At 31.7% G+C, this 288,358-nt stretch overlaps 4 protein-coding genes across 13 annotated transcripts; 2 read left to right on the top strand and 2 right to left on the bottom strand.

Annotated features, from left to right (window-relative positions):
* The first annotated feature begins 59,048 nt into the window (after positions 1-59,048).
* LOC148280816 (protein DPCD) lies at positions 59,049-63,109 on the top strand. Of its 2 annotated transcripts, none has more exons than XM_088227752.1 (3): positions 59,049-59,512; positions 60,104-60,340; positions 62,481-63,109. In XM_088227752.1, exons 1-3 carry the CDS (start codon positions 59,150-59,152, stop codon positions 62,580-62,582), a joined length of 702 nt encoding a protein of 233 aa, XP_088083878.1. In that variant the 5' UTR covers positions 59,049-59,149; the 3' UTR covers positions 62,583-63,109. The 2 variants fall into 2 exon arrangements, with proteins under 2 accessions (XP_088083878.1, XP_088083879.1); XM_088227753.1 differs by lacking the exon at positions 62,481-63,109 and adding an exon at positions 61,277-61,416 and having other exon boundaries at positions 59,056-59,512.
* A 134-nt stretch (positions 63,110-63,243) lies between these two features.
* On the bottom strand, positions 63,244-67,067 carry LOC148280815 (testis-expressed protein 10). The gene is made up of 2 exons (XM_088227751.1): positions 66,574-67,067; positions 63,244-64,873 (listed from the first exon to the last, which is right to left on the bottom strand). Exons 1-2 carry the CDS (start codon positions 66,934-66,936, stop codon positions 63,278-63,280), a joined length of 1,959 nt encoding a protein of 652 aa, XP_088083877.1. The 5' UTR covers positions 66,937-67,067; the 3' UTR covers positions 63,244-63,277.
* Positions 67,068-72,792: 5,725 nt separating this feature from the next.
* LOC148280814 (uncharacterized) lies at positions 72,793-108,043 on the bottom strand. Of its 8 annotated transcripts, none has more exons than XM_088227745.1 (7): positions 107,938-108,043; positions 90,406-90,478; positions 87,263-87,460; positions 86,318-86,431; positions 78,866-79,131; positions 76,007-76,160; positions 72,793-74,241 (listed from the first exon to the last, which is right to left on the bottom strand). In XM_088227745.1, exons 1-7 carry the CDS (start codon positions 107,967-107,969, stop codon positions 72,841-72,843), a joined length of 2,238 nt encoding a protein of 745 aa, XP_088083871.1. In that variant the 5' UTR covers positions 107,970-108,043; the 3' UTR covers positions 72,793-72,840. The 8 variants fall into 8 exon arrangements, with proteins under 8 accessions (XP_088083871.1, XP_088083875.1, XP_088083868.1 ...); XM_088227749.1 differs by lacking the exon at positions 107,938-108,043 and adding an exon at positions 98,322-98,774 and having other exon boundaries at positions 75,996-76,160; positions 90,406-91,180; XM_088227742.1 differs by lacking the exon at positions 107,938-108,043 and adding an exon at positions 98,216-98,610 and having other exon boundaries at positions 90,406-91,239.
* Positions 108,044-108,223: 180 nt separating this feature from the next.
* On the top strand, positions 108,224-276,342 carry LOC148280813 (jumonji domain-containing protein 1C-like). 2 transcript variants are annotated; one of them, XM_088227741.1, is made up of 6 exons: positions 108,224-108,517; positions 198,149-198,292; positions 210,874-210,981; positions 259,674-259,856; positions 274,880-274,964; positions 276,140-276,342. In XM_088227741.1, exons 1-6 carry the CDS (start codon positions 108,356-108,358, stop codon positions 276,238-276,240), a joined length of 783 nt encoding a protein of 260 aa, XP_088083867.1. In that variant the 5' UTR covers positions 108,224-108,355; the 3' UTR covers positions 276,241-276,342. The 2 variants fall into 2 exon arrangements, with proteins under 2 accessions (XP_088083867.1, XP_088083866.1); XM_088227740.1 differs by having other exon boundaries at positions 276,137-276,341.
* The last annotated feature ends 12,016 nt before the right edge of the window (positions 276,343-288,358 follow it).

Below are 288,358 nucleotides of genomic sequence, written 5' to 3'. Positions count from 1 at the left end.
ATTCATCATACATACAACTAACGTTTACTAACCAGAACCGATTCTGTCATTAGGTTTTTTTCTCAAGAAACTAGCCTATTTTACAAGATATCAAATTATCTAGACCTCATTGACCCTCAATCATTTCTGCAGGGGATGCTTTTTTACTTTAGTCGTTTTTTTTCCCTTGTGTATCTTTTTCTGATTTTCGAAATGTTTATTTCGCTTAGCTAGTTAATACCTACGCTTTTACTTTAAGTAGACAGATTTTTTGTATTTTTCCCCACTATTATCGTTTATAATCCCCACTGTTTATTTGTTTTTATGATACGTTGCTATTTATGAAGTTCCATCTTCGAGCCGTAATGTTAAATAAAAATATAACGTGGGACAAAATAATAGATAAATCACAAAACAAAGATTTTGTTTAAATTTTAATAACGTTCCTACCTCGCTAAACATAATAAATACTTGTGTTTAGAGGAGTTAAAATAAATCATTTTATATTGTATTGTATTGTATTGTATAAATTTAAATGTTTTAATGCATGATATTGATTTTCACAGAATACAAAGTATTTATTTGATATTGATTTTTACCATACAAAAAATATTTATTTTCAAATGCGTTTGAGAGTTAAAAAAAAAACGTTTTTTCAACATTCTAGTCATAATGCTGTCTTTTTTAGTAAATTTCAATCAGATAACGATTTAAATTTTAAATTGATGGGATAGTCTGGCGGTCTTGAAATTCTCCTTGGAATTTAATCCGTATAATACTTATTTAATATAAATAAATATTGACATTATTGTAAAATAAGCACTTCGTGTTTCCTATTATCCCACATATTATGAGTGAAGAAAATTTTATCAACCATAATGAAGTTCTCATAAATACATGAATAAGGCATCCATTAAAAGGACACGTTCTTAAAATGTAGGACGCAAGTCTTAACAATCTCATGTTTCGAAGAAAAAGCTGTTCAGATTGTCCACTATCAATACCTTTCAACCTCCATTGCTTTATTTGTTTATCATTTCTTTTGTGATCTAAGTGGATCAAAAAATTGTTTTCCTGAACAAATAATGCCTTATATTATTCTGCTTGACATGCGAGTATACCACGAATCGTATTGTTCGTACACTAACCTGAAGGACACTATAGTATGTAAATTTGTATACAATTACTTGTATTAACCCTTTCGTTAACAAGTTATAAACTATAATTAAGCCAAATGTTTCTGAAGTTAGTTTTTTGACGGGATATTGGTACACAAATAGGTGATAGTATGGTGTTTGCCAGAACTTGAAAGAATTAACTAAGAAAAACTGACGTTACATTTTTTTTAATCAATGTGGAATATCCACACAAGATATTCGCATTTAAAAATTTATTGGATGTAATTATATATGAATTTCTAGTAAAATCACGATAATAAAATGTTGTTGACCATAATCACGATAACAATCGGGTTGTGGTCCTGTGGCTAGTGTCTCGGACTCACGGACCAAAGTTCCGTGATTCGAATCACACTTTACCCCAACATAATTCCATTTTATAATAGTGAGTTATTTACAACTCGTTGAAAATGGCCCTCAAAATCGAATATTTGGGTAAATCGTAAGAACGAAAATATATCTTTTAAAAAAAAGTTTTTTTTTAATGTGATTTATATTACTCGTATAATCCTCTATTACGAAAATAAAGAAAAAAAATACTGATTACTTTCAGTACTGCAGAACAGCATTTATTTTATTTTTCGAAAATAAAGAAAAAAGAATACTGATTACTTTCAGCATTTATTTTATTTTTCCGTTTGAAGTTACTTTTACTATCTAACACAAGATTAGGTTCTGTCGAAAAATTGTCTCCTATGGTGCCAAAAAAGATTAGTCTAATTAATTAATTAAGAACGACACCGATTACTTATTTGCACCATTAATTTGGTAAGTTCCTAAGAATTTTTGTTTAAATTATACAAAACATTCAAGTTTGTTGGTAAAAATTATTGGTGGAAGTTCATTGTAATTTATTACTGAAATAAAAGACGATATTGATAAACCAAATGCTTCGCAATCGAAAAATCTGTTATCTGAAGGTGAGACGATCAGTCCTACGCTTAAGTTTCCAGTTCAGGAACAATGAAATATTGCAATTTAAACAACCTTTAAAATCAATATCTCATGCCTATCCTGCCAGATATCTAATCCAGGATGGTATGCAAAAATGCCAACCACTACGTCCTAACCCAAATCGCCTCTTTTTCACACCTGTGGGTTCTTTCTTTCTGCGGGGCTTTCATCCAGCCGCCCCGGAAGGCTGTGGATGACGATATTCCAATTTTATTCTGCGGAACAAAGGGTCGCGGGATTGAAATGCGAAGAGACGAGAGTGCTAGCTTTCGATTAGGTCTCCTTGAGGCGTCCAGTGGTGTCCACACACTTAAAAGCATATGTGAAAAAGAAACATTAATAAATATGACTCAGATGCGCTGCAATTAGCAAACTAATGCAGTCTCCTATTCACCACAGGGAGCGGATAGAAAAATGATAACTATACTTTTGATGAATTTTGAAATTTTATTAATGAACTGTGTGAATGAAAGGGTTAATAAAAAAGCTTTGATTTTAGTACCGTCATGTTCTAGGAAACTCCTTTCATCTCGTTTGCTGGGAATCCTTTCAAGTAAAACAAACATCAACACTTAAATAACAAGACATTTAGAGACAATTCGTCCCGCTGATAAAGACCATTTTGCATTAAAAGATCTTACTTCTTCCTATAATGTTGTTTCTTGTTTTAAGTTCTTGCTTACCTTGACCAATTTGTGTAAAAATGACAAAAGGGTCATTTCATTTTGCGTGTAGATGTAGAACCTACGCCTACGTTAATAAAATATGCTAGTAAAGCCGTCTATATTAGAAAATATTCAGCTCTTCAACTTCACTAAAATCAACAGATGGAAGAATCGAAAAAATATGGATGTTCAAACATAGGCAAAATGGTGAATTTTACACAGTGCGTAAAGTGGCCACATAAACCAGCCAATGACAGGTCGTAAGCCCCGTAAATGCCTAGACTTCCATATCCCTTCTCTAAAATGTTCTCCATCCCAATTGAAATTTCTAAGTATTAGAAGAAACAAAAAAATATTTTGATGACATGGAAATAAACTAAAAAAACTTTTGAACACTGTACGGTCCCTCCTTCGAACTGGTTTTTATAGTGAGCAGGACTCAACTAATTTTGTATTTCAAAAATATTTCATATGGCATTAATAATTTATTTTTTTAATGTATGTATGTATGGAGTCTAAACTTGTATTCTTAACTATTATACTATGTGAACCTTTTTTGTAAAAGAAAAAAAAATTGTATCCACGCATGAGTTGCATGTCAACAATATTTTAAATTTGTAATTTTTTTTGTAGACAAGGGCTGGATTTAATACCTAGGGATTTATTAAAATGGTGCATAGGGTACTGAATTGATAAATTAAATGCAGATTAGTCTAGTTATATGTTATATGAAGGTAGGTTGATCAATCTTACGCATCAGGTGCCAGTGGAGAAACAATAAAATATTGCAGATAAAAAAAACTTGAAAATCAATATTTCACGTCTACACTGTCAGAAATCGAATCCGAGACCTCAACAATTTTTAGGAAACCGCGACAAATGCCATTGTGGTGTAGCAGCCGTCGAGTAGGAAACCCTCGTCCAGGGTTCTGGTCCTGTTTCACAAACATAACTGTATTCTTCATCCACATTGACTCAGAGATTGATATTTTATAACTACACAAAAATTGACAGTTCGATAAATTGAAGAAATATGGATGTTTAAACACTCTTTTTTCCTTTTTCCCATTAAGTAATAGTTTTGATTTAAGGTTATTTATAAACAAATACGTTTATTTCTATTTTTATATATCTTTAGATTTTTAATCTTTTTTTCTTTGGAATATGTTCTGTAACTTGAATTATAAAAACAAAATTTTTATTTTATTGGTTGGTTGGAAGGAATTGCCATTTGGCAATAAGCCCGCCAATGTACAAATAACATTTTGTACAAAAAGTTAAATAAATAAATGGATTCACGGATCAAAGGTCCGAGATTCGCACCCCGCTCTACCACAACTTGGTTCTCGTTTTCTAATATTGAATTATGTACAACTCGTTGAAAATGGACGACAAAAACGGAAATGTTTGGGTAAATCATAAGAATGCAAATATTTCTTTAAAAAAATAAACATCAGTTTCACAAAAATTTACTGTTGGAAGAATTGAGATATTGTTGCGCTGGCAATATCTGTTAAGTGACATTTATTTTATTTTATTTATTTTATTTTATTTTATTAACATAAACGGCAAATCTGCTATTTACAAACATTTATAATATTAACACATTTGGCTTAATATATTTTTTTTTTTTTTAAAACATGAATTTCCTTATACCCAAAATTTATTTAAAAAAAAAATAAAACCAAAAATTATACAAGATTTACATTAAAAAAATTAACCAAAAAAATATATAGCATATTCAGTAGAGAGTTTAAATAATAAAACATTCTACAGTAAAACAACAAGAAAATCATAAGTACTGTTTCACACAGCTAGGCAAAGTGAACAAAAAACTGTATGTATATATATATATATATATATATTATGAAATGCATGAATAAATTAATATAATTACCATTCACCATCTTTGAAAAAGTTCAAAAGGTTTGTTCTATAGGAACAATACTCTACACTAAATATATCAGATACGTGGGAATAACTATTGCCGAGTTCATGAAGTCTATTTAATACGGCATTACGAGTATACACTGTCCGTGAATTGTTGCTAAAAAACGGTGGCACCTGTCTAGTCATTTTTCCAGGCACCCTGAAGTTGATGAGAGACAATAGTTCAGGGCAATCCCATATTTAGATTATTTTTAAGGAGATAATTTAAACAATGTATCTTTTAGTGATGCATTTTATTTTTAAATTTATTTTTATTGATGACAAAAAGGAACATACATAATTTTATTTTGACAAAATATTAAAGTATATTTTGTCAAAACAAAATAGTGTAATCTTCAAAAACACTTTTTTTTAAACCACTTAACAGATATTGCCGGTGCAATGACAATATACTATTTTTAAACGAGCAGAACGGTTAATGTTACACAGTGTGTAAAGTGACCACTTAAACCAGCGAATGACTGGTCATGTTACGTTAATTAATCCTTAACTAAACAGGCGTCACTGAACGTGTCTGGGACTGAGGTTTTCGATTCCGGGTGCCCCTGTCAGTGGATATCTTTTGCTGAGGATTTCCTTAAGCACGCAATATACGTCTCCTTTATTGCTTTCGTTTGATTAGGTAAAATTCTTTAAGAATTACAGTTTGATAGGTATTAGTGATGGCAAAAATTGGTTTGCAACCAGTCTTTGGGTAAGTCTGCTGATTTTGGGTGCGCTGCCGGTGACTGGCCTTGACTGTCCCCTGGGAGCGTTCTGGTGCTCCAGAGAGTAGTAACTAACATTTCCTATCACTGTCGACATAAAGGGGTTTGAAATGTGTGAAGGATTTATTTATTTACCTTGTAGACGATGAGAGGTCGTTATAAAGCGACAGTGAAAGGGACATTGAAAGTTGTAAATGTAAATATTTGTTCGCGCTTTTTCTTACTGAATTTGATTAGTAAAGGATAAAATATGATCAATTCGTAATGAAAAAAAATAATTGCTTGCTTGTATGAGTGAAAGACATTTAGTCTTCAAAACGGATTCGGGTATGTGGTGGATGCTTTCAATGGTCATGTTACGATAACAAGTTGTAAACAGGCATGCTGGTGGCCACAGCGAAGCGCGAGTGACGTTTTAGGCGCCTTTATATAATAATTTAATTTGGTATTGCGCAAATAGACAATAATTTACGGTCCTTTTTCTACTCTTTGGTCACCTTAAGTATCTTCCTATCAAGCGCCTTAAATCAGATCTCCCTTGATCTATATATCCGCCGACTTTTAGCCTACTAGCAGCAATAATAGAAATCGAGGAGTACAATAGCCTTTATCTAAGAGTATCAGCATTAGACTATCCTAACCGCCAATCAAAACATCCCTCCCACAGGGGTAGAAGAGGGAGTAAGACCCCCCGGGTTCGCGGCCCCTTTGCCTCTAATATAGCTTTTAATAGAGTTAGGCAGTAAAATAGATAGCAACCTGTTATTTTCTCCCACCAATGAGCCAATTATTGAACAGGTAGCTGTGCTATCGATCAGGAATCTAAAAGCTTTTGAATTGTTTTAGATTCGAAATTAAGACTTGATTCTGGAGCTTTAACTTTATTGTGGAGATAAAAGCGGATACTTAATATCTGTACATTAGAGAATAAAACACGGAAGTCTATTTTTTGTTGTTTTGAAGCTTAAAATGAAGAAATTATCGCAATAAGCTCTTTTGTACGTGATTAAAACACCGAAGTAGACTTTCTTTGTAAAAATGTTTTTTTAAATTGATATAAAAATCTGAAACCCACTTTGTTTCGATGAAAAAAAATGTCAGTAGTCCCCCAGATATATATTATATATACAGAAAGCAGCCAGTCCACAATTAAAAAAAAAATATTGGTGTTACCGGCTGCAGTAAGGTCAATTCTATGTTTTGCTAAAAGCAACCAGGCCGCTTTGATACAAAAAACCGTAATAATCACCTTCTGAAAATAGCGTCGAACCCAAAAACGGCATTTCTCAATTTGCAGAAAACACCCACAGCACTAGAAAAATCTTACGATACATTAAAAATTATGAAAACTGGTCTAATACATAATTAGATGTTTGTTTGTAATATATAAAAAAATTAATCTATGTATTTATTGTTCATCATGTCAAAGTCAAAAACATTCCAACTGTTGTGTAGATTTCATTATTTACTCTTTTCACAAAAGAGCTATTATCTCAGTTTTACTTTTCTGTTGCTGGATGCTTTCTGCATATCCACGTTCAATTAATATACCGTTTTGTTATCAACAAAAGTTAGCGCATAATACACAGACTTAAAAAAAAATACCAGAGTTACAATATTTTTTTAATAAATATCTTACCAGACATTGAACTCGATACCCCCGTTTGTAAGACAAGTGTCTAAGGAGGATATGCGGAGAAGAGCAGTTTAATGAACACGGTTTGTTCGTCACTCTCTCGCAAATGCCTCCCCAAGTACTGATCAAAAGAGACAACTACACGTCACACTGTTTATGCCTAGCTAAAATTGATAAAATTGAGATCTCGTATTCCCGTTTTCCGCACCCTGAAACTGAACCGATTTTTTAAAGAAAGAATAGCTGTTTCTGTTTCGATATGTTTTGCTTTTTTAAAAAATGGTATGGTATGGTATGGTAATGGAAATCATATTTGGTATACCGTACGTCTGAAGATAGCAGATAAAACTGGGCGCTTTTAAGAGTTTTTAAATGGGTTTAGCTACTATGAAATACAATTAATTAACAATTAAACACTTTCGTACATACGAGTATGTACGTAACGTTAGATTAAAATTATAGATAAAATTACTTTTATATTTACATTTTACTAAAATAACATTTTAAAAAGGAAATAAGTATAAGATCCTATAACTATAACAATATATTTTTTTATATTTTAAAGAGTCAATAATGTTTATTCTTTCTAAGTTAGTAAAATACGTAATCAGTTAAAAAAGTTTGTGATTTTTGTTTTGCAATTTTATTTTTATATTTACAACTAATAAAGATGTTTACATGTAAATATCAAATGTAAGAAATAACTTATCTAAGTGTATTTCATTTTTGAAAATATGTACAGTAAAACACCACACAAAGATGCCGAAATAATTCATCAAACTGTCGTAATGCTTAATTAACCAGTTTTATAAGATCTTCGTTAGAGTAATTTATGTAACTCATTAAATCCACGTCTTAAGATTGCAATATATTCTATATTTTATTCCAGGTATATGTAATAATACTATTGTTCTGAGTTCTCCGTACATTCTGATAAATTTAAAGACAAGATTAGATAAATTACATTTTATCTTCAGTTTTATAGTAAGATAAAAAAAGAGTTTTTCTAAGACGGTATATAAGAAGTAAGTTTTTAAATAATAAAAAAAACCTAAATTTGTTGCAGAGAGGAAAAACATTTTTGAGAAGGGAATATGGAAGTCTAGGCATTTACAGGGCTTATGACCTGTAATTGGCTGGTTTCAGTGGCCACCTTATACACGGTGTAAACTTCACCATTCAACCTTAAATCGCATGGTAGGCAAATGCGCTAACCACAAGACCACAAGAATCGCAATATATGCAACCAGCGTGAGCGTGGGTGCGGATGTTTGTATGGGTTTGTACATATATATGCGTATATGCATGTGTGTAATTGTATGTATGAACGCGCTTGTTTATACTAATTCCATGAATCCTGCACAAAAACTTCTAGGAGTAGGTACCGCCGCGCCGCGGGGCAAGCAGCCAACCCTCTAAGTGGCGATTAATAGAATCATTAGAGACGCTTGTCTCTATTTAACCCGTCACGCGTACAAGGGCGCACTCTATTGTGTTATTGAGAAGATGAGACCCCCAACCGAAACCAATTAGTTCTTAAAATTTGACGTAAACACTACATCGCTTTCTTCGTTATCCGTTTGCTTCTATATAGGAACCGATTGATCCGTATAAATATTCTGCTATTCACTGCGCTTCGCTTGTTTGACTTATCATTGGTGTATAAGTATGTATAATATTGGTTAATTAATAGCTTTTGCATTTGTGATTTTTTCGATACATGAATAAATAAAATATCCTACGATTTAAACTAAAATTAATATAATTACTTCTCGACAGGCAGATTACGCCTCTTGAAATTATTGACTAAACCTGGGTACAGATACAAAAACATATTTTCTAGGCATTTAAAAAACAATGATTTAACCATAATAAATAAAAAGAAAGGTTACAAAAAAATAAAATATTTCTTTTAAAAATAAATGCAAATATTTTAAGCCAGTCAATGTTGAGTTTCCTTAAATTGTGCATTCAAATAATCGTATTAAAAAACATTTAAAAAGTTTGGTTCAAACCTTTGGTTTAAACGTAATGGGAAACGTTAATGTTTATATTTGTATTTGAATATTGTAAAAAAATGTATTTAGTTGTTATATTGTATTTTAGTTTGTTATTAATAAATAATAAAAAAAACCCTTTTTTAGGGAAATTGTTTTTTTTTTATTTTGTTTTTATTTCAAATATTCGATGTGTACAGTTCATTTTTAGCAAATTTTCAATGCCCATATCAGACGTCAAACAGTATTTAACCAGACACGTTTAAAAATAAATATTTATTTAAAAATTAATATTTTTAGGTGACTGGCACCTCAAACGTGATGCTTCATCTTACCTTTATATAACAAAGGGGGAAAAAACTATCAAGATGCGCTGCGATTGGTGTACCAATACAGTGCCTTATGCACCATTAGGTATATAAAGAGAATGATGATATGAGTACCAATATACCTACCAAAGTTTAGTCTTAATTTCAAACGTAAACTGCCAGTCAAAAAAATAGTATATTAATTTTAGTTATGTAACATTAATGTTTATTTTTTTATCAGAAACACCATATTAAATTAAACATATACAACTGGGTTGTGGTCTCGTGGCTAGTATCTCGGACTCACGATTCAAAAGTCCGTGGTTCGAATCCCACTCTACCCCAACTTGATTCCCATTTTCTAATACTAAGTTATTTCCAACTCGTTGAAAATGGCCCTCAAAATGAAATATTTGGGTAAATCATAAGAAAGCAAATATTTCATTTTAATAAAAAAAAATATTTTTTATTTAATCCAATATAAAATACAAATACATAGTTTACAAATGAAAATGTTTATACAATAGGTACATTCAATATAAATTTATTTTTATTTATGGATGTAGCCTCCACTGGCTCACAGGCACGTTCCGGAGTGTCAGTGTATTTTTTATTTTATACATAATTGGACATACTTTCACGTCAATTGTTGTGTAAAAAATCAAAAGAAATCAAAAAAATTCAAACAAACCTACATCAATAAAACGAGAAAGGGTTTTCAAGAAACTAAAATGATATTCTTATATATGAAACATATTCCTCAGCTTCCTGTCTAGTCTTTTTAGCAATCCATTTATGGACTCGAGCATTGAAAATATTGTTTTTCATTTTGTTCACCAATATTTTTTTTTATTTTCTTTTATTCAGGAAACATACAGTACAGTTACAAAGTTTAATATTTTACACAATTGGACTTAATTCTAATGGACCAGTGAAGTTTCCATATTAAAAAGCAATTAAATGTAAGGTTAATTGTAAAAGTATAAAAAAGAGAAGGAAAAAGAAAACATAAATGAAAGTTGTTTAAAAATTAAAATTTAAGTGAAAAAAATTTATTTTAAGGTTTGTAGTTTGTAGTGAGTATTTACAAATGGAAATAATATTAAAAATGAAGAAAATTTGTAAGAGTAATTAAGAATTAAGAATGGAAATAAAGAATGAAAAATATGCTCAGATGTAAAAATAAAATAAAATAGTAATAACATTTTTTTTAAAAAAGGAAAAACAAAAACACATATTTATTTTAAGGGATTCAAAGAAACGATGAGAAGAATCTTTAAGTGAAATATAAGACAGTAAATTTAAATTTAGGTCAATTTAAAAAACATCTTCAAAATTAATGACACATTATAGTAAGAGCTATATCCTTTCTTAAAAAGTTGTATAGCTTAGGGGCCAGAAAAGTATAATGCCTTTTACCGAAATTTAACGGCGCAATTTTTTAAAAACGGCACGGCGATTTAAAACGGCAAAATTTTACGATTTCTTTCGTTTTCATCAGATTACAGCCTCAATATTAACCGTTGTAACAGGCAAAACAATAAACAAAAAAAAATTGTCCTGATAAAAAACATATTGTTGGCAAAATTTTCACAATTTACTTCTAAATTCCATATAAGGATCAATTCCATTCCTTGTTTCGACAAAACTTTGCATTCAGAAACATTGAATAAACATTGACACAACAGGGCCCCGGTTACAACAAAAAGTTAACAGAAGTTTCTAAACTACTAGGTGAATTTTTCTCCCCGGTTTCCTCTTTCAGTTTTTTTCTCCTGAGAGTAGCCACCGAGTCAAAAACACCCGTCCAGGATTCTGGTTCTTTTTCACACACAGCATTGTATTTTTTATCCGCCCGGAAACAGAACCAATTTTTGGCAACTCCTTAAAAATACTCGTTGCAAAAGGAGAAAGTACAAAGGTAATTAAGATACTGAAAGGGCATTTAGGATCAATTATAGCTAGAAAACGGATTGATACATCTTTTGATTTATTTCATAACTAGTGACCAGACAGTATCCTTAATAGGGCCCATAGATCCCAAGGAATATTTTAACCATTTAATCTATTTCTTTCAAACTTTATGGTTATTTTATCGCTGAAGTCAGCCGCAGGCATTTCATTTCAATGGTATTAAAACACAGTACCTACCTGAGGTTTTGTAATAAAATTGCACGGTAGAAAATATTTTATACATAGTCTATTTTTCTTACAGCGTTTAGTAGGCTAAAGCTGGCGAGTTTATTGCTTATAAAAAAATTACAATACATACATACATACTCGTACATTCCAATGAAATAAAAAAACTAATTAAATTATTCGTTTACGGATATTACAACCTATTCGATAAAGTTCTAAAATAAGTTCTTCTACTCCTTAGAAATCTGTCAGTATTATTTGTTGACAAATGTTTTTTAGAAAATAAATATTTCCGTTCCTATAATTTACCCAGAGATTTCAATTTTGAGGTCCATTTCCAACGAGTTGTAAATAACTCACTATTAGAAAATGGGAATCAAGTTGCGGTTAAGTGAAGTTCAAGCCGTGGACCTCTGATCCACAAATTCATGGCACCTGCCACAAAACCATAACCTCCTAAACACATTTTAAAAAAGGGAATACGGAAGTCTAGGCATTTATCGCTTCCCGAGTAGAGCCATTTATCATTGACGAACAACATGGGTTCAGGAAAGGCCGCTCGGTTGTGACAAACCTAATGGTTTTCATGAACTACGTCACGGAAGTTTTGGGTGCAGGACATCAGGTAGACTGTTCATATAACGACTTCGCCAAGGTCTTTGACACTGTCGACCATGATGTCTTATTAAATAAGCTGTATGAGATTGGTTTCTCACATGGTATGTTAAAATTAATGGCAAGCTACCTCCAAAATAGGAGGTCACGGTCTATTCGCGTCAGAGTGTTTCTATACTTTCTCGGGTGTCCCGCAAGGCTTTAACCTGGATCCATTGTTGTTCTCAATTTCCATTAATAATATTGAAAATGTAATTTTGAATTCGCGTTTTCTGTTGTAATATATCTAAATGGGGAAGGCAAAACAAACTTAGGTTTAATGTTTCCAAGTGTTTGGTCACGTCTTTAACTGGAGCCCAAAAAACTCTATTTTTTCGCAACAAAATGAATGACCAGAATCTGATGCGAAAATCGAATGTAAAGGATCTGGGCGTTAGATTTGTGAGCACCCTGACATTTCATGAACACATAGAGACAATCAGTGGTAATGCATTGAAGATGTTAGGATTTGTTCTGCGTACTACCAGGGTTTTCGAAAATACCCGCGTACTGAGAACTCTTTACAACTCTTTGGTAGACTCGAGAGCGGCTCGATGATTTGGGAGTTACATAAACTGAAGAACTCTCTTATTTTAGAGAAAATCCATAAGAAGTTTCTAAGATATCTCTACATGAGAGAGCGCGGGTATTATCCTTGGCTCTACCCGACCGAGTTTCTGCCAAATATGCTTGGCTAGAACAGTTTAGAGACTAGAAGGAATGTGTATTTGACTACACATTTTTATCGATTGTTGCGCGGTATGACAATAATTCTGAAATTATGATGAGCATTGGTTTATATGTTCCTGATAATTACTTAAGGCAGCGTCAGCATAGATTGTTTCATATTCCGATATACAGGACCAGCCTGCCGATGGTTATGCCTGTTAAAAGGATTACCGCTATGCTGAACAACATCGCTCTGGATGTTGATTTTTTCCATGTAACTGAAGGGGTTTTCCGGAGCAGGATTCTTCTACTATTTTGACAAGAGTCTTTTTATGTACTTTTTTTTATCTTTTATAATATGTACGTCCTAATTTTTTAGTTTGTAATGTAATTATAATTTTTAATTAATTAATTGAATTGAATAGAGCTAATTAAAAACCTTAGGGTAGTATAACAGATAGTCAACAATTGTGTGATTTTTTAAACAGACTTAAGTCAAAATATATGAAAAGTAAAAATGCCATTATAGTCACAATTAAAAGCACCACCATTACCATTAAGAATATATGTTCACTAACTGTCACTATATCCGATATTGTAAAGCTTTGAAATTTCAAATTTTTCTAAAAACACCCTCAAAAATCTTTATTTTCATAAACGTTTTGATGGCAAATCACGAAAGTGAATTTAATTGATCTGATTGCATAACTCGAGTGTAAAATCACGTTGAATTTTCATATAAAAAAATCACTTGATCTGATAAAAACGGACAAAACACAAATAACTGTTTTTCTCTAAGCGATCTTTTTTACTTAGCCCACCTTTAAAATCACTCTTCAATAAGAATAGTTAAAAAAAAAAGATTAAACAGTTTTATTTTATTTGTAAGTATGAGAATAAAAGAAATATGTTTAATGTTTGAAGTACTAATTTTAAGGAACATTATAAATCAATAAATAAAAATAAAATAAAAAATCAAGTCGTGCATAAAAGACAGAATTATTTTATTTTAATATATTGATAAATTAAATAAATCCATATTTTTATGTATGCTTGCTAACATGTGGAGTTGTGGTGCGTAGTTTAACCCTTTGATCCCTGAACATAGATTTCGTAGCGTTATTGAATTATGTTATTTATAGCCTGAAAACGATTTAGTATTTTTCTTGTTTTTTTTTTTAAACTCCATTATAAATTCTAATACAATAAAGCTGTTAATATTTTAATAGTATAATTTATGATATTGAGGTTTGTAAAGAAGTGGTTATTTTACACAACAAAACGGGTGACAGCTCTACGTAAAACTAATCCCCAAGAGTCATTTTTGGAGCTGATTATTTCTAAATTGGTGTAACTACTCCAAAATTTTCAAATGTGTACTGGCAGTAATTAGTCGAAGTATTTTGATATAAGAATTATTTTACACCAGGGTCGCAATAACAAACGCTATCTTCATCAGTACATATCGAGACGGCATAAAGTAAAATCAAAATTTATGTACGAAAATGTGTATATTTGTATGAAAATTTTAAGTGTTTTCGTCGGTAATCTGGAATCGAACATGTTTAAAAAAGTTGTATGCATGCAAAAAAAAATCATTTTAATTTGTAGATACAATTGAACGTAATTATGCAGAAAACAGCCAGGCATAGAAAAGTGAAACCGAAATAATAGCACTTTTGTGAAAAGTGTAAATAATAAAATTTACACAACAGTTGGAATGTTTTTTGCTTTGACAGATGATACATAACATAAGCATACCTTAAACAGCCAGCCCTAGTAAAACTCTGATGTATATTGTGTTATTATGTATTGAACATATTACTTTATATTTATATTAGAGTACCTTATTGTAAAGAAACACTTAATTCATTTATTAAAATAATTTTTCAAATAATTTTAACTATATTTTAAAGGAATTTTGGTTACTTTTTTTAAGTCTGTCACAACCTAAAATATGGATTTGCAAAAAATGACCAGATCTAATATTTAATGTATGTATTTTACATTAAAACATGTTTTTTTTATTACAGGTATTTTAAAATTAATGAGTATGGACTCATTAATTTAAAAATACAAAATTATAATCAAAGAACTTAATTGTTTATCAACTTAATTTATTTAAAGGAACTAGATTTTTGGAGACTTTCATTTTCCTATCAGCATATATACCGTAGGATTGTTTTAGTGCTGTGGGTGTTTTCTGCATATTGAGAAATGCCGTTTTTGTTATCAACACTATTTTCATTGGCTGATTATTGCAGTTTTTTATATGAAAGCGGTCTAGCTGTTTTTGGGAGAAGATAGAATTGACCTTACTGCATCCGATAACACAAATATTTATTAAATGTTATTAAATATTCATGTATAATCACTAACCGACTTTTCTATGTCTACAGGTTTCGAGACGTACAAATGTCACCTTATACATTAAATATTAGATATGGCTGTTTTTTGTTTACATTTTCATACATTTATTTTTACATTTAAATCATTGTATTTATTAAAGCAAAAAATTCCACATAGACATAGCTCGTGCGTGGGTATACTAAATCAAGAATATAGGTATTATAAAATATATCATTAATATTTTTTGCACTAGGACATATTTTTAAAATATACCAATGTTTCACAATTTTTAATTAGATTTAACAATAAATATAAAAGCATAATAAATAGTGGGTAGCAAAAGATTGTTCATAGTTTATACCAATAATAAATTACTCCACCTCCTATGCCTTTATTTAATACTTGACCTGTACTTGGGTTACTATCGAATCTTAACATTGAAAATATAGATAATCCAAGTTCAGTGTTTTTTATCGTTTTCTGGCACTATACAATACTTAATACATACCTTTACTCTTATTGTTTGTGTTTTTTAAGGTTCCTACGAAAAATTGTTTATAAAATCTTAATTGAATTTGAATTAATCCCTTGGAATCCTAACAGCGCAGCGTGGTACAAAAAATGTAAAACCGTAATTTGTCTTCAAGAATTTCCTCATTTTAAAATTAATAATTGCTTCCTAAATATGATTCCCAGCCCCTCAGAAGTAAGCCATCTCACTGTATTAATGGCTGCTCTCCTAAACGGCAATAATAGTTTGACGAGTAACCTGATGACGTAATAAATCTATCCGATCTGACAGCTCCCGCGATGCAGGAGGTGCGTTCAGAAAATACGCGTGATCGTATGCGGAGCGACGTCATTGCATTTTAAGCGCGAAAGAAAGGTGTTTAAAAAAAAGTATTAGGGAAGTATGTCATTTGCATAAATAATGCGATCTTAATAAATCTGACCCTGCTCTGTCACTTAACATAAAAAAGATTAAAAAAACAAAGAAATTCGTAATCGTCGTCTATAAATCAATGTGTTTAAAAAATATATAGTATAATTACGAATATAAACTTAATATACATTTACTTGTTAGTAAAATAATACTTTTTTACGGAAAATGGGACCCAGAATATCAAATTCATATTTATACAATAAAAATATGTGACCTAAAATTGATAATCGAATTTATTAAAAAAATAAAATGGTATTGAAATCATTTAGATAACGAAGCTTTTTTTTCATGATTTTAGCTATGAATTCCATTTAATAATTTATTTTTTTTCACATTTAAAACCAAGGTAAATTCCGGTATCAATAGATAGAAAATTTAAAGGTTATTACTATGGTAAAATTAAATTACCTGTTTAGCCTATCAAATCAATTCGTTAAAGATATATGAATATATTTTTTTCTAATAGAGATTCATCATACCACAATACATTTTTAAATATAACAAAAACTCCAAAAATAAGGAGCATGACTCCGTGTACAATAAGGTAATATAATATTATGATACCTACTAAATAAAGTAACTTTTTGACCTTTCCACTTACCAAAAACCAAATCGATTCGGTTTATTTTTTTTGCTCTTCATATTTTTACGATCCTTTTAGTATAAGTTGAAAAAACGTTTTTTATCGTTTTTGACTTTTTGAACGCACCCCAGAGAAAACGGCGGGAAACGGAACTGCACGTTTTGTTTTAAAATTTAAAGGGCGGTTTTTAATTGGACATCGCGGCCCCCGGGCGCGGGAGTGCTGTTGGCCAGAGGAACAAAAGACCACAAAGAGAGAGATAAAAAAAAGAAACGCGGTCCTCTTGAAATCTTTTAAAAAAGGAACAGAATAGATAAGGGGCGATTTAAATCATCGTCTCATCTCGGTAATTATAATTGAAAGCATTTAAAAAAGGAATCCCTTCCCAAGTTAGTAAATTTGAATCTTATCTGACTAAACTTCTAATCTATTATTTACAGCGGTCAACAACCTTGTAAAGGAAAGGACAAGATCATTTTAAACTTAACTTTATTGGGAAGTCTTTGTTGGTTTTTTTATTTAAATTCTCAACATTTTGTTACCTGCTGTTTACTTTGTTTAAAAAAAATTAGTCAACCCGAGCTTTATATAATTTCTAAAACTTTATTCTTTATAAAGTAAAAATAAGAAACCTGCTGACAAGCCGGTTTCGCGGTTTAGTGAGTTTCATTATTTTACCTTTTATTTTATCTGTTCATGTTTACCTTCTTAAATAAAAATAAATAAACATCTGAAACAATCACAAGTAATATAATTCAAATTTCACCTGTCTTTTTAAAAAATATTTTACAGTTCTTTATTTAAATTAACATACTGTAAAACTTCAACTGTCCGGATTATTGAGTGCCAGACGTTATCAGGATATGTAGAAATCCGGATAATTGGATTAACCATTAAATTAAGTAAAAATATTACTTTTTTCTTCGTATTCTTCTTCTTCTTCTAGTGCCTTGCCGGGTCCCCCCGACGTTGGCGATCAATACAGCGAAAGCATATGTATCTGTCCTGCGCTACTTTTATATTTCGCAGCCAGGACGACTGCTTATTGATGTACTCGCGGTAGTGATTCCTGGGAAAAGATGACCAGAGTGGTTTCCCATTGCCTTCTCTGGTGGATTTTTCTGTCGGGGTTACCTTCCCTTAGCTGGTTGGTTTTGGTTTTAAGGCGCCAAAAACTCGCCTTTCATCCTTTCGTTATCTGCTGTGATTACACCGCTATGAGTGTGATTCCATTACTCAGGGTTCGTGTCGTAGACGCTAACGAGTTGGACAAGTCAGTTGTGCTGCCGATGGAATCCAACTGGGCGTTTGCAGCATTTTATAATATCGTATCCTCCAGCAAGATGTGACTCACTGCGACCCTACTGACAGTTCGAACCTTTTACATTTATTATTTATTATATTTTTATAGCTTTTAAAATAATACAGTGAATTGGAGTCATCAAACATGTCCAGGAAGAGCCGGCTGACGTATAAACGGAGTTCTACTGTGCTTCCGAACACAAATTTTGTTCGCAAAACTTAACGTTTGATATCAGTCATAAATAACAACCTACGTCAGTAACTTTATTTTTTACAATATTTTGAGTATATCCATATATTTGTAGACAAGTCTGGGCTTCACTTCCTGGGGAGTAATTAGGAATTAAATTTACTGAAACAGTGAGGGTAATCATTTTTGAGAAAGGCACATGTAAGACTAGGCATTTACGGGGCTTATGACCTGTCATTGACAGGTTTAAGGTGGCCACTTAACACAAATTGTAACATCAACCATTTGCCTACGTTTGAACATCAACATTTCCTCTAATGCAAACTCCGTTGTAAACTCTTGTAAACCCGTTATATTTTAAGTATTCTTCTATAACAACGCACTTCGAATGCTTCAATTCTCTTTTTCATCGCTTCGGAAAGTCCAACATTCGACCGATTCCTAGGCGAATTTCTTGATTAATTATTATGAAAATAAAACTTTGTTATTAGTGTTACCCAATTTTTATTATTTGACAAAAACACTACTACAGTTTCGGGAGAGAACTCCTCCCATCGACGGGTGATATAAAAATAAAAAACGGTGTGCTCTCCCGAAACTATAGTAGTGTTCTTAAAAAAGAATAAAAATTAACACTAATAACAAAGTTTTATTTCCATAATAATGTATAATGAAGTGTTTCGAATTGTGAAAAATACGAGCATTAAATTTCTTGAAAATGCACGAAAAAATATTTTACTGAAAATGAGCTGCTTTGAACTACGTCACTAGTTCATATGAATCAACCAATGATAAGAGTGTTAAGCTTCAAAAAAGAAAAATAACCCCAACTATTAAAAAAGGTTATGAACTGTACGTCAGGTGTAAATTTGGAGATCAGGATAAGGTTTGGGCCTCGTATCTACTGTTTACTATGCGTTCAGAGATTTGTCGGCCTCGTGGTGTAATTTTTTGTTTACCTACCATACAAGAGGTCTCGTGCTTGATTCCCGACATGGTTGATAATAATAATAAATATTTATTTAAGAAAGGATATTTTTCACTGGAATATTTCGTAGTCCCAGGACTGTAACTGCAATCATCATACTTTCGTGTAACAAAAATGATCAAGATACGCTGTGATTGGTATACCAATGCATTGTCCTATGCACCATTAGGTGCGGAAACGGAATGATGATGATGATGAGAGATTTCAGCAAGATAGCATTAAGTATAATAATAATATAATAATTAGCACTAAGTGCAAGTCTTTAAATTTTTGTTGGTGTTTCACATTGTTTATGTTTGATTTTGAACTCGATTACACTTAATACTAACACTAACTTGCGCACTCTAATTTTTCAATACAAAATTCATACTTATTCACATATACTCACACCCTCATTTTCATACCCTAATGCATACCCGCATACATACACACAGACTCTCACCTACCCACCTTTTCTTTTTCACACACAAAGTCTTATTCTTTACCTACTTCTTTATGTATAATGTATTTTTGTGGATGTCTGTTATCGGTTTCAATTGTATTTTTTTCGTTTGTACATGTACCACTGTTGATGTCCCGAATAAATCAAACAAAATAAAATGTCAACCATACAGAATCCCCTTACAGGCTTACAAACTACTACTGGGACCTATAAAATGGCAAGCTAACAATGAAATTTGCTGATGACACCGTTCTATTATTCAAAGATAAGACATGGAAGAGAACATATGAAAAATCTGAAAAATATCTGAATGTAGTAAAGACTTGGCTAGATACTAATTACTTAACTCTTAATAAATCTAAAACTAACTTCATTCCATTTCAAATCAGTTCTAGAAACTATTCACAAAATGCTTATCTTAACATCAAACTACAAAATTATAATTGTCTTCAAAGTGCTCATTGTAATTGCCCAATATTGGATAGGACAGACAATGTCAAATACTTGGGAGTTATTATTGATATGAATTTAAAGTGAAAACGCCACATTGAAAATATTACTAATAAACTTAAAAGACTAACGTATATATTCAAAACAATTCGAAATATAATTAATGTACAGGAACTTTTAAAAATTTATTTTGCATTGTGACAATCAATTTTGGAGTACGGTATAATCAGTTGGGGTAGTGCGAGTGACACAGTTTTAAATAGTGTATTTGTTGCACAAAAATCCATAATTAAAATAATACTCAGGAGTCCCGATACAGACATCTACAGAAGAAATATTCCACAAATCACAACTTATGACACTAAAACAATTATACGCTAAAACAATACTCACTTACAGATTCAAAAACTACTCTTATTCAAATGAAAGACATAACCCTTACAATACATCACATACAAATAATATAATCACTAGATCCTCAACACAAAGACAATTTAAACAAATACCAACTAATACCACTTTCGGACAAAGGGATTTTGAGTATTATTCAATCAAAATTCATAACCTAATTCCACTATCTATTAAAACAATAAGTAACGAGAAAATGTTTAAAAAGGCTATAAAAAATGGAAAGTGGGACGAGGTAGAAGTAAAATGGATTATCTCATTCGCCTAAACCAAAATTAAATCAACTGCTTCACATGTGTATAGCTTATGTTTTTTTTTTTTATAAAAAAGAAATATTTGTGTTCTTATGATTTACCCAAATATTTAATTTTGAGGGCCATTTTCAACGAGTTGTAAATAACTCACTATTAGGAAATGGAATCGAGTTGGGGTAGAGTGGGATTCGAACCGCGGACCTTCGGTCCGTGAGTCCGAGACACTAGCCACAGGATCACAACCCGATTAAATGTTAGGTTTTTGTTATTTCATTCTCTGTGCGTTTTGTGATATAAATAATATAGATGTACATATATACCTAGTTTTTAAAACAGTCAGAATATTTTGTTAAATCTCTGTTTATTGAGTTAGTCTTCTTTGTTTTTTCTCAAATGTAAATACATTTCAAAAAAGTATATTGTTAAGTGTCTTCGGCACAGGTAACCCCAGTGAGGTCACATTATTTTTATTAGTGTTTATAGTTTGTAAGAGTAAAATATAAATAAATAAATAAATATAATAAAATTCCTAATTCTATGCTTCAAAGTAAAAAAAAATACAGGCAAAATCGAATAAAATTATGTTTCGTAAATAAGTTTCAGTAACATTAAAAAAGTTTCATTTTGTCAATCAGTATAATTGTAGAAATTTGGAAACGTAAAATTCTGATTGTTTTTCAAAAGCCACGAGCGTTAAATCATATTCGTTATTTTTCCCTTCTGTTTGTTTGTGGATAAAGATAGCCTGAGAGGAAATACAGGTACGTGATGGAATTTTATGACAAAAGTCATCACTGTGACATTTGCACGCATTAAGGAGAAGGCTGAATAAATAAGGTGAGTTAGTGGCTTCATGGAACTCGAACTGTTCTATTCTGCCAAGATGTGGAAAAGAGATACTCTGGTCAGGGTAACTAATCATATTACCGTCGTTTTTTCGATAGTACGCCACAGATCTCCTTTTTGTTCTGCAAGTTCTAAGACCAACAATCACATGCACTCGCCTATCCCTAAGCTCCACAGATATGGCGATCAGTATGAGGACAAGGCTGATATATTTGGTTCTGGACTTGATAGTTATAAAACGAGTCTGATTTCTTTTTTTCTCTCGCATTATTATTCTTATACTTTTCTTTATATTTGAAAATGTTTTTCTTTTTTCATATTTATGTATTTATTTCGTTAATATTTTTGGTTACTTATGTGTATTTACCTACTTGTTACTATTGTTAAAGTTATGCAATTTTATTTTTTAATTTGTATTTTTTTTTTCATATTTATGTTCAATATATTTTGAAGGCAATTCATGCCGTTTATATATAAATAAACATACAAAATTTGTAGCAATTGAGGGCATTGGAAGCAAAGACAGCCACCTCCAAAAAAATTTTTTTTTGGTTATGATGTCATTCTGTAGTTTATCAACTTTATTTTTATAAAAATCATGAGTCGAGTTGCAAATGTAGTTTAAAATCATACTTCTGATGGTTCGAAAATAGTGTTAAGCAAACATAGCAATATCCATCAGCCATTTTGTTCGACCAATAACAGGCTTGAGATTTTAATTTTCAAAATGGCCGTGACATAGAAATATTAAGAAAGTTTTTTTATTACAGCTAATTTATTAGTATCTTAAAGTAAAAGTTCAGTGAAAATAACATTTCTAACATAAAGACTCTTCAGCATTGGTGAAGCAGTTTTTGTTATTTTTCTCGAAAACACTAAAACGGGAGTTTGCTATCTTTGCTTCCAATGCGCTCAATTATTACTTTTCTCATATTTAAAAAAAAACATTTACTTTCTCTTACCATCGACTTTTTCCATTCTCTTTTTCTTCCCTATATTCTCATCCTATTTTCTCATACTCCTGGGCCCCGATTACAATGTGAAGTTAACATTTATCTTAAATTTTATCTACAAAGTAAAATTAAGTTTTCTATATAAAAAGCAGAATTTTATTTAAACATGTTCAATTATAGGTTATGAACGAAGAAAAATTAAATGTTTATACAAATATACTCATTTTTGTACCCAAATATCGGTTTTTCTTATAAGACAGTCGAAAATAACTCTTGTCCAAATGTTTGCAGCTGATTTGTGGGGCGAATAAATAATCCTATTTGGAGTGTGAAATAGAACCAGAACTCTAGATAAGTATTTTTGACTTGATTACTACTCTCCATGCAGTATAGAAGTTGGTGCGATTTCTGGTAGAGCGAGCGTAAAATACTGTTTTAAAAGGTGCTTCTAGTAGTATTTCATTGTTCCTGGACTGGCACCCGGGCTGCGATTACTAACACTATCTATATCGGTACATATCAAGATGGTATAAAGTAAAATCAATAATAATAAAATCAAAATGTGCATATTTTTTTTTTTTAAATTTGATCATTTATTTATTACATTCATTTTACAAAAAATAATTTAAACATTTTTCATTCATACTCTGTTCAAAATAATATTTTTTACATCTTTTGAAAAGTTCTTTTGAAGAGTCTTTTGTTTAGTTTTGTCTGGTAGTTTATTGTATAATTTCAGTCCCTGGTTCATTTGTCTTGAATTGAACCCTGGGGTTCCGTGAAAGAGTCAGAGGTTCCGAGAGTTAAGGTGTATTGTCGAAGAAAACAGGCAGTGGACGCCGCGACGCCGGCGCTTTTATCGGTAAATAGCTTCACCTTCGAAAAATGCTGCCCGTACGTACAGAATCCGTTCGTAAATCAGACCTAGCCTTCAATATTAACTACTCATATATGTCGGAGTATGAGAAAAGAATTTGATCGATATTAAGAATTAACCTAAAGATTTTAAATTCAAAATAAAATAATCTTTCTGTTCAAGTCGAACATCACAACATGCAAACAATAAGGTGTCGTGGGTCTTTAAAATAATATTTATGTTAATTTCCTTTTTTATAGTCGAAATGGGGTTCTGACAGTTCAATTCAATCAACTAGGGTTCCATAGTAAAAAAAATGGAAACCGCCACGCTAGACTAATGACTCGGTAATAGGAATACGTACGAAAAATGTACTCGTATGTTAAGTATACCATCAAATTACTTTTAAAGTTTTGTGAGAACTGCACTTTAATTTAAGCGATTCACACGATTAGAAAGTATGCATTATATTAAAATGTTGACTGTATATCAAATCCATGGCCTCAGAATTACCAAGGATGGAAGATTTGCATTATCTTAAGGAGATCATCACTAGCTTAACTAAAAGTTATTTTAGTATTCAGTGCCTAGGTACTTAGTTTTTAGAGACTTTTGATTAATTAGAGGTGTGAGCAATGATTACGTCAGCCGTGTTGATTATTTACGTTGTTAAATTTCTAAAGATTTCTATCAAGGAATATTTCTCATATAATCGTAATTGTTATACACAAAAAAATGATTTTGGATGTTTGATTTAGTTTTTATGTTATTTTTATACTCATGATATAGCGTCTTCGAAATGTGTTAATTTAGCTATTATTTAAGAATTTTTTTGAAAACGATATGCGCTATGTAGCGCACGATGATTTGTGATACTACTTATAGTAAAGCGTTTTTTCGGAGATTTTCACAATATGCGCTTTATAAATTATCCATAATAATAATAACACTTCCCATAATTATTTACAATGTAATATTATTTACCTTCAATATTGAAATTAAACAAAAATAAATCAATACGAAGTCAAAAAAAGTCATGATAGTTCTGTTTTTTGAAAACTTGCAATGAAAGTTGTGGTTAATTCTAAATTAAATCTTTCGAAACAGTACTGAAGTTCAGATTTGTGGTAAAAAAATCCAACTTCCTAAATAATTTCATTTTTTGTTGATTTTCTTTGTCAAAAAGGAGATAAGATTTGCAATCTGGACGACAGACAAGAATGTTCATAATAAAATAATTTATAATAAAAACATAATATTTTTATAAATTATTCGATCCATGTTAAATGGGCACAAGTCACATTTTTGGTGATTTCAACATTTTTATGTAAGATATTTAAATAATACATCTCTTTTAGTCCTCATTCAATATCCAACAAAAAGGCTCTAATCAGTCTAATCTGACAAACAACTTGAAGAAAATTTTGACAGCAATTTTAGTTTCATGTCAAAAGAAGACTAGTCCATTGACAAGTTCCGTTTTAACATGGAATTAGAAAAAAAAAATATTTAGTGGCAATACTTTATGAGTGTCCTAGCAATACGACAGCCGTCAGTTTAGTAGTTTTACCTTGAAAATTCAACGTGACATGCTGCAGGATATTTAAGTCATTTCAACATGGATAAAAAGGAGAATCCGACGAGAAAACGGAAACGAAATTCTGCTAACCTAGACCATCACATGTGATCGCGATGTTGACGAGATGGTAGAAAATAAATGAGAACTATAAATCATTCCAGAATATTTGTTTTTATTCTAACATTAAATTCCTTTCAATTTATTGATTTTTAATTTAGATATTTTTTTTACTAAATATTTAACTGTAGGAAGTAGATTATTATAACCACCAAATTAAAATACTTTTTTTACTGAAAAAATAAAAAAAACATGATTCTAATTTTTTTTTTTAGAAAATATTTTGACGCTAAAAGGGATCAAGTTCATAGATTTAAAAAAACTGTAATATGAACACTTATTAACAAAATAATATTTTTGTTATATTAGTATTACTTATTTATACCAAATTATTAATTAAAGATATGACAAGTTTGTCAAAAAAAAATAAGAGAGAGTTTTTATCGATTTTCTCAAACTTTAAGTCTATGGACTTGTGCCCCTTTAACTTGGATCGATTCAAATATGGTCTGTGTCTAAGCGGATAAATAATACTTGCCATTCTTCTTGTGAAAAAGAACCAGAATTTTCGACGGGTGCTTTTTAATCGTTAGCTACCATGTTTTTTTTTTCAAACATGTTTTTTTACTACGTATACATATAAATTTTTGTTTCATCTTTTACTATGTTTTTCTTTTTAAAACTTTTTTACTTTTTTTATCTGTTTTTTTCTATGCATATAAAAAAATTGTCTTTTACTATGTTTCTTACTATGTATTTTGTTTTTACTACTTATTTTACTGGGTTTTTGACTATGTATTTTACTACATGTTTTACTGTTTTACTTATTTATTGTTGTACTTTTTATTTAGTTTTGATTAAACTCTATGAAATCGCTAGTGGCAATATTTTCACCATTTAACTATGTATACCGTTTGTTATTATTTTTGATGGATGACATTGTTATGGTTACATAATAAAAATATATTAATGTATTTTATTTACTATGTTTTTCACTACATTTTCACTATGTCTACTAACTTTATTTTTTTTTTCTATGCATTGATCACTGTTTTTCATACATTTTTTGACTGGCTTAGAATGTGGTTAATAACCCTAGATAAATCGTCAAAGCAACTTTGTATTAATTAATTATGTAAAGTTTTGTGTATATAATTATAAAATAAATAAATAAATATGAAATTACAAAACGCAGCTCAATAGTCATAAACAGTGTTCCTAGTAGCCACAGTAAAACAATCGTTATACTTTATTTAAAATAAGCTTGTGCTTAGGTATGGTAAAGTGAATTAACAACAATTAATAACACTTACAAACGGGGGCATTGATGTGCACCAAATTTGTATTTTCAAGAAAAGCTTCGCAATATATTTTTATCTGAATATTAATTAAATATCCCTGTTAAAGACGGCATTCCGTGAAGCGATGACAAAGACATAAAAAATAATTCATTGTGAAAATCTGAAAACAAAATGACAACGACTTAAAACATTCGTGTTGGCGCCCGCCTCGCCGTCCGTACATAAAGTCTCGCTTTAATGTTCCCGAGAAACAACACAAATGGCTTTATAAATTAATTAAAAGTATGGAAACGTTCAGAGGGTATTAACGCAAAAATGCTATTCGATTGAAGGTGTGCTAAGAGATGTGTAAACAAGACATGACACAGTGCCGCGAAACGAACGCAAAATGGTTGGCAGGCTGCAAATAATTGAATGCACTCCCGTCAAGCGACTCGCGAAATATTTTCAAAGGTTTAATTTAAAATTAAATTAATAATTTAAAACAAACAAGTAAATTTTTATTTAAATCGAGCGAATTGCCTATTGCAAGTTTAAATGCAATGTCTACAACCTTACTATGGCAGCTACGGTCTTGAGTTTACATAAGAAGTCAACCCACTTATTATTTTCCGTGAGTTTTCAATTCATGATTTTATGCTAGCCTAATACTGCAACACAAGACTAACAAAGTGATTAATAAAAAAAAACTTTTAACATTATCATTAATTTATTGGGTAGAGTATTATTTTATCATGCTTTCCGTAAAGACATAAGGTAAATTAAAAATACCATTTAACCTATTTTTTCAATTTATTATACATATAAAAGACGAGTGATACTTTAATCCACAAATTTGAAATATCCAGTGATCGGTTTCATCGCTTTCGCGACATCTTCGAGGCTGGTATCTTTATTAAAGAGTTCAATGTATTTATACAAAACAGAGGTAAGGATAGATAATTCAAAATTATTTGAAAGTATTATATAAAGTTAATTTTATCTTTAGGATCCTTAAGATAAAAACAACTTTATTTAATTTACTTCCAAATAATTTTGAATTATCTATCCTTACCTCTGTTTTGTATAATAACATTGAACGCAAAGAAACTTCAAATGATTATGTTCAATTTATAATAAGCTTTTTGATTTTTTCTAGCGGTATAGTTTTATTTTTAACGCTCTCAGTTAGCTTTTACAATTTTTTTAATCAATTTACAAGTAGGTTTATATATTTGTAAACTACTTTGTAAAATAAACAAATGGAAACAATAATATAAAACCAAAAAAACATGGGACTCAAACACAAAATGGCTAAATGACCCTATAATTTATTTTTCCGTTAAGAAAGGCAGTTTTTTCAATTTTGATATTAAACAGCAAAATATATCAATAGAGATAAATTCATTGTAAAATGTATTAAATCTCTGACTAGGTTAATACTAAACTTGATTTGTTAATAAAAAACAGCGCTGCTTATGTTCGTCGCATACGGGTTTCAGGAATATTGAAAGTTATGAAAACTCATTAAAAATTGTATATAATATTGTCAAATCACTGATTGTCCTAGATATTGTGTTGAAGTAAAGTATGCATATTAATGAATTATAATTATTTTTTACAAGGGAAATCGATAGCTTAAAGATAACAAATTTCAAGAATTTACTTGCGTTGAACTTTTTTACTTTGTACTGGTGAGACTTCTAAATTTGAAAATGGCTCTGAAATTAACGTTTTATTTGGGTTAATTGTTAAAATTCAGAATTCATTAAAAAGCGTCAGATAATTTGGTTAAATACAGTGTGCATATTTATAAACTACTAGCGGACCCGACAGACGTTGTCCTGCCCGAACGTTAGCAAAATACTTTTCATTGAAAGTACCTCGATACTTGCTTGTGATTAAATTTCAAAACTAAAAATTGTCAATGTAAAAAAAAATATTCAACTTAAGTAGGTACTTGTTCATGGTTGAATTCCAAAATATAAATACGGCATTCTTTTTGCAAACTTAAACTCCGGTCGTCTCACCAACAAAGGGGTGTAGTTATGTAGAAATACGATTTTTAAAAATACATTAAATTTAATATTTTTTTAGTGTTACCGAAAATCCAATAAAAAGAAATAATGGGTAGAAATTATAAGGAATTTAAGGAAAGAATCTGATTGAGATCCACAAAAAACAAATGCTGTTTGTAAACATTTAAAAACAAACTTTTTTTACACACAAAAAAACAACATCTTTCCATTTTTTGCAAATGCATTCTCCTCGAATGCAACCCTGGTAGATCGATGAATAAAACATTTACGCTCCTAACTTCTTTTTTTACATATTCGATTGCAGATTTTTATATCTACGAACACGAACACCGCAAAGATCTTTATTTCTCTGAAAACCGCACGTAAATCGGTTAAGCCGTTTAGGAGGAGTACGGTGACATCACACGTACAGAGGAATTATATATATAAAGATAAATTATTCGTGCGAGGAAAATCGATAGCTTAAAGTTAACAAACCTCAAGAATTTACTTGATTCGAAATTTTTCTATTTTGTACTGGTGAGACTTATAAATTTGCTTATTTACACCTAGTTGATAGCGGCTCTGAAATTAATGTTTTATTTGGGTTAGTCGTTCAAATGCAGAATTTATAAAAAGGCGTCTATCCACAGTTAAAAAATATATTATTCAATTCACAAAATATTAAATCCGATTTGGCCCTGCGTAGTGCAGAGAATATTGGAGTAAAGGTATCGAATTTCATAAAAGTTGTCGTGTATTGTACAAAGGTGATAAGCTCTCGCTTTGAACAACACTATGGGAAATATTCGCACTAACTACATAAAGGGTTAAAGTTCAATAGATGGATTATCACCACCCAAGTCGCTGCAGAGTGGTATATGATTCAATGACAGTTATGCGACCGACGTCGAATGAATATAACGGGGACTTGTATTTTCTCTTTTCCTTCTAAACCTTGCTCCCAGATTACTGTACGAATTTCGTAATAATTTCGAATTAATTAATTAACACCTCATGTTGAGGGGTATCCGAATTACCTCCATTAATGTTCCGCGATTTTGCGTAGATTTCTAGTTGTAATTTTTTTAATGGGTTTTTAAAAAATTTTGACCGGATCGATTTTTTTTTTTGATTCCCGGAAGGTTTTTACAAGTTTTTTTTTTGTAACTCATTTTCTTTAAATTTTTTTTTCACGCATAAAATAATCCGCTTCGTAACATTCATGAACGCTACAAAAGTTTTGACCTAAAATGCACAATTTAAGTTTGAGAGAGTCAGTCTTCAACTTTCAGATCAAAATTAAAAATCTAGAAGGGCAATCCCTTAGTTTTTTAATAACTTTTAAAACTGCGCTTGACTCAATGCTTTTGTAATAATACAAAAAAGTCATACTTAAGAAGCTATTATTTGCTAAAATCAGCCTTTGAAGATACTGAGGTGGAAAATTCCCAAGGATGATTATGATAGAATGTGTGTAAACTAACAAAAAATAACTGTTAGAGATAAAATGGCGACACGAGTAGCAGTAAAAACACAGGGTGGAAATGACTGAGTGAATTAACACAATCGCGGAACATACATGGGGAGGATTCGGATACCCCTCAATATGAGACACCTATATTTTACCTTTGCCACCCAGTGCAGCGAGAGATATTTTTGTAAAAATATACAGACTAATTAACTTATTAATTTTTATAATTGGTACTCATATTATTTATATTCATATGTATAACATTACATTATATTTGTTTTTATTATATGTTTTACTATATTACTTATGTATAAGTTATGTATTCTTAATACTCTTAATACCAGTATATATATTTTGTATTTACATAATAATTATTATTAAATTCTTATATTTAGTTAGCATTGTATTTATAATAATTTGTAATATATTTTTTATAATAATATAATTTAGAATTTATTAATAATAATTAAATTTTACATTTTTTTTTGTTATTGTTATATTAGTATAGAACTACTTAAAAAAAAACATCTTAGAACAGGTTGAGCCATGTTAGATGGAGACTATGCTCTTCCGTATTCATTTTCTAATTCACTCGCTTTATATAGATTCTCTGGTATTTAAAAAAAAATTGTTGATTGCTGTGGTGTTAATCCGTATTGTGTGTGACTCAACTTACCTTTGCGACGAAAATGCCAGTTGATCCGATTGATCATCAACTTTTCGAGTACTTTACCAAATACCGAGATGAGTCCGATCAGTCTATAGGACTTGATGTTTTAAAGGCCATCATTTCCCGGTTTGGGTTTGAAAATGACCCTTCCTATTTTTCATTGAGCTGGAAAGTGGCTCACTCTGAGACATGCATTGTACATACCCAGTACAAGTGACCTGTCCTTTGATATTCTCTGAGATTCTCTTATATTAAATATGTACACGTATTTATGCAATAAATTTATGCTCTTTAAATGTGGTGCTGGAGGTGGATGCTAAGCATTCCGTGAACGCCCAAATGACTTTATTTTTGCGGAACTACCAATATGCGAAGAACTCTCCACTACGTGCAGATAAAGGATTGTATCATTTTCCGGACATATTGCAAAAAAACTAGGTAAGTCTGGAGAATCTACCAAAAAGACTGTGGAGGGTAAGTGAGCATGAGGACGGTGTCCTACAAGATAGAGCTTTCAAACAAAGGGATCAACAGGGTCCTCATTAAAAGCCGCCATCAACTTGTTGAGAGACTGGTAGGAATGGGGGCTTTGGTTGAGTTGTTCAGATGCTATTTCAGCGAGGAAACCGTATGCAGATAGATGCTCGCTAATTTTGACGTTATGGAATTGCCAGGCCTGGCAACAATGTTCGATCGGAAACACTGCTTCGTGAGTTTCCGATTCGATTCGATGACTTGCAAATGACTTAAAGTTTTCGCTTAACACCGCGAATATCGCCTCTTCATTGTATACGGATTACTTGTTAATGTATTTATTTTTAAAATGTCTATTATACATTTTTTTAAAATTGAAATACTCGTTTATACATTGTAATTGGCAGGTGTGCTATAATTTACATATAAATTTTACTACTACAACTACTACCATCACGCTATTTCCCCGTAGGGGTAGGCAGAGAGGATAGACAGCCAGACACGTCTATCCTGACACACATTTCTACCTTTGTCTACATTCATACATTTTGTCATACATGTCTTTCGGTTTTGTCTGCTTTTGACATGACCAGATTTTGATTTACAGGATCGTGTCTTTCTCGGTCGTCCTCGTCATACGTTACCTACCGTTCAATCTCGGCATATATATGTTTTACCATTTTTTCGTCATCCATTCGTTCTACATGACCAAACCATCTATGCGATACTTTCTTAATCTTATTAATTATATCCGTCTTAGATTTGCACTCACGCCTGACTTCATACATTTGTCTAAGATATCGCATTTCGACCTCGTTTACTCTGCTTTAATCCTTTATTTAGCCAGTTACATGTCCATCCATAAGTGTTGGGACCAAAACTCCGTTGTGCACTGCCAGTCTAGCTTGAATTGATATATTTTATAATGAATTGCTGTGCTTAGTGCGCCGTTCATTTTGTTGCCCGCTCTCACTCTCTTTTCAAAATTTTAAATTAATAAAAATCTGCAACTCACGATTGATTATCTAAATCCAAGTCAATGATAAGACTCTCTAGTTAAATCCAGTAGTTGTTTGCAAAATGTTGATGCATTAAAAAAAGTGTTGTTTTAAACATACATTAATGAAATTCAAAAGGTAAATAAATTGTCGTTATCACTAATTGACATCATTTTGTAATCTTTTGATTTGACTTGGATGTTCTGTTCGAAGAAACAGTCACATAAGACGAAAGCCGAATGATATCCGCCATTTTATGAATCCTTTACTTTTATGGCGGGAAAAGAGAAAGATTAAATAAACAGTGAGCGTCTGAAGGAACATGAGATCTTATCTCCAACAGATAATTAAAATTGTTCGTTTTGGATGTAACAAATTTCTCAACATGATAACAGAGATATCGGCATAATATTCGGAATCTTGAAAAGAAGAAGTTTCAGGTAACTTGTTACTATATTAGCACACCGCTAAAATGATTATACCTAATAAAGAATGGATTGTGTATTGGGTACATAGTATATGTTAATACATTGTTGATTTAAAAAACATTTTCATTATTTTTTAGCTGTATTATATAAAATGTTCATATATTTTTTAAATTTTATATCATACTCTTTAAGTTTCTATTATGTACATACATGTCATTTTTAAACGTTGTTTTATTCTCGTATGGATTGTATTATGAAAAGATAATTTTGAATTCATTTTCTTGCCTTTTTAGCTTGTATTATGTATATTTTATAATGTTTTCAAACTTTTTCATACTATTTTAATTTATATTTGAAGTCATTAGTAATTTTAAATACTTAATCGCTTTCTTTTAAGCTGTATTACGTATAGGTATGTCATTTTTAATAACTTAAGTCTTTTTCTTTGTATTAAATATCATAGGTAGGTACTTTTTCATACTCGATTAGAATATAAAAGATAAGTTAGAAATAACATATTTTTTTGCGGTAGGTTGTTGATTTATTATGTTTCAATTTTTTTACTCTGCGTTTGTAAATAATATTATATTTTAATATATAAATACGTCTGTAAATAAATTTTGTTATCTGCATGTCCCTTAATGAGTTTTTTTTTCCGAAAACTTATAAGGGACATACAATATTATATTAAATTTTGTATAGTATGTTTTCCATTTTTATTTTTAAAATATTTAAAACAGTTTTGACTCTGTGAATATTTTGTCCATTTTTTTTACTGTTTAGTAATCCGTTTGGATTTGACAATTTCATTGACATGGATATTTCATATATAATATAAAAAAACAGATTAAAAAGTTTTTGGATTATACTGATTAGAGAAATTAAATATGTTATAAACAATGAATTTACTATAATCTTTCATAAACCACGGTTTTATCTAAATAAAAACTAATTTCACAACCATTTAAATGTAAACATAACGTTTTTGCACAAATATGCCTCAACAACAGAGTTATATAGCAGAAATCAATTAATTATTTAAGTTATTTAAAAAAAACCGTCTACATTTCCCACTGTTCAATTATTTAAAAAAATTGAGATTTTAGATTCAAAATTGTTATATACAAATAATTGTTTGCTTTAAATACATAAAGATAAAATAAATAGTTGTATTCCTAGGTCACTAAACGTAAGTACGCGACCTAGAACAGGTGGAAATATTTTAATTCCCAAATTAAAAACAACTACAGCACATCATTATACTTACAGAGGAATATTTTTCTTTGACGAAATGAACAAAGAAAATAAAAAGTACAGTCAGAAATACAATATATTTACGAAAGAAGTGAAAAGTTACATTTATAAGTCTTTTTTGTGTAACACTTTGTTTTTTTGTAACTTGTATGTTATTCCAAAAATATTAAATATAAAAATAAAATAAACAATCTATTGTAAGACGTCACTCCCCATTATGTACACAAGAACTGTTTTTTTTCTTTTACGTAATAGGAAACGTTAATGTAAATGTATGTATTTAATTAATATTATCATTGTTGTATTTAGTAGTAATATGGTATTTAAATTTGCTATCCGAATTATCTGAACGAAGAAAGAAGTATGAAAGGCGGAGAACGAAATGTCATTTGTTATTTTAAATCATATTAATCTCGTTGATTTCGGAGAACTAGCAACGTCGTTCAAAGTAGTTCGTTTTCATCAAAATCATTTAAATTTATTTTTGTCATACATGTTAAAGATACATCGCCGTACAATTGAATGCCCTTATTTTTACCGCGCGTAAGAAAACATTTTTTCTATTCAATTTCCCGATTTTATTGGTAATCCTATGTATTTCGGGAATAAATAAAAGCGAGGTTGGAAAAAATATTTCAAGAAGTAATAAAAAGACTTAAATTTTTGTAAACAAACTACGACGCCTTATTAATCAAAGGGTATGCTTTATTAACATAAATGTCCCTAATTAGGTGTTAAAAATTATATTTATTAACAATTTATAAACATCAGTGACCCTAGTTGGTGTTAAGAATATGTATTATTATGTTAATACTCGAGAACGATACGCGATAGTATCGTCTGGAATATGAGAGATAAACGGACTAGGGGAATTTCCTTAAAACATCTAACTTTTGCTATTCAATCTTATCGCTTATTACAGTACCTATGTACGAGTATAATAAAACATGTAATTTATTGTCTTTACGTGTTTTCCCTCTATCGTCATTCTATCAATTATTTTGTTTTTCTGACAAAAGTGCGTTTACATACTTACATAGTTACAAATTGATGGAATTATGTAGGAATCTGGAAACTTGAATATTTTATTTAGTGCATTTTTCTTGGATTCTTTCTTGGAACAAGTTCACGATTATATTTTTAAAAATATACATATTTTTTTTATAACATCTTAAGATGGATATGACTGTTTAATTGAATTACGCACATAATCATAAAAGTGAAAAATAAACCAATTTTTTTAAAAAAGATCATTTACTTGTGTATTTACAGCAACATTTTTAAAAAACGGTTTTCTTATCAAATATTTTAATGATATTTAGTACGTTTTCTTTTGTAAAATGCGATTTTTTTACAAAATTGGGACCTAATGGGATATATAATATAAATGTATAGTTATTTTCTAGCTGAGTAATATATTTATGTTCTATATTTTAAATGCCTCTCAAAAATAATAATTTAAATATACAATTTTTATTTTTATTGTTTTTACTTAATTAATTGTATTAATTTATAAGTAAATCAAATTTAATAGGTGAATAAAATATAATAAAACGTATCATAATATTTATTCTGCTTTAGTAAATAATATTATAGTTTAAAATATATAAATGTCTGTAACGTTCGCGTATTGTCAAACCTTATTTTATTGTTGACATTATATCGTATTTACTGCATTTTGTGGTTACCTACCGTACTCGTATTGTATGGGACTCATCGCACATTATTCATTCAGTGTGTATCAGTCACATTTTTAAAATAAAATGCTTTTTTTCAGAATATGGTTTTGAAATTTAACATACTTTTAAAAAATACAATTTATAACATTTCTTGATTTGAATTTTAACAAAAAGGTTTCAAACTTTTTACCAAGCTCTTTCTTGTACCATTTTAATATAATTACAATGTTTAAACAATTATTTTTTATACTTACGCACCCACACACACGCACCCTCTCCCTCATTCATTCCCACACGCACATGTACCCTCTCCCTCATTCATTCACTCATACACACATTCACCTACACATGAATACAAACGTCACACACATATAGAATTACGTAAACTCTTTTCTTATATATGTGTCATTAGATTTACAGTGGATTTTTTAAATTGGCTCTAGTATTGTATTTTTCTACTTATTTTGTTTATGTTATAGCAGTAAAAATCCCAAATAAAATAAAATAAAATAAAATCTAATAAATAAAATAAAATAAAATAAAATAAAATAAAATAAAATAAAATAAAATAAAATAAAATAAAATAAAATAAAATAAATAAAATAAAATAAAATAAAATAAAATAAAATAAAATAAAATAAAATAAAATAAAATAAAATAAAATAAAATAAAATAAAATAAAATAAAATAAAATAAAATAAAATAAAATAAAATAAAATAAAATAAAATAAAATAAAATAAAATAAAATAAAATAAAATAAAATAAAATAAAATAAAATAAAATAAAATAAAATAAAATAAAATAAAATAAAATAAAATAAAATAAAATAAAATAAAATAAAATAAAATAAATTTAATCAAATTAAATTAAATGAAACCTAATTAAATAAAAACAATTAAATAATATAATAAATAAAATAAAAAATAAAACAAAGAAATAAAATAAAAAAATATTTAAAAAAAACAAAACACAATAAAATTAAATTAAATAATATACAGTAAAATAAAATAAAAAGAAGTAATGTAATATAAAATTAAATGATATTAAATTCTATTAAATGAAACGAAATGAAACTAAATTAAATATATGTGATAAACAATTTTTTTAAGCAAAAAATTTAAGAACCCAATTTTACGAAAAGTATGATAAAATAAAAGAATAAGAAAATAAAATACACATGAAGCCTGTAGACTGTACTAAGCAGATGTAAGCACATAAAGGCAAGCTGTGACACAAAATTTCGAGCAAATTGTTGAAACGTTCTGTGTGGGCCTATCTAAGCCATTGTATTCTTAATTATTCTTGCAATATACAAGTCTGCTAAAATATGCAAAGTCTTTGTGCTGGGTAACTGCTAACTGGTAGTCATTGTATTTAAATAATGATAAAAAATATTTCATCTCCACCTACTCCGCTTTTCTTCCTTACATCGACACCCATTGTGATCGTAATTAGTCATGCATATATTTTGGGTTCTGTGTCTCAATTTTTTTTAACATTGAGTAATTAGAGTACAGAAACGCATTGAGTTTTCATTTTGATTTTTCATATTTTAAATTTATTTTATGCTGACGATTCGTAAGTTCGTTCGTACACCTAATACTGTATCTATTTCACTTTAATGCCATCAAAATCGAATTTCGGTCTCGTTTCAGCTATATACGAACGAACACAGTGTGATACTTATGCTAACTACTCTAATTCTGGCCCTTCTCAGTATTTTCATCCCAGGTAAACATACTTGCCAGATACACAAATTTATCTACCTGTTTTATCTTACATTTAGTTTGACAACTTTCACCCCTTTCAAAAACCATTACATTCAATTTATCAACATTATTTATCATCAAATCGCTCTGCTTGGATACAGTATAGTAATTACAGCAATCTATCATTGGAACCAATAATTAATTAAAAATAATACAATATTATATCAATTATTCAGCAATATTTATTTTACCCCCTTCAAAGTGATCACCATTAAAGATAATACACATATGCCAACGTTTTTTTCAATCTTCGTAGCACTTCTCGTAGGCCGATTTCGGAATGGCTTTCAGCTCCCACTGCAAATATTATTTTACCACCTCAATTTAGCCAAAATGCTTTCTGCAAAGTGGTAATTTATGTTAACGAAACAGAGAAAAGCCACACGGAACCAAATCAGGTGAATACGGTTCATAGGGAACGGATTCTACGTTGTTTTTGGCCAAATAATCGCGTATAAGGAGAAATGTGTGAAATGGAACGAAATCGTGATGCAAAAACTAAGAGGTATCTTTCCTTTTTCTTTTTTGACGTACACTATCCCTCGAACGCTTCAACACTTCAAATAGTTTTTCTCAAAAGACCCGTCAAACGGAACTCCGAGTGCACAACACCATGATAATGGAAGAAAACAGTTAACATCCTTGATTTTTTAGAGTCTTTTGCGTGGTTTCTTGGGTTTTGGCTTAGTTGGTAAGCGTCACCCAAAAGATTGACGACTTTTTTCCACGTCATATTCATACACCTACATCTCATCACCCGTAATGATGCGCTGAATGGTTCATAAAAAGCATCCTTTACCGACAGATTTAAGGTTTTTTTTATTTTTTAATTTAGCGAATTTAAGCAAAATTCGCAGAACACACCAAAGATTGACTTGTTTACACTGCTGCCATAAACAAACTGCATGACAGATCGCGCTAGAAATTAACACGTATGTGTATGATAGTCCTACCAACCTTTTTTGGAAGAGGAGCTTGCTATTTTTTAAATATATTTATATTTCGAAAACTGTTATTGGGTTGAACTACTTTATATTGGGTCACGGCGGATCGCTTATTTTTTTCACACAAATAAAAGGTGGTAGGTCATTTTAAGTTGCGTGGATTACCAAAATCGGGTCTAAGAAATGAGGGAGGAGCATCAAGACTGAAAAAAAAGTTTACTATTGCAACCGATACCCCAAATAAACACGAAATAGAAAATGTGTTTTATTATATTCAAAGCCTGGTAGAATTGATAATTTATATTAAGGACAAAAACAAACCATTTATTATTTAAATTAACGCCTTTTCTTTTAAAAAATGGAATAATTCAATGTGTTCCAACAGGAATCGCTAAAACTTCAAGTTTGATCGATTACCTCAAACCGATAAAAAAAAAGTTTAAATAAGTTATAAATGTCAAACCGAAACCATTTCTTTGAAGACTGTAAATGCTTCTTTCGGTTTTATTAAAGATCCCATAATTACACGTTAAGCTTCACAGAGGTACGGAGGTTTAAAAAAAAGTGATCCACTGTACCCCGTACTTCCCTAAGGTTTAAAGATGATGCATATTAAAATCATTTGTCACTTGCCATGAAACAAGAACAAATTTATCAGCGCAGAGCTTTGTAACTAAGAGCTTTAAATCCATTTTTTTTTTTCTATTTTTATTTATTTTCTCGAATTCGCCTCTGGTTCGTTTATATCTCGTATATAAAAATATACAATAGTAATGCAAGTCTTATACATTAAATATTTCAATGTATGTTTATGAGGATGGAGTCCTTCGATTATTATTTCTGTAGTTTCAGAAATGTGATCCACCTTTTCGATCTTTTGGTAATTGCAGCAATGTAAGATTGACTGAAAACAAATACATACCATAAAGAATATGTTTTTATAGACTTTTGTCAACCTTTGTGTGGTCCTACAGTGTTAACCTCAACAATTTTAAATAATTTACGGGTCTTAAAATTAAGACCACATTTATTTTTTTATGGAAATCTATTTAAATCGAACTATTTTGTAATATAATACAGGTGAAGCAACATTTTTAATGAAGTTTGTTTTTATTTTGGTATTATGTCTGTTTATACAAATATGTGAACAATAGAGATATCAAATGTCTTACTGCTTTAGTACTTGTGGTTTAGTCTGTGTCGATAGGGATTTTAATTTTAATTTATTAGCTTAAAATTATTCAATAATGCATTGGGTTTGTCCAAATGTTTGTAGTCAAAGATTTGATTTCACCCCCTAACGAATTATTAAGATAAAAATAAAACAACAGACATGGATACAATTTCATGTCAGGAAATAGTCTAGTCATTTACAAGTCTTACGATCTGTCATTGGCTGGTTTAAGTGGCGTTGTCTACAAACACAATATCATTTTTACTGAACCAACAGATTCAAGAAAATGTATAAAAAAAATAAAATGGCAAAGAAAATTTCAGGCATCACCTCGTAGGTGAAACAATTCAGTCAGATGAATCTTACCCACATCAATAAAGGTTCCAGCTCTTCGAGTTTACAAAAATCAACAGATGGAAGAATTGAAGAAATACTAATGTGAAAACATATGCGAAATGGTGAATGTTACACACTGTGCGAAGTGATCACATAATGCCTAGACTTCCATATTTTCATTGATGATGCCTGTGGAGAGGATGATTGGTCTGTTGTACAGCCTACCGAGAGGGGTGGATCTTTTCCATTCAGGGATTACCAGCTTTTGGCTCATCCTCTCTAACTATGTATCATAATGCGTATTAGTGCCATTCCTCTTTGTTTACTATTGTTTTTATGAACTATATGTTGTACCTCAATGATCCATTGGGCACTTTTTCAAAAACTTGTTTTAATAAATACCTAATCATATATCGTCGTCCATCAGATAGTCCAATAGTCCAAAATTTCAATAAGGCGTATTTCGTTTTTTTAGAAATTAAGTAATTAATATTATAATAAAAAAATCACTTATATTTATGGAATAAATGGGCATCATACTGTCTTCAAATAATTAAAATAAAAACGCACAAAATACAGAAAGAAAATTTAACTTTTTTTTTAAAGGCGAAAATTTTCAAAACAAATTCTTAAGAAGTCGTCACAAAAATTAACAAATTCGAGATACGCCTTTTTGAAAAATGGACGACAATATGTACCTTGTAATTGGCAGTTACGCTGTTTTTTTACATTTAAATAAAATAAATAAACAAAAATAAAATTAATTTCCCTTTCTTAAATGATTTCCATCTCTGTTGTAATATGTTTTGATTATTCACATTCAAAGATATCCACATTTTTTATCTACGTAAGCTGAAATAATAATAGTAGCATTGAATATGTAACGTTTTTAATTTTCACGATCGTTCCTACACTAAATTTATTTGGGTCACTGTTCCGTGTGTCGATTGCGCTCTTTGCAAAAGTTTTGTCAATCATCAGAGTTAAGCAGGTTACTTATCTGTGTTCTGGTGGATGCAGAATAGTTCTGTGAGTGAAATAACCAGAATTCTGGACGAGTGTTTACGACTCGGTGACTACTTTCGGGTAAAAATCCTCAAAAAGGAAAAGTGAAAAAAAGTCCGCCTCGCGTTTGCCTACCATGGATCAGTTCCTGAGGGATTCGTCATAATCGATTCGACAGGCGCCATGGCGCAGTTGGTTAGACGGCTATCTGTGAAACTGGCGTCGCGGGTTCGATTCCCGCCAGTTGCAAGAAAAAAATCCAAGAAAGATTTTTTTCTCAATTGATCTGGGTGTTGTGGTGTATTTTTCATTACCTTCTTCCATATCCCCTCTATCCCACCTGCTGACAAGCCTCAAAATAGAGGCTTAGCGGGTTATTCCTTTTAAAAAAAAAAAAATATTAATAATAATAATAATAATTATGGATAACTTATATAGCGCCATTTTCGTAATATAATACCTCAAGGGCGCTTCACAAAGTATATATAAAGACATAAATTTAATTTTAACTTTTTAATTTAAGAAAAATAATGTACTTTGTCACCACATGCTAAGAATTTAATCAAAAGATTTAGAGAACAGGTGAGTTTTAAGTTTCTTCCGAAACATCACTTCACTCTCACAGTTTCGGATTTCTGCTGGGAGAGCATTCCCTGCCGTAGGGCCTGAGACCGCAAATGCACGTTCGCCGAATTTAGTGTGCTGTTTCATGAAATATTTTTCTACACGATGGTTATACACTGCGATGTTTCACTGTCCCTATACTAGCACCTGAAGCGTAAGACTAATCACCTTGCCTTCCTGTAACAGATGGTGCGCAATCAGGTGCAGACAAGGGTTTGATGATGATGATTACGAGCAATCGGGAGGATCCAGGTTAAGCCTAAGTTATTCAGGGGTTGATGAAATTCAAACCATGTTTATTTATTAAACACAATATTTTATATTTTACACACAATTCTAAGGTCAAACGTAGCGGGTGGTGTGCATTAAGAAATAAGTTTATCGAGGCCAAAATATAACATTTATAATTTAAACTGACAACAAACCTATATAATATATTTAATGAATTCAGTTATATACGATTTAATTTGTAAATCGGGTTTTGGTCTCGTGGCTAGTATTGTGGACTCGCGGATCAGAGATCTGAGGTTCGAACCCCACTCTACCCTAACTTGTTTTCCATTTTCGAGTAGTAAGTTATTTACAACTCGTTGAAAATGGCCACCAAAATTGAAATAATTGGCTAAATTATAAGAACGCTAATATTTCTTTAAAAAAAAACATAAGTCAAATGATTTAAAAATGGGTAGTACGGATAAACAATATTTATACTCAATAATATTTTGAGTCAATCCAAATTATTGGAGACAAGAACTGGATTCAACCTCCTTAGGAGTTATAGATAAAAAAATCCCATTGCCACAACTTACAGATGTTCAAGTGGATTTTCAACAATGGTGACAATAAAAAAAACGCAAGGAACCGATTAAACTAAAAGTATGACCTGCGATGTGCATTGGCCGAAACTGCACAAAATATTAAATAATGTATTAGAACTAAGCAATATAAACAGTCCTTTTTTCTCAGTCTCGCATTTTCCTACATTATTTCTTAATTTAATTTTATAAAATGCTAAAAAAAGGGGTTTTCTAAAAAAAACTATTGTCAATTTATTTTTGGAACTAAATTTATTTGGGATATTTAATAACATCTAACCCGCTCAAAAAGCTTAGGAACCGCTGATTTCCATAACACATTATATACGCCAGGGATTTCCAACCGGTCGATCGCGACTATTAGGCCTGTCGATGGCGTCAAGACTAAGAAATTTATCAGTTAGATATCCGTTCAATAATGATAGTAAGGAAGCTTACGAAAGTTCCACAAAGTTGCAGAGATGTTTAAAACGGACCAAATTATTTCACTGGAAAATAAAAATCTTACTCTGCACTGCAATATACTTCTGAAAGCAAGGTCAGGCTCTGGTCTAGATTTCTGGACATTGGTTTCCAACGAAGAATATCCTTATTTTAAATAATGTGCTGAATAATTGAATGGGTGGATTGGTTCAGCGCATTTATGTGAATCGGTATTTTCACGCTTAAAACAAATCAAAAGTAAGCACCGTTCACGCATGATCGACGCTCGTACGTTGGATTCTTATAGTTGACAATATCCAACTAAAAACCTGACTTTGCTACCCTAGCGAATAATGCTCACACTATTTGTGAGCACTCTTGACATTTCATGAACACATAAGAGACAATCAGTGTTAATGCATTGAAGATGTTAGGATTTGTTCTGCGTACTGCCAGGGTTTTCGAAAATACCCCTATATTGAGAACTCTTTACAACTCCTTGGTGCGAAGTAGACTCGAGAGTGGCTCGATGATTTGGGGGCCACATGAACTAAAGTACTCTCTTATGATAGAGAAAATCCAAAAGAAGTTTCTGAGATATCTCTACATGAGAGAGTGTGGGTATTATCCTTGGCTCTACCCGACCGAGTTTTTCCAGGGTATTCTTGGCTACAACAGTTTAGAGAATAGAAGGAATGTGTATTTGACTACACATTTTTATCGATTGTTGCGCGGTATGATCGATAATTCAGAGATTATGATGAGCATTGGTTTGTATGTTCCTGATACCTAAGACAGCGTCAGCAGAGATTGTTTCATATTCCGATATACAGGACCAACCTGCCTATGGCTATGCCTGTTGGAAGGGCTACCGCTATGCTGAACAACATCGCTTTGGATATTGATCTGTTCCGTGTATCCGAAGGGGTTTTCCAGAGCAGGATTCTCCTACTACTTTGACATGAGTCTCTTTCATGTATTTTTTTCTTTTTTATAATATGTACGTATTGAATATATGTTTGTAATGTATATGTTATATTTAAATTAATGAATTGATTTAAAATGAATGACCGTATTTTTCCATACAGTAAACGAGTTTTAAAAATATTTTTCTATTAAATATATGGTACAATTTATTATAAAACTCGATTTAAATGATTGGTAGATTGCACTGACTCTGGACAATGAAAAGTAGATTTTGGGTCTGTTGTTGGCCATCTCTGATGTACGCTTACGGGCTAGTTGCAATAAAAAAAACGAATTTAAATACTGAATGCATTAAACAAGTAAGATAAAAACACTCGTTTTGCCCGTTTTGACGAAAACGCAACACTCATTTAATTTTGAAAATAATTAACTTTTTTTTTGTGACGCTACTGGCCCTTGGTATAACATTAAAAATGGCTGTTATTTTGTCAGTCTACAACAGCTTTGTTATTTCTCGTGTTTCATTGTAACGATGCGTTTGTAGAGCACCCACTGCTCTGGTGGTGACAGGATCAGTAAATGATGGACGATGGCTAATTGCAAGAAGATTGATGGCTACAGCACCCTCCCAGAATTCTCAAGCCTCCCTTGTTGTTAAAAGTACGTCACTTTAAACTTATTCCACGATTAATTAATCCTAACGAGCTAAGAGCATCTTCTCTTAAAATAAACATTGTTTTAAACCAGTCCACTAAAAAATGTGTAAAACTGTTGAGTTCAACACGCATTTTTCACGGTTTACAATGCATGCATGTGTCCAGGCGGTTGAAGAATACACTTCGAACCAGAATCTAAAATAATAAAACCTATGGTAATGTATTTGTTTTTTTTTCAAAAAGTCTTTTGTTTTATACAGCTGATAAAATTTACATAACGGAGTCCTGATACCTGGTATCAACCCTTATGTATGGGAGTGAGGTATGGAAATAGAACAAGGATGAAAGTATGCTGAATGATTTCGAAATGCGATCTCTCAAGCGAATGCGTGGTAAAACCATATATGTCAGGCGTACAAATGTCGAAATTTTTGCGTTATGTGAGGCTGAGACGAGCATTATCGACAAAATCAAGAAAGGAGAACAGCGATGGTTTGGACATGTAGAGCGAATGGACGGTGAAAGAACGGCTAAAAGGATTTACGATGATAATGTTGATGGATAGGCACGGAAAACGAGGAAGACCGAGAAAGCCATGCCATGACCAAATTTATTTATCAATATACACAGCACGTTGTGCCTTTTACTTTACAAAAATACATATTGTGTAGAAATAAGCACTTCAATACAGTAGATAAAAGAGGAAACAAAAAAAGCATAAAAAGTTTATATGTACATATTAAATCACAATGATTTCATTCAATGAACACGCTAACATATTGTGTAAAAAAAAAGTCAATACAAGGAATAAAAATCAAAATCATAAAAGAAATATAAAAATTAAAAAATGGGAAAAAAAAATTTTTTTTGGAAAGTTATTTTTAAAGAAAAAGGACAGGTAGGTATATCTTTAATCATAATTACATTGAACAAAAAAATACAAAATTACAAAATCTAAGTTTTAGAGAAAAATGTTTTTTTTTAAAGTTAAAAATAAGAATCCAAAAAACATATCATATATGTTCATTAAAATATACAAAAACTAGAAAAAAAGTAAAGAGAAAACAAATACTTGATGGCAAATGAATCATAAGTCAGAATAATCGATGTACGTGCATGAGAAGTTGTATGAATATAGAGAAAGTGAGGTCTGTATACAAAGACAGAGTTATATGGCGTTATATTGTCTCTGTCTACCCCTGCGGGGCGACGGTCTGATGGTTTGTTTGTTGTTATTTTGTTTATTTGTTTATAATCTTTTACATTTTTTAAAATTATTTTAGTTTTTAAAAAAGCATTCTATAAAAGTCGATCCATCACGCTGCAGCTCTGCCTCTGTTTCTTCGTCCTGGCACACTGCCCGTGATTATTATTTTCTCCAGATTTTCTGGGTCACTTCTAGCTATGTGTCCGAAGAACTGCAGCATACGTTGGCAGCATATGGCCGACAGGCGAACTTTTATGTTGAGTTCCTCCAGTAAGAGACATTTGTTCTTCTGGCTGTCCTTGGTATTCTCAGCATTCGACGCCAACACCACATCTCGAAGGCATCTATTTTCTCTTGCTCACGTGTTTTAATTGTCCACGTTTCTGCGCAATATAAGAATATTGGGAACACAAGCGTACGCACTATGAACATTTTAGTTTTTTTCGAGATGCCCCAATCTTGATAAATGTTGGTCAGTCAACTCATGGCATTTTTTGCGATGAGGATGCGTTTTTTAATTTCTGAAGTGCATGCACCGCCTGCAGAGATGGATGAGCCTTAATAAACACAATCTTGCACTTTTTCAAGGTCTTGGAGTCTAGTTGATGGATCATGAGTTTCGTTTTAGTTCTGTTTATTTCCAACCCAAATTTGCGACTTTCTGCTTCTAACAGAGCCTATATAGCTGCCATTTCTAGCTCGTATTTAGCAAGTAATGTGATATCATCTGCAAATCTGAGGTTGTTGACTTGGCAACCACCAATTTTGAAACCTTCCTTCCAGCCTGCCAGTGCTCTTTTCATTATGTGTTCCCCGTACAAGTTGAATAATATATATATATGTATAGAATATATACATTATGACACTATGAATTCAACTTAAATAATATTGTTTATTCAAATTACTTTTAAAAACAAATTAAAAAACAATTCTCCCTCCTAATTTGACAGCAAAATTGACACGGTTAAAAAAATACTGTCGATAAAATAAAAAATATAAGGACCTAAATAATAATTGTGTTGTATATTTATCTACGCCAGCGATTCAAACGTAGCATTACAACAATTATTGAATTAAATTGCTTGAAAATTACCCCCTTCTAAGGAGCAAAATGAATATAAAACGTATTTTTTATTCTGACCACCCAATATAGCTCTAAATTACCGAAATCATTTCTATCACTCGAGTGAACCCGTACTTATTTGAGGTGATATGATAGAGATCTGTAAAACAGGTGGAATTAATGATCTGATAATCACTAGTTTGAGATACGAGCCTTTAAAAAATATGTTATTTAATCTTATTACATAGTGTGATATTTCCTGTCGATAATCTGCCTTAGTTTACACTTTTTTATATAATTTGTCTAATATAAATGAGCATATGTACATGGTATTGTTAAAAATTTATTCTAAAATCCTTACTCAAAACTCAGGGTAACCTATTTTTTTAATAAAAACTAACAAGATAAACTTATTTTTAATTCAATTCGTTTATTGGTTCATTTTTATGAGCAAAAGAGTTAAAACCATTAGTATTAAAATTGATTTGCCAACTACAAAGGCCTGGAAATTCTTTTAAAAACAGTCTGCTTTTTATCGACAATACTGAAGTCCAAATTTTTATTTTCAGGTTAGTTCATAACATCTAAATAATTCATGTATTAAGTAAATATTTTATTTGGTATCTATATAATATGTTCACAGTAGAAGCTGCTCGATTGTGGAATAATCTACCCACTAATATCAGAGGCCTCTTCTTTTACAATGATTTGAGTAAGTCCAACTTTTTGTAGACAGGCTGGATTTCCTCCCTAGGGAGTTATTTTGATCTAAATTTGTTGAAACAGAGAGCGAAAACATTTTTGAAAGGGTAATATGGAAATCTAGGCATTAACAGGGCTTATGGTCATTGGTTGGTTTAAGTGGCACTTTATACACCGTGTAACATTCACTATTTTGCCTATGATTACACATATCACCTATAAAGTAAAGATTTCAACTCTTTTACTTCACAAAAGTCAATAGATGGAAGAGCTGAGAATATGTGGATGTTTAAACATGGGCAGAATGGTGAATCTTAAACACCTAAAGTAGCTTATGACAGGTCATAAGCCCTATAAATGCCTAGACTTCCATATTCGGCTTTACACACTGTGTAACATTCACTATTCTGCCTATGTTTAAACATCTCACCCGCGTAATAAAGGTTTTAGCTCTTTTACTTCACAGTCAATAGATGGAAGAGTTGAGAAAATGAGGATGTTTAAAAACAGGCAGTTACACACTCAAACCAGCCAATGCCAGATCATAAGCCCTATAAATGCCTAGACTTCTATATTCTCTTCTCAACAATGTATTCCCACTCTGTTGCAACAAATTTGGGCATCTTCTTTATTCACATTTCAATTACGGTTAAAATGTTTATAGATTAATATTTAATTCGTTCTTTTCATATCCTTCTTTCCTTCCCGCTTTTATCTCTTCCTTTATTCCTAGTATAATGTAGTTTTAAACTTAAACAAATTTGAAAATCAAATTTACTTTAAAAAACGTATAATATTTAATTTTTTATTCAAGTTAAAATTAAAACTATTGTAATATACCTCCAATATGTTCAAATTTACCATTTATTTTCTTAAATTTAACTGTTTTGATATGTTTTGGCCTTACACATTGTTTATAAACATATAAACCTTTGAGTAATAATGCGATTCAGCTGTAGAGACGCCATTTCGTTCTGTTGTATTGAACAAAAGCTTTGAAATTTTTTGGTTTAACAACAGACATGTAACGGAAGGTTTCGTCGAAAAATACGAAACAATCGACGACAGAATACGAAGGTGTCACAATTTAAATTCTTCTTTTGCAATTCCCCGAAAAGTTTATTTTTTTAATTGAGTTGTTTTCCTCCTAAGGGTGCGATATGTTAATAAAATAAAATTACTCTGAGATATGAACTCATAGAATTAAGAATAGTTCAGAAGGAGCGTAGAATCATATTTGAATACATCAACTGTTTCAAAAAACCCCCACTTTCACCGCGCGCATACGTGACGTCACCGCGTAATGATGCCAGATCGGGAAAAATATAATCATAACACAAATGTAAGATAAATATATTTTTTTAAAAGGAATTTATTTATTTCTCTAAATTTTTATTGCACACGCGGAAATATTGATTGATACAACAGAGTAGATAAGAAAAGGGTTATTTAGTAAGAATAATATAATTTATGAACTTTGAACCTAAAAAATAAAACAAATTTTATTTACACAAAATGGATAATTTGATGTCATGTTAAATAATATTTGGTGTTTTAAAGATAATATCAGTCAAATGTCCACCACGGCGTTGTTTAATTCGAGAGGTCTAATATTCAATATTTCTCTCATTAGATGAGCAAAGAAGGGTAAAAAATTTGACTAACACTATTTTGCAATACTAATTTGGCAACACTAATTTGGCAACACTAATTTGGCAACACTAATTTGACAACACTAACAGAATGTCCATTTTGTTTTCTTTGACAATCTGACAGATAGAAAAATAATTTAATTTTTAAGTAATGCATTTGCGTTAGTGCTACATACACATGAAAAGTGATCCCATCCTGTTTCGTTACGATCACACAACACGGCATAATTAAATTCAAACCTTCTTGATTTGACTTTCTTCGAAAGTCTTGGCCATAGACACAGAGTAGAGTGGCAAGTCACCACATGTCATTATGTTTTATGGAATTCTTGTGCAATATTATGATTTCCATCCATTGACAGATAGATCACTCAGAAACCGCAAAGTTTACCTTGATTAGATTTGCTTTGTCAGTAGACAGTATGCGTATGCAACTGCGCCTCCATTAATATTGACCTGCGGTGGCATTCCAGCCACCTATATTCATGAATTAATATAATTTGTAAACCTAAGCTGTTCAACACTAAACATGGACGTATCAATACATAAACATGCCCCATAGAGTAAAATATTTTTTAAAGTAGTGACACGAAAACGAAAACTAAGTTTGTTTATTTACACCAAGGCTGCATTCTATGATCATGCGTATTCTACCAAAAATTGGAGGATACTCATTTTTGGTACATAAAAACGTTTGTATTTTAACGTTAACAATCAACATTCGTTTTTGTTGGATCCCAACCAGATTCTTCCCGTAAGTTCCTTATAATTTCGACCCATTTATTTATTTTCACTGGATTTTGAGGAATGCAAAAACAATTAACTCAGCAACAACAAACCTTCACGCCGTTTCCCAGTAAGGGTTGGCAGAGAGGATTTAATTTAGGACCTCGTGTGCAAAAACTATAAAGATTACAAAATATCAAAATGCGACCGGATAGCCTGTTTTGTTGGCTACCAGAAATAGTTTGTCGCAAGCAGAGGGAGGGTTGCGAGATGACGTCACAACGCTGCATATTGGGGCCTAAATTTGGGCTTGGTTAGTCATCTGTACTGATTTAAATGGATAATTGTTATATACATGTGTGGCAAATTTTTTATCTTTCATTTCAACTTCCTTTTTGACAAACATAATAAAAGAATCTCCAGAGTAACTTATGTAAAGATCCGACGCCGACGGGAGTTTCAAGACTACTTATTTTATTTATTTTTTTAATTGGCTTTAATATTGTTAACATATCTGCTTATGGTTGTGTTAATAGCTGTAAAAATGCCTAATAAAATAAAATAAATATTGTTTGAAAAATTACTCGTAGAAATATCAAATCCTTATATTATCGAATATATTATTGACGCCATTGTTAAAATTTTCATCGACACTTGCGCAGCATCCAGTCATAGTGTCAGTATATCCCATATCATTTTTAATTTATTACATCATCGTTTCTCAAACCACGGATCGCCGTTTTTAGTCTCGCAAAAACTCGAAAATGGCTAGACGGATTTACGTGCGGTTTTTCGAAAAATTTTCTTTCGAATTAATTTACGTCCTCAAAGTTTTTAAATAAAAAAATCTTCAATATGTTTGATTTTCCAGGGTTGCATTCAACTAAAATACCTTTTAATTTAAAAATTCGGAGGATGTTGTTTTTTTGTATGTTAAAAAAGTTTGTATTTTAACGTTTACAATCAATTATTTTTAATGGATAGGTACTGAATAAATTTATTTTCATACAATTTCTTAATTTCTACATATTAACTTATTTTTAATGGATTTTTAGTCAAGCTAAAATAATTGTTACTGACAATTTATACATTTTGAAAAAACGGATTTTTAAACAAAATGAACCACTGTTGGTAAATAGAGCAGAGTTTGGCATTTGCAAAAAAAAAACTATATTTGACAATTAATCATTTACAGTTTTGGGATTCAACCATAAACGAGTACCTACTTAAATAAAATATTTGAAAATGAATTATTTAAACTTTTGGAATTCCTACTTACCAATAAAATGTTACACCATCTTTTTTACGTGTGTTCAATCAGTTTTTACACGCTTTCGCGACACAACCAAGCATTCCGGTTACAAATTAAATGTCAAGTTCACGTCGAAACCCGGTCTCGGGGTTAAGAACAACTAAATACACGTAGGGCAGGACTGAGCGTGTGGGCATGAGTAAAGTTTCATAATTTTAGAGGGTTCCGGGTGCGTCTTTGTGTAATAATAGGTAGATGGTTTTAATTAAGAACACCGAACCTGTGTCTATGGTTACATAAAAGCATTATTAGGTCAAGTTTAAGTGTAAGTATACTTAATAATATTTCATCTTAAGAGGAAACGCGGTCCGACTTTCTTCATACGAATGTGTTCCCGTATTTTTTATCTGGATTATGACGCTAGAGCAGTGATTTTTTACGCACTATAAATATTAACTATTGGCGTGTCCCCATTATTTCGTTTTTACAAAAAATGTTTATAATGGGAACCACCGTTTTATCTGCAGTCTTCGGGCGCACGGTATACAAACTATTTTTGAATAACGCAAAACGTACCGATACAGATAATTTTATTTTGCTACTCTTTCTAAAAAAAGGAACAAAATCGGTTTTTTTTGGGGTGCGGAGGAAAACGGGACAGCGAAACGTCGATTTTGTCTATTCTAACAAAAGGTCTGATATGCCGTTGCTTTTTCGCACAGTATTGGGGAGGCATCGCAAGAGAGTGAGAGGAAAACAATGCTCCGATACTTATTTATCAATATTCTCCGTTCTCACAATTCATGTAAACCAAAACACACAAATAATAAAGTATACGGACATATTTCATTTAGACTAAAAATATTAATCGATATCAAACTTTCGATTGTGTTAATTTAATATATAATATATACGGGTATGTACTTAAATCTAGCAATAGCACAGCATTGCCGGGTTCAGCTCGTCTGTCATAAAAAAAAAACAACACGAAAAAATATAATTTCTATAAATGCAAACAAGAGTCTCTTGAAGGATGGAACGAGCAAATAAAAAAAATAACAGAGTCAGGACGTGCAGGGATATTTATTGTACAGCATCCTTGAGGTGATTTTCACAAAAATGGCGCTGTATAAATTATCATATAATAATTACTATTGAACGGTTCCCTCAACTTGGCCCAGAACTGGGAGAAATGGAGGCGCATCGCATGTATTTTTTTATTTTTAATTTTTATTTAATTTTATTTGGGATTTTTACAGCTATAACATAAACAAAATAAGTAGAAAAATATTAACAATACTTAAGCCAATAAAAAAATCCACTCTAAATCTAATGACACATAATATATTAGAAAAGAGTTTACGTAATTGTATGTGTGTGACGTTTGTATTCATGTGTATGTTAATGTGTGTATGCATAAATGAATGAGGGAGAGGGTGCGTGTGTGTGGGTGCGTAAGTATAAAAAAATAATTGTTTAAAACTTGTAAATATATTAAAAATGGTACAAGAAAGAGCTTGGTAAAAAGTTTGAAACCTTTTTGTTGAAATTTAAATCAAGAAAGGTTATAAATTGTATTTTTCAAAAGTATGTTAAATTTCAAAACCGTATTCTGAAAAATTAGCATTTTATTTTAAAATTTAACTGATACACACTGAATGAATAATGTGCGACGAGTCCCATACAATACGGTGGGTAAATATGTACTCTTGGTGCTGGACATCCTTGGAGACCACGACCCTTAGCGTTGCGCAATACGATGAAGAAGAAATAATGAACCCATATGTTGCGGACTGAACTCATCGTCTCTTAGTATTTTCTGCACACATTTTCTGTTTTCAACGCGTTCGCACCGATGCAATGTTTTTTTATGAAATATTTTTCTACGGTGACATCCTCAGTTTGTGACCGTTTTAGATTTTTTTTAAATCAAGTGTTTGGCTGTGTCAGTTGTTATTTGACACGCAAATTTGTTCCATTTAACTCAGATGGATACATTTTTTACTTTTTATTTATTCATTCAAATATATATATATGTATTACAAAAAAAGTCATAACGTTTCCCAAACTCTATGAAGGCAAGAGCCCTGTGTTAATATTATACAATATTTTCTCTGGAAACCGTGAGTATTACTATGTTCTCATAAATTCTCATTATAACATGACTATTTGATTGAATCACAGTAAAAAAACATGCAAATTTAGTGAAAAATATGGATTATTTACATCTGTTCTGAAATGAGAACACGGGATCATTGAAACAATATATATTTACACTTATTTGTTTATAAATTTGTATAAACCACTTAATTTTTTTAATTACACTTCGACCGGTTTCGAGGTTACTACCTCATCCTCAGGAATTTAACTAACTTATAATTACACGCACAATTAAAAAAAAAAGTGGTTTATACAAATTTATTAACAAATAAGTGTAAAATGTCATACCACAAAGTGAAAAATGTTTTGATAACAATAAATATATATTTAATTTATTTTTTGAAAACTATTAATATTATGTGCTGGAACCGTGTTCTGAGGTAAGGATAATATGTAGAAAGGTCATTGTAGTGAGACCGTTGCCTCATGTAAAATCCGAAAAAAAATTAGTTGGGACTTAAATAATTATATATTGTTCCAGTAAAAAGGGTGAATAGTGCATAGCCAACTTCACCATGAATAAAAAAATAATCAACAAAAGAAAAATTACATAAAAAGCGGAATAAAAAAAATCCTTAAAAATTTCAAATTAAATTAGTACAACATAAACAATGTACCTGCCTACCTTGCAAAAAAACAAATAATAAGATTTTTGGAACTATGAATCTTGACAGAAAAAATATAGTAAATAAAATAGTGGTAATAAGAAACTACGAATACGGAATAATGTCCTTGGCATGGCAGTCTTAACCTTTATAGGGGTGAACAGAGGAGAATGGATCCACCTTGCAGTGACTTGAAGAAGCGTATTATTGGAACCTCTTAGGCGTTTCCCATGCTTAAGGCTCTTTGGCGGAGTAGGGCAGTAAAGGAGTTCACCCGTCCTGGGGTGATATTCCAAACGCTCTCACGCCCGTAGAAAAACTTTTATCTCGCGTATTTACATACAAAATAAAAGTGTTAGCACCGCAGGCATGTACAACTTTAATGAACAATAAAATATTAATTGAAGGGGTCGTAAGGCCTTCAACTTATTTGTTTTTATTTTTGGGGATCTTTATACTAAAAAGATTGAGAAACTGTGTAGGTATTACATGTTCTTACGGACATTACGTATTCTAACGAAGGTCACAACGTTACACAATAAATGCGGGCAGAATAAAAACCACAACTTGAAGCGAACTGTCAAAGGTGACAGAACCGATATTGCGATAATCGTCACAAATCATTGTACGGTGACAATATATCTACTCGTAATGTATACTAGTCTATAGTCCTTCAAATATAGCGTGATCACTGATCATGTACCGATCAAATCTATTTTATCAGTTTTTTCATGCAAAAAAGAAACTCTGTTTCCGAAAATTAATATAAAAATGCAAAAACTAGTCTATTATAGTGTGTTTAAGACAATTGTTCACTAAAAATAAGACTTTTATTTCAATTAAACTCAACATGGTTCCCAGCGCTACATACTACAAAAATGAATAGAAATGTGCCTACTGCCGACTGCGACACGGTACAAATTACTAGTACTTGAACACACACTTTTTTTACAAAATACTCAGTTTACCCTGAAGATGGCTCCTGCAATTGTACCCGAAACGTCGGAACAAATCCAACACACACGGTATCACCCAAAAAAGAAACATTTAAAAAATAAGACGTCTATACTTTTTTATTTTAATTAATTTAATTTTATTTATTCAGAACACCAATACAAAAAAATATACACAACATTATAAAAAAAACATAAAATAAAGCCAAATCAGTTTTCCGCATAAATTCAATTATAAAAATCCAGTTCAGTTAGATATAATTCATAGAAGTGCATGTGTGCGAGTTTTTTTTTGTGTGAGGATGCTTGTGTAAAAAAGTGGAGTGTGGTTTTGGTAGGTATGTGAATATGTGTGTGATTGTATATGGGTGTGAGGGAAGGTTTAGAGACAGAGTAAGTGTGTGTTTGATATGAGTGAATAGAAAAAACTCAAATTTATAATGTAAAAATATTTTTTTTTTATAAAGAAACATAATTTTTTTCATATAATAGTTTTTTAATTTTGGTTTTAAAAGTGAGTTTACTGCAGTTAAATATGTCTATGTTTTTGAAAAATAAATTAAAGTTACTCGTCAACGGTAACAACATCAAATAAATTATATTATACTCGATCAATTTGTCCCATCTCTAACGTTTTTGCAAAATGATGTAACCTTGTAAAAACGTCGTTAATAATTAGGTTTATTTTAGTTTCTTTTTAGTTTTAAAGCTAATTTGATATATTTATGTTGATTTATATGTCAAGCATTGTATAAAAAAAATAATTAACATGCCAGATACGAATGATTTTTCGTGGGTCAATATAAATCACTCCTTAGAGGTTACTACAAAGTTATGTCGTCAGTTTTGCTGACAACTGTCATTCTAATCAAGCTATATTTTAAGGACTATAGTCTAGGTACAGCACATCTCAAGCTGTATAGCAATATAGTGAGTATATAATAAAAATTTAAAGATTAACATAACATTTTTTTTTAGAATCGGGTTGTGGTCCTGTGGCTAGGGTCTAAAACTCATGGATCAACGGTCCCAGGTTCGAATCCTATTCTACCCCAACTTGATTTCCATTTTCTAATAGTGAGTTATTTACAACTCGTTAAAAATGGCCCTGAAAATTAAATATTTGGGTAAATCGTAAGAACGCAAATATTTTTTTTTGATAATTAAAAAAATTAACACACATCAACAAACATTAACTTAAAATACCTACTGTAAACTAATATTTTAAACATTTTTTTTTTATTCTAGGTTCTTTTTTCAATAATAGCAGGATGAAAGACTATTTATTACCAAAATGGCCAATATTAGGGAAATTTGGTAAGGTATCCAAAATAAAATATTATTATGGGATTCAATTCGACTTTTTGATTCATATATATAAATATGTAAATACAAGATTATATGTGACGCGTTTCGCCTTGTTAGGACATTATCAAATCATTTTGATAATTCAATATTTCACGTCCACCTTTCTAGGACCTCAAGAGTGGCAGGCGAACGCGCCAACCACTACACTACGACGACGAAGCGAACTTATTTCACCTCGGAGTAGCCACTGAGTCAAATCGTTCAGGGTTCTGGTTCTATTTCACACGCAGAATTGTAGTCTTTAACCGCCCTGACACGGACAAAACCATGATAAGATTTTTTACCAGCTTAATTATTTATTTATTAGCACTTAAAGTAATATTTAATTTTAATAAATATACTAGAACCACAGAATTATATAGAATAACAAAAATGCTCAATCTAAAGGAATTGATCTACACAGAAAAAATAAAAGTGATATTTAAGATAAAAAGAATAAAATAAAGACAAATATTAAATTTAATTTTAACTACAACATACATAAAATAAATACAAGAGCATCAAATAATTTAACTTGCGAACAACCTAGGACCAACAAACATTAAACGAAACAGTTTTTTGCATACAGCAATAATTTTTTACAACTCACTTTCTAATGATCTAAAAAATATACAAAACATGTACGTACTTAAAAAACACCTAAATTAAACAGTTCTTTCAGCCCCTGTGACGAGTGATATGTGATGTTATTTTATTGAATTTTTATTTAAACTATTGTGTTATTATATATAATATCCCCTCATACCAGCACTCTTGCTTATTGGGAATATTTCGTACTAATAAAATATGTAATAAAATGTAATATGTAAAGTTTAAAAACCTTGTATTTTGTCATAAATAAATAATCATTATATTATTTAACTGAGAGACATCTGTTGATCTTCAAGACAAACTTTTTCTATCATTGTACTATATAAAATATATTCGATATGCAAATGTGTTGTTTCTTACCTTTCCAGAAAGGGGTTGAGATGAATCCTAGAGTTTTGTATGGTATCGTACAATCACAAAAAAAACAAACCATTACAAATTAAAAATCACTTGCGATTTGCAACGAAAAAAATCACTATCAAAAGCACGACACATAAAAAATGCGTCATGGTCAAAATTAAAACTTAGGGACTTGCAAACGACAAAAAAAGAACACTGTAATCTAACTCTTATCATATGTTTTGATCAAATTAAGTATTAAACGTTTGCAATAACTAGATCATAATAATCTTAACATCTTCAAATTTTAATAAATACACACGTTTTGAAAAAAAAAATTAACTCTAAATTCGCACAGTTACTTTCACTAATTCAAATGTATTTTTCAACGTCATTTCACAATCGTTGTGCAATACTTCAAAAAGTTACAAGAATACATAAAATAAATAATAATATGGGTACCTACGTCCCACGAACTAAAATTCCATTCTTTTTTAAAATTATTATTTTTCACTCTTATATTATATTATCTCCACTAAAGGATGGCTTCCTTTCTGATTGTCTTGTAACTCCGCTTCTTACTACGAAAGCAATCGTTTTGACCAATTTTTCAATTAATACTAACAAATCGTTAAATGCAAAGTTAAAAAATGTTTCTTATTTAACTCTTATCGAACGAATAACTGATTAAATAAATTGACGCATATTTTGATTTCTTAAATACCTACTAAGGTACTCATTATAATTACTAAATATAGAAATGATGTAATGATCGAATAATATAGCCATATAGGTAATAAAATGCATCTAGGTACTTTAAATCGTATTGTGTATGCAAAAATACATTTAGAACTATATCTTTCTGAGATTATCATTTTAAAAAAACAACAGTTGTTATTGCAGGTATTTAATTTAACTTACCTAAATAAGGAGTTGAACTTTTTCAAATCTGCATCTCGTTAAAAACATGTTGATTTTGTGTTTGGTGAAACAAAACTCAGTCGGAAAATAAAGTATGTTTACATACCTCATTCTAATTTCTATTATTTTTTGCGATCATTTAAGATGTAGGTATTACAAGTTTTTTGTATTACACGGGGGTAGGCGCTCTAAATGTTACCAACTTCACGCTGCTGTAGCAACCAATCGGCTAATGATAATGCGCTCATGTTTTGATACCTGCTAGTCTGTTATATTGTTAATAATTCTACCAAACCACATTGTTTTACGTCTCAATTTAAAAAAGTTATTGAATGGAATCCAAACTCAACCGTGTTATTGCTTTTTATTTTGCTGGAAAATCGCAACCTGCCATTATTAATGAACTACGACATTTACATGTGAACAAAATGTTTGTGTATCTGACCATTTCATATTACAATGATGCTGGTAGCATAAAAAAACGCCACGGAGGTGGACATTCAAAAACAGCAACATCGACAGAAATGGTTCGAAAGGTGAAGGCCAGAATTCAACGTAATTCACGACAAAGCTCAGTTCAATTGGCGATATTTTCCAAATAAATCAGCAAATCTACCGTGAAAAGATTTTAAATGATGCGTTCTTACATTAAGCACGTAAACAGTTTGGTAGAAACCATTGGACGTTTCAACAAGACTCGGCACCATTTCATAAAACCCGTGAAACCCAACGTTTTTTACAAGAAAAAGTTCCTAGCTTCATTTCATCACAACAGTGGCCTAATATCCGTTTTTCTCGGACTTAAATCCAATGGACTTTTCCATATGGTGCATTCTAGAGGCCAAAGTATCAGTTAAAAAATATGAGACGGTCGATGGCTTAAAGATTGCTCTTCGCCGAGAGTGGGACAAAATACCATCAGCTCACATCGTGCAGCGTGTGAAGTCTTCTTGGACAGACTCGATGCTTTTATCCACGCTAAAGGTGGCTACATCGAACAATAACATTTATTTTTTTAATTGAAATGTTTTTAATATATTGTGAGGTTTTTAAATTTAAAAAATCAAAATTGACAAAATTACAGAATTTTTAATTGGTAACAACACTTCGAATTCCGACCCTTGTACACTAAAAGGTCCGTATCATAATTAGCTGTCTATATAGCCAACACATATGCCTAGGTATATAGTAAATAACGGTTTTTTTTATTAATATTTAATAAAGTTATGTATTCATTTCCGTACACGAAGTAACTAATTATTTCGTTTTGCTGGGACCCAAGTTCAAACTTTCTGGGTTAAAATCGACAACAATCAAGCGTTCGTTTTACAAATAAAAACTTACTATGGTTATTATGAAGAGGGTATTCCAGTCGATATAAATCAATTCTCTAGAAGGGAAACAGAAAAATAATTGTTTTCGGCTTTAAATATACTATTCACCCCGTTTTTAGAAAGAATGTCTGAGTTTTATATTATTGTCTTCCGTCACATCGAAATAATGTCTTTGGTTCTAAAAAGAGAAATGTCAGAAAAAAATAAGAATCTGACATTTCCTGTGGAGTTTGTTTTGTTACTTGTTACTATGTTTTAATTATTTTAGGTTACCTAGGTGAACTAAAAACAATGAAAAGGAAAATCAATTGTTTAATCGAAGAAATCGGCACTGCAGATGATATATTAAAATTACGAAACTCCCTACCGAAAAAGACTAAAATGCCGACTCCGAAAGAGTGGTTAGCTCAATTGCAAAGTGCCGAAAAATCTACCATTATCCAAAATAAAACCCAAAAAGTCCACTATAAATTTTGCGATAATATAGAAATGGTGGAAGAATATAACGTCGATACAATGGTTGTATTGCGGCGTGCTTGGAGGAAACCAGGAAAACTTGGTGAAGAAGGAAAGTGGGATGTTGAAATAGGTGAACCCGAACCTCAAGCTCTTACTCCACTCGACAATGAAGTCATTCGCGAGAGTAACGATCAAGTAAGTTATTTATTAAAAAAATATTTTACCGTTTGCATTCATAATTAAAGGTAATATTATAAACCACCTTATATATACTTGTACTACCTTATTTAAATATATATATACCTTGATGTATTTGAAATGCGGATCCACCATAGAATGTTAAGAATATCTCAGACCGATATGATAACCAATAATTAAGTATTACATAGAGCCAATACAAATAGAGAACGGTTCACCACCATTAGGCTTTGTAAGATTTCATATTTTGGTCATGTGTAGAGAGGTGATAAATATGCCATACTTCAGCTTGTCGCGAAGAGAAAGATCAAGGGATGTAGAAGGGTCAGAAGAAAACAGCTTTCTTGACTTCGAGACATTCGAGAATGAACCAGACTAAGAACTGAGGAAGAGCTGTTCAGGTGGATCCAACATGACGAAGAATTTTTCTTTCGTGAGATGTTTATTTTGTATTAATATAATTCGAACTAGACGCAGGACAAAGGGTCTATGAATATCAAACTCACTGTTTTTAAAAAAAAGTAATAATTGTAAAAGTGCAATAATATCAATCAATTACTTATGTGTTGTATGATTATTTTTTTACAGCCAAGCATTCTTAGAAGAAACACCAGAATAAATCTAGAATGGAGAATAAGAAACCTTTCATATCCGATAGAGACATACTCGGTAGCCGCTAATGCAGAAGAAAAATGCATTATTATCAGGACAACCAATAAGAAATATTTCAAGAAACTTAATATTCCGGAATTAGATAGAATTGGTGTTCTGCCTATGCAAGCAAATATAGAATACACTCATAAGTTTAATACTCTTATTATCACAGTAAGTATAAAAATATTAAGGGGAAAATTACGTGGAACGAATGGATGATAGGACAGCAGTTATGGTATTTATTGAAAGTAATTAGTTGAATCAAATCACTTAAATCTGATTGTGCCAAAAGTCTACATAATCAAAGGCATGGATTACAAGCAGGCGCGTTCTGTCCTTAGATACTGTGGATGTGGTGCATCCCTTGAAATACATGTAGAATAATGTATATCTATTTTAAAATAAATAAGAATGAAAGGCAAAAAATCCACAAAATATTCTTAATATAAATTTCCATGAAGATCTTTCTATCGCGAACGATTCCCAAACCCGAATATTAATTTACTATACATATCTACTTATGTGTGTACGCGCAATTCCTGTACCAACATAATACGCTATACTAACATTCGCCTTGTATTTTAAGATAAGCTGGATTCTGCTGATAAAGTTAAGTCTGATTCCATATTTCAAAATCCGATCTCGCGCATGTTCATTAAGTAAAATATCTTTTTCATTTGATCTATGAGACTCACCAGGAATGATAGCATATAATTTAGCGTAACGCAATGAAAAATCGATTTTATTATCATATGGCACAAAGTGTGAAATTGCTTATTATTAAATTTGGTCAGTTATTTCGGACATCGTATTGTTTTGTTATATTATATACCTAGTTATTTACAGTTCCGCAGTACGCTGGTTGTCTTGTCCTTGTCACTTATCAGTAATTTAGTCAAAGATGAATCTGTAACGGTTGTGTTTTTAATAATGTCTTTTTATACGATTGTGGAAATATATGTAGGTACTATGTGTTCGTGTTTTCTCATTATTTTGTTAAGTAGTTATATAATGAGCTAAAAGAGGTTCTCCCCGAAGTGTACAGATTGTTAAATCTTATTCTAACTATTCCCGCAACAAGTGCATCAACTGAGCGTTCATTTTCAGCAATGAAAAGAGTGAAAACATACAATCGCAGTACAGTCTGTGAGAACAGGCTTTCATCTCTCGTTATTATTTATATTGAGAAGGAACTTGTTAAAATTGAAGGAAAAATCAATTTTTTATGATCTAGTCATCGACGATTTTCCAAAGTAAGAACGTCGGATCGATCTGAAGTTCAAATAGATTGATTTACTTACAGGTAATTTAATTTTTTAAAATTTATTTTCATGATTTCTTGATGGCAAATATTTAGATAAGAAACAGGTAAATTAACAATAATTAATATAAAAAATATATACTGTCAGCAGTCCTCCCAGCAATAGTCACCGCACGCCCCTGATTACAAGAGATATTAATGTGGGAAAAGCTATAATTATATGCCATGATAAGATGTGTATACTGCCTATTCAATGTTTATATTTCATTTTATACGTGTCCTTTTTCTATAAAATATTTTATAGAAAATATGGTTTTCGTTCGTGATTTCAACAAATCAAAATGCAAATGGATCAACAGGAAATTTAATGACTGGGTTGAAAACTAACTACGTAAATTCAAGAAAAGTAAATTAAATTTTAATTGACCTTCATTCCATAATAATATGAATGCGGTGATTGTTAAAAATGAGCATTTATGTAGCTCTTAATTCTTAGTCAAGTATTTTAAATAGATTATAATCATGCACATTATAAAAAATATTATAATTAAGTGTTTAATAATAATACTGGCATGCGTAAGGATCTGCTCAACATGAAATATTGATTAAAACCTCGAAGCATTATATGATCAAGACATTTTTAACGTGAAATTTTAACTAACAAAAATTTCCTAGCAAAATATTTCATTTGCCTGAAATGCATTGCTTTTTAAATATTAATTTAATTAACTATCGAGATAATGCTGTAATACTCCAGTGATTGATAAAAACAATACCATTAAATGGAAGTTAGTGAAAGAAAGGGGATTATCCTCTACTGAAAAAATATTTTTTTCTTCTTAATTTGTGTATTATTTTAAGTAAGATGATTTAATATTTTTGTGACACTTGCAAAGAAATTAAAACTTCAAAAAATGTAACGACACCATCTGTTTTGTTCGAGTTTCCCTTTTGTTTGCAAATTTGCTATTTAACCTTGAATGTACTACTACATGAGAGGCGCAATCCTCAATCATTTGTTATTACTAATTTATGCATTTTTTTTTTCAGTATAAAAAGCCAAAAGAATTATTAGATCTGGAGAAATCTTGGATATCAGAAGTGAAGAATATCAAAACATCTGATGGAATAAGTGATTGCAAAACAAGTTAATTTCTACTCCATAATTTATAGTTTAATTAAGACTCATTTTTTTTAAATATCTGCTTAAGAAAAGGGGAGAAAAATCAATATTTTAAAAAAAATCTTGAATAAGCTTTTCATGTAATTTTAAGACTAATATATAATTATTTACTTTTTATGTGTATTAAAGCATCCTTTGAAAGACTAGTTTCCCCCATTTTTTAGATCTGTCTTTACAAAATTAAATTTAAATATTCTTTGTCTGTTTTAACAAAACTGTGAGAACTCAACTTCATAATGTATGGAAGGTAATTGTGTTCAGACATCTATTTTAAGATGCAAGATTGAGAATGTAAATTAGAAAGTAACATTGTGAAGTAATCTTGTTAGCACAAGATAGATAATAAATTGCCTACAAAGATGTTAACATACTATAAACAAAATCTATTTTGATGTTATAAAATTACAAATATGTTGAATTCTCTAAATGAAAGAATAAATTTATGCATTTTATTATTTTTATAATAATATGAAATAATACATTATAATTCATATTACATAACTTGTTTTAATGATTAAAATTTCTAGATATTTACTTTATAATTATGTACCTTAAAAAGAATTACACGATTCAAGATAAAGAATATTAAAGATACAATTAATAATTATCTACAAAATAAAAACAAATATGTATTCAGTTAAACTTTATTGTGGAAGTCAATACATCAAACAAACAACCCTTCTGTTTTTGTTTTTAATATATCTATCAAATAGTCCTTACCTTCACTGTCATAACAATTAGAAGCTAATTGATCTTGTAATACATTTAAGGAATCATTATCCCATGTTCTGATCCAATACAATAAACTAATTAGTTTTTTTCTTGCAATTTTCTCTTCTGGAATTTCATCAATTTTAATTTTTGGTAAATTTTTTACTAACAATACAAGTTTGTTCCTAAGACTGTCATTGAAAAGTTTATTATTTTGTATGGCTAGTCTGTTTATGATGTTAAAGGACTCGAGAGATATATGTTCAGAACCGCAAATAACATTTGGTAACTCACTCAGCCATGATTGAAAACAATCAGTCCTTTGTAAGTTTAACAAAGAATCATTCAGTAAAATGCTGCACAGCAATGTGAAGAGATTTTGTTTAAATGTTGCCTGTAACTCATCAGTCCAATACAATGCGATAAGTGCCCTTAAAAGCGAATGCATCTGCTTCGATGAAGCCCAATCCTCGGCATTTAAAATTTCTTGCAAAACTTCAGTAAATTTAGCCTGGCACGCTGCATTCTTTTTGAAAATATTTTCTGCCGCCCATTCTACATAATTAAAAACTTTACTCATTTCTGAGTTATAAATTCCTTTGGAATAGATATTGCGATTCATTATAACAAAAATATGACAAATAGTCAAATTCTCTTCTAAACATTTTTCATCGCTGATATTTTCAATAATGTTTATGGATGGACCATGTTTTTTCTTCTTTTGCAAGGTACTTTGAATGTATGGAAAAGAGTTGGATATATACTGAGCAAAATCTTTATTGTATTTACTTACAAACCAAGTTGTAAGTAGAATATTTCGTTGCTCCACTTCAATTATTTTGGCTAAATTCCATAGCAGATAGAATATCTGTAAAATGTATCTTAGAATCAAGATACCTTCCTCTGACACTACTGATTCAACTTTTTTTGAATCTGTGTTGGTTACGGGCCGAACCTCTAGCCATGTCTCAAACAAAAGAGGGATCAACACTTCGATATATGATTGCAGTTTTTCACCTTCATTTTCATTTCCCGAATAAATATTTTTATCTTTAGAGAAACACAATAATTTACTAAGTATCACTCCTTTATACAGGGGGAAGTTCTGGCTCTTACCTGTATCGTAAAAGTGCGTATTATGAAGGGAGTTATTGTTGCAACGCGAATGACTTTTTTTCCCGTTCCTAATGCTTATTAAAGTCTGCAAGAGCTGATGCAATCTGGTCAGCACTTTGATTCTCCATTTGATACTTGTCATTTTGCTCCCTAAATTTACCATCAGAGTACGGCCGGGTTTAGAATCTACTCTCAACTTAGAGATCATATCCAAAAAGCTAGGCAAAATTTTGTGAACGTTTATCCCCATTAAATCGGGAGCACAGAGAAGCAAAACATCAAAGTAAAGAAGAGAGTCCTCGTGAATCCGAGTATCTATGTGAGTCATAGCGCACCGTAAGTAAGAACAGAGTGCATCAAAAAAGGGAGAAATCTTATCCAGCGATAAAGGTGATAAGATCATGTGAATTACTTTGTATGCTTCCCGCCTTACCTGAAAAATAAAAACAAAATGCTTGTTTCATAATGATCAAAAATAATACTAAAATTAAAGCTCTTGCTGAATTTCAAGCGTGCAATTCCTCAGCAGGTTCTCATATATTATTTTAGGTCATATACTTAACCTACATTAAGATTTTCATTGAATACATATTAGCATAATATTTTATTTGAAATTATCGTTAATACGAAAAACTTTTCTAACAATCACAATGAGCATAATAAACGTCTTACTCCTGCGTCAACACACTTTCTAAATATATTGTTTGGTGCACCGTATTTTAGGTAAACTGTATTTCAGTGTCCTTTTGCCATATATATGATTTTTTTTAGTCTTAAAATAGTACCAACATATTACATGAATGTCCTTATATTGACTATTTAGGTACAGCTAGTATTTCCATACTAGTAAACTTTGTATTGTAAACATGTACCAATTTGTGTTTATGCTCGGAAGTGCAACGCATGCTGAAAAATTCAATTCGATCATAGAATTTTATAAAGTTTGAAAAAAATATTATATTAGTACCCCAGGATGTTGGAAGAAAATATTCTATAAAAATATGTCTTGTAAAATCAATAGAAAAGGCATATTTTATCAGGTTTGTATGATAATAAAACAAATAATACATAGGCAATTTTAGTTATTTATGGATTGTTTGACATATTCGCGTAAACGTTCCATTTTTTTAATGATATATTTCCTACACCTCAAACATTCATGATTGAATCAACAAATGCTTATCTGAATTAAAAAAATATATTTCCAGCATTATTTATTTAAACACTTTATATACATATACAGTTTAAATACAAATGCATAAGGGCGAGCATATTGCCTTAAGACAATTTCTTCATACCTGCCCAAATCGTTCAATTTGAGAAAATCAGTAGTATATGAACATATTGTTGGTATATTATATTTTCATTACAGAACAAAATAATGATAAAGGTGTATATTTTTTAAGAAATAAAAACTGACTAAATACCTACACTATACTATGAAGAGAGGAGGGGGTAAAGAGGGAAGGAAAGCGTGAGGAAAAGGGAGAAAGGAAAAACTCAAATATTCAGGAAGTGACATTTAATACGTAATTTGAATGTAAAAAAGAAGGGGCTCTGACATTAGTGAGTAGATTATTCCATTGTCAAACAGCTACTACTGTGAAAGAGGAGGCAAAAAAATTAGAGCGGTGAATGGGTATTGAAAGGATTTTCTCTGTACTGGAATGAAGAGTTAGCCCATGCTGTGATAGAGGTTGGAAGAGCTCTCTCAGATAAATAAGTGAAGTGGGATCATTTATAATATTGTGAAGAAGTGATAGAATGTGAATGTTTCTTCTATGCCTGATACTGAGCCAGTGTAGTTGCGTGCGATATTCGATTATGTGGTTGAATTTGCGAATATTAAAGATTTAACGTATACAAACATTATGCAATCGTTCCAACTTATCAACCAATTCAGAATTAGCATCTGGATAACACGCAGCTGCATAATTAAGGAATGGAAAAAGTAAGCTCAGGACTAATTTTTGCTTAACATTAATTGGCAAGAAATTCTGCAATCTTTTAGGTGAGTGCAAACTGCTATCAAGTATTTCTACTGTTAGAGAATAATATAAGGACAATGATAATATCTGCATTCCTTTAGTAAAATGTGATCATAAAGCTACTAGGTAATTATAATAAACTCACATTTTTTTCTTTGTCCAAAACCAACGGCGCTACTCCTTTAAGAAGTTGGCCTAAATTATTAGTAAGTGTTATATTCCCAAAGGCATTAATCACATCTTTCAATCCATTCAGTGCGTCAACTCTTGCCGTTGTGTTAAAATGTTCGAGACGAGACAAGAGCTCTTTAATGTTGAGCTTTGTCTTGCTGAGAGGCTGGTCATTTTGCAACGTCTTTATCTGTTCTCTTATAACAATTTTTTTTACTTTGAATGCAGTTTTAGTGACATTGGTTCCTTTTGGTAAATCTTTCTTTCCTTTCAATTTTACTTTCGATTTTTCAGCTTTTTCAAACCGCTGGTGTCGTGAAGCTATACCACGCCCCATGCTGTAGCACAGTAGTAAATTTTATAGCATGGAAATTTACAACTTCAAAAAGCCGCACAAGCTCGAACTGACAGTCTTGACAAATCGGAAAACAAATGCACGTGGTACGTGGTGAAAAGTTAACCTCAGATAAAAGGTTTTTTTTTAACCATAGATAGTGTCAACTTTTACGATTCTTCTTCTTGGTTTTTTTTTGCTTTTCCATCCCTAACTGGGGTGTTCCAGCCAGTGTCGAGTTGGAGATTTTGCTTATTCAAATATTTACACATGAGCTAGTACTATATACAAATAAGTGTGTTAGTAATTAATATTACATACACTTTACATAAAATATAACTTATTTACAACTTAATACCATTTATAACTACACATTCACATAAAATTTTGAATATATGTTTATTGGGTGGGGACAAGAGAGTTAAAATATGAATAGGAATAAGACTTTGGTATCGGAGAGGTTGGATATCAGGATAACAATAAGTTATGGGGCATCTAAAAAAACATAACATTTCGATCTTCCTCCTCAAGCTGACATTCGCACATGGCAGTCCTGGACATAGATTCTGAACAAATGAGAACCATTACAACAGTGCCCAATGTACATTTCGCATATAGATGTCTCAAATTTGTTTAGAATCACTTTAGAAAACCAAGGTTTTTTTCTAACATTTGATTTCAATTGGAAAAGGTGTCTTCTCTTCTGTAGGAGGCTACCCAATATTCTTATCATGTGCGAAGATGCTTCTCCTTTGTCATAACGAGATCACATAGTGGTAAGAAATTACTGTAGGCAGGATCCCCGGAACGGATAGCCTCCTTTGCCAACGCCTCCACCTTTTCGTTACCAATATCACAATGGCTAGGGATCCAAGACATAATATAAACACACCCTTTTGTTGTACCACAATTCAATATGTGTGATTTTTATTTAGAAACTTTGCTGGTCTATCTTTAAACCGTATCCTTTTTATGTTATTATATCATTATCGACTGTTTGTTTCTGTAAAATAAATAAATAAATAACAATGCTTTTAATAAATAAAGAAGAAATCGAGTTTTCATGCAGAGCTCGTCCTCGGGATAAGAAGATGGGGGGGGGATTTGATTTTTTGTAAGGCACTCGAGGAATTCGACAGGAAAAGAAACTTGCTGTAAATACTGATGCATTGTTGTGCAATTTGTACATCTTTGAGATTCGTCGTCTTCACAATATATGGCCACACCCGTGTGGAATGGAGAATCTGACCGAGATCCATCAGTGTAGATAATGAGGAAGTTCGGTGCCTTTTATTATTTTTTATTTATTTGTTAATAGACTACTAAACTAAGCCGAATTTTTTTTTAAAGCTTTGAATTTCTGAAATAACGCGTGAGACGTCAGAGGTTGTACACTGTTAGTTCTTCCCATTGGTCCATTTATGGTAAGCTAACCGAATATCCTTCACAGCTGTCAGTCACATCATTGGTTGGTTCATATGAACCAGTGACGTCAAAGTAGTGCGTTTTATTAAAATAGTTTTTTTTTTTTTTAATACATTTTCAAGAAATTTTGCCGTACGATTTAATGCTCTAATTTTTACCGAGTGCAAGAAAACATTTTTTTGTATCCAATTTCCTGTAGGGCTGAAGTTCTTCATTCTTCAACCTATCCATCTTGACGACCGAATACGGTAGGATGTACACTGGGGCTGTAGGTGGCTTTCAACTCCGAATGTGAGTTCAATATTTGGGGCGTATATAGAAACATTAAATGAAAAACGATAAAGGGCGAGAAGGTCTTTAGGGTTAATGTTAAATTCAAAAGATTTGTAAAAATTAAAACTATTGACTAGTAAAAAGAGCGGTTTATGGGACCAAAAGGATGATGATGTCACACAGTAAGAGAGAAGTTTACTTTTTTGAAGAGTAGGTTACTTTTTTGGACAGAGCATTTTAGTAAAAACCTATCCGCCAAATATTGTCTTCTCATTCCGAGTGGGGCATCAGAAGCCTCTACCTGTAAAGCGTTAATTGGAGAGGAACTCATTGCTCCAATGACTAGTCTCAGACTTTGGGATTGGATCCTGTCGAGTCTTTGGAGATTATTTTTTGAACATGGTTCTAAAAAGAACGAGGCATAATCAAGGTGGCTCCGGATATATGCAGTGCAAAAAAGTCTCTGTATAAAAGAGTGGCTCCCCCACCATACTCGCGAGACTGCTCTTAACGTATTCAATCCGGCATGACACTTGTTTACTATATGGTTTATGTAGAAGTTCCATGTAAGATGAGTGTCCAAAATTACTCCCAAGAACTTAATCTGGGTCGTTAAAGGGACTATCTCATCTCCATGACGAATTTTTATGGTTGAGATTTTTCGCTGTCTACAAAAGGTTGTGGCATTACTTTTACTGGATGATAGATCTAAGCCATGTTCCACTAACCAATGCTTTCCAAATTCCAAAATTTGGGTCTTTGTTGGGTTTAAGGATAGGGATGATGGATTGGTTTTCCGTGAAGGGGGATGTTTCCTGATTCAAAGATCATATTGATCTGTGACAGGATGTAAGAGAGGGTAGGATCGTTGTTGTATTAGATAAAACTATATAGGATACAGTCAATCCCTGGAGCTGAGTCGGTAAGTCTGGTCAGAATTCTTACAGATATTACAAAAATAAAATGGTCTGACTTATGGTAAAGTGTGATTTCACTAAGATTTTATGTGTTTTTAAAATTATTCTGGTGTGCATTTTATATCTCCGTGTCCAGACGGATGAAGAATACAGTTATGTGTGTGAAATGGAACCAGAACCCTGGACAAATGTTTTCGACTCAATGGCTGCTCTTAGGTAAAAGTCCTGAATAAGGAAACCAAGTGGAGATAAATCTGTCATATTGTGGTTTCATGGCTAGTGTCGCAAACTTTAGGATCTGAGGATTTGATTTCCATTTTCAAGTAGTTTGAGTTGATAAGAATGCAAATATATCTTATTAATTCTTTTTTATTTAAAGACGTTTTGATCTGCAATATTCCATTGCTCCTGGACTGACACCTGAAGTGTAAGACTGATCACCTCCCCTTTATGTAACAGATGATCAAACTACAATGCATTTGGTTTACCAATGCAGTGCCCTATGCACCGCAAGGTGAGGAAAGAGGATGATGATGATGATATTTCATATTTATTATAATAAGTAATATTTTAATTGGCTGTGAAAACTAAGGTCATATTTTTTTCCATTAAATCTTTGCAGGTTAATATTGCACACATAGTTTTTTATATATACAGGATGTTCTTTAAACCCTGTCACATTCAAAACCACGATGATCAGTACGGACCAGAAGACATATTAGCATATTCAAAAAATATTTAGAGCAAAGAAAATTTTTAAAAGTAAAATATTTGAAAAAACCAATGGTTGCTTACTTCAGCAGGGGAGAAGCGAGGGGACCGGTTTTCGGCGTATCAGTCTCCCCCCTTCGGTTCTCCCCCACAGAAGTAAGCAACCATTTGCTTTTTTTGATATTTTATTTAAAAAAAAAGTATTTCTTCTAAAAATTTATATTAATGTGCCAATATGTCTTCTTGCTCATACTGATCATCGTGGTTTCGGATGTGACAGGGTTTAATGAACATCCTGTAAATATATATATATATTTTTATTATTATTGACTTGTTTAAACATCATAACATGGAGTTTTATTTTTTAAAAAGCCTTTTTTTATTTATATGAAGGGCCTTACTAACAAACCTGGAATAAGGCCCCTAATGTTTTTGGTAAGATGGTAAAATTCCATAATATGACAGTTATTAGAAAACAGCTTTGAAACAAGTAAATAACATGTAGAATGTAAAACTATTCAGAAACCTTGTTTTATTTATTTATTTCAATGATTTTCATTTCTAATAAATAGTATTTTCTTTGTAAAAAAAAAAAAAATTTTTTAATAATCTTTTTATTTTCATTCAACATATTACAACGAAATGTACAAGTGAGAAAAACTGAGATTCGGTTAATTCCAGAAACAAAATGGGTACATCTGAAATATATTTGGTATGAAAGCATTAGAATAAGCAGTAAAATTGTAGATATGCAAATCATTTCATGAATATAATATTTGATGAGCATTATCGCATCATCATTTCAATCAACATTCTTATAGCACCATGATAATACATTAGAAATTTTATCATAAAATAATAATGTCGATGAGAGTTGTAAAGTACTCATAATTTTTACTATCTGGAAGAGGCATACTATTGATGGCAATTTTTTTTCAAAATATTAATTTGATAAGTAATTTACTTTTTCAAATATTTGTCATTCAAATTGTTTAAATTCCTACTTATTTTGGCACAAGAATGACCGCAGAAAGCACAATATTTTTGAAGAGGAATGATATTGCATTTTTTTAATGTACTACCTAGCTAAAATTATTTTGGAGACAATTTTATGATAGCTCAGTGGTTAGTTACGCTGAAGTAAATAGTGATCTTTTTTATGAACATAATTTTAAAAAATCTTTTATGCTCTGATTTATTAGGATGTTTAATCGACAATTATTTTTAAATGCGATGTAAATGAAAAGTTAAATAAGTAAATGTTATTTGTAATCGCAAATCCGAACGCCGTTGATTTGTATTAGGGAAAAGTTATATCGAGTAAAGCTATTTATTGAAACATACTAACAAGGAATATTATCACTTTGGAATTGTCTAAAGCATTTACATTTTTCCTCTTAATCATAATTTGAGATATGTTAGAAACATTTCTTCGTATAGACAGACCATTGAGGATAAATTTTATTCTTTTTTAAAAACATACACACATATATTCATATCTACACATAAACTATAATTTAGATGAGTGGCGTCTTAAAACTAATACAAATAAAAACTAGCATTTAACTAAAGATAAGTGGTACACGCAAAAAATATAAAAATCGGGTTTAAAAGAAATCTCTCAGTAACCTACAAATGTCACATTAATAACGAAACCTTATAAAGACTAGACATAAAGGTAATCTAAAAAGGGGAATACATTTCATTAATAACCTAAGAATTGTGCCTTTAGAAAGCATATTCCGATGCGTTCCTTTAGGAAATATCACAACTGATTAAAAGTCTCATAATGAAACAGTCAATAACATTTTAATAAATTCATTCGATATCTTCAAACACAGTCACATCGTGTTAAGCTCAAGTACAGCAACCGTGACCGGTTTTACTGTAAGCCTTTGGTCTGGACTTGTAAGCGTAAAAGTAAATAGGATATTCTGTTATTCGTCATTACTTCATGCCGTCTTCCGTTTGCTCGGCTTTCTACTTCTAGGGAGAGTTGCGGAGTTCGAAAGGATGACCTAAAAATAAATTATATTACATATATACTTAGTAATTAGGCAAGTGAGACTGATAAATACAAAGCTTTACTGCAAACAATTTGTATGCGTTGTTAGTTAAAAAAAAAAACAAGACATTATCATAAAGTCAAACAGCTAGTTTCACCATTCAATAAATAGCATTACAGAAATAATTAAAGTACTTGTTAAAATAGTATGATATTATATAATCATGCTTAAAAAAATATATATTAGAAGGTAGAACATTAACGTTACACAATCTATAATTATTATAGAAATGATATTTGTTATAAAAATGTATAATCGAACCCAAATTAAACTTTTGACAAAAACCAGTTTTGTAATTTCACATGTTAGCATTAATTCAACAAAACAATACACATTTTAAAATGTTAATTAAAAATACAAGAAAAATAAACTTAACTAATAAAATCTTAAATATGACAAAACACAAAAAAATCATAACTAAAATAATAAAATCTTACATCATGTTTTAATTTATTTTATATTTGATATTTTGGGTTTCGATTTCTCCACAAAAATAATTTTTCAGCTAACCAAAATCAAACATCGGTGCTTTTACTTTCCGTGTTCATCACTAACGTATCGATTCTCAATGGTATGTATGTGTAGTTATTATTATCGATGAGTCGTTCAGATATTAAAGGTTCAATATGTGTTTGACCAATCTCAGTTTTCCTCGTATCATTACAGGAACTGACTACACCAACTACTGGAACCTCAGATTTTATTTGTTCGGTTGATATCATATCTTTATCCAAAGTTTCTTTGGGCAAATCAAGTGTTGGATTTTGTGAGTCTACACCTGTTTTTTCCACTTCTTTTGAATGTTTGATATTTAACGCAGAGCCATTATCACTAAGAGAACTGTTCTCATAAATACTCTCATACGATTCGTTGTCAGAGGTGGATAATTTCGCACCGTCTTCGGGAGTATTCCAAAAGGCAAGTTTGGATGGTAGATGCATTAATTTAGATAGAGAGGATTCATTTTTTCCTTTTGATGATGAGCGGCTTTTGGTTCTCTGTTTTCTTTTAACCGGGGTATGCGACAGAGCACTATCTGATCGTTTTACGGAAATACCACCTAAAGATTGATCCTTATCTTCTGGTATTTTAGCATCGAGTGATTCAACTTGATCACATTTCGAATCCATCTTTACCTCTATATTATCTGTATAATTTTTTTCAGATGGGCTTGATGAGTGGCAAGTGGGAGGTGGTGGAGCATGCCGTTTTTTATGCCTGACAATTTTATTTTTCATAACTGGCGAACTATTCGGAGTAGTGAATTCAGCATCACCAGATTCGTCTTCGGAACTCATATTAGAAGATGAAGCCCCAATACTTCTTGATTCTTCGTTTATTTTACCAGTTTTATCAAAGATTGAATACGGTTTCAGACTGTCAACAGGTTTTGAAGAATTTTCTTCGATATAAGTATTTTCTGAATCAGTCGATTTTGGCAGTTTTTTATCATTTAGTGGTGATTGAATGTTACTAATTTCTACGTCAATGTCATTGTTTTTTGTAGATTCTGATATTTTACCAGATGGGGATTCAGCTATACCAGGATCCAAAGACTCGTGTAAACACGGTGATATTGATACATTATCACAATGAGAAATTACTAAAGGTTTTTCTACTTCTTTTAAATGATGAGCTTCAGTAGAAGTTACAATTCTAGGTTTCTCGATGATGTGACTATTATCTGAATCGAAAAGTTCTTTTAATTTCAGGTATTGTTGATAATCATCAACTGATTTGTTACTATCCACCCGGCCATGTATTTCACTATCCATAATAAATCTTAAATACTGTGAAATGATATCTTTAGAATAAGGTAGACAAACAGTTCCATCAACTCGAGGGAAGGGTAAATTATTAAAGAATGATGAGGGCTCGCCGTCATCATCCATTTCTTCAATTAACACTTCACTGTCCTTCAAAAAGAAAAAAAAAATTCACCCGTGACATTCTCGCAGAGATAATAAAATATGTGTTTGAAGAATATAAAGTATCAAAAAATGAAATAAATAATCAAAAATACTTTAATCTACCATAAAAAATACATTGTACATACATAATTTAAACATAAAATACATTAATCAAACACAAGTGTTATTAGTGAAAAATAATAAAAAATATTTGTAAATATCTGTTGTTAATTCGATCCCATATTTATTATCAATACATATATTATATATAGGGCTGTAGTTCTATGGTTTGTGTGGCAAACTCACAGATCAGAGGTCAGAAGTTTGAATCCCACTCTACCACAACTTGATTCTTATTTCTTAATCTATAGTTAGTTATTTACTGCTGGCTGAAAATGGCTCCCGAAATTAAAATATTTTAGTAAATCAAAGGACACAAGAATTTATTTTTTATTTTGATATTGCATTTTTTTTTAAAGTCCCTAGTCATTATTTCAATGGTCCTTACATAATCTGGGCAACAATTATCTATATCAATTTCTCTTTCAATTTATAAACGCATTGCTTCAATAATATTGAATTGTGCACAGAGAAATGAAAAATTTAAAAAAAAACTGAAAAATTTCAAGGATTTATGTCTTTACAGCTTTTATAAGGTATGAATACATAATTGCCCGTAAAATAAAGGACCAATGATTTATACTACACTAACATGTTCTTTTTTGAAAAGGACATATCACAGCTCGGACTAGCAAAGCTTAATTTTCAAAACCATAGTGTGTTATTTCTATAATAAATTACAATGAACTTCCATCAAGAATTTTCACTTACAAACTTAAATGTATAGTGTGTTATTTTTCCACAGAATCTTATGATAAAATAAAAACCTAGGTATATTTAATTCCTAGTTCACCTTGTGGTGTATTACTAAGCACATTTGACTATTATGCATGAGACCATGGGTTCGATTCCCGACAAGATAAACTTAAAATATTTTAAACAAGCGTTTGATCACCGTAATATTTAATGATAATTAAAGACAAAATGTAATATAATGAGTGATCAATTAGTTTACCAATGAAGTGCCATGATAAGAGAATGATGATGGAAAATAATTGGATACATATAAGGCGACACTTGTCGTAAATCATAAATGTTTCCAATTTCGTTTCACCCCTGACAAAACAAAATTGTAACGAGGAAGTTCAGTGCTATAGGAAATTGGATTTAAAAAATGTTTTCTTACACGTGGTAAAAATTAAAGAATTGAACTGTAGGGCGAAGATTCTCAAAAATGTATGAAAAAAAAAAGATTTTAATAAATATTAACTACTTTGCAACGTCACAAGTTCATGTGACCACGTATTTACAGTAACCAATCAATTATAGCATTGTTATGTTGTTGTGGCAACGGACTTCCGGTTTCCAGGTTGCCATGTTTTCTGACGTTTGGCATGTACATGTTTGGCGAGTACATATAATTTTTTTTTATATTTCCAAGAGCTTCTACTTTTAAATGTTAGAAAAACTCACCTTAGTTAGATGTGGTTTCGAAGTTTCGGTGGTGATTAAAAAAATTACAAACCTTTAAAAACCATAGTGATAATACAATACATAAAGTAAAAATGATTTTTTTGGCTTAGTCTATTAACAAATAAAAAAAAACCGCTGAACTTCCTCATTGTGGGTCAATAATTTTAACAACAAAAGCAGCAAAAATACATACAGAACAAATGAAGAATGATGGAAGCATAAAATACCTTTATCTTACCTCTGCAGCTCCGGGTCTCTTGATAGATGTAAAAGTACTTCTGGTCACCTTACTTCTTGTACGACTTGTACTACCCCCAATAGATGCGGTTCTCACTAGTTTGTCCTGGCCACTTGAAGTGTCCGAGCTAACATCTTCCGAAGATCTTATTTGACTAAAAATATACAATAATTGAAAAACATTTTGTAAATTTATATAAATATTTTTAAAAGTGTGCTTTTTTCAATTTATCTCTTCCACTGGTGAGAATGTAAAAACACTACTTGTTTCTGGAGCTGGCGATCTAGGTGGATGGCACAGCTCAGTTGGAGACAGTGTTTGTTGGGAGCACTTAGGCTGGATTATGTTATTTATTTATTTGAATTTTTTATATGCATATACAATAAATATACATATAAGGGCGGGCATATTGCCTTAAGGCAATTTCTTCCTACCTACCCAAACCGTTCAGTTTGAGAAAATTATAAATACATGGACATATTGAATCTTACAATTTTATACAAAAATTAAAAGCAAAGATTAACAAAAATAAATATATGTATAAAAAAAAATAACACTTTACTATGAAGAGAGGAGAGGGGATGGGAAGGAAAGAAGAAGGATAAAGGAACAATTTAAATATTTAGATAGTGACATTTCAATCTTGACTTAAATGTAAATAAAGAAGGGGCGTCTCTAACATTAGTGGGTAGATTATTCCACAATCGAGCGGCTACTACTGTGAAAGAGGAGGCAAAAAAATTAGAGCGATGACAGGGTATTAAAAGGGTTCGCTCGTTACTAGAACGAAGAGATAGTCCGTGTTGTGAAAGAGGTTGGATGAGCTCTCTCAGATAAACAGGCGAAGTGGGATTATTTAAAATATTGTGAAGAAGTGATAGAATGTGAATGTTTCTTCTATGCCTGATACTGAGCCAGTGTAGTTGCGTGCGATACTCGGTTATGTGGTCAAATTTGCGAAGATTAAAGATATAACGAATACAAATATTCTGCAATCGTTCTAACTTATCAAGCAATTCAGAGTTAGCATCTGGATAACTTACATCCGCGTAGTCAAGGAGTGGAAGAAGTAAGCTCTGGACTAATGTTTGCTTAACATTAATTGGCAAGAAATTCTGTAATCTTTTAAGTGAGTGCAAACTGCTATAAAGTTTACGACTAACTTCGTCAACCTGATCGTGCCACCCTAAATGCTTATGAATGATAATACCTAAGTTTTTGACTGAAGTCATGAATGGAATTTCTGTACCATCTATTTTGAAAAGAGGAAGTGTGGAAAAATTCACTTTTGAATACATTTGTTTACTACCAACAAGTACAATTTGAAGTTAGTTAGTTGGGTACTCAAGATTTAATGTTTTTGACAGGCACTCACACGAGTGATCATTGTTACGTGGAGCTGTGCTACGAAAAATGGGAAGTATAATGTATGTAGAACGGGTATAAATATATTAAAAATATTGGAAACAATATAGGTATATGGAGTTGGTCTAAACACCCGTATAAAAAAAGATAGATTTCCATATTTTTTTTGTACCCATTTATAGTAGTATCTTTTTGAAAAATAAAACACTCAATCTTATACAGTGGCATTTAAAATTACAGTAAATGTTTTACATGTTACATTATAGATAGAGAATATTGTACAAATTGTCATTGGCAGGTTTAAGTGGCCACTTTTTATACTGTGTAATGTTTACTGTTCCGCTATCCAATCCTTGTCTAAAAATATTTGGACAAACTCAAAATATTGTTAATAAGTGTTTTATTCCTTTTAATGTCTATTATATTATGTTCAAGATAAAAAAATATATGGTGTGAAATCTACAAGTGTATATTTTGAACATAAGACACAAACTATTTACTTATGTATCGTACCATCAAAAGATATATTAGAGCAATTTTTTTTATTTCGTCTTAAAATAGTACAAACATTATAAAACATTAATGTTCTAATATTAACTTCGTCGGCCTCGTGGTGTAGTGGTCAGCGCGTATGCCTACCATGCAAGAGGTCTCGGGTTCGATTCCCGACATGGTTGACATGAAGTATTTATTCAAATAAGGGTGTTTTTACACTTGAATATTTCATAGTCTCTGGACCCTGAAGCGTTAGACTAATCATCTTACCTACACGTAAAAAAAAAACAAGTTACACTTCGATTGGTGTACCAATGCAGTGCCCTATGCACCATTAGGTGCGGAAAGGGAATGATGATGATGAAAGTCGATGTTTAATTAATCAAAAGTACTTATACATTGTAAACAAAGAAAACCCTTCAATACAATGATATTTGTTTTTCAATACATATTTTGGAAGAGAAATATTTGTGTTCTTATAGTTTACCATAATATTTTAATTTTGGGGGGCCATTTTCAAAGAGTTGTAAATAACTCACTATTAGAAAATGGGAATCAGGTTGCGGTACGGCGGGGTTCGAACCTCAGGCTTTTGATCCATGATACGAACTATAACCCAGTTTCTTATTTCTATGTTCCTAACAAAGTTAACTCCACCACATATCAAAACTTTTGATTTACCTCAAAACCTAATAATTTGCCATTTTGAGCTCTAGCTTCTACCACAATTCGCTTTCTAACACACAAAATTTGACATTGCAAAAAACAAATTGAGAATTATCACTGCAATTTCCATATAATATATAAATAAAATTTTATTTGAAATTTAGGGAAGTATGTAAATTTATAGGTATTTGATATGGTCATCTTTCAGTTATCAGTATAAAAATTTTAATAATGACATACATAAAATTCCACCAGAAAACTGTTTGTAACCAAAGCATAGGATACTTCATTACAAAATAGTTTTAACATAGCATAATTAATGGCAAAAATCACCTTAATTTGATATCCCGAGAATTTCTATTATGACCCGAGATATCCATCTCGGGGAAGATCATGTCCATTCTCGGAGTGCTTTGTGGTCGAGGACTGCGACCTCTTCCGTGGCCCCCGGTACTTCTCCTGACGAGGCGAGGGTCAGCCAAAACCACATCGGAAGCTTCATCCAGCTCCTGCTGATTCCGACAGTCAGTTTCATCGGCCACCGATAAGTCGGAGAGACTATAGCTTCGTCGGATTTGCTGAACTAAACCTCCTCCACCCTAAAAACATGGCCATTTTAAATTCAAGTAAATATTTAATTAAAAGATTTTCGTAAGCTTATTAAATTTATTAATGCCTCCCAACCATCAATGATCTACACTTTTTTAGTTTTTATTTTGTAAAATAACTTGATTTGATGAATGTAGAATAACAATTATAATACGTAAAAATAATAACTAATGCGAAATGATAAACTTTTTATTTTTTATATTTTTTTCTTTACATTTTACAATAGACTTACATAAGTTCCAAATACAAAAAAAACTATTAGGTACATTAACACCAAAAAAAAATCCCACAAAGGCATGGTCTGTGTGTGGGTATACATTTTATTTTTAATTTAAATAAAGGCTACTGGAAGAATATGATAGATATCAAAAAGTTAAGAAGTGAGTGCTGATATTAGAACACAATTTTTTTTGTCACTAATGAGAAAATTATAATAAATATATCTTCAATTTTTAGTTACAAATGTCGAAGTATATTACTAAATGCATATGTATGTTTTACATATACATGTAAATGTACATATAGTAAGGGTCTACGTTCAAGGCGCTCGGAAGGAATATGATAGTGTTTTGTGACGCTGTCCGGTTAAGTAGAGATTAAAATTAGCTGGTCGATATTCACGAATAAATTGTATTCTTAAATATTAAGGTGCCAATTTGCATCGAAACTCAACCAGGCAGCATCATAATACATTACCGCAATCCTTCCGTGCGCCTTGAACGTAGACCTCGTCTATATGTATGCGGGCTTGTATGATAACACAGTGTTTGCAATTGGTATTTTTTTTTATTCCTAATAATTACCTTCATAGGAAAATTTTTATTTTCATTTTATAATTTTTTGCCATTTTTAATATTTACATTCTTTACTTAATTGATGAAAACTGTATTCTCCAATGACCATCTTTGTCATTTTGTAACTCAAGACAAGATCTGGACTTTTTTGGATTAAGTTTACAACGATTTAAAGGAGCACTAAATAAATAGTCCAGATCTTGTCTCTATATCCTTTATGTTTGTCAATGTTTTTTTCTTCTTTTTTAATGTTTTCAAGTGTTCTTTTATTGTAATATATTTATCCCTATGAATTGTATAAATGGACAATGTCTGTAAATAAATAAATTAATTAATTAATGGGTGTTTTTTTACATCTAAAAATCTATCTGTGAATTTTAAAATGGAATTACTCAATATTTTTCTAAATAAAATAATAAATAGATACCTAAAATGTGATGTTATTTTTTATTTAAAAATAAACTCATGTATGGACTAAAAAACAAAGTATTCATTATTTCTCATTTATTTAATTAATAAAATTAACCTGTTACTTTTTTGGATTATTACGTACCTATAACCAAAACACCAAAGTTGTGTATTAATCCTTAGTTAAATTTATGTAGGTAATTATAGTTTTACACACAATTTAAACCATGAATTTATAGCTTTATTATAATATACTATCTGTAATTTGTCTGCTCCGAGGAAGACAACAGTAAGTTAAATCAGATTGGTAAGTTAGTTTTTTTTCAAATTGAGAATATAAGTGAATGTTACACAGTGTGTAAAGTGGCCACTTAAACCAGCCAATGACAGGTCATAAGCCCTGTAAATGCCTAGACTTCCATATTCCCTTCTCGAAAACTTTTTCCCTCTCTGTTGAAATAAATTTAAATGAGAATATAATATTTATATTCAATTGTATTTAATTGTACGAATATTCATTAGAACATACAATTTCAAATTTAACATGAAAAGTTTGAAACTGACTTTCTCCGATTTGGAGTAAATTAATTATTATCACACTTTTAAAAAATATTTAAAAAATTACAATATTCACTTGTTCATATTTCAAAATGTAGTATAGATCATTCATTTTTGCGAGGCTCCGGGTATATTTACAAAGAATAATAAATTATTAGTTGTGCAAATGGTGGGTAAAATAAAACATTCATAATAAAGTCATGCAAACTCACCTTAAATATTAGGTCTGCCAGGAATTTATTTGATTATTTTTTGAGAATTTATTGTATGTAATTGTGATTTGTTAAGCGTATGGAACGATCTTATTAAATGTGATGTTAATTATGTCATTTTTTAAATATACAAGTTAACTAGTAATAAAAAATACTATGTGCTTATGTAACTTAAAAAAACAAAAAATACATATAAAATTGTAAAAAATTTTGGTGTTTTGACATTTACAAACAAATACCATAGATTGAATTATAGTTCATTCTTATTCTGAAAAATGGAAGTACTATATAAGCTCCCAACGTCACTGCGACCTATGTAGATCTATTGTGATGGGTCCCCATAAATTAATCATCCTCAAGCCCAGGTATTTAAAGAGCTCGGCTACGAGTGGAGAGCGGGTTGCTAATTGATAATGCTAAATCTCCCCCTCCAAGAACAGATCCTTAAAGTATCGGGCTCTTAGGGAGCAGCACTTCTACATCCTCAGATGTATCATACATTCAAGAAAAAAGATTCAGTCACAAGTAAAACAGTTCAGAGTGCAATAATTTACTGGTGAGTTTTTACCGATTCAACGATAGGGCAAATTTTCTAATACATATATCATGTGCTTGTTTTTTATTGAAATCAATTAAACATTGAAATGAATCAAAAAGTATTTTGGAAAGTGGATTGTATTAAAACAAAGATTTTTTATATTCATGTATTAAATTCTAACAATTCTTGAACATCACACAAGAATTTTTACATAAAAAAGTACAAAAAAACACAAATCACTACTAGTATAAAAATGGTACAAGTGTGTCATACGTAATACATAACTACAAATAAATGTCATAACATCTTATAATGTATCAAAATATAACTATCTAAAATTATCTATTGTAGCAGTAGTACCTTGATTTCCTCCTACTTTCCCTTGAATATAGTAGTGCATAAAGCACTCCATTAGAACACCGACCAATCAAATACAAAAAAGATAAGATGATCACTCATACACCTTGCTGCTAGTCCAGAATACTATGAAATATTATAGTAAAAATGCATCTCAAAAAGAATACATTTCATGTTCTGTCGGGAATTGAGCCTGGAACCTCATGAATGGTAATAGCCTAAGATTATTACACATGGACGACTCTACCTGAGTTATTTCTTTATTGCAAAAAACATAATTGATTTTTTTTCATTAAATAAGAACATTGAATTAGTTGAAGATTATTAGGTCACACCTATTTTGTATATAGTATGAAATCTGTTCATTTTTAGGATATCTTTTAGCACCACCTAATAATGCAGGTTAAAATGCAGGCACAAAACAGACTGAAGAGAATTATCACTAGGAATTAAACCTAAAACACAAGAGTGAGTCACTGCACCACAAAGGCTGCCATTTTAAAAATGATGCAACAGACCTTACCTATGTCCCCCTTAATTTTTGTTTATATAATATTACAAAACGTTGGCTAAATTAGCAAGGTACCACTGTACAAAAAAAATTAGCAGGTCATGACAAAATAAATGTAAAAATAAAAAGAAAATTATTTTATCAAACATAATTAATCAAATTTGTATTGTTTTGAGATAATTAAAAAATAAAAAATCTGAAGTATTAATTTTCTTACAGGTTAGACAGCAAATTTTAAAATGCATTTTTTCAGTCTTTCATTTAACAGCCAGCCAGAGCATATTATATATTATTTATGTACATATTGAAATAAAAAGCTTCATATTATGTTGCTCATAATTCATGTAAACAAAGTAAAGTTGTAACAGCCTAAGGAAATTAGGCAATCAATTTTACATAAGGAAACCACATTAATAAAAATCCAATATATAATTATGCATCAGATATTCAACATTAGAGCTGTAAATTAAAAATATAAAGAAACATTTGGTTAGGTAAAACAGTTAGTCAATTTTAAAATGGAATGAAATAAATAAATCAATCGAGTTTACACATACAAAATCAAGAGCATGGAAAAAAAAAGAAAAAACATAAGACTAGAAATAAAGGAATGACTCTAACAAAATTAAAATGAGGGAATAATTTTGAAAAAGCCAATGATATAAAACAACTCATTGATTTGGCAATTCATTCCTATTGGATACATGTAAAATCATAAACATTAGTTTTTAAAAAATGATCAGTTATGTAGTTATTATATTGATTAGGAAAAAACTAAAATGCCGTGTTTAACTCTAAAACATTAAAATTACAATAGGTTAAAAATACTTTTATTTCTGATACATTTCATCTTAAAAAGTCACAAACGAGTCGCAAATAAAAGTGTTTACGAGCTATAACCTAAATAACCTTTAAGGATTAAAAAAATTCTTGGTTTCCAACAAATATAAGAATTGAATTCAACAAATTCACAACACCAGACATAAATGTCGTTATCTGTCTGCCAAACATTATAGATCAGAAGATATGTCTGACAGACAAATCAAATTGTGCAATTTTTTTCCCATGTACTATACAGAAAAAATTGTGAACATCTATCGAGTAATTTGAGCAGTTTAACTGATTTAAATGCGAGTTAAAATAATAGGAATAAAAACAATCAAGTTTACATAATTGTCTGTTGTATTCTATTGAGATCGTCATCAATTTCTTTATCTCTATTTTTCTTAGCTTGATTTCTAGTTTTTCGGCTCGTGCTTCTAGGTCGCTTTGTAACCCCCGTTGATGCTTTCTTCTTTGTGACTTTTCTGCTAACTCTAACAGGGGTTTCGTCTATCTCGGCATTTTCTTCCCTATATATTAACATTGCTATGTCATCCCTTTCCACTTTAGGAACCAAAGGCATAAATTCCCCTTCTTCCGATGATATCTCTATAGGACCATCTGTGATATCTGATCCATAGTGGACCTGATCAATAAACGCAACATCTGGAGTAGGATCTCTTCTATTTGTCACTGAAGATAAAGGCTGACGAGGGGATGGAAGCATATAAGGTCGGTTTTGAATGGCAAAGTTCTGTTCCCATTATGTTGTTAGCGTGATGACCAGCAAGAATGGGTAACATGTGAGAATGCGGGAGAGAAATCAAAAAAGCATGTTAATAAACACAAAGAAAAATAATCAAAATAAAAACTTTAAAAAAACCAAGTCGAAAGTGACAATAATGAGATTTTAAAAAAATAACACTTTATCAGAGAATAATTAAATAAAAAATAATAAAGATGTATTCTTTGTCTGCATTATGTTCACAATTACCAAAATGTAAAATAAAGTTTAAAAAAAATGTAGAGCTCCAGTTAACTAAAGCATGTCAGCTAAAAAAATTGAGCATGACAGAAATAATATTATACAAGATAAGCAATATTTTTGTAAATTGGAATAAGTTAATGCATTTTACTATTTTATAGCCAACTATTTTTTCAAATAGAGTTAAACAAATCTTAATCGTGGTGGCGAAAATAGCCAACCCATGTTTTTCGAAAAATTAGTTTTTTACGCCATTTTATCAGAAAAACTTATTCTTTATAGTACTGTTTCACTATGGCTAATTGTCGTATAATTGAGAAAATCTCTTATTTGAGAAGCAGAAATGACTCATTGGCTTAGTAAATATGTGAGGCTATTGAATATAATATTAAAAAAAAACGGAAAATGTAATTTTTTTAGTTACGACTTTTAGGCTCAGCAGGGCAGATTAGAGAATAGAGCTAAGTGATAACATTATTACAATACTAATTTTTGCTAAAGTGTGAAAGAATGCCAGGTGATTCTCCATACAAAAATTGCAGTAAAATAACTGTTGGCTCTCTTCACCACCACGACGACGAAATAAGGCATTAAATAGATATGGTTGGTAACTGTGCAAAGAATACATACATAAAACATGTGCGGTACTGTAATTACATTAAAAATGCAGTATTCATGGAACCAACACCAGAAGCTCTTTCCAAACAGGCCTTATATTACCGGTGCTTAGCATTCTGTGCAAATGTGGTCATACAATGGTGATTTACGAGATCATTCCATTCATTGCTAATGAAAATTACATTACAAATAAAAACGATCACTTAATTCACCAACTGAAACTGCGCTGTATTAATAAAAATAAATTAAGCTTTTAAAGTTTTAAAGCAAAATCAAATACAGAAATAATACTTTGTTGATGAGATTTTTTACTTGTCGATAAACACATGATTGTTTTTACAGTCGTTCCCTTTCCGCACCTAATATTGCAATGGGCACTGCATTGGTACACCAATCACAGCGTATCTTGATCATTTTTGTTACATGAAGGTAAGATGATCAGTCTTACGCTTCAGGTACCAGTCCAGGGACTATGAAATATTCTAGTGTGAAAACACCCTTTTGAATTTTTTCAAAGTAAAGAAATATTTACGTTCTTATGATTTACCCAAATATTTCATTTTGAGGGCCATTTTCAACGAGTTGTAAATAACTCACTATTAGAAAATGGGAATCAAGTTGGGGTAGAGTAGGATTCGAACCAAGGACCTTTGATCTGTGAGTCCGAGACACTAGCCACAGGACCACAACCCGACTCAATAAATATTTCATATCAACCATGTCGGGAATCGAACCCGAGACCTCTTGCATGGCAGGCTAACGCACTGATCATTACTCCACGAGGCCGAATTGATTTATATTGTTTTTATAATTTAACAAAATATTATCTGATGTATTCAATAATCCTAGTTTTTTTAAAATAACTTAATTGTGTCCTTAAGCATTAATTCTGAGAACTGGGACTTAATTAAAATATACAAATAATTCTATTGTCCTTAGAAAAAATAATAAATGTTTAAATGTAAGATGTGTAAAAATGATGGTGTAGGCAGCACCAAACAAAATTTATTTTCATTATTTACCTACATGTTAATTACTAATAATTTATATGAAATAAAGTGTTGAAATTTATTTTTTTACACTTGTTTATTCTTTCTTTGTTTTATTATATAATATTTATTAATATTTATTATTATTATATAATAGTTCTCATGAAGCAGGGTAATAATTCAGGGCAGCTTAAGTTTTATTTGGTGAGAAGTCATTTTAAGTGTTTTTATTTTTGTTGTTTTTGTAACTGTTTTATTAAAACAAATAATATTCTAATACGAACAACATCAAAATGCTTAAGCTGATCTGTACATTTATTAAAGGGGGATAAGCCACATTTATTGTTACAAGGGAATTAAAAAAAATAGGGCTTTTATTCTTACCTTTATAGCGGTTTGCATAATGACATTGGTTGCATAGTTAACTCCTTTGGTTCCGAGATTCAGAACTGTGTGATAACCCTGATCTTTGGCTTTAGAAATATATTCATCTATTTCCTGAAAAAAAAAAAATATTAATCATTGAATAAAATATTTGTTTAAAGTGCTCTGCTGAAAACATTGATATTTTAATTAGTATAATACCTAAATTGTCAGGTGATATACCTACTTAGCTAACAATCATAAAATTTAAAGGCCTATGTGACTTCGATATTTTGTTTTTAATCACTAAATTATAATAATTAATTCTGAAATATAAATAATTTTTTTTTTTATTTAACTTTTTACAAAACACTTTTTTTTAAATATGAATACCTGACTGGGCACAATCCATGTCGAGGCATTCATTTACATGATTTAATATATTATACTTATGGTGTCTAAAAAATATATATATAATACATATAAAATAATACATATTCATACTTAAATCCACACAGATATACATCAAGACTTTAAATAACAAGACAAAATAACTACAAAACCCGTAAGATTATTACTATTTTAAATAATAATTAGACGCGCCTAGCCGGGTATCGAACCTGAAACCTCTAGCATTGAAGTCAAAAGTGCTAACCTTAAAATCCGAAATCATTTTTTACTGTTTACTGGGCACAACCCGTGTCGAGGCATTCATTTACATGATTTAATATATTATACTTATGGTGTCAAAAAAATATATATATAATACATATTCATACTTAACTCCACACAGATTATACATCAAGACTTTAAATAACAAGGCAAAATAACTACAAAACCCTAGGAAGATTATTACTATTTTAAATAATAATTTGACCCGCCTTGGCGGGTATCGAACCTGAAACCTCGAGCATTGAAATCAAAAGTGCTAACATTAAAATCCGAAATAATTTTTTACTGTTTTACCTGTTCTCGTCTGCACAGAGCAGGATGTACAAACTTCCTGTAGAGGATGGAGGATCCCTTTGTGGCGGGAGACAGTAGCCACAGTACCAGTAATATCTTCACTTCATAGTAAAACGGGAACCAACTGAAGAATACGTCTGTAACTGTCTCCGCGCACGTGAAGAGGGCAAATACTATCCAATACATCATCCATTTTACCTGAAATTTATAAAATATGTTGTAAGACTCGATGACGTAAAATTTCAACAAAACTTCATTTTCTACTAGACACTCTGGAACGTGCATATTACGTCCACAAAAAGTTCATTACCTATTTGAAATATTTTAAAAAATTCGTATTTGAATAAATATGTGAACTGTAACTCTATAATATACATATGGGTAACTGTGCAACCTGCATTGTTTTATGTATTCAAGTGTACATTTATTTTTGTATTTACAATAATATCAGTTATATCTATAATAATACAAGTTGTGTGCCATTACTTATTTTACATTAGGATATATTATTTTATGTGAATTTGAGATTGGATGTTATGAAATTTATTTATAATATGTATCTTAAGATTTTATTTATTTATTTATTATTTATTTTAAAGAAACAAACAGTCGACAATGATATAAAAACATTTTTTTTAAATACTGTTAAAAGACAGACCAGCGAAGTTTCTAAATAAGAATCATACATATTATTAAATTGTGTTACAACAAAAGGGTGTGTTTAAGTGTATTTGTATGAGAGTAAGTGTAGATGTGTGTTTATGTGTATTAGTGTGGGAGTAAGTGTTCAGGTGTGTGTGTATTTAATCATTGCATGCTGGCATTCCAATAAAATAAAATAAATATTGGTATTCATTTTTTGTTAGATAATTGAAATAAAAAATAAAACAAAAAGTCTTATGTTTGTGTGATTTATAGATTGGTTTAAATGTATTAAATTAATTCAGTACTGATTATGTAACATTTTAAGGCTTAACTCTTGATCAAAATGGTCTAAAAAGGCTTTTAACAGTTGCACAATAAGTTTTTCTAGGTTATTCACAAAATCATTGTCTTGCGTCATCCGGGCTATTTTCCGACTTTCGGGACCATATTAAATCAGCTTAACAGTGACCAAAAAATGTAAATCCAATCTAAATAAACCTAACAATATTATAAGTATATAAAAAAAAAAACTTGAGATAAGCACTTAAAATGACTAGGAATTCCAATATTCCTTATCAAAAATCTTTTCACTCTCTGTTGAAATAAATTTAAAGGAACTTAGTCTAGATGGATAGATATCCTGAGGGGTTAAAAATCCGGTACCTGTCTATGGAGATTTTAACAAACTGAAAATATTATTTAACTAAATCTATATCTTCCCTTTCCTTTCTTATGTTTTAAAATGTAAAATTAATCACTTTTATTTCATCAGTTGGTTGGCAATAAGCCTGCAAATGTAGAAACAAAATTTTAAAATTGGAATGAATAAATAAATAAAATAATTTTATTTAAAAACAATATATACAGCTAATAAATTTCGAATTTCATGTGATGGGTCTACATATGATTAGAAGAAAAAAACGAAATACAGAAAACAGGATGCGCCTTTGGTCATATTTGATTTTGGAGGTATCAATTACCGATTACGAGAGATATAAAAAAAAACATTGCTGGGCCAATGATCCTTTAGACCAGAGTTTTTCAGCCTTTTTAAATACGCGACCTCTTTACGAGTACAAAAAAGGTGGCGACCTCCCTAAATATAATTAAGGTCCTGGGGACCCCTCCCGGGTAGTGTCAGATTTCTTAAGATCTGACAATACCCCCCCCCCCTTGTACATTTTTGCCTCGCTTGTGCCCGCGACCCCCTAGCAAGACTTCGCGACCCGGAGGTCGAAAAACGTCGCTTTAGATTTTAGATATATCCACAGCATGCAAATTATTAGAAAAAATAAAACAAATATAATCCAAGTACAGACTAGGCTGAAATCATAAAATAAGATGCAAAAAAGTCGGAAAAAATCCTGATATCATGAAGTGTCTGTGACCTGATATTTTTTTATTTTAATTTTAATTTATTAGTCAATTAAAATCAACACCTGCATACTAAAATAAAGCATTGGAAACCAGAAAAAAATATTCCTTATTGTTCACAACATTAGGGACTGAATCCGAATGGAAATTGAATATTCTGTGATTTAGAACAAATATATTTTTTTCTTTCTGTTTTGTATCAATTTTTTTTTTATTTTATTTAATATAATAAAGTATATGGTATAATAAAATACAGAAACAAAACGAAACGAAATACACACACCAAAAAAGAAGCAACCTCTTGTGCTTGCTGTGGGATTACAATATTAATAATTCAAGTACAAAATATACATGTATTTCAAAAAAAAAATGAAGGTAAATATTTTTTTAAAAAATAAATAAGTGCATATACATATGCATGCAAATGCGCATGCGTGCGCACGCATGTATAAATATCCACACATATACACGCACACGCAAACTCACTCACACGCACATACACATTCACCCACATACATACTATAACATGGTGAAGAAAATTATAAAATAAGGTTTTCAAGTTACTTAACAGAAGAACTTCAAGTACTGTAAAAAAATACATTGAAAAAAACATATTTCCTTAATTTTAAAATAAAAAAACTTAAATATGATTCAAATGTTAAAAAGCAACATTTAATTAAGGAGGTTGATAAACAAATATTTTTACTTTAGTTTGAATTTTGTAAAGACATCGATAATTTTTTATTTCGTCAGGCAAATTGTTATAGAAATTTATTCCCTGATATACATAACTTTATTCAAAGTGTTTAGTATGAAATTTTGGCATATTAATTAACATTACAACAGATATTATTATTATTAGATGGAGAACATTTTAAAGAAGGAAATTTATAAATAAGGTCAAATTTTCTAGATTAAAAATATTTAATGTGGAAAATACGGGTATGCCACCTGATTAATTAGGTAGTCTGGATATTTAATTTTTTGGTAGGTTAAATGCCCTGTAGGAATGAAACCGACAATGTAATGTGTAAAAATAAAGTTCACATAAATAAATAAAAGCTTATACAATATAATTTTAAAAAATACAACCACTGTAAAGGAATAAATAAATAAATACTTACATATTCTTTGACGTTCTTCGTCCTAACGGCTTTATATGATGCATACGCCGGGTAGAGGGTGCCAAAGACGAGTCTGCAAGAAGGATAGATTACGAGATTAGTCACCATTCTGGGGACACTAGCTGACGTCACAACCGCCACCGCCGCCAGATTTTCCAGCGTCACCGGAGGGATGTTGCTAAGCAGGTGCCTCCCCGCGCACTGCCAGTACTCGACTGCGACTCTGACTACGACTTCGGATATCAACTCGGACTTAGAAATCGGAAGCTTCCATCCCGCAATGGACTTCCATTGTTCGGTACCACCGCTAACTTCGCTGTCGCTTTCCGAATTGGAATAAGAATCACTTTCACTAACACTGACACTATTGTCAATGGCGCGGTAAGATTTTGTCGAGCTGAAGTTTTCGGCAGCGTCAGCGGAGTGCGGTTCGAGGATTTCCCTCAAGACGGCGCCGGTGCTGCTAGGCGCGCGTCGCCGCTCGAACTGGCTGATGATAAGGTCGATACGGGACGCGGACCTTCGGGCGTCGTTCTTCTGAGTGCACATGGTCTAAGGAGGGGGAGTCGCGGGGCTCCTGCCGAACTGCGGAGCGGAACACTATGGAAGAAACAGTAGGCAGTACCGCTACCGTCATACCGTCGCGTCGCACAAACTTAATCCTGATGCAATGAGCCGCAACGACCGACACGAGCAACGAGCGACGAGCAGCCCTCACTGAATCGATCTCATTCAACATAATTTATCTCTACAGCTTAGTCCGAACATCGTTCCACTAACCAGAGAAGCGCTGATATAAACATCGCGTCTTAAAAGCTCCGGGATTTCAAGACCCTGTTTAGTATAATTAGCTCGCGATTTGTAAACATGTAAACAAAGCGCACGCAAGAATAAGCGGAAAAGGAAAAACTCGCAAAGTTACCGGATCCGACGCGTATGCGTGCAATATTATGTGAGAAAACTAGCTTGGGAAACGTGACGAAGTAATTGAATACGGGGGTGATCACGCATGCCATATACCAAGGCTCACTATCGCGGATACTGCACTGTATTTATTACACTCGAAACGAGATATGGAGTAGGTTAATACAAAGCAAAATATAAAGTAATCATTATGTATATTTACAACCCGCGGCTATTTACAATATCTCAGTCGCATAAGCTGATACAGGAGCGCAAGTTAGAGCAATAGCCAATATAGGTAATACTTATTCGTAATAAAGAACACCGCGAGTATCCATTATCCAATCAAATCGGCCGTGGCGCGAAGCAACTTCTCGAGAGATCAGTTAGTTAAGGCGAATCGGACAATAATAGCCATCTGACCGACTACGAATGCAAAAGCCACGTGCGCAACTCCGGTATCAACTTACATCCACACGTGACGACAGCCAACTAACGAACTGGCCCATTCTCCAATCTTGCGAGGTACGTATGAGACGGAGAAAAATAAATTAGCTGAGATCTCGAAAGGACATGCGCGATTACAGCGTACTTATATAGAATAGCTGACACTGATATACGCCTAAGCGGTCGCAATTTTTGCGATGGCGACACCCACGAGCGATAGCGGAGTAAACAGGTATCCCTATCCCCAATAAACGGTCTAAATAACCGTAAATACCTTAATCTAAGTGCTGATGATTAATCCGTTTACATTTGTCTTACAACGATAACTGTATCGCAACGTGACATCAAACGAGAGTAAAATTAAACTGGATCTAGAAGTGAAAACACCACCGACTGGTGAATAGCTAAAGTGATCGGTTTTGCTAGAAACTGGTATTGTTTCGCCAGTCAATATAAACATTTCGCTATGTTCAGGGATAGGCATGACCTCAGAGGAAAGCATCTCCGGATGTGTGAGTGTGTACTGATGCATTATTTTGTCTGTATTTGTGTCTATATCAGCGAGTCCGCGTTGCACCTCGCTCACGCGTTTCCATCCTGTCAACTCCGCTCGCCCATAATAGGAACCCGCGAGTTAGTCGTGGAAAGAAAGAAACGCAGAAATTACGTATGGTGTTTGCAAATTGTGAATTTTGCTAGAAATTTATATAATACAGCGAAACGATTTCAGCTAAAATGAAAAACTAAAAATCAACAGTAATAATAATCAAAGGTCAAATAAAAACCCCCACACGAAGCATGTGACGCAATGTTGTACCTGACTAAAACTGTAACATGTCGTGTAAAATAAACTTCAATAGGAATGGATTTAATGTGCTTATATCTTTTTTATGATGTAAGTGTAAATCACTAAGTCATGCGTCAAGTTTTTAACCTACTTAAAGTGCAAAATATATTTCGCCGGTGCGACAATCTTGGCTCAAATTGATGTCGTGCAGAAGAAACGTGCGTGTAAGTTTTGGTCGAATGCCCGGTTACCTTCTAATGAATATACATACGTAATAAAAACACAGGTTGGTAATGTGTTATGTTAGTACTTTCTTACGCCATTTGGATCCTCGTTACCCGACAGTTCTAACGGTAGTCAAAGCGGTTTCCGGCGAAGCGATAATGGATTTCGCTGTCCGTATCGGCGTACTATTGTAAAACCGTTACTATACTAAAATCGATTTCAAATCAAAATCGGTTAATTAAAAATTGACATTTTACTACTAAAAATGTCAACGCAAGTGCGAAACGATTTGTATTGTTTCTTATTTATCGAAATTCCAGGAAACAGAAGAAAAACAAAGCGCGGATGGTGATTTTAACATGATAATCCGTTTGTAATCTATAAGCAATAATAAATAGATACAGCCGTAACTCATAAATCCTGGTGGATTAAAGTTAAAATATCATAGCAATAAAACTCTTAATCGTTCAAAACACTTATAAGAACATTTTTTAAATAAACAAACCATTAGGCCGTTCCTCCGTAAGGGAAGCTGAAGAAAGAACGCCACTTTAGAATGTTTTTGCATACATACTCGTACCACTTTTTACTACATTTTTATAACAGTAAAAAATAATTCATTCTAACTAGAACAAGGCTAATAAAGCTGATAAGTTAAGATTTTTTTAAAATAATATATTTAATGTCTTTACTCAACCGTATCTCTTCGGATATAGACTTCTTTCATATTAGTGAAAAAAAAATCAGAGAGGATAGCATCCTTTTTCTATATGCTGGGTATTTTTATATTACCATCTTTGTATGTTTAAATTTTAGTATTAATTTTTTCGTGTTATGTATGCCTTGATATATTTTTGTAATGTACATAAACGTATATAAAATAAATAAATTGAAAGTGAAATTTTAATACGTAATAAGAATACCACTTTTTTTACCACTACCACTGTTAAATTTTGTAACGCCGCAAAATCGCCCCTGAGTAGCGCCGACTAGCGTCCATCAACGAAAACATTCTCGTTTTCATTGTAGTATTTCGGCAACGTCATAAATGTGATATACAATAATTTGGTTTGTTTCGGTTATTAGTTGCGTCAGGTATTAACAAATATACGAGCATTGATAGCAGGGCTAGAATGAGGAACTTCAGCCCTAGGGGAAATTGAAAAAATAGAATATTATATTGTACGGCAAAGTTTCTCGAAAATGTACGAAAAAAAAATGAACTACTTTGAATGACGTCACTAGTTCATATGAATCAACCAATGCTAAGAGAGTTGCGAAAGATTCCGGTTAAGGGAAAGACAGTGCACCAGCCGACAGAACTGACCAAGAAGAAGCTGAAGACTTGAGACGTCACACGCGGAGTATTTTCAGAAATACAAAACTTTAAAAAATCATAGCGCTGATAATATGACAAATAATTTAAAAAAATGGCTTAGTTTCATAGTCGATTTACAAATAAAAACATTAAAAAAAAACACTGAACTTCCACATTGAAATATTTCAAGTCATCTTGACATTCATTATTTTTTACGTAATTAAAGGAAAAATTTGTTCCGCCGAACAATTTTTCCTTTAATTACGATTTATGTAAATATTTCATCATTCTGAGGTTAGCACTTTTTTTCTTAAAAAGCTATTAAAAATTTGAGAGATAAATAAGTAAATTTTGAAGTCGAATTAAATTATTACATAATTGTCAGTTTTAAAAATGAGCGCCTAGATGCAAAGATAATGTGGCTAGATTCTTCCCTATTAACATATAAGAGCATCTAGGCAAAAAATGTTGCCACTATAAAAAGATCATTTATTTGGATAATTTATATAGCGCCATTTTTGTAAAAATCACCTCAAGGGCGCTTTACAATAAATAAATATCCCAGCACGTCTTGCAACTACAGACCGCATGGACGGTTGGGATTCTAGCTCCTCATCTCCAATTATGATATATAGGAGCTAGATTACAGCACGTCTTGCAGCTACAGAGCGCATAGATAGTGAGAAATCTAGCCCCTTTTTACATTTTTTTTATTTGACAATGAAAATTAGAGTTTTAGTGATATTTTAAAAAATGAAATAAAAAACAAATTTATAAAAATTGAAGTTAGATTACAAGTCTTGGAGCTACTGAGCGCATGGATGGTTAGAATTCTAGACCTCATTTTCAGTATTTCAGTTGTTACATTTGGCCGCAAACTGAAACTTGTACCGACCAACAATGTGAGTTGGTTGGAAGAAATTGCTATAAGACAAATATATATATTAAGGAAATGGCAGACAGGCGTCGAGTCATGCAATGTTTTATTTCAGTGCTATAGTAAAAATGTCGGTTCTATGGCGCATTCCTATTCCTGCTACTGATGGCGATGGCGGAACTTCGCTCGGGCGAGCCCGGCCTTTTCGTATTATTAAATCGTAGTTGATAATATAATTATAATGCTAGTGAACAATACGGCGGACGGTGCGCCAAACTCCATAATATTCATGTGGTATATTGTTACGTAAGGCGACATGAACATCTGATTCGTTGATATAACATTCAAATGTTGAAGCTACAAAACCATAAGGTCGCCGGTTCCGAGAAAAATGCGGAATATATATTTACGAAAGGTAGACAACTACTGTAGGTATATTATTATTGAAATAAAATATTCCAACAAATTGATAAAAATTCCCCGAGTAATGCTATTTAAAGGCCAGTTTTATCGGGAAAAGTTTAATGTAAATATATAAGTTATTCTTAGTATTTAAAATAAATGTTTTGTGTTTCGTATTTTTTTGCACCACTGTTGTGGGCCTGTTGGCCAGGAGGCCTAATTACAGTGGTGAATTATAGCACAGAACACCCAGGCTTAAGGAAAATCACATTGCTTTTTTTGTGTTCGCGAACCCCGGCACCTTCCGTGTGTGGGTCAAATATCTTAGCTATTACATACACCAAGGAGGTCGCTAAGCATTTGTTAGTGAATAATTGTACATAAGCACTTACCGACTTTACAATACATATCGGTTTCGAGACGTGCTCGTCTCTTCGTAAGGACACAAATATGCATTTACAGAGCTTATGATCTACTATTAGCCGGTTAAAAGCCACTTTAGACACTGTATGTATTGTCGATTTTCGAAAAACATAAAAAAATCATTTTAAGTGTTTATTCACGCTACAAATATTTCATAATTGCTCTAGAGTCTATATTTTTATATTTATTTATACAAATATACATATCACAAAAAAAACATATCCCTCACTCTATATCTCAGAGTAATAATTCACTAGAGAAGCCCTTGGGCTCTATTGCACAGAATAAAAGCGTGACAAATGTCGATTTGGTTTTTAGTTTAACAACAAACGTGTAACGGACGGTTTGCGCTTGCAATTCTCGACAAGAGTACCTACGGCCCGTTGTATTGGTGTAATATGTAGCTAACTTCGTAGTTAATAATCATAGAATGGGTGTCTCCGGGTGGGCGACTCTAGCAAGTGACGTGTTATTACTCTAAAGTCTATATAGTGATTTTTTGTAAGAATATGAGTCTAGAGTTCTATAGTCTAAAAGTCAAAATATAAATTTCGTAAAATGATTACTGTTTATGATAATCATTTGAAACAAACAAACAAAAGCGTGTACTAACTCTTTGTGTGTGAAAGAAAATATTGTCTTTGTGTCGATAATGATTCATCTCATAAAAGTATATGAGGATTCTAAGTGTGTGGCGTCGTTAGTACCTGCCTTTGAATGCACTACCTATTTAGGTTCATATGAACTATTTGATCATTTTTCTTTATTACGCGTCTAAAAATCTAGATTCACAGCCTACCATAAATTTATCGATGTTAAATGTACGATCTTTACATAACGCCGTCATCTTTTACATCGATAAACAAATTATTTCATTTTATCACCATCTCTATCGATAGTAAAGTTGTTATTCCACGGCTGAACTTTGACATTATTTGGTTCTGAGACACAAATCGTATGCAGTCTGGTGGCAGCGAGCCAAATCAAAGGCGATTTATTAGCGAAGCAAATTATACTTGAAATAAAACCAGCGAAAATGGAGTCCAACTTATGTATGTGTGCAAACGTTATTGTTTCTTGCTGACATTTAAACACGATAGAACTCGATTGCTTAGAATTTATTGAGAGTTTACAGTACGTATTACAGAATTAGAATTTCTTGGTGCAATATTATTAATAAGCTATTATGCTTTAATATTCAAAAAGATCCATTACATTCGTAAGTGGCTTGCTTGTGTTTATTATTTATTTGTGGATGCGTCATTGCTTTTAATTCATTCATTTCATACAATCTGAGCTCAATAAAATTAAATATCCTAACTAGAAACCTCAGACAAAACTTACTCTTTCATACCGATAACCATAGAACTAACTATGGTTTTCATTCCTCTATGCCCAGAATTCTTAAGTCTGCTAACAAACATACCAGTCTTGATTTATTTGATAACAAGTTGTCTTCTTTCAAACGATCACTGTATCAAATTCAATTATAAACACCTCTCTTCCGCTTCCACTCCAACCAAGTCTACTATATACCATTGTGTCTATCTACTTTCCTTTATAATAATTTTCTATGTATAAATATGTCCTTAAAAATGTTCATTGAGCGTATATATAAATAAATAAAATAAATACGCTTTCAAAATATGTCACTGTAAACTCTTTGTTTAGAATGTATATGTCCCCGCTAAATTGTTAAATCAGCCACTGAACTGGGCGGCTAGGCTGTTCACTAAATGCCGGCATTCGACTGAATGGCTAGGCCGTTCGTTGAATGAACGTTTAATGAAAGGGTTGACGTCGCTAAGCCTCTTTAATTTTAATACAAAAATAATAACTGTTTTAATTTATTTTGTTATGGGAAGTTAGATTAGGTTAGGATAGATTGGGTTATGTTTGATAATTAAAAAATATAGTTTTTTTTACTTAATAATAAAACATGTAGTTTTTTTACTTAATAAAAAAAATCATTTTTTATTATTAAACTTAACCCAACTTATTCTAACATAACCTGACGGCTTTTAGTTCGGTCGTTTCCAAAGGGCTAGCTTACAACCAACCAACAAGTTGAACGTTGAGTTATCTTAATTCATTCGATGAAAGGCCTCGCCATTCAGGTGAATGCCGGCATTGAATAATGAATATAACGCGTCATCAACCATAACGCGACCTTTTCATTTGCTGGAGGAATGAAAGGAAAAATTCACTAATATTAACCCCGAATATACAGCGAACGTTGTTTTTAGAAATATATTTTGGATAAAAAAAACATCGCGTTTGGGCTAATACCGTTAGTACTTGTATGTATAAAACTATCTAAAAACTAGATGATCTGACATTCTTCCTATAAACAACAAAAGATGTTACACGGTACGAGACTATTTATTTATTTTATTATCTCATATACGAATAACAATAGTGGAATCACCGTAATAAATAGTTATACGAATTTCTTGTTTATCGGGATAAGACATCGTTACAATCACTGTTTAAACTTAGGCAAAAAAAAAATAGCGACAGTTCCAGATTGATACCCTTCGTTTAGAGCACTATGTAACTCTGCAGAACTCGCTACCTCCTTATATGGATGCAATCCGTGTCAAGGTGGGTAGCGGCGCGGGCCGTGAAAACCGAACTAAAGATTACCCCGCCACCTGTCAATGCAATACCATACGGGGATAATACAAGTACGAGTCACTCGGATGTCTGCAGCAGAGGACGCTCACAAACACGCGACTAGCGAATAGATGAGATTTAAGTTAGCCGAAGAGGAAGGCGCGGCAGATGACAGGAAGAAGGGCGCACGCGGTGTGCACTGGTACTGAAGATCACAGCGAGATGTGCAGTGGAAACGAGCTATAAATAACATCCGACTCTCGCATTCCTTCGGAGCGGTGATTCGTCGGCAGTCGGGGTGACTGACCAACTCCTGGAAACACTGCGCCGGCACCAGATCTGTTCCGGTATCTTCTCCGTCCCAGCACGTGGAATAATGCAGACAGCGCAATTATAAAGCGGCTCGGTCAACTGTCGCTCGTGACTTGCGGGTTATTATTTATTACTCGGTCATTCCGTGTGGTTTTGACTTGAACAAACTGTCACGTCGATTCGTCATCATTACTAGAATTTATCTTAACGACTTTATCATGTTGCGAGTCAATGTACGTCGTTGTGTGGCTGCAATCGAAATGAAACTGAAAACAGCGGGCAGTCGCCGAATCTCAATGTCGAAGACAATGTCCGGGCATCTGAGTGATGTCGAAGTAAATTTCATAAATGCTGATCAATTAGAACCGAGCTTCGGCTTCGGCAGATTGTTTCGGTCAAGATTACGCGTCCAATGTGAAACGACGCATTGGCAGACTCGCGAGCGAGCAAACTGGACGGGCGCAGTAGTTCTTAGGGCGAACATCTGGAGGTATGCGGTAAAATTAGACCGCAGCGAGCAGCGAATCTGTGTTCTGTTGGCCAAGCGTATAGCGCGCAACACTGTACCGGTCACGAACATAAAGCTGAATTTGATTTGGTGCCAAATGAAAACGAAAGCTTCTATAGGTACTTGATGCCAATCTCAACTGTCTCGGGTATACTTAGTCGTAACAGTTATAATAATTGCCAGAATGACTTTAAGTAATACACTGAAATACGCCATGCCGCTAACGTACGAATATTGACAGGTAGACGGAGTAGAAACTAAAAATTATTATAATATTAAGCGATTATACATATGCATCTTTCAAATATACGAATAGGTAGTCATTAATATCCAGCTCTATTTTTTTATATTCTATAATCGATCACTTCTTACATCTATCTCTGTACACTTAGCTAAAGGCTAGGGTGTGCCCTAGGTAGGTTTGGGTGATGAAGCATGTATATTACACATCCTACCGTACCCTACCGAACCGTAAATAGAATCTCTGTATCAGATAATCAAATCGGGCATACTAACTGGAACTTGGAACCCAGAGAGAATGTGAAGTAGATACTGATATGCGAGTAAGAAGGGAAACAGAGTACCCTGTTAGAACTAGAACCCCTTGCCTAGCAATATAGTGTATTATCAATAACAACCCTCGAGTGTTAAATCAATGCCATTATGCAGTTCATTGATTTTCAAAACACAATGTTTGTAACAAGACCACTGAATTTCCGTTCAATATGTTTAACAATAATAAAATGTATACTAGAAAAACCAATTAAAAAAAAAAGATACCATGGTTCTTTTCTCAAAGCTTACCTTTTTAAACCAAATTTATTTATCGATTAATTTCTATCGATAGAGAATTTTACAGGGCTTATAAACCTGCCATTTAGGTTCAGGGCTAATGAGCTGATTTCAGTGATTTCTATTTAATCAACTGTTAAAATTTACCAGTCCATCCATGATAAAGTATTCCAAGTTTAATCATAATAAACAATAGAAAAGAAAAGAAAATGGCAAAGAAACTTAAACGTGAGATTTTTAACCGAATTTCATTAGACATTTTAGCTAAGAAATACAACTGAAACCTTTGCTGATAAGTTTAGTATTAAACTCAAAAATTTCGATACACTTAAAATATTGTTTATTATTGAGACTGAGAGCCTGCTCTGGCTGCAACTGTGGTTCAAGTGGATAACCATTTCTCAATAAATCTAACAATATTATGATATTGATTGTGTACGTACTGATGTTTTGAATAGAAAATCAGAATAGGATGTGTTTTTAGAGAATGCAATATGTGGGATACAAAGCTGATAATATCAAATAATTATACACGGCTCTTCATATAATCAATGTTACAGAAGCTAATGTAGGAAGATAAATTATTTTATGGCTAAAAAGAGAATCGTCAATTTTTACAATTATAGGCTAACAAATATATACTACTGCCGTGCATAACCTAAACTGCCGCAACTCAGTTTGTCGTTTTTAAGTTATTTGTGGATTCGTAACCAGCATTTTTTTGTTTTTTTATTTGGAAGTTCAACGAGGATACATAAAATACGTACAATTTGAAGGTAACCATTCTTCATATATATCCTCAATTATAGAACTTCACCATCTTTCATCCATTATCTAAAATAAGTATGCATCTCAATTGAATCAATTTTTATTTACATGCGTAAGTTTATTGTACATTACTTGAGACATAAGTACCAACTCCATGGGACTAAAAGTCCAGTGTTGAGATGGGATTAGCAATTAGTTGACACATACACATGAGTATATCACCACAAATATAGGATATATTTATATTTATATATATATATATATATATATATATATATATATATATATATATATATATATATATATGGCACATCAATATGGTAAACAGTAAAACTCAAACATTTAGAAAATCATCAAGGAGTTTCCTACACAAATACCTCCCACTAAGGAAAATCCAGTCCTTAACTACTTTCTTGAAAATAGTTTTTGTAATCGAGAGCTTAATACGCTCTTCCAAAATATTGAACACTCTCGGTGCGATAAATGAAAGATGTCTTTGAGCAAAAGTCGTACGGGTTTTGGGTATGACATAATTCATGCTCTGGGAAAACTCCGTGTGGACATTTTGCTGAGACCTCTCCTTATTGTTCGACCAGAAGTGTGTAAGTGCGAAAAAGTGTGAAATCCAGCAAGTCTGCAAACGTTTGGACATACTCAAAACTTTGTTGAATGAACTAACTGGTAAAAGAAGAAGTGCAAAAATTGGAAAATTGTTTTCAGACGTTGCCTAGTAGGTGAATTGGTTCAGCCGGATGAATATCACCCACATGATAAAGATTTCAGCTCTTTTACTTCACAAAAGTCAACAGATGGAGGAGTTGAGGAAAAGTGGATGTTTAAACATAGGCAGAATGGTGAATGTTACACATTGTGCAAAGTGACCACTTAATTGGATGGAGGGGAGCTTATAACACCCATATTAAACCATTAGAAACTGTTCATAAGATTAAGAAAGGGTCTCTAAGATGGTTTGATCACGTAGAACGAATGGACGACGAAAGAATGGTAAAGCAAGTGTATATGACGAAAATGAACGGCAACGTGAGACGAGGACGACCAAGGAAGACGTGGCATAATCGGATAAACCAAAATCTTAAGTCTGGTCATGTCAAAAGCAGACAGAACCGAAGAGGGCATGTATGACAAGATGTATGAATGTGGAGGAAGCTAGGAATGTATGCCAGGATAGACGTGTGTGGCGGTCCATTCTCTCTGCCTACCGAAATGGCGTGACGGTAGTAGTAGTAGTAGTAGTAGAAACTGTTCAAAAATTTATATTAAAAATAATGCTTCACAAAAATCGCACTTTTCCCTCTTTCCAACTATTGCAAGAAGCTAAACTTTTAGATATACGACAAATATATTGTTTTCAATGTTCAAAATATATATTTAAGAACCAAAATTTATTTACAAGTAATTAAAATAGATCAAGTCAAAGAAGGAATCGTGTGTTAGAAATACAACATTGTAAAACGAGGCTCGCACAGAGACATGCATATTTTATAGGCCCAAAAATTTTATATTCCCTTTTTACGGGTAATATTTCATAGATCCCAAACTTTCAAAATTATCCTTCTTTTAAAAAACACGCACTATCCTGGATTCAAACTAAAGATATGAACTCTTTTTCTCTATTGTTTTATTTCCTTTTTTAATTACTATAAAAAAAATACTTTACATAATATTTTCTTTGTTACACTAAAATATTAAAACTGTCTATTTATTATAGGAGCAAAAATTCATAAACATTTCTTGTATACCCACGAACAGGCCATGCCTTTGTGGGATTTTTGTTTACTATTTTTACTGTTAATAAGTATTTCATTTCTATGTAATTATCCTTTATTTTTTAAAACTATGTTTTACCTCTTATGTATACTGTAGAAAAAACAAAAATAAATAAATAAATAGTAAAAAAAATATATAATAATAATAATAAAACCAGCCAATGACAGGTCATAAGGCCTGTAAATGCCTAAACTTTCATATTCAATTCTCAAAAATGTTTTTACTCTCTGTTGCAACATATCAAGATCTAAAAAACTCCCAAGGGAGGTAATCCAGCCAGTCTGCAAGCATATGGACATACTCAAAACATTGTTAAAATAAATATCATCATCATATCCGCACCCAGTGGTGCATAGGACACTCGATCGGTGGGAGGTAAGGTGATCAGTCTTCGCTTCAAGTGCCAATCCAGGAACAATGAAATACTGCAGTGTAGAACCGACTTCAAAATCAATATTTCACGTCCAATAGGAGTAGAACAATGATAGGCGAACACACCAGCCACAACACTACGAGGGGGACTTATCACAACTCATTTTTTTTAAAAAGAAATTTATTAATTTTGGGGGCATTTTCAACGAGAATCTGTGGGAATCAAGTTGGGGGAAAGAGGGTTCGAACCTCGGACCTCTGAACCGTGAGTCCGCAACACTAGCGACTGGACCACACTCCGATTTTTTTTTTCAGGATTTTAACTTGGGAGTATCCGTTGAATCGACACACATTCATAACTGTATTATTCATCAGCCCGAACACAGAATAAGTTAAAAATACTTAAATAAGGCGATAAGTTTATGCACCAATAATCTCGCTATGGTCACTGATATCCTTGATCGATACAGGTAGGTGCTAGTAAACTTCGTTTTCGATAATATCATAGCAAAAATAATTGAAATCGAGAATTATAAATTACGCAACATGAAGAAGAAAAAAAGAGCTGAAAACTTTAGCTACTGAATCGTATAGCGACATTGACGTATGTATAATAAATACCTAGGGATGGTTATTATTATTATTTCTTTTTTAGTACAAATATGTATAAAATAAAATAGTAACGTATCCCAAACTCCATTGGACCAAAAGCCAATTATTATTTACCCGCCTATCGATAACTTACAGCGCCATATTCGCAATACATCCTTTTTTTCTCTGACGACTAGACCGAGGGGTCTAATGGTCAGCTCGTTTGCCTGCCATTGAGATGTTGGGTTTGATAAAAAAAATATTTCTTGCAACTGGCGGGAATCGAACCAGCGATGCCAGTTTCACAGTTGATCGTCTTACCAAAATAGTTTGATGTCTAAATTTGTTGTAACAGAGATGGAAAACATTTTAAGAGGGAATATGGAAGTCTGGGCTTATGGCCTATCATTAGCTGGTTTATGTGTAACATTCGCCGTTCTGCCTATGTTTAACCATCCACATTTCTTCAACTCTTCCATCTGTTTTGATTTTTGTGATCTAAATAACTTCTTAGGAACGAAATCCAGCCTGTCCCTGTAAGCCCCGTAAATGCCTAGACTTCTATATTCCTTTCTCGGAAATGTTTTCCCTCTCTGTTGCAACAAATTGATAGGATATTTATGCGATGCTTGACAACTTTGATGAATAGGTAGTGGAATATCGTTTTCCTGTCACTCTCTTGCAAATGCCACCCTGATTATGTGCGAAAACGACAACTGCAAGTCGAATTTATTTTCAACAACAACACAACAAACAAAAACAAACCATCACGCCGTTTCCCCGTAAGGGTAGGCAGAGAGGATAGAACGCCACAACACTCTATCTTTGCATACCGATCTCGCTTCCTCTACATTCATACATCTTCTCATGCACGCGCGCCGATTATTCCGACTTTTGACATGTCCATCTTTAAGTATTTGTTGGATTTGGTCATGCCATGTCTTTCTCGGTCTTCCTCTATTTCTGCATCCATCAACATTCGCATTGTAAATATTCTTAGCCGTTCTCTCGCTGTCCATTCGTTCTACATGTCCAAACCAGCGCAGAGCTCCTTTCTTGATTTTGTCGATAATGCTTGTCTCAGTTATTTTGCGTAACTAAAATCGACGTTCCGCTGTCCAGTTTTCCGAACACTAAAACTGAACCGATTTGTTTAATTTTGTTGTACAAAGAGTATCGGTACCTTTTCCATTTTTTAAAATAATTTATCATGTTCGTGTACCGTACGTCCGAAGATGCCTGTGTTTTTGGACTGTCCTAGCTCTTAAAAGAAACAATTTATCGAAAAAACGGTAGACACGCGAATAGTAAATATCTCGGTAGTCGGACGGCAGAAGGGACCACCTGTATTTTTTTTAATGTTTAGGACAGCTGAAATAACATCTTGATTCAAAGCATACAAACTAAAATATTGAAGTGTTTTGTTATTTTTTTTAATAATAGAGTCTTATTAAGTTTTTTCATTATTTTTTAACACTGCAATATGTCCCTGGGCTGGCACCTGAAGCATAAGACTGATCTTATGACAAAAAATATCTAGATCTAGACACTGTGCGACTGGTATAGCAGCTCAGATACCAGTCCAGGGACTATGAAATATTCTGGTGTGACACCATTTTAAATAAATATTACACGTCGACCATGCCGGAAATCGAACTCGAGACCTCTTGTTTGGTAGGCAAACGTGTTGACCATTACACCACGAGGTGACTATTGAATATAGGACAAATACACACTATAGATGTGCAAGAATCTAAGCGCCCTTGGGGTATCATACTGTTATAAAAATGGCGCATTAAAGCGATGACGCAGTCCTCCTAGCTGACAGCGAAGAGGAACTGCAATCCTTGGTTACAAAGGTTTACGAAGTGTGCAAGGAGAGTGATTTGCTAATGAATGTGCAAAAGTCGAACGTCATGGTCTTTGAAAGAAATGTAACTATGACTGAATGTAAGATTGTAGTAAATGGAGATAGTTTGAAACAGGTCGAAGAATTTGTATATCTGGGTAGTATGTTTACTAGAGATGGAAATATGGACAAGGATATTGAAAGGAGGGTTAGTGCCGGTAACAGAGTTAATGGTGCCTTAAAGTCTGTCGTAGCAAATAAGTGTCTATCGCAAGAGGCTAAATTAGCAGTTCATAATGGAGTTCTGGTACCAACCCTAATGTATGGAAGCGAAGCATGGAGTTGGAAAAAAAAATGTTGTTGAAATGCGATCCCTCAGGCAAATGTGCGGAAAAACAATGTATGATAGGTGCCCTAATGTCGAAATTAGAGCAGAATGCAAGGCTGAGTTAAGCATTATCGACAAAATTAAGAAAGGTCTTTTGCGATGGTTCGGTCATGTGGAGCGAATGAATGATGAAAGAACGGCTAAAAAGATTTATGATGCGAATGTGTCTGGTTGTAGAAGTCGAGGAAGGCCGAGAAAGACATGGCATGATCAAGTACAACAAATTCTTGAAAGTGGTCATGTGAAAAGTCGGAATAATCGACGTGCGTGCATGAGAAGATGTATGAATGTGAAGGAAGCAAAGGAAGTGTGCCAGGACAGAGTGGTGTGGCGTTCTATCCTCTCTGCCTACCCCTCCGGGAAAATGGCGTGATGGTTAGTTAGTTAGTTAGTTATAATAATAACATTACTTGTAATTTATAATACATTCAAAATGAATTATTTGTTGTCGACCAGTTGGCAAAAATAATTGATTTTATGTATAGTTTTTTATTTCAATCTTGATTTAATTTAAAATATAGATACTATTATCAAAATCGTTTTTTACTTTGTGGTATGACATTTTGCACGTATTGATTTATAAATTTGTAAATCTAAACTGCTTTAACTTTTGAGTTATACGTCGACCGGTTTCGAGGTTAGTTCCTCATCACAGGACTTGAATCTGATGTTCAAGTAGTTTATACAAATTTATAAATAAATAAGTGCAAAATATTAGCGCGCAGCGCAAAAGTTAATTTTGTTGCAACAGAGAGGGAAAACATTTCTGAGAAGGGAATACGGAAGTCTAGGCATTTACAGGGCTTATGACCTGTCATTGGCCGGTTTAAGTGGCCACTTTACACGCTGTGTTACATTCACATAAAAGAAGTATCAAAATTGGGAAACTGTTTTCAGGCGTTGCCTTGTAGGTGAATTGGTTCAACCGGACGAATCTCATCCACATGATAAAGGTTTCAGCTCTTCTGCTTCACAAAAGTTAACAGATGGAAGAGTTGAGGAAATGTGGATGTTCAAACATAGGCAGAATGGTGAATGTTACAGTGTGTAAAGTGGCCACTTAAACAAGCTAATGACAGGTCATAAGCCCAGTAAATGGCTAGATTTCCGTATCCCTTCTCAAAAATGTTTTCCCTCTCTGTGGCAACAAATTTAGATGAATAACTCCCTAGGGAGGAAATCCAGCCAGTCTGCAAGCATTTGGACATACTCAAAACATTGTTAAATTACCAGTTAATTTATGAAGAAATTGATTAGTTTAAGAAATAAAATTAGTCCATTTGTTTATAGAAGGCAAAGTATAAAATAAAACATTAATGATTTGTATTGTTTTTAAATAATGGAAGAAAAAAATATCACTATTTTACTCAACACACATTGCAAACATAGATTTGACGTTCATAAAAATAATTGACAGATATTTCGAAAAAGACGAAGAATTTTTTGATCTTCCCAAAAGAGGATTAAAATCCAATACTCGTCAATAAAGATTCGGACATGAACAATAAATAATATCTAGTTCATTTTATCGCGAGCATGACGTTTTTTTTGATAGGTACTAATCGCGGATATTCATAATCTCGTTTTTGCCAACTGACACTTCTGTGATACACCATGATTTATTATTACTTGCACTAAAATTCCATTTCTAGTCGAAAAAATTGAAAGGCAGCGCTTAATTGTTTATTATCATTAAAAAGATTAATGCTTAAATTTAGTTCTTGTTGATATATCACAAATCTTTCGTCTACCCACTCGAATATATTTGCAACAAACAATATTAGAATATCCCATAATAATGATGCTATACCGCGTCAGAAGGGTGGATAGTAAAATAACCCGATGATGAGTAAGTTAAAAATATCAGGACACCGAGCTTCGCACAAAGAAACGTATTTTTATTTTATTTTTGGCAATTAAAACTTTTACACACTGCGGCAATGATTTTTAAATATTAATATCTAAAAAACAATTAGTAACTCTTAACCTTTCACTAAACATACGTAAATTTCCGTTATAGCTCATGTTTAAAGAATAACGTCAGACAGAAATTTAAATAATGCATAACATACTGGCAACGGTCATCACGTTATATTACTATACAAGTTGATAGGTGGAAAAATCTTCGTACAATCAAAATAAAACACAAATCAAATGAGTACTTACATAACAATACGCGATATAATGGACGATATCATATTAAACCACCTTAATCACTCACTAGGCCTAATTTTCAAACCACACCATACACGACAAATCAGCAGTAAAGACTGTTCGCCATATTGTAAAATGAAGGCAATGTTTTGATCATGTGATCAGCTTTGTTCCTCCATGATCGATAGCCTAGCGGCGCATGCGCAAAGCGAAAAGTGATTGTGACGTTTCTTCCTACCGTACGGTGGCGCTCTCCAGTGAGAGAATAGTGTACCACCCAGTCGATTGCCTTCTCCGTACTCTCGTAGGGATTTTGTAGGAATTCCTACTAGTTTCACTTTGTACTACGAGGCAAGTGTCGTGCGTAAAAACGCAGGTGCATTAAAGTTTTTATTGCGGTGCAGTTTATTGTGAAATATGTGATCCGTGAATGGAAATGGCTTATAAATATCGGGAGGAATTAGTCGGTAAAAGATTTCTGTCTGTGAGTGGAGTTTCAAAGTTAAATGTTTCCAAAATATCGGATTGGGGGTGGAAAGCTGGTGTTATCAGAGCTGCAAGTCACAAAGATAACAAAAACAAAGATTTACAGGTATTTTAAGTCATGTATTCATTTATGAAAAATGCTGTCTCGTTGATACAATGGAGAGTTTGTTTGATTATTTTTCAAATTTCACCCCTCGTCTGGGTTGCCAGTTGCCAGTTGCCACCTTTCGCGAAGGAATGAACCAATGGGGTGGCATAGGTGACTTGGGCGTGGGCGAAAAGGAAATCTTGAGACGTGTGAACTTTCCTATTTTCTCCTAAATGCTGACAGAAAGTGCACTCGTAATTATGTTGTTCCATTTCCCAGATGTACGGAGGACCCTATAAACACACCTTATCAAACATTAATTGTGATCTTAAGATTTGAACGACTTCGCGCAAAACTTAACTTCAATTGATTTTTCTTTGTTGCATTCAAAATTAACTGCCGCCCTTCGCACCTTAATGCATTTTACAGTGATTTAATCGATCCTCTTGCATAAAATTTATGTCAAACTCTAAAAATACTAAACAATTGAAACCTGTTATATCGAATTTACGTTTTTATTTTTAAATTCCAAACTATTTAAAATGTTATGTACAATTATTGTTGCACTTGAACAAAATCCAAATACCTATTCAACGCCGATTTGAGTTAAAACATTGTCTTAAAAATATTGTACTATCAAAAAATTATGTTTTTGGCGGTGAGCGTTTATTGTTGTCATTTTGTCTTTTCAAACTTACGGTAAATATTTTTTTTATTCGTGTACTGAATAATGAATCAATTCATCCGAACCTGTTTGAAATCAAAAGGTAAACACATGTAAGTATTTTTATAAGAATGTTTAGTAATGTTCTTGCTTTTAAGGCCTAAATTCAAGGTATTCTCAACTTGATTAGTTTACCTTTTTACTCGTTAGAAAACTAGTAAAACACGTGCCTCATTTGCCTCATTTGCCTTGAATAGGTAAAGATTTGGCCCTGAATCTTAGTAGGTACAAACCAAATAACATCTCATTTACAACCTACCCACGTAGTTAAAAAATGTGATGTTTTTGTCCATTACAATAACTAACTTCTTCAGAATCAACTTAAATATTGTTTTTAAATTATTCAAAGAAGAAATAACATAAAGGCTTTTAAACTCTATTTTTAATTTAAATTATAAACCTATCTTACCGCCAATGTTAGGAAGGCGTTAACGAGCTAATCTTTAGATTACCGGTTTTATTTCGTATAAGTATGAAATTTCTTTGGAAGTACATTGTAAGTCTACTTTTGAGAGAATCGGATTTCATGTTTTGATTTATCTGAATATGTCAAATCTTTCTCAGTCGTCCTCGTCCTAAATTTCCATAAACTCTCGCCGTATACATAATATATTTGTTTATCATTCTTTCGTCACCCCTACGTGAAGAGGCCATTTTAGTGATCCTTTCTTAGCCATATCAATTATATTTATCTACATGTCCCAGAATTGCATTGATTAATTGCTTAATGCTTATTTAACGTATGTAATATTTTTTTTAATGTATACTAAATTCATTTTCAATAGTTAACCTGACTAGAATAACCTGTTCTGAAGACGACTGTACCCCTGTAACTCCAGTGAGGTATAAGTTTTTGACACGTTTCAAGCGCGTAAAAGATAGCATTTCAATTCGAAGGTAGTTGCATTCCTTGCATCTCTCTCACATAAATATTTGTGGGTATATCGTGATTTGCTAAACTTTTTTTTTAATGTTGAGGGCAACACAATATTTGCGAAAACTGATATACTTAAAGTAAAGAAGTGACGTTTATTCCCCCATTTATACAAAAAATCACATCTTAACCGCTGTCTCTCTGCTTTTAATCTCTTGTCAGTTCCATGTTTCACTCACATACAAAATAGGACTAAAATTCCGTGATGTACTGCCAGTCTTGTTTCTATTTACATATTTCTATTAAAATTTGCTGCCATTGAACCCAATGACGTATAATTAAGAGGAAAACAAACGTATTCCCGTATTTTCTGCCTGGATTATGGCACTACTGCAGTGATTTCTTCAAAAACTACGGATATTTACCATTAGCGTACCTCTATCGTTTTGACTAATTGTTTCTTATGGGAGCTAGAAGCCATCTAAAAACCCTTAAATGCGCCTACTTGTATCTGCCGTCTTCGGACGTATAGTATACAAATTTGAGAAATAATCTTGAAAAACGGAAAAGGTAGCGAAACGGAAAATTTCATTCTGATCCTCTTTCTCAAAAAAAAACAAAACCGATTCAGTTTTGGGCGCGGAAATCGGGGCACGACACCTCGATTTTGTCAATTTTTGTAAACTATAATAAGTCCGATGTGCAGTTGACTTTTTCGCACTATATCGGGGAGGCATCTGTGAAAAAGTGACAGGAAAACTACTCGTACATGCATGAGCCTATTCATCAAATTTTTCTTTCATCGCATATCCTCTTAAATAGATATGTTACGAGGGGGTAAAATGATGTCATTTTAATTCGTAAATAGTTGCCTTTCTTGCATCTCTTTCTCACATAAACATTTGCTTGTTTATCGTGATTGCCTGTTTCTTTTTTCCAGGTGTATAGGACATCGCAACGATTGCTCAAACTGAGTAACGTGTATATTTATTATACTACGCTAATGATTGAATCATTATTTTTTTGTCTGCATTTAATCTTCTTTCAACACCTTTTCCTGTTTTTCCATTTCTTGAAAACATGCTTAGCGGATACCCAAATTCTCTCAATATTTGTATGATGAAATAAAGTTAATATTAAATAGAAGTATTTTCATTTATAATATTTACTATAATATAAAGTTGCATTATTTTTCAAGTGCTATACAGGTATATTCCCTCTTCGAAAGTGTTTTCCCTTTCTTTTGCAATAATTAGGTACTATCTGTGCAAAATATAATATCATATCACACTAATAAAACATAACTAACTAATACAATATTAATTTTCTATAGTGTAGAGGTGTATTTACTCTAATAGTTTTTTTTAGTTTTTTTTTATTGGGGATATCAACAGTAATACATGTAACAAAAATACAACAAATAAAATATACAGAGAATAAAACCAATGACACATATCTACAGAAATACATTAAATACACGTACAATACATTCTAGTGTTTGTGTGAGTGTAAGTGAGTGAGAGGGTGGGTGTTATATTGGAATGAGGGTGGACATGTGTGTAAATATTGCACAAGTGTCAAGTGTCGAAAATATAAATACATTTAAAATATTAAGAATTAGAGATAAAATATAATAAAATAAAATAAAATAAGATAAAATAAGACTTTATTATTGAAACTAAGTATAAGACAATAAAGTATGTTTTAAGACGCGCATTTTAAATGTTATTTTTTTACAATCAAATGGATCAATAAGGGGAAAGTTCAAATTATATTCACTAGCAAAACGTATAAGTGGAGAGTTCTGGGCATAGTTCGTACGAACTGCTGGCACATGAAATAGAGAGCTTGACGTGTGACGGGTGCGGTAGCCGGGGACATTTAATGATAGCTCCGACCAAAGAGCCGGACTATCAAGGCGTCCACTAAGTATGTCATGAAGCACCCCTATGTCCAACCCCCATGTCCAGTTTGTAGCGGCTTTTTGTTATGTAAAATACGATTAATTAAAAGGTTTAACAGATTTGACCTCAAGAAATTAAGAAATAAAAGATTTGAAGTTACTTTAAATTTTCCGATTATTGAACACACTAAAGTACAGTCTTTTCGCAAATTAAATAAAAAATACTATGAAGTGAATTTTAATTCTGGCGGATGCAGATAAGGGCAAGTGACGTGTTGCGCGCCCTTAAATAGGTCCATTGGCACTTCGCGCATAGACAACAAGACGTTCCCGTTTCTTACTCTGGTCCCCACAATACTATTATATTATTTGTCATTATGTTTTAGTAATTCTTCTGACTCTTCTTTACCCAAACATAATGGGGACGTTTAGGGGTTTTATAAAAAATGTTTTTAATTTTTATGAATCGTATATACAAGCGCTATGATTTTTCAACATTTTGTATTTCTGAAAATACTACGTGTGCGACGTATCAAGTTCTCTTCCGCTTATCCTCGGTCACTTCTGCAGATTGTTCCGTTGACGGTAAGTAAACTGGAAAATTTCCACAAGTCTCTTATCATTGGTTGATTCACATGAACTAGTGACGTCGTTCAAAGTAGTTCGTTTTAAAAAAAAAAATTTTTCGTACATTTTCATGAAACTTCGCCGCACAGTTTAATGCTCTTTCCGTGCGTAAGGAAACATTTTTTGTATCTAATTTCCCGTAGGGCTGAAGTCCTTATTTAAATTCCACAAATATTTTTTTTTCGAATTAACTATTGGTTGAATTTACAAACAAATAATCACGCCGTTTCCCCGTAGGGGTAGGCAAAGAGGATAGAGCGCCATATCACTCTGTCTTTGTATGCCAGACCTCGCTTTCTCTACATTCATACATCTTCTCAATGCACGCACGCCGATTATTCCTACTCTTGCCATGTCCATCTTCAAGTATCAGATGGACTTGATCATGCCATGTCCTTCTCGGTCTTCCTCGTTTTCTGCATCTATCAACATTCGCATCGTAGATCCTTTTATCCGTTCTTTCGCTGTACATTCGTTCTACATGTCCAAACCAGCGCAACACCCTTTTCTTGATTCTGTCGATAATGCAAGTCCCAGCCTTGCATAGTTCACGGATCTCGACATTTGTGCACCTATCATACATCGTTTTACCACAAATTCGCCTGAGGGATCGCATTTCGACAGCATTCAACCTACTCTCATCATCATTTTTCCAATTCCATACTTCGTTCCCATACATTAGAGTTGGCACTAGAACGCCATTGTGAACTGCTTGTTTAGCCTCCTGTGATAAACATTTGTTTGCCTCAGTACATTTCAGTGCACCGTTCACCCTGTTCCCGGCACTCACTCACAAATTCTTCTATCTCCGTTCACACTGATCTCATATTTAGTTATATTTTCATCCCTTTCAAAAACCATCACTTTCGATTTATCAACATTCATAAGCAAATCGCTTTTCTCGCATACATCGTAGACTTTTGTTCCCCAGAACCGCGGGTCGTCTTTGCTGCTAGCAAAAAGCACGACATCATCAGCATACAGAAGACAGTCAACGGTTATACCACTCATTTTTGCTCCCATTCTTAAATCTTTCAGTTCTTTGGGTGGGACTTATATTTTTGCATAAGTACATAATATATGGATGGATGTAGTTTCCATTATAATAAATACCCAACACATTCAAAAGCGCATACCAAATTCGTCGTGTCTCTCAGATCATTTAGCATTACTACTACCCATTCTAGATTACGCTGATGTTTCCATGACTGATTTAAGCTGTGAGCAACTCGATAAACTTGAACGACTTCAGAATACATGCATAAGGTACATTTTTGGTCTTAGGAAATATGACCACATTTCTGATTATCGTAGGCAACTGAAATGGCTCAAAATTAGACAGCGGAGAGACTATCACTCCCTCTCACTTCTGTTCAATGTACTTCATAGTCCTAACGCTCCTATATACCTGTGTGAAAAATTTCAACGCTTATCAGTTCATGGTTTACCTCTTCGTTCTCATTCTCAAGGCACTCTCTTAATACCCATACACAATTCCTCTTTCTTCTCTAACTCATACAGTGTCCATGCGGCTCGACTGTGGAATCATCTCCCATCCACCATCAAAGATGTTACTACATTACCTCTGTTTAAATCACGTCTGAAGAAACATATCCTTTCTCTTCCTTAATCTCTCCCCCTTTCCTTTTTCCTCTTTCCGCTTTTTTTCCTTTTTTCCATTGAGTAATAGTTTTGATTTAAGGTAATTTATAAACAAATACGTTTATTTCTATTTTTATATATTTTTCACTTTTTAATCTTTTTTTTTTTCTATTGAATATGTTCTGTAACTTGAATTATAAAAATGAAACTTTTATTTTATCGGTTGGTTGGAAGAAATTGCCATTTGGCAATAAGCCCGCCAATGTACAAATAACATTATGTACAAAAAATTAAATAAATAAAATAAAAATTTAGAAAATACATAAAACTTGACATATATTATTTTTTCCATCCGCTTCGTGCTGCAACAAATAATGACGAAGGCCGATGCAGTTTGCAATAAGCGCAGTCATCTTGTTATTCAAACCGAACCGAAGGTACGAGAATCTTATTATTTCATTGTTTCCATGGGCTGACAACTAAAGCGCAATATTAATCTTCTTGTCTTCACTTTATACTGAATTATCTAGATACGGGGCACTGGAATTTAAAATAAAATGCGAATATTTAAAAATATACACTTTTCGAATACACCACCATACCTGCGTTTTTTATTATTTTAGATATTTTTTCATCTATATACAGGTGGCCAAATACTCGGCGTAAAAAAATGTGGGGAGTATAAAACCCCAAAGGCTGTAAAAATAAGGCAAATGTGTTCAATGAATTGTGAACTGTTACTGAGATATAATTTTTTTATTGTTTTTTTTAGTTGATTTCACCACTGTCGTCTGAAAATTTTTTCTTCAGGATAAATGTTAACTTTTCTCAACTAAGCAATCTCTCAATCTGTCTTAGACTTAGAACATATATCGACCTTTTATGCGTTTTCAAATTGTTTAAGGCTAAAACTGATTGTAATAATTTTCTTTTTATATTCCCAACTGTGTCACCAAAAGTCAAAATTTGCTATCATTATTCATTCAATCTTCTCAGAGCGATTTAGGTTGGTATTCCCCTGTCTAGAATGTGTAGATTAGTCAATTTCATTCGTCGCTTTACTTGGAATTCTTTGTGATAGATCTTTCCACTTTTTTGTAGATCCGTAAAATACCACCATCTTAAATCGTTATATCGTCTTTTAAAAGCAAATGCCATCGATAAAATGTACTTTCATTCATAGCGTCTTCACCGTAAAGTGCGAAAATACCGCTAATGTATACCATCGATTGAACGCGAACAGGTGTCAAAAATGACATTCCGTTTTAAACGCTTGTCATCAAATTATATTATATATGTAATGAAAATGGAAAAGAAAAAACATAAGATAGAGCAGAAAATTTTCCTTCGAATTACTGATGTAAACAATGTAAGCAATAAACACTATAACTACTAAAATGTTTCTGCTGTTTGTGTTTTCTTTCCTTTTTATTTTTAAATTTAAATTATATTATTATTGTATTTTTTATTAGTTTTTGGTCAAGCTGTAAGAAATTGCTAGTGGCAATAAGTGCCCCATTAAACCGTGTATACCTTTGTTTTATTTTTTGTATTAATCACATTGTATACTTATATTTTGGTTAATAAATAATTTTTATTATTATTATATAACCTTTATCACTTTGTTTTACTTTGGGGATTCATTATTTAATTTGGAAAAAAACTGACGCAACGTATGTTAACACCCAATATATATTTTTAATTATGATTTCTTTAGTGGCTACTCTAAGGTAAGAATTTTGCAAAAGAAAATCGAGTAGATATTGGTCGGCCTCATAGTGTACTAGTTAATCCGTTTGCTTGCTGTTAAATAAATAAAAATAGTGAAATATACAAATGATACAAAAAATTCAAATCCATCCCATGTAATTTTATCGTACCGTGCGGATTTTTGCCATCATATGAAATGGGCGATACATGTACTCTTTTCATTGTATCTTTTTATCAAAGTGCATCGGTTCTTTGTGTTTATCTGTTGTTTTGCGTCGTGCGATTGCTCCATTAATCAGACTATTAGTAAATGTAATACCTAATACCTACATGCTCAAGGACGTGCCAAATGTGCCAGTAATGCATTCGGTTCTCACAGCATAATCAAATTATGTAAATTACTTGATAATTAGCACGTGAATGCCTTATACCTGTCTCACCTGTGAGAATTAATATGAATTTTATATCTCGTGCGGAATTATTTAATATAATACTTTTATGAAAAGGAAATTAAACAGTTCAAGGCACAAGCATAACCCAGGTATAATAATTGTTTTGATCAAAATATTACCCCATATTTGTTTCCTGTTTCAAATGTATCTCGTTAACGGCGCTTATACAGATATTCTAAATAATTTTGAAACGTATATATTGAATTTCTTAGCTTAGTTTAATGTTGTACCAGTGTCCAGTTTCTCAGATTTAAAAAAAAAACTTTAAATTAAATGTTTATTGCGTTTCGTCGAAATGTATGTCGATTTTGACAAACAAGCAACTATATGGCGGGTCTTGGTCCCGTGGGTGTGTCGTAGACTCCGCATCAGGAGGTCGGAGGTTCGAACCACCCTTGCCAAGCGTCCTTGTAGAGCGTCGCCGCACTTCGAAGGCGTTGTGCGACAAAATTTTGCATGGAGTGCCGCGCCTATAGTGCTTTTAGTTTTATCCAAAACAGTGAAAATAATATTCCGTGTTGCTGCGACGTGCCACGCATTGTTATAAAAAAATAGTTAACTAAACTATTTTAACGTAACTTTTTGTAGTGCAAAGTGCAACCGGTTCTAATTTTTATTGTACTTAACTAATATAATCATTTTTATTGATATTTTGCATAAAAATTACTCTATAAAGTAACTAAAAACAGAAACCAGGTACCTACCAAATAATTGTTATCTGCGTATTTCCCAATTAATTTTTCTTTACAAATTGATGTATTTTGTTGTTTTCAATCTAAAATTCATTTGTCGTACACGATTACACTATTGGACAATTTTAATTTTCATGTCCCGACATGCTAGAAAATTCCGTGTTTAGTCGGGACTCTATAGACTACTAAAAATATACTACAATAAACAAATCACATAACAAATATTCTTACAAATCAATGAATATATTGCAAATAACTTATTTCGTTAAATATGGTGTACCGAAATAAAGATGATGGCATGTATCTTTTATTTATAATTTAATTCTTACATAATTTCATAGTTCAAATAAATAATTCATTCAGGTTTAGTACTATATTGTTGATGGATCCGCGAGAAGACGCTAAATAACTTTTTTCTTTATTTATAAAAGGTTTTTTTTTTTTTTTTTTAAATATATAATTTGACCAAGCTTAAAACTGAACATAAGCAGCCTGCCCACCACATACCGCATCTGAGGACACAAGTCTCCTTGGCGGTGCCCACATACACGGAAAATTTGCTCGTTGTCAAACGAGAAAAGCTGCCCGAAGAAGCTCTCTGAAATCTGGTAGTCTTAGCATCTTTGTGCTGAAAGAAAGTAATCCAGAACTGAACATAAGCAGTAAAAAATATTTCAAATAAAATTTACCTACGAACAAACAAATATAAAAAAAATATGGAACAATAATCTAATATTTTAAAATTACTTTTGGTTGATACTTACTTGAATTGATGACGCTTATTATAAAAATATACTTTCCCACCTTCATTATTACATATATGTGGCTATGTGTACCTGTGCATTATTACATATATGTGGCTATGTGCCTGTGTACCTGTGCATTATTACATATATGTGGCTATGTGCCTGTGTACCTGTGCATTATTACATATATGTGGCTATGTGCCTGTGTACCTGTGCATTATTACATATATGTGGCTATGTGCCTGTGTACCTGTGCATTATTACATATATGTGGCTATGTGCCTGTGTACCTGTGCATTATTACATATATGTGGCTATGTGCCTGTGTACCTGTGCACCTTTCAATCTGGTATGAAATATTTTATTTATTTAACTTCCTGTACGTTAGCGGGCTTATTGCCAAGTAGCAATTTCATCTAACCAATAAATAGTGTTATTTATTAAGTTTCAATACACATGTGAATAAGTAAAACCAAATTTATAAAATAGCAAATAGGTGAATGTATATTTTTTTGGATACTTATCTTCAAAAGGAAAGGGAAACTAAAAGGAGAGAGAAAGAGACGAGTGTTTAAGGTAGAGATCGGAAATGTTTCTTCAGACTTGAAAGTGAAGTTGAAGTGAAAATAGAGATGCTGTAGAATATTCAAAGAGAATATGTGAGTGGAAAGTAAGATGATATTTTGGTACGCCCATAGACATATTAATACATAGACATGCCCTGAGCCCCACAAATGATGATACACTTAACTCATACCTAAACGCTCAGTCATGCCCAATGCGTATTTAGTCGTTCTTCGACCGCCACCTAGGCGTGACGTTTAGAATCGAAACTAAAATGCCTACTTGTGTCATGAAAACGTGTAAAAACCTTTCGGATAAACATTGTTAAAAGGATTGTGTAACTTTTCAATGATGAATATATGTTCATAGGTGATTAATAAAGCTTAAAACAATTAATATTCAAATATAAATATTTTGTAAACGTCAAACTACGCCCAGCGGTGAAATTGCGAAGCTCTTCTTAGAACAGTGATGCGCTGATAGGAATGCGTTTTTAAAATATAATAAACGCCAGTTAATATAATCTTTTTGTTCCTAAAAATTCAGTGAAAAGAAATAAATGGGTCAAAATTATAATTCAATGCAAGAACCTGATTGGGGTCCACCAAAAACGAATGTTGATTGTTAACGTTAAAAATACATTTTTTTTTATGTACCAAAAATGAGTATCCTTAAATTGTTGGTGGCATATGCATGCTCGTTGAATGCAGCTCTATTATATAAAAAAAAAAAAACTAGTTACTATGGGTACATTTTTGTGTGCCTTCTTTTTAAAATATTGTACTCTATAAGGCATGTCTATGTATTATATGTCAATGGGTACGCCAAGATCTGATAAGCGTTGAAAATTTTCACCGATGTAAAGTAAAGCTTTGTGAACAGATTGTGTGTAAAGCTCAGGTGGATCCTGACCTGCATTTCTTTACATTGTGTCGACTTGTAATATGAAAAAGTTTTATAATATTATAATGTAATGAGTTTGACGTGGTGTTGCAAACGAGCGATAATGTTTGCAGTGGCAACTCGCACATCGAACCCAGATCGGAACTCTTAATCCGCCATTTTTTTGCTAACGTACTATGTTATACGCACTAACATTGTACGTAATTTGTATTTAACTAAATCACATAAATTCTTACAAATATTCCGTCAGTACGCATGTTCAAAGTGACGTTACAAGCGATTTACGTACCTACGCATGCGCCAACACTGCTCGGATTATGTATTTTCTCCCTATAACGTATGATATACCCCTATGAAGTATAACCTTTCTCCTTCAAGCCACGATTTTAACAGATCTGGTATTTTTTATACAAATTTAGGATAAAAACTCCTGCAAAATAAAATATGCTCGGTGACGATTATCGCGTGCGTGAGATGAATAGATAAGAAGGTCGTCCGCTGAAGTCGATCTGGCTAGATCTTTTGGCGCTAGTATTTTATAAAATAGACATATTCTATTGTTGCAATGAATCCCTATTTCTTTAGATATTTTTTTTTACTGTCAATAATTTATTTACACATATTTTACTCGGCAGTGCACTGCACTTATGCACATACAAAGAAACCGCCTTTGATGTAAAATATCCAAACTGGCCGCGTAAGAACAACTAAAAATAATGATTCTATCATTCATTGATTTTGCTCCTTCTCGTTGGTGTTTTTTCTACGAATCGTTTCGTTATTTTTAATATGCATAGTTAATTGGGGATTATAAATAACGTAATTCCGTTCTTTTTACATTAATTGAAGACTCTCTTTGTTGGGGGAGACGAGAGTACGTACAGATACAACTATCTCACTTTAGTCTGGTTTCTATCTTACATAATCGATCATCCAATGCACTCTCGAGCCACGTACAATTTCGTTCTATGCACAATACGTTCCATTTCCTGTTCCTTTCAACGCGACCACACAAAACCACATCTCTAATGGATGGTATCCACGGAACAGGTCCACATCGATAAATCTCCTCCGCCGAGTAGAAAAGTACAAAAGAAATCGTCGTCGCGATGTTTTACGGTGTGCTCAATTGAATTATTTTTCCAACGTGTCTTCCAGTTTTCGTTTTTCTAATTCCCTTCCACTGATAAATCCATCAGAAAATTTCTCTTTGAGATTGGAATGGCCCACCCGCTGCCGTGGATTGAAAATATATGAGAAAAATGTTGTGACAATTAAATTACCATAATCAATCATTTTAGATACCATCTCTAGGATAAAATAAAGAAAAAATACTAAAATTGATACTCTTTTGATTTGTCAAAATTCAGTTCTCTTTGCTCATTATTTACCAAATTACATTTAAAATAAGTAATGTCATTATTATTGGAGTAATTTCATATTAATTTTAAACTACCCTCTCCTCTCATAACCATGATGTTTTCAATATTTCAGTTTTATTATTATTATTGCTATTAAAGCTACATTTGTTTATTGTTCAATCGTTGCTACCTTTTCGATAAGGACAGGTTTACTTATTGTTGCCACATCCTCTTGGTGTTTTAATCATCCAATTAATTACGATTAAAGTACAATGCTATAAAGAGTTCAATAACAGATAATAAATTATAATTTTTATAATATAAGTTATTCGGGCTAACTCTCGTATAATCGTATGTGGTACAGTGTACTGGATCCAAGTCCCATAGATCGACGCCAACATATATTAATTACAATTATTTTTCCCTGTAATCTTTCATAATATCACCTTGGACTAGCGCCTCAAGCATAAAATTGATTTGTTTACCTTCGTGTGGTGATGAAACTGTAGCACTAAGATTGATGTATAATTGCAGTGTTTTATGCACCATTAGTTGCAAATTTGAGAAAAAATGCGGTTATTTGTGTTTTTTCAGGAAATTTATTCGACCGAATAATACCGGTTTCACAAATTTTTTTGTAGCGATCATTTGAATATTTATTTTTATAATTGTTCCGAATTTCTAAATATTGCATTCCTTCTACATAAATAGAAATAAATTTAATTGTGGTCATTTGTTTATATTAAATAATCACATAAGAAATCGGTATGTCTTTTGCATTTTTTTTAGCTCATCTAAGTGGATGGGGTATTATCATTTTGGTGTTTTTCCAGTGTCATGTTTTGGATAGATAGAATAATAAGATGTATTTTGAGGAGTTCTTATTACAGTTTAATGATATCGATGGGCCCTATTAACAACGTCGAATATACATTTTTCACTTATTTATATAAAAATAATCACCGTAAAAAGTTACATGCATGCAATAATTTATTTGATTGAAAATCATGTTATTTAGTCAGTTTTTGGGCTAATATTGTCGGTGGTAATAACTTTGTCTATGCAACAGTGTCGGTAAAACTAATTTTGAACTGCTCTACTCAAAAGTAGTCATTTTGCAGAAGCAACATTGTTAATAGGGACCATCGATATAGAGTGTCGACTTGGGCCATGTCTACCGTTTTTGCCTATAAAATCGCTGAGTATATTTCAATTTATACAATAGTATCATAATTAGTCAATAACTGTAAATTAAATCCCGATTAGATTACAAATAGCATGCTATCAGGTTGGATCGAACGTGATTGTATTTAGCGCTCGTACCTATTTGCATTCCCCTATTCTTCATTCCATAGTAAATGCGTACTGATTTGGTTACAAATTTGTAATATGCCGCTCAAATTACATGATTGTTCTCTTATGAATTCATTGCCAATTTTATCACAATTAAAGCAATAACCGCGAAATCTGAAAATGAGGTCATAATTTTAATCGGTGTTTGAAGATTACCTCATTATTCTCTCAATGTATTATAATATATTATACTGTATTTATGTTTGCATACATAATTAATATCACATGGTGTATTTGAATTTGAGTGCTATAAATGTTTTTTTTAAAATACATGTATATACTGAAATCGCTTTATCGGTTTTTTGTTTGCTTGATTGAGTTTAAAAACGTTCAAGAATGTTTGATCGAGCATATTTTTTCCCCTTATATCGCCTTATATTATTCATACAAACTGCACGTTATTTATTGATTTAAAAATAAAATATAAATCTAGTGTTTTACTCGAATTCAACAACTCGGAACATTTTTTTCATTATTGTTATTATGTTCAAATGTTTAAAAAAAACTCTCCTTTCTGGGGTAGGTAACCCGTGCCTAGAATTTTAATATAACTTTTTGTACTAAGAGTACAAAAAAATATTTTCGATGCAAATGTATTGCGTATATCGTTTGTAAAACCCATAAATTCATTATAGACTCCACTGAGAAAAATCACTTATAATGTTCGACTCCACTAAAGTATTTTAAACATATTTTGGATATGATACATACTCATGAAATAATTCTGGTTCCTTTAAATTGTTTTAATAGATGAGTTTAAAAAAAAAATCTAGTAAATGAAATTAGTGGCTTTCACTAGAAAACGTTTACAAAAATAAAGGAGTATTTGTTTATACATGTTAACTTTGAGACTAAACCTCGGAAGAATAAAAGGATTTTGCCAGTTGATAAAGATCGAAAAATTACATATAACTGCATTTATAACTTGTTTTCTTAAATTTTGTCATTTCGAGGGTTAACCCGATAAACATACGATTGAACAAAACATCAAGCAATAGGAAAGCCATATAAAACATGTATTTACGAAAATAAACTTAAAATTATTGAACCGAATTTGACGATTTGCTAATATGATACATTCGGGACAGAGACAGATTTTTTTCTAAATTTAAAGACTATCAATGAAATCTTCTAACTAAAGTAGGCAGCGTTATTCTTCAAACATATTAATAGTTATTTAAAACTGCCCAACAACCTTAATGATTTCAAATTAATTTACCTAAAAGGTCTTCAAATAAGCTGGTTGAATCTTCTAGCCTGCTGACCCGAAGCACCTTTTAAATTGCGTTTTCTATCTGCCCACCAGTTTATTTCTTGGGGTCATGTACACGTTATACAATTATACATACACTTTTGTACACTACACACGTACACGTACGTAGGTTTTCTATACACTGTACCCTCCCACGCATATTGCATGCCTGCTACTCCTCTCTGCTTGTATTTATTTTAACTACGTAAGGGGTTTTTTGTAATTATTATTAACGAAATGTGTACACAATTATATTAATTTGACGGACGCAGTTGGTTAGATGACTAACTGTAAAACTGGCGTTGCGGGTTCGATTCCCGCCAGTTGCGAGAAAACAATTCGAGTAATATTTTTTTCTCAGTTGCGCTGGGTGTTGTGGTGTATTTTGCATAACTTGCTTCCATATCTTCTTATTCCTACCTGCTGACAAGCCTCTAAAATAGAGGCTTAGCTTGTTGTTCCTTTAAAAAATAACGAAAACCAATAAATAACCCAGAATCTACGCAGATTAATCAACATAATCGCGTATCAAATTTTATTATTCCTTTAAATTGAAAATACAAAAATTGGGATAGGTAAAGAAATTGATTACCAGATTACCATTATAATCAACTGGACGATGACACAATCTCTCGAGTGCTGCACTAAATAATTCACCATGCTTACAATCATCATCATTTATCTATTCGCACCATGTGATGCATTGCATTGGTACTCGATTGGTAGAAGTGCAACATGACTGGATCATTTTTGTTACTTAGAAGGTATTATTTATTTTATTTTATTGAAATAAACGGCAGTATTTAAAAAAAATTATGACTAAACAGTTATTTACAAATTAAGGAGTCAAAAAAAAAGATACACGGTTTAAAAATAATATTAAAAGTTATAAATATTGAACCTGTAAAAAAAAAAAAAAAAAAAACTAAGAAAGCAACACATATTAATAAAAAAAAATTTGATAACACTAAACGAATATTTTTTTTTTTTAAATTTCATGTATTATTAACACTCGTATATTAGTCGTACGTTTACGAAATTAAATATTGCAGTGTAAAACCACCATTAAAACACATATTTCACGACCACCCGTCTAGGAACTTAGCATGGTAGTTGAACACGCCAACAAATAGACTAGGAGGCGGTCTTGTCTTCAATCCAATTTCTTTTTCAGGACACTTTACCTGAGAAAACCCACCGTGCCGAAAACACTCGTCCGGGGCCTCTAGCTGTATTTCACACAGATAACTAGATTATTTCTCCTCCGGGACACGGAATTTATATTTAATTTAATTATTTATTTCGTTTTATACAAAAACTATTTATTTCCACATTCTGGTCTCTGCCTACTCCGCGCTCCGCACTCAAATTTTAAATCAGAAATTCCTATTTCCAATCCGTGCATCCAATCCCAAGATGTCTTATTTATTTATAATTTGATTCTTGGTTGTGTAAATCGGTTTTTCACTGCATCCGTTTTTGAGATTTGAGAAGATGGTCTAAAAAGGCGGCTCATGCGTTTATATTTTGATCAATTAATCCAAATCTGGACCAAATCTTGTACAAAGAAAATCTCATTTTCTATGCAAAACAGCAAATATATATATATTTTTAAACATGTTCAAAAGGTTACCGGCTTTTTTATATTTCTAATATTTGTACAAATATACACATAAATTCCCATTGTTATCGGAGCCTATGCGATTTACTGTTCCTTTAGATATATCACACCATTAAAAAAAAAAAAAGCATATTGTTATTATTTGTTTGAAGATAAATATGTAACTTTTATCTATTTATTTGCGTGTCAGTGGCACAGCGTCTAGTTAAGATCGTTGCAATTTTCTGTAATAGTTGAAACTTGCATCTCTTGCTGTGCGGTGCGGTGCGGTGCGGTGCGTATTGTATTTCCCAATAATTTTCCCATGCCTTGATTCCGCTGTTATTGTCTGTGGAAAAATCGTGCGCTCTGGTGCGCAGTAGGCAGCGCGCAGTGCGCAGTTCCTCGATACAAGATGGCCGGTCTCGTACAAGACCAGAGCAAGAGAGTACGGGAGATCACGACCGCCACATTGCGCAAGGTGCAGCGACTGTTGCCGCTGCTGTTGGCGGGAAATTAAAACCCAGTCTACAACCGGATAATAATATTCACAAAATACAACGCCTAGGCAACTTTCCATCACGAGGATTCTCCGCTGTGGTGTAGACTTAGAGTAATAATGCGCGCATTATTATGCACTCTAAGGGTGTAGACAGACAAGAGATGGATCGCCATTTATTTGTTTACATTCAGATTTCACCTCCTCTACATCATGTTTCGTTAGTCACGATTATTTTGTTCAGCCTGTATATCCGAATACAAGTAAAAAAAAAAATGTAAGCTTGTGATCTTGTGGTATTATTACGGATTTCGTATCTAACGGTAGGCAGTTCAAATCTTTCTTTATGGCTGCACCAATTTCCATTTTCAAACAGGTTGCATAGGCTTTCTTTAAAAAATATAAAAAATGAGTATTTGCAAGATTTTAACAAGGTTTATTGCTGGGCACACAGTGCTATGTTGGTAAAATACGTAGAAATAATTACAAAAAAACATAAACTTAACACATCACCAATTTACGTACTCGACACACTATTATACAATAACACAAATTTCTAAACAGGACAACAAAATGAACTGAGAATACGTACAGATGATTTTATTTGTTTTAGTGTTATTATGATAATGTTAAAAAATAAAATATTCAAAGATATTTGTTGGTATTTATCGATACAATTAATTCAAATTATGCGTTCTATAAAGCAATAGAAGTATTTATTTGATATTTTGAGTCACCCGATTGTCTTTGAGTTTCCACTTTCAGTTACCGACCAAATTTATTTCTATTTTCATCTGGAAAATTCGACGTGATTAGATACATCAAGACGCATCGTTCATCTTACTATCTTTGAAGTGGACTGGGTTTAAATGCCCGGGTAACGGTTCACGGCCGGCCGACGCGAGAAAGGGAAAGTCGCTCCGCGCCGCGCCGCACCGCGCCGCACCACACTTCTGCATACCGACCGTAAGCGATAACGTTGCGCTAGTAAGTATAATAAAGCAGACCGCAGATTCATAATAATGCACTTTTTATACACATTACTTCGTACAGCTTTGAACTCGCAATTACGGGGCGAATTTGAGGAATGATGCGCGCGCAACGGTACATAATGGAGCCTCGGAGCTCGGAGCCGGCAGCCAAACCAGCCTCGTGCCGCTAGAAGACGGAAGCGGAATACAGAAACGCGGTCATCGCAATTAACGGCATTTAACGATCATTAATTACAATGCCATTTACTTTTTCGATTCCAATCAATAAAACATATCGACGTAACTTTCACTACATCATTTATTATCTTAGTATATTCTATCGATGAAGCCAGATCAGTATGATTTTCTCGACAATTTTGTCGAAAATCTAGATCAGCGGTTCCCATTTTTCGACTCTGGAACTCCACTCGACAGTAAAAAAGTATATAGGCAAAAAATATAATTTAACGCCCGCGACACCTTGTTGTTTGCATGTCGTAATGTTCGACTTGAAAATATACTCATTTTTGTACTCAATTATCGATTTTTCTTTATAGACAGTCGAAGAGAACTCTGTTAAGATGATTCTAAACGAAAATATGAAATTAATTATTCATAGATGGCGCTTTTATCATTTTTATTTGAAAAATCCCTCCTACATACCCGTCAGAACAGTTGTTCCAAAATATGAAGGTGCTGGATGAGACAACTGTACCTAAAAGAAGCACTTACACACTTCTGGTCGAACAATAAGGAGAGGTCTCAGCAAAATGTTCGTTCGAGGTTTTCCCAGAGCATGATTTATGTCATACCCAAAACCCGTACGACTTTTTATCAGAGACATCTCTCATTCATCGCACCGAGAGTGGTCAATATTTTGGAAGAGCGTATTAAGCCCTCAAGGACAAAAAATATTTTCAAGAAAGTAGTTACGGACTGGATTTTCCTTAGTGGGAGGGATTTGAGTAGAAAACTCCTTGATGATTTCTGAATGTTTGAGTTTACTGTTTACTGCATATAAAAAAAATATATTTTTATGTTTCTGATCCCATATTTGTGGTGATATACTCATGTGTCAGTCTCAACTAATTGCTAGTCCCATATCAACACAGGTCTTATAGTCCCATAAAGTTGGGACTTATGTCTCAAATAATGTACAATAAACTTGGGTATGTAAATAAATTAATTTAAAAAAAAATTATAATAAATTCCATTGTTACGTTTGTTTTCTATGGAAATTTTACAAAACTTAGTTTGCAGAAACTTTGCACTATATTGATTGTAACAAATACCATTAAAATATAATTTGGGTTCTTTTCACAAAATGGTGCACAAAACAAAAAATAACTTATCTTGTTTTTTGTGAAAAGGACCGAAATTATATTGTAATGGTATTTGTTACAGTCAATATAGTGTCAAATTTCCGCAAATCAGTTTTTTTGTAAAATTTTCATTGAAAATAAACGTCAAAATGGCATTTTTCAATTAAAAAAATAATAAAAGCGCCATCTATTAATAATTAGTTTCATATTTTCGTTCAGAATCACCTCAACTTCCCATTTAATCGGGGCCCTGGTTTTAAAATTCTAATAAAAACACTCTTTGGTACCTATGTGCGTATTACAGTAAGAAAATATTTAAAGCACTGACTTTGTGGTTATTCATAATGTCATTAAAAAAATAAAAACGTTTTTAACCGTTTATTATTTATTTAATTACCTACCGTTTTCTGAGCTACTACGCGCTCCCTTATCCAGGTATAATTAAGAAATAAATATACTTAAGCCTATTTTATAATTTAAGCTGTGTCTACCTAAATCTAATATCTCATATGGAGGTAATAAATCATATATTTTTTCAATTGTTGTTTTGTGTTTGTGAAATCCGATCATTTGCATTTGTTTTCAGCTAATAGGACAGGAATGAATAGTAGCTAAGGAGGAATAAAAACTTAATAATAATAACCGGTCGGTAATTAAATTAATTGTTAAATTCGTGGTTAAAATCTAAGTGTTCTTAATTTAATTTTTATAATATAATGAATAAGCACAAATGCTTTAAACATTTTTTAAAAATCTCATAAGCACTCTATAAAAGTAATTATATTAGTGTAAAAACTAAAAACGTAGATATTGCAATCATTGTTACTCATGTATTTATTTTTAACAATTTTTATTTTCTGTTTCTTTAAAACAATATTTATGTATGTTTTTAAAAGTATAAAGCATGAACAATATTGATCATGTAAACAAACAAAAATGTATTGAGTTTGTCCAAATTTTTGTAGTGAAGGACTGGATTCAACCCCTTTGGGAGCTGTTACACAGTGTGTAAAGTGGCCACTTAAACCAGCTAATGACAGGTCTAAGCCCTGTGGATGGCTAGGCTTCTATATTCTGTTGTTTTATTATTATCTTCTTTAATTTCACGCACAACGAGAAACTTCAGCCCTCCGGGAAATTGGATACAAAAAATATTTTCTTGCGCGCGATTAAAATTAGAGCATTAAATTGTATCGCAAAGTTTCTTGAAATATACGAAAAAAATAATTAAAAAAATATCAATGCAAACAAACGTAACGTAAAAATATTTTAATAAAAACGTACTACTTTGAATAACGTTACTGGTTTATATGAATCAACCAATGATAAAAGAGCTGTGAAAGATATCCGGTTTGCTTGCCGTAAACGGACCAATCGGCAGAACTGACGAGGAATAAATGGAAGAAAACCTTTGACGTCACATGCGGAGTTATTTCAGAAATACAAAACTTTAAAAAATCATAGCGATCATACGATATACAAAAAATGGAAAAATAATTTTTGGCTTAGTAAATAGTATATTAACAAATATAAAAATAACAAAAATCCACTGAACCTCCTCATTTGAGGGGACTGTACAAGTATTTTGAGGACATTATTATATTCAAACTTGTTTCTTAACAATGGAAATATAACAATTAATTATTGCGTAATGATTAAAAACAACGTTATTATTGGACACAGCAAAAATATCAATCAAACATTAAGATAAATGTAAATTATTTAAATAATTTTTCCAGACGCACGTTTCGGCTGTTTTATAACAATTATACGCCATTTCTGAGAAATTGTTCCATCCTACTCAATTACTCGGTTGTATGTTTTTATGGGCTATCCATAATGGTATACATGAAAACCCATTAAAATAAATTGAAGGCATTACACATATTGGCCATAGTCAAAACAAGACAACTTTTTCTAACTAGAGAAATAATGGTATTTGATTGCTCAGCTAAAGGTCGTCAGAAATTACCTACAAATGTCTAATTATGTCTTCGTGCGTTTTTTGAAGCAAAAAACACAGATTTGAAATTTCATCTTTCCTTTCCAATAATTATATACTTGCGTATTCGACATTTATTTTTAATTTTAGTCGCAATAATTACAAAAAATATTTTTTGCTAGTAAAACTACTACGGTACATTCACGGAGACTGGACCGCTGTGCACCTGCAAACCACGAACCCACAGCGTGATATCGCATGATTGGCCCATTTCGCACCACGGCAAAAATCTACACGGCGTGATAAAATACAATACGGTTGATCGATATTTCGGTAGTCAGATGGCAGAAGGGACCATCTGGATTTTTAAAAATGTTCAGGAGAGCTGAAAAACTACTCAATTTCAAGACTTTAATCCACAAACTAAAATATTTTAGTGTTATTTTTCAATAATAAATTACCATTCTAAATGATGCTGTTTTTTTTTTCTATGTGTATTTACTGAAAGATTTATTAAAACTTTTAGAAACTACAAAATATAAAAAAATACAGATGGTCCCTTCTGCCGATTTATTGTTTTACAATAATTTATTTATTTAATGCCTGGCAAACGAAATACCCTGTACATCATGAGACCGACTAATCTCCAGTCGATTTCCTTTTGCAGGATTTTTACCTGAGAGTACTCGCTAAATTTAGATAATGATTTTGATAAAATTATCTTTATTTTTTTTTGTTAAGTTTTACTATATTATTTCAATCGGGTTGTAGTCCTGTGGCTACTGTTGCAGACTCACGGATCAGAGGTCCGAAGTTCGAACACCACTCTACCCCAACTTTATTTCCATTTTATAATAGTCAGTTATTTACATCTCCTTGAAAATGGTTACCAAAATTGAAATATTTAGGTAAATTATAAGAACAGTCATTTTTTTTTAAATTTAATTAATTAACCTAGGTGTTTTTATTGGTATTTTTATTAAAATCATTAACAAGGGAGTTTTATTTAAAAAAACGTAAAACATAAATATTATCACATTTAAATAGGTACAAAGGAATCTAATAAATGTCAATCCACTTTAATTGTACCGTGCCGTTTAGATTAATATGATATGTGTGAAATAGGCGATTCTCCGTCGGATATCACGCGGCTGCTTTGTTTATTTGGAAATTCTTGTAATAATTTATTTATTTACGGTTTTATGAACCTTTTACATAATTACAATAAAACCAGTGAAAAAAAATACCGCAAAAAAATAGCATAATATTAAAAAAGAACAAAAACTTAAAAAAAGTATACAATATTAAACAGTATTTGAAAAAAATATAAATATTTTTATTTATTTATTTATTAGTTTATACATACATTGTTACAAAAATGCCACAAAAAGCACTCTGGCAAATTATGCTTGTACTAGGAGGAGGCTCAGCATATAAAGGGTCGGCAAGTTAGAAATATTAGTATGCCTAATGTTGCAATCGGTTCCTATATGGGCAAATGCCTGTTCTAAGAAACCTGGCTTCGTTGTTTCATATTATTATCCTTGAGTTCCGGAGAAGTAAATTAGCCGTGGTGTAAGCAAATGAAAGCAAAAACAGCATGAAATCGTACATAAATGGACCTTTTGAATAAGTGTCACCGTTTATTGTGTATGTACAACGGCGCCTCCGTTGAATACGATAATTATAATTTATATTTATATTTTATTAATTTTTGTTTTTATTTTTTAAAAACATCCATTACTTGATTACAAAGACACAGTTTATAGTGACACACCAAGGAACAACCTATGCCTGTGAACCTGCCCCGACTCGCTAGAAAATCCGTGTTGATACATATTAGAATTTAATTTAATGGTCATATTATTTTGAGACGTTGAGTAATTTTTAAAAGGTTTTTAATTAAAAAAATTCCTGACCTAAAAACGCCTACAGGCTTCACGTATTCATCTAATTAGGTAGTGTAAGGTATTACTACAATTCCCCATCATCTTACGCTAACAGCATTGAATCCTCACAAATGGCAGTTTTTCTTGGTATTTAATACATTAGTTACAAAACGAATTCCATAATAAGCCTGCATAATACAAACGGCTACATATTCCTTCAGACCACGGTACGGTACGGAACGCATTACAAGGTAACGTAACTCAATAATGACCGATTGTTATAGTAATAAATACAATACCTCTATTAGGAAAAAAACTTTTTTATGCCGTTTTTACCGCATAATCAATTGAAATTTAATTCATTCAAATAATAAGAACGTTGTAAATACCTCAGTTTGAAATATTAGAATTTAGTTCCTAGCAAATTTTAATAAAAGGAGTCATTATTTTTTTTCAAATTAAAAATTTGATCCGATGCTCGATCACCAACATACCGTATTTTTCGGACCATAAGACGCACTTTTTTACACTAAAAATTCAACCAAAAATTGGGGTCCATCTTATAGTCCCGTGCGTCTTATCGTCCAAAACAAATGTAATTTTTAAATATTTATTTATAGTTATTATATTAGAATGGGGGAATATCACACTACGAATACCGATAGGAATATATGAAATGGATTTAGAATACTTAATTGTATTTTCAAAATCAATATGGATATTGTGGAGAAATGTTTTCATACATAAATTTAAGAAAGATTTTTTTAAATACGCTACTAGAAAAACGCGACATGTTTGGCCTTGACAGTTGTGACGTCAAGATTCGTGACAATATTCTAAAATAAATTGAATGGTCAAGAACAAATAAACATGAATCGGCGTGGTCAATGAAAATGGCCCGTTTTCGCAGGAATTCAAAATTACAAATTTGAAAATATTTTTTATGCTACTAAGTACCTATCAAAAAATTTTTTTTTTCACTGGACAGTATTTCATAGACTTTTATTACTTTATTTTTTTTTTACAAAAAACGTGATATTTTTTTTCCCTATTAAAAGTTTATAATATATTTAATACTTTTTTACAACTAGTTGAAAATGGCCCCCAAAATTTAAATACGTGGGTAAATCATAAGAACGCAAATATTTATATTTATTAAATAAAAAAAATAAAAAAAGTGATAGATACATTTTGGGGTGCGTCTTATGGTCCGATGCGTCTTTCGCCCGCAAAATACAGTAATGACTGTTGATTCAAATTGTTAATTGTTTTTTTTTAAATTATTTTTAGTTTTGTATGGGGTACTATTATGGATGGGGTAAATGTCAAATGGGATATAGAACTGTTTGAAAAACAGAAAAAAACTAATACGGCTTGCTCAATTCAACATAATTTAGTGTTTTGGGTAATGCTTTAAGGTCGCAATAATGTTCTAAATGAAAATCATCATGTTTTATTTGACGTTGAATCATCAATGTGGCCATATATAGAGCAATGTGTAAACACATGCTAAAAATAAAAATCCCCAAATTAATCACTCTCTAAGGGGGTAGAGAAGTTATTTCTTTGTACAGATGTATGTATGGATGTATTTGTTATAATTTGATTGGAACTTTTTGTAAGTAAATTTATTATAAGTTCCGAGGCTTGAGGTTCAAATCCCAATCTACCCCAACTCGATTTCAATTTTTCCAGCACAAGTTATTTACGACTTTTAAGAAATGGCCTGATACTTCATACTTGAGTAAATAACAAGAACTCAAGTATTTCTCTTTCCAAAAAAAAATTAATTATAATATATCGTCGTTTCACGAGAAATGAAGTTATATACCAATCGATTTAATTTTTCAGCTGTATTATCTAAAATAAGACTTGGGTGAAAAAAATTAAATGAAAAAAAACAATTGGATTATGTTTCGGTACCCGAAATCGTGCTAGTAAAACACACTTTATGCCAAATAAAGAACATTTTTGAGAAGATGATATGAAAATCTTAGTTTTTACAGAGGTTAAGTATTATGTGTATTATTCGCCATTATGAATATTATGTTTCAGAATTCAGATATTGGTGCATATTTTTTAATGTATTTTTTAAAATTAAAATTATGATTCATTTTACAGTTTCAATTTCATTGAACATTTCAATTTTATCAAACAACTAAAATCCCACCAAGCCACTTTTTTTGGATTGCTGTTATTCTAACTAGAAATACAATTTCAGTATGTATCTATAGAAACACAATCTGCTTTTCTAAAACTTAATAAGATTTGTGATCAGTAATATAAATAATAATATTTTTATGTTGTGTCAAATGTAATGATAAAACTGAATAAATGTCTCATCATTTGACAAAAATAATCAGAAAATAAGACCTTTACCCAACGTAATTTTCGTGACAAATTATTACTAGAGTACTATCTCACTTTTATCTCTAGCTGTGTTGAAATAGTAAATAATCACTCTAGTATATTGAAAAATGCTTCTTCAACGTGAATTTGAAGTTTATTATACGGATTTTGATGTAGGACAACTCTCGGTCAACGATTAAACCGAGTCGACATGTATTACGAAATATGGTTTCTATTCCGTTGCTGTTAGTAGTTATATAAAAAAAACTCATAGTAACGCGTACCTACTTCAAATGATGCGATTGATCAAATTGGCTTTCATAGATTTTTCTTGGCGTAGGAGTAAGGAATTCTATGTTACTAGAGGTACGGTGGGCTTAAAACACTTGCGTTCCATTATTGCTCGCACTAAATACAAAAATGGCTATTAGAATCGAAAAAAAAACGCTTATTAATGCTAAAGAAACCAAAAATTATGACAGCACTTTAATTAATATTTCTATGGAAAGATGGCAAAACATGATATGCCATTTTTTATCAATTTTGATAGAAATCTTTTATGGGCTCTGAAAAAACGGAATTTTAGTTTACAAGCCTAATTCTAGTGTCAATCTAGTGTAAATGCATCAAACATTTGTTTATGCAGATTTTTTACGTATTTACACAAAATACTGAAAAAACGAAAATACAATATCGTCAGGTTTCTGGCACAAGTTGGCAACCACATTTTAGTTGTGAGAAATTACATTTTCAAAGTATAAAGCTCATCTCAAAACAACAATTAAAATAAAACTGCAAGTTGCATATTATAATATATTATTTTTTGTATTTACGAAATTTGAAATATTTTTTTTATTTTAATAATTTTACTTTGAAACTATTAAAAAGCGATGGTTACTTAAATTGATGAAGGTAATTTTGTAGTTGGATTACAATAATTATTATTGGATTCTTCAAAATCTCCCTTTAATGTAAGGTATATGTTTTAACCTATTCTTACTTCTTCTTCTTCTTCTTAAGCCTTCTGTTCATCATTGCTGGATATAGGCCCTTCCATATCCTTCCATTTATCTCGGTCGGTTGCTACTTGTAGCCAATTTTTACCCCCTATAGCAGCTATTTTGTCTGACCATCTTTTTTTAGGTCTTCCGATGCCTCGCTTATTTTCCCAAGGTCTCTATCTTAAAAAAATTTGGATCCATCTTGTAGGGTCTTGTCTCGCAACATGTCCTGCCCATTGCCACTTCAGTCCTGCTACGCAATCCATGATATCAGTTAATTTGGTTCTGTTCCTAATTTCTTCGTTTCTTATTTTATCTCTTAGGCTTATACCAAGCATGGATCGCTGTGTGCATTTGAGCTTTTCTACGTTTTTTTGCGTAAGGGCCATGGTCTCTAATGCATATGTAGTCACTGGTAGTATACATGATTCGTAAGTTTTCCTTTTCAGACAAATCGGAATCTTTTTATTTTCAAGTATGTGCCTATGTTTTCCAAAGCTGCCTAACTTATTCCTATTCGTCTTGGCAGTTCCGCCGTTTGATTTTCTTTGCCCAATTTTATCTTATGTCCAAGATATATATATATATATATATATATTCATCTACCATTTCAATGTTTTTATTGTAAACAGTGATGCTCTTGTTTTCTGGACTTATATTCTTACAATGTAATATACTCGTAATTACTACATAAGTTATGCACCACCAAGGAATGAAGAGATATTAGTAGTCTACCCTATATTTACATATTATGTAATTATGGTGTTTCTTCAGTAGCAAACAAATAAAATACTGTTTATTTATTTATTTATTTTATTTATTTATTTAATTTTACAATACGCCCAAGGGGCATTTTCAAAAAATATACAGGTAAGTACAAACATAGTAAGTAATAATTTAAAGGATAAACAACGCTTTTTTGTATACATGTAGAAACAATAAAAAGCATACTGCTATGCAAAATAAAAAGTGAAACTTTACATAGTAAAAAAGAAAAGAAAAAATATGGATATAAGAAAAGTAATTGAATTAAAAAGCAAATTGTAAATAACTTGTAAAGAATTTAAACAAAAATATGTATATATTTACATATACTTATACGTATAAAAAATGGTATGTACTAAATTAGCGTAATCCAGGAATACAATCGCTATTTCTTTAAGGTCTGATTATGTTGCGTACGGATGATTGAATAAAAAATGCTTTATGTTCCCAAATAATTACATAATTCAAGTCTCGTCTGCAGCAAGATTATTTTGCCCTTCACATTTTCTTTCTTCTTTACACTCAATATGAAGTTTTATGTTTCTTACTTAATAATAATAGTAATTGCCTTATTTGTATTGCGCCGTTTTTGTGAGGAATAACCTCAAGGATGCTTTACAATTGTACTAACATAGTAGTTTTTTAAACTAACTATATAACACATATATTAATCTGATTTTAAAAAAAAGGTATTATTAACAGAAGTATTTCTATTTCAGATTAGATCTGAACTGAATGCGACAGTCGGTGATTCGCAAATTTGAAGGCATTTCGTTCCAGGCAGAGAGAAACCCAGTGTTTGGCCTACGCCAGACTTAGACAAATTTTTATTAAATATTTGTATACAAACACTTACCGAGATTCGTGTGTCTACTGGTTTCAGGACGTACCCGTATCTTCATCAGGACCTCAATTAAACTAATATGCAAAACCCACTATACCTTCACCATAGTTTTTGCAAAAAAATATAAAACCAACACGACATGCATTCTAATAAGCAACCCTAACATGCACGGGTTAGTTTATAACAATATTTTATGTAGTGGGAGAAATAGTTGAAAAATAAGGGGAGGGAATGAAGGGAGGGGCGTGAGTTTAATAGGTATAGAGTGACCATTACAATGGAGCATCGTATGACGGGCAATATTAAAAGGTTGTTTGATTATATTATTGATGATGATTGTTGACTCACAGGAGTTTTTGTAGCTTTGTGAAATTGAACAGTGTTAATTAATCACGAACGCCCTTGTGATTCCGAAATATCCCGAACGGGAGACGTATTTCCGAGTGATGCAAATGTATTTTACGTCACGCATATTCAAAAACGCGTCTGATATTTACGAATATTGAATATTATTTTAATTGAATACTCGTTTTTTGATCAGATATTTATTGCTAGATTAGCCCGTATGTTTTAAGGCAGAAATAATCGAATAATTGTATGCATATGAAGTTCCTATTATGTAACAAATCAGTTCAGTTTCACTTTCAATTATAAAGTCCATTCCGCTGCCACCGCCGCGCCGTCGCTCTTTATTACCATTATTCGTGAAAACGTCTAATTTTTCCTTGTCCCTTTGACTCTGGTACTTGTGTACGTGCGCGATAGTAATCGTGAGAGACGAAAGATAACATCCAACAGTTAGTTTACGTGTTGGTACTCTGGGTACTAGTGCTACTTGTATAATACTAGTTAGGTACGTTACACAACACTCGACACTCGACGTCGGAATAACAAGGTTAGCCAGCTTACCTTGGGCTCGGGTCTCTCTGGGTCCCCGGCATATGTCCGGATATAATAAATTCGCCGGTCGCACGTTTTCGTTTGCAAAGTTTTATATTACGATTCACTCATTGTTGCAGCAAAGTAAAACGGACTTTATGATTGCGGTGTGAAGTGAAAAAACAATACTTTTTTTAAAAGACTTTTGCTCAAATACATCTCTCATTTATCGCACCGAGAGTGTTCAATATTTTGGAAGAGCGTATTAAGCTCTCAAGGACAAAAACTATTTTCAAGGAAGGAGTTAAGGACTGGATTTTCCTTAGTGGGAGGGATTTGAGTATTAAACTCCTTGATGATTTTCCGAATGTTTGAGTTTACTGTTTACCATATTGATGTACCATATATATGTCTTTTAAAAATTATTTTTTATATTTCTGATCCTATATCTGTGGTGGTATACTCATGTGTCTGTGTCAACTAATTGCTCGTCCCATCTCAACACAGGACTTCTAGTACCATGGAGTTGGGACTTATGTCTCAAATGATGTACAATAAACCTATGTATGTAAATAATAATAAATAAATACATTTAAAAAAAATAATTCTACCATCTATCTAGGCATACTGTTTATTTTTTATTTTTTAAATAATGTTTTTGTTTTAAATGCTGATCTTCTTCAAAAAAGAGACATGCTCTTGTACTTGAAAAGGGACTTACACTACATTATCATAAATACAAGTATCAATAGCATTAGTATAATATAATAAATACAAGTATCAATAGAATTTGTATAATATAATAAATAATATTAAATATTGTCATTTTTAAGTTGTTCTTTATATATGAGCCCATTGCAGGTTAAATAAACTCTTTGCTTATACTACATTTCTGATATAAGTATCACCCAAAAACTCTTTTTCTCTGTTTTTTTTTATGTACTAAACTTCCATGATAATTGAAATTATCAAAAAAGTTTATTTTTTTTAAAATAGGCAAAAAGTGCAGAGTTGAAATGTTAAATACAAACGTTTCACCATTTTGTCAGTTGGTTTTCTTTACCTGCATCTAGTTGTTTTTTTACTATACATGCTTTATATATACATATATATGAGGCCCTCAGTATCAAAGATGGCCATGATTATCATCATCATTCTCTTACCGCACTTAATGGTGCATAGGGTACTATATTTGTACACCAATCGCAGCGTGTCTTGATCATTTTTTTTTATACATGAAGGTAAGATAATCAGTCTTACGCTTCAGGTGCCAGTCCAGGAACTATAAAATATTATAGTGTAAAAACACATTTTTAAATCAATATTTCATTTCAACCATGTCGGGAATCGAACCCGAGACCTCTTGCGTAGTAGACAAACGCGCCGACCATTACACCGCAAGGCTGACAATAGGCCGACAAAGATGGCCAACCGACATCATACCTATTTTCGAGAAAAATTCGAAAATCTGTAATCACACTTTTTAATTTAAATATTTACAAAGAAACATTGATAATATTTGGTGCCATTAACACTTTAAACGATTAACCTAAAGGTTTAATGTAACAAGAATCGCTATTTTTATTAAAAAAAAAAAAAAATGATGACCTCGCTCTTTCATGACATTGGTCATAGGAAGTCAGAGAGATTGATGCATGCCGCGGATTGAAGATTCTTGCTGTATGTTCAAAATAAAATATAAGAATAAATAAAAATGAAAAAATACAAAAGGCAATCATGAAGTTCAATATATATTATTTAAATTTTGTATAATTTATGTATGTATGTATCTGTATCCGCATGGGTATATGTTTGTGTATAGGTGTATGTATGTGTATATGTGTATGTATGTGTGTATGTATGGATATATATATATATATGTGTGTGTATGGATAATTTTATAATGTCTGTATGTATGTCTGTATGTATGTATGTGTGTATGTATATGTGTATATATCAATATGTGTATACTAGTAAGTTTATATTTTATTTGCCTGTTCTTTCTTTTAACTTGTTAATTATTTTAATGTATTAAAGTGTAATTACCTAGCTTGGAACGGGGTATGTACCAGGCGCGTTCTGTACATACATACCTACGGTGAATGCGGCGCACCCCTTGAAAAACATGTAGAATAATTGATATCTATTTTTAAATAAATAAGAATGAAAGGGAAAAAATCCACAAAATATCCTTAACATAAATTTTCACAGAGAACTTTCTATCGCGAACGATTCCCTAACTCGAACAATTATTTCACTATTTCTATCTACTTAATTATGTACGCGTTCGCGCAATTCCATCAAACATTCTCCTTGTGTTTTAAGATAAGCTGGATTCTGCTGATAAAGTTGAGTCTGATTCCATACTGGAAAATGTGATCTCGCGCATGCGCATTAAGTTAAATATCTTTTTCATTTTTTGTTCTATGAGACTCGCCAGTAATGATAGCACCCAATTGTGTGTAACGCAATGAAAAATCGACTCTATTATCATATGGCATAAAGTGTGAAATTGCTTATTACTTAAATTTGGTCAGTTATCTCGGACATCGTATTGTGCTGTTACAAATTATGTACCTAGTTATTTACAGTTCAGCAGTACGCCAGTTATCTTGTCCTTGTCACTTATCACTAATTCAGTCAAATATGAATCTATAACGGTTGTGTTTTTAATAATGCCTTTTAATACGATTGTGGTAATATGTAAACTTTGTGTTAGTGTTTTATCATTATTTTGTTAAGTAGTTATATAATGAGCTAAAAGAGGTTCTCCCGAACAGTTCGTTAAATCTTATTCTAACCATTCCCGCAACAAGTGCATCAACTGAGCGTTCATTTCCTTCAATAAAAAGAGTGAAAACATACAATCGCACTACAGTTGGTGAGGAAAGGCTTTCATACCTCGCTATTATTTCTATTTTTTTACTATCTAGTCATCAACGATTTTTCGAAGAAAGAACGTCGGATCGATCCGAAATTCAAATATATGGATTTACTTATAGGTAATTTAAAATGTATTTATTCGTTTTCATGATTTCTTAATTTCACGATGACACGTATTTAGATAAGAAACACGTAAATAAACAATAATTATTATAAAATAATATATACTGTCAGCAGCCCTCCCAGCATCCCTCCCAGCAATAGTCACCGCTCGCCCCTGGTATGTACCCTTGTTAGCTGGGCAAAGTGTACAAAAAATATATGTAATATAATTAAATGTATAAATAAATGAATAAATTAAATACGCAGCTGGCCGCTTTTGATACGACATGTGTTCTTCCTGCCTCCTTTATCGTCTATCGCCTTTTTCGCAAATTGATTTTGATCTTCAATATTTGGCTGGCGAACGATAAAATATACATATTTATGCTTGGGGTCTTTTAACTCTTCAGTCCATAATTCACTACTCTGGACCTCTACGATAGCCACTAGCCATAGCCACTTGACATGTGCGCATATTCTTATATTTGGTCTGGTACATAACATATTATATACATACATAATATACTTTGTATATTACGTGCCATGGTGGCACTCCGTGCCGGCTAATCTCTCGTTTATTGTGTAATACAAGTAAAACAAGCCCACATGGCTTAAATTGATCGGAGCAAACGCAAAACAAAAATAAAAAGGATTCACTACTTTATTATATACGCCCAAAGGGCTTTTACATGATAGGTACGACATTTAAATTCAAGTGTTTTATGGTATAACAATTCAATATGTAGGTACTTATCTACTAAACAGATTTTTTTAGAAAACGAAACATATCAATTACTGTCTGACGACAAAAATACCAATTGACCCAGGTTTTAGTATCTAAATAGGGTACCGAACAGAAATAAATCTATTTTTTTAAAGGAAAATATGGGCTATTACGGAAATATCCCTTTTTTTACATTTTTAAAGTAATAAAGGTCTATGAAATACTGTCCAGTAAAAAAAAAAGCGAATTATTAGTAGCATTAAAAAAAAATTAAATTTTGAATTTTGAATTTTCACAAAAACGGCCTTTCCATTGGCCATGCCCCTAATACATCACGATTCGTGTTTATTTGTTCCTGGCCATTGAAATTCGTTCAGAACAATATCACGAATATTGACGTCACAACAACCAACACGTCGCGTTTTTCTTGCAACGTATTTTATTAAATTTCTCTTTTACATTTATGTATGAAAACATTTCTCCACAATATCCATATTGAGTTTGAAAATACAATTAATTATTCTAAATCCATTTCATATATTTTTTATCGGTATTCGTATTAAGTGATATTACGTGGTATTATGTGGTATTCGTATTATGGACGTATCTCTGTTGATTACCTGTAGGTGAACATGCGAATAAAAATGTATCTCAATATTAAATTTTTCCTGAAGAAAATTCGATTTTACTTTATTTAATTATTGGAGATAACACTGTTAACTTCTCATTGTAATTAAGGCCCAGGGAACCCTTAGTTTTTAATCTATAGTTGTGAGTTGTGAGTGTGGGTATTTGTTTGTGTATGCAAACAAATAGTTTTTTCAAGGTGTATGATGTAATATGTGTATCATAATGTATTTAGTATTACAAACACAATCTTTTGATCGAAAAATCAACAGTTAATTTCGCTCCTTCATTGATGTTTTTAGTGTGGTTTTGTATATAATGATTTGAGTTTTGTATCATGAATAAAACGACTCTATCGATACCTACTTCGTACCATGCACCGGGTCTCACTGCTTGTTCGAATTTACAAAATACATGCATTTTAATTTATCGGTATATACATTGTTATGCGTATATTCTGAGTGGGTTTTTATTTTTTTGAAGTAGAAAAATGATTTTTCTATCGGAAAATGTCTGTGCAAGTGGGGGCGTTTGAATTACCTAAGTTGGAACAAAACCTAAATTTCCAACCCTTTCTGCATCAAATTAATTACATTCTAACTATAATTTTACTAATGATTTTGATACAATTTATAGTAAAACTCCTTGGTTTAGTTTCACTTTATTTAATTTGACCAACGAGCACTTTCGCCTAAGTAAGCATCTTCCGGGCTGGTATTTTTTTTTACAACACTTTTTTTTTTTTTTTTCATTAATATATTTTTAAATATGGTACATATTTTTTTTATTCTATACAAATCTACTTTTATACATCTCGTAAATGTTATAACTGTAACTCTCTGAAAAAGAGACTTACTCTTGCGCTTGGTGAGTGACTTACACCGTTATAGTTATTCATTTATTAGAAATTATATAATTTTTAATCTCCGAGTACATGAGAAAAAATATTATGTATATTGAACGGTAAAACAAATGAGTACTTATTACATTTTTAGAGAAGTACAATAGCATGTTAGTATATCTGAAGCTTCCTCTTCCATACTCTCTCTAACCCAATTCGTAACCAATCTTTTTTTAATGTCTTGTTTTATGTATTCTTAACGTCAACTGGCAAACTACTGAAAATTATGCATTTTAACATTTTTTCTTTTTGTGTTGAGTAGGTTCCTATGCAATTTGCAGTCACATGATCTTAGTGTAATGCCGCGCATTGCGCTGTGCATCAGCGCATTGTTCGACTTAGCAATAGACAGACTACTAAGGAATCAAAATTTCGATCTAAATCTTGTTACGTCATGCGTAGAATAAGTCAAGAGTTAGATAGTTAATGATCACATCTAGTTAAACTACGTACAAATTATGCTTAGCAAAAATTTGGCCTTGTAAAATACAAAATAATCATGGAATCATGAACATCAATGTATTTTTGTGCTATCACGTTATGCATTTTAAATGTAAATTTTTACGTTTATCTAATCAATCGTCATAGATGTGCTGTTTTCCTATATTAAGATTAAGGATGTTCTGTTGAATCGATTGTAATAATAAACGTAGTTTTACTATTGAAACTATATAATCTAATTTTATTATCTATATGAAAATATATTCCATAATATTATCTTGTAACAAGTCTTAATGCTAAAAAACAATGTGTTTTTGGAATCTAAGTACTTATTTTCTGTATTTTGTGATAGATCCTTATCTCGCAACTTTGTAAATATGTTATCAAGTTAAATATATTTTTTTAATCACTTTTAGGTACCCTTTTCACGACTCGAAAAAAAAAATCTAAAACAGTTTCTTGAAAGTTTTTGAAATTAATATGAAATTACTTTCAGTAAAAAATAATACGAAACATTTTTAATAAATTATTTTGAATATTTCGCTTTAAGACGGCTTGAGTTTATTTTGAACCACTACTAGTTTCGGAAAGTAAAGTTCCTTCCATCTACGGGTGATCTGCGCTTTCCGAAACTAGAAGTCCTTTAAAATGAACCCAAGTGGTCTTAAAGCAAAGTGTTTAATTTAATGCATTTTATCATGTTATTCCACAAAGTTAATGCCGATTTAATAAATAATATAAGGAATCATCTTGTTACACCTTGAAATAATATAAAATTAACAATGTTTCGTGTATATCCAAATGTTTGTAGACAGGCTGGATGTCACTTCCTATAAACAAAATTTTTGTTTAGAGAATGTGAAAATCCAAACTTACACCCGTAAGAGGGATAAATATAATAGGTTTTTTCAATCGTTGCTTGGTAAATATGTATGTAAAATAATTCAATCAGATTAATATCACCTACAGTAATAAAGGTTTCAGCTCTTTTACTCCTCAAAAATCAACAGTAAATGTACATTCCTCCTATATCGCGATTTTGTTTGAATTTAACTCTATAGTCCTTAAAATATAGCTTGATTAGAATGACAGCTGTCAAACTAATTTCATTTGTGATGGGAAATTACTGATCACTGATAAAATCGATTTTATCAGTTATTTCATGCAATCATGAAACTCTGTTTCCGAAAATTGATATAAAAAACGCAAAAACAAGCCTTTTATAGTGTGTTTAACACAATTATTCACAAAAAAAAGACAATTATACTTTTTTATGAACAACATCAAATAAACTATTTTTTTATTCGATCAATTTACATTGATCAATTTGTCCCATCTCTAATGATGTAACCTTGTAAGAACGTCGTTAATAATTAGGTTTATTTTAGTTTTTTTAGTTTTAAAGCTGATTTTATAAATTAATGTTGATTTATGTGTCAAGCATTGCAAAATTTACACTCCAGATACGAATGATTTTTCGTGTGTCAATATAAATAACTCCTTTGACGTTACTACAAAGTTATGTCGTCACTTTTTCTGACAAATGTCATTATAATTAAGCTATATTTTAAGGACTATAGTATTTTCACTTCCCCTTTCACTGAGTTTAGCAAATTATAAGGCTTTTGTCGGATATTATCATTTATCCCCATGACCATATCGCTAACAAGAATAGTAGCAAAAACTGTATGTACTTGTATCACAATAGCCTATGTTCATTATAGTAATTCTGTTAATTTAAAAACGTCAGATTAGATTATTATTATCATTATTTTTTAATTTCCTGGCTCCGACGCCCTTCATATAAGTCACTAGAAGAAAAATCCCATAATCATCCATGTACCACCGCCTATTTAAAGATTGTTAACTATTATACATTAATTTAATCAAGTCACAGTCAAAGGATTGTTAGTGGGTAGTTACTATGTGTGACAATTTCGATACCAGGGGTTCGTAACAATACTTTCATTTGATGGAAAAGAACGGCACAAAATATTAGTTCAGTTCATACCCGTAGACATTGGGCTCCCTGGACAATATGTAAATATTAATTTGCCAACAGATAGAGGAAAGGTGCATGTTTAAACATATGTAGAATGGTGAATGTTACTCGGTGTTTAAAGTGGCCGCTGAAACCAGCTAATGACCGGCCATAAGCCCTGTAAATGTTCAGACTTCCATATCCCCTTCTTGAAAATGTTTTCTCTCTCTTTTACAATAAATTTAGATCTTAATATAGAATTACGCTAGTAAATCAATATTTATTACACGTACTTGTGACTACTTTATTTAAAACATTTTGTGTGAAATGGATATAATTATTTTCAGAGGTTCAATATACATATAATGTATTTTTACTTCTGAAAATGTGTTATTATGGCGTACATTAAAAAAAAAAAGCGAATTGAATTGATATCTCTTCAAAGCAATGTTCATACAAATTCTTGAAAGAAATCCGTAAAACCATTGTTCGATTCAATGTATTGTTAAATTAACATCATTTGTACCTTCAGATTCTCCAAGAGTGAAATTAAATTTCGGGCAGGACAAGGGTTGATGTACTTATATTTTTCTTTTTTTTTCGTCATTTGGACCGTGCATAGTGCCTTGACCCTATTTTAGCAAAGTCCCGAGGCCTCGATTACAGAAAAACGCTAAGAGTTTTATTAACTCAAAACCGACATTGGAATGTTCGAAGAAATTTTTAGTTGAGATTCGTTGATTACTTTAAATTTAGTACTCGTATTACACTGACGTTAAAATGTTCAAATTTAAATTCTGCGTTTCTTCTATTATCAATCTTCGGGAATGGTTTGCTGCAACACCTACATTTTTTTTCCATTATTCACCGTCCTCAGCATCTTTTTTTTATGGGCATATAATTTGTAGTTTACATTTCATTTAATTTCTTCTTGGTACTCTCAGTGGGTCGTCCTTTTAGTGTACATATCGTCGGGTTAATGTTAAAGTCGCGGATGTGCAAACACGTCATTTGAGATATTGGGGTTTAAAGTTTAGAACTTTTATTTATTCATTTTTTATTAATAAATTTCATTTAAGGTACATTTTAAAAAAATCTATACAGATCTACTTTTATACATCTAGTAAATGTTATCACTGTAACTCTCCAAATAAAGAGACTAACTATTGTGCTTGGAGAGTAACTTACACTGTTGTAGTTGTTTATTTATAAGAGTTTATATAATTTTAAATATACGAGTACATGAAAAAAAAAACATAGTATGTATAATGAAAAAAACATAAAACAATAATAAATTTATACCAATTAAAATTTAATGTAGTTTTTATACGTGATCAAAAAATTTCTTTAGATTTACTTTAAATTTATCTTTTGATATATTATTTTTAATAGTTTTTAGTTCATTGGGAAGATTATTATATTTTTTTACACCTTTGAAGACAAAGCTATTTTGACCATGACTTGTGTCGAATTTAGAAATTTTAATATTATTTTGGTATCTGAGTGACTTATTCATCTCAAATTCTTTTATTTTTTCTCCTTTATAAATTTGTACAATATAATTTATTTTATAAAGAGTGTCTACTGTATAAACCTTAAATATTTTATATAGACTTTCCATATTGAAAGGATTTCTTTAAAATTACTTTAATAATTAATATTTGTACTATTTTAATAGGGTTTAATATATTGGTATATGCACCACCCTATCCTACAATACCATATTGTAACAAAGATTGTACAATTGAGAAATAAGCTATGTATAATTATAGATTTTAAAAATATTCCTTAATCTAAAATATACGAATATACATTTTCTAATTCGTTTGACTAGTTCACTAATATGGTCTTTCCATTTTAAGTTTTGGTCTATTTATATTGTTACTGAACTAGTTTCATATAAAATAGTGAAATATCTAAAAAATCTGTCAATTAAGATGACTTGTTGAAATTTTTTTTTACGTTTGACTCTATTTTAGCATATTGTTAATTTTGGCATTGCAAAATTTTTTTGAAATAAATTTCACATTTGAAGTTTTGTAAAGATTTCGTATGGAGTTTAAAAAGTTTTTTGTAAAAATAGTTTTATTTCATTTAATAACATTAAAACTATTGAATTAAACATTTAATAAATGAAACATTTAATAACATTAAAACTAACATTAAAACGATCGTTCTCCAAAGAATCGAAGGTGGAAGGCACCTGATCAGGACCTTGTCCGAAAGGCGAGCGAGATGGATCGGCCATGTAATACGTCAAGAAGGCCTCCTGCATGTCATAATGGAGGAGATGACCGAGGAGACAAATTCTAGGGGACGCCCACGCCGAGAGTACCTGGAGGACCTATTAGAGGACGTGCGCTGCTCATCATATGTTGACTTTAAAAGAGCCGCACAAGACAGGGAGGAATGGAGGAGAAGAATGAAAGTAATTGCTGCCAGCCAATCCTAGGATTGAGACCAGAGAAGAAGATGTATCGATTATCATGTTTTTATTTTTTTATTGTTTTAATTTTAAAAAATTTTTAATGTGTTATGTGTAACATTCAGTAAGAGGTACTGGAATCGCGAATTTACCACATTCGCCACTTAAGCCTGGTAAATTAGGCAATTAAATAAAAATGTATTCAAAGCCTTGAAAGTCTTGAAAGAAATTTTCGCGAATTTGGCATTGCATAGATGGGTATTTAGTCAGATTGGTGAAATGGTAGATAGTCAGATCTCGGTAGATCAGATCAAGTAGTGTGTGTAAAATGAACTTTCGTGGTATACTTAAAATGTGAGAAGTTTTAATTACCATTCTTTTTTGCTGTTCTATTTATTATGTGTCGATCTTCTATTATTTCTGGTACCTTCCTTCTCATTTCTTGTGTGGTCTCTTCGTGTGATTTCAGTTTTTTTCTGTGTGATTACATTTCAAAATCTTATGTTGTACCACTTTTCGCTTAACTGTATCGATATATATCGATAAATCTCTTATCGGCTCTTAGCAATTGAGGCTCAGACACAGGTATCGATCTAACCCTAACCGTCCCATCGCCAGTGTACAGAATGCGGTGCCCCCACGCCGCGCCAGGTGCGGGTCTGTGAACCTATCCCAGCACCTAAAGGCGGGAGAGACATAATATACATTATATTATAATCCTTGGTAGACTATAGGCAATCACGCTAGATGCTGACGACCGCGCGTAAAAGGGGTCGAATTATTTCCAAGAAATATCAGTTCACCACACAGTATAAATATAATGGAACAGAAACATATTTCAAATAGTAGAATTCAAGAAAAAAACAGGAGTAAATATTTTTATTTAAATTTTTTTATATGCAATTAATGGAAAGAAATTCAGTTAAATAAAAAAAAATATCGATTGCATATTTTACTTTAACTTGGTCGTAAATTTAACCCATATATAGCAGCGCAGCTTACTAACATCCACCCTACTGAGCAAACTTAAAATGAAAGCAGAGCACTGAAATACAATTACGTTTTTTCGCTAAAATGATTCAAATTTGATTATATATGTAATGGTTTTAAAATTCCCAATTAATACGAGTTTATGAATCATGTGTTAAGAATAAAGGTAATCATTTTTCTGCAGGTGAAAAAAAAAGGTTTTTTTACTACTCATATTTTTTTACATATATAAATTTGTTGCATTAATAAGTATGCATATTTAATACCAGGGAATATTTAAAAAACTATTGGATTAGAAAATGAATACTGAGCGTCCTCAGGTTAAGATAGTCTCCATCTCACATGGCTTAGCCTGTTCTAAGATGGAGATTTTTTTATGTCTTATAGTATAAGTAGTTCTATACTAATATAACAATAACAAAAAAAACTTAACATTAAACTTAAACTTTTTAGCTTGGATATAGTTTTTGCTAAAATATCAGTATAATACATATACGTATTTACTATATAATGTACCCGACCATGCATAATTTCGTCTCGCATGTTGTTTCATATGACGCGTGTAAATGGAAATTGTGTTAATAATATTTCAACTTGGTCCGCTGAAGTGGGTGGATTGTTTAGTTGTAATCGCATCGGAATGTGTTGGTGATGCTGAAACCTTTCTTTTTGTTTGTTAATGCTGTTTTTTTTATATTGTTTTATTATTTTGTATGTTTCGGCGCCATCAATTTGAGAACAGTTATTGGCTACTGTTTTTGTTATTTGTGTATTGATAAATATTTACTTCTTCTCCGGCTATTCCTATCTAAAAATGACTTATAGGTGTTTTTAGCATTTGTATGTAGAAAAAAACCAATGCACAAACTAAGTCACATATTGTGTATTATGAATACTATCTGAAAGTGGAAGTCTTTTTCGGCGAATTATTTTCTTCTCATTTGTAGAAATTGTTAACGATATTTTGAAGTTTAGTTTAGTTTAGAATCTAAACCATTCTATAGCATGTAGTAGAAATGAATGGTATCACTGGAAGAGTCAATTCATCCTTGGAGTTATAATATCCATCTTCAGTTAAGTTTTAAGTTTGTCAATGCTTCTTTTCTTCTTTTTTTAATTTTTTAAACTATTCTTTTATTGTAATATTTTAATTCTATAAATTGTATACACGGACAATGTCCGTTAATAAATAAATAAATAAATAAGGTATTTTGCGGACAATAAAACGCACCAGACCATTAGACGTACCCCAAAATTTATCTATCAAATTTTAGAAAAAAAATATTTTGAACTATAAGACTCGACGGTTCATAAGACGCACCCCAATTTTCGGTTTAATTATGAGTGCAAAAAAAGTACGTCTTATGCTTTGAAAAATGCGGTAATTTGTTTTTCCGTTTAATTTTTCCAGGTACCGCTATTTATATAAGCATATTATTTAACTTAGTCAAACATTACATTGTTTTTTCTCCTTGGCTCAGAGGTAAGGATTTTTCAGAACTAATAATAATTTATGAAATACAACCCATATTTCCAATGTTTAAGTTACTTTTACTTGTGTAATAAGTTTTTACGTGTTTTAGTATTTTTTTTAGTATTTTTTTTTGCTGAACCCGCGGTAACTTTATTTCTTATTCCAGCGCAGCGTTTTAACCTCCATTGCAGAGGCTATCTTCAGGAATAATTTCAGGTAAAAAATCACCACAACTTTATAGGCAATGACAGCGATAACCTACGGACTCGTAATTATTTGATTTTTTTACCTTTTGTAATTCTATTGTATTCGCGCACTGTAGTGACTTAAGAGTTATTTATCTATGGAGGCGTATATCCTATTTTGTATTAGCTTCACGCTAGGCCATCGAATTAAAACTTTCTGAAAAGGTATTTAATTTTTAATCTACAATTTAACATTTGTCTTTTTCGATACTGCTCTGCGCAGTGAATAAAAAAATATATGCATTTGTTTAAATTTATAAAAATAAAAACAAATAAGGATGGTACTTTTACACGATACCCAATTTGATCTCGAGTACCTACCTCTTTAAAGTATTCTTTCCATCTACGTAAACAGCAGTGAACCATCTTTTCGTGAGTTTCTGTGCTTCGTCTTTAATGAACCCGACACTGCGGGAGCGTTGACTCTCCCGTCTGGGCGCCCGCGTGAGGTCACCCTATAAATAGGCCCTGCATACTATACCTAAATAATCCCACAATATAGCGGCTCGCGGGCCCTTGCGCCTAGGGAAGACATTTTTAGGCGGGAACGAGGTTAATTATATACTTACGCCATTTTGTGGTTTTGGTTTTTTACCTGATGAACTTTGTTACTCTACAAGTGATGAACACATGCCGGAAGGTGTTCAACCGCAGAGTTTTAATGGTATGAAACAGGGGTCGGTAAATTATTGCGGTTATTTTAGTACATCGTGTTAACTTAAAACTTATAAGCCATTTTCTAATTTTATATATTCCTCATTTCGTCTGTTTAAATTGAATTCCAGTTATATTTTTCCTCTCACTTCTGTTCAATGTACGTCATAGTCCTAATGCTCCTATATACCTGCGTGAAAAATTTCAACGCTTATCAGTTCATGGTTTACCTCTTCGTTCTAATTCTCAAGGCACTCTCTTAATACCCATCCACAATTCCTCTTTCTTCTCTAACTCATATAGTGTCCATGCGGCTCGACTGTGGAATCATCTCCCATCCACCATTAAAGATGTTACTACATTATCTCTGTTTAAATCACGTCTGAAGAAACATCTCCTTTCTCTTCCTTAATCTCTCCTCCTTTCCTTTTTCCTCTTTTTTTCCTTTTTCCCATTGAGTAATAGTTTTGATTTAAGGTAATTTATAAACAAATACGTTTATTTCTATTTTTATATATTTTAAACTTTTTAATCTTTTTTTTTGCTGTTGAATATGTTCTGTAACTTGAATTATAAAAATAAACCTTTTATTTTATTGGTTGGTTGATTGGAAGAAATTGTCATTTGGCAATAAGCCCGCCAATGTGCAAATAACATTACGTACAAAAAGTTAAATAAATAGAATAAAAAAATATTTTTACTAGATTTTGATTTTGCTTTAAAATTTCAATCAATTTAAGTATGTATAAATAATAAGAAAGTATACTATCTGAAAAGAATGTAGCCCGTTTTTCGTCTTTTTTGCTGACATTTCGAACTGAATTACATACTTCATTGTCTCGGTTGATATTTCTGACTACAATGTTTTAAAAAAATCTTAAAATTGACATTATTTTATAAATTTTAATTTTAGGAGTCAGTCTAGATTAAATTGATCAATCTGCCATCATTGAGGGCTTCATTTATGACATCTGCATGTAAAAGGTTATTTATATAGTTCGATTCTTGCGGTGAGTTTTTGTGGAAAGAAATACAAAATTGAATATGAAAACCTCATAAAAGTTCCCAATATTACAATAACGTCTCAACGTTAAAGAACGAATCTTTCATATTTTCAGCAATTTGGAGTTGTTCAAGAACCATTTTTCAGGAACCCAGCGTACAATAATTTACGTTAACCTTTTACAGGAACTCCTAATTTCATATTTCTTTAGGGTCAATTTTAAATATCAGTTTCGACAAATGACCTATCCGAGCAACTAATAAAATAAATCATCATACAGTTCATTGCTAGAAAAAGAAGCAATACTCACTTACTCCTACTTACTACTAATATTTACTCCATACAGAAATTTGTACGGAAATCCATTTATTTACAGGGCTGACTTAAAAACATGTCATTGCTTTACTAAAGCGATCAATTTATTTTCATATTCCTTTACAGAGGATGTAAAAATAATGAAATAGTGAAAATCCAGTACATTAAAAAATATATAATTTTACATCAATAGACTCTTATGATATAGGCATGAAAAGGGCTCGTTCTAGGGAGCTTGCTTTACTATCTTATTGAACACATTATATTGATGAATAATTTGAATGATGTAATAACTTATATTTACATATAAGTTATTAATTTAAAAATACTTGGTACACTTCCACTTATTTATTTGACCAATTAGCGTTTTCAACCTCTAATGGGCATCTTCAGACTGGTGAATATTATACAGTGTAAGGATAATTTATATAAAACTAAATATTATCTTAAGTGTAGGTACATTTAAAAATAAGTTAAAAAATATTCAATACGCAATATTTCAATGGAACAGAGTGAGACAAATTTGTTAGTTTTATATAAATTATCCTTACACTGTATAATATTCACCAGTCTGAAGATGCCCATTAGAGGGTGAAAGCGCCAATTGGTCAAATAAATAAGTGGAAGTGTACCAAGTATTTTTTAATTAATAACTTATATGTAAATATAAGTTATTACATCATTACAATGGAATTCCATCAAGAATTGTCAATAAATAATTTAAATAAAAAAATAATAATTTGAATGCAAAGTACGTAATAAGATTAAAGATTTAACTTAAATTCTCGTGTAGCCATGACGTCACATAAATCTACGTATTACATTTTTTTATATAGATTTTATTGCATAAATAAGTATAAATATTAAATACCAGGGAATCTATATAAAACTATTGAATCCGAAAATGAATACGGAGCGTCCTCCGGTTAGGATAGTCTCCATCTTACGTGGCTCAGCCTTTTCTAAGATGGAGATTTTTTATGTTTTAAAGTACACGAATAATACAAGACCATATATTTCTCCCTTTTTTTAAAGTAACGAATTCGTATTTTACTATGACAGGCCTAAATGGTATGATTATTTGTAAAACTAATTAATAATATATTATTTATAGTATGTATATGACTTTCGATTAATGTAAAACGACGTTACAGCACCGTTTGCAGAGGGATTTTTTAGCGCAGTCTTTTAAGAATTAAGTCAGTTTTTGTTCACGTGTGGTTGTTCTTTCGTTCATATCTTCTTTTACCTTTCAATATTCCTTGGTCCAAGATGAATAAATCGACGACACGTACAACTTTTGCTCGGAGAAATTTCTCTTTTGTGGCCCCAAGAGTGTCCTGGATGAACATATTAAGTTCTCCAAAACGAAATCCATTTTCAGAAGTGTACAAGTTTGGATTTTGTTAAAGGGAAGAGACCATTGCAGGAGACTGCTGCGAGATTTTGCATATATTTATTTATATAGATACTATTAAGCGTGTTGTCTAGATGTTTATTAAAATATATGTTTATTTTTTATTTTATTTAATTTTATTTATTTGGATAACCAACAGCTATAATTATCTTTTATATATATTACAAAACAAATAACAAATAAGCCAATAACAGGTTTTCACAAGTAGCATCACAGTGAGTTAAAAAAGATTCTCGAACATAAAATGAAAAGTAATTAAATGTAAATTCAAAAGAAAAAATACTACGAATTATTTCGAAAGCAAACACCGTACGTCATTAATATTATTTGCAAATAAATCTATTTTAAATATTAATGTAATCATTTTTATTTTTGGTATTGTTCAATAATATGCATTCTTCCACTTTCCATTATGTTGTATCCCAACTCAACGCAGGGCTCTTGGCCTCATAGATTTAGGGATACGTTATTATTTTTTTTTGTGATATTAGGTACATATGTAGTTGCATGAAAAAATACACAAAATAAAACTTTTTTCAGAATATATTAATAATATACGTCGGTGCTACTACTGTACCGCGTAACTTTTTTCTAATGAAAATGTTTTATGCAATAAATTCGTTACTAACACAAACGAAAAAGCCCTAAAGATGTTAGGATTTATATTTAAAATATGTAAACCTTTTAAATCTGTACCATCGATAATTTGTTTATGCCATTCATTAGTTCGTAGTAATTTGGATCTGTAGTCTGGTCACCACATTACATACTTCACAATTATTTAATTGAATCTGTGCAAAAAAAATTTATTTGTATCCTAACATTTAAATGTAACCTGGGCAGAACCCTTCAGTCTTATGATCAGCGCCTAGAACATTGTGGTCCAGATAAGTTTGAATTTAGGAGACAGATTTTAGACTTGAAATATCTTTATAAAATAATTAATTGTAATGTTGATTCTACATTTTGTTTAGAGAATGTACCCCTGAATGTCCCCAGTAGGCGATTGAGATCGTACACAACATTTTATCTTCCAACTTTCAATAATAATATGGCGTATGTTAAGATTGTATAACAATGTAGAAATAAATGCTGATATTTATATCTTTAACGATACATTAAATAATTACAGGAACCCAACCTGTAACCCAATTTATACAATCAAATATTCACTTATGTTAGTTAGGTAAAATAATTTGTAATAACCTGTTAGTAATAATTTATTAAAATAACTTTTATAACAATCATCGAATTAATTGAAAAAATATATACTATAAACTTTTTTTCTTTGTTTGTTCATGCTGTGTTCACACATAATTGATGAACTATATCTAAAATTACAATTTGTAATTATTTTACCAATGTCAAATTTATTGTTTGTTATTAACAAATTATAGCAGGTATTTTCAGCGGTATTTTTGGTTGGTTGAAATCTTATGTAACATATTTACAAAACGCTTTTTCGGTTCCCCTGCTAAAAAATCAATTGATAGCTACGCGGTATTTCAATATCACCGACGCAATACTATAACGCTACTTTGAATATTCATTGAATGATGTATTTTTTAGAACAGGTATCAAAATATAAGCATATACCCGAAGCTGATTTATAGTTCTAAGTGTTTTGCAAACAGGTGCAATATTATACGTAATTAATCTGCATTTATTAAAACTGATTGTATGCTCGCCTTATTAATAATAAACGCCGATGTTTTTTGTTCTGAACCCGTTGCTACTTATATCCAAAGCTAGGGGGCCATTTGAACTGTTCTAGAGTATCTCTAGCAGTAACAGTAAGATTATGCAGCGGTCGCGTCCGCCCTCTGGTCAATGCACTTTCCTCATACATAGTCGTAACAATATATGTAGCCACACGTGTGTTGCATGTATGCGTGTGTACAATTATTCTGTTATGTTTACCTTGGGAATCGATTGTCATTTCAACCGGATCGCCATCACGCTGTTGTGACGTTGAGACTTGGGTCCTGAGTCCTCAAATAGGAATGCCGTTATTCCCTCTAATGGTTTTAATGCGATAATCAGGCAAGCGCGGAGTTTTACGATAGTTCCGTCAAGTATACCTAGAATTTTGCAATTTTTTTTTTCACAGTTATAAAATGTACAGAGTTTCTTTGTTTCAGGTCCCGACTAGCTAGGAAATTCCTGTGTTTAGGAAGGACCTTATTTTTTACTTGTGTTTTTTTAAAAATTTCATTAAATGATGCTTAATAAATTCAAAGAATAATAATAACATTAGAAAAAATCAATATAAATATAAATTAGAAAACATGCAAGTAATAATAATAATTGAAACTTAAAAATAAATTAGAAAATATGCCATTAATAGTAAAGAAATGAGACATAATTATTGAAAATTAGAAAACATACCGATAATAATAAAAATTGAAGCATAAATATAAATTTGAAAAAATATCGTTAGTAATCAAAAATTTAAGAACAAAAATAAACTACAGAATATACTTATTTATTTATTTATTTATTTATTTATTTACGGACAAAGTCCATTATAAACATTACAATTAAAAGAAATTTTTACAAAGGAATAAAAAAATATAAGGAACAGAAATAAGCAGCAAAGACAGATGATAGATTTTTTAGATTAAGTAAAAAGCATAGGCTAACTATACAGATTCTTTAGCTGATTTGTAAAGAAAGACATCCTTACACCATAATAATCAAGATCTTGATGATCGTTCACCCGCCTGATCATTCTGGGCAAAGGCGACTGTGCACCATAATTGGTCCTGTAGTGACCGAGGAAAAGCATTTCATTATTTCTTAGTCTACGGGTGGGAACGTTAAAAAGAATCTTTTGCAAAATTTCAGGGGCATCAATGAGACAGTTCATAATTTTATACATGCAGATTATATCTGCAATGCATCTGCGTTTTTCAAGACTTGATATGCTTAAAAACCTCTCCATATCAGAATATGAATAGTCTCCTCTTTCCAATCCCATCTTCCATGCAATTTTTCTTATAAAACGATGTTGAACTGATTCAAGGCGCTTGATATGAACAGCATAATGAGGGGACCAGATTACAGATGCATATTCAAGAATAGGGCGAACTAAAGAGCAATAAAGTGTTTTAAGTGTAAGCATACTTTGGAAATCAGACGTAGTTCTATTAATAAAGCCTAAAATTTTTAAGGATCTGTTTACTATATTATCAAAGTGTTCCAGAAAAGTTAGTTTATTATCTAGGATCACTCCAAGATCTCTTATAGAGGTGACAATCGAAAGAACTTGGCCATTAAGTTTATAATCAAAAATAAAAGGATGTTTACATTTATGGTATGAAATAATTTTGCATTTATCGATGTTAAGTTCCATGTTATTAGTTTTGCACCAAGTATGAAATGCATTTATGTCTTCTTGGAGTCTGACACAGTCATCAATATTTTTAATTAGCTTAAGTATCTTGTTATCGTCAGCAAAAAGCCAGAATTTTGTAAAAGAAAAAACATTAGCAGCATCATTAACAAACAGATTAAATAGAAGAGGGGCCAAGTGGGCACCCTGTGGTACACCAGAAGTTACTAGGAAGCTATTTGATATGAAGTTATTGATTTTTACACTTTGTTTTCTATGTGAGAGGTAGGATTTTAAAAACGATAAAAAGGGATCTCTAATGCCTACAGCACGAAGTTTAGCACATAAAATGTTGTGATCAACTTTGTCAAAGGCCTTGGAGAAGTCTGTATACAGTACATCAGCTTGAAGATTATTCTCGAACGCTGTAAAAATAGTATCAGTAAAAGAAAGCAAATTGGTCGTCGTTGATTTGGCTGTCCTAAATCCATGCTGCTCCTCAATCAGCACATTTTTAAATATAGGTGTTATTTTTTTTGTAATAATTGATTCGAATAGTTTAGGTACAGGAGATATCATTGAAATGGGTCTATAGTTAGTTACGTTAGATTTATCACCAGATTTGAATATCGGTCTTATTATAGAAATTTTCCAAATATCAGGAAATACACTCGTTGTTAAAGACATATTAAACAGTAAAGACAGAGGCTTGGCAAGACTAGATTTACAATTTGATAGTAGTATTTCATTAATACCATCTGGACCAATACATTTACCATTACCAAGTTTACTTAGAGCGATTCTGACATCCTCAGCTGACACTTCACAATTATTCAGGTCTACAGTATTAGTATAGCTAAATAAGGAATTAACATTGGAAGAATTATTAACATATACTGAAGAAAAATGCGTTGCAAAAAGATTAGCTATGTCGGTACCATTAGATGCGTGTTTATCTTTAAGAAACATACTTATTGGCAGATCGTTATTGAAACGCTTATTAGAAACAAAACTCCAAAACTTTTTGGGATTTATGGACAACATTGTTTCAGTTTCATTGATGTATGATCTATAACAATTGGATGATTCAGACTTCGCAAGTTCTCTTAGTTGAGAAAATTGTTGATAAAATTTGAGATTCCCAGTTTGTTTATAAAGTTTGTGGATCCTTTTCTTTTTCAAAATCAGAGTCTTTAAATCAGAGCTAAACCATTTTGGAAACTTAGGTTGAATAAAATTTCCTTTTGGGATAAATTGTTCCATCCCAATTGCGACTTTATCATTAAATAAGATGACTGCATCATTTATATGAGAATTGCTTAGAATACTGTTCCAATCAATTTCTGAAAGATATTGACTGAGGCCAGCATAATCACCATCTTTAAATTTAAGATATAATGAGTCATTAGGTTTGAGTAAGTTATTAGAAAATGAATGGCAAATATCTCCAGAAAGTGGAGGGTGATGTTTATCGACTGGTAATAATGGATCAATGGATTCAATGACAGTAGAATTAGAATTATTGCTAAAGATTAGATCAAGGCAATAGTTTGAGCAGTTAAGTATAGAATTCAATTGGAACATGTTTAAATATGAGAAAATGTTAACAATTAGAGAAGCATTTACAGATATGGGGTTTGCCACATTAACGCCTTCATTGTCGTTGATCCAAGTTACTTTAGGCAAGTTATAGTCTCCGCAGATGAAAATAGAGTTAGAAACTACCGATACTTTTTCCACCATGTCAGAATGGGATTTGTAAATATCAATTGACGATGTCGGAGGAATGTAGACACACCCAATTACAAGTTTTTTGTGACCAATTCTAACACACAAATATATTTGATCAGCTACACAGTTTGATGAATCAATTACATTACAAGATATTCTTTTGCTGACACAAATCATAACACCTCCTCCTCTCGTCTTGCCATAAGTTGTAGAACGGTCGCATCTAAAAATATTGTAGTCAGTCAGCCCAAGTTATATACCATTTATAGTTAGAAAATTAAAGATACGTGTAAATACTAGTATTAATAAGAAAAATAAAAAGCACTAAAAGCAGACTGCGAAAAAAATTGAATTTGTTCAATTTTATTATTTTCCACATATAATTTACATAATCACAGACTAATTTTATAATTATAAATATCTTCTGCATGATATTTTAAGAAAAATCATAACGTAACTATTTACTTAAAAAAACATAAATTCCTATAAAACAACGTTTAATATAAATATTTAGAATTTTAAAGCCATCACGTGGTTCAGAGATAAACGTGTTTGACTCGATTCCGATAAACTGCGAATTATGTTTATTTAATTTCAGAATAAAACTATTTATAAGAGAAATAAAAGACGAGTGATACTTTAATCCACCAATTTGGAATATCAAGTAACCGGTTTCATCGCTTTCGCGACATCTCCGAGACGTATCTTTATTAAGGAGTTCAGTGTATTTATACAAAACAGAGGTAAGGATAGATAATTCAAAATTGTTTTAAAGTAAACTAAATAAAATTATTTTTATCGTAAGGATCATTAACAAAAAAATTTCGGGTTAACTAATGAGTTGATATAATGCTATTTTAATTTTATCGAGTTTAAGTTTTAGATTTTTACAAATTACAATGAACTTCCATCAAGAATTTTCGCTTACAAACTTAAATGTTTTAGAATAAAACGATGTATTTATTATTGTATACGTTGAAGTGAAAAATCTTGCAAAAAACATTTTTCTAATTATGTCTGCTTAGGCAAAAGCGCTAGTTAATTTATTATATTATACAATATCAAAATTAAACCATGCGGCTTGGTAGGTAGTAGGTAGGTATAAAATAGGTAGATAGATATGTCAAATTTTATGTATGAAATCAGCCAGCATAAATAAAATTAATTTATGCGTTTATTGTCTTCGGGTTATTTATTGAAATTATGTATCAATCCTCGGTTCAAATTAACTTCTCCAAGTGAAAACGAAACGAGTTTCGTTACCAAAAAGTTTACACAGATGTTCTTAAAATGCTTCTAACCTTGAAAAGGCAACAATAATCTACATTAATCAACCTACATCCACAGTTTTGACTAAAGAAATATGATAATCACTACGTACATACTGTACATTACTTACCATAAGAATATACAAAGTTATGTCCTGTTATATATTTTATAACACATTTTAAATAACAAAGAAGTAATATATTGGTCTAGGTCGTCAGATGCATCTGGTTCGGCTGAATATTTTATTGCATTTTTATATAAAATGTGCATTTTTATACCTAGGCATTATGAGAACATAGGGAATTGATTTGCATACCTATTGTTAATCTAACAATTCATTTTATGTGAAAAAATAAAACTCGTATGAGATACATTATATCATAATAAAGTTTATTTAAACTTTTCAGTTACGAATCCCTGTAAATTCATATTTATTTTTATAAATATATTCGTCTCGTGTTAAATTTATGTAATGCGTATTAATTCTGATTGTTTGAGCATAGTCAAATGTCGTTATTTGTTTGTTCTTTTTCCTGCTACGAGTTTGTGCTAAAATGGGTTATTTCAAGGAATTTGCAGTAGTTCTGGCATAAAAAAAGTTTTTTTTTCTTAAGTTAGCCTATATTACAATACATATTATAAAAATAATATTTGCACTTATTTTACTTATTTTTATCTTTTTACAGTACACATAACATTTATTTTCAAATCCATTTTAACTGTTTTCATTCTTCATACATTCAGGCATCTTTTCATACATTTTCAAACCTTTATAATACAATTTTGAGATTCTGTTTTTTTTTTAATGCAGCCTTATTCTATTCTTATTTCTAGTTATATAATTATTCAATAAAGCTTAACATTAGTTTTTTAATGTTCTAATCTGAATGGGTACAAGACAATATCTAAAACGGTCAGGGTAATTTCAATGTAAAAAAAATAAAATAGTTTGCCAAAATAAAAACGACAGTAGGAATATATGAGGCTTTTGAAATATCCATTTATCTTTGATAAATTCCTTTGAAGGTTAAACATCCAGTGTTTGTCTGCAAAGATTTGGTCGAAAAGTACTGCTTATGTTTGCTTAAATGTTAGTAAACAATTGTAAATAACCACTTACCTACTTTTCTACGTCTACCAGTTTCGAGACGTCCCCGTCCTTTCCCTATATTGGGTTTTGCATGTTAGTGTAATAAGTGAGCTAACGGCGAAATGACGGGTATGTCTCGAAGCCGGTAAATATAGAAAAGGTATGTGGTTATATACAGTTGTTTATGAACATTTAATAAAATATTTGTCCGCAAGTTCGATGCTTTGAATTTTAATAATAACTTATATATTTATAAGATTTTTTTTTGTTTTTATAACATTTATATTTAAAGCACTAACTTTGTGGTTATTTATTATAATAAAATAAATATACAACAATAAAGATAAAGTACCTAAATATAATAAATAAATCTGGCTAATACCTATCAAATTGTAATGATTGCGATTTGATCCACATTCGAAAAACCAACGGAAACTTTGATATTAGAGTAAAAGAACATTTAGGGTGCGTACATAATTGATTTTTTTCTGAATTCGCAAACCATGTTGTTATATTTTCAAATTAAAAGTTCTTCATGTTGAAAGCAAAATATAAAAAATAAACAACTTGGAAATCTTAGAAATGAAATAAGCGTTTCATAATAAGAAAACAAAAACACAATATTTCCTTTTGTTCACTCCTGTGTAGTTTTAAATATCGTATCCATTTAACTTCACATTTTTTTAAAAGAACAACATGATTAAAACACTCGACTTATTAGCTCCACATCTTTCGATTTAATATGTAATGAACACCGTTAAAATAAAATTAATTGATAAGCTTGAGTAACTGTGAAAGAGGTCGGTAAAAAAAATAAAATAAGTGGTTAAAAACAAAGTTATATCATATTTATAGAGTTCCATACAGAGATAAAAAAAAAACTAAATTGACTTGAGCAAATAATTTTTTTTAACACCGTAAGTTAATTAAATATGCATTTATTTATTTGAAATATATTCACAATGGTTACTTGTTTTAGGATAAAAGTTGTTATCCCAATGTTTCAATTAGTTATGGAGCTGAGAGATTGTTGTTAATTTATTTCCATATGAAAGTACCTGCCTAACAAGAAAAAAACGATTGTTTTTAAAAGTTATACCGTTGTGAACCTTATAAATCAAAACTTTGAATTTTTTAGTGGAATGGAACTGAGCCATCGATATATTTTCATTTGTTACCCGCAACTTAGCTCCGTAATCCCAAATATACGCTATGTTCCATGCTTAATGTATTGGGAATAGAGAATAACACAACACGCTCTATTTTCCCGCTGGATAGAGATGTTACGCAATCCAATAGCACGGGGAGGAGCGGCGAATAGTGGTCCTAATGTAAAAATGTTGGTATTTTCTAGAAATAGTCCCCAGCTCGATATCGTTGGCCACATGGCCTCCAGCTATTCCTTGTGCACATGCGAGCGTCATATACGAATATTCTCGTATTGTAGTTTAGTGTATCGGAGATGTATGAACTCCGTTGGAAGTTCGTTCACACCCGAAATTGATCACATGCTCAAATTACCCTGCTCAGACCTGGAAACGTGAACACACTAACTTATTGATTATTTGATTCAAGGTCTTGAATAATAATAGATTATACTTTTGCACAATACTAGGTACCTATAGTCTGTGTCCGGACGGATGAAGAAAACACTTTTGTGGGTTGGGAAAAAAAATAAATCCCTAGACGTGTGTTTTCGACTCGATGGCTACTATTACGTAAAAATCCTGAAAAATTAAATCGATTGGAAAATTGTCTGCCTCGTAGGGTAGAAGTTGGCTTGTTCGCGTACCATGCTAGAGGTCTGGGGCTCGATTCCTGTGGACGGCAACATTAAATATTTATTTAAAAGGTGGATTTACACTGCAATATTTCACTGTCCCTGAATCGGCAAATGAAGCGTAAAACTGATCATCTGACCTTTATACAACACATGATCGAGATACATTACATGTGCTCTATGCACCATAGGATGCTGATTAGGGTTTGATGATGATATTTCAAATTTACGATTTATTATTATTGTTTATTATTATTATTGTTTATTATTATTATTGTTTATTATTATTATTTTAGTTTTAACAATACAATTTAATATATCCATATAATAGTGTATGCAACACATTTAAGCTACTTATAAACAACTGCTTTTTTCAAAGAAATAATAATTTTTGTTTTGTGTTAAAATTAATGCATTTAAAGCGCTGTCAGTTTATAAAATAGTGTTTTTTAAAGTAGTTTATTTCCTAAACCGTGGAATATTTAGAATTTGGTTTTTGATGACTGACTTTTGAAATCTATCTAAAAAATGACGTTTATAAATACATTCATACACACGCTCAAGTAATATTCCAAATTAAAAATAAACATTGTAGTACATTCATATACACGATACACGCCCAAAACCACTTGAGTTTTGGAGACTAACTTTACTTCCAGTTGTTTATTGACCCTGACCCCGTTTCCTGAATATTCATGAATATTGCATCGCATATATTTGCTCCATATGCTATGCATGCCTTGCAATATTCCATACGTGTCTATCACCTTACTAACTTAAGCTGTCGCTTGTATTAATTAAAATACATTTAATTATGCTCTTTTCAAACCGGCATTTCCTTTGCTGTTATATTTTCATTATAATCAGCTATCTAACAAGATGTACATCTGTTGATGGCCTAGTTGTACCAAAATTTAAAAATAAATATGGACAACGTACGTTGGATTATATTGTTCCAAAAATATTTAATATGTCGCCACTTGACATGAAAACATGTCATAGTAAAAATAAAATTATGTTTTTATTACGTAAGTGGTTAGTAGACAGAACGTTCCTATATTGATTTATTATTTATATAAAACATTTTTTTTTCTCTCATTAAATACTTTTTTGTTATTTTCTTAGGTTAACCTTTTCTTTTATTTCTTTCTTATTTAATTTACATTTTTTAGATCTTAATTTTGATAGGTACTTTCAATTTTCTTACTATTTTTATTTTTTCTGTAGATATGAATTGAAATTTTCGATTTACTTTGTTTTATTTTTTATCTTGTTTTGATTACATTTATGAGCACACACTATTTGTATATGTGTTTAATTTTTTTCTTATATTAAAAATATATTCAAGTAAATTGCTATTCTTTGATTTGAATTGTATTATTTTCCTCTATTTTCTTACTTTTTTTTATTTTTATTTCTTTAAACTATTTTTATCTGTTTGTTATTTTCTACGTATACAGTATTATGTCTGTACTCTTTTTATTTGATTATAATTAAAACTAATGTCTGAGCACCCGATGACAAACTATTATTGAATAGTTTATCGGGACAAAATATATTTTAATACTTTGTTTTCTTAATTATGTATTAATATTGTAATAATGTGTATATTTTATTGAATAAATTCTATGAAGTTCTGTTTAAAAAAATATAATAAACAAAAACCATGATAGATAGGTTTCATTGTTTAAAAAAAAAAGATTAAAAAATAGCTTACTATTTATTGTACCTTAATGATTAGTAACAAAGATTATTCATTCACACTATATATTATATAATATGATATTATACGCCTTAAAAGAAAAAAAATGTGGGGAGTTAAAAAACAGAATAGTGTAATAATTAATAATAATAATAATAATCATAGTTTATCGACAAAAATAACAATTTCTTTATCTGCAACATACACACTTAGGTAATAGATTTATCTGGATCATGTCTAGTCTGCCTAACTAGGTGCAACCTGTTTTAAGGCAGAGGTTTTTATGCAAAATAAATTAAACATTAATACCTAATAGTTAATTTATTATACAGTTATGCAATATTAATTTGTACCATTTATTATTTAAAAATGTTTTTTAGTAAATTTTCCGATTTTTCTCTGCCCAAACCTAGTAACCTTTTTTTACAAATTTTGTTTAATGGAATCCGGGTCATAGTTTTGCAATGTTCGGGTAACATATTAAATATTTTGGGGCCCAGAAACCTGCTATTTCTTTGCCCGAATTCAGAGTTTGTGGTTTGACTTCTGGTAGTGTAGGAGTGTTCCTTTTGGGATTTGTTAGAATATTTTCTTTCACAAACATTATTATTCTAAAAATATGTAATTGCCTTATTTCTAAGATCTCAAATTCCTCAAATAACTTGACGCTGGGGTACCTGAAGGGCTTTTTAAAAATTATTTTAATTATTGATTTTTGAGCAGATTCGATCGGTTTTAATAATGATTTATTAGTGCCTCCCCATCCTCTTATGCCATAAGTTATAATTGAGTTAAATAAAATAAAATATAATTGTTTGATTTTAATTAAGGATAAGATATTACGTATCGACTTGAAAACATAGGAAAGTTTTTTAATTTTTTGTGTTATATATTCGATGTGTTCTGTACATTCAAAATATTTATCAATAACTATTCCCAAATATTTTATATGGTGTACTGATTCAAGTTTTCAGAGCATATTTATAATTAAAGGTTTTTTTTAGGTTGTCCCACTGTGGTTTTACTAAATGTTATATATTTTGTTTTGTTATATTTAAAGTTAAGAGATTGTTATCCAGCCACATTTTTATTAAATTGACACCGTTTTGAGCCGTAAAATAAGTTTCATCCCATTATATTACTATTACGTATATTGCTGAATTAATGTTCAAATACTGTATTTTTTTAATTTCATGTTTGTACCGTTTTATTTTAAACGGTTTCGGTATATAAAACTGCCAAAGAAACAGAAATTATGACAGAACATCAATTGACATTTGTTAATACAAGGTTTTTTATTTACAAAATAATGAACGGACATTCCGGACGGACAGAACGGATAGATATTGTACAATTCCGTTACAAATACAAGAGTTACTAGATACTCCACCCTGATGCTGCAAAAAAATAAATACAACCTTCGGTCAAAGAGGATTGACCTACTACTCGGTTAAATTGTACAATCTACTTCCATTATCCATAAGGACAATTAGTAAGTTCTCACAATATAAAATTGCTATTAAGAAATGAATAGTGGAGGTGGGTTGCGCACGGATCGATGAGTGGATCAAGCCAAATAAGTAAAATGTATGCACTGTTTATGAAAAAAATTTAATTGATCTGTATAAATTGGTTATGTTTTTTATTAATATTTTTGTTTTTTATTGTTTATTATGTTAATTATAATTAGGTTAATTGGATTAATTACGTTTTTTATTGTTATTATTATGTTAACTTTGTTAAATAGCTAATCTTAGGCATGTTTCTCATTTTGTAAAATGTTTCCCTCGGCACGGGACACCCCAGTGAGGGAACATTATTCTGTATAAAAAAAAGAATACAAACAATGTGAAAGTATAAATAAAATAAAAAATAAAATAAATAATAAAGTACATTTTGTTCATTATTATTTTTTTAATTTGAGAAATATACATAAGAATATCAATTTTCGACAAATTAATATTACTATCCCTGGCGCATAAAATTCAGTACCTGTACTTAAATTTTGCTGATATAATAAGTTTCAAGATAATATAATAGGTATAAGATAAAATCACTTCCTTTCCTCGTCAATTATGTAGTTTGTAAATATGTCTAATAATGCACAATCAATCCAACTTCGGGCCTCACATTATGAAGAAATTCTTCATAATATCAGTGGGACTTTGATGTATCTAACTGTATACAATGGGACACAATGAGGCGAGGACGGGACCAGCAAGGCCATTCCTTCTGATAACGGTACGGGGAACTCTGAATAGCAATCCAGTTACACAATACTAAATTTACTATACGACCAGAGACAGACCAGACGTCTCCATACAACGGAAGAGTTAACAAGAAACGAGATACTGAATAACATGTCCGTTTTAAGTGTGATAAGTGCGGTACACCCAAAATTCATTTTCTGATATTTTGTACTCGTACGTACACGGAATCTTTACATTATTTATAGAAATGCGGATCGGTAGTATCGATACATTATCGATCAAAGGCATTCTCTTGTAAAACATGCACTTGGCAATACTGCAATAATTTTGATACAAATAATATTAATCACATTTAAACTTATAATATTGTAAATTCAATATGGGATTGCCCTGAACTATTATCTCTCATCAACTTCAGGGTGCCTGGAAGAATGACTAGCCATGCCACCGTTTTGTAGCAACAATTTACGGACGGTGTATACTTGTAATGCCGTATTAAATAGACTTCATGAACTCGGCAATAGTTATTCCCATGTATCTGATATATTTAGTGTAGGGTATTGTTCCTATAGAACAAACCCTTTGAACTTTTTTAAAGATGGTGAATGGTAATTATATTTATTTATTCATGCATTTCATAATATATACAGTTTTTTGTTCACTTTGCCTAGCTGTATGAAACAGTACTTATGATTTTCTTGTTGTATTACTGTAGAATGTTTTATTATTTAAACTTTCTACTGAATATGCTGTACATTTTTTAGGTTAATTTTTTAAATATAAATATTGTGTAATTTTTGGTTTAATTTTTTTTTTATAAATCTTGGGTAAAAGGAAATTCATGTTTAAAAAAAATATATATTAAGCCAAATATGTTAATATTATAAATGTTTGTAAAAGGCAGATTTGCCGTTTATGTTAATAAAATAAAATATAAGAAATCAAACACTGATTTGAGTCTACTGAACACTTTATTTTATTTTTACAATTATAAAAACAAAAATTTCGTGACAATTGTATCGCCTTGTTTTCAAACGACCGTCAATCCAAATCAATCAATAATATTCACCATTATTCCCCTTTCCGCGTCAAGTGGTGCATAGGTTACAGCATTGGTGAAACAAATGCAACGTATTTTGATCATCTGTTACATGAAGGTAAGGTGATCGCATCATGTACCAGTCCAGGAATAATTCAATTCAGCAGTTCAAACTACCTTTAAAATGAACATTTCGCGTCCACCCTGCCAGGAATCGAACCCACAACTAGGCGCAATAATAATTGGTAGACGAACTAGTCAACCACTACACAATGAGACGCACTTATTTTCATTCGATTTCCTCGTTTAAGATTTTTACCTGAGACCAGCTATCGAGCCGAAAACACTCGTCCAGGGTTCTGGTTTTATTTCACCCAGAGAACTGAATTCTTCATCCTCCTGGACACAGAATAAATAATTATATTTTTATTCCAGCTCGATATTCGGGCAGCGCAATACTTAACCAGCTCTTTAACCGCTACAAAGTATGAAGTTAAGTGGCTCTCTTGAATAGTTTATGTTCAACATACGATTGTTTACGCGGCTGCCATCCATTTCCTTATATAAACATTTTTCCTCACAGGTAGGCTGCTTGCTACCTGTTACATATATTACTATGTATGATGTTTATTTCCATAAAAATACCCACATTTAAATTGAAAAGTAAAAGTTTCACGTAAAAAACATTATGGCAAACTAATACGTTTTTAATACAACAAGCAAACATCGTTTACGGTCGACTGAGCGGGAAAAAACTAGATTACACGCATTTCAAGTAAAGATACCGGCGCGGATTGTTTTATTTGCTACGTAAGTATATACTCGCATAGCTATCTACTCTGACATCTCTTTGATATAAGTTGCAATATGTTATCTTAGTTGCAATCAATTTATTTTCAACCGTGTCACTAGAAGTCAGAATCTGCTATTTATCAAATCTTCTAAGAGCAACTTTTGTTTTTATGACCCAATGTATAGAATATGTAGAATTCGTCACATGAATTGGAATTCTTTAGGATGGATCTTCCGGTCTTACGTAGATATCTTCGCCACAAACAGTGTAAGATGAAGATGGATTGTTGAAATGTTGATCGTGTTTATGAATATATTGTTTACCATTATTTTATGGCCTTGTTTGAACATTTCATTATTTAAAATTTATTTTAATTCATTCACAGTTTTATTTAACTTATTTTATATAAGATTATGAATGGATTTTTAGCCAAATTTCTGCAACAGGCACACACGAAGCATGACAGAAAATGAATTTTCCCGTATTTTTACGGATTTACAAATCACTGTACATACGCCTTAGATATTTACCGAACTCTCTGTGTATAATGCATAGTTCAATCATCAGTAGGTAATATTGCTTCTGTTGGAATGATACAAAGTTAAGTTTCTAATATCTAACCCTTAAGTGTACATTTGTACTCGTATGTCGCAAGTCGCAACTGACCCTTTTAAGGGGATTATATCGTAAGTAAATTCATTATATTAGGACGGCTGATAAAGAGTTCCCTAGCGAGCGGATGTGATAACCTCCCTTAAAAAATGTTGCTAAACTTTGTAATACGTTTTTCATTATAACCACTATTAATTAAGGATTTTTCACTAGTGACCTATTCCTCTAAACATCATTCTGTATCTTTTATTTATCGTATTTTTGTTAGTAATATAATAAGAGGAATTTATTTTTATTTGTTTTCTTTAAAAAATAAAATAAAACTAAAACTGTATAAAAAATATATAAAAAATGTTTTTTGTAATTTATTTATCAAATATTTCATTGATAAAAAATATACATGATTGGGAAATACCGTGCCGAGGAATACATTTTACAAATTAAAAAAAAAATATGTATATTCATAACTAGGTCATTTAAAATTTAGTAAATATAATACATTTAAAAAAATTAAAATGTCGTTTGACAAATAACTATTTGATACTATAAAATTATTTTACTATATTATTTCAACCTCCTAGCCCCTTCCTTTCCTACCCCGCCCCCTCCCATTCTGCAACATATCACTAAATATTATTTATCTAATTTGAGTGCATGTTCGGACATGGTGGTGTTTGTATCCCCTTTAACTCTGCATGTTGTTGATGTATTTTTTCGTTAATACTATGTACTGTACGATGATGGTAAAGGTGTATGTGTATTTTAGTATTTGCATGTTGGTGTTGTGAGTGTCTTGGTAAAAAGACGGGTACGTCTCGAAATCGGTAGACATAAAAAGTCGGAAAGTGGTTATGTACTAATATTTACTAACTAATTAACTATAAAATTCTTTAAATTCATGTTCTTTGACAAATAAAAATTGTGTATTTTTATATTTTATGGTACATTCTTTTAAACTAATCGCAACACTCTTAGGCCGTTTTCACACCTGCCACGTAAATCCATACTACCCGATATTTTACCGCGCTTATCCTGCAAACGCATACAAAATCTGTTACCTTTTCACACGCGTTGTAAAATGAATACGACCCGGTCTGTCAGACATAAATCTGTTGGGGTGTGCTTAATCGCAAACGATTATTATCAATATTAATAGTTCGAATAACCGAATTAGATTATTCCCGTAATCGACTTTTTATTTATGGATAATGCGTTGTTTTTTCAAAATACTTATGAAGTATGAAGAATGAAAGAAAAAATATTAATTAAAAATATATAAAATAAATATGCCTACTCTTATAATGCTTTATTGTATACACTAACTAAAAAAATACATAAAAACTTATGTATTGTACTCGTAATATTATTATTATTGTAAAAAAATATTTTTCGGTCATTTCTGTTTAGAAAAAGGTGTTTTTTAATTAGGTATTTTTTCTAGTTTTTGTTATTATTATTACCTTTTTTTAAATAAAAGAAATATTCCTTCACACAGGTTTTATCAAGGGGACCATTGAGAAAGAATGGTGTATTTCTATAAAATAATTTAAAAAATATAATAATAATAACGCGTAAATCAGGGAATTTTCATGTACCTAAGTTTTGCTCAACGAAGTTTGGAAAAAGGTTTCTGGAAAGTATTGACCATTCCGAATTTTAAATAAATATTAAAACACGAAAAATCGAATAGCCAATTCAAAAGTGTCGTAATTAAAAAATATTACTTAAATCTTTTTGATAGTGATAGTTATTAATGTTATTTATATAGATGGTGTAAAGTACTATGCTTTATGTTTCTTTTTGTTTTCTTACAATTTCGGATGTATTTACTATGTATGATATTATGTATTGTCACAAAAATGTCTCATTTTTATTTACGGTCCCAAATGAGGTTTTTTTAAATTCCTGGGAGTATAATATCTTAGATATGTATTATATATTTCATAAATAAAATAAAAACAAATATAAATGTATATATATATTGAAATATTCGATACTTTTGAGGCATTTTTTTCAAAACTGTAATTATTTCATATATGTAATACTGTCTGTAGTTCTGATTTAATATAAAGAAATACATTATGCTACATTGCCTCTGTCACTTCAAAACTTTACATTTTTATATTCGTGCTTTTCTTGTCTGATAAAGTTATGGGTTTGAATATTTTTTTGTTTTTTTTTTATTTTTGTTTTGTCCTTAAATAGTACAAACACAATACATGAATGTGCTAATATATTAACCTATATATAATTATTAGTCGGCCTCGTGGTGTAATGATAAGCGCATTTGTCTCCCATGCAAGAGGTCTCGGGTTCGATTCCCGACATGGTTGAAAAGAAATATTTATTTAAAAAGGTGTTTTCCCACCAGAATATTTCATAGTGCCTGGACTGGTACCTGAAGCGTAAGACTGATCATCTTACCTTCATGTAACAAAAAATGATCAAGATACGCTGCGATTTGTGTACCACTGCAGTAATCTAAGCACCATTAGGTACGGAAAGGGAATGACGACGACGAATTGTTATTAAAATATATAATAATTATTAACATTTCACTAATTAAAAAAATTCTTTAAGACCAACTCGAATGCAATCACTTTTTAAGAGCTAACTTATCTGCTACACACATGTTTTATCAACTAACATTCAAATGAAATGATTTTTTTTTGTTCTCTTATTTCTAATGGTCTTTCCTTAAACTCTTATTTCTGATGGTCCATCTCGGTGAACCAACGAGTTCTGTGTCTTTGTTTTCTTACTAAATGGCAGACTTACTTCATTTTTATTTCTAGTTTCATATCCGAGTTCACACTGATTAGAAAAAATCTTGTTCCCTATGTTCAAAAGATTTTTTGTTCATTTTGTTTATAAACACAATTGTTTTGTATTTTGCTTTCAATACACAGGAATTTGGTTCTATGGAGTTGAGATTTGGTCTCAAAAATTGATAAATTAATTTAACTAAACTAAAATTATTTTTCTGTGTTTTAACAATTAAACCTAACATGTTTTTTAAAATTGAATTTCATATATTGAAATTGATCAGGCAGAAACCCAAAATTTAGGCAAAAGAGCAAAGATAGATATTTTTTATTTGGCTAGGTTGGCATTGATTTTTTTTACTATTTCGTTAGCTTAATAGAAAAAAAACTGTATTATTTTTAAGTATTCAATATATTGTTAGCTATAGAGTGATTTAGACAAGTAAAAAAATACCGAACGTATTAAATATTTTTGATGAATTTTCATAATGTTCCTTTTATTGTAAGAAACATGACTAAATAAGTATTTTTATACACAACGTATTATTATTTAAATTTTGTTTATATGTTTTAATTCGTAATCTGCTAGTTTTTATTCACAAATGAAATGATAAATTGGGAACCGTTAAGTCAAACGCACAGAAATGTAAATAAACCACGCTGCTAATTAGCGTATTATTAAATAATATCTGTCGTCTTCATAGAGATCCCATCCCGCCTGACATTAATGTATTTATTTGCTTTACAAACAATGAAAAATAATATACAGAAACATCAAAATAAAAAAATGCGCTACTTATTTTTCATCAATTACGTGCAAACACTTTTAATAATATTTTACTTAAACTTAAAATACATATATAAACAAAATGAACAATATAACCCACTTATTTATAATATAAATTAGAAAGGGTATAAATAAATAATATGCACTTATTAGTGCAGTTTTTAGTTTTCATGTAAATTATTTATTATTCGGAAAATATTGCTCTTAAATAAATACCTTTTTTTTTTTAAACTGATATAAAATATTCGATTATAATAACAGGTTTAAAAATATTCATAAGAACATCGCAAAGAGTTTTTACGAATGTGTTAGTGAAAAAGTAATGTACCGCCATTATTCGTTTAAATAAGTTTCGATAATAATATCGATTTATCGTTTATAAAAACGAATATTTCTTTATATTAAAGTAAATTTATATATACATCGGTAAAATTTATATTGAAATACATTATCACCAAACCCTTATCAGAACCTAATGGTGCATAGGCCAGTGCATTGTTAATTTGAATGTATATATGATTTAAATCATTATATAGACATAATAAAGTAATAATTGCATACAATAAACATTAACGTATGCGAGTGTATAAGTCCTTGTTTACACCTTCAACTTTAGTAAGCAGAAAATTAACTATCAACAAAATTACCAAAACAATCAAATTATACAAAAAAAAAAAGATTTTTTTTTTGTACAATTTGACTGTCTAGTTTCGGCTACAAAATGTTTCCCTCTTTAGGGTTATTTAACAAGTAAACATACATAATACATATATTATATATTCGGTTGTGTAAGCAAATACAGTGGATTACAAAACAGTATTTTTTATTCTCAAATAAAAATTATATATTACGATGATCCACAATATTAGATTTACAAACATCTAAAATAATACAATGACATTATGTTCATCACCATCAAACTCTTATTCGCACCCAATGGTGCATAAGGTACTGAAGGTGCAAGTAATGATGTACCGCGGGAAAATTCCCGAAAGCGTAATTTCCCGGAGCAGGAGTACATTCCTCCACATACCCGAAACCGTTTTAAAGACTGTGGGTCTTCCTATCGGTTTTACTCATTCAAAAAAACAATATTTTGGTCAATAAATGAGTAGATCTTTTGAAATTTCTAATTTTGTATATTATTTCAATTCAATTTAACTTTATTACGTTCATTGCCCCTTTCACTGTGAGTTTGAAAGATTATATGGAGGGTCTTAGTCGGATATTGTCATTCATCCTTATGAACATACATGTGTATATTGCAAGCATAAATGGTAGCAAAAACGATATTTACTTGTATCGCAATAAATTCGAGATGCAAGGCGGTAAAATCTCCGCGGTATTTTACGGTAATTTTCGGTAAGAAATGAATATGACGTACTAATTTTTATTTTTCGAAGATGCAACAAATACAAGTAGCTTTGTTTTAGGACACGTTACATGACAGTGAAAATCAGGTTTAGATCCATCGGGTGGTTTTCAAGATTTATTATAAGTATGGGACGTTCAAGGTCATTCGGTGTGTACTTTTTTAATTTTTTTGACAAAAAAAGTTATCATATTTTGAAACTTAACAGGATCGGTGGACATAGTGCCCTTAGCCCTCCCGTGCCTAAGGGGGGTATCTGGGGTCCCCCAGGTAGCATATTTGTTCAATACCTTTTTTGTTAATCATCATATTGATTTCATTTTATGCATAACTCTGCTCCATTATGTTACAAATGTATCGAAGATATTAAAATATTTTTCCGCGGAACTCTTTTAATAATAATTCACATTTGTCTTTGTTTCCCCCCCGCGCAAACAGCATGCATCACAATTCATTTGCTATTTGCTCCACAGTTTAGTGATCTTTGATACTTCGGTCAATCCAGTTTACGCGAGTAAGATTTTGCATGCTAAGGGTGTTTAGAAAAAAGTATTATTATGACTAATAATTTCAAATAAACATAATTTTTATATTTAGCTTTCTGGATATTGCGCATTGGATTTTGCATACAAAGGTGTTTTTTGAATAATAAGTGAATTTTTTAAAATTTATAAAACCTTTTATTACTTCACCAATCTCAAAATGAGTAGAAAAAAATTGACGGATGATGTCATTGAGCAGCTTCTAAACGATACGGATATTGAAGCGTCTTCCAGTGATGACAGTGATTTAGAGTTAGAATCTTCAGATGATGTTTCTGAAACAGATGACTTTGTAATCGAAGATTACGATGAATCTGATTATTTCGACCAGGATAGTGTTAATTTAGAAGAAAACAGCCAAAATGACGGAGAAAACGTCTTCGCTTCTAAATCGGGTTACCAATGGAGCAATATTCTACCTTCTACTTCAACAACACGTTCCCATAACATAATTAGTCCTACGTCCAAATTAACTTTTTTTATTTTAATTTTGCATATTATGTAATTTTTTACACGGCGTTGTTCGATTTTTTAGTTTTTATTTCTTGATTATTTGATTTTCAAGTTTTTTAATTTCGTATTTTAGATTTTTTAAGGTCTCGAGTTTTTTTTTATTGTACTTAATTTTAAAAAAAATCGATTTAGTGATTTTTCAAAGTTTTTTTGCCATGGAGTTACTGTGGAGTAATAGAAATTACTATTTTGTATTATTTTTAGTCGTCGTATTCTGTAAAATTGTATAATATATCTACCTATGTAACCGATAAAAGGAATTCGTGCCGTGTTATACTTTATTTTATTTTATTTGGGAAACATACCAACAATTTTAAACACATTAAGATTGAGCTGTGTGATTTTTTTTCTATATTATTTTGTAAAATATTATTAGTTTTTAAATTAATTCAAATAAATTAACAAACACGCTGTATATGGTTTACGAACTCGCTCATCCCTCTCCCGACCGCCCGCCGTACCGCCCCTCTAGCTAGTGGCGTAATTTCAATCAGTGGTATCCAAAACGTGGCAGCGGGAGGAGCGCGCTGCCATATAAAATATTATCGCAGCAGTATTTTATGAAAAAATGTATGAATTTCGCAGAAAACTGGAAATATTATGAAACAGTTTTATAAACAATACCATGACAATTATAAAGACATTTTAAAAATATTTTTTTAAGACGTATTTATAGCATTTTAGTTGGGGTATTCCTCCTCAGTAATTTAGAGGGGGTCCTCAGGCGCTCGCGGAATTTTTTCACCCTCAGGCTCCCAAAGGTTAGTAAAACCGTGTGTGACCTTGAACGACCACCGCTCATGCCGCAATTTAAAAAAAAAAAGTTTTTTTGCTCTTAATTACGTCCCTATAGATTTAATATAAAAAATATGAAAGCTTAAGAAAATAAAATTTATTAAAAATGTTCATATATTTTTTTTCTTTGGACCAATTCTTTTCAAGATACACGTTTGAACATCAAATAGAGTTGATCGAAATAGCGAAAAAGCGGTATTTGCACTAACTTTTTACTAATTGTTTGATAGTCAACCTATCAAAAGTCATCATCATCATCATCATTCTATGTCCGCTACCTAGTTGGAGCATATGGTGTTCACAAAGATCCTCCAAAAGCAAAAGAAAGAGCAAAAGTCGTACGGGTTTTGGGTATGTCATAATTCATGCTTTGGGAAAACCTCGTACGGACATTTTGCTGAGACCTCTCCTCATTGTTCGACCAAAAGCGTGTAAGTGCTTCTTTTAGGTACAGTTGTCTCATATCCAGCACCTTTATGTATTGGAACAGCTGTTTTGACGGGTATGTTGGAGGGTGCCGGAATATTATTCTCAATAATAATTTAATGATGTAATCGTATGTGTGTATATGAGTACTTACATATATATTTATATTTTTGTTTTTTATTACTTTGTTGAAATTTTTACATATTTTTGAATTTGGATTTTAGGCCAGAGCATTCTTAACAATTTTAAATCGATTGATAAGGTGGTTGATAGCTTTCCTCATAAAGGTTTGAAAAAAACAATTATTTTTTGAAAATCATTGTTCAATAAGTCAACTTATATTCACTACACATTGTCACATATATGCACACCCATACATAAATACACAATATATTTAGTAAATACACACCCTCACACAATATATTTAGTCCCCCTCCCTAACATGTACAATAATACTGATACATTGTAACAAGTAGGTACTTAGCATAAATATTATTATTGTACAGTAAAAGTTATCCTCATAATGTAATTGTACACATTATATATAAATGTATATATTTGTACCGACATATTGAAACCATTGTATAAATTCTATAATGTGTTAATAATGTGGTTTTATAGTACATAAATTTAGAGTTAACTCTAATGGACCGGTGAAGTTTACATATTATATTACATGCTAAGTTTATCAATTAACTATTTGAATTTTTTAAGTACAATATTGCAAGGGAAAAAAAACATAAATGAAAGTAATTAAATAATTAAAATCGAAGTAAAAAAGTTATGTTAAAAGTTTCTAGTTAGTATTTACATAAATGGAAATAATATTAACATTAATAAAAAAACTTACTTAAAGTAATTAAAAAGTAAGAGTTAAAATAAAAAAGAATAAAAAAACATGATCAAGTGCACAAACCATTTTTTTTTAAGGTAAAATATATTTACGTACCTACATATTTCAAGGGATTCAAAAAACCGATGAAAAGCAACTTAAAAAAGACAGTAAGTTTAAGTTAATTTAAAAAACATCTTCAGAATTAATGTTAGGAAGATAGAAAATATCAGTCTAGTGCGTCTAGAGGGGACATGGTATGCAAGTAGATTAATTAGTTCTGGGGAATCAAATTTATTATTTACAGTTTTGTAAAGCAGGATCTGATTGAAGATATCTTTTCTGTGTTTCAATAAATCAGGGTTATGAAATTTTAAAGAAGTTAGGTATATAATTTGGAAAATACAAATGAAATTTGTATGTATATTTATATATATACATGATCCCGTAACTTCGAATCGATATTCGAATATTCGAATCGATACTTTAGGAATGAAATAGTTCCGCAGTCCCCATCCCCTTCTCACACACACAAATACAATTCTACTGACTATGCGATGTCGCATGGATACGCGCTGCACATGTGAAATGGGCCTTAGTGTTTCTCAACTCACAATCTAGCTACGCATTTTATAATATCTACTTTGGACTGCATCCAAAGAAAACGTAATGTGATATGCAATTTTTATACAAATAAATATTCAGTAGAGTCTTTTTGTTCTATGAAACTATTTTTTACCGTTATTACTAAATATTAAAAAAAAATCTTTTTTTTTTTCATTAACGCCCAAAAGGCATTTACAAAAAATAAAATACGTGCTAACTTACTAAATAATACAGAATATACAGAAAAAATATGTGAAATTAGTTAGAAAGGATATAATAAAAAGTTTTACAAAGTTTAAAAAAAAAACAATAATAACAAAGGTATGCAAGAAAAACCAGTGACCATATAAACAAAAAATGTAAAGATATATAAGCTATGAAATAAATTCTGTAAGGCAAACATAGTAAATAAAGTGTTACGGTAAGCAAGAAAGACAAATTTAAGTTAAATTAATAAACAAGCAAGCATATATTATCGCGAAAAAAGAAGAAATAAAAATATGTTTTTATGAAATGCATATTTGCCAGTACTACAATGCAATTTGATATAATAGTAAAAAATAAAAAACATGTATAAGGTAATAAAAATAAACAAGTAAGTATTTTTTTAATTTATGGAATATTACAATATTCGAGTTTGTCCAAATGTTCATAGACAAAAGACTGGATTTCACCCCCTCGGGGGTCATTAAGATTAACAAATTACAACAGGGATGGAGAATACCTTAAATAAGGGAATATGGAAGTCAAGGCATTTACAGGGCTTATGACCTGTCATTGGCTGGTTTAAGTGGCCACTTTACACACTGTGTAACATAGGCAAAATGGTGAATGTTACACAGTGTGTATAGTGGCCACTTTAACCAGCCAATGACAGGTCATAAGCCCTGTAAATGCCTTGACTTCCATATTCCCTCATTTAAGGTATTCTCCATCCCTGCTGTAATTTGTTATGGAATATTGATCTTAACATTTAGTTTTTCAATCAATATTTTAAATAGATTTTTCTTTATTTTAATTTCCATGTTTTTAGAGCCTATATGGCAATTTCCTACGTGCGAAATAAAATATAACTATCTGCCCATTAGTCGGCTAGTATTTTATTGTGTAAGTAGGAGCTCACAACACCAGTATAATGCAAGTAAATATACTAAAATTATACATACTTCACAGCATACCTACGTACTTCTAAGTCCCCCGTGAAAGTCGTCCTACCGCTTTGATATCCAACTTCTAAAGACTAGATGCATCCGTAAAGCTCTTTGGTGCAGCGGCTTTGGAACTTAAGTACGTTTGAGATTATTAATTAAATGGTTATTGTTCTCGGAATTAACTTTGTGATTGGGATTCGGAGAAACGATTAATTAAAATAAAATAAAAAATAGTTAACTATAATAAAAGTAAACACAGCTAATTTTAAAACACTTTTAACTGGAGATGCAGGTATACCGATCTCAATTATATGTCTTCCTGCAAAAAACACCACTTGCTTACTTTAGAAGATCGCCGTCTACTGTTGGACATGGGGGTGCTTCATGACATACTTAGTGGACGCCTTGATAGTCCGGCTCTTTTGTCAGAGTTATCATTAAATGTCTCCGGCTACCGCACCCGTCACACGTCGAGCTAACTCTATTTCATGTGCCAGCAGTTCGTACAAACTATGCCCAGAACTCTCCACTTATACGTTTTGCTAGTGAATATAATTTGAACTTTCCCCTTATTGATCCATTTGATTGTAAAAAAATAACATTTAAAATACGCGTCTTAAAACATACTTTTTTGTCTTATACTTAGTTTCAATAATAAAGTCTTATTTTATCTTATTTTATTTTATTTTATTATATTTTATCTCTAATTCTTAATATTTTTAACATATTTATATTTTCGACACTTGACACTTGTGCAATATTTACACACATGTCCACCCTCATTCCAATATAACACCCACTCACCCACCCTCTCACTCACTTACACTCACACAAACACACTAGTATGAATACACACTATTGAATTTTAAAAAAAACATAGAACCAAGTCTAAGATTTATATTGCGAGTAGAAAAATACAATCAAACTCAAATTACAACTAGCAAGTCTATAACTAAATATTTGTACATTAATCAGCCTTATTTATTTATTTATTTTAAATAAACAAACAGTCGACAGTGAGATAATAACATTTTAAAAAAATACAGTCTAAAGGCAGACCAGCAAAGTTTCTAAATAAGAATCATACATATTATTAAATTGTGTTAAAACAAAAAGGGTGTGTTTATGTGTATTTGTATGAGAGTAAGTGTAGATGTATGTTTATGTGTTAATACATATAATATGTGTTAATACATATAAACATGAGTATTTGAATTAATGAACTTTGAACCTAAAATATAGAACAAATTTTATTTCAACATAAAACGAATATTTTTAAATCATATTAAATAATATTTTATGTTTTAAAGATAATGTCGGCAAAACGTCCACCACGGCGTTGTTTAATCCAAGGTTCAATTTTCATTATTTCTTTTATCATATGAGCAAAGTAGGGTAAACATTTTTACTACATTGGCAACACTAACGAAATTTCCATTTTGTTTCTTCGACAATCTGACAGATGGAAAAATAATTCAATTTTTAAGTAATGCATTTGTGACAAACACATTCATTTGATAATTACACATGAAATGTGATTGCATTCTGTTTCTTTAAGATCCTAGCAGTATTTCTACACTTTAAAAGGACACAACACGGCATGGTTAAATTCGAATCAGGAGTTGCGTACTGAGCGACGTCTACAAATAAACTAATGGGTAAAAACGTAAACCGACTCATTTATGAGTAGTTGAGTCGCCTTCTGTTTGATGTGCGTATGCGGTTTCTGGACTATTCTAAATTCTATAAATACATATTTAGATATCTGGTCCCATAAATTAAAATGTGTATTCTAGTAACTACTCAATTTACGATATACGTGTTCTGTATTTTTTTGTTGTTATTTTTGTGTCATATTCTGATCATACCCATAATAAATCTATTTAAATTTTGCGGTCTCTTTATTATATTATTTTGCTATCTGTGTTATGAGTGTATATAGAAATACGTTGTTTTGCTTGTTTTAGCTTGTTCGTAGTGACATACGTTTTAAGTTATAAAACAAATTAAACAATCTTCCAAAGTATACAAAAGTGATGACCTTTGATTGTGAAGTTACTAGCGATAACATTGCAAACGGTCACATTGTCCGAGTGTGGCGGGACTGTGAGCGTTTATAAAAAATAAATAATTGACATATTAAAATAAATAAAACAAATTTGTATTTAACCACTATTTTTTTTCCACCGACCGGTTTCAAAGCTAAACAAGCTTCTTTCTCAAGGTATACTAATTGATTTTTTCCTTTTTTATTTTATCAGTATGCTGCCTATGAAATTAATAAATCAAGTATTTTCGTCTTGAAAGGACGGCAATGTGAGATGGATACAATAAAAAAAATATTTTTTTTAAAATAAAAAAATTCGTCGTTAAAAAGAAAGTTTTATTTATTTTAGTATAATGATATTTATTTTATTATAATAATGATGAAAGTAGGTTAAGTGCTGTCGAAATGCGATCCCTCGGGCGAGTGTGTGGTAAAACGATGTATGATAGGTGCACAAATGTCGAGATCCGTGAACTGTGTAAGGCTGAGACATACATTATCGACTGAATCAAGAAAGGGGTGCTGCGTTGGTTTGGACATGTAGAGCGAATGGACAGCGAAAAAACGGCCAAAAGGATCTACGATGCGAATGTTGATGGATGCAGAAAACGAGGAAGGCCGAGAAAGACATAGCGCGATCAAGACCATCATAATCGGCGTGCGTGCATGAGAAGATGTATGAATGTAGAGGAAGCAAAGACAGAGTGATATGGCGTTCTATCTCCTCTGCCTACCCCGACTGGGAAACGGCGTGATGGTTTGTTGCTATTGTTGTATAATGAATAACCAAAAAGTTAGTGCTTCAAATATAAAAATTTAATTGAAATATTGTTTTAATGCGCTTACTCGTTTTCTTAATGTTGCCGAAATATTTGCATTCCTTGTGATTTGCTCAAATATTTAAATTTTGGTGCCATTTTCTTTTAGTCGTTCGTAACCGTTTTAGAAAATTAGAAACAAGTTGTGGCAGGGCGCGGTACGAACCTGGGGCCTCCTGATGTCCTGATCCGCGATACCACCCACGCCCACGCCCGCTCCCGCGCCCACGGGACTGCGACTCGTCTGACACTATCAAACTGTTATTTTTTTGACTTTGGAAATTTCAGAACCCCGCGAAATTAAGCCGCCCCGATTTTGAAAATCTTGGAACAGAAAACGGTTTTTGGTTTTAAACGTTGCGTGTTTTTTCGTGTGAATGGCTTAGAGTGTGCATTCGGTATTTTTATTTATTCTAATTTACTACCAACGATAGCCTCTATTAAAAACGCAAATGTTAACAATTATTATGTTCTCACTTGAATTTCTTTTTTTTTTTTTCAATTGTCACATTTAATGTTTATATCTTTTGCATAATTTATGAAAACTTAATTGGTCTTTTTATGGTAAAAAATTGTGGTTTTACTTATTATGTATGACTACGTTTTCTGAATAAAATAAAATAAATAAAAATAGCCACACAAGTATTTAATACAGCATCATAATTTTTAACATCGTTCCAGTATGTAAATGAATAAAAAATATGACAACATAAAAAAATTACATTATTCCTTACACTAACGTTTATGTGTAAATTTAAAATCACCGTACGTTATGTTTATTTTAGCAAACTATGATATTAATAAAATATTGTAAAATATAGGCATTCCTATGTTGATATATCAAGTTGAACACAAGTATCCCTTCGTAGTTAAAAGCTGGCATGTCAATCTCAGGGCTTGATTACGAAAGACTCGACTGTGTCAGGGTCTGCTGAGATACAAACCTTCGCATGGCAACTAACTGCGTATTCCCAACTCCTAACTCAAAGGTACCATCGTACGTATTATGTACTCCGATTATCTGTGACGTAAGCCCTACACGACTCGTATATCGTGTGTTTTGTAGCGCCTCTTAAACCAGGAAGTTGATTTTGACTGTTAGAAGTCAATACTACTAAAATGGCCGTTTTCTTGTTGATTTATGTTTCTGTGGACAAATACATATTTTTATGTTTACGGTTGTCAGTTTGTTTTGTACTAACGACTGACTAACCTCCCGAAAAAGGTATCGGTTATCGAACAGGTCCATCAATGTTTTCATTGATTCATTAATAACTTTAACAATTCAATGCCCTTTTAGTGTGTTTTTTTTAACATAGCTTAACGCCGGATGGACATTTGTTTAAAAGACGCTGATAGAGCCCTGCCGGGCATTGCAGATTGGATAAACACCTTGCTAGAATGAAACTTTCTGAAACTTCTAGATGTAGGTTCTGCAGCGTGTTGCTTTACATCGCAAAATAAACCGCATCCTCGAGCCAAACCTGAGAAGGTTAGAGCGCTCGCCCTCTACCTAATATCCCGATACTCTGGTCTTTGAGATGAAGATTTAGTAGCATGAAAATACTCATCCTCAACTCGCTAGCCAGGCTGTTTAATGAACTGGACTTCGAGAGCTAAAAATTATTTACGGGGACATGTCGCAGTAGAACTACACAGGTCTCAATGACGCCGAGAGCTTATATAGGACTGACCCCTATTTTACAGAAAAATAATGGACACTAATGTAGGTATATTATGTAGATTGTTGCGCTATTTTTTAAAATATTAGCGGTTTACTTTTTTTTCATATAAAACGCCAAAATTTCAAACGCTCAAAGACATAATAATACTTTTCAAAAAATATGATAATTTTCTCACACCGAATTTTGAGGATATTTTAGCGCATAATAGCGTTTTTTTATTTCGCTTATTTGCTGTTTAATTAGCATAGTATCTTTATAAATACATTCCGTACATAAAATGCATTGTTTCATACGTACGGTTTTTACTCGTCAATCAATCGCTCAAATTAAAAATACCTGCGTTGAACGGCCGTGAGATATATTGCGTGATGTGCATTTCGTTACACTTGTATGTGCGAGTATACTGCATTTCAAGTAATGATTGTTCACATCACTCATTTCAAGAGCAAAGTATTATAATTACATTGTTTTCCTAAGATTATTCATTGCTTATCATTGTTTCAACGAAACTTGTTTCGTAACCCGTCATTAAGTCGATATTTATTTTACTTTCTCCGCTGCGTAATATAAATAACGATTCTAGATTTTACTGCTAGACCTTCTTAATTTACGTATAATTATGGGCCTTTTCATAAACTTGGCATAAAGTTACGCCTAGGTATCGTGGTAGAATACAGATAAGAATAAAATCCTGCTAGAATAAGGATGGTATTTTCACCTTTATTTTGCCGCTATGCCTAGGCGAAACTTTATACCAGGTTTTTAGGTAAGCCCTTTGTTTTTATGATACCTGTTTAAAAAAAATATGAATTCACAAATTGAGCGTGAGATATAAAGTAAAACTTTGTTAAACATACGCAATATGAAATCTAATACATTAAAATAGCCACATTAGTTCTATATAACCCTTTATATGACACCCAGAACAAAATGCTACATACGTATACCACCTGAATTAAGTTTTTCTAAAATTTCGTATTAATAATTCTTGTTACAAGAGAATCAGAACAACGTACACTGGTACTCAGCTTTTTCAAATGCAGTAGGTTTATTATCCGGAAAAAGAACATTTGTTTTTAAGTTTGCAGGACGTGAATCAACATAAAATATAAAGGGTTAAAACAAGATACGTTCTAAAGTTAGTAGTCTTATCATTTTATTTTATATCTGAATACCGAGATGCATACAAAGTATTTATAACTAGTATCTTCCTAAGTGCGTAGGAATTTATGGTGTGGTTCTGCGTGGTATTTATTTCTATCGAGTCGAAACGGTTCTTTTTATAAGCGGTAAGTCCAGCTGACCATAAAATTTCCGTAGCTTTCACTGACAGCCAAAACAAATTTGACATTGAACTAACGGGGCCAAGTAAGGTGATTCTTTTTGTACGATAGAAAAACTTGTTCGGTTGTTGTATAGAAACGCGCGCTGAGCCAAGTGCGAGTAGAAACAAACCGGACGTAGAAGACGCAAGACCCTGGGGTACTTCATACCAAATCACATTTCGTTTGCGTTGTAATTTGAGAATTTGGAATTTTTTGTACGGGAATTCGGATATACGGGCAAAAATAATGCGTAGAGGACGTCCAGTCGTTGACCGCCCCTCGGGCGAGCATTACCCTGAACAAATGACTACTGCGCTGAAAAGATATCAACGTCGACCCCGGAGTTAAAGGGGCACTTACAAACACTCGAGCCAATCCCATTTTCTCCGCGGATGAAATTCGCCTTTGCGCGTTGCATCCAGACGACTTTAACATTTCACCGTCTAGATAGCCATTATTGTTGCACGAGCGCGTTAATCCCGATACGTGCGCAGCAATTGCATCTTCCAGGAGGAGTGAAATTTTATACCCAACGTAAAAACGTTCGCAACAAATCGTCAGCACGCAATCTCTATATACGTGATAGTATTATTTTCTTACTCAGTCAGCTCTCCTTTCCACCTGATAGAAACGGGTAGGTCTTCGGTCTGTCTGCACTTTGTTGTGTGAACCTGTTCTAGCCATACTTGATTATTCTCGTTTAAAACATGATACTGGATCTCATTTCGAAACACAAAATCGGTTTTTCGTTCAAAAAATAAAGTTCACGGCTAAATCTATTAAAAAAATAAAATCAGGAACATAGAACACGTTGGTGTTGTCTGTTCGTAAGGTCACAGGTCCGGTCAGAAATATTAAGATGGTTAGGAGATAAAATAAATAAAATATAAGGAAGAAACAGCGTAATATCATCTTCAGACCATTCAACTCACAGTAATAATATATTATATCGTCGTGATCGTAGTACAGCGACGGATGTGCGAAAACTGCGACATAATAATACGACGAAAATTACTTTTTTAAATATTTTTTTTTTTTTTTTTATTATATTGAAAACACATTATACATAATTATATACAATATTCCCAAGGAGTTTTTTTTTTAAAAAAACTCATTTAGGGACATACAGATAATAATTTTTTTAGAGACGTTTTTAAATTTTAAACTATAATATTATTTAACAAAAGCAGAAAAATTAAAATTATGATATACTACAAATTAAAAAGGGTATGGAAAATACTTGAAAATAACAGAATACTAGGCATGGAAATAAATTCAAAATAATGTTTACATTATGCAATCTGGGAAAGAAAATTGAAAAAGTTTAAAAATTACATGGATGTATATATACATACTGAACTAGTACAAAATAAAAGAAGTGAAGTGAATAAATTTGTTCATGAAGATGTTTTATAAAGGCTTTATTTTCCAGGTTTGGAAAAAATATTATAAACATAACTAACTCGAGTATCATAGGATGTACTTTGGTACTTGATGATTTCAAGAGAGCGGTTTAAAAAATTTAAACTTATAATATAAGAAAACAAGCACTGATTTGAGTCTACTGAACGCTTTATTTTATTTTTACAAATATAAAAACAAAAATTTCGGGACAATTGTTTCGCCTTGTTAGGGCATTTTCAAACGAATATGAAGATTAGATGGATTGAATGTCCTTATTATTATTATTTTATTTATTTTTTACGCCCATAAGGCTTTTACATACATGAAAGTTTTACAAAATATAAGTATATAAACAACATTAAATTTAAAAAATACAATTTAAAGCAACAAAAGATAGAACAGTGTTAAGAAGTAAAGTTGGTATAAAAAAAGAAGATGAGTATATAAACAACATAGATTTAAAAAAAAAACACAATATAAAGAAATAAAATATAGGAACAGTGTTAAGAAGTATAGTTGGTTTAAAAAGAAAAAGATGAGTGTATTAACAACATAAATTTAAAAAAAATACAATATAAAGTAATAAAATATAGAACTGTGTTTAAAAGTTAAGTTGGTTTTAAAAAAATTAAAGCAATAAATATATATATTTCTATTTTTTTAATAAGCTAAAAAAATACAATTAAAGGTTTTAAGCAGCTAGGTACATAATGTTATAAAATACAATATGAACAGAATATTAAGTTCTATTTAATAAGGAACATATACATTGATATTTAAAATTTACAAGACTCACGCTAAAGACATCGATGTTGTTAGCATATTGGTTCGCGAGTACATGCATCCGCATTACTGGCGAATTCGCGCTGTAATTGGTCGATGATGGACCGCAGTAGAACAAAGTATTACATCGGGTAACTCGACTAGGCACTCGCACATTAATCAAATTGATAAGTTCACAACCATTGAACATCGACATTATTATTTTAAACAAAAATATATAGTTATATTATATAGTTATATAATTCAAGGTACTTAAGAAACAAATAAAAATAATTTTATGAACTATGTTTTTCCTATTATACTATGGTTTTGCTTTGGTTATCCCCGCAATTATGATTAATCTACATGATAACAAGGCGAAACATTTGTCACCAATTTTTTATTTTATATTTGTAAAAATAAAATAAAGTGCTCAGTAGACTCAAATCAGTGTTTGATTTCTTATATGATAAGTTTAAATATGGAGTTTTACAAAATAAACAACAAATCAATCAATAAAAAATTTAAACCGCTCTCATGTAGAGTTGAAGAAAATCACGTGCGTCTTTGTTCTACCACCATGACGATATTTATTTATTTATCATACGGCACAAGTGCCTTTTACAATATAATCTTAAAATAAAAAAATAAAATAAAAAACAATATTTAAACATGGACATATAAAAATATTAAGAAAAATAAATGTACATCTTATTATTCAGGGTGTTCTTTAAACCCTGTCACATCTGAAACCACGATGATCAGTATGGGCAAGAAGACATATTAGCATATTTAAAAAAATATTTATAACGCAGAATTTTTTTCAAAATAAAATATTAAAAAAAAACAAATGGTTGCTTACTTCTGCAAGGGAGAAGCGAGGGGGGCGTGGCCATGTGGTTGACGGTGTATTTGACTCCCCCTCCCCCCTCCTCGCTTCTCCTCTGCAGAAGTAAGCAACAATTTGTTTTTTTAAATATTTTATTTTTGTAAATTTTATTCGTCCTAAAAATTAATTTAAATGTGCCAATATTTCTTCTTGCTCATACTGATCATTGTGGTTTCGGATGTGACAGGGTTTAAAGAACACCCTGTATATGTATGTAAGCATACAAAAGATTTTAAAAAGTCTGTATATTATTTATTTATTTTATTTTATTTTATTTATTTTATTTATTTCGAATACAAACAGATGTACAGGTTAAATGAATATTTAAAAAAAAAAAAATTATATAAAATGTATACATAGTAGGGCCTGCCATCCAATTATATGTATTCACTAAATACTACTGTAATAAAGCGACGACGGCTTGAAGTTTAAACTATATAAATAATAAATATACTATATATTAAAATAAGATAAATATGGACAAAACAAGGAGATAGTGGAAAGGAAAAGAAGGACATTGATAAGGAGTGGTAAAGGATGATTGAAGGAAAGTGAGAGTGGAAAATTGCATTTGATTTAATGATTAAACGAATTATGAATGAAGAGCATGAATCAAGCCTATTAATTCTCTTCTGTACATATTGTATGGAGTGTTAAATATATCAAGACTATTAAATTTTTTGTTAAATGTTTCACATATACGAGGGATTGTAGAATGTTTCCGATGATTAGTTTTAAATTTACGAATATAGAAAATATCAGAGAGTCTAGTTGGCCTGGAGGGGACACGGTAAGCAAGTAGATTAATGAGTTCCGGGGAATCGAATTTATTATTGACAATTTTATAAAGCAGGATCTGATCAAACATATCTCTTCTGTGTGCTAATGAAACAAGGTTATAAAATTTTAATGAAGCTAAATAATTTGGAAAATGCAAATGAAATTTGTATTCTAGTTTTTTCAGGAATTTTTTTTGAACATTCTCGATTCTATTAATATTTAATTTATAAACAGGAGACCAGATAGCAGTGCAATATTCAAGATGGGGGCGTACGTATGTTATGTAAAGCGATATAAATGAACCTAAATTTTTAAAAGATTTACACAGCCGCATGATAAATCCAGTCATTTTGTATGCCTTGTTAATTATAGTTTCTATATGACTATTGTAATTTAAGTTTGAGTCCAAAATAATTCCCAAGTCACGTATTTCGTTTACTTCTCTAATTGTATTTTCATTTATCATATAGTCATATTTTATTTTATTTTTATTACGAGTGAAAGATATTTTGTAACATTTAGACACATTGATTTAAAGTTTGTTTACAACACAGTAATTCGATAATGCATGTAAATCTAGTTGTAACTTTGCACAATCATCTCTACACTTGACTTTAAGGTAAATTTTTTTATCGTCAGCATAACAAAGGTAATGGGCATTTTTGAAACATAACTGAATATCATAAATATAGGCATTAAATAAAAGTGGCCCAAGATGTGAGTCCTTATGAACATAATGGACCTTACTCACAAACTTCGGATAAAGTTACTCCTAGGCATAGTGGAAGAATACGGATAAGAATATCTTCATCATTATAGTAGGAGAATAAGAGTGGTATTTCTATCCTTATTCTACCACTACGCCTAGGCGTAACCTTTGTACCGGGTTTATGAGTAAGGCTCAAAATGAGTTAACAGCAGATCATTAGCATAAGTAGCTTTTGCAAATGAAACGTTAATCGTTACCATAGAATATCATAAAATATGTATAAAGAGATGATTTAAATTTAAAGAGACTCGAGTTAAAAATGTCGATATGAGAGGTACCATTTCCTAGTATGTGTATACGCGGTATACGGTATAGGTGCGTGACAAAAATAGTTGGTTTGAGAAGGGTGACAATAATATACAGTTTTTTGTCTACTTCTACGTGTTACTATGTTAATATTTATTATATCCGGGAGTTCGCAACAATCGAATTTAAAATTAATGATTTGTTATAAAAATATTAAGTATGTTTCATATTTTGAAATACGAGTACGATTTCAAAGACCGTTTATTTTTGGTGTATATTGCACAACTGATAATTTTCTCAAATATCCACTGCTGGTCTAAAATTGTTTATGCTTTAAATAATACCAGCCTGCTGATGATAGATATTCCAGGGTTATTTTATTTTTTAATTACTCCCGTCTTTTTTTTTATTTACTATTTAAAAAAAAACTTATTTGTTTATAATAGCAAATTCATCCGAAAAAGGATGCTTTATACCACAAATAAATTAAGGGGATAAACTCAGAGTATTCAAGAAATCTTATTTTCTTATTTTTTGTATGTTCTGAATGGTCATAAAAATTAAAAGCAAACTCCTCATACAGGAATTTGTGGGGTATATTTCAGGATTAAGGGAAAAATGAATTCTTGAAACTTTTTTTTTATTACTATCATTAGGTATCGAATTTCGATAAAAAATATTTCATTTGATATAAATAATAGATTGAGGACGAGTATAATAACGTCTTGAAAACATATTATGTATGCTTCCGTTTTTCTATTATGCTGTATCCAAAATCAACACATGGCTTTTGGTCTCATGGAATTTGAGATACGTTACTATTTTATTTAATATAAAATGTAATTAATCAATAAATGTATGACATTTCTCAGCTATTTTTTTTTCTAATTAAAGGTAAATAATTACAATAAAATAGAATTTAATATTTGTATTGTGTCGAATTCGTTATTGGCCCATTTCACACGTATCCTTCAAGTACACACGGCACGGTGAAATTATGGTGGATTGACATCTATTATATTATAATATTTAACAATATTTTGAAGTTGCCCAAATTGCTGTAGACAAGGACTGGATTTAACCTCGTAGGGAGTTCTTGAGATTAACATATTACGACAGGGTAGAAAACATTTTAGGGAAAGGAATATGGAAAGCTAGACATTTACAGGGCTTACCACCTGTCATTAGCAAGCAGCCACTTTACAAACTGTGTAACAATCACCATTTTTATTTTATTTATTTATTAGTTTATACATACATTGTTACTAAAATGGCACAAAAAACACTCTGGCAAATTCTGCTTGTACTAGGAGTAGGCTCAGTTAATGAAGGGTCAGCAAGCCAGAAATATTAGTATGCCTAATGTTGCAATCGGTTCCTATATGGGCAAATGCCTGTTCTAAGAAACCGATTTGTTGCAGCAAATATGGTTTTCGAATATGTTTCCTATAAATAAAAATAATATTAAAGAAATAGAAAAACAGTTATGGCCAAAAGAGAAGAAAAGAAAAAAAAAGTACAGTTTACATTAAATATAAAAATAAAATTAAATATATAAATATATACACATACACGCGTACATACTACATACATACATACACACATACATACATATATACACACATATACATATAGATACATATATATCTACACATACATACATAATATACATATATGCACATGCAAAAATACAATAAGTTTCTGTCTTTGTTTATTCTGTCTATGTTTCAATATTCATATATTGATTTTGTGTAGTTAAAGAACTGAAACCTTTATTTAATGTGCGTGAGAATTGTCTGACTGTTAATTAATATTAATCTTAATAACTCACTATGAGATGAAATCCAATTTTTGTTTACAAACGTTCGAACGAACTTAAAATATTGTTGTTAACATATTTTTTCTTAGTAAATCCTTATAAATACATACCATGAAGCCATTGAGGTTTCAGAATGTATTACTTTGGATTAAATAGAATTTTTGTCTGCTCCAAAACGTAACAGGCCTACAAGTTTGAGTATAGCAATCGTTTGACCTACTTACGGAACTGGAATCTTGTATGCAGCGTGTTCTGTGCTTTAGGTCGCTATAATATGTATACACTGGTATAGAGATACTCAATCTGAATACCCTGCTAACGCTAGAAGGTTCTAGAAGCTCCTAGAACATGACCTCATGCGATTTAATCTCTCCAGCTTCTTAATCCATAATCATTACGTTTGTCAAAAAGATGAAGAAAAAAAGAATATATGAGCCCATTGGAGGTGAAGTCAACTAACTTAAATGACTTGTATAACATTTCTGCCGTCGGTATAATACATTTTTTATTTTATTTTTTAAAACCAATCAACAGGCTTATGAAAGCCCTAATATATTGGTATTAATGATATACAGGGTGTTCATATATCCCTGTCACATCCGAAACCACGATGATCAGTATGAGCAAGAAGGCATATTGGCACATTAAAATATTTTTTTTTTAAGGAATAAAATTTAAAAAATTAAAATATTAAAAAAAGCAAATGGTTGCTTACTTCTGTAGGGGTGAAACGAGGGGGAGGGGGCAGTCTGATACACCGACAACTGAGCCCCCCTCACTTCTCTCCTGCAGAAGTAAGCAACCATTTGTTATAAAAAAAATTTAAATTGTATCGTATTATCAGCGCTTTGATTTTTTAAAATTTTGTATTACTGAAATTACTAGACGAGCGACGTCTCAAGTTCTCTTCTGCTTCTTCTCAGTCAATTCTGCCAATTAGTCCATTCACTTACCATAAATCGAAAATCTTTCACGGCTCTCTTATCATTAGTTAATTCATATGAACTAGTGACGTCGTTCAAAGTAGTTCGTTTTTGTTAAAATATTTTTTTTTTCGTACATTTTCAAGAAACTCCCGTACAATATTCCATGCTCTAATTTTCACCGCGCGTAATAAATAATTTTTTGTTGAAGTTCCTCATTAAGTGCTATAATTTTTCCGCGTGTAAGAAAATATTTTATGCATCCAATTTTTCCGTAGCACTGAACATCCTCATTGTCTCAACTTAACAGAAAGCTAGGATACGTGAAAACAAATTGAACGCTTTTTAGGTACCCCGTCAATTTACCGCACTGGGGTGTATTAATTAAATTCTGCTATACATATGTTTTCTGTTGGTATCTTTGGATGTGTATTTCTCAAGACTCGGAAAAGCCAAATTCAATAAATAGTCCTGTACGTTGTCATTCATCCCGCGTTGATCATGCGAGCAGAATGAAATTTCGTCCTAAATTCCATCCCTTTATTGATTCCGCATATCAGCGACCACCCTTTGCGGACACGGAGGCTTATATAGAGCACTATGTACCTCGGGCCTGTACTTTGACCTAGTTCGGCACCCCAAGCATTCCCTAACGAGGGAGGGTTGTGGAAGTATTTCGGCTACCTAGTGCTAGTACCGGGGAGAAAAACCCACCCCTGGTGTGGCTGCCGGCTGTTGGCTGAACCGTACCCTGGAGCTGTATAGAGGGATGGATATAAGAGTCGGTGCAAGGTGTACTGGAATCTCAAACACCATTATTGTAACGTGCATGATTGAGTAGCGCGCGTTCGCAGATAGAGGGATAGGATATTCGTGGGGTATAGAAATATTTTAAACACATGCAATTAGTAAAATATTACTACAGAAATGGAGAACATTCAAGAGAAGGAGATATCGATGTCTAGGCATTTACAGGGCCTATGACCTGTCGTTAGCTGGTTTTAATGGCCATTTCACACGCTGTGTAACATTCACCATTCTGCTTTCCATGTTTAAACATCATTGATTCCTTTAATTCTTCCGTCTGTTGATTTCGAAGTTAAAGAGTTGACATCTTCATTGATGCCGGTGAGATTCATCTGACTAAACTACTTCACCTACTAGAGAACGCCTGAATATATTTTTCAATTTTTATCTTTCTTCTTGGACCAGTTTGTCTAATTTTTTTTTGACAAAACCTGGATTTTATCCCCTATATTAATCTTAGTAACTTCCAGGGGGTGAATTCCAATCTTCGAATACAACAATTTAGAGAAAATTTAAATGTTGTTGGCATGTAATGAAGAAATTTAGTGCTACTTGAAATTGGATATAAAAAACGTTTTGTTTAATGCGGTAAAAATAAGAGTTTATTTGTACTTCAAAGGTTCTTGAAAATTCATGAAAAAAATATTAATAATACGTTTTGATAAAAACGAACTACTTTAGAACGTCATAGGTTCGGGTCAACAGCTGTTTAGAATAGCCAATCAATTATGTGTTGTGATAGATTTTCGGTTTCCGGGAAGCCATGTTTAGCGTGTTTTCATACGCATGGGGTTCTCTTTTTCAATGTCAGCTCAACTCATGACGTCACGGGTGGTGGAATTTCAGAATTACCGACTTAAAAAAATCATAGCGATGATAATACGACACAAAAATAAAATAAATTTACAGGGCCTATGACCTGTCATTTGCTGGTTTAGTCGGCCATTTTACAAACTGAGTAAATTCGCCATTCTACCTACATATGTTTGACCATTCACATTTTCTCAATTCTTTCATTTGTTGAATTTCGTAAATAAAAGAGTTGAAACTTGAGTTGTAATCTTAATCCTTAGGGAATAAAATCCCGTCGTCTGCAAACATTTAGACATTTTCATATTATTATTTACTTTATTAACAGTTGGTCTTTAAGTGCTCAGGCATTAGGTTAATATGAAATAAAAATTGGTACAGGCGTCAGAATTACAAAATAATACTTTTACTTTTTTTTTAATTATCTTTTGTTTTAGTGTAGGTATCTGGGATATTGCCCATTTCACCCTATCCTTACCCCAACCCTGGTAAATATAAGGGATGATACACAACGTATACGTACCCCTACAGGGCTTTTCCGCCAGCTCGGCTATTCCTACTGGTTTAATAATGAAAAACCCCTGTACGAATTTTCTGTTTCGTTCTTGAAAATCCCACGTTTTAATGTTAGTTGTTACGTTTTCTGCTGAGATTTATGTTTTACCGAAGTTTGTAAAACATGTTCTTGTTATACATTTAGTATAAAAAAACAACAATATATTAACTCACGTTAAATATTTGTAAATTAATTATGGCTACCAGTTTTGCGACCTAACCGTCTCTTCGTCAGGAAACTTACATGCAAATCCCATTACTATAGTAGTTGCACAAAAATATAAAACCAACGTGTTGGTTGAACACGTAAAATATTTATTATTCCAACAATTTTTGATTATGTCCGAATTTTGCAAACAAGTACTAGATTTGACCCTTTGGGAAATTTATCAAGGTGTTTGAAATTTGTACTAAAATAAAGGACGGTTTTAAAAATGGTATATGGATATCTAGATATTTACCAGCTAATTTAAGTATAGGCTGGTTTAAGTGGCCAGAAAGTGGTCAGAAAACCGGTCGGTAGAAAAAAGAAAAAATAAGTGCTTAAAGACAAAGTTGTTTTTATTTATTTTATAGTAATTTAATAAACCAAAATCTTAAGTCTGGTCATGTCAAAAGCGGACAGAACCGAAGGGCATGTATGACAAGATGTATGAATGTGGAAGAGGCTAGGATTGTATGCCAGGATAGACGTGTGTGGCGGTCCATTCTCTCTGCCTACCCCTACGGGGAAATGGCGTGATGGTAGTAGTAGTAGTAATTTAATAATTCAATTTTACTATTTTTTGTAATTATGTGTATAATTTTCGAATGTTTACCTATCCTACTTGCTTCTTTTATTATTGTTATTATATTTTTTTAGGAATATTTACTTTTTTTTAAAAATCGTAAGTACCTGAAAAAATGCCGTATTTGTATTCCTTACTTACTCGTACGTCCGAATACGGAAGATAAACTGGGCGCTTTTCAGGGTTTTTGGTTGGTCTCAGCTATAAAAAACAATTTATCAAGAAAAACGTAACGATATGGTCACAATTGTAAATATCTATAGTGTGTAAAAAAACATTACTGTAGTGCCATAATCCAGGGAGAAAATACGGGAATACGTTTGTATGAAGAAAAGTCAGCCCGTTAAAATTAAAATCCCTGTGTGTATTGTGTGTGTGTTTTTTTTGCATGTATGTGATTGTTTGTCGACGTAGTGTCATTTTATGGCGATAAGTGATAAAAAATAACGTTATATTTTTTATTGATAATATTTATATTTATTTATAAACGACCCGTGTATTTTTATCTAAAAGTGACATATATTACTTACATTAAAATCTCTATGCTAAAGAGGGCCATTCTACAAAAATCACTTAGTTTAAAAAAAAAAAATAATGATTGATTTAAAAGTTTTTGTTAGAACAATTTTCCACATAATAAAACCCATATAATATATTATGTCGTTTTTTTGTTTAAAAAGGAATATTGAAAAGTTTTTTTTTCATTCCCAAAATTAGTTCGTCGAATTACCAATGTTAATAGAACACTTGTATAAAAATAACGTTAGAAGTATATCTCAACTGTGATAAATATTTTTTAATATGAAAGTCTAGGTATTGACGAATTAATGAAGTGGATTTACATGTAACATAATTTATAGATGTATTTTTTTTTTTTTTTATAAAAATCTATCGATCAGGAGACTGTAGCGAGGCATTTCATAGATTTATATGCTATTAAGCGTGTTGTCCAGATGTTTTTTAAAATTTATGTTTATGTAAAATTTTAATTCTTTTTAGTATTCTTTAATCATTTGCATGCTTTCACTTTCCATTATGTTGTATCCCAACTCAACTCTGGGCTCTTGGCCTCATAGAGTTAGGGATGCGTTATTATTTTTTTCTAATATGAAATTATTTTTATGAATAAATAAATTGTCAAATTACTTAAAAACGAAAGTACTAATGTTACTGGAAAAAAAAAATATGCCATAAATAGATATACCTTTCCCCTTGGGGTATTATGTGACAAAAATGGCTCGATGTAAGTTATATATAATAATAATACCTAATACGAAAAATCCACTGTTCGAATTAAATAACGGTTGGAATATTTTCAATATTTTTTTATTTCAATATTGTAGTCTTGAAGACTTCGCTGTTGAAAATATTAAAGTCGTATTTCATTACGTGGAGTTTTGGTTTTCCGGAGCGCAGAGCGAAAGCCGACACATGCGAAGGGGCCAACGACCCGCCCCCGAGTGGCGAGAGACGAGCCTCTCTGTTTACAACTTACTCCTCTTTCCCTCTATAACTGGTTTCTCTTTCCCTCTAGATCCCCTTCTAGGTCCTCCTCCCCCTCCCCCCCTTATCCTGCCCTACATTATATTACCTCTCTACGTCCGCCCTCCGGAACACCATTGGTCGCGTTTTGTTTTAGAGACATTCACGTAAAAAGGGGGAAAATAATAATTACACGTTAAACAGCCCTTCATAAACCCATCGGTGCATTGGGTACTGCATCGGTACTCAAATTTGAGCGTATCTTGGTAATTTTTGCTGCATTGAAGGATATATATTAAGTCTTACTCTTCACGTGCCATTTTACGTACAATGAAATATTGCAGTGTAGAACTGTTATTTCACGTCCACCCTGCCAGAAATCGAACCTGGAAACTAAAGCACGGTATTTTTTGGGTTTTTACCCGAGACTTTAAGGCATAGTGTCGAAAACTCTCGTCCAGGGTTCTGGTTCTATTTTTCAACTGTATTCTTCATCCGCCCAGACACAGTATACGTACTTTATTATTACAATAATTTAAAAACAGTGTGATACTGTTTATTGTATTTATACATTCTGGCAGCAAAAAAAAGCATGGACATATTTTTTCTTACTATTTTTAAAGGTGTACAATTCTTTGTAAATTTGGGCGTCTGCCAAATGTGCATATTTTAACCCCATTTATTTTCCATTATTTATTTTTTTTAAATTAATTTACAAGGTCAAATATCGTGCAGTCTTACAATCGTTTATAAAATACTATTTACAAATATCGCTGCTTATTAACAATTTTATAAGTACTCATTTCAAGCCTTGCGTAGAAACTGGGATGTCATTATTTCTCAATGTCTTTGATGATTATTCGGAAGAGGAATTTTAAATTGCGCTGTTTCGCGCGCAATTTACTGCATACTGCAGTTTTGCTGAAAAATAAACATTCAAGATGGCGCGGGGCGTAGCCATAGCAACGACTGATAAGGGCGTATCATACTCTCCGTCTCTTTTCGTTTGTAGTAATTTGATATGCGGCGTTTCCCTCTTTCGCATTGCTCTCCTAAAAATAAACTTGCACAACTTTTGGGGGCGTGGATACTTTTATTACACTGCATGCTGCTGCGGCCTGTGGCGTTCGTTGGAACTAGTAATCCGATAAAGCAGGAATTTTACAGTGAGAAGGTGTGCGTCCGTGCTAAACATCAATATTGAACAGCTGTTTATATTGATGTCTCTTTCTCTCTTACGACCCGTTTTCTAGGGTAGACAAAGACAAACGCTTTCGATTTGTTTTCGGCAATTTTACATAGATGGCAGTAATAGTTCAAAACGTTTTACTTATATCATTATAAACATTAGTTTATTTTATTTATTTATTTCTTATTTGTTTCAGGTTCTCGTTGAGTATGATGGGGAAGGTTGGAGACGAAGGCAATGGCTAGCAGTATATGGGGGTAGTTTTGGTGCCTTTCTTGTAGAGAAAGAACTCGTTTGGGCCCCACGAGGCATCAAAGGGACTCAAACCTTCCCAGCCCTGGTAAGTAAAACTATAACATTAAAAGTTTTTAATTTATTTGGATTTTTATTTGTTGCAAAGAAACTCCGTGCATTTGGAATAAATATTTGTTCAGAGTACTAAAAAAAAATTTTATGCATTTATTTTTTTTTGCCTTTCCAATTATCATGGAATTTTAAAAAAATGCAAATATGTATAATAAGTTAGTTGGAAGAATCTGGCATTTAGCAAAAAGCCCGCCAATGTACAAAAAGATAATAAGAATGTTCAGTAGTTTAGTAAAATACTATTAAATTAAGCCAAAATTTTTTTTTACAATTTTTATATATCAGCGCTACGATTGTTTTTAATGTTCCGTATTTCTGAAATAACTCCGCGTCTGACATCGGAGGTTCTCTTCCGCTTATTCTCGATCAGTTCTGCCCATCGGTCCATTGACAGCAAGCAAACCGAAAATCTTCCATAACTCTGATCTCTAGGTTGATTCAAATGAACAAGTGACGTCGTTGTAAGTAGTCCGTTTTATTGAAATGTTTTTTTTTTTTCCGTACATTTTCAGGAAACTTTGCCGTACAATTTAATGCTCGCATTTTCACCACGCCCAAGAATACATTTATTGTATCCAATTTCCCGTAGGGCTGAAGTTCCTGATTTAATAAAAAATGTGCCATACCTACAAAAAACGTAATTAGGTCTTAGGTTATATCAGTATTATTATCAGCAATTGATTTGGTATCAATGATTTCACCTCACACACACCACAATAACCTCCTTCTCCATAATTTTTATCTGAAGAAATGCGTGAGTGATAATGATAAGGTGTTATCAACTTTATCTAGCTGTGTCAATCGTGTGATGTTTTATAAATGTTGTATAAATAATATCACGGTTGGAAGGTATTAGGTATTAGTATATTATGGTACTTAACTAAATTGTAACGACGTTTTTATATTATTATATTTTAAAATCAAGAAAGGAGCTCTGCGTTGGTTTGGACATGTAGAGCGAATGGACAGCGAAAGAACGACTAAAAATATTTACAATGCGAATGTTGATGGATGCAGATATAGAGGACGACCGAGAAAGACATGGCATGACCAAATCTAACAAGTTATTGAAGATGGACATGTCAAAAAACGGAATAATAGGCGCGCGTGCATGAAAAGATGTATGAATGTAGAGGAAGCGAGATTTGTATGCAAAGATAGAGTGATGCGGCGTTCTTTCCTATATGCTTACCCTTACGGGGAAACGGCGTGATGGTTTGTTTGTTTTCATATTATATTTTTTCTCACTTCGTCTTCCCATTGATTGGAATACCTTTTTTTATTTTTCACTTTTTTATTAGGTAATTTAAAAAAGATGGTACTTTTCAAATCATATAAATAATTTTAAAACATCGATACAATGTCACGTGCATATATTTTCAATTACAGAATAGCCCAGAAATTTATTTAGTATTTTATATTTATTTTTATGTTTGTTTTTCTATTCACGTATCATCCTTGTTAAAATAAGAACACACGTACTCGAGTACACCTACTCTTTTTACTGTCCTGGCGAATAAAAAATAGGATTCTGTGTGTAAAATAAAACTGGAATCCTGGACGAGTGTTTTCGACTCGATGGCTACTCTCAGGTAAAAATCCTGAAAAATGAAACCGAGTGGAGAAAACTCCGCCTCGTTATGTAAAATGAATGTAGGGGTCAGCATAAAATATTTGTCTATCAGGTTTTTTAAATATTTTCTTGTCTTTGAACTGGCACCTAAGCGTAAGACTGATCACCTTACCTTCATGTAACACTTTGCGATGGTAGTAGTAATAACATGATCTTTTCGACAACGCCTTAGTAAAAAAGTTATTTTTAAATAGTTTATCAAAAATACGAATATGTCTGCGTTCGTTTCTCGTGTCTTCGTGCTATGTTAGTTGTAAATTATAAACGATTTTTTTATCTGTTAGACCGAAAAAGATATTGAAAGGAGGGTGAGTGCCGGGAACAGGGTAAACGGTTCACTGAAATCTACTTTGGCAAACAAATGTTTATCGCAGGAGGCAAAACTAGCAGTTCACAACGGAGTTCTAGTGACAACTCTAGTGTACGGGAGCGAAGTATATAATTGGAAAAATTATGATGAAAGAAGGTTAAATGCTGTCGAAATGCGATCCCGCAGGTGAATGTGTGGTAAAACGATGTATGATAGGTGCACAAATGTCGAGATCCGTGAAGTGTGTAAGGCTGAGACATGCATTATCGACAGAATCGGTGGTGTATTGATCAAGACGCTAGACTCACGCACGGAAGGTTCCGGGTTCGATTCCCGGTGAGAACACAGAAATTAAAAATGTGATTTTTCTCAAGCCTGGTTGCTCTGTGATGTAATTCACCACTGTAATTAGGCCTCCTGGCCTGTTGTGATGCAAAAAAAATGTAAATGTAAAAAAATGACAGTGCTGCGTTGGTTTTGACATGTAGAGCGAACGAACAGCGAAAGAACGGCAAAAGGATCTACGATGCGAATGTTGATGGATGCAGAAAACGAGGAAGACCGAGAAAGACATGGCACGATCAAATCCATCAAATACTTGAAGATGGACATGTCAAAAGTAGGAATAATCGACGTGCGTGCATGAGAAGATGTATGAATGTAGAGGAAGCGAGGTCTGTTTGCCAAGATAAAGTAATATGGCATTCTATCCTCTCTGCCTTCCCCTGCGGGGAAACAGCGTGATGGTTTGTTTGTTTTGTTAGTTTTTGTTATATTTTTGTTTGCATGGTTTTAAGGAAAGCATGCAGCTTTCACATAGAATTGTTAAGAAGTTTTAAATATTATTTCGTATGATACGATATATATTTTCCAATGTTTATATACCTAATAAATAAATACACTAGGGTATTTTTTCATAGTTTCCCTGAAAAATAGCACCTACGTAAGACTGATATAATCTCTTTGTAACTTGTATGCCAAATTTAAGTTCCGTATGCACCATAAAGAACGAATCCAGCCAAAGTCAGTGCTTCCCTCTTACGTGGGTTTTTTGTGTAATTAATGAACAGATGCTCGTGCACAACCTATAATTTGAGGGCATTCATGTTCGAACTCCGTTTTTTCTTTCACGGCAGCTTAACTTTACGCTTCTCAAGACCGGTCCATAGCCATTTTATGTTTATTGTCTTATTTCGTTTTTTTTTGCTTGTCCTTCTATCACTAGAGTTTATTATTACAAACATTTACCACAAGGTTACTACGGGCAAATGTGTCGGAGAGACAGGCAGATTATATTTATGTTTTAACAATTTAATGAGATTTATAGTACTGACGAATCATATCAGGGTGAAGGCCAATGATAATGATTTAATCTTTATTCATTGTGTATATTTTTTTATTTAATGAACGTGTAACGCCTCCCCGGAAACATAAGAATGAAACTGTAGCTCATAGAATCATGCGTGTATTATATTTACATTAGGTATACCGCAGGGGCGAACCGTGTATAGAAGCGATTATGCACAGCTTACCATTATATTTGACTAACCATAATAATGTTTTTTTGTAACTTTATTTACAGAAAAACAAATAAATAATTACCATTTATTTTAAATATTTCCATCGTTTGTATTTTTATCCTAATATAAATATAAATTTTAATAAAGCACGCCCAGCGCCTGCGGTGAGCCAAGAAACTAGCCGATTATTCCAGCTTATTTTTTCGTATAAATAAGTAAACTATATTTTGAATGTACTAAACCCGGTGCGGGGTTTTTCTCCTAGATTAAAATTGCAGATTACACAAATTATTTGAAGATTCTTGATTTGGAAAACAGTATTTCAAGCATTGTTTCTTAAGGACTATTTTTCTTTAAGATGGTACTTTTGACATAAGACCATAATAACTTTCATGCGTCATAGTGCAGGACAAATAGCACTCCACGCGGCTGTTTTTAGCACTAGTAATTACAAGAACAATGCGGCCAGTTGACATTTTAATTGAATACCCAATATCGACTGAATTCATAGTGGTATTTTTTGTTTATTTTATAATAAATTATATATTGAAGTAATGGATAATATATATATATAGTATAATATATCACGAAGTTACATAGTTTGAGTTGATTTCATGGATGAGAGTTGTTGTATCACACAGAACCACAGGAAAATATCAATTTATAGTATATATTACTTACATTTTTTTTTTCATTTCATTTTTTTTGCACCACAACAGGCCAGGATGCCCAATTACAGTGGTGAATTACATTACAGAACAACCAGGCATGAGAAAAATCACATTTTTAATTTTTGTGTTCTCACCGGGAATCAAAACCCGGAACCTTCCGTGCGCGAGTCAAGCGTCTTGACCACTACACCACGGAGGCCGCCGTAGTATGTACCTCCTATGTAGGTACAAATAGATATAATACTTTTTATAGCTTACCTGTAAATAAAATCACCATTCGCTACTGGTATACCGTGCACCTAGATTTTTCACAAAACATTATATTTTATGTTTGTATAATCAATCATAATTAATGAATTTTATAAGTAAACTTCACTTGTCTAGATTACACACATGATTTTTTGGTATTTTATCAAATAATCATAAATTGTAACAATTAGTATTGAAGGGAACAAAAATATTTTACTGTAACATTAGATATGAAAATAAGAAAAGAAAGCTAGAGTGGGTAATTGGGACATTTTATGCGGAGAGAGAAGTACAAAATAGTCCATATCATATTAAGAGAAAAAATTGAAGGAAAACGCAGTGTACAAAAAACATCTTCTGGCTTTAAAACTTAATCGAGTGGTTCCGCTGTATCTATAAAAAAAAAACAAAATACCTGCAGGTGAACCGAAATACTTAATTGTATGTTATTCAGAGAAAAGAAACTTCAAAAGAAAATATTTTACTTTTAATTTATTTTGAACAACAATCGTTTATAGAGGCTAGACGCAAAAAGTTTAAAGTTACGCCATCGTCATTCCCTTTTCGCACCTAATGGTGCATAGGGCACTGCATTGGTACACCAATTGCAGCGTGTCTTAATCATTTTTGTTACATGAAGGTAAAATGATCAGTATTATTCTTCAGGGACTATGAAATATTCTAGTGTAAAAACACCCTTTCAAATAAATATTTCTTATCAACCATGCCGGGAATCGAACCCGAGACCTCTGACCATTACACCACGAGGCGGGCAAAAGCAACGATTGCTTTATTTGACTTTTATACATACATCTACATTTAATAAAAATGCATATTTTTTCAACTTTACGATATTTTCAGTACAAATATTTGTAGACAGGGTAAAAATTAAAAGTATTTCAGGCGTTGCCTAAAGCTAGGGTTTCCTAGGACAGCGGTGCCCGTATTTTAACGGCCGTAGTGAACGGTGATGCAATGGACAGCCGTCGTAAAGGTGACTAGAGTGTGGTTTTCTAGGAAAACGGTGTTATTAACACCATTTAACACCGTTTTCCTAGGAAACCACTCTCTAATCACCTTTACGACGGCTGTCCACTGCATCACCGTCCACTACGGCCGTTAAAATATGGGCACCGCTGTCCTAGGAAACCCTAGCTTAACAGGTGAAATAATTCATCTAGATGAATCTCGCTCATATCAATAACGGTTTTATGTATTTTACTTCATAAAAGCCAACAGATGGAAGAGTTGGGAAATGTAGATGTTTAAACTCAGGCAGAATTGAGGTATTTGTTTTCTTTCGTATTAACAAATTAAAAAGTTAAATTACTGTTAAATTTCTATATTAACACTTGTTTCGTCTAAATTAAAGATATTTATTAACTTTTCGCTGTAATCGGGGCCCCGGTAAATATATTCTGTAAATTGTAATTCGTATTTATTTCATAATTTATTAGTACGTATACTAAACTCAACCAGTTGTAATAAATTTATCATTATTTAACTTTTTTATTCTTATTGTCAAATAATAACGAGCGGTAAACCACACAAAATTACGCAAGCCATATGAATAATAATATATATTAAGGTACTTTTGTGGTTTTATTTTCTTACCTTGAGTTTCTATCTTAGAGACGTAATAAATTGAATGTGTTTTCATCAACTTCATACATTTTATGATATATTATGTAACTATATATTTATAAGAGACCGACCGAAACAAGATTTTCAGCCGAAACCAAAACTTGTTTAAACAATAACATAATACAACAGAGATGAAGATCATTTTAGAGAAGTTAATATAGAAGTCTAGGCATCTACTGGGCTTATGACCGGGCATTGGTTAGTTTTTTTTAACCATATAAATATATTATATATATGTATTTTTATTTATAAATTTATTGCATAAAAATAATGTACATACTTAATAACAGGGAATCCAAATAAAACCAATTAATGTAAAATGAAAACGTAGTGTTCTCTGTTTATGATAGTCTCCATCTAACATGGCACAGCCTATTCTAAGATGGAGATTTTCCATCTTTAGAGCATAAGTAGTCCTATACTAATAAAACAATAACATTAAAAAAACTAAAACTACTTAATTATAAATGCCTAGATAATCAAATGTAAGAAATTAAAAGTCGTTATTATATAAAGTATATATATGTGCCAAGAATACATGTTACTTAAACATAAATAATATAGTATAATATATAATAAAACAAATATAAAGCAACGAAATACATGAAAATATAAATAATATGAGTACCAATTATATACCATAGTACCAAGTACTACATTTTTTGATTTACATATATTTTTTTTTTAAATCTCTCGCTACATTATTTATATGCGCAGTAATTTTTATTTTAAATTTTGTTTTACATTTTGAGTCTTTTATATTTGGCAATAAATCATCGAATATCTTTGGAGTAAGTTTAAGTGGCCACTTTACACCCTGTGTAACATTCTACATTCTGCCCGTATTTGAACATCTACATCCCTTCAATTCTTTCATCTGTAGATGTTTGTAAAGTTAAAAAGCTGAAACCTTTATTTATTTATGCGGGTGAGATTCGTGTAATCGAATCATTACCTTCTATAAAATGTTCTTCATCTCTGATGTTATGTGTTAATATTAACAGCTCCCCAAGGAGCTGAATCCAGTACTTGTCTACAAAAATTTGGACAAACTCAAAATATGGTTTTTTAAATAAGTTAAAAGTCACTTCTAAACAAACAAATTTAGGCGTTTTTATTGTTTTAAGTGTTTAATAAAATACACAATTAAATAGAAGGCATGAATTTCATGAGTAAATTAATTTATCTTAAGCGCTTTTTATATAAATATAACTTATATGTTATAGTTCTTCGATGTAAGCCATATGAACATTAACTCTTTTTTTAAATAAGAATTACAAAAATACAATTATAAAAGATCTTAGTTTAAGATCTCAGACTAACTATAATCAATAAATCACAAAATCTTTGTAGTTTTTATTTTTTATGTCAGACAATGGCAATACAGAAACTAAATATTTGAATGGACAACAATCGATCTCTAATTCTGCTCATTTTTCGTACATGAATAGTACCATGTTACGTGTGACTAAGGAATTTAAAAACATAGGCACTTTGAAGTTGATGTATACTTCATTAGTGAGAAGCCATTTAGAGTATAACTCCACAATATGGACTCCTTAATACAACTGTCACCAAAATTCTCTTAAAGAGTCCAAAAAAATTTCTTACGGTATATAAATTTTCAACTTAGAATCAGTCATGAATTTTTAAATTATGATTTTTTACTAAAAACATTAAATTTGTTAAAACTTAACGATAGAAGAACAATTATAGACTTTTTAAATGTATTCAACATTGTAAATTCAATATAGGATTGCCCTGAACTTATTATCTCTTATCAACTTCAGGCTGCCTGGAAGAATGACTAGACAGGTGCCACCGTTTTGTAGCAACAATTCACGGACATTGTATACTTGTAATGCCGTATTAAATAGACTTCATGAACTCGGCTATAGTTATTCCCACGTATCTGATATATTTAGTGTAGGGTATTGTTCCTATAGAACAAACCTTTTGAACTTTTTCAAATATGGTAAATGGTAATTATATTTATTTATTTATGCATTTCATAATATATACAGTTTTTTGTTCACTTTGCCCAGCTGTATGAAACAGTACTTATGATTTTCTTGTTGTATTACTGTAGAATGTTTTATTATTTAAACTTTCTACTGAATATGTTGTATAAATTTTAGGTTAATTTTTAAAATCTAAATCTTGTTTAATTTTAATAAGGAAATTTATGTTAATTTATTTTTTTATATATTTAGCCAAATATGTTAGTATTATAAATGTTTGTAAAAGACAGATTTGCCGTTTATGTTAACAAAATAAAATTTAAAAAAAATAATGTGTATTTGCAATACTTCCGCAAAAAAATAAAAACATTTTAAAAGTCTGCTCGTAAAAAAAAACTTACAATCGTTGGTGCGGAGGAACGAAAACGCGTGTTCGACGCGTGCGGATGCTAATAATATAATCCGACACATCCCAACCGCAGGTTTCGGCCAATTTTCGGCCAAAACCGAATTCACGACCGAAACTCGTTTTACTGGTCGAAACCGAAACTTCGGACGCCACTACAGACACGACCTTATCGAATTGTCTTTTCACGGCAAGTGAGCATTTTACTAAATTAGTTGTTACATTCTTAATTCTTCTAATGTTTAAACGTCCATATTTCTTAAATTATTCCATGCATCGATTTTCGATAAATCTAAAACATCAATCAATGCAGATTTGATTCATCTCCATTATTTCACTTGCTGGGTACCTAAAAATACTTTATTTTTATTCCGAATTATTTTTAGTACTATCAATCGCTCGTCCCTTCTCAACACAGGACTTTAAGTCCCATGGAGTTAGGACTTATGTCTCAAATAATGTGCAATAAACGAATGTATGTAAATAAATAAATAAACATATGTTTATACGAAGTTTGAAACACCCTAAGGTTATTTCTACCAAAACTTCCTCTATAATGTGAATTAACCGAATATAATAACTATAATTATTTATTCTACATGGCAGGAATCAAACCCACGACACTCGTTTATCATTCAAATGTCTACTCGGCTGCGCAACGGTGCATAAATAAGATATTATTTTTCTATTGTATGGGTTAGTTTTGAACGCGAATGTACTGCACGTCCTTCGATTAGACATTTTATTTTGATTGCATTTATAAGTAGTCGATTAGAAAAAAAGATTAGACAGTTCTCACAACAGATGTTTTGGACTACTTGATTCTTAGTCATTATTTAGAATCATTTTCTTTGGTGTTAATGTCTAAGGTACCTCACGTTGGGGTACTTGGTTCGATTCCTGGTAAAATCACAATAATTCAATGCTATTTTTCTTAAATATTAGTGTTTTGTTTCATTTACAACTAGATTAAAAAATGTGACATTCAGGGATGAACAATATGTGGTATGATATATTTTTATTGATTTCATTTTGTCGATTTTATTATTATTAAACTTTTTTTTTTTGTGTTTCAAGCGTTGCCTAGAAATTGAAATAATTTTATATCACCTTCATCAATAAAGGTTTCAGCTCTTTTAGTATACGAAAATTAACAGATATAATAAATAAATATAGTATAAAAAGACTGAGTGATTTGGCGTTCTATCCTTTCTACCTACCCTTACAGGGAAACGGCGTGATGGTTTGTTTTGTTTTTTTTGTCTGTGAGAATCATTTGACTGATAATTTACCTACATACTAAGCAATGCCTGAAAAAAATATATAATTTTTATACTTCTTCTTGGACCAGTTGGCTGTATCAAAAATATTTTGAGTTTGTCCAAATGATTGCCGAAAAGGACAGAATTTCACCCCCCATGGTGTTATTCAGATTAATATATTACAAAAGAGATGGGGAATATTTTTCTAACCTTATTCCTTTATCTAAAATGTTCTTCGTCTCTATTGTAATATGATTATGATAACTTGCAGCCAATTAGAGTTCATAACCTCTGTAATTCTCTAGTCTTTAATTATTTCCTTCGTAAGAATATTACTGTTTTTATTTTTTGTTATAAATGCTAAAGCTACTAATTATAGTAACTCACTACGGTAACTGCTATCTTAATTAGCGAAAGTGTATATTTTACATTTGGCATACTATTGAAGTTTGTATTTTCTTAGTAGTTTCCAAAGACTTAATACTCGTCATTCGGTATGTTGTTTCATATCGGCGATGATATTTTGATTAGCTTTCTCCCTTAGGGGTTAAACAGAAACAGCCTTGTTACTGGAGGGTCGTTGATGAAACACCATCTTCTGAGTTATTACTGGAAGGGGATCGTGCAGTGTTTTACTACAATTCGGCATACTAATGAGGCAGCGTTAGTATTAAGTCTTAAATAAATAATGTTTGCCTAAAGCCTTTCTCCATATTTCTTTGGCAGTTTTCGAAATAACACTGTACAAATATGAAATTTAATTTTTTAAAAATCAATTTCAAACGATACACAAATAACTTCATCCATATATCCGTGCCTTGTAACGTTATTATATTAATGATCGAGTGTTAGTACCTTTGTTATTTGAGAATTTGTATAACGGCTTTGTTAAACACTTCCTTCCTAGTAAATAAACAAGCCATTGGTACATTACGTACACAAGTAGTATCGTTTGATTATAAATCCATTGTGTTGCCTTTGTGTAAACATTCAGTGTACGGTTTTAACTTTCATGTTTCCCTAAACTTTTCAGATAACAGACGAAACCTAACACGAGCCAATAACAATACCGATAACTTTTGGTTATCTGACTTGCGGAATTTAGGATTGTATTTTAAACAACCGCATGTGTTACTTATAACAACTTATAACTACATTCAATTGTCTAAAAAGTACCGTACACGTATAATTATTTTATTCTATAGGCTGAATTAATTATACTTAATACCAAATTTCACAAAATGTAACAGTATATTAATGATTTTTTTTTAGTATAAAGCAGAATAAACTCACTTAATATAGAACTTTATAATTTGATGTTTTTAACAAATTCTTTTTATTCATCAGATTATTAATTTTTATTTATTTTATTTATGTGGTAACAAGTCTTAATTTCATTCAGACTGAGGTCCGGAGTTGAGTTGACACGAATGGAGTATTTACATAATAGATTGTGGTTATTTTTTTATTATGCTTCTCTAAAACTCTTGCCCGGACAACGCTTATTTCTCAAATTAATTATTTTTCAGAAGCATTGAAATCTTTAAACGGAAGTATTGTCCAGAAATATTGTTTCATTTCATTTTTATTATTATAAATTTACGGACGGAATCCAATTTAAACATACGAGGTCTGTTAAAAAAGTATCCGACTTTTACTCATAAAAACAAAATTTATTGAGATACAATTAAATGATACTAATCTCCTTCAAAGTAGTCCCCTTGAGCTGCTACACACTTCTCCCAACGGTTCTGCCACTGCCGGATGCAACGCTGGAAAGACTCTTTTGATATGGCGCGCAGGTGGTCCGTCGCAATGTTCATGATGTCTTCCCTTGTCTGAAATCTGGTCCCTTTCAAAGGCATTTTCAGCTGGAGAAAAAGCCATCACCAGTGATCACTGTGTTGAGAAAGTTGGGATCATTGATCAGTCTCCAGCATGTCCTACGCGATCTCCACACGAAGTTGTTTCTGATCAATTGTCAGCAACTTTGGCACAAATTTTGCTGAGACTCTTCTAAGGGCCAAATCTTCAGTTAAAATGGAATGAATAGATCCAACTTTAATGCTTTCTTCATCAGCAAGTTTTTTGATCGTTATTCGACAATCCTGCATGACCAGGGTCTTTAGTTGATCAATGACAACATCAGTTTCGGATGTAGAGGGCCTACCGGATCGTGCTTCACTCTCGCTGATGAGCGGGCATCTTTGAAGCGGTTATACCACTCCTTTATCTGTGTGGTGCCCATTGCTTCGTCCCCAAACTTTTTTTAATTTACGGGTAGTTTCCACCTGAGAATCCTCAAGCTTTAAACAAAATTTGATGCAGTAACGTTGTTCAATTTTTTCCGTCATTTTGTTAAAACTAAAATCCGACGTCAATAGCGTACACGTGCTCTGTGGTCTGTGGCTGAGTGGCGCTGTGGTCGTGAAGGGTATACCTACACTAGGTATAGGTATAGGCAGTGCCCATATACACGGAAAAGTTTCTCGTTGCTGAACGAAAAAAGCTGCCCGAAGGAGCTATCTGCAATCTGAAGTCTTAGCATGTGCTGAAAGAAGGTAATCCAGAAGTACATAATATGCACTTCATTGGATTAAGGAAAAGGGGAAGTGAATTCTTCGCCGACTGGGATTTAACTGATTAGACATGATCAGTTCGCCAAAATGATTACAAAACTTTTTATAGCATTGAAATTCTTTTTGGGAGCCATCAGATCTGTATGTAAGGAAACTATTAAACATTTAATATTATTATGATAAGAAAGAAAACATATTGCGGGAGCATATTATAATGATATATGAAAACCTTTTATTTATCCGTATTTCATCATTTGTTTGCATAATGTATGTTTAAGTGTTGACGATAAGTATTATAGATTTTTTTATTTATTTTTCAGACTTTCGTGGCGCTGAAATCTGTGACGTTGGGTTCAAGAAAACCTGTAGAATTTCTTGTCGACCATGATCTGACTTTCATTGACGAATCTGCTCTTGAATCCTTTGAGGTGAGTAGTTTGTAATGTGTTGATATTTGCATTTTATTTCTGGTGTTCCGGATAAGAAGACTAATATGTTTGTTGCACAATATATTCCAACCCGCGCCTTATATTCCAATTCCAACCATCACAGTACCCCTTTTTTAATTTGAACACATTGCTCACCCTATGACTGGATGAAAGTATTTATTGAAAATGTTTTCATTATAATATTTCGACTCAAAGAGTCACCGTATTTTTTTCATGCATATTCCACGGAGCTGGATAACAGTTATGAGTGTTTTCTAATATCGCCTAAAAAATACTCCTTCGATGTTTTAATTTGTTGTACTTAAATAAATAAGTTGTGTGTTAAAAATACTGCAAAACATGATTAGCTTAAATATGTTGTATTTGTTGATTACACGCGTACGAAAACGTGTATTTTGATAACTCGTTGATTATTATTATTATTGTTTATTAACATTTTTACATTTGTTAAGTACAGGGATATATACTGACACATCCAGGAACGACCCACGTATGTGAACTTGCCCCTACTCGCTATAAAATCATTATTAAGTTGTTAATAATATTCGTAAACATTCTTCTTATTTTTCCACTTCCAATTCTAATTGGAGCATGTAGACATCACCAGACTCTTCGAGACCATACATAAATATACATGTTCAGTATATCGTAAATACATTTCAATTTTAATTTTAACGAAGCCACCAACGTGCAAGTGTTTCAACACCTTTGCTCTAGCCAGCCAGGCGAACTGCCTTTTGTGCAGGCATTAAATCTTGCACTTTTTGTATTTTGTTGGGTTTTAATTGTAGTTTATTTTTTAATATGCACCCCATGCTAAGAGCAGGCACATTAAGATTTTTCGCCAATTGACCTGCGCTTTGTCGTGGATTACGTTGAATTCTGGCCTTCACCTTTCGAACCATGTCTATTTTTTAATGTCCGCCTCCATGGCGTCTTTTTTATGCTACCAGTATCATTGCAACGTGAAATGGTCCGATACACAAACATTTTGTTCATATGTAAATATCGTAGCTCATTAATAATGGCTAGTTGCAATTTTTTAGCCAAATACAGAGCAATAACACTGTTGAGTTTGAATTCCATTTCGGTAACTTTTTTTAACTGTGACGTAAAACGATATGGTTGTGTAGAATTATTAACAATATAACAGACTGACACGTGTCAAAACATGAGCGCACTGTCATTAGCCGTTTGGTTGCTACAGCAGCGTGAAGTTGGTATCACTTCGAGCGCCTACTCCTGTATATATACATGTCATGAGATATAAAGTTTGTTCCGTCTATTTTTAAATTTAACTAAAAAATTGAAGTTTTTCTATGACAATGCAATAACAAGAAGAAAGAATACATATTAATTTAATAAATAAGTTAGGACTGAGGATGTTTACCGTAACGGATAAAATCTTTTTTAGGGCAAAAAATATGCTCTTTATTATATTAAATTAAATTATTTCGATATTTCTTAGTAAATAAATAATTATAAAACGTTGTGTTTACCTGTTTACATTTATTTTTCGCCGAAATCCTTGCTTATTTGACTGGATCCTTATCGCTCCACAAGGCTTTCACGAATATGTTATTGCCTTCTAAATAAATAACTACTTTATTTCTGCGCTTTACAAAAAAATATATTGCTTTTGATCTGGGATCTGAAAAATATTTTTCGGTTAACGACATAGATGCCCTCTTTTCCAATTTGACAGAATATTAAAAGAGATATGAAATTAAAATTCTAGAACAGGCATGTACAGTTGATTACATATTACGTCGGTAAAGAATATTATTGTATTCTGATTTCTGATAATATTATGAAACTATTCAGTACTTTGATCCTGATATTGAATTATTTATAAATTTGTAAGTATTACAAACAGGATAAAAAAATTCGGTGAATGATAAAACAAAAACAAATATTTTCATTCTCTTGAACAATGTACACTTTATTCCTTACGTCATCATCATTCCCTTTCCGTACCTAATGGCGCATAAGGCACTGCATCGGTACACCAATCGCAGTGTATCTTGAAGATCATTTTCGTTACACAAAGGTAGTTATTTTGTTACTAGAGCCCTTACAGGACACTGCAGATTGAACAAACACCTTGCTAGAATGAACCTTTCCGAGACTTCTGGATGTTTTGCAGCGCAGATGAGGAGACACATATACACATTCTGTGAGTGTGATGCTTTGCATTAAAAAAGGAGCCCCATTCCGGGGGACCAATGGTTAAACCTGGGGATGTTAAAGAGCTCGCTCCCTGCCTAATATCCCGATACTTTACGGATCTGGGCTTGGAGGGGTAGATTGAGCAAAATGTAAACTGCCGCCTTCCACACAGTAGCCAGGCTCTTTATAGACCTGGCCTTGGAGGGCGAGAACTATTTACGGAGACCCGTCAAAACAGATCTTCACAGGTCGCAGTGACGTCAGGAGCTTGCATAGCACTGACCCCCACCTCTAAGAATAAGAATAATACACGAAGCTAAGATGATCAGTCTTATGCTTCAGATACCAGTCCAGGGACTATGAAAATATTATTGTATAAAAATACCTTTTGAAATAAATATCATATAATGTCAACCATGTCGGGAATCGAACCCGAGACCTCTTGCATAGTAGGCAAACGCACTGACCACTACACCGCGAGACCGACAAGTATTACTTTCAGCATTTTAAATTTCTGCCATTGATACAATGACAATTCAGGTTTTATAACATATTTATTAGTTTTTTAAAGCACGATTATCTTTATATATATTATTCCTCTGTACGTGTGATGTCACTGAACTCCTCCTTAACGGCTTAACCGATTTACGTGCGGTTTTCAGAGAAATATAGATATTTACGCTGTGCGTGTTCTTAGATATTAGATATATGTGTAAAAAAGAAGTAAGGAGCATATTTTTTTTATAAATCGGTCTACCAGGGTTGCATTTGAGGAAAATGCATTTACAAAAAAATGGAAGGAAGTTGTTTTTTTGTGTATTTTTTTATTTTTGAACATTTACAAAAAGCATTTATTTTTTGTGGATCTCACTCAGATTATTTCCTTAAATTCCTTTTAATTTCTACCCATTTATTTATTTTTACTGGATTTTTGGTAATACTTAATTAATATTTAATTCAATACATTTAAAAATATCGTATTCCCACATAAGTACACCCCTCTGTTGGTGAGAAGACCGGAGTTGGACGTTTGCAAAAATAATGCCATAAAAAAAATAATACATTTCATGTTTTAGAATTCAACCATAAACAATTACCTAGGTACCTACTTATCAATGAAAAGTCTTTTCCCAAGATAATAGCAGGCAAGCCAACGTTCGGGCAGGACAACGTCTGTCGGGTCCGCCAGTGTAATGTAAAACTCGTGTTTATTTATTTAAGAATGTTTTAATCAGTTTACTTCATATCGACTTTATTTTATGTAATTAATGCCGTCATTAATTTATTATTCAAAAACCTTGAAAACATTATTTCTTGAAATTTTCGTTCTCCGGTAATGCATTCTCTCGTAAGATCAAAGAACGAATCTTCGTCAGACACATAATGTACAATACCTGTGAAGAGTGATTGCGCATTTTTCAATTAGGAATAATTAATTGAAAAAAAGCTTATGGTTAATGGTTTTCATAGCATTACTTTGAATAAGATTGTGTAATCCATTCTCCATTTTTTCCATCCATTTTTTTTTGTATAATTAGTAAACGTGACTTGAAGGGGGAACATAATACCAACAAAATATGTATTTTGTTTTCACTTACAAAAAATACGTTTTTTTTTAAATTGTGTAATTGACCAAAATTACAATTTCTGAATGTGAAACCTGTTGTTCTTTGTAATTTTGATGATCTTTATTGAATTAATACATTATGGGCCTTACTTATAAACCCGGTATAAAGTTACACCTAGGAATAGTTGTAGAATAAGGATAGGAATACCATTCTTACTCAACCACCCTAATTAGGATGGTATTCCCATCCGTATTTTACCACTATGCTTTGGCGTAACTTTATACCAGGTTTATGAGTAAAGTAAGACCCTTAGTATTATAATCATTATTTTGAAATAAAATGCATTATGTAATATATCGAACAACACGAACACCTGTACTTAAGTTTTTTTATTGAGTCTAATATCTTCAAGGGATATAAATCATTGTTTCTGGTCTACAACCTGAAGCGTTAGACTTATGATCTCACCTTCATGTAACAGATGATCAAATGCCCTGCATTGAGTTAAATACAGTGCCCAATGCATCACTGGATGCGGAAAGGCCAACGATAATGATGATCTTCAGCGGACATCCATTAATTAGCTTAGGAAACCGTTTTACTAATGGAATTTCGTTGATGTTTTGAAGCATATCCACAATTTCATGATAAAAATACTATTTTTTCGTTTTGTTCAACAAAGAGAATAAACATTATTTAACAATGTGATATGAAAATCTAGGCATTAAGAGGGTTATGACTTGTCATTGGCTATTTTATGTGGCCACTTTACATACTTTGTAACATTTTTATATCATAAGTTAATTATATTTAGTTTTTTTTTTGTTAAATGTACCCACGATTTAAGATATACCCAATTGTTCTTTTTATTTGAAAAAAAACTAACTTTTTAATTTTTGTATTCAATGATTTATTTTTTACACAATATATTATTAGCGTGATCGTTGTCTAAAACCACTGTGTATTACAATATGTAGGTACATGTAAACTTTTTATGCTATTTTTTTTCAAGTTTATCTACTTTATATTATTTAAAGTGTTTATTTGTACACACTAAATATTTCTTGTATAGTATAAAGCACTACGTGCCGTGTACATGAATAAATAAATAAATTCACTATGTTGAAACATCTTTATTTCCTGAACTCTTCCATCGGTTGACTTTTGTGATGTAATTGTTTGTGAAGTAGAAACCTGGCTTAATTGTTTTCTCTTATCTTTTTCTTTTTTTTAGGTTTATTGACAAAAATAACTATTACTTTATCTACTACATACACACTTAGGTAATAGATTTTTCTGGATCATGTCTAGTCTGCCTAACTATGTACAACCTGTTTTAAGGCAGACATTTTTATGCAAAATATACAACAACATTACTACCTACTAGTTTATTTATTATACAGTTATACAATATTAATTTAAACCATTTATTATTTAAGAATATTTTTGAGTAAATTTTCCAATTTTTCTCGACCTAAACCCAGTAACCATTTTTTTACAAATTTATTTAATTGAACCCATGTCATGGTTTTGCAATATTTGGGTAACATATTGAATATTTTAGGGCCCAAAAAACTAAAATTTCTTTGCCTGAATTCAGAATTTGTGGTAGACCCCATGACCCATCCTCTAGTTCGACTTCTGGTAGCGTGGGAGTGTTCCTTTTGGGATTTGGTAGAATAATTTTCTTTCACAAACATTATTATTATAAAAATATATAATTGCCTTATATCTAAGATCTCAAATTCCTCGGCAAGCAACCCTTGAAAACATTTTTGTACATCTTTTTGTTTACCTTTTTTGTTTTGTTTATTTACTTCACCTTTCGGATTGAAAGTAATTTAATGAGGTAATTTCGTATTGCATTTTGTTAATTTTGTACATAACAATTTAAGAAAAAAATATCATAGCAGCTGGTAAAAAGCAGTTAATTTTTAATAATTAGTCATTTTCGGCTAGTCGTTAATAACCGCGCTAGAAAATAGGAAGCAAGTTACGACTGAGCTAGATTTGAACCTTGAACGTCTGAACTTGGAATTCAATTTAAAATCGCCAATTGACCGCAGACGATGTCTGCCGAATCCGTTTGCAATAATGATTTTATTGCCTCTATAAATTAATTAAAATAAATTACGCAGGTTTTTTTGCCGTAAGTATTCGTTTTAAATAGCTTCGCGTAGTTTTAAAATGTTTGAACTTTATCCATTTGCCAATGTTTTTGAATTCCATGTAAATTTTATATTTGAAGTACTAACTTTGTGGTTATTCATTACCGACCAGTTTCAAAGCTAAACAAGCTTCTTTCTCAGGGTATACTCAACTAAGGTAAAAAAAAAAAAAAATTACAAGATAAAAACAAAGTTTTTTTATTTATTTTATTTTTAAATTCTGTTTATGTTATTTAATTTTGATCACTGTTGTGGTAATACCCAATAAAAAACCTGTTACCTAATAAAAAAATATGTATAATTATTGTTTTTTAACTACTGATATCCGCCTTCACCGGGCAGTGTGTTGTGGCTATAATTGTATTTATTTAAGTACTGTATTTTTTGTTCGATTCCGTATTCAAATAAGAAATTTATTACAATATTTGAGTTTGTCCAAATGTTCATAGACAAAAGACTGGATTTCAAGAGATTTATTAACCAATTAAGATTTACTGCCCACCGTAAAATTAACAAATTACAACAGAGATGGAGAACATTTTAGAGAATGGAATATGGAAGTCTAGGCATTTACAGGGTTTATGACCCGCTGTTGTCTGGTTTAAGTGGTCACTTTACGCACTATGCAACATTTACCATTTTGCCTGTGTGAACATGCATTTTTCTTAAATTCTTCCATGCGTTGATTTTAGTGACGTTAAAGAGCTGAAACCTTTATTGTTGTGAATGGATTCAGTTGATCGAATTATTTCACATACTAGGCAACGCCTGAAAACAATTTTCAAATTTTTAAACTTCTTCTTGGACCAGTTGGTTTTATTACGATATTTTCCAAATGTTTGTAGACAAAAGACTGGATGTCACCCCCTAGGGAATTATTAAGATTAACAAATTACAACAGAGACAGAGACATTTTAGAGAATGGAATATGGAAGTTTAGGCATTTACAGAGTTTATGACCTGTCGTTGGTTGGTTTAAATGTCCACTCTACACACTGTGTAACATTCACCATTTTGCCTATGTTTGAAGATCCAAGTTTCTTCAATTCTTCCATCCGTTGATTTAAGTAAGGTTCAAGAGCTGAAACCTTTATGGTTGTGAATGGATCCATTTGATTGAATTATTTCACATACTAGGCAACGCCTAAATTTTTTAAAATTGTTTCGTCTTTTAAGCGCCTTTTTAAATTTACATAAATGATTATAGAAATAAGAGATGACTAAATCCACAAATTTGAAATAACCAGTGACCGGTATCATCGCTTTCGCGACATCTTCGAGACTTTTACCTTTACTTTAAAATTCAATGTATTTCCAAAAAAAACGGTATGGAAAATTTAATTTAATTTAATTCAGCGTCTTCTTTCATTTTTGTAACAAAAATATTCATTTTTAATTGTAGAATACATTTAGTGAAATCGTGCCTTTTTATCTGAAAGTGTTTTTATTTTTAAAATCTATGTGTAGCCAGTTATTTTTATTTGAGGGTGAATTTAAAAAACCGTTAAACATATTTAAAAACAAAATGAATGATGGCTTTATACAATACCAATTTTCAATAATTGTGTTATCTCCCTACGTAAATTAAATATTGTTTAATGCCTAAAAATTAGTCAGAATTTGACTCCTGGCTGGTGGTGCGTGCCACTGTGTTTGTTTTTATGCACGAATTTTTATTTCTGTTTACCGTAGTTTTTACGGTTTTATTTTTATATTCAAAACATTAACAATGCGATTAAATAAATTATTTTACTATCCGAATAACTCCAAAGGAACTGAAACAATATAAATTACAATAAGCCATCAAAACTTTAGTTTCATAAAACAAACTTCTGTATTTAGTATCCGCAAGGACGGAGCTTTCAAACAAATTAAGTGACTTTTGCAACTTTGTTTCATGTGAGGGATACAGTGTGTAATAATATTACATATCTTTCCCTCTTTCTAGTGCGGTCGAAAAGTTAAGAGTTGTCGGTGGATTTATTACTACTGATTTAACTTTGGGAGGCCAACAATCTTTACTCTATTATTTGATTAGATACTTCCCCGGTTACGCAGACATTTTGCATAATATGTCCTATACTAAATATGGAGAATTCCTTCTATGTATGTAAGTTTATTTATTTATTTATTCACACTCTTTATCAAAATACAATTCCATGTTCACTTTGCCCAGCTAACAAGGGTACATACCCCGTTCCAAGCTAGGCAATTACATTATAATTACTGATAATAGTTAACAAATTAATATAGAGCACAGACAAACAAAATATAAACTTATTCGGATACACATTTTGATTCATATACATACAGACATACACATATATACACACATATATATAAATATACACATATATACACATGTACATACACACACACGTACATACACCCATGCGCATACACATACATACATTCATAAAAACATAGACAATTTATTTATGCGAAACTTCTTGGTTGTCATCTATAAATATATATTTTTTAAATTATTCCTTATTTTTTATATTTTATTTTTGACATCCAGTAAGGTTCTCCAATCCGTGGCATGCATCAACTTTTCTGACTCCCTACGACCAATGTCATGAAGGAGCGAGGTCAACACCTTCCGTAACTTGACAACACTCCCGTCTTTCCACGATTCTGGCAAAAGGTTATGGACCTTTTTGCTTACATTATAGTGTTGTCTCGATGCCAGAACAGTGTTGACCCCTTCACTTAGTATCAGATCCCTATTAGAGTATCTTGTATTATGGTTGTGGTTGACGCTTGGGTAAAGATATAGATATACATTCATTATTATGTTTTATACGTACTTTAAAAAATATTTATTTGATTTATTTTGTTAAATGTAATTTCTTCTTTTTCTTATCTTATCTCTCTCCGACGGAGGCCGGAAATCATCGCAGCAATTCTCTCTTTACAATATTTGAGTTTGTCCAAATGTTCGTAGACACAAGACTGGATTTCAGCCCCCCGGGAGTCATTAAGATGAACAAATTACAGCAGGGATGGAGAATACCTTAAATAAGGGAATATCTAAGTCTAGGCATTCACAGGGCTTATAACCTGACATTGGCTGGTTTAAGTGGCCACTTTACACACTGTGCAACATTCACCATTTTGCCCATGTTTGAACATCCATATTTCTTCAATTCTTTCATTTGTTGATTTTGGTGAAGTTAAAGAGCTGAAACCTTTATTGTTGTGAAGGGATTCATCTGACTGAATTATTTCACGTACAAAGCAACGCCTGAAAACAATTTTTAACTACGAACATTCGGACAAAATCAAATATTGTAATGAATAATTAAGGTATAATAATGCGATAATCTTACAAAATTTAAAAAAAATGTAGTTTTCTGAATTTTAGACTTTTTGAGTAGTGAACTGTGTTTTTAATACCAACAGCAGTGGTGTTATGATAAGTAATAGAGGTGCAAAGCACAGCAGATACAGAGGGGTTAATTATTTTTGAAAATGTGTGCTTCATACAAGTTCCTGCCTCCCGTGTCACTCTTGTTAGTACAATAATTAATTATATAAATCCATAGTGCATAAGTAGATTAGTGTATTCAATTAATTAATAATAATAATCATGGTTTATTAACAAAAATAACAATTACTTTATCTACTATATGCACACTTAGGTAATAGATTTTTCTGGATCATGTCTTGTCTGCCTAACTAGGTACAACCTTACACCAGATTTTCCACATAGAATATTTACGTTCGTATCTCCAGCTAAGACAAGTAGTTTTGAATGTTTGTTTTCTTCTAGGATCTGCTCGAGAGATTATTAAAAGGTGCTTTGTTGCAGTTTATGTAAAAAAAAAATTATATAAATAAATATAAATATATATATATGTTCCGACCGGTTTCAGAACACGACTGTTCCTTTGTCAAGGCTTAAAAATAAACTTACATCTAATATTTTTAATCCTTAACTTGTTGTTTGGTTATTTGGCCTATTAAATTAATTTTAGTAATATACACGAACTTAATACGTAGTTATATGAAAAAATTGAAAATTCTTCTATAATAAATAAACTTATAATAAAGTTTTAAGTTTTTGTCATAATAAATGTATTTTTGTTGGTTGTCTTGTTTACCACTGTATGTGAGCAGAGGCAAATGATACACTAGATGAAAATAGTGACTGACCAAAGATTTGATTTCGACTAAAAATCCAGTTGGTCGCTAGAACAAACAGAAGAAATAATTCACCAAGTAAAATATTCACATTTTATGGAAATTATTAGGAACCAAATTGGCTGTAAAGGAAAAGATTTCTTTTGTTCTCCCGACTTCTAAGAATTTCCTCGATTTCGTATTGTTATTTGCAATCCAATATCATTAAGCTTTCTATTCGTAATAATAATTATTACTGATATTATTCTGGAAGCAAAAAAATTGACAATTGTACATAAACGACCCAATTTTATACAATACCTAATTGATTAAATCAAATTTTAAGTCATTACAATGACAATAGTATCTGAAAAAAGTTGATCAAATCGATAAATCTAAATTGCGTACTCCTAGAATTAGATAATAGTCAATATCATAAGTTAACGAATAAATAAACACGATATTTTTGTAATCATTTTTATTTATATTCTTTTATCATATGCATGCTTCCACTTTCTATTATGGTGCATTATACTGGAACTCAACACAGGGCTCTTGGCCTCATAGAGCTAGTGATACGTTTTTATTTTTTTGTAATATGTATCTTAAAATGAATAAGTAATTTGAAATAATATATATTAGGTATGTTGCTAAAATTTATTTTTTTATTAGTTGCGATTATTCCGTTATAAATTTTGATTTATTTATTTAACCAAAACAAATAACATTTTACAAGAAATATTACAGCTCTTGAGGCCAAACACTTAAGAGCCAAAAATCCTTAATTTATTTCTAAAAATGCTAACGTTGTATAAAACAATGAAATATATACAGTTAATTTCGACATTTCAATTTAAATAATGATTATATCTTATTTATTTCTTGTTCTTGCCCCTGAAAAAATTCGGCTCGAATATTCGCAAAACTTATTGAGTTGAAAAAAAAACTTTTAATAGAAATATTCTAATAAAACGGTCTTCCATTGACCCTGTTAAGGAGACTGCTAGTAGTCTGTTAGTGAATTGGCCAAGTCCTCGTATTGATTTCCTCGTCTAGGGGCGTCCTTTTCCCTTCAAGGCGCTCTCTCGCTCCCGCCCCACAAATAAGGAGCTTTGTGTGAATCGGTCCAACCTGTGTTTGTGTTCTGCTCTCCTTGGAATATTTGCGCATGTACGGCAAAGGCAGAATCATGAAAGGAATTTTGTGATATAATTCTATTAGAAAGAGGAAAGCTCGTTGCGTTGGGGTAACTTTAGCGCGCTCTATCGACTGACGCGACGGGAGGTTGCTTTTTATGGTCAACTTTATTTTTAGTTTTATTCCTAGGCACGGGGATTATTTGCCCATATAAATGCATTTTACGCTTTAAGCATTTTTATAGAAAATACGTTATTCATTTCGTAACATATATTTGATTATTTATCATCGTCCCCCTTTCTGCGCCCAATAGTGCATAGGGTACTGCATTATTGAACAAAATGCAGCATAGTTCGACCATCTGTTACATGAAGGTAAGGTGATCTGTCTCACAATGCAGGTCCCAGTCCAGAAACAAAGTAATATTGCAGTTCAAAAATATATGTTTCACGTCTACGCTGCCAGGAATCAAACTAGTGTCCAGGCATATTAAGGATACAGTTCTGTGTGTGAAACAGAACCAAAACCCTGGATGAGTACTTTCGACTCGTTGGCTGCTCTCCGGTAAAATCGTGACTAAGGAGATTGCGTGGAGGTAGTCCGCCTCGTTGTTAGTGGTTGACGTGTTCGCCTACCATTCTTAAGGTCCTGGGTTCGATTACTGGAATGATGGGCGTGAAATATTGATTTCAAATGTTTTTTTGAACTGCAATACATTGTTCCTTGATTGGCACCTGGAGCGTACGACTGATCACCTTACTTTTATGTAATTTATGACACTTTGAAATTATTACCTTTTTTGGATTAAAAACAATTAATTTGTATTTTACAGGGCTAAGACATGTTTGTACGTTTATGATTAATAAAAATTGTTGTGTAGTACTTATATATGTTATCAGTGTTATTTTTTTCGTCTCTGTTGAGATATCTGTCTCTAATTTATGGAGATCATAAATCAAGAATACATTTTTTACTAAAAGTGAATTGTACAATATACAATTCCACTACAATATCTAGTCGGCCTCATGGTGTAGTGGTTAGGGCGTTTGCCTACCTTGCAAAAGGTCTTGGGTTCGATTCCCGACATGGTTGACATGAAATATTTATTTTAAAATGTGTTTTTACACCAGAATATTTTATAGTCCCTGGACTGGCACCCGACGCGTAAAACTGATCATCTTACCTTCATGTAAAAAAAAATGATCAAGACACGTTGCGATTGGTGAATCAATGCAGCGCCCTATGCATCATTAGATGCGGAAAGTTAATGATGAGTACAATACGTATATTTTTACATTTTGTGCTTCGTATACAGGGTGTTCATTAAACCCTGTCACATTTAAAACCACGATGATCAGTATGAGCAAGAAGACATATTGGCACATTGAAATATTTTTTTAGAACGAATAAAATGTTTAAAAATAAAATATCAAAAAAAGCAAATGAGTGCTTACTTCTGCAGAGGAGAAACGAGGAGGGGGTAGTCTGATACTGCGCCGTTTTACTATTTGTTTTTATAATCATTTTTAAAAAAAAATTCTTTGCTCTAAATATTTTTTTTAATATGCTAATATGTCTTTTTGCCCATACTGATCATCGTGGTTTCGGATGTGACAGGGACAAAACAACCCCCTGAATAATATATGATAATTATCTGGTACACAAAGCAACCCGTTGTAATTCCAAGGGCGCATATAAATTTACTATATTTGGAGGTAAAATTTCAATTTCATTTTGAATACTGAGGTCAAGCTTTTACAGAATTCCCGAAAAGATTGTTTTCAGAAGAATTGTAATATTTTACCCTGGTTTATAATACGCATTTTATGATTTCCAACTTTTATTATAATATTCTCAAGATTATATGCCTCGGTTTCAAAACTGTCATAAAAAATAACGATCACAAAGAAACTGTTCCGAATTCATAATACATTCTTGTTCGTAGAATCTTCGTATGAATATCACGGAATTCTATATGTAGATACACGAACACGAGGGTATGTTTTCTGCTCTAAAAACGTTCAAAACACGAATACCCTTCGTATAATTTTTTTATGTTTTTTCAACAAACTATTTTTCATAATGTAATGTATGAGTACAAACAAACCACCTCGCTGTTTCCCCGTAAGGGTAGGCCGAAAGGATAGAACGCCATATCACTCTGTCTTTACATGCATATCACGCTTCCTCTACATTCATACATCTTCTCGTGCACCATTCCGCCGCCGATTATTCCGACTTCTGACCAGGCGCATGCGGTGGATATAAGCAGTAGGGATGCTGACAACAAATAATCATTTTCTTACTTTTAGGAGGTATGATAGTAGATATAGGTAGACATCTAATTAAAATCAACATTGCAAAGAATCACATTTGTAAAATGCGCTTGATGTATATTACGAATATGGTGCTAAATAAGATTTCCATTATAATAATTATAATCAATAGTTGATATTCTATAAATTAACGGAGCACAGTAGCAGGCGCGTCTAGCGGAGAGGCTGTAAACATTAGGACAGTACCTAAAACTCGAGATGTTCTTAAATTTTGGCCAAATTATGCACTACGTTATTAGTGTCTTTTTTTCTTCGCACTACACGAGTTGGATGCTCTTATCTCCACGAGTCTCGACAACGTTATGAACCTTAATACGCGTGCGCGGAAACTCAAACATTTGTGATACCGCTAGACTCAAAATGACGAGTAGTATCCAGATTTCAGCCTATATTACGAATACTATTAAGGCCAAGGTACCTTGATATTCAAAACATTGATATGGGAAATAAGCATACATTGTTTATTTATTTAGTTTTTTTTTAGTGTTTGTTTAGTTTTTATTTAGTGTTTGATTTATTAAGTTTTTTATTGCTAACTTCTTGGCATGAATACTTGACCAAATTACTACTATGCTCTATTTTTTATTAATTTATTGATATTGTTTTAACTTTGCTGGAATTCCACTCGTCCATGCGCTTTGTAGCTGCACGATGATTGGTTATTTAGCTTTTATATATCAACTTTAAAATACCTAAATTTTGTAAATGGGGTCTAGAATTCTAATCGTCTATGCGCTTAGTAGCTGCAAGACGTGTTGTAATATTACTCCTTTTTATTATTCAATTATTTTTTTTGTTTAAATATCGTTAATGCACTAAATTTATTTGTCAATTTTTAAAATGTGTAAATGGGGGCTAAATTTCTAACTGTCTATGCGCTCTGTAGCTGCAAGACGTCCTGTAATCTAGCTCCTATCTGTTATAATTTTTGATTGATCTTAATTGAAAACTAGGAACTAGAATCCCAACCGTCCATGCGCTTTGCAGCTGCAAGACGTACTGGGATATTTATTAATTGTACAGCGCCCTTGAGGTGATTTTCACAAAAATGGCGCTATATAAATCATCCAATTATATATATATATATTTATATATATATATATATATATATATACATAAATATATATAGGTAGGTACATATCATTTGAATTTGTAAATCGCGTAATAAACATTTTCGGTGATAATTTTAGGAATATTTGTAGATTTTTTTAAACATTTACAATTTTTAGTAATAAAATAAATGTTATTTTTTTAAATATTCTAGAGATTCGCCGCATCCACAGTATGTACGGGCGAAACGCGCCTGCTTTTGACATTTCCATCCAGAAGTATGTGTTAAATTCGGTCGTGCCACGTCCTTCTCCCTCTTCCTCGTTCTCTGTATTACCATTAACATTCGCATCGTCATTTTTTTTTATCCGTTCTTTCGCTGTCCATTCATTCAACATTTTTTTTTTTTAAAGGAATAACCCGCTAAGCCTCTATATTGAGGCTTGTCAGCAGGTGGGATAGATGGGATATGGAAGGAGGTAATGAAAAATACACTACAACACCCAGACCAATTGAGGAAAAAATCTTTTTTGGATTTTTTTCTTGCAACTGGCGGGAATCGAACCCGTGGCGTCAGTTTCACAGATAGCCGTCTAACCAACCCCGCCTTATCACATTTTAATTGCCATTTTATAAAATTAAGTTGTTCTCAACTAGATTTAAGTGATCCAAAAATTGGATTATTTTAGTAAATCACTAGCAAATATTTGTTTGTCGTAAAACCTACATTTCGTTTAAAACTCCTAAAGAGTTATCTTTTAATCTGTAGTTATTACCACGTACATGCTTCTCAACTTTTGTGAATAAATCTTCTTTAACAATTCTTTTTCTTTCCACCCCATTTTTATTTCTCCCCTCTTATTTCTGCCAGCCTATTTTTCTGGAAGTTTTGGTGCGAGATAAAAAAGTCATTATTTTTTCATGCGTATTGATTTTATTTCCCCTAGATGATTTTTCTGCTTTGAAGTAAGTGGAATGTGATCTTAACGCAGAATTTGCAGACATTTCAAAAATACGTTACCGAATAATTGCGTATATTTCAAATTACAACGCTTTTTCGAACCCCAATAAGAATTGTGACACTAAAATAATGATTTTTTAGGCATGAGCGATTCACGTGAAAATGTATTTAAACCATCACTGCGCATGATAAACTCATTATCTGATTGTTTTTTTAGCAGTGTATTCATTTGCTTTATTTCATTTTTATGCTAGAGTTTTTCCATTAACATGAAATAATACAACTGATATTCTGTTTAAAAACTTCAATTTTATATTATTCGCGATTTTATTTTATACAATGTTCTATCCGTGTTTAGTAGTGCACGGGGCACTGTAGCTGTTAATATTAATATATTACAACAAAAATAATTTTAATAACGAAACATTGTTATAAAATCGAGACGCATTTCGGTGACACTTTTTTCCCTATATGAATGTTTATTTTTAACAAAAATCATCGCCATCCCAAAAATATGCGATAGACCCAGCATCTCTTATCTCTTTTGGCAACTTATTAAACATCCTAAGTCTTTTATGATACAGATTGTTTTGAGTTGCCTGGATTCTTGTTTTGGGGAGTCTGAAACCTTCACCTTCCCTGGTAGGGATAGCGATGAATCTCGTTATTACGCTGAACATCACAAAACATGTATTCGGGCAATAATTTATTTTTTTATTGAAATATGTATTAACACTAAAGTATTTTAAATTACTCTTTACTTTACCGAAAGCATGTTCTGTATATATGTTGAATTTTTGTATATCTGCCACATCTCAACATTGTCTTGATTCCCCTATTCTGAGCTTTCTGCATGACATATTGATTTTTAGTGCTCAGAAAGAGAACACTAGAACAATAATTGAAATGTGGCAAAACGATTGCCTTAAACATCAGATAACGTGTATTTAAACTAAGTTGTTTCCTTATTATATTAAAAAATCTACCTTTTTAGAAATTTTTCTGTTGATATACTTAAAATGTGATGCAAAATTAAACTTGTCATCTATTATTACACCTATTTTTTTTGTTTATTTTACTTCATCTATATTTTCCCAGTGAATATTTAGTTAATTGCATTCATTAATTTTTTTATTGCCAACTTTTAATTTACTTATATCCAACCAATAAGATATTTTATTTCAATATATTCGCCTCTTGTTGTAAGCATCACCAACATTATTTTCGGCCACATACAGCAGATTGTAATCGGAAAAAAGTTTGAGCGAATAATATTTTAAGCATTTAACAATATCATTTGTATAAATAATTAAAAGTATTTGCCCCAAAACTTATCCCTGTGGAACTCCTAGATTAGTACTTTTTTCGAAAGATAGTGCATTTCCAAATTTCGTTTTCTGTCTTCTATCATTTAAATAATCACCAAACCATTTTAGCTCATTGTTGTCAACTTTTTTATTTACACAGTAGTCTACTTCTTTCGATTGTCTCGAATGCTCTTTTGAAATCTAAGAAAACGGCCACCATACACTTTTTCTTATCAATCAATGTTTCCGTTGATTTACAATAAAATTTAATACAGTTTCACAAGAATATTTGTTCCTAAATCCATACTGGTCACTCGCTTGTATTATTTTTTTGATGAGCTGTTTTTTCTCTATATATTCAAGGAATGGTTCATATTTAGGCAACCGTTTTCAGGTCTTAAATCTTCGACTCGCTTTGCATTGTCGGCTTTCGGTATTGGTGTATTTACAGAGATTTTCCATTTTTAGACACCCCTAATGAATGACTCATTTATTATCCTTGCCAAATATTCCCCAACAATAGACATTGAGTCCTTAATTATACTAATCGTTACACCATCCTGGGATGGCTTCGATTGCATCCTATGTAGAATACTGGTTAATTCATTTGGATCTTTTTTACTGAATTCAATAGTTTGACTGTGGTTAACCCCCAAATAATGTGGTTGTCTACGCTTAGAGCTATGTCTGGGATGCTTTTATATATTTTTTCAATACTAGATATTTATATGACGGTCATTAATTTTCTGGACTATTTATTCCTTATTTGTTTCTGTGCCATCAGTGAATACAATTTTACTACGGCAATCTTTATGTTGTCTCTTTTAATGTGATCCGCAACTTTTTAGAGTCATTTTTATGAGTAAATAATGTATTCTTATAATATGCTAATATGAAGTACTGCAGTGTAGAACCAATATTTAATGTCTTTCCTTTCAGGAATCTAACCTGAAACCTCAAGCATGGTAGGTATACGCGCTAACCATCAAACTACGAGGTGGACATAAAATGTCCGTAGAGATATAACCTCCACTCGATTTCCTTTTTCAGGATTTCTACATAAGATCAGCCACCGTGTCAAAAATACTCGTTCAGGGTCCCAGTTCTCTTTCACATACAGAACTCTATTTTTTGCCTTTACATAGAAATCGAAAAAAAACATCCTGATAATAAAATCTTAATCACACACAAAATAATTTTATAGAAACAAGAGACAGGTGATACTTAAATCCACAAATTAAGAATCACCACTGACCGGTTTCTTCGCTTCGCGACATTTTTAAGACTGTATATTTATTTTAAAATTAAAAATATTTATACTAAATACTGATTTAAGCGACATATTTGTATAGGCGTCTTGCTCTAAAGAAATGTTTTTTAGATTTTTTTTTTTATTTTTTTATTTTATAAATTTTTCACGCCCGCAAGGCTTTTACATACATGGAAGTTACATAAAACCTGAGTATAAAAACAACATAAAATTAAAAAAATACAATATAAAGAAATTAAAGATAGATTTTTTTATTTATTAAGGAAAAACAACTGTTGTTATATAAGAATACAAAAGATAAAAAATAGTACCTACATCCAGTTCAAGTTTTTCACAAATATAATGAGAGAACGTGTTACACAGTAAAGAGGAAAATAATATATTATATAAGACATGAGGAAAAAAAGAGCTCTTAAGAAGGTTAAGGGATGAGGAAAAAGAGTGGAGGAGTGGAGAAGAGGGATTTCCATAATATAGTTGACAAATTCAAAATCTTGATATTATAATAAAATAAACATAATCAAAGGAACATAAATTTATTACACACTGACAAATATTTCATTTTACAGTGCTTTTTTTTTTGACGTCACAAAATTTTGTATTAAAAATATCTGAATGGGGACAAAGTAAATTAAATTTGGAGCAGCTACGATAAATAAACGAGTTTTGAACATAATTTTTTTGGGCAATGAATTATAAAAAAAATGAACTTGTCATGTTGGCTTTACGGGACAATTGATTTAAATACGCTCCAAGAGATATGGACTATCGATAAAATTGTTTAAAATTTTGAAGAGGGAAGGACAGATCAGCCCAAATATGAGCCCATGATGAAGTGAACTAACTGTCATTTTAAAGGTGAAGTAAACTCAGGTTATTTAACATTTCTGTAATCAGTATAATACAATAGCCTATTTTTACTGTTTTTTTATGTACAAATTATTCATGAAGAAATTCCCTCAAGGCAACATGCCGACCCTTAGATTTATATGGTTTGTATATAAATGTATATGCATATAAAGTGTTAAATAAATAATCAAAACGTGTTTAATTTAATTGGCCAATAAATAGAGAAATTTTTCGGGTGGCTTTAATTAATTATTTCTTCTCGGGTTCAAACGAAGTATGTACGCTTCAAAGTTGCAAAGCTAGTACCGGTTTTAAAAGTTATAAATGTCTGAGTACTTAATCCTGTCGAGTATCTTCAAAAAGTTTAATAATATGGAGCGAATTCTCCCAAAGTGTTGATCGCCCGCGACCGCGACAACCTTCAAACTCCTCCCGCCGCCCTCGCCGCCCTCGCCGCCCTCGCCTCCCTCAAACTGAAACCCCTCGGCCGCAACTGAAACTTTCCACTGATATTTCCGAGAAATCTCCCAGAATCTTCTCCTTTTGGGAGTCCATGTCAAAAACAATGTACGCACATAATCTACATTTCACCAGATTTTAATATCGATGTGGGTTTTACTTTCGGAAGAAAATGAAATTTCGCTTAAGCAATTTCATTTATTTATTTAACTTTTTGTACATAAAGCAAATTGTACATTGGCGGGCTTATTGCCAAATGGCAATTTCTTCCAACCAACCGATCAAATCAAAGTTTGATTTATATAATTAAGGTTACAAAATAAATACAATAGAAATTAAATAAAAAGCTGCAAAAAAGAAATAACTGTGTTTGTATATAAATTACCTTAAATAAATTCTAACACTCAACGAAAAAAAAGGAGAAGTTTCTTCAGATGTGATTTCAACAGAGATACGCAACATCTTTTTTTTTTTTTTAAAGAAATATTTGCGTTCTAATGATTTACCCAAATATTTAATTTTGACGGCCATTTTCAACGAGTTGTAAATAACTCACTATTAAAAAATGGAATCAAGTTGGGGTAGAGTGGAATTCGAACCACGGACCTTTGGTCTGTGAGTCCGAGACACTAGCCACAGGACCATAACCCGATTTAAACTTTGATAGTGGATGGGAGATGATTCCACAGTCAAGCCGCATGGATACTATATGAGTTAGAGAAGAAAGAGGAATTCTTATATACACATTCTGGACATTGAGGCATAAAAACAAAAGTCGCTCTTAGAAGATTTGATAAATAGCAGATTTCGACTTTTAGTGACACGATCGGGAACATAAAAATAAATTGATTTCAACAGAGATGGAACATCACTTTAATCGTATTATGAAAATTCTCCAACGAAGACAGATTAAGAGATTGCTCTATTTCAAGGAATAATTACCCCTTTGTAATCCGAGCAACCATGCCACTTTTCTTGGAAAACGGTGTTGGTCCGACTCGATGTAATATTTCATTATTAATAATAATTATATAACGAGGAATGTAGGACCAGATAATGATTTTGGTAGGAGATAGGAAGAGAATCCAGGAAAGAAAAAAAAATATAAACATTTTATTTTTATTTTAACTAATATCAAGATTTATAATAATATTTTCGGCCGTTTCTGAAAGCTGACCAAATAAGGTTCATTTTTTACATGAAGAGGTTGCTAATTCCTACCTCTGGCACGTTACGTAGAAAAGAAATAGCTGAATAATGATGTAGTATTTCGAGAAATGTAAGATAGACCATGATCAGAAAGCTTAATGAAATTCTCAGCTAGATATTTTAGTGTGAAAGAGTTTTAAATGACGTTAAAAAGAAATAAAGGAGATTGAAATATCAAAGAAGCTGATTAAAACGAGGCCACTTGAGTTTGATGCGAAAGGGTGTTTATTAGTATTTTATTTCGACCTTGCCTTGCATCTAAACCAACCACCCTCGCATGTTTCTGTATGATAAAATACAAAAGCCAAATACTGTGATCACCTTAGTTGTAATTAGGTACTAAAGCATTACGTGTAGAGATAATTTTACTAACTACCTAAAATATTTTATTTTTTCGCAATTTCCATGTATATGGTACTGAAAAAAATATAGTATCTCGATTCATCGTTAATTTATATCGTAATTTAAGCTTAAGTTTCCATTCTTTTACGTAAGTTATAATCCTTAATCCTGATCTTTTAAGTACTATGTAATTGCTTTTCCCAATTCGGAGGAAACTAACCGGAGAAACATGGAATTAGAACACAGATTGTACGATTCGTTTGTCTTCAGTACGTTAAAATATTGCGTTATTTAGATTTGAACCATTTTCAAAAAATACAGAGGATTAAGTAAAGCGGTTTTTGGGTTGTTGAACTTATTTTATTTATAAGGAAAGCCAACAGACTTGACATATTTTATTATTGTTTAAGAATATAAACGTTAAATACAGAAAAAATGTTTTCTAAAAACCATAAAAAAGTAACACAGCAAATTACACTGGTCGATAATGATTATGTTACATGAATTATTATTGCTGATTCTTATGTAATTTTGCCTGCTGAATCCTAATATGATCAGAAGTTGTCTATCCTCTTTTATTTTTTAATTTTATGTTTTACTCCCAAGTTTTATTGTCATTTTTATTTCTAATTTTTGTACTCGTTATAAAAAAAAATGTTTTAGCTATTTATTTTTATTTACCCAATTTCGTATGAGTCTGGATAAATCTGATTTTGGCCAATAATTGGACGACTTGAGGTTTCCCGACAATGAGTAATTGCTGGGTTTCAAGCGTGCTCCGGAATGACGCGCATTATGTTAATTTCTTACCGCTACCAAAGTCAATTCTCTATTATAACTACTACGAGTATCACACTTAATAAGTAACCGAAATTGTGAACTTCAAACTATGTACAATATATTGTTTTACGTTACAATGCCACGCAACCATGTGAGTTATTACAACTTTTGTTACGTGTGTGGTGAAGTGACTTAAGCCTAAATAAAATGTAACCACACAATTTAAAAAAAGCTATGAACTGTAAAAAGGTGTAAATTTGGAGATCAGGATAAGGTTTGGGCCCCCCGTATCTGCTGTTTACAATTTTATAAGTTTGAGAGACTAAGATATCGGCCATATTGAATCGCCCTACAGGGGAAAATGGAACGAAAACATGCTTGTGAATTACTATTGGAACCTTGAAAGAAATAATGTCAGCAATGAAATACAGGCAAAATCTAATAAAAATATGTTTTGTTAATTACTTGCTGGAAATTTTGAAAGCAGTTTCAGAATAAGCAAGCAAAATTTTATAACAATCATCTTCTTCAGTTCATGTAACATTAAAAAAATTTAGTGTTGTCAATAGAAAAGAATAACAAATACTTTAGACCTCTGAAAATAAAATAATTGCTTTTTATATTAGTCATTATTTTTACTAGGGGTTTTGGACGACAAAATGACAGCACATTAATGTTCGATGTCCTAAAATATGTTTTATTGAAAAATCGAGATACCAGTTTTAAAGATATCACGAAGTGATAAAACTGATTACTGTCGAATTTGTGGATTCTCGTATCACTTTTCTTTTATTTCCATAATAAATTACAGAAATCTTTCACCGAGAATTGTCTCTGAATGTTTGAAAATCAAAACATTTCAGATATTTTTTTTGGTTGAAACAGGAGGATTATTAATTATATCCCGTATTGCTAACTCAACCAGCAAAAGACTTGTAATTTATATTCACCTCTCAGCAATGAAATTTTCTTTCTTAATACATCTAACAAACTTGTTTTCTTTTGTACATAGCTCACACGGAAAGTTGAACAGATATTTCTATCTGTTTCCGAAGATAATCTTCTGTAGATTTATAATACTATTAAAACACTGAATACAACTTTGATTTATGTTTTCCTCATAAGAATAACCTGTTTTTCAGTTATTTCTTATTTGCATAACGCTGTTTATGTATAATTTGTATATTATATATATATATATATATATATTTATTTAAATTTATATTTATGTACATACTTATTACTTATATAAGTTACGCCCGAATAGTTTAATTGGCCGCTTAACTGAGAGGCTACGCTGTTCATTTAATGCCGGCATTCAACATTTTAACTTATTCGTTAATAATTTTCAAATAATTAAACTTTTCCCTCCAGGAACTTTTCCCTCCTTCCCTTTTCCTCAGAGGAAGCTGAACTACGAGAAATCTATTGTCAGCAATGTCTAAAATATGTTTTTATGCGACTACAATTATTTACCAAAAAAATTAATAGATCTAGTCAAAAATTTAATGATTAACTTGAAATCCCTAATTGTAAATCCAGACTCACGAAGACAGAGATATTTTTTAAAGCTCCAAAACTGCTCATTGCATGTCAAACGTATAATAAGATAGAGATTAATTATTATAATTTGTTTTGATTTATTTATTTTTTTAAATTATGGATAAAAATAGCAGAACCATATTTTTTTAACAAATAGCTAACGTACTTATTAATATTTTCCTATTTTTATTGTCAAAATTTTTGTTATAATATTAGCTCTTTTAAAAAAATATATATCTATCGTATTCTTTCAGTCGGCCTCGTGGTGTAGTGGTCAGCACGTTTGCCTACCATGCAACAGGTCTCGGGTTCGATTCCCGACATGGTCGACGTGAAATATAATTGGCTAATTAAACTATTTGACGGCGACATATACATTTCAATCTTGTTAATAAATTTATTTAATTCTAAATTTTATTTGTGTTTTTTAAAAATTACACATGTTTACAGTTTTCCTTATAGTTTATATTGTTATTTTTATTTACCACAATTTCTCGGTTCCTTAGAACAGGGATTGCCCATAACATGGACCCCGATAAATCCGTACAAGTATTTTGGTACGTTGTTTCGTTCGATCCTTCGTCCATAAATAGAATGTCGGTTTATAATTTTGCATTTGTGATTTTTTTAAATATTAATACATAAACAAAACTTAATTAACTGTCTAACGCTTTGCCTTCGCCTTTGAATATTGTTTTGCTAAAAATAAACACATTATTCTTGGAAAATTACTTTATTAGTACAACGTTGATTCTAAGATGTTTATTAAGGCATATTATCCGCCTCTATAGCTGAAAGAACACACAGAGAACTTTCTTCACAAACTGGAAACTTTAATACCCTCAAGTTGAGTGTAAAGGTTATGTTTTTTTTCTCGGTAACTTTACAAAGCTTCTTCAAATTGAAAATTGTGCCATGCTCGTGAAGACTTGTAAAGGCTTCGAGAACTGATATTAAACACGTAAACGTTTATTTGATCAATATTTAAGATAAATTTTTAAATAAACAAGAATATTATCATATTTTTTATCGTACACAAAAATATTGAAAAAATATAAATTATATTTTAAAAAAAAACATGTTTATTTTACTGTGGTAAACTAAGAGATAAAGATGATGCGCAGTCTGATTTTTTTTCAGATATTCCATTTCTTCCTGGATTATTTATTTATCATTTATTTTTTACATAAACGGCCTTAATTGCCTTTAACATATACAATATACATTGAACATAAATTATGATTAATAAAACATGTGTACATATATATATACCACTCGTGAAGGAAAGAACCTGGCATTTATCTATATAGATAAACAGATCATTTTTTTGCACCACTCGTAATTTTGTTGAGATTCATCTGTACGGTATTACAATCATCAGTACTGTGTACAACTCTATAAAGTTTAGTTATAAAGTAAGTCATCAGCAAAAAGTAAATATTTACATCATTATAAATTTCAACAATAAAATAGGTCCTAATTGCGATCCTTGGGGTACGCCGCTTGTTGCTAAAAAAAACTATAGAAGATGTGGGAATTTATAGCTTCAGAACGATGATTTTTAATACAGTGCCGACTGCCGCCACAAACAATTTCTTTCTGATATTCTTTCTTTAAAAAAAAACTAATAGGTTCAGTTTTGGGGTTACTAAACTCGATTTTGTCGATTTTTGCTCTGCATAATCAGTCCGTCGTGCAGTATTCGTCTTTTACGCACAGTATTTGGGGAGGCATCTGCGAGAAAGTGACAGAAACTATATTCAAATACGAGTACCTATTCATCAAGCCGCTGTTTCGCCGCATATTGCCTAAGGTTTCTGCTCCGAACACCGCAACTCAATGCATTGTGGTTAGTTCACTTAAGATTATTTGAGATTAACCCTTGTGTGTGACTATGATGTCACATGAGTCTACATACAATACAAGACTTGATATAGGTATCTCTCTTATTAAATAAAAATAATGAAGTCGTATTTTGCTATAACAGGCCTAAATGATTATTAAATACTATGCCAATAAAAATATGTCAATCGTATCTAAACTGGCAGTGCACAACTGAGTTTGAGTCCCAACTTACGTATGGAAGTGAAACATGGAACTGGCAGAGGAAGAATGAAAGTGAACGCGGTTGAAATGCGATTTTTTTGACGAATGTGCGAGAAATCAATGTATGACGGGGTAACGAATGATAAAATCAGGCGAGTGTAAATTTGAGTCAGGTATAATTGATAAAATTAATAAAGGGTTTCTGAGATGGTTCGGTCATTCGGAACGAATGGATGATTAAATAATAGTAGGCTGATTAAAAACAGGTATATAAGGCAAGACTGAACGGTCATTTTGTGGTCCGATGATAGTGTTGCGGATAGCATCAGAAGTCCAAGAGTCTTATCTGCCATAACGCCCATAACTTACTTGATTTTCTGGCCCACGTTTTTACAGATAATGCAATATGGTAATTATTGAAATATTTAGGTTACAACGTTGATATTTATTTTTTAATGAAAAATAAAGTTTGTTTTTTTAAACAAATTAATATTAAAATATAAAATCGTCTAATTAATTGATAGCATTAAAATTGTAATGTTCATATTGAAATTATGCTATCCGAAATCCTTTGAAAATCATTATGCACTTGTGGTACGATGTGACTAAGCGCTATGAAGTTCGTGCTGGCGATAAGCCACGACTGCGGGTAGTTCCACCCAGTTCCCTCAGTTCTCTATCTCTCTAGTCTCCCGGTCCTACCACTAGATCATCTCCAAGTTTACTTACTTCAAATACGCTGTAATTATCCCCTGCCAGCGTAATACACTCCTACTTGAACTTATCTCGCGGAGACCTGGTTTACTTCAAACTTGAGACCCGCAGATTCATCATAATATAACATATACCATGTATGAATATCAACTGATGTTGGAAAATCCGCTTGTTATCAATCTTACCTATATCGTGGTATCTTAAATAAATAATTAAATTAACAAATAACAACAGGGATGGAGAATACCTTAAATAAGGGAATATGGAAGTCTAGGCATTTACAGGGCTTATTGGCTGGTTTAAGTGGCCAATTTACACACTGTGTAACATTCACCATTTTGCCTATATTTAAACATCCATATTTCTTAATTTCTTCCATTTGTTGATTTTAGAGAAGTTTAAGAGCTGAAATCTTTATTGTTGTGAAGAGATTCATCTGATTGAATAATTCCACATACTAGGCAACGCCTGTAAACAATTTTTCAATTTGCCTAGCATTGCCTAGTATGTGAAATAATTCAGTCAGATGAATTTCTTCACAACAATAAAGATCATTTTTACTAAAACTTTTTGTGCAATTATTATTTGCTTGATCAGTGTGTCATTTGCACATCCCCATCCAATTTATCCTATATTCTAAAACTGATGGAGTTATTGCGTAATATATTTTTACAAGTTCTTTTAGGGTATATTTCTTATAGTTTTTAATGGGTACAAAACAAGGAGGTAGTGGGAAGGAAAAGAATGAAAGTAAGAAATAAAGAGCAAAAAAGACAAGACGTCTATTCTTTGTTATTCTGAATCAAGATTTTTGGTTATTTATTATTTAACTTGGTTTAAGTTTAAGTAGTAATTTTTGCATCGCCCTCCTGTGCAATATGCGGTAAAATGCTTATCAACGAACACGTTTCAAAGAAAATCACAAACAGAAACGTTGAACTCGAGTTGGGCGCCATTTCACGTTCCCGTGCCCCGGTGGAGGGGGAGGGGCGGGTCTAACGCACCAAACTTGGGCCAAACTGAGAACAACTTCCAAACGAGAAAACTTTGTTTCCGTAATACCGCACAAATGTAGGTATTGTATTCCTTCACGGACCCCTATATTAGTGGTGTAGGTAAGTATGGAAACCTTCAACTTTCCGCGCTTTTCCCCAGAACACAAAGTTCACCTGGTTGTAAAAATGATTTGGTTTTAATTGATGTTTTAAAACCTATGTGGTATTCAATACATACATAATATTATATACGTACTTTCATTTGATTATTTTTGCTTATAAAGAATTCTTCCGCACCTGCATTTTATTTTCTAGCTTTCTTAATTTAATAATTGTTCATGTTTTTAAAGAATTTTGTTTTGCTCATGTTTTTTTATTAATATTTATTACTCATTTTGATAACTTACAGCTACAGTTATCATGTATAGAAACACAAAACAAATTACAAATAAGTCAATAACATATTTTTTCAACTAGCACCGCACCACAGCAAGATAATATATTTTCAAACATGCAGTAATAAGCAGTAAACTAAATCCAAGATTAAAATATCGAGTCATATTACTCGGAAAGCAAACGCCGCGTGTTATTTTGATTATTACTTAATAAATCTATGTTTAACGATATCGTAATTGTATTAAACTTAATAAATCTATGTTTAACGATATCGTAATTGTATTAAACTTAGTGAATGTTCGCCATAAATATGAATTTTGTCTTTAATTAGTTACTTCGTGACGTTTTTGCAGAATAAAAAAAAGTGATGTTTTTTATTGCATATTCGAAGATATTGATCACGTTTAAAGTCAAGTTGAAAATGATACCACATGTATTGTACTCGACATTTTTAAAAATATATTTGCAATGCGTGATATCTGCACGTTGTACATAGGATTTCATATTTGTGATGCGTATTTTAAGTTGCATCTCACAGATGTAAAGAAAATAGATGTGCCATATGTATGTTTTTTAAAATTTATTTTAATTTTTCTGATCCTATATTTGTGGTGATATACTCATATGTCTGTGTCAACTAATTGCTCGTCCCATCTCAACACAGGACTTTTAGTTCCGTGGAGTTGGGACTTATGTCTCAAATAATGTACAATAAACTTATGTATGTAAATAAATAAATGAGTAATGGTTTTGTCAATAAAGGATCTTGGCATTACTTTAGATAGTAAACTCTCCTATCGTGAAAACATTGATGGTATTGTAAATCTCTCAACCTTCTTGGTTTTATCAATAGAATGACGAGGGACTTCAAAAATATTAATACCATCGAATCTCTTTACTGCTCCCTAGTTCGACCCTATCTAGAATATGGTTCTCCAATATATAGGACTCATATTGACCATATCGAGTCTGTCAAACACCTTTTTAAATAAAAGTGGCATAGTTGCTCGGACTGCAAAGGGGTAATTCTTCCTATTTTGAAATGGAGCAGTCTCTTAATCTGTCTTCATTGGAGAAACGTAGAACCGAGATAGACCTTAATTATATGCATTTTCAAAATACTTAATGCTATAAGTGATGTCTCATCTCTAATGCGATCAATTTCTTTTCACGTTCTCAAACATTTCACCAGAAGTCAAAATCTACTTTTTAGAAGCGAGAGTGTAAATCTGAGTCAGGTATAATTGATAAGATTAAGAAAGGGTCACTGAGATGGTTTGGTCATGAAGAACGAATGGATGACTAAAGAATAGTAAAACAAGTATGTATGGCGAAAATGAACGAGGACGACCAAGAAAGACGTGGCATGATCAGATAAACCAACATCTTAAGTCTGGTCATGTCAAAAGCAGGCAGAACCGAAGGCCATAATAATAATGTTTGGATTCTTTATATAGCACCTTTTTTGTAAAAAATTACCTCAAGGGCGCTGTATGACAATATGTATGAGTGTGGAAGAAGCTAGAAATGTATGCTAGAATAGTATGCCAGGATAGACGTTTGTGGCGGTCCATTCTCTCTGCCTAGCCCTACGGAGAAATGGCGTGATGTTAGTAGTAGTAATTTAATCTTCTAAGAGCAGCTTTTGTTTTTAGATTGTGTACATTAGTCAATTCGTCACACACCTTGGAATACTTTGGGGTAGATCTTCCAGTTTCTCGTTGATCTTTTCGCCACTAAAACAGTGTGAGATGAAGATGGATTGGCATGGTTTAGCTCGAAGTATACCATTTTTTATTGCTCTTGTTTGTCTTTGCTTCATAGATTTGTGTTATTTTTGTTCGAGGCTTTACTGGCATTAAATCATTAAAACAAGTTCCGAGATAATCGCATTTAAAGCTTTTTTATTCTTCCAACGAATTGTTTGTCCCACAATTTTTTTTTCTCTTTAAGTTTTGAAAGAGTAATCTTTATTCTAGGCATAGCATACAATTTGAAACCAACATCCTGCACCTATATTTAAAAATATTTGAAATATATAAAAACTGTCGACTTAATGCATTCTGTGAGTATAGCCTGGATACGTTTCTTCATGTATCTGTTGTATTTGTAATAAATAAAAAAGTTAAAGTAATGAATAGTAAAAAAATACATTAAAAATCTTATTACACTTTCTGTAAACTGCGTAGATGTAATTATATTATGACTTTATTATGTACATAGAAAATTGATATTTTTGTATTAAAATTATTTCGTTTTACGTATTAAGAGTAAAATAATGAAGAAAGCATAATTTTTTTTTTGATACGTATATTTTTACTCGACAACTCTAGCTATCTTTGTTTTGATGTGTTTGTGCTTGATAAATTATTCAATTACTTTTGAATAATTTTACTTAGGCTTGTCTTCTTTTCAACAGCTAGTCGTTTTTTCCACTTTGTTAAATCAGTGAAAAGATTGGGGTCGTGCTTTGGTACGTTAAACGAGGATACAAAAAAAATATACGTTGATTATTTATGGAACAAGTTCCTTCGAAGAAAACCAGACAAGAAGACTTTTAACTTATAATTACTTTCATACAAAAACAAAAAAAGACAGCGTAAAGTTTGTCCAGATTTAAGAGGGAGTAATATTATATAGGTTTAGTGGCTTCCGGGGAGATCGAAGTTTCAGGGATAACTTAGCCAATTTATTTTTTTATTTTGAGTACTTTTTTGTTTTCTTCTCGAATAATTTTTGTCTTCGTCGTGATTCTTATCATATTCTCGGAATTTATTTTTAAAAGTTTCTGTGATTTTTCATTGTGTTTAAGTTATTAATGGACTCAATTTTAGAAGAGTTATCATCGAATATTCATTTCCGCTCTATAGAAAGCTTTTTAAGTGAACAAAAATACAATATTCTGAATGTTTAGTTTCTGCCTTACTAAATATTTAATTGTTTTTTTAAACAATCATATTCAACTCTTCCATCTGTTGACGTTTGTGAAGTTAAAGAGCTGAAACCTTTATTGTTGCGGGTGTGTTTCATATGATTGAATTATTTCACCTTCATACTAGGCAACTAAATGTTCAACTAAATAATTCAATCATATGAATCACACCCGCAACAATAAATGTTTCAGTTCTTTAATTTCACAAACGTCAACAGATGGAAGAGTTGAAGGAATATAGATGTTAAAATATAGACAGAATGGTGAATGTTACACAGTGTGTAAAGTTGCCTCTTAAACCAGCCAATGACAGGTCATAAGCCTTGTGGATGCCTAGACTTCTATATTCCCTTCTTTAAAATGTTCTTCATCTCTGTTGCATTATGTTAATATTAACAGCCCCCTAGGGGGTTGAATCCAGTCCTTGTCTACAAAAATTTGTATATACTCAAAACATTGTTCTGCTCCGGAATATCTAAGGGAACTATGCATTCCAGATGAACTAGCTGACAGGCGTCTCACGCTTAGATCAGCTACGTCTACGGCGAGAGGAAAAGTTATTATACCTCTACGCAAACAGCGCACTAAATTTAATGAACGCGCATTTGCGGTCGCAGGCCCTATGGCATGGAATGCTCTCCCAGCAGAGGTGCGAGGTTGCAAAAGTGAATTGATGTTTCGGAAAAAACTTTAAACCCACTTGTTCTCTAAATCATTTGAATAAATCCGTAGCATGTGACAACAATATAAATTGTTTTAATTAAGATCGGGTTGTGGTCCCGTGGCTAGTGTCTCGGACTCACGGACGAAAGGTCCATGGTTCGAATCCCACTCTACCCCAACTTGATTCCATTTTCTAATAGTGAGTTATTTACAACTCGTTGAAAATGGTCCTCAAAATTAAATATTTGGGTAAATCATAAGAACGCAAATATTTCTTTAAAAAAAAAAAAAATATCAAATTACAAATTCAAAAGCTTCAATTAAATTAATTTAACTATACAATCACTATGTTAAGCGCCCTTGAGGTATTGAATTATGAAAATAGCGCTAGATAAGTTATCCATAATAATAATTGTTCACATTAAGCACTTTATTGGGATGTGACTTTTTTACTTACTCTCGTCTGTTTGTGTTTGTTTTATTTGAGTCGTCATCATCATCATCAAGATTACCTACCGTCAATTCCCTGTGTCAAATACTGCCCACTCGGGATAAGTAAGTCAACCATAGTTTTGTTGTTCCTAACTCCATCCATAGAACTTTCCGCTTGCTATGCATACTTAGTCTAACTCCGAGTTACTGGACTGAACCAGTTGTGTTCCGTGAACCTTAGTTTGCAACTAAGTTACTCGGGTATTCAATAGTCATGTTTATAGAGATACTGTAGACACATTACTATCTCCTATTTAAATCTTCATAGATTTCTTCTGAAAGCGCTATGTGCAAAGTAATTATCTGCCGAGCAAGACCTTTATAGAAACGTTTAAATAAGGTTGTTTGCACCATATTGTAGATCAAAGGTACCAATTATTATGATGAAGTTTGTGTATTACAACACATAATACCTGGTCCGCGATTATGAACGGCTATCTTTGTCTAGACGGTATAAACTAATATCGGTACGTATGTACGAAAGTGTGTATATTTGTATGAAAATTTAAAGTATCTTCTTTGGTAACCGATTGAATATGTTTAGAAAAAAATATTGTAAGTATATTATATTTTTCATAAGAAAACTGAATTTTACTTTTAATATTAAATTTAATTTTAACTACAACATACATAAAATAAATACAAGAGCGCCGAATAATTTAACTTGCGAACAACCTAGGACCAACAGATAAAGAAACAGTTTTTTGTATACAGCAATAAATTTTTACAATTCACTTTCTAATGATCTAAAAAATATACAGAACATGTACGTACTTACAAAACACCTAAATAAAACAGTTCTTACAGCCCGTGTGAAGAGTGATATGTGATGTTATTTTATTGATTTTTTATTTAAACTATTGTGTTATTGTATATAATATCCCCTCATACCAGCACTTTTGCTGATTGGGAATATTTCGTACAAAAAAATATGTAATATGTAAAGTTTAAAAACCTTGTATTTTGTCATAAATAAATAAATAGGTAAAATAGAAGATAAAGTTTAACTTATCAATATGATTAAATCAGAATAAGTGCCCACAGCCCTTGATTACAATAGGAAGTTAACAAAGCGATCTTCAACTCACTATAAACATAAAATCTATTTTTCTGTACGAAAATGAGTCTATTTTAAAGATTTTTTATTTAAAACATTGTTGTTGACAAAGGCGACAAATATTTATACTTGAAATTTTTGTACAAATATTCACATTTTCATAATATAACCAATCGATTTTATTCTATGGAAAATTGAAGAGATGTCTGTTAACTTCCCACTGAAATTTGGGTCCTGGTCATCTCCTAATTGTGCCCTCATCAAGAATCAAACCCGGAAACCCCGCGCGTTAAGCAAGCGCCTTACCAAGTGTTTTTGTGACTCGTTTTTTCTTAAGTGTGTTTTAAACAGTTTAACTCAAAAACATTGTTTCATTCAAAACCTTGTTATTAAAGTAAATATTATTTTTATTTATATCACTACAGAGATGGGTAGAATTTTTGTTTCAAGATTATGGATATTCGAGCGTTTACAGGGCTTATGACCTGTCATAGGTTGGGTTCAAGTGGCCACTTTTATGTAGATACTACAACATTCCCCTTTCCGCTTATTAGCGAATATCCATATCGGTGACATTTTTGGTTTTTGTATATATGTCATGAAACAAGGAAAGCTTTCGCTAGCGCGTTTGGAGCGCCATCTATGTATTTGATATTGAAGTGGCCACTTGAACCCAACCTATGACAGGTCATTAGCCCTGTAAACGCTCGAATATCCATAATCTTGAAACAAAAATTCTACCCATCTCTGTAGTGATATAAATAAAAATATACCTACTCCCCCTTGGGATAAAACCCAGAATTGTGTGTGTATAAATATGTAAATATGTATACACATACCAAAAATAATATTGTGTAAATATTATTTGTTTATTGATTCAATCGTTTTTGTAATTATTAATTTTAGCGTCGATAAAAATAATTATAATACTTAAATTTAAATGGTATTTAATAATTAATGCAATGAGTCGATCCTCATTTAGTATTCTACATTATGTTCAATAATTAATTTAATGCGTTTAATGTACCTATGTAAACAAGGAATATGATTAATGGAATTAAATCAACGGTAGCATAATGTAATTTTATGAAACTGACCAATGTGCAGTATTTATTGCATAGGTCATTCGATAATTCAGTGATTCAATTTTCGATAGCAAAAACTGTTTCATTTTTGGTTTAGTAATTTTGTTGACTTTCAAATAATTTACGATACTGAAAATACTTTTTATATATAGTTTGTTTGTATTAAACGAATAGATAATAAAATAACTGCTAAACGGTATAGTAAAAATTTTACTTGATCCGATCTCAAATCTCAGATCCTGTCATGTTAAAAGCAGACACAATCGAAGGGCATCATGTATGACAAAATCTATAATTGTGGAAGAATCTACGAATGTATGTTTGCAGGTGTTCACAAATTGTACAAAATTATTAAAGAAAATATAATACATGCATAGCAGGGGTGAATCGTCAAAATAATCGATTATGCACAACCTATTTATATTTGACTTTCGATAATAATGTTTTATAGCAAATATGTTTATGCGAAAATAAATCAAATAATTGTTATTCATGATAAATCACCACCACCGTTTATATCTTCATATAAAAAAATATCCATGAAGTGCTCCCAGCGCAGCGCCCAGCCCGTTCTTAGTGAAGGATGAAACTAGCCGATTACCTCAGCAACCAAAGTCAGCTTTTTTGTTACTAAAACAAGCTTGTAGATTACAAATATTATTTGAAGATTCTCTAATTGGAAACTAGTATTTTGAACTTTTTTCCGAAGGACTATTTTTCTTTGATACGATACCGTTGACATATTGTGTATCACATAGGACATGGGGCGTTTGCAGTGGCCGTTTTTGGCATTATTAATTTAAAAAGGAATCGGCCGGTGCTCAGCTGCTCAGTACTGCTCAGTGTTGACACTTACTGCTGAATGTCATTGTGGTATTTGATATACACTTTTGAACAAGTATTATATGAACATCAGAATAACAATGCAATTCGGAGTATCTAAGGGATCAATATTAGGACCATTGTTTTATATAATATACATTAACGACATAATACACAGTGACATAATGGGAAAAAACAATCTATGCGGACGACTTAGGAATTTTATATGAAAATAAAAATGACATTGAAACGACTAAAACCATCAACAATGACGTGCAAAAACTATTAGAATGGACAAACAAAAACTTCTTAACACTAAATGCCAAGAAATGCAATATAATACATTTCGAAACACAAAAGAAGAACCATAACATGAACATAAAAATAAACAACGAAACGCTTAAAGAACTAGAACATGTGACTTACCTAGGACTCACAATAGACAGACAATTAAAATGGACAAAACACATAGACGGACTCACTAAAGTAATGGCATCACTACATAGCCTCTTCTACAAAATTAAAGATTTTATACCAAGAAAGGAAAAAATTATGATGTACGAAGCCTATGTCAAAAGTAAATTGAGTTACATGATCGCCTTCTGGGGAACTGGTAACAAGACAGACATAACAAGAATACAAAGACAACAAAATAAAGTTCTTAAACTAACATACAACCTACCCTACCTGACCTCTACGACTGAACTGTACAAAAAAACACACCAGTTTGGCATAAACTACTGGACTAAAATTGAGACCTTAAAAATTGTGCACAAAATAACACTGGGAAACATACAAGACGACGACATAATATTAGCCAAAAATGCTGACATACACAAATATAACACCAGACAACAACAACACAACACAAAATCATAATGAAAAAGCAAAGACAAACACAGGACAGTCAAAAATACTACATAATGGACTTAAATACTACAACGACTTACCTTACTACTTGAAAACTTTTACTGGAGACAAATTTAAAATCAATCTGAAAAAACACATGATGACTGAACTAACTAGACTAGACGAGACATAAAATGAATAGACAATATAAAATTTCTAATGTAACCCTAACGGGTTTTTTAAAATTGTAAATTAATAAAAAAAAACTACCTATATTGCGTGGTTAATAATAATTGTTGTTCGACTTAATTTTAACAGAACCACATTAAAAAAGTCATTTTTAATTTGAATACTTATATATTATGTACTTATATGTAGGTACAAATTAATGGTATTTTTTAAATGATTACCTAAATAATAAATCACGGCTCGCCACTAATGTATAGTTTATTCATATAAAAATTATAGCATATAATTGACCGATTCGGAATTAACTTATGACAAATAAACATATTAAAGGGTACATAAATTAAATAAACACAGATAAGCATTTCATTTCAAAGTTTTTCAAGGTTTTTTTAGGTAAACAATTTACGGGATCAAAAAGTCAGATCGCATTTCCTCTTCAGCCTTCCCTACAAATTTCCTAGCTCACAATAAAAGCGGTCTTGTGAAATTCAGTAAAATCACAGTCATTTAAATTTAATAAAATAACTATATAAATGTGTTGCAACAGATAAGGAAAACATTTTCGAGTAGGGAATATGAAAGTCTAGACATTTACAGAGTTTATGACCTGTCATTGGCTGGTGTAGGTGGCCACTTTACACACTATGTAACACCCACCTCTCTGAACAAAATTTTTCCCAGAATCCCTTCTCTGTTGCGAAAAATATATATCTTAATAACTCCTAAGGAGGAAATCCAGCCTCTCTACAAAAATTTTGACATATTCAAAACGTTATTGATAAATAAAATAACGCGAGTTTTTAAAAATAATGTTTGCAAATTAAAAGAGATGACACCTTCTACTAAACAATTTAGCACGCCTAAAATGACTGAAAATACTTTTCTCCAAATATTATTTTAATTTATGTATTTTTGTTTGGTGATCAATTAATTGTCAATATATTTAATTAAGCTGATATTTGATAAATTGGTGGCGCGTATAATTTGTGTTGAATATATCAAAGGAACAATCGAATGGATATTAGACAAAGGAATTTAGCTCATCGTTATTCTAATTCTCCGCAGGAAGTACCCAATTCTGAATTCAGGCGCTGAAATTATCGATCGATTCAAACTAACACACAAACCACATTATATGCTAATATATGGATATGTACTCACTCGAAGACAATCATATTCAAAGAATGTCGCAAGGAAAACATTTTCTGTGAAGAAATTATACCAAGCCTATTTATATTTTTCTCGGACTAGAAAAGTCCCATAAAAATGTAAAAAACGAACGCCCATTTATTATGCACATAATACAACATTTCTCAAGCAAATGTGTCGTAAATTTGATTGAATCAGTATTTACGTTTTACATATAAATATATATATAAGTCTTTCGTCATATGGTTGCAAATTTATAGTGAAATTTTTCAGAAGAAGAAAAGAAACGAAATTTCCTTATCCGAACCCAGCGATGCATATGGTACTTGGTACTTTAATTGCAGCGTATCTTGATCATTTTTGCTACAAACAAGGTAAATAGATCAGTCTTACTGATGCCAGTGAACAACGAAATATTGCAGTGTATAACCACCTTGAAAATCAATATTTCACGTCCTTCTTGCCAGGAATTGATCCTAGGACCTCAAGACCCCAACATAGGTTTATTAAACGTTTGAATGCACTGTTCCAATTTAGAGATGAAAATGTGCTCTAACCATTATGTATTTCAATTCGAAATTCAAATATTTGATGGACGGACATAAGAGCATAGCTGCATTTTTGTTCATTTTGCGATTTATATGAGAAAATGTTTTTAATAGAAAATGTTCATTATAACGTTTTTTCATCAATGATATTAACAGTACACTTATAAAATATTTTGAGTTAGTCCAAATTTTTTCGGACTAGGACTGGATTCAACTCCTTGGGGAGCTGTCAATGTGAACATATTACAACAGAGATGACGAACATTTTAGAGAAGGTAATATAGAAGTCTAGACTTGGCTAAGTTTTTCACCTGTTAAGAGTTGAAGGAATATAGATGTACAATGAGCAGAATGGTGAATGTTACACAGGGTGTAAAGTGGCCACTTAAACCAGCAAATGACAGGTCATAAGCCCTGTAGATGCCTAGACTTCTATATCACTTTTTCTAAAATGTCCTTCATCTCTGTTTTAGTATGTTAAAAAGTACGCTTATACGACTACTCAAAACATAAATTAACAACTTTGTCACAATTAAACTTTGGTTTTATTAAAATAAGTATGCGCATTTGCGTCATATTTTCAGTAGCACAAATAGTACAAGATGGTCTCAACAATATAAAATGACTTATTTGTATCATTCTTGAATGGTTTAAGTTATTTAAAATGACTCGAATGTGGTTGCACTGATGAGAAATGATTTAAAAATAATAAATCATTTCGCAAAATATGAGTTATTTTTATTGAGGATTCCTCCTATGAAGGATGATTTCTGAAAATATAAGTTCTGTAGCTAAAATTGGGTTCATAAAAGGTTTTTTTGCTCTCCTGAAAAGTTACATTTTTGTAGTTATACTCTTATGTCCACCCATCAAATAGATATTCTACGTATTTTTTTATTAAACCTCGTATTTTTCATCAGCGTTCTTTCACGTTATATAAATTTTTTGTCTTAAAGAGATTTTATTGTTTACTTTTAAAGTGTTATATCTAATTATAAAATAATATAGTTATTATCTAATATAAGTCAATGAGAAAATTTATTACTACTGAAATCTGTCGCTAGAAAAATCCAAGATCACACGCCGCGCGAATCGTCTGCAATTTTGGCACAAATCACGCAATAAATCTTCGTCTTATCGTAAATCAGAATCTGCTCTATTGTTTTAATTCAACATTGTCTGCGAGGCACCCAGTACAGATTACATCTTCAATCCTTCGCTAACCGAACATTTAGCAAAGTTTTGGTTTATTCTGTTAAACGGTATTGAGACAAAAGTTTCGAGGACAATCTGCGGAAAAATAATAACCCTCTTATTTATTTTGTTTAATGGTACAATATGCTCATGGGGTATTTACAAAAAAACGCAGATAAGTACAAACATAGTAATAATTTGGAAAAAAAAGATATGTAGAGACCAAAAAAGCATAGGTACTGCAATGCAAAATAAAAAGTAAAACTTAGCTCAACAAAACAATAGGTAAATATACCGTTATTAATAATTTACAAAAATAACCATTTTTTAAAAAACTGTAATAATACACAAGCTCAAATATAAAATAAAAATTAAATTTAGTAAATCTTTAAATCGGGTTGTGTCTGTGGTTCGAATCTCACTCTACCCCAACTTGAGTCCCATTTTCTAATTGTGAGTTATTTACAACTCGTTGAAAATGGCCCTCAAAATGAAATATTTGGGTAAATCATAAGAACGCAAATATTTCTTTAAAAAAAATGTGTAAAACAATAATTTTATGGTACTAACACATAATAAGTATGAAAAAAGAATTTCAGAAGAGTATAAGAGGAACCATCGTGTCTTTAATCATTCACATCGAGTTAGTACATGTATCTTCCTCTTCTTCTAGTGCCTTACCGGGTCCCCCCCGACGTTGGCGATCACTACAGCTAAAACATATGTATCTGTCCTGCGCTAATTTTACATTTCGCAGCCAGGACGACTGCTTATCGGTGTACTCGCCGTAGCGATTCCTGGGGAAAGATGACCAAAGTGGTTTCCCGTTGCCTTCTCTGGTGGATTTTCTGTCGGGGTTACCTTCCCTTAGCTGGTTGGTTTTGGTTTTGAGGCGTTAAAAACTCTCCTTTCATCCTCTCGTTATCTGCTGTGATCACACCGTATATAATCTATAATATAATCACACTCATGTGATCCCATTGGCCGGGCTTCGCGACGTGGACGCTAACGAGTTGGACCAGTCAGTAGCGTTGCCGGTGGAACGCAACTGGGCGTTCGCAGCATTTTAAATAATCACATCCTCCAGCAAGATGTGTCTCACTGCGACCCTACTGACAGTTCGAACCCCAGTATACGTATATACTTCGGTTTTTTTATTTATTTATTTATTTATTGACGGACATTGTCCATGTATACAATTTATAGGGTTTAAATATAACAATAAAAGAATAGTTTAAAACATTAAAAAAAAGAAGCATTGACAAACATAAGGGACATCGAGACAAGATATGGACTATTTATTTAGTGCTCGTTTAAATCGTTGTAAACCAAAACCAAAAAAGTCTAGATCTTGTCTTGAGTTAACAATACGACAAAGATTATATATTTTGCTCAGTGCATTCTATATATTTATATATATATATATATATTCCGTATATATATATTTTGCTCTGTGTTATACATTTTTTAATATATTATTATTACATTTATACAAATTTCAAGCGAGCTGCTTAAAGCTGATAGACTAAAATCAAGTTAATATAAAATAGTTATTGGCGCATTTTAACTTTTTAAAAATAGTATGCAGGGGTTTATTGCCTTATTTTTACCCCCTTTACAACACTTTAACTGAGTTGGTTTTTTAAAATTGTAACATTTTTCATTTCACTGAAATCTACGTTTATTTTGTCAAAAAAATACTAACAAGACGAGTATGTTTTTGATCTTGTTTGGTATCACGTCTCAAATGTAACATAAGCGTGAAGTATAGCAATTGATTACTCACTTTCTCTTTTTGCGTGCCTCTAGCTATAATTTATTTCAATTGATTTATTAGTGTAAAAATATTTCTGCCATCACCAAACTACGTAATAATTGTTTATAAGTTATAAGGTAAGCCGAAACGATAAAGTATTTTTGATACGATTACTTATGATTCAGAAAACGCCAATTTATCTACATATGTAGCCGTTTTTCCTATTAAGGAGACAAAAAATTCACCTCAACATGACCTTATTTATTCAAACGATGCTATGTTTCTTCGTGCATATACGAATGAAAAATGATACCAATAAAATATAATCAAAGTTTATTCGCTATCCCTAAAATAACAACGCTGTGATTAGTTTAATAGAACACGATAACTTAATTAAAGAGACGGCGGCGAATTTAATTGTAAAAATCATGTAAGTGTAACCTTCGCAATTTTCTAGTATAAAACATTTTATTCCTTCTCTAGTGCCAATGGCGTTTTAATCATTTAATTTATTCACTTACAGAAGAGCCATAAAAGATTGTTTTTTTTATTAATAAATAATCTCGTTTTTTATTTTTTTATTTAAATCATGTAGGAATCGCAGCAAAATAATATGTACGTAATAAGTATGTATAAGGTTTTTTTATTAATTAAAAAAAAAAATTTAAAACTTTGATTGGCTCTTCTGCAAAGTTGCTACATGTCGCTTGGTATTTTTTTCCTTCCCAGCGTCGATATGATCAATGTTCTCATTTATATCTTGGACCTAAATTCTTCAATAGTCCGCCATATAATGTTCGAGACATATCAAAATACTCCTAATACAAGCAGGAAATAAAAATATATGAAAATGCAATTAACCAAGAAACTATGGTCACCATATAATACAAGCTACCAATACTTAAGTGGCATGTTTAATATATTTGAATTGAAAATTAATTTTATGTATATATATTTTTTTATATATTTGTTTGCACCACAACAGGCCGGGAGGCTCAATTACAGTGGTGATATATATTTTTTATTGTATAATTATGTTAAAAGTATATTCGGAATCTATTCTCTGTGTAAAAAAAATCCAACTATATTAAAATATTGTAAAATGTCTTACTCGTCACGGGTTTTCCCATTAAGAAATGCATTGTTAATTCTATTATATTATCTAATGTATTTTTGTGAATTATCAAATAAATAAATTATTACGGATATTATTCATAATATATGTAATTTTCGTGCCTACGTAATTACCCTGTACAATTATATTTATATATACATATTTCGAACTGTACACCGCAAGACAAAAAAAATTACGAGTTTACCTGCTACCGCGCCCCTTGACTTTACTGAACCCTTTTTCTAAGAAATCCTTTATCGATACCTCTTTCTTTTGTTTAATAAATTAAGGACACTATGTGTCACCTTTCTACAATATTTACATTTTAAAATGTCTCAACAGTCTTGTTTTACCCGCGTTTGAGTGAACATAACACAACAATCATGGAAAGTGCAAAGCAAATGTCGATTGCGATAAAATCCAAAATAATCACATTGTCGCAAGAAAACATATCTAATTGTGAAATATCTTGTCGAGTTGGGTATTCAGAAGGTGCAGTGAGGTTTTTATTAAAAAAAATCCAAGAAACTGGATCCATAGAACGGAAAAAAGGAAGCGGACGGGGGCGCGTGACATCTGCCCGAGATGATCGCTTAATAAAAAAAATTGTTATGCGCGATCGATTTTTAACGGCACCTGAAATACACGCAGAGGTGCAGTCTACCAGCACATCAACATTTTCAGTAAAAACAGTGTCCAGGCGGCTGTTGGAGCATGGTTTCCAAGCACGGAGTCCCGCAAAGAAACCATTACTCACGGACAAAATGAAGAAGGCTAGACTGGATTGGGCGAAAGAGCACCAGAATTGGACCTTGGAGGATTGGCAAAATGTTGTTTTCTCTGATGAATCAAAATTCAACCTTTTTGGTCCAGACGGCAGAAATATTTATAGTTCGACGAAAACGTGGGGAAAGATATCATCCGTCGTGCGTCACTCGAACCGTTAAACATTCACCCTACGTGATGATTTGGGGGTGCATGACAGCATACGGTTTAGGACCTCTAAATTTTGTACAGGGTACGATGAATGCCATTCAGTACAAAAAAGTGTTAAAAAAACATATTATTCCAACAATCGAGGACATTACGCAGTATACCGCGGACCCAATTTTTCAGGACGATTCTGCGCCGTGCCATAGAGCCCGCACTGTGAGTACAAATATATATATTTTTAAATGCATTTTGTGACCACATGATAACTAATTTATTGTTTTTTTATAGATCAATGAATTCAAGGAGAAAATTGGCTTAAAATCGTTGACGTGGCCCGGGAATGGCCCTGATTTGAACCCGATAGAAAATTTATGGGCGATTATGAAAAAAAAAGTCGGGAAAAAAAAATCAAAAAACATTGAGGAATTAAAAAAAAACTTAATTCAAGTTTGGGAAGAAGAAATAACATCAGAAATTTTAGATTCGCTTTACGCTTCTCTAAATAATAGAATTTTACATGTTATAAAAAATAAAGGTGAATTCACTAAGTACTAAATATTTTTAAATGTTATAAATATGTTTAAATGTAAAATACTTTAATTTAAAATAAAGCGATAAGAACCTACTTCTTAAATATGAATTAAAAAATAACATGTCTTTTATTATTCCATCACAAACACTCGACCATAAATGAACCGTTATGGGTCTCTAAGGTTCGGGTAATCTGATACCTGATATATAATGGCAATTTCTAAGTACAATTCATGAGTAAGATTTTTTATTTTAACCTTGAAATAACGAGTAGTCATCACATATGTCAAACACTATAAAAAAAACTAATTAAATATCAAGAATAATTCATTATATGTCAATTTTAGTTTTTTTTGAGAACTCGTAAATTTATTTGTCTTGCGGTGTACTTGTCGCGATAATGAGTGGATTCTCCGTTAATTAAACAGTGTAACATAAGTTTCTTAAGTTTATCATCAAACATTTTACACTACAATCTAGAAATATCAATACAGATTAGTTAACCCATAATATGCCGCGGTCGAGTAGGGGCAATGATCCAGCAAACAAGCGTTTAAGTCCCAATTTAGGTCATGGACTGGAAATTGTCTCAACAAAGGCAAACGCATTCGTGCATGAATATTTATACACGGATTGTGAATCACTTCTTATGTTTTGTATACTATTATTATATTACATTCGTTTTCCGCAATGTCATTTAATGACACTTTTTTAAAATATTCCCAATAACTTTTTACGTGATATAACAAAACAAATTACAAATCGTTTACACAATGGGATATTACTCAATGTTCATATTTACCACGCCTTTTGCTATTTTCGTTTTAAATTTCGGTCTGCTGAATTTGTTCGCTATGTAACGCAGATAATTTATTTGATAGCTACCAAAATATAATATTATATAAAGTATTTAGGTGGAAATAAATAACAAACCATCGCGTCATCTCCCATAGCTACTAGCAAAAAGTATAGAACGCCATACCACTTTATTACATACGGAAATTGATTCTTTTAATACACGCATCTCATCCGGATTTTTCCGAATTCGTCCACTCTTAATAATTAATTAAAATTGATCGTGTAAACTGCTGTTTTTTTTTTATTTATCAATAGCATAAATATGAACTGTAAAAATGAAATTGTTACTTTTTTTATTCGTGCATTGTTCACGATTCTTCGGTATGAAAATAATTACGCTGGTGATATTGTTATTAATTATACGAGTATTATACTAAATACCGGTTTTAATGGCCACTTTACGTCTAACGTCTATATTCCTTCTATTATTACATCTGTTGATGATGTGTGTAAAGTGGCCACTTAAACTAGCCACTTAAACCAGTCGCAATCCAAAATGTTCTCCACCTCTGTTGTAATATGTTAGTGTTAACATCTCCCCGGGGGGGTTGAATCCAGTTCTTGTCTATAAAAAATTGGACAAACTCAAAACATTGTTGAAATCTATACACATTTAATCTGTCCACCGGTTTCAGAACAAGACTGTTCCTTTGTCAAAGCTTAAAAATAAAGTAACAATGAAAAAGTATATTTCATTCCAATACCTACCTACTATCATTCACATCGTGGTTTAACAATTCTGAAGGAGTCAAACAGGGTGTGTAATGTAACCATGGTTGTTCAACATATACACCGATTACTGTATGAAAGAACTGAGAGATTTAAAAATGGGAGCAAAAATGAGTGGTATAACTGCTAACTGTCTTCTGTATGGTGATGATGCCGTGCTTCTTGCTAGCAGCAAAGAAGACCCGCAATTCTTGGTAACAAAAGTCTACGATGTATGCGAGGAAAGCGATTTGCTTATGAATGTTGATAAATCGAAAGTGATGGTTTTTGAAAGGGATGAAAATATAACTAAATGTGAGATCAGAGTGAACGGAGATATTCTGAATCAGGTAGAAGAATTTGTGTATCTGGGAAGTATGTTTACTAGAGATAGAAAGACTGAGAAAGATATTGAAAAGAGGGTGAGTGCCGGCAACAGGGTGAACGGTGCTCTGAAATCTACTTTGGCAAACAAATGTTTATCGCAGGAGGCAAAACTAGCAGTTCACAGTGGAGTTCTAGTGCCAACTTCAATGTATGGGAGCGAAGTATGGAATTGGAAAAATAATGATGAAAGTAGGTTAAATGCTGTCGAAATGCGATCCCTCGGGCGAATGTCTGGTAAAACGATGTATGATAGGTGCACAAATGTCGAAATCCGTGAACTCTGTTAGGCTGAGATTTGCATTATCGACAGAATAAAAAAGAGGTGCTGCGTCGGTTTGGACATGTAGAACGAATGAACAGCAAAAGAACGGCTTAAAGAATCTACGATGCGAATGTTGATGGATGCAGAAAACGAGGACGACCGAGAAAGACATGGCACGATCATGTCCATCAAATACTTAAAGATGGACATGTCAAGAGTGGGAATAATCGGCGTGCGTGCATGAGAAGATGTATGAATGTAGAGGAAGCGAGGTCTGTATGGAAAGACAGAGTGATATGGCGTTCTATCCTCTTTGCCTACCCCTACGGGGAAACGGCGTGATGGTTTGTTGTTGTTACCTACTATGTACATTGTACATGTAATCTTGGGTCTTTTCTGAGAAATGGAAACTTGGACATAAAAATACACTGAACACATGTGCATATGGGCTGCTTTTAGGCATCTAATTGTTATTTATTGTTAGTTTATTTGTAAGCCTTGACAAAGGAACAGTCTTGTTCTGAAACCGGTCGCCAGATTAAATGTGTCCAGTGATTTTACACAAATTTAATATTTCGTTACATTATTTTAAAATAAACAAATGTATGCAATGTCTCGTGACGTCTCCTGCATTAGTCATATACAGAAATTAATAATCATTGATGATTTTTCCTTCCTCATTCCAACGTGATCATTCCCCATTTCGACTTGCCATCTTTTTTATGATTGCCCTTGACTTTTTTGCTGTGGGTACATTCATATAACTAATACAATTAACAAATTCCTTCTACCGCACCAAATCGTTGTAAGTCTTCCATAAGGCTTGCTAAATTACCTATATATTAACTCGCACGAACAATCGTGTTTATGGTTATGTGTTCACATTTTATCTAACACTCAAGAGACATGAGTTGCTATACAAATTTATTAGATATCAAGCAATTACAGTAGGTTTGTATGTAGAAAATCATGAGCAGTCGATGACTGCGCTTATTTATTGTCTACGTTCAATAACATTCTTCCCAATCAATAATGCATTAATTCAAATTACAACTCCCAGAAATCATAACTGAAGTATTTTTATATCAATACTCATAACTAAACAAAGACATTAATAATATTATTATTTTGATTAGTTAAAAGAAATTACGATATAGCAATAAACTACTAATGAATTAATGTGTTTGTTTAACAAATACTCTTAACATTTTTTCATTTTTTATTAATAAATACAAAATATAAGCCTTAAAAATCAAAAACAAAAAAAAACAGCAATATAAATAATTAATTTAAATAGTTTCAAATATATTTTTCATCAAAATTTTCCAAGAAAATGTCAAGGTAGAAGACCTTAAGAGCTACGCCTTGCAAATTACGCATTTTAATTTCTTTAACACTTAAAATACTGGTAAATAATTCCGTTGCGCGCGGTGATGTAACATCGTGTTCATCATTCCCTTTCCGCACCTAATGGTGCATAGGGTACTGCATTGGTACACCAATCGCAGCGTATCTTGATAATTTTATTACATGAAGGTAAGATGATCAGTCTTACGCTTCAGGAACCAGGCGAGGGACTATGAAATATTCTGGTGTGGAAACACTCTTTTTAATAAATACTTCATATCAACCATGTCCGGAATCGAATCCGAGACCTCTCGCGTGGTAGGCGAACGCGCTGACCATTACACTACCAGGCCGACATCATGTTACAACAAGCAAAAGACGGAATATTTTTAAGTTCAGACATTTGAAACAAAATTATATGGAAACATATCGTTTAATAATAATTTATAAAAATATACATATAATTTAGCTCTGTCAGCAAAATAAATTAAAACTCATTAATACGCCGACTGAATCTCCCACAAACACCGGCCACAGAACAGCGTCTCTGTCTTTCTTGTTATAAGTTATATCTTCTTGCTCCATATCTCTCTTACACAGTTTTTTTTTCTGTATTGGCGTTACATTTATTCTTCGTGTAGCTAGGATAATATTTTTTGTATTAAAATCCAACATAGTTATAAAAATTTTACTTTCCCAATCCGGTGTGAAAATATCCATTTGAAGGATCCAAAAAAATACAACTTTTTTTTTTTTTTTGAAAAAAGAAATATTTGCGTTCTTATGATTTACCCAAATATTTAATTTTGAGGGCCATTTTCAACGAGTTGTAAATAACTCACTATTAGAAAATGGAATCTAGTTGGGGTAAAGTGGGATTCGAACCACAGACCTTTGGTCCGTGAGTCCGAGACACTAGCCACAGGACCACAACCCAATCATAAAACTTAATAATAATAATAAAAATAAGAGAGATATATCAAGTCTTGCGTCGTAGGTCACAGACATCACAGCCACACAAGATTTAATATTTTGGTTGATAGTTGATTATACTTCGAGAGATATTCTCCAACTGCTTTTGACCAATCTTATTTTTATTCTTAGTGGTGGGGGTCTGTGCTATGCAAGCTCCTGTCGTCACTTCGACCTGTGAACATCTATTGTGACGGGTCCCTATGAATAGTTCTCGCCCCTTTAAGCCTAGGTCTATATAAAGAGACTGGCTACTGTGTGGAAGGCGAGAGTTTACATTTTGCTAAATCCCCCCCTCCAAGTTAGGGGAGAGCTCTTTAACATCCTCAGATTTAACCAGTGGTCCCCCGGGAATGAGGCTCCTTTTATGATGTAAAGCATCACATTCACATATAACGTATAGGTGTTTCCTCATCTGCACTGCAGAACCAACATCTAGATGTTTCGGAAAGGTTCTTTCTCGCAAGGTGTTTGTTCAATCAGCAGTTCCCTGTAAAGGCTCTAATGATAACCCTCACTTATTAGGTCAAAAGCACAACTGCGAGTTGCGAGTACCCTTTTATAAGTTTCTTTTGCATAATTTACCAAACTTGGTAGAATGAAATTTCACGAGCTGCGCGTATTGTGGCTATGGACATCGCTTTTTAAATGTTGCTTCAAATTTGTATGAGCTAAGGAATTTTCAATGTTTAATACGGTGATATCATGCATATAACGCGAAGGTTACGAACAGGTTGCCTCGCTCTACAAAAAATTAAAACTACCTCGGCCAAACATCATCATACTTATATAGGATGGAAGCTTTTCAATAATTTACCACAAAATCTATGTCAAGAAATAAAATACGGAAAATTTACGGATAAATTAAAGAAAAGCTTCCTGACATAATTAACATAAACCGTATTTTAAAAATAAAGATGTATGTATAATATGTGCCTGTGTATATCAATTTATAAATGTTGTGTCTTTAATTATTTTTTATTAGTGTTAAATTTTCTCACTGTATGTATTGTTTTTTATGCCAATAAGGGTTTTTATTTTAAAAAATTAAAAAATATAGCTTTAAATGGTATTTTATGAATATTTCATACCAAGAATATTCTACAAAGCTCTGTTTTGAAAAACCTGAATCTCTAAATATTTTTTTTGTTGCGAATCTCGAATTTCGCTATCTACCATATGAATATATAAATAAAAATGTTCAATGAGGAAATCTGGGGGACGAGTACGACTCCTACGTATTGCTTCTTCCTCTCCCGTAACGGATGCAGATGGATAGTGTACTTTTCATCCACTCAATGTTTGCAATGTCTTTCAATGCATACGAATTTGTCGTGGTTAGCTTAAGTCGCAAATAAGTGCATATTCTACAGTTGTCATTATGAGATTGTCGTTCGCAGGACTGGGAGTGCGGCGGCGAGGCGGGTCAGGCGGCCCGGCGATGGGCGCGGCGCCAGCAAGCCCAGCGCGTCCTGGCGCGGAGCCCCTCCGCCCTGGGCGGCTGCCGCGCGCAGGTGTACCGCGCGAGGGGCGCCACGCAGTGGTACACCGCCGTCATCGTGGGCTGCAACCAGGAGACCGGGGTGAGTGGAAACTGTTAACGGGTGAACATAATGAATCTACGCAGGAGTGACTTCGAAAATTGTATCCGAAGGTTGATTGTTACGCTCGACAGATTTGAAACCAGATTATGTGTAACTACCCGCAATACAAAAAGCTCTCGAATGGTTATTAAAAAAATCAGATTCTCGTTCGGGCGTACTAGCTATAACTGATACTTGGTCGGTAAATCCATTGATTGTAGATATTCAGTGTAAAATGTTGCATCTGAAAATCAAAGGCACTATTATTTAAATATGCTGGATAAAAGGACATGCTGGTATCGTAGGAAATGAGAGCAGATGAACGAGCAACTTTCTTCTCAGAATTCCCCTTTAGCTGTGCCAAGCGCTGTATAAAACAAAATACGCAGCAGCGTTAGGAGGATCATTACCACGCTTTTTCTACTGGTAAAATCACTAAAATGTTTTTTCCAACGCTGGCTAATGCAGCAAACTTCCGTCGTCATCACTAAAGTACTTACGAAACGACCCAAATCTTTACCGGACACGAAGCTATGAGAAGTTACCTATATAGGTTTAAATGAAGGTATAATGACTACTGTCCGTGCGATGATATTTCTTCACAGAGTATTGAACATCTGTTATTTATATCTGTTGGAATATCCTTAACAGATATTCACATTGTCGTTAAATGAAGTTATCACGCGCCAATATTCTTAGACTTTGCAAGTATGGTGATTTGACTCAAACGTAATAAACCAAAATCAGTGATCAAACATCTCGTTTCCAAGATAAACTATGACTATTTTTTTAGAGTACTTTAGCCTTGTACATGATACGTTAGGCTACTAAATACAGGGGTTCAAACGTATATTAAAAAATAGTATTTATCGGCAGTTCACATAATTGAGGATGGTGGCATGACTGACATGCGCAAAGAGCTCGCAGCCCGCCTAGAAATTGCTGAGGCAACTTTTAACACTATTCGTCTAGAACTCTAGTCTATACTCGATCAAAACGAAATGCCGTTTATTTAACTCTTGCAAACCCCGGAACCTTCCTCAAACACAGAACACCAAACTTTTGAGTTTTGAGAGCAATTTCGATAATTTTTAGAAATCTTTCCGTTTTTCCAGGGTCTTTAATGATCTTATTTTCTAGACTTAATGTAGATCTTTAGAATCTCATTTCAGCCAAACTGAATGCCAAACTAATTTTTTTTTTCGGTTTTTTATTGCAACAGCACAATGGCTGCGTTTATTTTTCGTACTTTTAAAACTGAGATTATAATCTAGATTCCATTGCCTATTTAACCAACCAGCGGTAAGCATTAAAAATATGGATTTTTACTGTAAACAATGAACCCACTGACTTTGTAGCGTTTTTTAGTTGGACGTGATTTTCCTTAGATTTTTCATATAATGTTCACATTGAGGGGATCCAAAAGCTCACTATCCACACGCAGCCGTTAAAGAATCTTGGGGGACGCACGGAGAAAAGTTGACAAAACTGTTCCTAAGGAATACAAACTACTCGAATATGCAGAACAATGAGTGAACGGAGGATGTGTATGTATGGCCAAGTAATAGGTCTTTGTCAGCTGGTTTATGACATCCAGAGTATTTTTCACGATCAAACACCTGGATGATTTAAAAAGCTTATGAAAAATATTTAACACCCTTGAAAATGAAGACTTTAGAGTAATAACACGCCACTGGCTGGAGTCGTCCATACGGAAAAAACTATTATGTGATTATTAACTATGAAGTTAGCTACAAATTACAACAATACAACGAGCTATAGGTACTTGGGTCGAATTGCAAGCCCAAACCGAAACCGTCCGTTACACGATTGTTGTTAAACTAAAAGCCAAACCGAAAATTTCGAACGCCTTTTTTTTAGAATAGAGCTAAAGGGCTTCTCTTGAGAATTATCACTTTGAAAGTCAGACAAAATCGTGTTTCAAGACAATTGATGACTCTACAAAACTAAGTGTATTAAAGTATCAATCAGTTCTAAAATTAAATGAATTTTACATTGCAATGAAGTTTTCTCAAGAAATATGACTTATTTGAATGATAAAAAAAAAATAGCATACGGTCAATAAATTGAATAAGTGTTATTGAAATACACACAAGGCTGGTTATAGTTGGGTATTGTATGAAGAATGTTCGACATTTATGTGCTCAAGTAATATTGTTACGTATAGTCATTGAGTTTTCAGAACTCGACGACTTTACTCAGAGTTTGTAAGAAAATCGCAATGAAACTCCGATCTTTGTAGAAATATACATAAGCGTCAGCTGCTTCTAAAACTTTGTTTGAAGGTCACATACAGTTCTGGCTTTCTGTTATATCTCTATAAAGGTTTGAAATAAACTTTAAATATTACGATAATTTGTTTTCTCGCGAGTTTTGGCTATATCATAAAAAACTTTGGTGTTTTTACGGCGTAATGTTAAAATTATATTTTTGAGAATGTTAAATAAAGGTTATAAATATATAAAATATTACTAACGTTGTTTTTAATTAAACGCTTTACCGTTTAATCTCTAGACAATGAACTAATAAATTTGAATTAAATTCTGGAATTTACATGCTTTATTAAAACTTAGAAATCCAACTTGCAAATCCCACAATACATTTTAATTATAGTAGTTGCACAAAAATATAAAACCAAAGTGCTGATAAAACACGTGCTTTTGGAAGCCAATACCAACGTGCTCATCTCAAAACCGTTAGTCATAGAAATAATGGTAAGTAGTTATATACAAATCTATTTAAAGTTGGCGGCCTCTGTTGTGAAGTGGTGAAGACGCTTGACCCAGTCATGGAAGATTCGATTCCTAGTGAGAGTACAAAAATAAAAAATGAACATTTTCTCGAGCCTGGGTGCTTTGTGCTGTAATTTACCGCTGTATTTGGGCTTCCTGGCCTGTCAGGGTGCAAAAAATACCAAAATATCAAAACTAAAAAACAGTAATTGTATTTTTTTTAATAACCAGTGACCGCTTTCTCAATGAAACAGGTCATTCTAAATTTATAGGTTTAAGTATCATTCATTTTCATATCTATAAAAAATCGTTTTTTTGTGTCCGGGTAGATAAAGAATACAGTTCTGTGTGTGAAATAAAACTAGAACCCTGGACAAGTGTTTTCAACACAATGGCTACTCTCAGGTAAAATTCCTAAAAAAAAAGGGGGTATTAAGGCCTAAAACAGCAAAATACTGAGTTTTGAGAATAGGTGTCACAGAAGAATCTTGAGTGTGTGATGGTTTGACTTTCTGCGGAATGAATTAATAAGAGAACGGACGCAGCAAACTCCGGTGACAACTGTCATCAAGAAGAGGCGATACGGTTGGCTTGGCCATGTGCTGCGGATGCCTCCTGGGAGCCTTAAACACGCTTGCCTATTTTACAAGGCATCAGGTTCTCGACGTCCTGGACGCCCACTGCTGACTGTTTGTCGTCAGTTTGTGTCAGAACTTCGGGACGAGAACATGACTTTGGAGGACGCAAAAGAGTTGGCAGCCGATAGAGATGCATGGTGGCTCTTTGTGAATACCATATTGGATAGGACAGATAATGTCAAATACTAAGGAGTTATTATTGATATAGATTTAAATTGGAAACAGCAGATTGTAAATATTACAAATAATTTTAAAAGACTAACATATATTTTCAAAACAATTCGAAATATAATTAGTGTCAAGGAACTTTTAAAGATTTATTCTGTATAGTGCCAATCAATGTTGGAATACGGAATAGTCGGATGGGGTGGTGCGAGTGACATAGTTTTAAATAGTGTATTTGTTGCACAAAAATCCATAATTAAAATAATACATATAGTCCTGATACAGACATCCACTGAAGAAATATTCCACAAATCACAACTTATGACACCAAAGCTAAAACACGCTAATACGCTAAAACGAAAGACATAGTCCCATACAATACATCACATACAAATAATATAATCACTAGATCCTCAACACAAAGACAACTTAAACAAATACAAACTAATACCACTTTCGGACAAAGGGATTTTGAGTATTATTCAATTAAAATCTATAACCTACTTCCACTATCTATTAAAACAATTAGTAACGAATAAATTTTCAAAAAGGCTATAAAAAAATGGATAGTGGAGCTAGGTAGAAGTAAAATGGATTGTATTATTCGCCCAAACCAATATTGACTCAACTACTCTAAAAGTGTATATAGCTTATGTTAGGTTTTTGTTCTTTTATTGTGCGTTTTATAATAAAAATAATATAGATGTACATAAATTAATTTTAAACATAAATATGTAGTGTTTTAAACTGCCTGAACATTTTGTTAATTATTTCTGTTTATTAAGTTAGTCTTCTTTGTTTATTCTCAAATGTAAATGTATTTTAAAAAAAAGTATATTGTTAAGTGTCCTCGGCACGGGTAACCCCGTGAGGTCATATTATTTTTATTATTATTTATAGTTTATAAGAGAAAAAATATGAATAAATAAATAAAAATATGCTCCAATTAGGGAGCGGACATAGAATTTATTTATACATCAACGGTTCAAAGAACCTTTTACAAAAAAAATAATTATATTTAAATTAAGTAAATTATTACAGAAATAATCACAGCAGTGCACAATAATCATGTAGGTAAATAGTATGAAATAATAGAATAATAAAAACTAAAAAATTTCGTAAACACATAATACAAAAAAGTAAAAAGAAACACAACATTTCTAAATAAAAGATAACAATAACCATGAGAAAATCTTATGTTCTAAATATAAATATAACAGTTAAGTTGAGAATAACTAGATAATAATAAATTTAAAAAAATAATACAGCATTAGTACTTAGAGCAATAAAATAAAGCAAACTCAAATGAACTAAATAATACCTTTATTTAGTAAAATCACCACCATCAGTTGGTTGGAAGAAGTGGCCATTTGGCAATAAATTAACTGTACCTTTTAAATTATGCCTAACATGTCAAAATAATTTTTTTTTAAATCACGTATTCCAGAAAACAATGTTAAATTTAATAAAATATTTTAAATAGTTCCATTACTTTTCTAAAAAATAACGAGTGAGAATACGATTTTGTATTTTGTTTGTAAATACGAATTTGATGATGATGGATGATGATTCTCTTACAATAATAATAACTATTTTTAATATCATGTTTTAATTAAGTTGTGAAAGTAATGAATTAAAATGAGTTAAGCACATTTCAGTTAGTACTTACGGAGCACGGGGTATTTCTATGTATTTTCTTCACAAAACAAAAAACAAAAGTGCGAGGGAAAAGTTCGTGAAACAATTTAAATGTCACGTTATTTCTCAAAAGAAAACCGCGAGAGTAAGTTTTCCCTCCCTCCCCCGGGAAATGTGTCCCAGTGAGAAGAGGAAAGTGGGGAAACTATGTAGCAGTGGGCTGACTGTGCAAACTTTGCTAAAATGGCGGCTGCCCGACGCCCCGCGCCCGGGGGAGGGAGATTCTGATCCCGGCTAAACTCCATTCAGCGAGAGTGGATATAAAACCGTGTTTCGATTTTTGAGTTAAGTTTCTTAAGTTCCTGGTCCCCGATTACAATGGGATGTTAACATTTATCTTCAATTTTAACTAAAAATTAAAATTAAGTTTTCAGTATGAAAAATACAATACATTTACTTTTTTTTTCTAAACATGTTCAATTACCGGTTACCGACGAAGATACTTTGTATTTTTATACAAATTTGCGCACTTTCGTACATAAATATCGATATTAGTTTATACCATCTCGTTTATACCGATGAAGAAAGCCTTTCATAATCGCGGCCCTGCACCCTGCACGCAGTGGTTCATAAGAACATCAAATGCCGTGTATCTCAATTATCTGTTACGAGAAGATGAGGTGATCAGTCTTACGCTTCCGGTCCCATTTCAGGAGCACTGACATATTACAGTGTAAATCCCCATTATTTTTTTCTTTTTTTATTAATTAATATAGTTACATTGTATGACACTTTTTTTTCTATTACTTTCTACTTTTATAAATTTAATCATTCCCTTTCCGCACCTAATGGTGCATAGGGCACTGCATTGGTAAACCAATCGCAGCGTATCTCGATTTTTTTGTTACGTCAAGGTTAGATGATCAGTCTTTCGCTTCAAGTACTAGTCCAGGGACTATGAAAATAATCTAGTGCGAAAATACTTTTTTTAATAAATATTCCATATCAACCTGTCGGTAATCGAACCCAAGACCTCTTGCATGGTAGGCAAACGCTCTGACCATTACACCACGAGACCGAAAAATTCATCTATTAATTTATTTATTTATATCATTTATATATATTTAGTTATCTTATAACTGTAAATTCCAAAAAAGATACTAGCTCTTGCGCTTGAAGAGTGACTTTCACTGAATTCAATATTTGACGTTCACCCTGTCAGAAATCGAATTCTGGAAATCACTACGCTACGGGGTGTACTAGGTTTACTTTCACACACAAAACTGCATTCTTTATCCGCCCAGACGTAGAATCAGTCAGGCGAAAGTTCATATTATTTCAGTTAAATTTTCAGTACTGCAAAACCGAACAGGTGGTTCTTCATTACAATATTTTACTGTTTCTTAACTGGCACCTGAAGCGTAAGACTGATCACCTCACCATTTATGCAACAAAATCAATCCAGACACATATCGATTGAGGTATAAATGCAGTGCCTTATACACAACTGGGTGGCGATTGGTAAATAGGTCAAGTATAAAAAAATCACATAACTTGAACACGATTTTGGATTTAGTCTTATTGAACGGAGTTAAGAGAAAAGTTTCCAGACACGCGATGACTAAGGGTAGATGAGGAGGGGTGGTTTATTGTTACCCCCTCCACTCGACCCACAACTTGCACAGTATCCCTTATATCGTCCACAGCGAATGCAAAAACTTTTCCCCTCGTTGACGCTTAATACCAAAGTGGTGAAATATTTGCATGCAAATTTATTTATTCGGATGTGAGCAAGTGATAGGACGAAGTAATGTAAAAAAGCTAATAATCTGTAATACTCTGAAAGTACAAAAACGGTTATATTTACACACTACATCGTGCGGTAATTTATTTCAACTTCAAAACCAGCATTTTTGAATTAACCACTAAAAACACGTTTTTAAGATTACCATTAAAAACACATTTTTGGGTTAACCACTAAAAACACATGTTTGTATCCTTCTCTATTAATATAAGTAACAACACCATAATATCTTAAAATGTTTTAATGTTTTCTTAACTTCATTATTTTTTTGTCTTTTAAATTTAAGTTTTTTTATTATTGTATTTTTTATTTGTTTAGTAAAATGCTAGTGGCAATAAATCCGTGATTTGGCCACGTGTACCTTTGTTTTATTTTGTGATTATCACAGTGTATATTATGGTTACTAAAAAAATAAATTATTATTATAAATGACAAGTCGTGCATTCGAATCATCATAATTTTATTTGAATCCATCACGATTGTTCTGTTTGTAGCATTCGTGTAGGAAGAGACAAAGATTTGTTTTAGTGGTTAACAACATTTTTAAGGTATTCTGAATCCTATAACGCGCGTAAAGAACGCCTTTTTAGCGCCTATTTACTTACAAAATACGCGCTGACAAGGCTCTGCGCTCGCGCTATACCGTTCAGAATACCAGCCCTGGTAGTAGCAATTGCCCCCCAATGTGACGTTATAAAGAACCGCTGAGGAATGAGATGAATGAAGGAGTGACAAATGTTTGCGCAAACCGATTCCGGGGATCGCAACGGGAAGAAGAAAAATGTTTGATCTAAAATCAGCGTTGCCTGAAAACGAAATATCTGTCTCAAACAAAAACGTTGAATTGTACAGTAAAATCTGTTTTTCAGTCTTATTTTACTTTTACTTATTACAAATCCCTCGACACAAAAAAATTTACGATTGCCATGTATTAATTCTTCATTTCGCAAATATTCAAGAGAAATATTCGGGTTATAGTGATTTACCGAAATATTTTTGTTTTGCGGACATTTTTTGTTGATTTAAAAATATTTATTTAAAAAAATCACAAATACAAAATTATAAACCAATATTCTACTTATGCACCAAATATAAGTCAAACAAACGAAGCAGCGCAGTGTGATGTATCACAATACTTGTACGGATCTATCGGTTTCTATATGGGCGATGCCTGTTCTAAGGAACCGATATGTAGCGGTAAAAATAAAATTATTAGCATTCATAACTATTGAACATTCTTCTTCTTCTTTTACCGCTCCTATCGGAGGTTGGCGACCATCTTCCTGGATTCATCACGATCCTGGGCCAATTTAATCAGCGCTGCCGCATTCGGCACACCGAACCACTGTCTTAGATTTCTGAGGCATGATGCTCTTTTCCGTCTTATACCCCGCCTGCTCTCTATCTTTCATTCCTTATAAATTGGAGAAGGGCATACTTCTCATTGCGGAAAATGGGACCAAAGTATGAGGCTTTTCTTCTTTTGACAGTGGTCAGGAACTCCCTAACTTTGTTCATAATGCTTAAAACCGCTTCATTGGAGACACGATCAGTCCATGAAATTCGAAGCATTCTTCTGCCCAGCCAAAGTTCAAAGGCCTTAATTTTGTTCATCGTTGAAGCTTTTGAAGCAAATGAGATAATTTCACTCTATAAAGAATTAATTATTTTTACAATAAAAGTATATATTTAGAAGTGTTTTTGGGACTACTGATTTATGCACAAAAGAAAGTGGACTTAAGATATTTATTTTGATTTAAAAAAGCATTTTTGTGACGAAAGTGGCCTTCGGTGTTTTATTTACATATAAATTAGTTCATTGCCATAATTTCTGCATTTTTAACTTCAAAGCGGCAAAATGAGACTCCTGTATTATATCCTCGAGCTTAATCAATATAAGGATCCACAAACTTTATAAACAAACTGGGAATCTCAAATTTTATCAACAATTTTCTCAACTAAGAGAACTTGCGAAGTCTGAATCATCCAATTGTTATAGATCATACATCAATGAAACTGAAACAATGTTGTCCATAAATCCCAAAAAGTTTTGGAGTTTTGTTTCTAATAAGCGTTTCAATAACGATCTGCCAATAAGTATGTTTCTTAAAGATAAACACGCATCTAATGGTACCGACATAGCTAATCTTTTGCAACGCATTTTTCTTCAGTATATGTTAATAATTCTTCCAATGTTAATTCCTTATTTAGCTATACTAATACTGTAGACCTGAATAATTGTGAAGTGTCAGCTGAGGATGTCAGAATCGCTCTAAGTAAACTTGGTAATGGTAAATGTATTGGTCCAGATGGTATTCCTGAAATACTACTATCAAATTGTAAATCTAGTCTTGCCAAGCCTCTGTCTTTACTGTTTAATATGTCTTTAACAACGAGTGTATTTCCTGATATTTGGAAAATTTCTATAATAAGACCGATATTCAAATCTGGTGATAAATCTAACGTAACTAACTATAGACCCATTTCAATGATATCTCCTGTACCTAAACTATTCGAATCAATTATTACAAAAAAAATAACACCTATATTTAAAAATGTGCTGATTGAGGAGCAGCATGGATTTAGGACAGCCAAATCAACGACGACCAATTTGCTTTCTTTTACTGATACTATTTTTACAGCGTTCGAGAATAATCTTCAAGCTGATGTACTGTATACAGACTTCTCCAAGGCCTTTGACAAAGTTGATCACAACATTTTATGTGCTAAACTTCGTGCTGTAGGCATTAGAGATCCCTTTTTATCGTTTTTAAAATCCTACCTCTCACATAGAAAACAAAGTGTAAAAATCAATAACTTCATATCAAATAGCTTCCTAGTAACTTCTGGTGTACCACAGGGTGCCCACTTGGCCCCTCTTCTATTTAATCTGTTTGTTAATGATGCTGCTAATGTTTTTTCTTTTACAAAATTCTGGCTTTTTGCTGACGATAACAAGATACTTAAGCTAATTAAAAATATTGATGACTGTGTCAGACTCCAAGAAGACATAAATGCATTTCATACTTGGTGCAAAACTAATAACATGGAACTTAACATCGATAAATGCAAAATTATTTCATACCATAAATGTAAACATCCTTTTATTTTTGATTATAAACTTAATGGCCAAGTTCTTTCGATTGTCACCTCTATAAGAGATCTTGGAGTGATCCTAGATAATAAACTAACTTTTCTGGAACACTTTGATAATATAGTAAACAGATCCTTAAAAATTTTAGGCTTTATTAATAGAACTACGTCTGATTTCCAAAGTATGCTTACACTTAAAACACTTTATTGCTCTTTAGTTCGCCCTATTCTTGAATATGCATCTGTAATCTGGTCCCCTCATTATGCTGTTCATATCAAGCGCCTTGAATCAGTTCAACATCGTTTTATAAGAAAAATTGCATGGAAGATGGGATTGGAAAGAGGAGACTATTCATATTCTGATATGGAGAGGTTTTTAAGCATATCAAGTCTTGAAAAACGCAGATGCATTGCAGATATAATCTGCATGTATAAAATTATGAACTGTCTCATTGATGCCCCTGAAATTTTGCAAAAGATTCTTTTTAACGTTCCCACCCGTAGACTAAGAAATAATGAAATGCTTTTCCTCGGTCACTACAGGACCAATTATGGTGCACAGTCGCCTTTGCCCAGAATGATCAGGCGGGTGAACGATCATCAAGATCTTGATTATTATGGTGTAAGGATGTCTTTCTTTACAAATCAGCTAAAGAATCTGTATAGTTAGCCTATGCTTTTTACTTAATCTAAAAATCTATCATCTGTCTTTGCTGCTTATTTCTGTTCCTTATATTTTTTTTATTCCTTTGTAAAAATTTCTTTTAATTGTAATGTTTATAATGGACTTTGTCCGTAAATAAATAAATAAATAAATAAATAAATAAATAATATATCTTCTAATCAATATGTATCAATAAATAAGTTCGTAATGCATAATAACATGTATATTTTCAACGAGTTGTGGTGTGAATCGAGTGATGGTACAGCGGCGTTCGAGCCTCGGATATCTGATCCGTGAGTGCGCGACATAGCCACGGCACCACAACCCGGTTCACTGAGGATATAGAGATCTGTGCAGGAAGATCTATCGAAAAGAACTATTAGAAAGTCCACATATTGGTACAGTTATATTTTTATCCATTAATAAAATATCATTTTGCACTTTTTCAGGAACAGCGAACGCAATGCCCCCACCAACAGTAATAAGTTATATACCACTTGAAATATATTTTTGAGGAGAACATTAGTTACTATGCCGACTCATCTCAATTAGCCGTGCCTACATAAAAAAATTTAATACGACAATTATATATTTTAAAACGTAAAATTAAATAAATAAATAAAAACTAATTTCACAGTAAAATAATAATTGGTAATATTATAATATTGAAGGTATTGACTTCGTGCTCAAAACTTTGAAATAACGCTATTGAGCCGCCCATGTGGACAAAAATCAATCTACGATTATCAATCACGAAGTTTGCTATAGTTTACAGCAAAACAATGGACCGCAGTGACTCAGGTCGAGAATCGTAAGCGTAGCGACGAAACCGTCTGTTGTTAAATAAAATAAAATAAATAAATATTTGTAACGCTGTTGTTTTGTAGCGCATATTACTGAGGGTGAAAAAAAATTATGAATATAAGTTATTATTTTTAAATAGATTTAAAATTATAATAAACATACCAGTATTGAAGATGTCGAGAAAGCGATGAAACCGGTCACCAGTTATTCCATATTTGTGTTTTAAGTGTCGCTTGTATTTTATTATTACTGCAATAAATTACAATTTACTTTCTCAAATAATACGATAATAATAACATACTACACACTTAAATGTTTTAGAAATAACTGAGTTTGAGATAGAAATTGTTTTTTTATTTTATAAATACCTTCGCAGCAGACAATGCCATGTCTAAAGCAGGATAAATAATGCAATGGTGTGTGTGAGAAGATTGATGTGCATTAATGTATAGGAAGCAACGTACTATACGTGTTAATATGCAGTGCTTTTTTCATTCATATTCATATTTATTCATACATTCAAATATTCCATTATACTAAATACATCATAGGTACACGACGAATATGCTTAACTCTTGTTTGGCTGTGATATCACACCGGTCTACATACGATACAAGACTTCATATAGCTCTCTTATTTTATTAATAATGAAGTTGTCTTTTTTTGTAACCCTTAAATGGATTTTTACACAGGATTCGGAAAGCAAACTTTGTATAACTGTGCTGGATTTTAATACAAAAAATATTTATCGTTGCTACGCGAAGAACGAATGTCCGCCAATACAGCAATAAATTTATACAAGAGAGAGCATGACGATAGAACTCATAACAAGGAAGACTGAAACGCTGTTCTGTGGCCGGTGTTTGTGTGAAACGAATTCAGTCGGTTATTGACAGTGATGGAAGACGCACGCATGTAAGATGACTTGCGTGTTTATGATTTTCAATTCATTTTGCTATAACAGAGCTAAATTACATGTTTATTTTCGTAGATTATGGAAAAGAAATTATTAAAATGTATGTCTTAATATATTTTTTTTAAATTCTGAACTTTAGAATATTCCGTCTTTTTCTTGTGGTAAAACGATGTCACATCACCCCCCGCGCAAAGGGATTATTTGCCACATTATTTTAAGAGTTAACGAGCTCAGCGGCACAGCGCCGAAGAAAATTATAAACGTAGGCAGATGCCTGTTCTAAGAACCGATAGTTTGCGGGAGGACAAAATTAAATATATTTTATGATAAAAAAAAAAATCTAAAATATTTACCAAAAGAAAAAAAACCTATTCATTTGTTTTTGCGGAGTTTTAAGTTCTGAGACCCGATTACAGTATCAAGCCCTAAGACATAAACTAACGGGCCGACGCTGTATTTTATATACTTGCACAGTCCCGCATCCCGCCTTATATTTTTCAAAAATTTTACAATTCAAACCGACGCGACGTGCGCCCAACTCGAAGTATTTCTCCGAACTGACAAATAAATTAATATTTTGTTAGGGAGCGGACATAATTATTTCAAAACGACACGGCGCGCCGTGAGTCAAAACTTGCAGTATAAATTTATATGGAGACAGAGTTCTGCTGTTTGCAGAGGATTTAAAATTGTTTCATATTAACCTAACTATTCGTACATAATTAACAGTACATCAGTTATATTGCTTCTGTTGGAATGTTTAGAGTTTGGGATACGTTATTATATTTTTTTAATGTTTTATGTATGTATTTGTATAAATAAAATAAATAAATTAAATAATAAATAAATGATGCGAAGTGATGTTAACATATTGCAATATTATCAAGAATCGAACCCAGAACCTTATTATTTAACGTTTTATCCATTTGCATTTGCAAATGCAACGCGATATTTGTTTCAAACAGAAACTTTGATTTTATCATAACTTAAGGTATATTATAATTAGACAAAATTCAGGCAATAAACAGAGAGGGAACTAAATTGGAATAAGGGTTGACTAAATAAAATAAAAAAACTAATTGTGAAAATGAATACAAAACAATAAATGATTATTTAGAAAATAAAATGGACTAGGTGGGAGAAACCGAATAATTTCCAATAACTAAAATAATCAAGACTCGGATATTTTTTAGCAAATCTAAGCATTTTGTATGTAAAATAGTATACAAATTTATTCCAAAAAACCAAAAATGTAAGATATTTTAAATGCTAGCGGTAACTAAACACGCTAAAATTTCCATAATTCATTAGTATTTCTGTTTTTATAACAGCAGAAAGAGTTCAATTGAAATACTGTACCTTAGTATTGTATCAACAGTTGACTTAATGCAATGAGAATTATGCAAACAGGTCGAATGCTACTTAATGACAATAAATTCAAGATACACTCTGACCGTATTCAAAAACTCGTGACGTAAGCAAATAACTCCTAGAAACTCAATACGAAGTAATGTTGAATATGGCATACAAAACATTTTGCTCTGAATTCGCCATAGAATTGCAAATGATCGAAGAGATGGATAAATATTTAATTTTTCTTGCGCAAGAAGTCAACAGATAGCTTGCGCCATTTAAAATACTTATTTGTGTATGTTTTTTGTTGTTTCATTGAAATGTCTTTTTTTTCTTTACGATTTGGCATGTTTGAATTAATGTGGTAATGAAATATGCATTAATTTATTTCAGGTTCATAAATCTTTAGATTTACATTTACAAATGTTATTTTATAATAATTATCTAACGGCTTAAACGGTATTGCTTTCTCAAAAATTAATCATTATAAATAAAATTGAATTTTAAATCTAATTATATTTGTCTTAATTTGGTACTGTTTTTACAAAATCTATATCGACCCTAAACAGGAAAAATTTACCAAGCGACATGTAGAAACTTTACGGGAAAGCTAGTTAAAGTTTTTTTTCAATTAATATTTAAAAAAATCTTTGATTATTGAGTACTTGAAAATAACATTTTTATATGTATAAATTGTATGTATTTATTTGATATGTAATATGTATTTTCTTTACTAACTTTGTATACTATGTGGAAATCTGTTATTAGTTCTGAGTTTACACACTATATCTGTTTGTTTACTAAAAATATGTATGTAGAACTGTTGATTTCCCTAATAAAATAAAATAAAATAAATAAAAATCTCGTACTTCAAATTTTTATTTTAATTTTGTTGAAATCCTACCAAAATTTTTGTATTAAATAAATAAAAACAAACAAGGTGTTAAGAATCAATATACTCGTATATATAATTTATATAATAATTTGTTGTTTTTTGGAATATAAACATATTTGTCAAATATGCGTAAAAAATATAAGTACAGATAGTTAGGTAAAAAAATGGTCAATTAATGGATTGTTCTTAAATAAATAAAAGTTAATGTATGAAAATAAAATAAAATAAAAATTTTAGCAGTAGGTCCAAGTTTTACTGTATATGTTTTTGAAAGTTATTAAATTGTGTTTTTCTTTACAGGAATTGACTTTGACTGATGATACAGTTTTGGAAGAACATAATGAAGACCCCGCCCTCGTCCAGATGCGCCTTTTGGGAGATGGAGGTAATATATAATTTACTTTTTAATACTGAAAATTAATAACGGGAAAAGGATATATTAAAGTGTACATTTTAAACCTGTGAAATACATAAATAAATAAATAAATTATGAATACAAAAAAATTATCAAAAATCCCTTCAAACTTCACTCGAGAGTTTTTTTAGCATGTCATGACATTAAAATATTTTTATATCAATAAACGTTTTAGATTACTGACATGACAATGCAGTTTTGCAATACTGTTTGGTTTTTAAAAAATAAGTACGGTAGAGAACGTAAAAAAATAAAATATAAACATTTCTGTAACAATCTTTTATGTTTATTAAAAAAAATCGCTGCTCATGACTTTTAGCTATATAAATTTAATTAGGTGTATACAGTTATACGTTCATACATAATATATGCGCTGAGTGCACGTAATACAACTTGCAAATTCAAATGAAAGTACGATTCAGAATAATTAATATTGCTGTAAATGTAATAGAAATATTTGATTTTATTTATTTTTTACTTATTTCACATGTCATTCTCGATTTTATTTCTTGCATCCTAATTTTCTTCAGCCAGATTTTGATTTATCTTTTGAAATATTGTTTGGTATCCAATAACTTAGTTTTCTGTGGAAGCATATTAAACAATTTGTCAGAAAAAAAATCCCTGCACATTAATTTGTCCAAGTGTTGTGTTAAAGGGAGGAATAATGACAACCATATTATTTCTTGCCCTTGTTATATATTCATGTCTCTGAGTACTTATTCACTTACTGAAAATATTACAGAATTTCTTGCCAATTAATGTTAAGCAAACATTAGTCCAGAGCTTATTTCTTCCACTCCTTGACTAGGCGGATGTATGTTATCCAGATGCTAACTCTGAATTACTTGATAAGTTAGAACGATTGCAGAATATTTGTATACGTTATATCTTTGAACCTCGCAAATTTGACCGCATAACCGAGTATCGCACGCAACTACACTGGCTCAGTATCAGGCATAGAAGAAACATTCACATTCTATCACTTCTTCACAATATTTTAAATAATCCCACTTCGCCTGTTTATCTGAGAGAGCTCATCCAACCTCTTTCACAACACGGACTATCTCTTCGTTCTAGTAAAGAGAGAACCCTTTTAATACCCTGTCATCGCTCTAATTTTTTTGCCTCCTCTTTCACAGTAGTAGCCGCTCGATTGTGGAATAATCTACCCACTAATGTTAGAGACGCCCCTTCTTCATTTACATTTAAGTCAAGATTGAAATGTCACTATCTAAATATTTAAATTGTTCCTTTATCCTTCTTCTTTCCTTCCCATCCCCTCTCCACTCTTCATAGTATAGTGTTATTTTAATATATATATATTTATTTTTGTTAATCTTTGCTTTTAATTTTTGTATAAAATTGTAAGATTCAATATGTCGATGTATTTATAATTTTCTCAAACTGAACGGTTTGGGTAGGTAGGAAGAAATTGCCTTAAGGCAATATACCCGCCCTTATATGTATATATATTGTATATGTATATAAAGTGTTAAATAAATAAATTAATACTTAGGATCAATGTTTGTAAAACTAACACAATTGAAACACAAAGTCCTTAACACAATAAATTTTGCATATTTCAAATACTTTCATTGTATAAATATTTTCCTTGGAAAATAAAAACCAGTTTGATTAAAAGTATTTGATTAAATGGTAATATTTGGAGCTAAAAAAATCATTTGATTTCTAAATAATTACATTATTTAGCGATAAAATATTACGTAATAAATTCGTAAACTAAAGGTAATATAATTTGTTGCACCAACAAAATATTATTATGTTTTGATACCTACAGTAACAGTTACGACACAATATACTATATTGCATTTTAGTAATAATTCTGTCTGCTACACCAAGGTTAGAATGATTTATTATTAAACGTTCCAAATTGTATGAAATAAAAGCTGTGATAATGCTGTAATTAATATATTGTATACATAGGTATAGTACGAAAATTCATTTGTAAACCTCAATGAAATATTTTGACAAAACTCATTAATTAAACTAACCACATATTTATGACGCTGTTTAATATGTATAATATGTATCTTTGTGCTAATTGTAAAAAAGAATGCCATTAAAATTATTGAGTCCTTGTTAATTTTTCAGTTGGCGATAAAATTTTCAAGGAGTGAGATATGTAAAATTGTGTTCTTAAAATTAATAGTTACCGCTGAAATTAGTAAATTAAACACTTAGCCTCACCCTTAACCATTGGTTTTTCCCTCAATTATGATTAATGTACATGCTATAGTTCATAAGATTATTTTTATTTTCTACTTAAGTACCTTGAATTATATTACTATATAAGGACATTCAATCCAAATAATCTTCACATTCGTTTGAAAATGCCCTAATAAGGCGAAACAATTGTCACGAAGTTTTTATTTTTATGTGTTTATTTTTGTAAAAATAAAATAAAGTGTTCAGTAGACTCAAATCAGTGTTTGATTTCTAATTATAAGTTTAAATATGGAGTTCTACAAAATAAACACCAAATCAATCAATAAGATATGTTTGACCTATACCTATTATATATTACCATATTCGATACCTTGCAATATAGAAGAACCATCACTGATACGACTTCCTTTACAAAATAGTCGATAACAACTTGGGTTACCCAAAACTGCTCAAAAAAAATAAATTCGTATCCTTCAACTCACCATTCGGCTGCAAAAATAAACTGTTTAATGTTGTTATTTCAAGCACAACTAATAATAATGCATCTTTTCCCAGAATCCGAAAGTATTTGAACAATTTTTTTTCTGAAATTGATATACATTTCCTCACTCTAAACAATTATAAAAACAATGCTAGAGCCTTGACTTCAAAAATTAATTATAATTTAATCTAACTCTACCCATTTTAATAAAATACATTTTTTTTGTATCCTTCTATATTATATGTATTTATTGTCTCCTGTTTGAAAGAATTATCAAGGGAAGGCTGACCTCGGGTTCATAAAACTTTTTCTTTTCATATACATGTTCTATTTCATTGTTATTGTATTTTTTCCAAGTGAAATGGAATGATACGGAGTGGCTTTTCACGGGTCCGCTTTTTTTGATTATTTTTTAACATTGTATTTAGTTATATAGAAAACTTTAATTTTTCTTTCAAAACATAAATATCATATTTTGCCATCCAAAACAAAGACGGCAAACAAAATGTTTTTGACAAATCATAAATTGTCATCCATTTCTAAAGATGGCTTTTTCACGTCTATTGTCAGTCGCGTTTGTTATGCAGTGACATATTTCAATTTGCCATCTTTAGAAATAGAAAAATAAACATATTATAAAGACATAGCTAATATTCTGTAACTATATTAAACGGAGACATACAGTATTTTGGTAGATTGTAGATCTCATCGAGACAAATCCTGTGATATACAGGATGCGCCATGTTTTATGTCGGTATATAATATTGAATAACTTTTTAAAAGGCAACCGATTTCTATATATGAGTTGTTTTTATTTAATTTTGCCCTTTACAATCTATGATGACGTTGAGATATGGACGTTGAGTTAACACAACTGAACGACTGTTTTCAACGCACAGCGTCACTATTTCGGCGCGTTGTTTTGGTGCGAAGCGATATATGGTTTAAATCGTACTGAATTAACGTTTCAAAAACATATTTGTTGAAGTCAATCGGTTGATAAATGTCAAAGTTATTTACTGTTTTCATACCGACCTAAAAAAAGGCGTATCTTGTATATAACTTAATATTAATAAATTTATTTATAAATTTATTGCAAAAAAATAATATACATCCTTAATAACAGGGAATCTATATAAAACCAATTAATGTAAAATGAAAACCGAGTGTTCTCTGTTTATGATAGTCTCCATCTAACATGGCACAGCCTATTCTAAGATGTAGATTTTCTATCTTTGGAGCATAAGTAGTCCTATACTAATAAAACGATAACATAAAAAAGAAAAACTAAAACTACTTAATTAAAAATGCCTAGCTAATCAAATGTAGGAAATTAAAAATCGTTATTATACAAATATAAAGTATGTATATGTGCCAACAATACATGTTACTTAAACATAAATAATATAGTATAAAACTAATCAAATAGATGCAAATAATAATAGTTATTATACTAATATAAAGCATATATATATATATGTGCCAATAATATATGTTACTTAATATTGTATAATATATGATAAAAAACAAATATAAAGTAATGAAATACATAAAAATATAAATAATATGTGTACCAATCATATAAAGTACTATGTTTAGCAATCTACATATATTTTTCGAAAATTCTCTCGCTACACTATTTATATGTGCAGGTATTTTAATTTTAAAATTTATTTTACATTTTGAGTCTTTTATATTTGGCAATAAATCATTAAATATTTTTGGAGCAATTACAATGTATTGCTTTTTACCAAAGGCGGTTGATACAAATATGTTTAAAAAAGTGCCATTTTATGTTTAGCTGTCTTTATACTGATATAATCGTCCTATTTTACATCCGCCTAGATATGTGGAAATTGGATACAGAATATCAAAACTATATTATATTTTCGTTGGTATGTAAGATTTTCTGTACATTTTATTGTTCATTGCACTGCTATGTAATAGAATAACCTCGTGCGTTGTCACGACTACATAAAATCCCTATTTTAGTATAATCGTCAAATTTATTTCCTACCAATTCGCAAACCATAAATTTGCAGCTATTTAAAACTCAATAGCTTTCTCGTTTCGCAGTTATGATCCGATGGTATTAAGCCGATCGAACATCTTCCTAATCTATTCGTAAAGTTTTATGGGCGAAGTACGGCCATTTCGTTTAGAATGATTCTCAATAAAATGTTACTATTCCTTTCTGTAAATGGCTAGCGATTGAGACATGTCGAAGTATAAATCACTTTCTCAGCGGAAAAGCATAAACTCATAATGCTTCTTAGAAATATTCATTCGTTTTATTAACTCAGTTGAATATTAGCAAAATAAATATTTATTTTTATAAAGTTAAAACCGCGCCAGACCTATGTAATGTAAATTTGAACAAAGGTCTGCGTCATCGAAAATTCGCAGTATTGTATGTAGATAATGTAAATATTTCGATGAATGACGAAGGTAATTAAATTTAATTTAGTGGTTAGCGCGTTTGTGTACACGTAAAGACTTAAATTCGATTCCCTGTGAGGTTGACTTGAAATATAAATTTATTTTAAAATAAATTTGTACGTTCTTATTTTTACATTCCCAACATGCAAAAAACTCACTTTTAGAGAATGGGAATCAAATTGTGGAAGAGTGGGATTCGAACCTTGAACACCTAATCCGTCCAAGTATGTCCACGACAGAAGTCGCTGGACCGCAACCCAGTTCAAATGATGTTTTTATACCGCAATATTTCAGCACCCCGGGACCGACATCTAATAAAATTAGACAGCGGAGAGACTATCACTCCCTCTCACTTCTGTTCAATGTACTTCATAGTCCTAACGCTCCTATATACCTGCGTGAAAAATTTCAACGCTTATCAGTTCATGGTTTACCTCTTCGTTCTCATTCCCAAGGCACTCTCTTAATACCCATACACAATTCCTCTTTCTTCTCTAACTCATATAGTGTCCATGCGGCTCGACTGTGGAATCATCTCCCATCCACCATCAAAGATGTTACTACATTATCTCTGTTTAAATCACGTCTGAAGAAACATCTCCTTTCTCTTCCTTAATCTTTCCTCCTTTCCTTTTTCCTCTTTCCTCTTTTTTCCTCTATTTTGAGTTATAGTTTTGATTTAAGGTAATTTATAAACAAATACATTTATTTCTATTTTTATATATTTTAACTTTTTAATACTTTTTTTTCTCTATTGAATATGTTCTGTAACTTGAATTATAAAAATAAAACTTTTATTTTATTGATTGGTTGGAAGAAATTGCCATTTGGCAATAAGCCCGCCAATGTACAAATAACATTATGTACAAAAAGTTAAATAAATAAAATAAATAAATAAAACCAGTAACCGTGTAATATTCTCGTAATACAAGACATTATCGAGACACACTGCAAATGGTATATACCAAAGCTGTACTCTATCCACCATTGGGTCGGCAAGAAGAAGTGTTTATAAAACACGCTTTATCCTCTGCCTACCGGCATTCAATGAACAGCCTAGCCTCTCAGTTGAGTGGCTGATTTAACTATTTGGCAGCGAAATATACACTGGATTATACTAATAATAATGTGATTTGACGTTTTGCAGTTGTGGAATCAATTATGCGCGGGGAGTCAGTGGGAATCATGCCACGCCGTTCGAGATCAGGAAACATACAGGCGAAAAAAAAGGACCAGGTGAGTTTAATTTTTTTTAACCATATTTTGTATTATTTCAACGTTTTGTGTAACCAAATCTTGATGACTGAGTGAAAATAACCCTCCTGTTGTATATTTTAAGAATTTAGAACTCGCTTTTGCCTCTTCGCGGACGACAACAAAATTCTCAAAATAATTCAAACTTTACAAGACTGTTTTCATCTTCGATCAGACATTAACTCTTTTAACCAATGCAATGGCGTAAAGCCAATAGATTTTTTTATATTTTTTTATTATTTATTTACAATTTTAAAAAACCCGTTAGGGTTACATTAGAAATTTTATATTGTCTAGTCATTTTATGTCTCGTCTAGTCTAGTTAGTTCAGTCATCATGTGCTTTTTCAGATTGATTTTAAATTTGTCTCCATTAAAAGTTTTCAAGTAGTAAGGTAGGTCGTTGTAGTGTTTAAGTCCATTATATAGCATTTTTGACTGTCCTGTGTTTGTCTTTGCTTTTTCAATATGATAGTGTTTTTGTTGTCTAGTGTTATATTTGTGTATGTCAGCATTTTTGACCTAAAGAACTAAATATTTAAAAAATGCAAAATAATTTCATTTCACGGAACAAAACAATCGATTCCCTTCGAGTACCTAATATAAAACTCCAAAACTGATGTAGTTAGGTCCATCAAAGATTTAGGAGTTGTTTTGGACTATAAACTGACATACAACGAGCATGTTGATAATATAGTAAATAAATCACTGAAATTACTTGGCTTCATTAACAGAATATCCTCTGATTTTACTAATGTCCGTACAATCAAAACTCTTTATTGCTCAACTGTTCGCCATCTTCTAGAATTTGCCTCCGTGGTCTGGTCTCCGTTCTATGTGAATCGCATAAATTACATTGAATCAGTCCAACATCGCTTGCTTCGAAAAGTAGCGTGGATTAAAGAGAGGTAATTATTCTTATGCTGATATAGAGTCAATGTCAAATATTTCTAGTCTACAAAAACGTAGAACTAATATTAATTCTATATATTTGTTCGTCATACTAAATGGTATAATCGATGTTCTATCATTACTGGGACAAGTAAAATTCCATATTCCGACTCGTAGGAGGAGAAACAATGAAGTGCTGTTCATCGATCAGCATATAACAAACTATGGCCTTAATCCTCCTCTTTGTCGTATGGTTAACTCAAGACAAGATCTGACTTTTTTGGTTTAAATTTACAGAGATTTAAACGAGCACTAAATAAATAGTCCAGATCTTGTCTTGATGTTGTTCATGTTTGTCAATGCTTCTTTTCTTTTTTAATGTTTTTAGCTATTCTTATATTGTAATATTAAAACCCTGTAAATTGTATAAATGGACAATGTCCGTTAATAAATAAATAAATACCAAAAAATCTCTTCTTTTAAAAATTACGGGCATTTCGTATTCTTTCATTATTTTTTATATTTTTTTATAAAGGAGTTGCTTTATTATTTACCTTGCTTATAATATACAAGGTTTATATTTCAAAAGTGGATTTTTCTGCAATTAAATTTCTTATTCTTTCATTGTTACTAGTGGTGAACTTGTCAAAACTTTACTGAGAATTATTTCTAGTCCGTATCATATAATATCTATGATACATTTTTTATGTAGATTTGACTCTAAATATTTTTTTATGAGATCTCTTTACTGAGGTGAACAGATTAGAGTCTATACCAATATTTATATAATTTTTATTTCATTTTAACTATTTTTTTTTCTTATAATCTTGTTTTTATTCAAGAAAATGAGTCTGTTATTATTCTAAAGCTTGTATTAAATGGGTTAGAAAATGGTACAAGATTTTGTGGACGATTTCACCCTATGAATGTTGTGTCGCGTCTTACATAAATTACATAAATTGGATAAAATCTGTGATAAAATTCTGAAAAATTATAACACTTAAGCTAGATTTACACACGCATCCCACGTGTCATACTATTTATTTATTTGTTTATTTTATAAATTTATTGGATAAAATAAGTATACATTAACAGGGAATCTATATAAAACTAGTGAATAGAAAATTCAAACGGAGTGTTCTCTGTTTAGGATAGTCTCCATCTAACATGGCTCAGCCTGTTCTAAGATGGAAATTTTTTATCTTTTAAAGCATAAGTAGTTCTCTACTAATATAACAATAACAATTAAAACTAAAACTACCTAAGTATAAATGCCTGGCTAATCGAATGTATGCAAATAATAATAGTTATTATACTAATATAAAGTATATATATATATATATGTGCCAATAATACATGTTACGTAATATAGTATAATATATGATAAAAAAACAAATATAAAGTAATGAAATACATAAAAATATAAATAATATGTGTACCAATTATATAAAGTACTATGTTTAGCAATCTACATATATTATTCGAAAATTCTCTCGCTACACTATTTATATGTGCAGTTATTTTTTTAATATGTTTTTTTTTTATTAACTGTCAACTTCAAATGTCAACACGTTTTTGTTGTTGCTTGTATCACTTTATATATCTTCGGTCTTATTTGTATCACTACGCCTTTTGACTTCACGCCTGCCTTTCTTTTCTGGAGGTATTGATTTATTTCAGAAAACTGATAATGGTGATTGTTGATTGCAGAATAATATCTTTTTAGTTACAGTAGTCGCGTCGTCACAAGAAAGCTCGTGTGTTGTCAACTGTGAAACTGCCCGATATTTGTCATGGCGCCGAAAACATTTACGTACTGCTCATGTAAACGCGCAATTTTCAAATGTAGACACTTCACTTCACAGGGGCACTTCCCTTTTTAAATAGGAAGTAAAATGGCCCAAGATTTTTCACAAGAATTTTTGTACAAGAAACGCACATAATCTTGCTCAAGATCTTGTGCCCTTATCTGACTCATGTTGTACAAAGGCATTAAAATTTAAAGTAATGCAACCAATAAAAAATAAAAAATGACTTTAGTTAGGACTTTGATTAATGTGTCATTTATCTAAAATGTAATTAATTGCAATATTTGACTGTTTTTTTTTATCATTGATCATATCTATAAATACATAAAATATATAAGATATTATCAATTATCACTCAGCGTATATTTTATCCTCATCTGTAATAATTACTGTTTCTGTTGTGCGTTATATTTGCATTTTTAATCACATATTTAACATAATATATCCAAGGTCATAATATTACGGCTTAATTAAATTTGAAGGCGATTTTATAATCTGTTTTGCGTGTTTACTTATTTCTCGTGATCTTGGTAACATTGGACACCTTGTTACAAAGGTGAGTCCGTTCACGGTTATGAATTCAGTGTTATTTGATTACTGGTAATAAAATCAATCGCTAATATCAAATTAATCAATAATCTTATTAATCATTCATCAATATGCATTTTTTTGGGCGAACCCGTGTAAATTGGATTCGTTCCGAAGTTTCAGCTACCATTGCAGGAGCCGGCCTTCAGAGAAAACGGTGTGTTTTGTAGAAAAAAAAATGTGTACTAGTAATTTGTACCGTGTCGCAGTCGGCAGCAGGCACATTCCGTGTAATTTTTGTACTGTGTATTTCCGGGAACCGTGTTCAGTTTAATTTCAGCCTGTCGTCTTAGTTTTTGTTATTTGGCTGTTTGTGTATTTCAATTGCCTGTTTTATTATTCGTGCGCTGCAATTTCTAGATTCATGCAAAATCTTTGGTTTAAAGGCGAAAAGATGTCCTGTGTCTATAAAATGTTCCGCTATTGCAATTTTTTCAAGTAGTGCCTTATTAAATCCGAAAGATAAGAACCCCTGGAAACTAAAGTAGCTTTTGAACTGAGCTGCCAAGGATATGATAAAGTGTACATTGGCCAAACCGGGCGCACAGCAAAGTCAACAATTGACAAACATAAAAGAGTGTATAAACATTTTTTTTTTCCTACTAAACACTCAGTTTTCCCTGAAGATGGCCCCTGCAATGAATGTCGAAACTTTGGGATGAATCCAACTTACACGAGATCACTCACAAAAAATACATATAGATAACAGTAACCGTGAAAACCTACACACCTATTTATTCATAGTTATTTGTTAGTAATCTTTTTTTATACTTTAACTGCTTACTGTTATCTACAGACTTAAATTATCATCAAAGATCCAGAGAATGTTTATTATATGTACACTTTGAAACTATTTGTCACTTTATTGACTTGGAATTTAAAAAATAAGTTCGAAATAATTTTTTCGATAATTGTTTTAATTTATAATAAGCACATCATAATTGTTATTCCGCTTTTGTACGCATAATAAAAATAGTTTAACTGTCAATGCATCTATAAATCAATATTGTCATAACGTCGGTCAGCGTGCATAACCGCCAATCTACTAAATCACAACATTTCCAGGAGATAGTAAAAACTTTGTGTTATTTACTCCGATCCGCGGTACATATCGATTTGGCGTAATATATGACTTGTACCATGCATTGTATTTACTCTGTATTCATTATTATTATAATGAACACAAAATATTTGGTAAAAAATAAATAAATATACAACATTTTCAAAACTGGTGGTTTTTTTTTTTTGAACATCAGCATTCCATACATTAAAAGTGCGTTTGTGTAAGTTTTTCGAACGCGCCAGCATTAGATAATCGACCAGTAAGTACTGTTCTTCTTCAGAAAACTTGCCTACAATTATTGGTCATACGCATGCATATCCGATGATTAAGGAACATCCAATTACAATTTAAAATCCCCCAATATGAAAATATTTTTTTTTCCAAAATTGTAGATTGTCGATATGCTTGTCCCTAAATGAGTTTTTCTACATACTCATTGGGAATATTAGATAAAATTATCGATAATATGTTTTCTGAATAAATTTACAAAAAAAAAAGTCTTTTTCTCATAAGTATATATGTGGTATGTATCAATTAAATGGTGAACTTAGTACATCACCATTTTTTATTTATTTTTTGTTTTTTAATTTTATTTATTTATCAAAAATACATACAAAAATTAAAATACAAATTATCAAATCCTACGTTACTACAAAAAATGCAGTTCGTCTGCGGGTGTTTATAGTTAAGTTCTAATATATATACATAATCTTATCTCTTAAATGTTATAACATATAAAAACTCTCATTTCTATAAAAAAAAAAGAAAATATGTATTCCCATGTGCATCGGAAATATGTTACACGTAGAAAAATAAAAATTTGTCCAAATAAAAATAGAAAAACAATATTATAAAACCACGTTCTAAATGTCAGATTTTCAGCATACGTCTTTCTCTTGAGCCTGATAAAGTTTTTTGTTTTTTATATTAAACTAGTGGACCCGCCAGACGTTGTCCGAACGTTAGCCTGCCTGATATTACCTCAGAAAAAGACTTTTCATTGATAAGTAGGTACCTAGGTACTTAGGTAAGCGAGACTTATTTTCGGAATCTCTAAGTTCAGTCATATCACTCCACTACTTCGGGAACTACACTGGCTACGTTTTCCACAGAGGGTCGAATACAAACTCTGTTGGCTTATGTATAAGTCACTGCACAACTCGGCTCCGGAATATCTAAGGGAACTATGCATTCCAGATGAACTAGCTGACAGGCGTCTCACGCTTAGATCAGCTACGTCTACGGCGAGAGGAAAAGTTATTATACCTCTACGCAAACAGCGCACTAAATTTGGTGAGCGCGCATTTGCGGTCGCAGGCCCTATGGCATGGAATGCTCTCCCAGCAGAGGTGCGAGGCTGTGAAAGTGAAGTGATGTTTCGGAAAAAACTTAAAACCCACTTGTTCTCTAAATCATTTGAATAAATCCGTAGCACGTGACAACAAAATAAATTATTTTAATCAAATTACAAATTTAAAGCTTCAATTAAATTAACTTAACAGTAGAATCACCATGTAAAGCGCCCTTGAGGTATTTTATTACGAAAATGGCGCTATATAAGTTATCCACAATAAATAAATAAATAAATAGGTACTTGTTTATGGTTGAATTCCAAAACAGAAAATAATTCATTTTCAAATATAGAATCCTTTTTGCAAATGCCAAACTCGGCTCTTCTCACCAACAGGGGTGCACTTTATTCATGAATGTGATTTTCAAAATGTATTGAATGTCAATTAATATTATTTTAGTATTAACGAATAATCCAGTAAAAAGAAATGCAAGGAATGAATCTGATATCTTTCATAGTGCCAATGATCGATGATCTCGCGTCTCGCTTGCCGAACGAATACTGTATACTTCGTGTTCGCTGTCGCCGTGTCATATTGTTTTCCGTCATACTCGATATCCCATTGTTTGTGTCCGAATACGAGCCCGTGAGTCTGACACGTCGCATTACCGGTAATCTGATATTTCCTAAGACCCACCAGCTGAGTATTACATAAGTGTTATAATATAGTATTTGCTGCAGTCTCGTATTATAACTGCACTTGATACGCTGAAGCGGACACAGCTTGCAATAATCGGATGCGGAATGCTGCTGCTACAAAACTGATTTTTTTAAACATCCTTGACTATGTTATCAACCGGTGTATTTGTATCGCTTACAAAATACAAATATTTGCATTTCAACTATGCAGCCATTTTGTCCAGATGTTATATAAAGACGCTCAGACAAATATCTATAAGTACGATGTTCATCTCATTTCAAAGTTATTTTTTTACGTAATGAATGCAAATTATTACATTATATAAAATGTATTTGCTTACTTTCGTAAACCGTGTCACATTTAGATACACATCGTACGCGGTTCGTCCATATATTGGATGGAACCGATGCTTTCCTAAAAATTTGACATCTAAAAAATCAGTATCTATTTTCTTTTTATTTAATAAAATCAGCTATATGTCAACACTTAGAGCACCGGCCGAATACACATAGAATTTACTCTGCGCCTGGCCCATTTTTGTGAAATTTCATGCTCTGTGAAGGGTTTCTTAAAAGTGTCATAATTATGAAAATACCGGGTTAAATCAATTGAAACTTCTGATATTTATTTGAATCAATTTAATAAGTCATTTTTGTATGA

Source organism: Micrasema longulum, unplaced genomic scaffold (assembly GCF_059751315.1).
Source record: "Micrasema longulum isolate JH-2025_06_02 unplaced genomic scaffold, ASM5975131v1 h1tg000533l, whole genome shotgun sequence".
NCBI lineage: Eukaryota > Metazoa > Arthropoda > Insecta > Trichoptera > Brachycentridae > Micrasema > Micrasema longulum.
This window is presented reverse-complemented; position numbering and strand designations above follow the sequence as displayed.

Bases quoted from the DNA above. Each gene is read 5' to 3' on its own strand.
- LOC148280814 (XM_088227742.1), bottom strand. From the start codon at position 90,954: ATGTGCACTCAGAAGAACGACGCCCGAAGGTCCGCGTCCCGTATCGAC. The intron at 76,161-78,865 runs GTGATTTTTGCC...GTATATTTTTAG, and splicing joins TCTCGGGATATCAAATTAAG to TCAAATAAGATCTTCGGAAG. The intron at 74,242-76,006 runs GTAAGATAAAGG...TTCTTTTTGAAG, and splicing joins AGAGACCCGGAGCTGCAGAG to GACAGTGAAGTGTTAATTGA.
- LOC148280816 (XM_088227752.1), top strand. From the start codon at position 59,150: ATGAAAAGGAAAATCAATTGTTTAATCGAAGAAATCGGCACTGCAGAT. The intron at 59,513-60,103 runs GTAAGTTATTTA...ATTTTTTTACAG, and splicing joins TTCGCGAGAGTAACGATCAA to CCAAGCATTCTTAGAAGAAA. The intron at 60,341-62,480 runs GTAAGTATAAAA...TTTTTTTTTCAG, and splicing joins TTAATACTCTTATTATCACA to TATAAAAAGCCAAAAGAATT.
- LOC148280815 (XM_088227751.1), bottom strand. From the start codon at position 66,936: ATGGGGCGTGGTATAGCTTCACGACACCAGCGGTTTGAAAAAGCTGAA. The intron at 64,874-66,573 runs GTGAGTTTATTA...TTTATTTTTCAG, and splicing joins TTTTGGACAAAGAAAAAAAT to GTAAGGCGGGAAGCATACAA.
- LOC148280813 (XM_088227740.1), top strand. From the start codon at position 108,356: ATGGAAATGGCTTATAAATATCGGGAGGAATTAGTCGGTAAAAGATTT. The intron at 259,857-274,879 runs GTGAGTGGAAAC...TTTTCTTTACAG, and splicing joins GCTGCAACCAGGAGACCGGG to GAATTGACTTTGACTGATGA. The intron at 274,965-276,136 runs GTAATATATAAT...CCTCTTTCACAG, and splicing joins GCGCCTTTTGGGAGATGGAG to TAGTAGCCGCTCGATTGTGG.